The following is a 288358-nucleotide window of genomic DNA, read 5'->3' on the forward strand; positions in this document are numbered from 1 at the left end:
AATTTTAGTATCTGACATATCTCAGATTTATTTTTATTAGAGATGCAGCACAGTATTAGACCTTTCTGGCCCAATGAGCCCATGTCACCCAATTACACCCATGCATTATGGTTAGGGTTTGTAGGTCAATTCATCTACCAATCTGCATGTTTTTGGAATGTGGGAGGAAACTGAAGGACCTATAGGAAATAGGGAAAATGTATAAACTCCTTACAGAGAGTGGCGGAATTGAACTCCTGTCTCTGGTGCTGCAAGAGTATGACACTAACCGTTACCTTATTGTGTAACCCTAACTAAAATATGGTTTAATTTTTCAAAAGGCCAATCACTGGAAGTAGATTATGTTAGCTTGATGTTCCTTACAAGGAAGTACCAGAGTTCATTGAAAATAAAGAAATGAAAATCACCTATGGAATCTTAAACGAGGATCAAAATCTATACAGTAATTGAGTAGATTCAGATAGGTTATTTTATTTTACTTACTGAGATTTCAACCTCTTTCAACCTCTCACTGCTACGGGCAGATGTTCCCACTTGCTTCAAAAAGGCAACAATTATACCATTGCCAAAGAAGAATAATGTGAGCTGCCTTAACGACTATCACCCGGTAGCACTCACATCGACAGTGATGAAATGCTTTGAGAGATTGGTTATGACTATGTATGCAGGTACGCAGAATCTCCTGTGTACCCACTCCAAAGTTTCCACATCATTCCTATAGTGCAGTGACTTCCAACTTTTTTAATGCCATGGAGCCTTACCATTAACCATTTGGGAACTTCTGCTATATTAGTTTGACCAGAACTGAACACAATGCACCAAGTGTTATCTAACTAGAGTTTTATAGAGCTGCACATTACATTGTGGCTCTTGAATCCAATTCCCTCCACTAATTAAGGCCAACACACCATGTGACTTTTTAACCACCCTACTAACCTTAGAGGCAGCTTTGAGGTATTTGTGGGCATAGACCCCAGGTTCGCTCCATTCCTTCACACTGTTAAGAATCTTGCAAATATCCTGTACTCTGCCTTCAAGTTCAACTGTATCACTTCACATTTTTCCAGATTGAACTCCATCTGCCACTTCTCCACCTGACTCTGTGTCCTATCATTAAAATGGGCCCTTTTCTATTTTTTTGTTTTTTCTTTACTAACCCTGTAGTCAAATTAAGAATTATAAATCTAAATTGTTTAATTGTATGTGGTGTACTGTCTGTTATTTCATGGTACTGATTTATAACAAATCACACAGCATCCACACAAACAAAGGAGTTTTGGGGTGGACTCGCATCTCAACCTCATCCATTTGGCAGGGCCAGAGAGTGTCTTCCCTCGACTCAGGCAGCTGACAAAACCTGGATGAGAAAGCATATTTTACGAGGATAGGAGAGAGCTATGGCTTTTCTCTTTGGAGAAAAGTGCATTGAGAGGTGACATTTTTTACATAGTGCGGTAGATGTGTTGAATACGATGCCAGAGTTGGGGGTAGACACAGATACAGTAAGGACATTAAAGAGACACTTCAAAGGGCATATGGATGAAAGAAAAATTGAGATCTATGTGAGAGGAAAGAGTTAGATTGATCTTGGAGTTTGCTGAAAGTTCAGCACAACATTAAGGGCTGAAAGGCTTGTACTGTACACTTTTACCTGGGTTCAATCCGAACCTCAGGCTCTGTCAGTGTGGAGTGTAAATTTGCCCCCAGGGATGATATAGGTTTCTTCCAGGTGCTTCTATTTCCTACCACAGTTTAAAGAGCTTCTGACTGGTAGGTTAATTGATTCAAGTAAATTACCCTTCCTGTTGGTGAGTGGTAAAATGCAGAAAGTGCAGGGGGAATAAAATGTGATTGTTGTAGGATTCATACAAATTAGTGCATGATACTCAGGCAGACTCTGGACCAAAGGACCTATTTCTGTGCTGTATGATTTCATGAATAAGTGAAATAAATATGGATGATTATGACTTGGCCTCTATTTACTAAACAACATAAGAGGGCTCACTGTTAAAACTGCAGTTAATGTAGTCTACAACTGAGCACAAATGCAATTTGTAATTTGTTCTCAGGAGAAGAGTCAGCCAACACAACTGTTGCACCAAATGACAGGGGACAAGGTAGACACAAGGCCATCTCAAAGCATATCACCAAAGGAGATCTCCTGTCAGTTAATTATTGAAGAGATAAAGATCAACATACCAAACTGGTCAAGGTGACAAAAGATGGTTCAAATGAAAAATGCAAAGCGCTCGACTTGCATCAGAGAATGTACTATATTGACTGGAGTTTGGCAGTTACTCCTGCAGATTCTAATGCTGTCAGCATATCAAATCTTACTAATGACCTTATAATTCACAGAAGGCACACAGTGATTTAGACAAGCTCATTGATCATTTGAGGTCATTATCAATGTGGAAGAAAGATTTGCAGGATGCCAGGATAAAAATCCAGTTAATCTCAGATAATATCAGATCAGATTCATTTATTTATCATATGTACATTGAAACATCAGAATGAAATGTGTCATTTGTATTAGCAACACATTCGGGTGCCACCATAGCATGCCCACATGCTCAGAAGAACAACACATAACACCAAAAAACAGAGCACAACTTAATGCTCTATCAATAACTCTAGGAGACTGGAAGTAGAGTAAATAACGGTAGGATTTTATTAACAGCGAAAACGGAGCACGGCCATGTTGGATGACTGTGGGAGGAGCAGTGCGCCAATCGCCTTTATCCAGGGGTCTGTGGGAGAAGCCACAGGAGCAGTCAGCAGAGGGGCGAGTCCAGACAGGTATACCTGGTTTACCACACAACTAAAGCAAAACATAGCCCTTTCCACTTTCCTACCCACCCAAACACGCAGAAGTTCCTCAAATCGCAAGCCTCTGGGCCTCCATTCTCCAGACTCCAGGCTCTGACTTCTGGACTTCCGATCAACCTTCAGTGTTCTAACATTTGTATTCCCCCTTGGACTAGTGAACAGCAGAACCCCAAACTCCAAGCTCAAACTCTGCGCATGCCAACTCACCTGTCACCCGTCTACTTGCCTGGCATTTGAGCATGGAGCATAAAGTGAGAGACTACACTGTGAATTGTCCTTTATCTCCTCCACATCCCTGTCCCTAAACCCTAATCTGACTCTTACCTCCCCTCTCTGTTGTGGAAACCATCCCCATGAACTTAAGTTTGAGTCATGACCTTGATGGAGACTGCAGTTGGTCGCCACCTTATCTGAAACATCTTGTCCAAATTGAAGGTACAAAGGTTCATTTATTATCAAAGTATACAACTCAGAAATTCTTCTTCTCCAGGTAGCCATAACCAAGAAAGGAGAAAGGAAGCATGATCATCAACCCCCAAATCCCACTTGCCCACTCAAAAAAGTGAACAAAAATGGAACAGACACATCAACCACCAAATCCCTCCTTCCACACAAACAAAATGAACAAAACTAAACATGCACATCGACCCCCAAATCCACCCTCCTCCCACACACAAAAAAAAACCGAGAAAGATCAAGCAAAGAAGTCCAAGTCTACATCCAAAATGCAGGAACCTGGGCACCATTCTCTGGGCACTGTGGCAAGCTGCCCCCTCTCCCGACAACATAGCAGAACGATCCTCAGCAATCAAAAGACATGCATCCAGTGCTCACATTTTGCACTGACCTTGATGTTTCAATCTCCCACGCCACTTTACTTGTTGAACAATGGAAGCTTTAATTGGCGAATTGAAGCCATCCGTTGGCTCGCATCCCCTCCCACAGCCTCCCCGCCGTGAGGTTCATGCATGCTGCCTCTGCATCCTGGATTCCTGTCATCAATTCTGAGAAAAATAAAAATGCTGATAAAGGCATTTTTTTTTTCAGATTTATTTAATGAACTATCCAGCTTGTCTTCCACATTTAAATTCTGTGAGAACATTTTAAACAGCTTAATAGATACACATGAATTAACCACGAAGCAAAAAAAAAACTCGAGGAATGGAGTTTACATTAGGGAGAGGAAGGCGAAAATGGCTTTGTGCCTGGACTTGCTACTTCGGACTCTCACCTGCTCACTGTAACCTGGGTTCATTACGCTGATTCTTTGTCCTGGCTATTGATGCACAGGCAGCATAACCAAGATCCTACCTCAGAACTCCCAAAAGGAAGCTAGATGAGTGACAGATCTTCCCCTCCTGCCATAATGGGCGGCTACTTTCAATAAAACTCTGGGATCTCCTGAGATTCAGAGACACTGTCAAGAAACAATCTGGATTTTTTTTTAATGTAATCATAGTGGACAGTTTTCTAATTAGGACAATAGGGTATTTCAGAACATTATTGCCAGAAATGGTATTTCAAGGCAGTTTGAGATTCCTAAACTGCTGAAGGATGTAATCAATATGTAATTCTTGGATAAAATAATTATCAAAAATGAAAGCACATTGTTCAGGTGGTAAAGCATTGGTTGGGAGAGGCAACAGGCTAGATAACAGCCAGCAGAAAGTAGGCAGAAATGGAGTGTTTTCCAGTTGGTAGAGTGAAACGGCTGCTGTGCCGTAAGGATTGCGCTGGAATTGTCCACCATTGAAATGTTCACACAACCAATGATCTCACTTTCAAGGACACTTTATTTAATTATCTCATGCTCCCATTATTAGCTATTTACTTATGTTTGCATTTGCACAGTTTGTTGTCTCCTGCGTTCTCAAGTCAAGTCAAATCACTTTTATTGTCATTTCGACCATAACTGCTATGTACAGTACATAGTAAAAATGAGACAACGTTTTTCAGGACCATAGTGTTACATGACACAGTACAAAAACTAGACTGAACTACGTAAAAAACAACACAGAGAGAGAAAAAAATAACTACACTAGACTACAGACCGACCCAGGACTGCATAAAGTGCAGAAAACAGTGCAAGCATTACAATAAATAATAAACAAAACAATACTAAACTAATAAACAGTCCAGACTCTGGGTATTGAGGAGTCAGATAGCTTGGGGGAAAAAGCTGTTACATAGTCTGGTCGTGAGAGACCAAATGCTTTGGTGCATTTTCCCAGATGGCAGGAGGGAGAAGAGTTTTATGAAGGGTGCGTGGGGTCCTTCATAACGCTGTTTTGCATTACGGATACAGCGTGTAGTGTAAGTGTCTGTGATGGCGGGTAGAGAGATCCCAATGATCTTCTCAGCTGACCTCACTATCCGCTGCAGGGTCTTGCAATCCGAGATGGTGCAATTTCCGAACTGGGCAGTGACGCAGCTGCTCAGGATGCTCTCAATACAACCCCTGTAGAATGTGATGAGGATGGAGGGTGGGAGAAGGACTTTCCTTAGCCTTCGCAGAATGTAAAGACGCTGCTGGGCTTTCTTTGCTATGGATGCTGGTGTTGAGGGACCACGTGAGATTCTCTGCCTGGTGAACACCAAGAAATTTGGTGCTCTTTACAATCTCTACTAAGGAGCCGTCAATGTCTAGTGGAGAGTGGTTGATCCATGCTCTCCTGAAGTCAACAACCACCTCTTTTGTTTTGTTCACATTCAGAGACAGATTGCCGGCTCTGCACCAGTCCATTAGCCGCAGCACCTCCTCTCTGTAAGCTGACTCGTCGTTCTTGTTGATGAGATCCACCATAGTCGTGTCATTGGCAAACTTGATGATGTGGTTTGAACTGTGTGTTGCAGCGCAGTCATGGGTCAGCAGAGTGAACAGCAGTGGACTGAGCACACAGCCCTGGGGGGCCCCCGTGCTCAGTGTGATGGGTTTGGAGGTGCTGCTCCTGATCCAGACTGACTGAGGTCTCCCAGTCAGGAAGTCTAGGATCCAGTTGCAGAGGGAAGTGATCAGGCCCAGTAGGCTCAGCTTTCCAATCAGTTTCTGAGGGAAGATTGTGTTGAATGCTGAACTGAAGTGTATGAACAGCATTGGAACACAAGTGTCCTTTTTGTCCAGGTGGGTTAGGGCCAGGTGGAGGGTGATGGCAATGGGGTCGTCTGTTGAGCGGCTGGGACTATTGTTTCTTCTTATGCAAGTATTATGGTTAAATCAATTCAGAGGCACCTATAAAACTAATATATACAATTGAACAGCCACTCTGTTTTAAAGTGCAGAGCCAATACATTATAAAGATCTGCAGTTATCATTGAGAGCTCTCAATTGTCAGTATTATATTCCTCAGTTTCTCCGCTCTGTAATTCCACATGCAACCTGCTATGTTCCCACATCCACCAACTACTTGAGATGCAGAGTTGTTGACACAGAGAGTGTGTTTTACAACTTGTCCTATAAAATTAGCTTCAAATTTAATTTTCTCTGCAGCTGCTCTGCCACCCAAAAATGCAAGCTTCATATCTGCAACTTGTTTCAATTCATAACATAGACCTACTTGCATGAAGTGTGAAATGGCAGTTTTGTCATCGATGGGTGCACGACTGTGTTTCAACGATACACATCTAAATTAACGGAGTTGACAAAAGAAGCCTTGGGACCATGGATGCACTTGAATGCTTGAGTTTTGTGTGACATTCTTTAAACTGGTATGAAAACATTTAACCACATCATACTATTGATGTTTCACAACGTTGATCGTAAAGTACCAAACTAATCAATATTTTGGCTGAATAGCAGAATAACAATTTCTTGCTTATTGGGAAATTCATTTACCTGATCCCATTCAATGTAATACTTGCAATTCTCTCTCAACAGACGGAGGTAAACATTAGATGGCACAAGTTGAACTAGAATGCCAAATGCCTCTGAATTCTCATGATTCACTGGCTGTATCTTTACTTTGCTGCTAATTTGCTTTAAGATGTTAACACTTATTTTCTATTCCTCAATCCCACAGAAATAGGCAGTTCAGTGTCCACAGTGTCCTACACCTAGCATTTAAGTGCAATTACCCAGGAAACATAGTATTGCCTCTACTTCCAGAGGAGTTTGTGAAGACTTGGCATGACTTCAAAAACTTTGATAAATGTCTATAGATGTGTAGCGGAGAGATTATTGACTGGCTGCATCAATGCTATTGAACAGAAAATCCTACAAAAGCAATGGGTATGACCCAATACATTACAGGTAAAGCATTCCCCACCATTGAGCATATCTACAGTGGCATGCAAAAGTCTGGGCACCCGTGGTAAAAATTTCTGTTACTGTGAATAGCTAAGCGAGTAAAAGATGACCTGATTTCCAAAAGTCATAAAGTTAAAGATGACACATTTCTTTAATATTTTAAGCAAGATAACCTTTTTTTTAATTTCCATCTTTTGCAGTTTCAAAATAACAAAAAAGGAAAAGGGCCCGAAGCAAAAGTTTGGGCACCCGGTATGGTCAGTACTTAGTAACACCCACTTTTTCAAGTATCACAACTTGTAAACATTTTCTGTAGCCAGTTAAGGGTGTTTTAATTCTTGATTGGGGGATTTTTGCCCATTCTTCCTTGCTTCTAGTTCTAGTTTTGTGAGATGCTTGGGCCATCTTGCATCCACTGTTCTTTAGAGGTCTATCCACAGATTTGCGAAGATGTTTAGGTTGGGGGATTGTGAGAGTCATGGCAAAACCTACAGATTGTGCCTCTTGAGGGAGTCCATTGTGGATTTTGAGGTGTGTTTAGGGTCATTATCCTATTCCAGAAGCCATCCTCTTTTCACCTTCAGCTTTTTTACAGATGGGGTGATGTTTGCTTCCAGAATTTGTTGGTATTTAATTGAATTCAATCTTCTCTCTAGCAGTGTAATGTTCCCCGTGCCATTGGCTGCAACACAAGCCCAAAGCATGATTGATACACCCCCATGCTTAACAGCCGGAGAGGTGTTCTTTTCATGAAATTCTGCACTTTTTTCTCTCCAACATACCTTTGCTCATTGCGGCCAAAAAGTTCTGTTTTAACTTTATCAGTCCACAGGACTTAATTCCAAAATGCATCATGCTTGTTTAGATGTTTGCAAACTTCTGATGCTGAATTTTCTGCTGAGGATGCAGGAAAGGTTTTCTTCTGATGACTCTTCCATGAAGGTCATATTTGTGCAGGTGTCGCTGCACAGTAGAACAGCACACCACCACTCCAGAGTCTGCCAAATCTTCCTGAAGGTCTTTTGCAGACCAAAACGAGGGTTTTGCTCATAGCAATCCTATGAGCAGTTCTCTCGAAAAGTTTTCTTGGTCTTCCAGACCTCAACTTGACCTCACTGTTCCTGTTAACTGCCATTTCTTAATTACACTACGAACTGAGGAAACGGCTACCTGAAAATGCCTCACAATCTTCTTATAGCCTTCTCCTGCTTTGTGGACATCATTTATTTTAATTTTCAGAGTGCAAAGCAGCTGCTTAGTGGAGCTGTACATATATATATACACACAATATCTGAAACACATTTTATGGAGATGTTTGATGATGAACTTCAATAAAAAATAAATTACAAAAAAAAAAGAAATTTGCATCAACTGGCCTTTACTAACATTGACTGTGAACAAGCCATAGCCCTAACAAGCTGATTAAGGTCTGAGACCTTGGTAAAAGTTATCTGAGAGCTTAAATTGCTTGGGGTGCTCAAACTTTTACATGGTGCTCCTTTCCTTTTTTTCACTCTAAAATTGTACAAAACAAAAATAATACACTAAGCTTGCTTAAAATGCTGAAAATAATGTTTCATCTTTAACTTTATGACTTTTGGAGATCAGTTCATCTTCTACTCACTTAACTATTCACAGTAACAGAAACTTTGACCAGGGGTGTCCAAACTTTTGCATGCCACTGTACGTAAAGTGTTGTCACAAGAAAGTAGAATGCATCATCAGGAACCCTTACCACCAATGTTATGCTCCCTTTTCACTGCTGCCATCAGTAAAAGGTTCAGGAGCCTCAAGACTTACACCGTCAGTTTCAGAAGTAGTTATTACCATATGCACTGAAGAAAGTAACTTCATTCAGCTTCACTTGCTCCATAATTAATATATTCCCACAACCTATGGGCTCACTTTCAAGGATTTTTCGCTTCATGTTCTCAATTATTTACTTATTGTTTATTTATTTTTGTATTTGCACAGTTATTTATCTTTTGCACATGTTTAAATGCCCAAGTTGGTGTTGTATTTTGTTGATGTTATAACAGTTATTATTCTATTATGGATTTATTCAGTATGCCTGCAAGAAAATTAATCTCAGGGTTGTACATGGTGACACAATACAATTACTTTGAACTTTGAACTTTGCTAAATCTGGAATTATATACAAACCAGAGGTGGAAAAATAAATCTTTCCTTTCAGTTAGTCCTGATGAAGGATCTCGGCCCGAAACGTCAACAACGCTTCTCCCTATAGATGCTGCCTCACCTGCTGCGTTCCACCAGCATTTTGTGTGTATTGCTTGAATTTCCAGCATCTGCAGATTTCCTGGTGTTTGCCATGGAAAAACAACAAACCTTTTCTCTGAAAAGATCATTGAACCAGAGAAATGGTTGTTCTTTGATCATAGCTACTCTGATTAGCCTGCATTTTTTTTTAGAAACTAACAGATTACCAATCTGTTTTTAGTTGAACCTAAATTCATCATTTACTATGATGGAATTTGATCTCAGAATAAATATTCTGGAATGTCGTCATCACTTTACCCTGTAGGAATGTAACCCTAATCAGAAGAAATTGAATTTGCACAATTTAGAACCACAGCAATGACTGTGCCTTGAAAAATTATTCCGTTCCTACAACAGCGTATTTTACTGTGTTATTTTCAAAAGCTAAAATACATTGAAGAAGGATTTTTGAGGTAATTTACAAAACATTGTGCATCATACCAAATCAAACAAAAAATGTTAAAACCTGTCAACACTTTACTAAAAATTCAACTTGGTTATGTGAACAAAGGGTTGGGGGCCGAATACTTTTTCAAGGCATTGTGGATTACCGAGGTATTTGTTGGTGCAATATCTGAATCAAGCAGAGAGATGTAGATTTACCATTTGTAAGGACAAGATTTTTATTTTTAAATTTATTAAGTCTAGACTAAATATTTTGCTTCTATATGGTCTTCAGCTGTAGATGTGACTTATTGCAATCAGAGTGCAACTGTAAGACAAATTACCTTTATTGGAGTTTAGGCCTTTCTCTCCAGTCTCACAGTACTGGGCCAAATGTTACCATTCATGTCCTCAGTCCATTATATGTTTGTTTTCCTGCAGCAGCATGTAAAGTTTTCTTTGAATAAGAATGGTACCAGACCTTATTATAATCCACAGAATCAGTTTCTCTACTTAGTAATTTAGTATAATAGTTATTTTTCTCCCCATGGAAAATAACCAATTTCAAAGGGTAATTACCCATTCAATATATCATGGAAACATTAAGAATGACTCATTCCTGTGAAATCTTGTACATTCAAAGGAATATCATGGGGTATCCAATTTCAAAATAGTAGGTATTAATCCAACTATTTCAATTTTTATAAACACAAGAGATTCTGCAGATGCTAGAAATCCAGAGCAACACACACAAAATTCTGGAGCAGCTAATCAGGTAAGGCAGCATCTATGGAAACTTCATTTTTCTTCTTTCTGAACGCTTTAACAATTTGGACTGGACTCCTTTGTTGTATCTCAGTGCCTGGAGAAATGTACAAACCCAAGAAAATCTGCACTTGCTGAAAATCCAAAGCAATGCACACAAAATGCTGGAGGAACACTGGAGACCAGGCAACATCTATGGACAAGAGTAAACAATCAATATTTCAAGCTGAGACCCTTGATCAGGACTGAATATTTTTTCAAGGCATTGTGTATTTCCAAAGCTGTACTACCAAGGCATTTAGGCATGGATCATTCCTAATATTTCCATATAATGCTGAATGGGCAACTACCCTCTGAAATTTTTTATTTTTCCATGGGGAGAAAGAATACATTTTACAAAATGACTAAGTAGAAAAACCGATTCTGAGGATTTTGATAAGTTCAGACCTCATTGTTATTCAATGAAAACTTTACATGATTCTATAGGAAATCATATAATGGACTGAGGGCATGCATGATAACATTTGGCCCAGTACTGTGAGACTGGAGAGAAAGGCAGTAAACGGCAATAAAGTTGGCTTGTCTTACAGTTGCAGTCTGATTGCAAGGATTCACATCTGCAGCTTAAGACCACATAAAGAAAAAAGTTGTTGACTCAGTCTATACTTAATAAATTAGAAAATAAAAATCTCCTGACAACTGGGAGGTGTGCATGCCCTGGGTGCTGGAGGTCCTTAATAATGGACGCTGCTTTTCTGAGACACCGCTCCCTAAGGATGTCCTAGGTACTTTGTAGGCTAGTGCCCAAGATGGAACTGAGTAGATTTACAACCTTCTACAGCTTCTTTTGGTCCAGTGTAATAGGGCCTCCATACCTGTCAGAATGCAGCCTGTCAGAATGTTCTCTATGGTAAAACTATAGAAGTTTTTGAGTGTATTTGTTTACATGCCAAATCTCTTCAAATTCCTAATAAAGTATAGCTGCTGTCTTGCCTTCTTTATGACTACATCGATATGTTGAGACCAGGTTAGACTCACAGAGATCTTGACACCAGGGAACATGAAGCTGCTCTCTCTCTCTACTTCTAATCCCTCTATGAGGATTGGTATGTGCTCCTTCATCTTACCCTTCCTGAAGTCCACAATCAGCTCGTTCATCTTACTGACGATGACTGCCAAGTTGTTGCTGCAGCACTATTCCACTAGTTGGCATATTCTACTCCTGTACGCTGTCCCGTCACCACCTGAGATTCTACCAAAAATGGTTGTATCGTAAGCAAATTCATAGATGGTACTTGAGCAATGGCTAGCCACACAGTCACATATATACAGAGAGTAGAGCAATGAGCTAAGCACACACCCCTGAGGTGCTCCAGTGTTGATTATCAGTGAGGAGGACATGTTATAACCAACATTTGGTACTTAATATGATCATCCAACAGATGTTGGTTGGTAAACTGTCCTCAACGGGTCTCAACACTGTTGTTGCAAGAGCAAAGTCACCGGAGAGAAATACTGGTCGCTATAAACCAATTGCTTTATTCGACAAAATGAGATATAGCAGGCATCAGATGGAGACCCTTTCGGAGCAAGAGGTCTGTTTCACTACACAACATTTTATGGGCTAAATATCAGAGAAAAATTCAAGACAATTCAAACAAGCTGCACTTACAATGCGCAAACACAAGGAAATCTGCAGATGCTAGAAATTCAAACAACACATATAAAATGCTGGTGGAACGCAGCAGGCCAGGCAACATCTATAGGGAGAAGCACTGTCAACGTTTCGGACTGAGACCCTTCGTCCTGACAAAAGGTCACGGCCTGAAACGTCAACAGTGCTTCTCCTTATAGATGCTGCCTGGCCTGCAGTGTTCCACCAGCATTTAGCACTTATAATGCTTCCTTTGAACAATCTGTAACACTTTCAAATGCCTGGATCTTCCCACCAACACCCACCCCCCCCCCCCCAGTTTGCACTGATGTTACAGACACCCAAATACATACAAGTAACAAATTTAAATCAGCATGTCAATTCTTCTACATAACTTGATTCACGGTTCTTAGGAATCCATTGTAAAGAGGCGTATTTTAGATTTAATCCACAATTCGTATTCAAATCTGGAGGCTGGTAGTTGAGGTCAGTTAAAGTTATTTGCTACATGCGCTAACTCAAAAAATTACTCTGACAACAGTAATTTCTTTAGTCTTCTACACATTGAGACTCAAGCTGTTGTGCTCGCACCGTTCTACCAATGTTCTGCCTCCTCTCTGTACTTTGTCTCGTCATTGTTGTTGATGAGGTCAACCACTGTTGTGCTAAAGATGCACTTGATTTGGTTTGAACTGGATCTAGCTGTGCAGTATGAACAGCAGTGGGCTGAGCATGCAGCGCTAGGGGATGAAGCTAGAGATGTTGCTACCAACACAGACTGACTGTGGCCTTTCTGTCATGATGTCCAGGATCCAATTACAGGGAGAGGTGTCTGTTTGAGTGATTTTTAGGGTTAACACAGGTAGCGAATGACTTTAGTTGACCACAAGTCCATACAAAGATTGTGAGGACTACTGAGATAATCATTGTAGTTTCTCTTCCACCTATCAGAGATATTTATAAGGAACGCAGCATATGCAGGGCCCTTCACATTGTCAATGATCCCTCCCATTCATCCTACAATCTCGTTGACCCCCTTCCATCAGGCAAGAGGTACGTTAGCATTTGGACAACTACTTGGATGGGAAATAGCTTCTTCCCCCAGGCTGTAATATTACTGAACTCCCTGCCACCACCTAGGTCTCATCACACATAAAGCACCAGTAGTTTTATTATGTTTACTTTATAATCTGTATTGCAAGTGCACCTTATTATTTGTTAATTTACAAGCAGTAATATTACTTTATGAGTTATGTGTGTGAGTTATACAATATATACTGTGTTTTGCACCTTGGTCAGAAGAATATTGTTTAATTTGGTGGTACGGTTGAATAACAATAAACTTGAACAAAGTTACTGTAATTAAGGAAAAGGATGATACATTTTGTCACATATTGCATTGCTTTGGATCAGTATCTTGATCCAGGATGGTCATGTGTTTATAAAGTTCAATTCATGGCATGAGAGGTAAAGAGACACAGACGCTGTTTTAGTGTTAGTTATTACATTAATGATTTTTAGTCTCTTAATATCCTGGTTCACCACTGACTAAAGCAAAATGATTAATCCTGCCAAGTAAATAGAAGAGCTTATTGTCATCTGACTGTACATACATACAACCAAATGAAATAACATTCCTCAGGGACACGGTGCACCCTCAAAATATTTATGACACACTGCACGTAAAAATACATTACCACAAATAAGTTAATAAAATATAATTCAAAATGCACATAGTGCACAGCACAGATAAACAGTAAACAGTACAATGTACAAGATATTAAGAGGAATAGACAGAGTGGACAGCCAGCGCCTCTTCCCCAGGGCACCACTGATCAGGCTTTAAGATAAGGGGAGGGAAGTTCAAGGGGGATATTAGAGGAAGGTTTTTCTCTCAGAGAGTGGTTGGTGCGTGGAATGCACTGCCTGAGTCAGTGGTGGAGGCAGACACACTATTGAAGTTTAAGAGACTACGAGACAGGTATATGGAGGAATTTAAGGTGGGGGGTTATATGGGAGGCAGGGTTTGAGGGTCGGCACAACATTGTCGGCTGAATGTGCTGTAATATTCTATGTTCTATGTTCTATAAACAGCTTACTGTCTCTGTGACAAAACCTCAGTGGTGCCAGTTTATTTATTAGTCTTATAGCCTGAAGGAAGAAGCATCTATCCAGTCCGGCTGTCCTAGTTTGGCTGTTTCTGAAGTTCCTTCCTGCTGGTAGTGAGCCAGAGATTGTGGGATGGGTGATAGGGATTGTCAACAATCCTTTGAGTCCTTTGTATACAACGCTCCCAGTGAAATGTCACAAATAAAGGGAGGGAGACCATTGCAATCCTCTCAGGAGCTTTTATCTTCTGTAGGGTCTTCTGGCTGATGCCTTGAAGCTTCCTTACCACACAATGATGCAGCCAGATACTTTTGCCGGTGCTCCTGTAAAAAGTCCTTAGAATGAGGGTGAGGAGCCTTGCACAGCTCAGTCTCCTTAGAAAGTGTAAACATGGCTGTGCCTTCTTGATTAATGAGGAGCTGTTGTGGATCCAGATTAGGCTTTCCATTGTGTGCACATCATGAAACGTTGTGCTCTTGACTCTGTACAGCAAAACCATTGATGTGCAAGGGAGAGTGGGTGTCCTGTGCCTTCTTTTGTATTGACCACATTGAGATTCAGGTTGTTGTTCTCATGCCATTCGACAAGCCTCTCTACCTTCTCTCTGTATGTTGACTTATTGTTGTTGCTGATGAGGCCAGCCACTGTTGTATCATCAGCGAAATAGATAATGTGGATCTTTTGTACAATTGTCAGTCAGTAGCATGAACAGCAGTGGGATGAGCACAAAGCTCTGGGGTTGGGGGCAGGACGCGACTGTTCTTCACTCACACTTGCCAATATGGCTATTGCTCAAACAATGCTCAATATGCTTGACATCATCCATGAAAAGAAATAATCCTGCTCATCAACCCATCAATTCCATCCTGCAGATGATTGCAATGTACACCATCTAGATGTGCTGTAACAATTCAGTTTATAAAACACATCACTAAACTATTGACTTCTGACATCCAAGTGAATGAAGAGCAACTTTCTCCTAAATTTTTATGACATTCTGAAATTTATGACCATTCAGTCCTTTTCATTCATAGGAACATACAAGTTGAAAATAGGAGTGGAACATATGTCACATAAATCTGATGCACTATGCAATCATAAATAATCTCACTGACCTCAGCTCAAATTCTTACATCTTGGCAATAACTTATTCATTCTCTATCTTTTTGGATATAACCACATCTATCACTACCTTAAATACATTCAGAGACTCTACTTCCATTACTCATTGGGAAAGAATTTCTAAAACTTCACAACCCTCAAATCCACTTTAAATGGATATTCTTGGCCTTTTCTCCTGGGAGCGACGGAGGATGAAAGGTGACCTGATAGAGGTGTATAAGATGATGAGAGGCATTGATCGTGTGGATAGTCAGAGGCTTTTTCCCCAGGGCTGAAATGGTTGCCACAAGAGGACACAGGTTTAAGGTGCTGGGGAGTAGGTACAGAGGAGGTGTCAGGGGTAAGTTTTTTACACAGAGAGTGGTGAGTGTGTGGAATCAGCTGCCGGCAATGGTGGTGGAGGCGGATAAGAGACTTTTGGATAGGTACATGGAGTTAGAAAAATAGAGGGCTATGGGTAAGCCTAGTAATTTCTAAGATAGGGATATGTTTGGCACAACCTTGTGAGCTAAAGGGCCTGTATTGTGCTGTAGTTTTTCTATGTTTCTATAAAACAGTGACCCTTTATCCTCTTCCCATTTATCCTGTCAAAACTCTATAGGATCTTGTGTCTTCATCACTCCTTTTAACTCCAAACTCCAGCAAGTGCAGCCTTTTGCCAAAAAGTAGCTCAACCACTCCTTGAGTCTAGCAAATCCTCACTGGATTGCTTCCAACAATTCATATCCTTCCTTAATAAACAGACTAAGAGCATATGCATTACTTCAGAAGTGGTATCAAAGCCCTATTAGGATTTAATGCTTTCATTTTACTTTTGTAGTTGGTCCCCTAATAATGATAACAGTAATTGTTTTCCCAATTACTTGCTCGTGTCTATCTTCTGCATCTACCTATTGAACACTCTTGTGGGAGGACCTTAACCAAAAAGGTGACAGTGAATCAAAAAGATGTCTCAAGGACTTTCGAAAACATTAGTAAATGCTGACCTGCCAATGACACTTCAATCCGATTTACAACAAAAACAAAATTAGAACTAGCCAAGAAAAAACAACTGTTTATCACTTGTGTTAATGGGTAATATTTACCAGATTTTCAATGTCTAGAACTCCAAGATCCTGGCAAAAGACCAGCCGAATAAATTCAGTAGGAACTGAAAAAACAGCTCTTGGAGTCTTCCTCATGGTGGACATCCCAACCTGACTGCAAATCAAGAGTAGTCTGCTGCAAATCCATTGTAAGCAGGTAATCCACTCAAGCATCTGGGAACTTCGAAAGCATCATTCTGAATCATCGTAATGTTAGCAGAGAGTTAACTGTCTGCTCTTGCTTTTTGGAAACATTAATATTTAATCAATTGGTCTGCGGTGAATGTACTTAAACCCAAGTGCAGAGTGCTCCCAACCCTGATCATTATTTTGAATCTGTTGAATAATTCAAGGCTGTTGGCTCTGCATCAGTCTGAGGAAGTAAATGCAATTGGGATAAATGAGATTTTGTTTGTCCAGAAGAACTCAGAATCCAATATTCCTGTCTGCTACCAGACATGCAAAAGGACAAGCTTAAATAAAAACTTTGCAAGCTGCTCTAAATTTCATACGAGTATTATGACCTCCAAGTGTCTAGGAAGAGACTGAGCAAGACCTCAGATTTGGTAAAAAAAAACCTAAGCATCTGCAGGACTGCTATAATCCCTGCCCTTCTGCATGTTGAAACCTGGAATGCCTACTGCATGCATATTAAACAATAATGAAAAAAACACCACCAATGTAATGATGAGCAGGATTATTTCATTGAAAGCTAAAGGTGATTTCTTCGTTATATACAGTTTTGATGTCACTAATTGTGAAAAAAGGGTATTCTTATTGCTGAGACAGTGCAGCAAAGTTTTACTCAGCCAGTTGCAATGATAGTCAGTTTGCTGTACAAGCAGTGATGGAATAGCTTAGACCCACAGTCCCTCGTTCAGAAGAATAAGAGGTATCTTTGAAGGTTACAAAATTCTTAGAGGACTTCAGTGGATGTAGGACTAACATTTTCCTTCGTTAAGGAGTTTAGAAGCAAGAGTCATAGCCAAGGATAGATTATGAAGAAATATGAAGAAATTTCTTCACCCAGAGGGTGGTGGGTATTTTAAATGTTCTAAGCTAGGAAACTCTGTGTTGTATTTGTTTACAAAAAACCTCAGCATCGTTTACCAGGTCAGTTTTGGAAGCTTTGGTCACTTTCAGCTGATTACATTGGGTGGGCCACATCTTTCACGTGCCTTTTACCTGTCTCTCTAAACAAACCTACTCTTTTCTGCCTGGGAATAAATTTAAAGTAAACAGAGAGACATGGGGAGAGAAAAAACTAGTGCTTAAAAGTTTCCTTGAATAAATGTATCATCCCCAGGTGGAGAAATATTCTGGGTGATGTTGAGAAAAGAAGCCTTGCACGAAGAACACACAGGTGGACCCAGCCACCTCACAAGCCTACCCTTGTACCCACATCTATAGGGAAATCATTGGTCCTCTCATTGCCCTCATAAGTCATTTCATAACACACAAGACTAGAGTGTAAGTGGATCTCACAAACCCCAAGAACTACCCAAGAAAAAGTTCTCATCCAGGCTACTGCTGCTGCACCTGCAGCCCATCCCATCTTGTTCCAAGCCAAAAAGTTTTGATTCAGTCACATCTCTTTACCCACATCAAGACCTAGTAACTCTCCATTTCTAGAGTTCTTGATTTACAAAGTCCACTGGAATATAAAGTTCCAAGTTTTCATACTGTTGTTAAAAATATGCAATTATTGACTAGTTGGGTACGATGAGTGGAATACCATAGGGAGCAGTGCATGGGCTCCAGCTACTCACAATCAATTATTTGTTTGAGGGAACCAAGTATTTGTTGATGATACAAAACTCAGGCAAGACCAAGAGTAGGATGAAGGATTTCAGAGGCTTCATGGGGATATTATCAATCTGAGTGAATGGGCAAGGACGTGGCAGGTGGGCCATGAATGGGGAAACATGCAAAGCTATCCACTATGGTACACAAACAGCAGAATACATTTTCTTTTTACAATGGCAAGAGATCGGCATTCAAAAATCAAAAAGAAGTGAGGCTCATGTGGAGCAGCCGTTATGGGAGCATGCCAGTGCTAGAGAGGGGAGCTGAGGCTTTGGCTCAAGAGGCTTCAGCGAGAAGACATGGAGGCTACGGTGACCTTCTGCTAAGTTTATTTCTTCTTGCATAATTGGAGAGGTGGTAATTGGAGTCAAGACATTGAAGTGCTCCTTTTGTGGAATGTGGAAAGATAGGGAGACTTTCAATATCCCTGATGACTATACCTTCAAGAGGTGCATCCAGCTGCAACTTCTTAAAAACTCTGTTATAGAAATAGAGTTGGTGCTGGATGAACAGCACATCATTCAATAAACAGAGGGGTTGATTAACAGGAGAAACAGGGAGGGATAGTTATACCTAAGGTGCAGGACACAGGTAATTGGGTATCCATCAGGAAAATGAAATGGGATAGGGAGCCAATGCATGGTACCTCAGTGGATGTTCCGCTCAATAACAAGGACAGTATATCGTTTTGGCTACTGTTGGGTGAGATAACGTAGCAGAGGAAAACCACACAAAAAAGTCTCTGACTGAGTCTGGCTCTGAGAGTCTGAAGGGAAGGTGGAGAAGAAGCAAGCAGATGAGCTTAGAGCACGGATCACCACGTGGAATTATGATATTAGTAAGGCTCGGTTGCAAGAGAAGCAGGGCTGTCAGCTGCTTTATCATTGGGATAAAGGGGGAGGGAGCAATCCTGAGATTAGCACCCTGGAGGTTCTGTCCTTTAACTTAATATCTAACTCCCTGAACTCAGTCTACAGAACTTTGTCACCCTTCCTGACTATGTCATTGGTACCGAGGTAGGCCACAACATCTGGCTTCTCACTGAAGCCCCTTAAGACAAGTCCTCAGGTCACCACTATGACAGTGGGCACTTCCAAAAATAACCACTCCCACTGTGGCCGCACCTCTCAAAGCTAATTTCTTTTAATGGGCCCTTGCCAGTTGCCTAAAAAAAGCAAATGACGTCAACCTTGTTAAAAATCCCAGCAGGCCCCCATCACTTTTTTTGGGTCTCGCACACCCTCACAAGCAACGGCTCATACTAACTCACGTCAGGTCAGAAAGTGCAGGCAGGCCACACTCGCTTTTATGAATCTTGTGCTCAATCACCACAAGCAGTGGCTCACGCAATGTCATACCCATCAAAAGTCCTTACAGGCCTTTCAACTTTCACACAACACCAAGACATTTGCTTTCACTTCAGTGTATCATCATCCTTTGCACTTTTGCTAAGAACTGCAAAGGTGTCATGGAAGTAGAAAGGCATTGTCATACCAAGTTGAAATAAGTACACAAAAAAAATGTGGCTGTGTGCAGCAGCTCCACTACTAAAATACCAACTAGAATAAAATTGATTAATATTGAAGGCATTGTTATTTCTCCTTCAAATGCCAGACATACATTATAACACACTTGTGATGACAAAGGCATTTTCAGCCCATATGTGATTTCTCACTGTCATGTTACTGTTCTGTTCTCTCAGTTTTATCTAATTAGGCCAGCTTCCTCTTTGATTGCAACACATATAAAATGCTAGAGGATCTCAGCAGGCCAGGCAGTACCGATGAAGAGGAATCATCAGTTGATGTTTTCGGTTGAGACCCTTTGCTGAATTTAGAAAGTAGGGGGAAGTGGAAGGGGTACAAACTGACAAATGATAGGTAAGACCAAGTGAGGGGGGAAAGTAGGTAGTTGGGGGAATGGCCGATGAAATGAGAAGCTGGGAGGTGGTAGGCGGAAGAGTCAAAGTGTTGAGGAAGAAGCAGGAATCCTCCTTTGGAGAAGACAATAGACCATTTGAAAAAGGGAAGGAGGAGGGGCAAGTGAGGAGAAGAGGGGAGCCTGAATGGGAAATTGAGACATAGAAAAGGGGAGGGTGGAGAAATTGTCAGGTTAAGAGAAATTGATGTCATCTACCCAGATGGAATATGCAGGTGCTGCTCCTCTGATCTGACACATTGTGACAGCAGAGGAAGCCACAGACTGAAACATCAGAATGGGAGAGGGAAGTAAAATTAAAATGGGAAGTTGAATTGAAATGGATGGTAACTAATGCAGTGATATCACATGTAAGAACATCATTGGACAGAGTTCAGAGCATGTGCAGAAACCTGAGAAAGATCTAGAAACATTGAGAAGCATGGCACTGTAAGACACATGTGTAGTTGTTGCTGTTGTAAATAAAAGGTCTAGTTCTATTCTTCCAGAATATGTTATGTTATTAGAAAACTACAATATGTATAAAGAACACAACAACTAGGAAATCCTCCATTTTGTGGCAGATAGAGGGAAGGTGATCAATGAAGCGGTTCCCCAATCCACAAGGATTTGTCTTTGATTGTTCTCTTTAGCAATGACTTTGCAAGTCATCACATGTTCTTAAGGAGAACAAAATATTATTTTACAGTGCACTATTCAGTTGATTAAACACAGCCCAAGAACAATTGAACAACATTGTATTCAATGTCATTTTAATTTTAAATCAAATTGAGTTTTATAAGGAGAAGATCAGCAAGTGACTGCCCAGTTTAAGCTATTACTCTGTATTTGTCAAGAACATTATTACACTGGGATAATTGGCAGTAATCCTCCAGCTAACGTAATGCTTATACTACTTGCCAAATTGATCACTATAATCTGGTCTTACTGTGTAATGCGGCAGTTGTTCTCAGACAATGCTTGAGGGATCTATCAGAGACAGCTTGAAAAAAACTCAAAAATTAATTAATAGTGTCTGGAACAAGACACCAACAGCTGACAAACTGAGCTGAAAGTGCTCAGAAAGTGACAGAAAAGAATTCAGCTTTGGACAAATTAGGAAGTGTACCTGTGAAAAAGACACAAAAGCGTTGACTTTTTCTACATTCAATAATAAGCATTTATCCACCATATGTAGTGGGGAGATAATGAAATCTGAATCCACATGCTCCATAGTTGTAATATATCCTAACACCATGCTGATATATGTTACTAGACTAGATAAAAGCTAAAGATTTCCTTCCCTGAATGATATTATTATACCCAATAGTTCCTCCTGTAAAAGAAAGAGGAAAAAAATGGAGCTTGATGGTTGCTTGTGTTAGTATTATTTTCCCCAGATTCTTATTTAAATACTTAAAATTTCTAGTTGCCTCAATGGGATTTGAATTCTCAATTTAGGATCAATGGCGCAAAATTTTCTCTATTGTCTGTCCAATTGTCTGTCTGGGCCATTTGCTTTAAGAAGGTGATTTTATGAACTTACTTTCTGCTCATAAACTTAACAGGATATGCATTGGGAATTAGATTTCAAATGCATTTAGATAAAATTATTGGGAAATAAATGTGTTAGTAAAAAAATCTCAAAAATCAGCTTCAGTGCAGTATGTTAAAGCATGGTTTTCCCAAAAATAGTTTGCATTTACAAGTAAAATGTTTTTCTTGCACATTCATACATTTCAGAGAGATGTTATTATGTTGCAATATCTTCCACATTTCCTTTCTACCTAAGTAGGCCTAAAATTTTTTGATGTGTACAATTCCCCTTAAGACACAGCATTATCATTCTCCATCGAGCACTGAAATGGTCCCTTCAATATGTCCCAGTGCTGTAGAAGTATATAGTTCTCGTATGGTTGGTCATCTACAAGGACAAGTGCATTTGATAAAGCTTACAGTGTCCTATTCTTTTAAGCTACAAACTGAATGCCAACATGGAGGATCTACCTTTAATATGCTCAAACATGACACATGCAAGCTAAAATTCAGGCAAGGACAATGGGAATGCATATCATAGGGTGGAAGCCAGGTGAGAGGGAATAATAATTAGTTGTGCTAGCTGAGAGATAAAGGTTTGTTTGTAGCGGTGTGCTACACGCAGCGCTAAAATTACGACACGGAGTCGGTAACTGCAGTCGAAGGAAAAAACTTTATTCGAAAACTTCAGCCTCACTTTTAAGCCTCCCATGGCGCAGAGGCTCCAAAGCTCTGTGCTCGCAAACCCCCGTAGGCTATCTAATTGTGAGTCGGTTCGGATGCGCCAGGAAATGGGTCGCCACATAACCCCCCCCCCCCCAGAACTGGCGATACACCCCCCAATGTCCACAGTCTGGGCCAGAACCTGCTTGGGAGGTCGGTCTCTGCGCCGAGGCGCCGGAAACTCGGCCGGTTGCGCCAGGTCCACATGGGCCGGTTTGAGGCGGTCCACCGTGAAAACCTCCTCTTTCCCCCCAACGTCCAGCACGAACGTGGACCCGTTGTTCCGGAGCACCATAAACGGCCCCTCGTATGGCCGCTGCAGCGGTGGCCGATGCCCGCCCCTTCGTACAAACACAAACTTACAGTTCTGTAGGTCTTTGGGTACGCAGGTCGGGTGCCGCCCGTGCTGTGAAGTGGGTATGGGGGCCAGGTTACCGAGCTTCTCGCGTAGTCTGCCCAGGACTGCTGCGGGTTCTTCCTCTTGCCCCCTTGGGGCTGGTAGGAACTCCCCGGGGACGACCAGGGGCGCGCCGTATACCAACTCGGCCGACAAGGCGTGCAGGTCATCCTTGGGCGCTGTGCGGATGCCGAGTAGGACCCAGTTGGCTCCTCGCAGGCGGGCCATGAGGGCCGACTTCAGGTGACGGTGGAAACGCTCCAGTAGCCCGTTCGACTGTGGGTGGTAGGCAGTTGTGTGGTGCAGCTGAGTCCCCAAAAGGCTGGCCATAGCTGACCACAGGCTGGAGGTGAACTGGGCGCCTCTGTCAGAGGTAATGTGGGCTGGTACACCAAGGCGAGATATCCAGGTGGCGATCAGGGCTCGGGCGCAAGATTCGGAGGTGGTGTCGGTGAGCGGGACCGCCTCTGGCCATCTTGTGAACCGGTCCGCGATAGTCAGGAGGTGCCGCGCTCTGCGCAACACTGGCAGGGGGCCCATAATATCCACATGAATGTGGTCGAAACGCCGGTGGGCGGGATGAAACTGCTGCAGTGGGGCTTTGGTGTGCCGCTGCACCTTGGCCGTCTGGCAGTGCATGCACGTTTTGGCCCATTCACTGACCTGTTTGCGGAGTCCGTGCCAAACGAACCTGCTGGAAACCATCCAGACAGTTGTCCGGATGGAGGGATGCGCCAAGTTATGAATGGAGTCGAAAACGCGGCGCCGCCATGCTGTCGGGACGACTGGAGGGGGTTGGCCGGTGGCGACGTCACAGAGTAGGGTCCTCTCACCTGGGCCCATGGGGAGGTCCTGGAGCTGCAAACCGGAGACTGCGGTTCTGTAACTCGGAATCTCCTCATCCGCCTGCTGCGCCTCTGCCAGTGCCTCAAAGTCTACCCCTTGGGAAAGGGCATGAACGGTAGGGTGAGAGAGCGCATCCGCCACGACATTGTCCTTACCCGAGATGTGCCGGACATCCGTCGTGTATTCAGAGATGTAGGACAGGTGGCGTTGCTGGCGGGACGACCAGGGGTCGGACGCTTTCGTAAACGCAAAGGTAAGCGGTTTGTGGTTCGTGAACGCAGTGAAGGGCCGACCTTCTAGGAAGTACCTGAAATGCCGGATTGCCAGGTAGAGCGCCAACAGTTCCCGGTCGAAAGCACTGTACTTAAGCTCAGGTGGTCGCAGGTGTTTGCTGAAAAACGCCAGGGATTGCCAGCGACCTGCGATGAGTTGCTCCAGCACCCCACCGACTGCCATGTTTGATGCGTCCACTGTGAGGGCAGTAGGGGCGTCCATTCTGGGATGTACTAGCATTGCGGCGTCCGCCAAAGCTTCCTTCGTTTGAACGAAAGTGGCGGCGGACTCCTCGTCCCAGGTAATGTCCTTGCTCGGACTCGACATCAGGGCGAACAGGGGGCGCGTGATCCGGGCAGCTGAACGGAGGAAGCGGTGGTAGAAATTGACCATACCTACGAATTCCTGAAGGCCTTTGATCGTGGTGGGTCGGGGAAGAGGGGTTGCCCCATCTTTAGTAATCCTGTGGCCCAGGAAGTCAATGGTATCGAGTCCGAACTGGCATTTGGCGGGGTTGATTGTAAGACCGTACTCACTCAGTCGGGCGCAGAGTTGACGGAGGTGGGACAGATGTTCCTGACGACTGCCGCTGGCTATGAGGATGTCATCCAAATAGATGAACGTGAAGTCCAGGTCCCGTCCCACCGCGTCCATTAACTGCTGGAACGTCTGTGCGGCATTCTTCAGGCCGAACGGCATGCGGAGGAACTCGAAAAGGCCGAAAGGGGTGATGAGAGCCGTTTTGGGGATGTCATCAGGATGCATCCGGATTTGATGGTACCCTCGGACGAGGTCTACCTTGGAGAAGATCCGTGCGCCGTGCAGGTTTGCTGCAAAGTCCTGAATGTGCGGCACAGGGTAGCGGTCCGGTGTGGTAGCCTCATTCAGCCTGCGGTAGTTGCCGCACAGTCTCCAGCCCCCCGTCGCTTTGGGCACCATGTGCAGGGGGGAGGCCCATGGGCTGTCGGACCGCCGGATGATCCCCAATTCCTCCATCCTCTGGAACTGCTCCTTCGCCAGTTGGAGCTTGTCCGGGGGAAGCCGCCGAGCGCGGGCGTGGAGGGGTGGTCCCTGGGTCGGGATGTGGTGCTGTATGCCATGCCTGGGCATGGCCGCTGTGAACTGCGGTGCCAGAACCGATGGGAAATCTGCCAGGACCCTGGTGAAGTCGTTGTCAGACAGCGTGATGGAGCCGAGGTGAGGGGCTGGTAACTGGGCTGCACCCAGGGAGAACGTCTGAAAGGTCTCGGCATGTACCAGTCTCTTCCTGGGCAGGTCGACCAGTAGGCTGTGAGCCCGCAAAAAATCCGCACCCAGAAGCGGTTGGGCTACGGCGGCCAGTGTGAAGTCCCACGTGAACTGGCTGGAGCCGAACTGTAGCTGCACCTGACGGGTGCCATAGGTCCTTACTGTGCTGCCATTCACGGCCCTCAGGGGGGAACCCGGTGCCCTGCTGCAGGTGTCGTAACTCGTCGGAGGTAAAACGCTGATCGACCAAAAACCAGCGTCCCGACCTTCTATCCCACACATACAGGAGGCTATCCCGATGGCCAGCCGCCGTAGCCATTAGCGGCGGCTGGCCCTGGCGTTTCCCGGGAACTTGCAGGGCAGGCAACAACAGCGGGCTTCTGCGCCCCACCGCTGGTGGTAGAAGCACCAGTGTTCATTGGGCCGGGGGTTGGCGGGCTCTGCGGCCGGGCCTGGACTGGTTTGCTGCTGGGAGCGTGGCTGGGAGATCTGTGTGATGGACGCCCCGCTCACCTTTTTGGCGTTCCACAGCAAGTCCGCCCGAGCTGCCACCTTCCGGGGGTCACTGAAATCCGCGTCGGATAGCAGCAGGCGTATGTCCTCAGGCAGCTGCTCCAGGAATGCCTGCTCAAACATGAGGCATGTGTGTCCGTCGGCCAGAGACAACATCTCATTCATTAAAGCCGATGGAGGTCTGTCGCCCAAGCCATCCAGGTGCAGTAAACGGGCAGCCCGCTCGCACCGTGAGAGTCCGAAAGTCCTGAGGAGCAGGGCTTTGAATTCCGTGTACTTGCCGTCTGCCGGGGCCGACTGTACGAACTCTGTGACCTGGGCTGCTGTGTCCTGGTCGAGGGAGCTCACCACGTAGTAGTAGCAGGTGTCTTCTGAGGTGATCTGGCGAACGTGGAATTGGGCTTCGGCTTGCTGGAACCATAGGTCCGGGAGCTGTGTCCAGAAACCCGGCAGCTTCAACGAAACCGCATGAACAGAGGCGGCGTCAGTCATTTCTGATCCAAAAATCGTTTGGACCATCGGGGTCACCAATTGTAGCGGTGTGCTACACGCAGCGCTAAAATTACGACACGGAGTCGGTAACTGCAGTCGAAGGAAAAAACTTTATTCGAAAACTTCAGCCTCACTTTTAAGCCTCCCATGGCGCAGAGGCTCCAAAGCTCTGTGCTCGCAAACCCCCGTAGGCTATCTAATTGTGAGTCGGTTCGGATGCACCAGGAAATGGGTCGCCACATGTTCATAATTGGTGACCTATCTGGTGGAACAAAATAATTTGAATGAAAGTAGGAGCGAGAGAACAAGAAAGAACTGTGAAATGCAAAACATCTTCCACAACAAGTGTCCCCTTTATCAAAACTGCAATTTCCTTTCCACAGTAGCTCAGTGGATTCATTATCTTGTTCTGTGATTCTCCTTCTCATCCCTCCTTCTCCTTCCCGGTGCAAGGATAGAGTTCTCACCTTCCACTCCACAGTCATCATTTAATCTGTGCTACGCATTGATTTTTTACAACTGTCCTCTCTTTCAGCACCTTTCAGCTTTCTGAAGAGATGATTCTCTGGCTCATATTTCCATTTCTACCATCATCCATTCCTTCTCAGTGCACACTCTAAAGTGTCACAGTCTTTCTTTCAGTGACCACCACAAAAGGACAATGAAAGAATACTTAACAACTGAAATCCTCCTGTCCTTTTGTGTGTTCCAGACACCAATAGGGCGCGTGGAAGTTATATTCAATCTTGAGCTGATACTAAACCAAGACAATGTTGGAGACCATTCAATCATTCATTCTTTTAAGTACATTTATTACCAAAGAATGTATAAATCCTTGAGACTTGCTTGTTCACAGGTAGCCACAAAGCAAGAAACCTGAAAGAACCCAGTTAAAGAAAAAAGAATAAAAGACCAACGCTCAATACAGAAGAGAAGGGGAAAAAATATAAATCATACAAACAGGTGAAGCAAACAACAGCATTCCAAACCAAAAATTGAGTTCTCAGATCCAAAACCTGGAGCAGTTGGGAGTAAACCCAAAGTCTTGCTTTAAACTCATCAAACTAGCAGCACACACAGTAACCAGAGCAGTCTTCGTAGCCTCAGCACCATAGAGTAATTCAGCGCCAGTACCAATTTATGAAAATTTGCTGTTTGCATTCCTCTGAGAAAATATTTTCAAGTTATAGATGTGTGAAGGCTCACTGGCTGGCTTCTGATGCAGTAAAGTAGAGACTTAACACTCTTCACTAAACAACAGTTCATTTCTGGTTGATCAAGTTTAAAGGGTTGGAACAGAAGGTACATTTCTTCTGTGATTACTTTACACAGGCAGAGAATACAGAGCAATAGTCCTGACTGAGTTGACTTGTGCTCAGAAGGTCATGTAACAAAAATAAAAATAATGTCACACATCAATATGGACTGTTAAAACCCAACAAGAGCTAATTAAAGTTGCAACATTCTGGAATGAGTTCAATTAATAAATGGCTTTTATAATTTTCAATCATATTGGATCAAGATAGCATGTTGAAAGTCCTCAGAGCTCCACAGATAACTGCATCATCTATTCTGTGGTAAACATAACAAGTTGTGACCCAATTGCAGACAGAGGGCAAATTAAATTGGATTGTTGTCCGATATGCTTGCCAATTTCACACTTGGGTTTAAAGCTTTCTAAGCAATAAATAATTTAATGTAAGTTTATGAAACAAAACAAAACTTGAAAAATATACTAAAGTTTCACCACATGTATAAATGATAATGTAGCTGTGTGCAACAATTTGCTGATGACACAGAGGCTGGGGGTGTTGTGGATAGTGCGGAAGGCTGTCGGAGGTTATAGCGGGACATTGATAGGATGCAAAACAGGGCTGAGAAGTGGCAGATGGAGTTCAACCCACTTAAGTGTGAGGTGGTTCATTTTGGTAGGTCAAATATGATGGCAGAATATAGTATTAATGGTAAGACTCTTGGTAGTGTGGAGGATCAGAGGGATCTTGGGGTCCGAGTCCATGAGACACTCAAAGCTGCTGTGTAGGTTAACTCTGTGGTTAAGAAAGCATATGGTGCATTGGCCTTCATCAATCATGGGATTGAGTTTAGGAGCCAAGAGGTAATGTTACTGCTATATAGGACCCTGGTCAGACACCACTTGGAGTACTGTGCTCAGTTCTGATCACTTCACTACAGGAAGGATGTGGAAACCATAGAAAATTTGCAAAAGAGATTTACAAGGATGTTGTCTGGATTGGGGATCATGCCTTATGAGAATAGGTTGAGTGAACTTGGCCTTGGAGCAATGGAGGTTGACAGGTGAGCTGATAGAGGTGTATAAGATGATGAGAGGCATTGATTGTGTGGATAGTCAGAGGATTTTTTCCCAGGGCTGAAGTAGCTAGCACGAGAGGGCACAGTTTTAAGGTGCTTGGCAGTAGGTACAGGGGTAAGTTTTTTTTTTTTACGCAGAGGGTTGTGAGTGCGTGGGATGGGCTGCTGGCGATGGTGGTGGGGTTTGATATAATAAGAGTCTTTTAAGAGACTCCTGGATACGTTAATGGAGCTTAGAAAGATAAAGGGCTATGGATAACCCTAAGTAATTTCTAAGGTAAGGACATGTTTGGCATAGTTTTGTGGGCTGAAGGGCCTGTACTGTGCTGTAGATTTTCAAGCTTTCTATGTTTCTATATTTCTAATTCACATTGCAGGAAAAAAAAGTTACCATCCATGCATGGCACGATGACTGTTTATGAGGCACAACCAATCTATGCCACAGTTTCTCTACATATGCTTCCTCACTCCTTATTTGTCTATCCTTGTTAATACATCCTTTTTCTTTCTCCCTCACCTAGCTTCTCCCTAACTGCACCCTTGCAATTTTCTCCAATCCATTGTAGTCATGATCTCCATATTGTTTTCTTTTTACAATATTTTTATTCAGAAGAAAAAAAAACAAGATTTGCAGAGTGCAACCCATAGATTAATCTCAACATAACTTGTGAACATTCATATATTGTAATAAAATTGATCAAAATGTTATAGCATAACACATAAAGGTATACCACTCTGTAATCAAAAATTTAAAGATAGGTCATACATCATAAAATAATTTTTTTATATTAAAAAAGTCAACCCCTACCAACTACCAAAGAAAAAAAGCTGATGGATGATAATGGATAATTAGAAAAAAAAAAATTGCTTAAGAAGAGAAGATAAAATTATACCTAAAAGTCTGTGCACTGTTAAACTTTATATATTGGAAAAGTAATTTATGGAAGGTCCCCAGATATCATAAAAGATTGTTTCGAATTTAAGACTGTGCAGCGGATCTTTTCTAAATTTAAATATGACATAACATCACATAGCCATTGAAGATGTGTAGGAGGGGTAGACGCCTTCCATTTAAGCAAGATTGCTCTTGCTAAAAGAGAGGTAAAAATTAAAACCTGTAGGTTAGTATTTAAAGTTATATCTTCATTTACAATAATACCAAACAAGGCAGTAAGGGGATTAATTGGAGCCTATAAAGTTGTGAGAAGGTATGGAATCTCCATATTGTTGCACTCGTTCAGTTGCCAAGAGAATGATCCTGCCCCATTCCCATTGTGGCAACAGCAGCATTTAAGCTCACCCAATAAATTGGCATAGTAAATCATTAGTAATTATGACAGTTAGGGCATATTCTGGAATTATGGTGTATAACAAATATGCATTTCAACAACAACCAGTCTTCAGATCTGAATGTGGATGTAGATTGAATTTAAAATGCAGCTCAGAACAATGGTCTTTCAGGAGCTGCAGACTGGGGCTGATTGCAAACCAGGAAACCTCTATTCACCTGAGATAACTGCACATGCATGAATGGAGTTCAGAGACAGGTGATTAACAATCATTTTGGATGTGTTAGTGTGAAGATCTAGGTATTTGAAATAATGTACAACTCAAAATAAGTATTATGAATGCATTGTAACCATAGAAATTGTCCTATTGTTATCTTTGTTCTTTAATGTATAAAAATGATGTAATATTGTGTCAGGAGGCTTCTTCTTCCAAGAGTATCTGGAGTATGATGTCTGCTTGTTTTGCTGAATAAAGACTTCTATATCCATTAGTTTCAGAGTCTCTCCAGTGACTTCATTCACAGTCACAACAATGACCATAAATATTACCAGATTCTTGGTGATTTAAAAATGATGAAATCTGCCATCATTCCATTGTGGCCTACAGGTGATTTCATATTCGATGAAGTTAACCCTTAAAACTGTCAAGCAAGCTATTCTCATTGTGCCGAAAACTAACATGTTGATATAAAGCAATTTTTGAAAACTGAATAGAATACTCTGCATTAACCTAAGCACTGAATTTGGACATGGTAAGCTTCCTCTCCATCAGACAACTGGCAATTTGGAAATTTTTACATTAGGGAAACAGTGTTTAAACTGAGAGAGTTATCCAGCCAATTGGTCAAGCAATTGGCTAATATTGCCTGTAACATGCGCTAGGTTCCTTAAAAAATACTCCTAGTGTTTTCTGCCGGAGTGCCTGCACACCCACCAGAATGGCACTGGGGTGTCCTCAGCAAGTCAATCCCATTAGGTCAAGTAGAACAAGGAAACTGCGCACTGATTGCACCCATTACAATCAGTCTGATGATGAATCAATGATCCTCTTCGTTGCTTTTATCCAATGTGGTTCAAGGAAAGTAAGAAAAACACAGAACTTTCTCCAGAAGACTTCAATGTCCATCACCAAGTTTAGCTTGCTAGTACCACCACTGAGTAAGAATCCTAGAAGCTGAAGGGCATAGCTACCCGATGAAGTAGGTGTCACGTACTGAACCAAAGCTAGACAGGTCATAAATCTTCTTGACCATATGGCAGATGGACATGGTATAATAGCATTATTAGAAGATATGTCTGCATATTAGAAAGTCTTTGGACCTAGTATGTCCATAATAACTATCAAGCACCTGCTCATTCATAAACTAGAGAAAATCTGCAGATGCTGGAAATCCAAGCAACTCACACAAAATGATGAAGGAACTCAGCAGGCCAGGAAGCATCTGTTGAAAACAGTACAGTTGACGTTTGACCCTTCAGCAGGACAGTTCATCTTGTTTGACTTCACTTTATTCTCATCAGATTCCCATGAGCTCTCTCCCCATGAATGCATCACTCATCTACAGAATAGGAGCAAGTTACATGTAGCAATTAGTTCAAAGGAAATTTATTATCAAAGTACATATAATGTATATCAACATATACAACCCTGAGATTAATTTTCTTATGGGCATACTCAATAAATCCATAGAATAATAACCATTACAGAATCAATGAAAGACTCCATCAACTTGGGGGTTCAACCAGTATGCCATAGACATCAAGAATAAGCAAATACAAAAAAAAGAAATAATAATAATAAATAAATATCAAGAACATGAGAGAAGAGTTCTTGAAAGTGAGTCCATTGGTTCTGGAAACATTTCAATGATGGAGCAAATGAAGTTGGGTGAAGTTACTCCCTTTGGTTCAAGAGCCTGATGGATAATAACTGTTCCTGAACCTGGTGGTGAGTTCTGAGGCTCCTGTACCTTCTTCCTGATAGCAGCAGTGAGAAACGAGCACAGCTAAAATAACACTGAAAATGTGTTATGTCATCACTACCGTCAAGGAGATGGTAAGGAGCTGGAAGGTGCACACTCAATACTTTTAGAAGAGTTGCCTCCTATCTGCCATCAGAATTCTGAATGATTCATGAATATCACTATTTCTTCCTCTTTTACACCATTACTTATTTTTGTAAATAATAGTAATGTTTCATGTTTTGCACTGTACTGTTGCCACAAAACAACAAATTTCACGACATATGTCAGAGATAATAAACCTGATTCTGAGTCTAAGTGAGACTTAAAACAAGCCTGGAGCTCAAAACTGTGGACCAACTACAGCAATCTCCTGGACCTCTCTACGATTACTATCAAGGTAGGAGATAAACCTTGCCTCACCGGGAAATGCAGAAATGCCCATTATAAGGAATGTATTCCAAAATAATGTGAAAACTGGTGAACCTCTGGACATTATAAACAACAGGAAATGGATAAATCTGATGAGTTTGGAGTCAGATCCAAGCTCAATAGTCTTGCCTTGTCTAAATGCTGAGGACAGCAGACAGTTAAATGCTTAGGCTGAGGAAGCATCAAAAACATTCCCGTCCTAAAAAATACTTGTGTAAATCAGGTGGGTATGAAAGGTTGAAACATGCACAGCTACAATCAGAAAGAAATGTTTTGAGTGGATGATCCATGCCAATTTCCTTCAGACATCCTCACTACAGAAGGCAGCTTGAGCTAAACTGACTGACTCCAGATGTTTGCAGGAAATACTGGAGGGCACCGATAAGGAAAAAAAATAGGAACAGAACTCATTCTGAGCTTAGTACTGAAGATCCATACTCTAGACCAGTTTTACCTCTAATCAAGTTGTCCAGTGCAGTTACAACATTAGCATCTATCTAACAATGTGAAAAACTAACTGTGTATATCCTATTTGCGAAAAGAAAAAACATCCAGGTAATTACTAGTCAGCTCTCAAATGTTCATCTATGTCATCATCAAGATGGCATAGTCTATGTATTTATCTTTCCACTGTTCTCTTTCATGAACAACACACTCAGTTTTGATTCTGCCATTCAGTTTCATATCACAGTCATGAACCGACAGAGGAGTAGATACAGATTGGAGAGTTTAGTGGTCAACCTTGACAGAAAAAGGAACAGATGATGTTCACTGCAAATCAAGGGACTAGTGGAAGACTGTTGTACCCATGTGTAGCACACCCTTCTTTGGAAAGGAGCAGCATCTAGTTGGGGGGCATCCTTTCTGAAAGCTTGAAGCTGCAGCTAAACAGAAAGCTTTGTGAAAATGGAGTCACATCAGGAACATGGGCATCTTTATTCCAATGCAAACTGGACTCTTGGATCAATTGACTGAATCACAAATCTGGTCTGGATACAAGAAATGTTTAACACTTGCCATGTTTCCACAGAATCTTTGCCTTCTGAACTGTCTGATTTTTGTTATTGACAATGTGGAAATAAAAATAGAAGGTCTGCTTCCTCTTTCTGTTTAATGTATTGCAGAAATTACTGAATTTTTAATAGCCTTTTGTATGAATGGCAGCAGGTTTTGACTTTCACCTTTGCCTGATGCGGATATTCCTTAGTAGGTGGACTGGGTGTAGGTCAACTTCCATTTTTTTTGCAATAATTTTCTGAAATGTTGCTCTCTCAAGGAATCAAATCAACATTTGAAGCAATAACCCATTGAGTCTGACAAAACATTTTACAATTCACTCACTCACCTAATGCTGGACTGCGTTATTATATGATACACAAATAACACAAATCCAAATAGTTTCAACTTTATGTTTAGGTTCATAGTATTGTTTTCTTGGCAAAAAAAAAGGTGTTGATACAATAGGAACGGATGGAGAAATGAATGTGTAGTGAGAGGTTCTGGAAGGTTGTGACTTTTTCATCACTCCTGATAAATTCCCATTGAGATTCATGATGGCATGCTGATTCAAGTCACAAAGTGAAGTTCATTAGGATTATTATACAGCACCAGATAAGCTGCATATGACCGAAGTAAACAGAAATATCGGACAAGAGTAGTATTAATCTGGAATATGGGGTGGCACGGTAACGTAGTGGTAAGCACAATGCTTTACTCTTCAAACAACTGGGGTTCAATTCCCGCTGCTGCCTGTTAGGATATTGTACGTTCTCCCCGTGACTGGGTGGGTTTCCTCCAGATGCTCCAGTTTCCTCCCATGGTCCAAAGACATACCGGTTGGTAGCTTAGTTTGCCATTGTAATCGGGGCTTGCTGGGCAGCATGGCTTGAAAGGCTGGAAGTTCCTATTCTGTGCTGTATTGCAATAAAATTTTTAAAAATATGGCATCTATTGTGAAACTCCCTAAATCTCTTAAATGGGCATATGAAGGAGTTTCATGTAGTCTATTACAAATGAGGCACTGAATTACAACAACAGAAATATCCATAATTCTATTGATTTGTAGAAGGAATATATCACATATGATGGGATGAATTATCTGCCACTCAAAGCATCTGTGACATTGGATAATACTTGGATTTCTGCTTCATCGACGTTTCCCAGATTAATCTCAAGCAGCTTCTGTGTAAATAGAATGGAAGTCTTCCAGTTGGATCAATGGCATTATGATCTGATACAAGTCTGGGAGGTTGTGGCTTTCCCATCACTCCTGGTAAATGCTCCATTGAGATTTATGATGGCTTGCTGTTTCATGTCACAAAGTGGAATTCATTCAGATTAATATACAACACAAATTAAGCTGCATATGACAGAATTAAACAGAAATATTGGACAAGGTTAAAAATCAACCAGACTACAGTGATCAAAAGAACAAAAATCTGCAGATGATAAAAGATTTAAACTAAATCCTATTTTTCTTCCTATAGATGATGCTTGAACTTTGAGCATTTCCGGCATTTATTACACCTACAATGTAGCCTAGGATTTCTCCAGAAGCTTTTCAGCAGACATGCACCATTTTAATGTCATTTTTAAATATTTATATATATATATATATATTGTGAGATTGCTTTATGTCATTGGATTTGATTGTGCAAGGCTTTGCTTTTTCAAAAATGCCAGGCTTTAATGCAAGCTCTGGTTCAACTTCTGGCATCTGGACCTGACCACACCAGACAGTCCTGCTCAGCAAGCTTCTTGCATTCTTTGCTTTCTCTGCTGTTGTCCATGTGCCTACTTCTCACATCCCTGGGTGTCAATATCTGACGATCTATCCTGGACCCAACATATTGATGCAGCTACAAAGAAGGCACAACAGTGGGTGTACTTCATTAAAAGTTTTAAGAAATTTGGTACATCATCAAAGACACTTGCAAATTTCTACAGATGTATTGTGGTGAGCTTTATAACTGACCGCATCACTTTCTGGTATTGGACAGGGGATGCTACTGCACAGGATCAAAATAAGTTGCAGAGAGTCATAAATGTTGTCAGCTCCAACATGGGCACTAGCCTCCATAGAACCCAGGACATCTTCAAGGAGCAATGGCTCAAAAAGGCTATTATTAAGAACCCCCAGCACTCAGGTCATGCCTTGTTCTTATTGCTACCATTAGGAAAGAGGCACAGAAGCCTGAAGGCACCCACTCAGCAATTCAGGAACAGCTTCTACCTCTTTGCTATCTGATTTCTGAATGGACATTGAACCTATGAACGCCACATCACTACTTTTTAATTTCAATTTTTGCACTATGTATTTAATTATTATGTATATTTATTTACATTTACTGTAATTCTCATTCTTTTCTCTATTATTATGTTTTGCAATGCACTGCTGCCACAAAGACAACAAATTTCATGACATATGCCGGTGATATTAAAACTGATTCTGGTTCTGATTATTTACCCTGCTGCTCCACCCTTCCACTTCATTCATTCCAGTCCCTTTCTTCCCTCCTTTGCTCTCTATCTTGTTCTGGTCCTTCAACCACACATTGAGTCTACACTGTTTTCCATGGACTTTGGACTTACTGCAAGGTCTGAACTCAGATCCCATGTATAAACAACACAGTGTGGCTGTGCAGGGGCATGGGTCACATACGGGCTGCAGAACATGCAACAGAGCCTGTAGATGCATGGAGGAGATGGGAGTTATGTAGCATTGATTGCAGTGAATGCTCAAGAATATCACAGGCCACATCTGGAATGGTGAAGGCAACTGACAGAACAGAGACAAACATATGTGTGTTTGGTCATCATGTTCTCACCCATCCAACCTACCGAAATCAATTCTTGCAAGTTTTCCTCTATTGTTGATAATGACCCCCCAGGGACATAGAAGGAGGCTGACCTTAGGAGGCAAAGGTCAATACTCCCAGGAGAGGAAAGTACTGGACTTAAACATTTGGATAGTCAAGCTCTAGGGGAAGCTGAACATGTCCAGGATCTGGAGGCAATTATTTAATGCATTCTAGCACCACCCAACTCATTTTACAAAGAGCTTTCCCCCTGCAATCCTTCCCCAACACAAGAAGTTTCAGTGTTATATCCACCAGACCTTATTTACAAGCACATTCAAGGCATTATTGCTGAATACTGTTGAGCTCTCCCACAGCTGATAATGTTGACCTTATTGCTTAATACTTTATTCCAAGTCTGCATTCTGCAATGTCTGGAAACTGAATTGTGGTCTGTGGGAGAAATAAAGTCAGGTTTAAGCTAAGTAACCTTATAAAATCCCAATTTCATTGTCATTTGTCCTCAGACATTTACTGCTCAGAAACCATGGCCTGTTCCAGCTCCTAAATTTCTCTTGCTGCTGTTATATAGAACTGTTGATTATTCTTTGTAAAATACAACTATGGTCATTCAGAATGATGCAGCTGATGAACTTAATGATGGATTGTGAGTATTTTCCTGCTATTAACGGAATCAGCTGATGAGAGTTTCAACCAAGGTAGTTAATAGAAAACACGAAAAAAAATATATATATACGCTCACAAAAATATACATATTACCGACAAAGCTCATGCAATTAGAAATAAATGCTAAGTTAACGTTATTAAAATTTCCAAAGGATATTAGGAAAATTATGCTTAAATGCAACTTTAGTGACAGGATCAATCATTTTTTAAAAATGGAACACTGATTATTTTATTAGATTTAAGCATTGAAAACTTTGACTGGACTTAGGTGACAGGGTTTTGCCATCAGGTAATAATTCATTGTCCAGAGGAGAGCCTGTAGACAGGATTGGTTCAAGCCCACAGCATAATTCAGTTATATTGATTGTTGCTGTTCAGAACATCTCTCCCCAACATTAGGACCACCTCAACACAATACAGTGGTCTTCCAGATGCACAGGATCTTGGAAGAACACCAGCAGCCGGCTCATGGAAATGTCTTTCACTATATTCTGTCCAAACTGCTGTTTTTTCAGCAAATTTCTTTTTAGATTTCACACTTTAGCAATTGCTTCTACCAGAAATGGAAATTCATTCTTCACGGAAATAGTTTGGGAACAACAAATTCTTTCTAAAATTGTCAATTTGAACTTAACAATTGGTCCAATGTTGGGAAGTATGAACACGATGTTCATGGAGACCTCACATTGTGTACGTTTACTTCTGATGGAGGAGGAGGTTGGACATTAATTTTAAACAGCTTAAATTGAACTGACAGCTATGTCGTTAAAACCCAGATCAATATATCACCATGCATAGAGAGTACTGTGCAAAATTCTTAGGTACATATATATAGTTAGGGTAACTAAGACTTTTGCATAGTACTGTAGTAATTTTATGTATTGCATTGTACTGCTGCAGCTGCAAAAAAACACATTTTATTACATATGTGAGTGATGGTAAACCTGATTCTGATGTGGGTCTCTGTTGTGGATTGAGAGTGGGAAGAGAACAGAGAGAGGGGAATTATTGTTGGAGAAAAAAGGGAGAGGGGATGGAGTGGGAAGCATCAGATAGACATTCTGTAATGATCAATAAACCAATTGTTTGGAATCAAATGTCTTAAGGCTGGGTATGTCTGCACCCACACCCTGGCACTCCTTTTCTGCTACCTATCCCATGCCCCTCCCATGGTACTCCAACCCTACCATTCCCAACATTCTTTGTACCACCAAATTTGCAAACTCGATCTCTACTCCACATTGACAAATACACTATTTTTGCACGTTACTGTATAGCTGGTAATACTTGATCTTTACACTAGGGTGTTTAAAATACTTTGATTGGTGTTGATCCAAATATTGCTATATTCCTGTCAGAACCAAGAAGCACTTCGTGCAAATTGATCTCAAGTTTCTCCAGCCGAGAAAAATGAAGCTCAAACCTAAGCATATGTAATAGAAGGAAAATACTCTTTGCAACACACACAAAATGCTGGAAGAACTCAGCAGGCCAGGCAGCATCTATGGAAAAAAAGTATAGTCAACGTTTCAGACTGAAAACCTTCTGCAGGACTAGAGGAAAAAAAGATGAGGAATAGAGTTAAGATGTGAGGGGAGGGAGAGAAAGACACAAGGTGATAGGTGAAATCAGGAAAGGGAGCGATGAAGTAAGGAGCTGGGAAATTGACTGGTGAAAGAGATACAGGGCTGGAGAAGGGAGAGTCTGATGGGAGAGAACAGAGACAATGGAAGAAAGTAAAAGAGGGAACAGCATCAGAGAGAGGTGATGGGCGGGCAAGGAGATAAGGTGAGAGAGGGAAAAGGGGACGGGAAACGGTGAAGGGTGTAGGGGCAGAGCCATTAGCAGAAATTCAAGAGATCTAAGTTCATGCCATCATGCTGGAGGCTACCCAGATGGAATATAAGGTGATGTTACTCCAGTTTGAGTGTGGCCTCATCATGACAGCAGAGCAGGCCATGGATTGACATATCAGAATTGGAATGGGAAACAGAATTGAAATGTGTGGCTACCAGGAGATCCTGCTTCTTCTGGCAGATGAGGTGTAGGTGCTCAACGAAATGGTCTCCTAATCTACTTCTGGTCTCACCAATATACAGGAGGCCACACTGATTGCACCGGACACAGTATATGACCCCAAAAGGTGAAGTGTTGCCTCACCTGGAAGGACTACTTGGGGCCCTGAATGGTAGTGAGGGAGGAGGCATAGGGGAAGGTGTAGCACTTTTTCCACTTGCAAGGATAAGTACCAGGAGGGAGAGCAGTGGAGAGGGATGAACAGACAAGGGAGTCATGTAGGGAGTGATCCCAGCAGAAAGCAGAGAGTGAAGAGGAGAGAAAGATGTGCATGGTGGTGGGATCGTGTTGGAGGAGGCGGAGGTTTCGGAGAATTATGTGCTGGATGAGGAGGTTGTTGGGGGGATAGGTGAAGACAAGAGAAACCCCATTCCTAGTAGGGTTGGCAGACGTTGTTCCGACGGGATGGCTTCCACCTGAACTGGAGCGGTACTAACATTCTTGCCAGAAAGTTCGCAAGTGCCTCTCGGGGGGGGGGGGGGGGCTTTAAACTAAATTTGCAGAGGGCAGGGATCCAGAATGCGAGAGAGGATAGCGAGATGAAGAATAAAGGTCAGGTGGGGATTACACTGTTCCGGAATGTTAAGTGTGTAGTAGAGAAAGATGAGGCGGAACAAGTGATAAGGAGGACACATGAACAGAGGGATGGTCTGACAGAACATGGAGTTAAATGTGCCGAAAGAATAAGTAAATTTAGGAAGGACAACAAAATTCAAGGGGCATATAGCCCAATGGGAGTTCGGGGAGCTGGGTTAAGCACAATAGACAGAGATTCAAACAGAGAGAGGAGAAATGGGCTAAAAATTCTATATCTGAATGCACGAAGTGTCAGAAATAAGGCAGATGAGCTTGAAGCTGAGGTGTGAATGGGTAACTATGATGTTGTTGGGATAACGGAGACATGGCTGCAGGGAGATCAGACCTGGGAAATGAACGTACAAGGGTATACGTGCTATCATTGGGACAGAAATGTGGGCACAGGGGGTGGGGAGGCTCTGTTGGTGAGGAATGAAGTTCAGTCCTTTGTAAGGGGGGACATAGGATCAGGAGAAGTAGAGTCTGTGTGGATAGAACTGAGGAACAGTAAGAACACAAAGATCCTAATGGGTGTTGTCTACAGGCCACCAAACAGTAGCATGGATATTGGGTGCAAGTTGAATAGGGAGTTAACATTGGCATGTGGCAAAGGTAATGTCGCAGTAGTTATGGGGGATTTCAACATTCAGGTGAACTGGGAGAATCAGGTTGGTGCTGGACCCCAGGATAGGGAGTTTGTAGAGTGCCTGCGGGATACATTCTTGGAACAGCTTGTACGAGAGCCAACCAGGGACAAGGCTATTCTGGATTGAGTCTTGTGTAATGAACAGGATTTGATCAGCGATCTTGAAGTAAAGGAGCCATTAGGAGGTAGTGACCATAATATGATAAGTTTTTATCTGCAATTTCAGAAGGGCAGATCGGAGGTGTCAGTGTTGCAGTCGAACAAAGGAGACTATGGAGCCATGAGGGAGGAGCTCGCCAAAGTTAACTGGATGGATATCCTAGCAGAAAAGACAGTGGAACAGCAATGGCAGGTATTCTTGGGAATAATGCACAAGGTGCAAAATCAGTTCATCGCCCGGAGAAGGAAGGATTCAAAGGGGGGAAAGGGGCCACAGTGGTTGACAAAGGAAGTCAGAGATTGCATAGCATTAAAAAAAGGAAGTATGACAGAGCTAAGGTGAGTGGGAGGACAGATGATTGGGAAATTTTTAAGGAACAACAGAACTTAACTAAAAAGGCAATACAGGGAGAAAAAAATGAGGTACAAACGCAAGCTAGCCAGGAATATAAAGGAGGATAGCAAAAGCCTTTTTAGGTATGTGAAGAGAAAGAAGATAGTTAAGAACAATGTTGGGCCCTTGAAGAATGAATTGGATGAAATTGTTATGGGAAACAGAGAAATGGCAGAAGAATTTAATAAGTACTTTAGATCTGTCTTCATTAGGGAAGACACAAGCAATCTTCCAGATGTATGGATGGGCCAAGGACAGAGGGTAACAGAGGAAATGAAACAGATTGACATTAGGAAGGAAATGGTGATGAGTAGACTGATGGGACTGAAGGCTGACAAATCCCCAGGTCCAGATGGTCTGCATCCTAGGGTACCAAAGGAGGTGGCTCTGGAAATTGCAGATGCATTGGTAATCATTTCCAATGTTCCTTAGATTCAGGATCAGTTCCTGAGGATTGGAGAATGGCTAATGTCATCCCACTTTTTAAGAAAGGAGGGAAGGAGAAAACAGAGAACTACTGTCCTGTTAACCTAACATCAGTAGTGGGGAAGATGCTAGAGTCCATTATTAAAGATGAAATAGTGGCATATCTAGATAGCAGTGATAAGTTTGGGCCAAGCCAGCATGGATTTACCAAGGGCAAATCATGCTTGACTAATCGATTGGAGTTTTTCGAGGATGTAACCAGGAAGCTAGACAAGGGAGATCCAGTGGATATAGTGTACCTTGATTTTCAGAACGCATTTGATAAGGTCCCACATGGGAGATTGGTCGGTAAAATCAGAGCTCATGGCATTGGGGGGAAGATATTGACATGGATAGAAAACTGGTTAGCAGATAGAAAGCAAAGGGTAACGGTGAATGGGTGTTTCTTGGAATGGCAGGTGGTGACTAGTGAGGTGCCACGGGGCGCAGTATTGGGAACACAGCTGTTTACGATTTACATCAACGATTTAGATGAAGGCATTGAAAATAACATTAGCAAGTTTGCTGATGATACTAAACTGGGTAGCAGTGTGACATGTGATGAGGATGTTAGGAGAATTCAGGGTGACTTGGATAGGCTGGGTGAGTGGGCAGATACTTGGCAGATGACGTTTAATGTGAATAAGTGTGAGGTTATCCACTTTGAGAGTAAGAACAGGAAGGCAGATTATTATCTGAACGGTGTAGAGTCAGGTAAGGGAGAAATACAAAGAGATCTAGGAGTCCTTGTTCATCAGTCACTGAAGGTGAATGAGCAAGTGCAACAGGCAGTGAAGAAGGCTAATGGAATGTTGGCCTTTATTACAAAGGGAATTGAGTACAAGAGCAAGGAAATCCTTTTGCATTTGTACATGGCCCTGGTGAGACCACACCTGGAGTATTGTGTACAGTTTTGGTCTCCAGGGTTAAGGAAGGACATCCTGGCTGTAGAGGAAGTGCAGCGTAGATTCACCAGGTTAATTCCTGGGATGTCTGGACTGTCTTATGCAGAGAGGTTAGAGAGACTGGGCTTGTACATGCTGGAATTAAGGAGATTGAGAGGGGATCTGATTGCAACATATAAAAATATTAAGGGATTGAACAAGATAGAAGCAGGAAATATGTTCCAGATGCTGGGAGAGTCCGGTACCAGACGGCATGGTTTAAGAATAATGGGTAGGTCATTTAGGACAGAGTTAAGGAAAAATTTCTTCTCCCAGAGAGTTGTGGAGGTGGGGAATGCACTGCCTCGGAAGACGGTGGAGGCCAATTCTCTGGATGCTTTCAAGAAGGAGCTAGATAGGTATCTTATGGATAGGGGAATCAAGGGATATGGGGACAAGGCAGGAACCGGGTATTGATAGTAGATGATCAGCCATGATCTCAGAATGGCGGTGCAGGCTTGAAGGGCTGAACGGTCTACTTCTGCACCTATTGTCTATTGTTTAAGAATGGGGTAAGGGCAGACATGCGTGAAATGGAAGAGATGCGATTGAGGGCAGCATTGGTGATGGAGGAAGTGAAGCCCCTTTCTTTGAAAACTGAGGACACCACCTTCATTCTAGAATGAAGAGCCTCATCCTGAGAACAGATGAGGCAGAGATGTAGGAATTGAGAAAAGAGGATGGCATTTTTACAAGTAACAGGGTGGGAAGAGGTATAGTCCAGGTAGCTGTGAGAATCCATAGGTTTATAACAGAATCCACAGCTCTAATCTGCGAGACAATAAAGAAAGAAATTAACCTAATTCCACAGATGAGCTCAAAGGAGTCACTTTAAGTATTGAATTTCACAGTTTCAGAGCATAGTTCAAAAAAGCTGTCCTTTGAGGGAGATTGTTTAGATTTAAGAGACCAGTGGAGAAGACCGAAGAGCTTGAGCAGGATTATAAAAAGAAAGTGATCCTGTGATGTGCTCCTGTCCCAGATCATTAAGAGCTTTAAAAGCAAGTAGGAGAACTTTAAAATCAGTTTAAAAAGATACAGGAAGGCAAAGCAGAGTAACTAGGAAGGAGTGATACGCTCCATCATCCTTGTTTTAGTTAGAAGTCTAGCAGCAGCAATCTAAGTGAGTTGAAGCTTGTCAATAGATTATTTGGAAGGCTAGAAAAATTGTATTGCAGTAATCTAGTCTATTCCATATACATAAAGGCACTAATTAGTTTTTCAGCATCATTACATGGCAGAAACGGAAGTACCTTTGCAATATTTCTTAAGTGTAGAAATGCTGCACTAGTCACTTTCTTTATGTGGGATTTCACAGGTTTCTTTATGCAATTTCACAGATTCTCAGTGCTGTCCTTGATGTCCAAAACAAAGCATTCAACTATAACAGTAACCTTGTCTGACTGTAAGTGTGGAGCGCTTAGGTGTGGCCTCAGACACTGCCGACTACTTTCTCATCACTGTAACTAGTTGCTTGCATCAGAAGAAGCCGTGCACTCTTTTGGAAGATACTGCTGTGGACCATGCTGGAGAAGTAATACAGTCAAAATGCTGACTAACACACGGTAGATCAGCTGTGTTATCACTGTTGTCATTTCACAGAAGTGCCCACTTAGCTGATAACTTGTCATTAGAAGCACGCCATTGGAGCAAAATATAAAATGGCTCATCAATTATGAGAAAACATCTGGACATCTCAGCAGTCATTTGCAGTCAGAAGGATCAAATACACTCTATTCTAATAGTACTACAGGTTTCAAATATCATTACATTGATATCAGGCAATAGCCAATTACCTAGTACCAAAAGGCTTTAGTGCTCATAATGAACTAGTAAACCATTGGAGCAGGTGGTGGATGGTCATATGAGTAGCTGCTACATATCACAAGACCTGTTAATGCAACCACTGATGCCAAGCAGACAATCTCAGAAGTGTATTCATAATGGCTGAGTTCACCCATCTTGTAAACACACTGTCCTGAAGAATGCAATGGGAAATCACTTCTGTAGAAAAAGTTTGCCAAGAACACTCATGGTCAAAGACCATGATTACCCATGACCCATGTCACATGACACGGCACATAATAACGACGATGGTGAATGAACTGGTAATGAGCTTTCCTCCGCTTTGACTCTTCATTGGTTCCTGAAATCAGTTTGTGTTGGTAAAATTAAATGATCTCTTTTCCCCAATATATCCCAATTCCCTTACAGAATTATAGGTTTGAATGCCAGGCCCAGAACTTATTGCCCACTGTTCCTTACCTTTATGAAGACAATAATAAACTACTGTCTTCTTGAACCACTGCAATCCATAGGATGAAGTTAATAAAAAAAATGACAACATGGATATACAAAGGCATTTAACATGGCAGAATCTGCTGTCTTGCGGAACTTCTTATACATAGCAACATGGGAACAGCATGAGAAGCAAAGATCCAAAAGACTCGTGAAGCTGACCACACCAGCATATTTTGGAGATGTTGCTCTTCTTACTTGGGACCCATTTGGAGAAATTACCTTCTGCACAACTTTAAAAACCAATTATGGTACAAGACCAAAGGAATTACAAGTTTAAACTCGCATAAAGCAAACTATGGACTAATCATAGAAAGTATTGACTTGCACATGTGATTATATGGAGCAAGCTTTCCTTACTGGAAGGAAGATATACTTGCTTTGGAAATGATGCAGAGGAGGTTCATTCCAGAGAAAAGAGGTTTAGTTTATGAGGAGAGAATAAGAAACCTTGTACTATACTCACTGGAATTCAAAAGAACATAGAACAGAGAATAGAACAGTACAGCACAGGGACAGGTTCTTTGCCCATAATGTTGTGCTGAACCAATTAAATTACTAATCAAATTGCCATCTAATTTAATCCTCTCTGCTTACACACTGTTCATTTCATTCTATTTCCCTTATATTCCTGTGCCAATCAAAATATCTCTTAAAAGTCCCAATACACCGCCACCTCAGGCAACATCCATTCCCTGTGTAAAAACCTGCTCTTCACGTTTCCTTTGAACTTATACACTCTCACCTTGTGGTGAACTACATATACCTGTCTAGAAATGACCCCCCCCCCCCCCCCGCTGACTGCTCCTGTGGCTCCTCCCACAGACCCCGGTATAAAGGCGATTGGGGCCTGAGCCTGGCCTCTCAGTCTCCAGGATGTAGCATGGTGGTCAATTACTGCTTGTTGTTTCTTCCAGTCAATAAAAGCCGACACGTCTCTGAGAGTTATTGATGGTGCATCACACCTTAAATGGATGTCTTCTGATATTAGAAATTGTATTCCTAGGAAGAAGGATGCAGTTTGTCTATTCTACCTATGCCTCTCCTAATCTTATAAACATCTATTCGAACTACAACACCGCTCAGCTTCCATGGCTCCAGAGAAAACAACACAAGTTTGTTGAATCTCTTTTTATAGCAAATGCTCTTTAATCCAGGAAGCATCTAGGTAAACCTCTTCTGCAGCCTCTCCAAAACTTCTACTTCCTTCCCATAATGCGACAACCAGAACAATATGCCATACTCCAGATGTGGCCTAACTAGTTTTATAAAGTTAGCGCATAACTTCTTGACTTTTGAACTCAAAACCTTGACTAATAAAGGGAAGCATGCCATATGCCTTCTTAACCACTCTGTCCTATGCAATTAACTCCAGATCTATCTCCTTATCTTCAAGTTTAGAGTCAGAATCAGAATCAGGTTTATTATCACTGGTATGTGTCGTGAGATTTGTTAACGTAGTAACAGCAGTTCAATGCAATACATAATCTAGCAGAGAAAAAAATTTTTAAAAAATAAAATATAAGATAATGATAAATTAACAAGTAAATCAATTACATGTATTGAATAGATTAAAAAAACGTGCAGAAACCAAAATACTGTATATTAAAAAAAGCTGAGGAAAGTTCTAAGCAAATTTATTAACAAAGTACATATTTGTCACCTGAGGTTAATTTTCTTGCAGGCATTCACAATGTGTGCATCCACATTGGGCGATGAGGCCCAATGACAGCTTTGGGTGTGTGTGTGTGTGTATTTGTGCATCTGGAGGTGGCTGTTCAAATCAGGAGTTCGATCTGGGCTAGGAAGTACCTCCCACACATGGGACAAGCATGTGAAGGTTCAATATTTGAGTGCTTGCTGCTTGTTCTTTCCGCTGTTGTCCTTTCCTTTTTGCTTCAGCATTGTGATTCTTTTCAATTTTGGCAGCAACCTTATCAAGAAGTCTGTGCCAGTATGAGCGATTCAAGGCTGCATATTCTCAAGAAACGTGATTTTCATACTGTGTCATGTAACACCATAGTCCTGAAAAACGTTGTCTCATTTTTACTATGCACTGTATCAGCAGTTATGGTCGAAATGACAATAAAAGTTGACTTGACTTGACTATCTCAAAGGTCTTGAGAAAAGTCCTAAGCGTGTCCTCGAATCGTTTTCATTGACTGTGATAGTGCTTCCCTGTGGACAGTTCCCTGAAGAACAATTGCTTAGGGGTGTGATTATCTAACATTCTTATGACATAGCCTGATATTTCATCAGCAACGTGTGGATGGTGGGCATACCTGTTGCAGACAGCACTTTCATGTCATGAATGCTGTCTTGCCAATTGAGTTTCATTATCTTTCTTAGGCATGACAAGTGTAAGTGGTTCAGTCTACGTGCATGTCTCATGTATACAGTCCAAATTTTGCACGCGTAGAAGAGGGTGGGTAGGAAGACAGTGCATTAGTCTTTCAGCTTGGTCATCAGAGTGATTCCCCTTCACCCCCAATTAGTGTCATATTGTCTTCTAAAACTGACATGAGACTTAGTGATCCTGCAGCTGAGCTCAGCGTCAATGTGAACTGCTCTTGAGAGTGTGCTACCAAGATACATGAACTTGAGACCAACTGGAGCTGCTGACCATTCACCAAGATGGCTGGATCCAAATAGGGTCAATTTGGGGCTGCTTGGTGCACAACCTCCGTCTACTTGGTGTTGAAGGTGAAACCCAAGTTGCCACATGCAGTGGAAAATTTGTTAATGATGCCCTGCATGTCGAAACCAGAGATTGCGTTGAGAGTGCAGTTGTCAGCAATAGGAAGTCTCTTAGCACCATCTCTTTGACCTTAGTAATGGCTTGAAGCCTGAACAGGTTGAACAGTTTGCCATCCATCCTGATATGAATTCCAGGATCACTGCCCCGGATTGCAGCAGTCAACATTGCACTGAACATCATGCTGAAGAGGGTGGTACCAGCACACATCCCTGCTTGACCCCATTTGTGACTGACAAACCAACAGAACTGTCATCATCATCAGGCATGTGGAGTGACATCCCATCATGAAATTGCTTGACCATGGTGATGAATCTGCCAGGGCAACCAAAACACCATGATCTTCCATAATCCTTCTCAGTTCACTGTGAGCTGAAACAAAGGCAGTGTAGAGCTGTCTGTTCAGCTTCTGGCAATTTTCCTGGAGTTTATCTGTAGCAAAGATCATGTTGATGATTCCTTTTCTCATTCCTGAAACGGCATTGACTTTCCTGGAGATGACCTCGTTCCAGATGAGCACTTAGACTGTCCAGCAGGACTCTGGCTAAGGTTTTCCCAGTTATTGAGAGCTGAGAGATGCCTCTGTGGTCGCCATATGCTTAGTGGTTTCTTTTTCTCTTGCACAAGTGTATAAACACCACATCTTTCATTTCTCACGGAATCTGACCCTTCTCCCAGAACGACTAGAAAAGCTCCATCAGTTTGTTGGTGATGAATGGTCCATTTGTTTTGAAGTCCTCTGCTCTAGAGTCTTCTCCCTTGACTGCTGGCCTATTGCTTTCTTATCTTCCTTTTCTTGGGAAAGAGAATCCATTTCATGGTTGATGTCTACTGCATCGAGATGATCAGTTGCTTCCTCATTTATGGTGGATGGTCTGTTCAGCACAGATTCAAAATGCTCTGCCCATCTGTCCAGAATCTTGGCCTTCTCAGTGATGAGTGTGGTGCCATCTGTGCTTAGGAGGGGTGAGGTCCCAGAAGGCTTAGTGTCGTACAGTGTTTTGATAGCATCAAGTAATATCTTCAAGTCATGTCTGTTGGTGTAACCCCGAATCTCGTAAGCCTTTTTGCAAAGCCAAGCATCTTGCATCTTTCTGAGTTTGGCTTGAACTATTCTGTGAATATTGGCAAATGCTGTCTTCTTGGAGATGCAGGAAGGATCATTCTCATAGGCTCTGTGTAGCCTGTGCTTTTCCTGGAGGAGCGCTTCATTCTCATTAAACTAGTCTTGGTCTTTCTTGTTGTATGGCCAAGGACCTTGAAGAAGGTAGAGTGAATACAACTTCTGAAAGCAGCCCAGTCTCCTTCAACATCCCCTCCGAGACAAACATTAGTGAGCTGTGAAAGGAGGCTTTTAACCAAGTGGTCTGCAGTAGTACTTGATCTCAGTTTTTTGCCATTGAGCTTTTTGGCAAATTTCCTTCGTTGATGCCTTAAGTTTGAAAGTGATCAGACAGTGGTCTGTCCAGCAGTCTGCACCTCATATGGCTTTGGCCACTCTGACATCACATCTGTTACATCTTCTCATCATGATGTAGTCAATTAGAAGCATACAAGACGTCTTGTTGCTGTCTGGCAGGTGTAAGACCATGTTGATGATGAACAGGTCATGCATGACAGAGGTTTTCAGAAGAAGTTGCTGTTGCATTTGCCAAATCCACAATGACCTAGGACTCCATCCCAGGTATTGTAGTCTCTTTCTACTTGTGCATTGAAATCTCCAAGGCCAAGAAGCTGGTCTGACCTTGGTACAGCCACAATCAGGGGATCAAGCTCTCCACAGAATTTGTCTTTGATTTCCTCTAGGTTAGTCATCATCGGCTGTTGATGCTGATCAGCATGACATTGTGTTTGTTCCTTTGGGGTGGTTCTATGGTCATTAGACGATCATTGAATCCTTTTGCAGGACAGGCAAGCTTTCCGGGACAGTGGTTCCTGATAGGAAATCCAATTCCTGCTTCACAACCTTTGGTGCTGCATCCATTCCAGAAGAATGTGCAGCCACCACCTACTTCTGTCAGTTGGCCTTCGTCACCAGGTGAGTCTCAGAGAGAGCAGTGATGTCAGTCTTGTCGTTCTCCAGTTCTCCTGTCACCAAAGCAGTTCTTCTCTCTGATCTGACTGACTTGGTGTTGTCCATTAAAGTTCGTACATTCCTTGTGTCACTTTTGTTCGATTTCTTTGATTTCGACCACTGACATGGAATCCCCTCCAGCCATGGTTTGCTGAACAGATTAGTGTGAAGCAGATAATGCTTAGGGCACCTTTTCTCGCAGTGTGGTCTTGAAAAGGACTGCTCAGTTCCGTTCCGTTCCTACTTTGGTCAACAACAAACGACCTGTTAGCCTGAGCCACCCGTGTGTAGGTCAGGAGCTACAGCTTCCAATGCATCTTCACCTGCTGCCCCGAAGCATGAGAAGGCTGAATTTGACAGACTGCGCAGTGGAAACCCCCATCTAGTTCAACAGGCAGGAAGGCTTTTTCCAGTACGAGCATGAAAAGCAGGGCAACTGATGCTCTTCACCCCGGCCATTCATTACATCCTGACCTATCTCCAGTTGTCTTGACTCTCGTCTTGCCTCGGGATCTAGATAGACTAAAATGTGACAGTGAGGTTGATGACCTGTGCAACTCTCCCTCACTTTGATCAAATTCACGTGCAAGTCATGACATCCAAATCCAAGTCCTGTGGTGAGGGACAGGCATTTACAGCAGAATGCAGAAATACAATAGAATAGAATCCATAATCAAGGACCACCACTACCCGCCCCCCACCCCACGACCACCAATCAGGCCATGATGTCATCTTATTCCGTCTATTGGGTTGGAGGTACAGGAGCCTTAAGAGAGTATCTTACAAAAACATAAAATTATGAAAAGGATAGATGAGGAAGAGTCAAGAATGTAGGTTTCCTTAGAATAAGGTTACATAACCTCAAGAGGTGGTGGAATATACTTAGGACAGAGATGAGGAGGAACTGCTTTTCCCAGACAGTAAGGAACCTGTGGAATTCTCTACCCAGGAAAATAGTAAAGGCTAGCTGATTAAATATATTTCAGAAACGGATAGATAGATTTTTGCATAGCAGGGTTGAGGGGAGAAGGCAGATAGATGAAGCTGATCAGCCAAGATCTTATTGGATGGCAGAGCAGGCTCAAAGGGCCAATGACCTTCTCTTGCTCCTATTCCTTACATTCCAATCTTTCACCCGAGTACTGCAGAGAAAGTGGCAATGGTGGAACTGCCTGAGAGCAGTCAGCACATTCAGCTTGAAAATGAGAAAACTGGATTTTACTTTTCTCCATTAACTTTTGCAAATAAACTGAAAGATGTTACACTTGTTTGAAATTCTTGTTAACAGATTCATGAAATTATATTGGATTTTAAACATGCAGCAGACTTGTCTGAAGGATTCATTTCATAGCAACGGTAAAATACCATGTAACACATAAGCAAACATTGTCATCAGTTCATTTCACGATGCTTTAGAATTATTGAACCTATTGACAGATGAATTCAACTTTGGTGGTTAAAAGTTAGACATTATAATCAATAACACCTTTGACAAATACCACATTACCAACCACTTTAATTTTAAGGCATTTTGACATATATTTGTTATATTCCAGAGTTGTACCATATCTGAATCAAGACCCGCATCTGGAATAGACATCAGGCTGCCCTTTGTTTCTCAACATACTCCAAGAGCTGGAAGCAGATTATCTTTCATTTAGTATTTTATTTTAACATATTTTGAAGCATCTGTTTACCTTATGGATGGATTGGATGTTATTTGGTTGTAGTTGAAAAGATGCATTGACTTCCAAAGCTCATGATTGTGATTTTACTGAGGAATGATCAACCAGTTCCACTTTCCAATACGATCACAAATTTGGAAGTTGTTATGACAAAGAGAGTCAAATACTAGGAGATGACAATAGGTGTTTATTGGGGCAACAGGAACGATTATGCTCAAAGACAAAGCAAGTCAGTTTATTACCCAGAGAACATCTTGCTGCGTGAAGATATGAAGAAATTACTGGTCCAAAAGTGACCAGATTAACATGAAACCATGTAGTGTGATTTGATTGGTGCAAGTCCTCTTCTGGAGTACATACCAAGAAGATATCCATTTAGACACCAGGGTAAGAAGAAGGGATGACTCTGAGAAAATTAACAACTTTGATCGGAATCATCGCCAGCAATACAAATATTTCGGCATATGCTCTTGGCTTGAAAGTATAACCGGAACAAAAACCCTCCTACATTTTTGATTGATAATGCAATCAGTCATTCAGATTTCAATTTAGCAAAGTATATTTAAAATAATAAATCGAGGCCTGTTAATAGGTGGAAGCTCATCCGAATTAAGTTGAACTCAATTAAGTTAAAATGAGATGTCAAGGTATCGATTGCAACCAATTCCTATGGGCTCAATTTTTATTTTAAAGAAAGGATTAAAGATCATTTTGCATCATTTCCTTTGAATGGAGCCACCTTCAGGCAGGGGAAGTTAACCTCCAAAAATAATTAGCGTCTCAAATTGCTTACAAGGTCTTCCTTTAGTGCCTTGCTCATTGCTGAAAGCCTCCAAGCAAAATACACTTTTGATGGCAAGTCCAGACATTACCATGAAAGTTCATGTTAGATTGTTCCACCTAAAAAAAAATGGACAAAAGGAATTTTACAAAACAGTAGAACTGACGTCCAGCTGCTTCCCAAGTCCCAGCATGCCAACTACTTTACATACTTAATGATCATGTTTCTGCGGCTGAAACAAAATGGTAGGAGGTATGCTCATATTTCAAGGGCCTTACTCTTCACCTGTTAGATGTGATGGAAGCTGCTCTCTCCCAGGCACAATGAATTCCCCTGTAGTAATATGCTGAATGGTAGTTGCTGGCCTTGGAGCTTGTTTCCATTGAGATAGCTCAGGAGCAAAGAGGGGATTCACCACAAAAAAAGGAGAGATGGAGATAGCAATTCTGATCACATGGAGACAGAAGAGAGCAGCATCTAACAGTTCCGAGCAAAGTCCTGCACCCACCATCCTAGCTGTGAGCTCCAGCAATGCATCTCACTGTACTTTTCACCACAGCGAGTGCAGTATCACTCTCACCAGCAGTCTCCCCCCATTGAGTTGTGGAGGATAGGGATTTCCACCAAGTTCTTAGCATAGCAGCAGGGAGGATGGATGCTCATGCCAGACTCCCAGCACAGCAGAGCTGTCAGAGACATCTCTTTTTGTACAAAATGTTATATTTATCCATTAGCAGTCTTATCCCTGGGTGTGTATAATGTTTTTAATATGAGTGAAAAGCAATATAATCATGTAGATGGTCTGAAACTTTGATGCAAATGGAGAGAGCAGATTGTGGAACAATATTGACTTCAAGCCACAGGTAATGATTTCAAAAGAAAAGTCCAGGAGTGTGAAACACCATGGACTCGACAATGAACAGTGCCAAACATTACAGCAGGCCAAACAGGAGGCACAGTGCTGCAGGTACTTGTGCAGTACAAATCAGGTCTTACAGTCAACAAGGCTCCTCATTCATGCCCCTTCCAATGTGGGCTACTCTGAAATTTCTTCCTACTACACAAATGGCAGAGCAGCACAGGGTAGGGCAAACACTAGGGATCATGTGCGTGAGGAACAGTTGTTACAAAAAGGCAGATGAAACACTTGAGCTGGTGTGCCATGTGCACACTAGAGTTATCGTGGCAGTACACATCCATGTTGGGCACAGGACCAAAAAGGAGAAAGTAGTTTGCAGAAGGACCCATTTTCTGGTATGCACAAGTATCTTGCAGTGACTTCTGCTGGAAAACTATGGCCCCAAGCTGCCTAATTTTCCATCAGCTTCCCTGATCAGCATCTGCTATATGGCCTTAATCAAGGAATACACAACTCTTCCTTCAAAGATCACCTGGCCCTTCTCCTCCTTACAGTATCTGCATAGAAGCTGTTTCACAATTCAGAGTAAACATGGTTTATAAATGCATCTTCAAGTTAACAACTGCTGTGTTTGGACTTCAGAACAGATTGTTGTCATCTTGCAAAATATACAACAATTGAAGTTCCTTGGACTGCCAGGGAAAGTTAACTCTCCAAACAGGATGTTGGCTTTTCAATATTTTAGCTTATATTTGTAGATATTGTAGTAGCTCTCCCTTACCTGGAGCAGTGTAAACTAGGGAAGCATTGATTTGGACCAAATCATAGATAATCTATCATTCAATATTATTGTAACTAACTTGTTCCAGTTTCATCTCCTCCTCTCCTCCAGTTTCCAAAAGCTGTCAAAAACTTAAAGGACCTCCTCTTCAAATATCCTTAAAAAGTTGGACTTTACAATTGTCCAGGGGACATAAGTCCAGGGGTTCAATACCCACTGCAAGTAGTTCCAGCATATAGTGTTCACACTCCCTCAATCTTGTAACTATGGTATATTCCCTCATTCAATATTCTCCTATTTGTGGAAACGTCTCAACATTTAACCACCTTAAGATTTTTATAGGTTTTAATAGACCTCCTCTCATTCTTCTAAACTTCAAAGAATCTTCTGCATATAATGTTATATAAGTGGGATATTATGGTGTAGTTGGACAAGACACTGGTGAGATCACATTTTTGAATTTTGTGTTGTTTTGGTCACTCTGCTATAGGAAAGATGTCATGAAGTTGAGAAGATTGCAAATGAAACTTATGTTGTTGGGACTCTTGGAGCTGAGTTATGCACGGGGATTAAGTAGATTGGTGCTTTCTTCATAGGAGAAAGGGTGAATGAGAAGTAATCTTTATAGTGATCTGTAAAAATATGAGGGGCACAGATGTGTGAATGCACACAGGCTTTTTCCACAAGGCTGGGAAATAAAGGACTGTTGTGCATAGGTCAATGTCAAAGGGGAAAAGATTTAAAACAAATCTACAGAGACATCATTTTTACTCAGACAGTGATCAGTAAATGGAATGAGGCCTGAGGAGGTGGTTAGAACCATAGAACATTACAGCACAGAATCAGGCCTTTTAGCCCATCTTGGCTGTGCCGAACCATTTTTCTGCCTAGTCCCACTGACCTGCATCTGGGCCATATCCCTCCAAACCCCTCTCATCCATTAACCTGTCCAAGTTTTTCTTAAATGACAAAAGTGAGCCCTCATTCACCACTTCATCTGGCAGCTCATCCCACACTCCCACCACTCTCTGCATGAAGAAGCCCCCCCCCACCCTAATGTTCCCTTTAAACTTTCCTCCCTTCACCCTTAACCCATGACCTCTGTTTTTTTTCCCTCCCCTAGCCTCAGTGGAAAAAGCCTGCTTGCATTCACTCTATCTATACCCATCATAATTTTATTCACCTCTTTTATTGAGACAGGTACTTGGAAAGATATGGAAGGAGTTGGGCCAAATGTGACAAGTTTAGGTGAGAATTTCTGCTGGCATGAAAATATGAAGGGAAAATATGATTCTCTGTTCATATTACTGTGTGATTATCAGACAAGACAATGAGCTGAATCTATTTATCTTAAATGAATAACGTATAAAAAGTCCAAAAGATCAAAATGAATAGAAAGAATAATAAAGGAAGCCAATGAGCTTTAAGAAACAAGTATCTGTCAAATACCATGATTTAAGTTTTAAACTATTTATTTGAAAGAAGATACTAACAAAACAAAGCTTCGCCATCAATGCAGAGAATAATGGAACAGAAAAAAACAGGTTGTAATAAAGTTTTCAATCATGCCAATATTATAGGCTGCAATATCCAGATTAAACTTTGTGGCAATTCAGCTTTTTAAAGAAAGTATGGATGCTAGCATTTTTATCAGCATAATTAGAAACTTCCTGATGTATAGATTTAATTTTTTTAAAAGTCATAAAATTGCTTTAAGATTTTCGTTATATGCAGTTACTTCAAGTGACAACTAGAATAAAACTGCAAACCTATCTATTAGATTAAATGTAAATAGGGCGACTTTACTGCCCCAAAAATGCAGCATCTACTTATCCCTTCCCCATACCAAATTGTCCAAAATGGGCAAATGTATATTTTTCTGTCAATGAAGTCCAGGCAATGTAATGTATCTACAGATTTACATTAGTACCATCTTTCCTTGCACCCACAGCAAATAGTTATGTCAGAAGTAACATGATCATTAATTAATTTCATTCCTATAATGTTACAAAATTATGAAAAGTACATTAAAATGTGAATATGTATCATTTTACAAATAGAAGAAATTATGTTGGGGACAAAGGAATGGTAAATGAATTAAATAACTTCTTTCCTTCAAAAGGGATTATAAGATAACACAACCTTCCAGAAATAGAGAACCACAAGTTGAGTTAATGAAGAGTTCCAAGAAGTTAACAGAGGCAAAATAAATGTTGGAAGGTTTATTGTGCGAATAGATAATACATCTCCTTGGACTTGATGACCTGCATCCAAGGGTTCTGACGGTAGTTGTTATAGATAGGTTAATTGAACCAGTCTTCCAAGATGACATAGAATCTAGTATGGTTGTACTAGAAGAAGTGTTGAGTTTCATTGAAAAAGTTTAAGAGAACAGATTCAGATTAGTTTATTGCCATATACACCAAGTGTAATAAAATTCCCAGTGGATGTGAATCTCATTGGAGTTAGCAGTAAACATTGTAATACAATAAATGTACACATATATATAATGATAAATAAAGAAGCAAAAGATGATTCAGAATGAAAGCAGGGTGGAGAATTAAATTGCCAAGTAATTTGAGGGTCATGCTGTTCATTGTAGATTGAAGAATTGTTCCATTAAACTGCCACTAAATCTATTTCACACTCCTCATGTGGTTTTCACTACTTTGGAGAAACCTAATGAAATGCAATATATTGGAAGGACAAATGAATTGCTACTGCACTTGGTAGAAATGCTGGATTCGTGAATAATGGTAAGTGATCAGGTAAAAAGCATTGGAGCTTGCCTTTCCTGATGGAATCTGTTCTGCAACAGATTAAAAACAGTATTAAGTAGAGTCACAATGGAGTGATGAAGCAGAGATTAGTCAAATTTTCGGATAGTAACCAAGAGAATAGCTAAGAGTGATATTGTCGACATTGTATAATTAGACACAATTTTAAAGATATAACATTGATATTGCTACACTCCAAGAGACAAGGATTGAAGAACAAGGCCAGATCCAAGAAAATACTCATACTGTGGTGAATCATTTCCTGGCACATCCGAACCGGCTCACAATTAGCCAGCGTTCCGGCTAAGGGAGATAGCCTATGGGGGGGGGGGGTTTGTGAGTACATGTCTTTTGGAGCATCTGCGCCCACGGGGGGCAGGTTGAGGGAGGCTTAAAAGCAAGGCTGTGTAGTTCGAATAAAGTTATCTTTGACTGCAGTTTACCGACTCTGTGTCGTTATTTTAGCGCTGTGTGTAGCACACCGCTACAATACTTTGTTTTGGATTAGGAAAACCAGCGAAAGGAGAAATGCAGGTGTGTCCTTTGCTATTTCCAACAAGATTGCTAGCAAATTGCTAACACTTCCAATAGGGATATCTGAAAGGATCATGTGACTACGTGTTCCCATTTGAAAGGATCGTTTCCTAAGTTTGATCAATGTGTATGCACCAATCATCCAATCATGGCATATTCTGATGAAGACAAGACATCCTTCTGTCAGGAACCAACTGAAGTAACTGATAATGTCCCTAGGGCAGACAAGTTGCTCATCTCTTGGGAGATTTCAATTCCAGGGTAGGCAAGGTCACAGTACCTATGAAGGAGTCATTGGCAAATTTGGTAAAGCCAAAAAAAACACCAATGGTGACCTTATGCTAAGCTTTTGCGCTCAGAGGGAATTGTGTGTTACCAACACTTCCTTTTGTCAACCCGAGAAGAACACCTGGATGCACCCAAGGTCAAAGCATCTCCATTTGCTTGACTACGTTGTGACTCACAAAGCAGATATGCTGGAGGTTCTATCGGCAAAAGTAATGCGTGGAGCAGAGTGCTCATCTGATCATTACATGGTACGATCACAACTTAGAGTTAAGCTGCTGCTGCCAAGGCGAAAAGCAGCCAGTGAAGCACCCAAGAAATTGGATGTCAATAAGCTGGGCAGTCAGGAACATCAGAGGAGACGTATCACATTATTGGCATTATCTATCCAAGAAGACAAAGACCCTCTTAATGACCCAACCAATATTGAAGAATGCTGAAGCAGCTCAAGAAAACCATCCATTCAACTGCAAGTGCTATGCTTGGCCACCCTAAGAGAACAACTCCTGACTGGTTTCAAGAACGAAATGATTCAATTCAAGAACTGTCGGAGCTGAAACAAAGGCTTTAGATGTGTCATTTGAAAGATAACTCTGAAAGAAGCAAAGCAGCATTTAAGACCATGAAAGCCAAAGTTCAACAGGAGATCAGGGCTATGAAGAACAACTGGTGGAATAGAAAGCAGAAGAACTGCAAGCAATGCCAGACAGGAATGACTCAGGACTGAAAGCTATCTATGGTCAAAGAAGCAATACAATGGCCCCAGTAAAAACTGCAGATGGGAGCAAGCTATGCACTGACAGGAAAGACATCACTGAGCGATGGAGGGAACACATCTGTAACCTTCTAAACCAACAAGATGTGGCTGACTGCAATGCATGTGAAAGACTCACAACTTGACCGGTAAGAGAAGAGCAATGTGGACTCATCACTACAACAGAACTTAATACGGCTTTAACATATACCAGAAGAAATTAGTGCTGCATTATCAAGAAGTCAATCCCAGCTGTTGAGGAGAAAAGGCAGAAGAGACATGAAGCAGGTCATAAACACAGACATTCAGTGCTAGACCAGTCAAGTCACAAATGCAACCAATGTGGGAGACAGTGCCGATCTAATGCTGGTCTTGTAGCCCATAAACGTGCCTGCAGAGACTAAACGCTCAGCACAGTCAACATCAAAATCAATGGACAGCCGAAGAAGAGAAGAAGAAGAGATCCCATGCGTGACAATGTCCAGGCAGATTCTGTTAGTTCACTGCACTGAAGCCTCTTTCAACAAGGTAGGAGGATGGAAATGCAATGAAGAGCAGTTTGGCTCTTTTCTAAAGACCAGGAAACATTGTATGACACTATAGCCACATAGCACAAAAGCTGACAGTTTTGAAAATAATTTTTGCTTCTTCATTTTGAATTTTAATAATTTCTTCTTGCAAGCTCTTTTCCTGTCTTCCACATTGCAAAGTAATGGATTAACTACCCAGTCTGGAATTTCTAGATCATTCAAATCCTTGAATCGATTCTGAGAATTCTTTATCAGTGACAAGAAGCCATGAGACCACCATCAAGGTAATTCTTTTTAGCTTTCTTCGCAAATGGCTCAAGGGTGAAATGCTTTTCAAATGCTTCTTTCATCTTCTGGAACTGAGTAATACCATTAGTAGCTTTTTCAGGGTGTCTTTTACAGAACTGTTCCTGCAATCTTGATGGTTTCAAGGCTTCGTTAGACAGTATAGTATTACAAATAAGACACATGGGGCATTGCTGATCTGATGAAAGCAGAATAAAACCATAATCCAGGTATGTAACATTGTATTGTCACACTTTCTATAGTTTCTGTTTCTTAGCAGGAATTAGAGTTCAAAGCTTCACCACCTTCAGACTCATAGAGACTGCACCGTATATATTTATCCATTACTAATGGAGCCAAATTAAAATTAAGAATTAACACAAACTGGGAATGCCTACCAGATGTTAACGACAGCAGTGAGTTGAGTCTGGTGCCTCAAATTAGGGTGCCACTTCCTGTCCTCCCCCCCCAAGAATCTGGAATACCCCTGATGACATCTATTTCCCCTAATGTGTCACAGTGCTAACACAGTTTGTTTGGCTAAGCTGGTTTCTGTTTAGATGTTGCAATTTTGTTCATGGTCACTTTAATTCCTGATTGCAACTCAATAGCAGCTCCATCTGCTGTTACTTTTGAAACTATCGCTTCAACTGCTTTTTTAAATGTGAATTGTGCCTCAGTTAGGACATATTTTTGAATGTTTTCTTGTAAGATTTCAAAAACTAAATGCTTTCTGAGTGCATCATTAAGCCCATTACTAAACTGACAATGCTCATATAATCTTTCCAGTTCAGCAGCGTACACTGAAATGGATTTCCTTTTTCTTTGATTCTATTTCTGATATCTAAAGTGTTCTTCAATCACCAATTATTTTGTTTCTAAAGTTTCCTGCATTACTATCACAATATCAACAAAGCTAATTTTGGATGGTTTTGTTACAGCAGTCATACTTTGATGCAAACTATATGCCTTTAAACCTAATGTTTTCAGCAAAATTAATTGTTTCTCATTGGCCATTTCATTTGCTTTAAAATACTGTTCAATTCTCACAATATACATGAGCCAGTTATCTCTCATGGCATCAAACACACTGATCTTTCTGATGTAGCTAGCTATTTCTGCTTTTATCATGACTCTCATCAACCACTACTTACTGTTTATGAACTTTGAATTCTTCCATTTTCTGCCTTTTTTCTCCACTTGCTGTTTCTTGCTGTGTTTTTTTTCAGTTTGAATATCTCACTGTGCTTTAACAGGTTGGTAGCCATCGTGGCTTCATTTTAAAAATACCTTGTTGCCACTGTTATGTTTTGTAACTTCAAAACATTAAATTAATTCAAAGGAAGACACAGGAGTCTGAAATGTGAGTCTAACTTTCTGCTTACTTTGTGAGGTGTGCATGTATCACGTGTAATCTGATGACATATGCAATACATGTACTTACAAATAACCCATAATAAACCATTTAAAGAACAAGAATGCCTGCTTAAACAACATATTTACAATATTACTCAAATACTATTTATATATATATTAAATACACAACACATACAATAAGCTATTAAAGAGAATTAAAACCATTATATTTAGGTAATAATGGCATGGTTTGATGATTGCTCAATGAACAGGAAACAATGAAGTAAATGTATTATTTTCACATTAGGAGGCTGTGACTACTGGGCAAGTACAGGAGTTGAGGCTGGAGCCTTATAGTGTCATAGAACACAACAGTACAAAAGCAGGTCCTCTGGCCCATCTAGTCTGTACTGAACATTAAGTTACATAGTCCCAAAAACCTACCCACATCCACCAGTTGTGGGGGATACTCATTCCACACTCTCACCACCCTTTCAAAGTGCTCCCCTTTCAACTTTACCCATGACCTCTAGGACATCTCATGCAACTTCAGTGGAAAAAGGCCACTCACACTTACCCTATCTATAGCCATCATAAATTTGTATACCTCTATCAAATCTCCCTTCAATCTTCTGCATTCCAGAGGTTAAAGTCCTAACCTATTCAACCTTTCCCTATAACTCAGGTCCTCAAGTTACAGCAACATCCTTGTAAATTTTGTCTGTACTCTTTCAATCTTACTTACATCTTCCCTGTAGGTAGATGACAAAAACTGGACACAGTATTCCAAATTAGGCATCATTAATGTCTTATACAATTTCAACATAACATCCCAATTCCTGTACTCAATACATTGATTTATGAAGGTCAAAGAGCCAAAAGTTTTCTTTACAACCCTGTCTACCTGTGCCACCACTTTCAAGAAATTATGGATCTGTATTCCCAGATCCCTCTGTTCCTTTGCATTCCTCAGTGCTTTACTACTCAAACTGTAAGACATACCCTGGTCTATCCTCCTGCTGTGAACATCTCACACTTCTGCATTAAATTTCATTTCCTATTTTACCAGCAGATCCAGATCCCACTGCAAGCTTTGATAGTCATCCTCGCTATTTAGTGGACCCCAATCTTGGTGTCATCCACAAATTTGTTGATTCAATTTATCACATTAACATCCAGATCATTGATACAAACGACAAACAACAACTGGCCCAATACCAGTCCCTGCAGCACATCACTAGTGACAGGCCTCCAATAAGAAAGGCAATGATTTACAACCACTTTCTGGCTTCTTAAGCCAAACTAACACCAAATCCAAATTATTATCTTTTCTTGAATGCCAAGCAACTTAACCTTCTTAATCAGCCTCACATATGGAACATTGTCAAATGTCTTGCTAAATTGCATGTAGAGAATATCCACTGCCTTACCTTCATCAACTTTCCAAGTAACTCCCTCAAAAAACTCTATAAGATTGATTAAACATTATTTAGCATGCATAAAGCCATTTTGACCATCCCTGATAAGTCCTTGTCTTTTCAAATAGCTATATATCCTGTCAATTAAAATAATTTCCAATAACTTTCCCACTACTGATGTCAGGCTCACAGGCCTATAATTTCCTGGTTTAATCTCAGAGTCTTTCTTAAACAATGGAACAACGTTAGCTATCCTCCAGTCCTCACCTGTGACTAAGGATGTTTTAAATACCACTGTGGGCCCCTGCAATTTTTGCACTAGCTTCCACAGACTCCAAGGGTACACATTGTCAAGTACTGAGCATTTGCCTCAAAACAGCAAACACCTCCTCCTCTGTAATCGTATAGTGTTCATTATTTTGGTGCTGCTTTGCTTATTTCTATAGACTCTGTGTACATCTCTTGAAAAAAACAGAATTCAAAAGTCTAGTTAAAATCTCCCTCACCTCTTTCAACTCCCTACATAGATTACCATTCTGATTTTCCAGAGGACCAATTTTGTCCCTTGCAATCTTTTTGCTCTTAATAGGCCATATTTGACCAAGCCCTCAGGATTCTCCTTCATCTGGAGCAACCTCATGTTTTATGTTGAACCTCTGATTTCCTTCTTGTGTTCCCTTGCATATCTTATACTCATTAAGTACCTCTGTCGTTTCTGCCTGCCTATGTCTGCTATGCACCTTGCTGTTTTTCTTAGTCAGGGCATCAATATCTCTCAAAAACCAAGGTCCTATATACTTTATATCCTTGACTTCTATTCTGACGGGAACATACAAACACTGTACACTCAAAATTTCACTTTTGAAGGCCTCCCATTTACCAAATACACCTTTGCCAGAAAATAAACTATCCTTGTCCACACATGCCAGATCTTTTCTGATACCATCAAAATTGGCCTTTCTTCAATTTAGAATCTCAACCCCAATACCAAACGTGCCTTTTTACATAAGTAACTTGGAACTCATGGCATTATGATCACTCGATGCAAAGTGTACCCCTACAGATTTTCTGTCACCTGCCCTGCCTCATTCTCTAATAGAAGATCTAGCATCACATTCTCATTGGGACCTCTATGTACTAATAAGGAAACTTTTTTGAACCCATTTGACAAACTCTTTCCTATCGAGTCCTTTTATAGTGTGGAAGTCCCAGTCAATATGTGGAAAGCCCAGATCACCTAGTATCCTTACGTTACGTTTCCTTATTTTTGTTGCAACAGCCTGAGATCATTCTACAAGTTTGCTCCTCTAAATCCCATAGATTGCTGGGTGGTCTATAATATAATCTCAATAACATGGTCATACCTTTCTTATTCCTCAGTTTTACCCATAAAGGCTCAGTAGATGAGCTCTTCAGTCTGCCCCGACTGAGGATTGCGTGACATTTTGCCTGACTCTCCTCTTTTAATTCCTCCCTCTCCATCACATCTTTTTTTTATAATTTTTTTTTGAATTTTCAAATAGGTTACAGAAAGAAAAAAGTTAATAAAAAATTATCAACCCTTCCCCCCTCCCCTTAACCCCTCTCCCCTAACATACCCCTGTAGAAAGAGAAAAAAAAGAGAAGAAAAAAGAAATAAAGAAAGAATGCCTGGATATCGGAAGATCCCCACTTGCTCCATGGAGTTCATTATAGTTTTAGTATATATATTTATTTATTTCCCCAAATAACCGATTATTTTATCTTCAGAGCACCTATGTATTTAATCCTATCTTTTGCAAATAAGGGCGCCAAATTTTCAGAAATATTTCATATTTATCTCTTAAATTATAAGTAATTTTTTCAAGTGGAATGCAGCTAAAAATTTGATTCTTCCAACGATTTATACTTAAGTATGAATCTGATTTCCAAGTAACTGCAATAACCTTTTTGGCTACTGTCAATGCAATTTTTATAAATTCTTTCTGATATTTATTCAGTTTGGATTTCGGTTTTATCCTTTCAATATTGCCTAGTAAAAATAATGTTGGATTTTGTGGAAGTTGTGTTCCAATAATTTGTTCCAATATAATTCTTAAATTTGTCCAAAAAGGTTGAACTTTAGAACAAGACCAAGTAGAGTGTAAAGAAGTACCAATTTCTTGATTACATCTGAAACATTGATCAGATAAATTTGGGTTTAATTTATTTATATTTTGTGGTGTAATATATATTTGATGTAAAAAATTATATTGCTCTAATCTTAACCAAACGTGTTGTATTTGTCATACTGTCAAGACATAATCTTGAGCAACTTGTTTCTTCAATTTTAATATTCAAATCAGTTTCCCATTTTTGTCTTGACTTATGAATTCCTTGCTTAATTGCCTGTTTTTGAATCAAACTATACATACAAGAAATAATTTTTTAAATTTTTCCTTTTTGAATTAAAGTTTCTATTTTATTAGGTTTCGGCAATAACGTTGTTTGACACAATTTATCTCTTAAATAAGCCCTTAATTGGAAATAACAAAAAAAGAGTGTTGTTTGATATTTTGTATTTATTCTTTAATTGATCAAATGACATTAATATACCTCCTTCAAAACAATCTCCTATATATCTAATCCCTTTTTGAAACCAATTGTATAGAAGCTGGTTATCCATTATAAAAGGAATAAGTTTATTTTGAATTAAAGGTCTCTTTGCTAATAAAGATTTCTTTATCTCATCATCAACATTTATCTTATCCCATAAATCAGTCAAATGTTTTAATATAAGAGATTCTTTCTTTTCCTGTATCCATTTAGATTCCCACTTACATATAAAATCTTCTGGTATATTTTCTCCTATTTTATCTAATTCTATTCTAATCCATGCCGGTTTATCTTTATCAAAAAAGATGCAATAAATCTAAGTTGATTTGCTTTATAATAATTCTTAAAGTTTGGAAGTTGTAACCCTCCTAGGTCAAATTTCCATGTCAATTTTTCCAACGATATTCTTGACATCTTACCTTTCCAAAGGAACTTCCTCACACATTTATTTAACTCTTGAAAAAACTTCTGCGGTAATTGTATTGGTAGTGTTTAGAATAAATATTGTAATCTAGAGAATATATTCATTTTTACAGCATTTATTCTGCCTACTAATGTTATTGGTAACATCATCCATTTATCAAGATCTTCTTGAATTTTTTTCAATAATGGTAAATAATTTAATTTATATGAATTCTTTATATCATTATCAAAACTCTTATACCTAAATATTTTATACCATTTATCGGCCATCTAAATTGAGTTATTAGTCGACATTGACTATAATCTCCTTTAGTAAGGAGTAGAGTTTCACTTTTGTCCCAATTTATTTTGTAGCCTGATATTTTCCCATATTCTTCCAATCTAGAAGATAACTTACGCAGTGTTATGCCTGTGCTCCCCACCCCACTCCTTTTTGAGAATCGCAAGATCACTATTAAGTCAGGTCAAGAGACCCAGGAAATGAGAGAAAGACATGCAGAATCCACAAAGAGTTTGGAATGTGTCCTGGCCTCCGAAAGGCGGAACCATTGATAACGGCTATTGTCTCTTAGAGACGTAATTGTGTATTGAAGGTTGTGCTATTCATCGATGCCCTCAAGGAATCAGGCAACGTGGGCTGGTTGGGGGGATGGCATCCTCCCCAACCTGATTGACATCTGAGACCCCGTGAGTGGGGATAAAAGAGGGACTGTGGGAACAGCCCCTCAGACGCACCAGAAGAATTGCTTGAAATCCTGTAACAGCGTAATGGCGAAAGCCGGTGGAAAGCCAAGTGCGTCCTTTTCCATTTGCCCTGCCACAGAAGAATGGCTTTAGCTAACAACAAAGGGGAAATCAGCCCCCAACGACTCTCGAAGGATTGACATCATAAAAGGAAAGGGCAAGTTAAACATCAATCTTTCTCTCCAACCAAAAGCTGCAGCTTGAATGAACTTGAGTGACTTTTATATTTCCATCGGACAATACTTTATCCCCTAGACAATGATAGAGCTATTTTTTATTGATTATTATTATACCCGCGCTTTTAGATTTAGTATTGACGACGTATATTATCTGTATGTTTGCATTGATATTATTTTTGTGTATTTTTATCAGTAAATACTGTTAAAAATAGTACCATCAGACTTCAATGGATCTCTCTTTCTTTGCTGGTAAGTGACCCAGTTACGGGGTATGTAACAGCAGCAAATACAATGGGTTTGTTAATTAAAGCAAAACAGTTAATCTTATATTCTTCCTGGTTAACTCTGAAACCCATAATAGCTGGGTACTTTCTAATTAATTCAGCTAATGGTTCTATCGCCAACACAAATGAAGCAGGTGATAATGGACAACCTTGTCTAGTTGACCTTGTTAACTGAAATAATGTTGAAATTTGACCATTTGTCACTACTTTAGCTTTGGGATTAGTATTTAAGGTTTTAATCCATTTTGTAAAAGATATTCCTAATCCATATTTTTCCAATACCTGAAATAAAAAATCCCATTCCAATCTATCAAATGCTTTTTCTGCATCTAAGGCAACTGCCACATTTATTTCCTCCCTCTTTTGTGCCAAATGAATTATACTAAGTAACCGAGTTACATTATCTGCCGATTGTCTATTTTTGATCAATCCTGTTTGATCCATATGTATTAATTTTGGTAAGTATTTAGATATTCTATTAGATAAATTTTTTTCTATTATTTTATAGTCAGTATTCAACAAAGGAATAGGTCTATATGATGTTGGTTTTAAAAGATTATCTTTTTTTGACAATACTATTAAAATAGCTGTTGAAAAAGATTCTGGAAGTTTATGCGTTCTTTCCGCTTGGTATATTAACTCCATAAAAGGAGGAATTAGCAAATCTTTAAACTTTTTATAAAATTCGGGCAGAAAACCATCTTCTCCTGGGGATTTATTACTCTGATGTGATCCTAGAGCTTCTTCAACCTCTTTTAATGTAAAAGGCACATCTAATCCCTTCTGTTCTTCCGAATTCAATTTTGGAAGAGTTATTTGTGATAAAAACCTTTCTATCTCGACATTATCATTTTGTGATTCTGATTGATACAGTTCAGAATAAAAATTCTTAAAAGTTTCATTAATTTCTAAAGGTTTATAAGTAATTTTATTTACACTTGTTCTAATTGCATTTATTGTTTTGGAAATCTGGTCTGTTTTTAACTGCCAAGCTAGAATCTTGTGTGATCTTTCACCTAGTTCATAATATCTCTGTTTAGTTCTCATAATTGTTTTTTCTGTTCGATATATCTGGTGTATTATATTGTAACTTCTTGTTAACAAGTTGTCTTCATTTTTCTTGTCATATATCTTTGAGATTCTTTTTCTAATTTTGTAATCTTTTTCCAATTGATCTATTTCTACCATATATTCCTTCTTAATTTTAGAAGTATAACTTATTATCTGGCCTCTCAAATATGCCTTCATTGCTTCCCATACTATAAATTTATCATCAACTGAATGTAAATTTGTATCTAAAAAATACTGAATCTGCTTTTTCATGAAATCACAACAATCTTGATATTTTAATAATATTGAATTAAATCTCCATCTGTAAAGAGATTCCTCTTTATCCATCATTATCATTGTCATTGTCAAGGGGGAATGACTTGACAATATTCTTGCTTTATATTCCATATTCTTCACTCTGTCTTGAATATTCATTGATAATAGGAAAAACTCTATCCTTGAATAAGTTTTATGTCTATTTGAATAAAATGAGTAATCTCTTTCTTTTGGATTAATTCTTCTCCATATATCAATCAAATTTAAATCTTTCATCAATGATAAAGGCAATTTTGCTACTTTTGATTTTGTAACAATCTTTGTTGATCTGTCTAAAACTGTCTTGACAAAAATTAAAATCTCCACCTATTAATATTTTGTCATGTGCGTCAGCCAAATTCAAAAAGGCCTCTTGTATAAATTTTACATCATTTGCATTTGGTGCATAAATATTCATAAGAGTCCATAGTTCAGAAAAAAATTGACAATGTATAATTACATATCTCCCTGCAGAATCAATTAATACATTTTGTATTTTAATTGGTAGAGTTTTATTAACCAAAATTGCAACTCCCCTCGCCTTTGAATTAAATGAAGCTGCAATAACATTTCCGACCCAATCTCTCTTTAATTTCTGATGTTCTATCTCTGTTAAGTGTGCTTCTTGTAATAAAGCTATATCTATTTTCATTTTCTTAATGGATGTTAAAATTCTTTTTCTTTTTACCGGTCTATTAAGTCCATTAACATTAAAACTTTAAAAATTCAGTAAATTAGTCATTATTTTTAATAGGGTTACTCCAATCTATAATAATACCTAACCTTTCAACTTTCGTAGTACCTTGGGGAATCTTTTTAACGTTCTCTTCCACCACCCCCCAGATTGTCCAGGCAAAGAGAGAAAGATAAAAGAAAAATAGATTATAAAGAAAAAAATAACAAAATACCCCCTGCTAATGTTGTGAATAAAAAAAAACACAACATTACCCCCCTCCATGGTACAGGTCATGGCAATCACCATGATTACACACGTGAGTCCATAGCAATCGATCTGAAGTTCCTCCAGCTCCCCCATAACATAAAAAGTATATATAAGAAAGGAAAAAAAATCACTACTCCCGATTAATATTTCTCAAATTTTTACCTTTCTCCCCTTGTAATATAATTAAGAATATATTTAAATATTCTTCTGTCCTTAAACATCCATCAACTCCATTCACTGTCCCTGTCTTCATCTTTAATCCGTTTCACTTCTAAACCTTTGGCTGTGGTTAGCAAATATTTGGGAGTTCTTGTGCAAATTCTTCCGCATCCCGATAATCAGTAAAACATCTTCTTTTTCCGTCATCCCAAAAAATTATCAGGGTAGCCAGGTGGCGCAATATAAATATATAACCTTTTTCCCATAAAACTTTTTTCACTGGGTTAACTTCCTTCTTTCTCTTTAAAAGGTCAAAACTTATGTCAGGATAGAAAAGAACTATTGTCCCTTCTATCATCAATGACTCATTTCTCTTTCTGGCACATTGGGCCGCCGCCTTCAGGATCTTTTCTTTATCTTGATATCTTAAGCATTTTATCAAGATTGATCATGGGTTTTGATCATCTTGAGGTCTTAGTCTTAAGGCTCTGTGAGCCCTTTCAATTTTAATTAACTGGGTTCCTTCTTCCATTTCCAAAATTTCTGGAATCCATTTTTGAAAAAAAATTATTGGATCCTCTCCCTCTATACCTTCTTTAAGTCCAACAATCTTAATATTATTTCATCTGCTAAAATTTTCAAGTACATCCACTTTTTCCAACAGCCATTTTTTTCTGATGTCCAGGCAGAAATATTATCTTCCATTTTATTCACTCTATCAATGGTGTCTCTGGTTGTTTCTTCCAAGTTTTTAATTTTCTTGTCCATTTTGTCCTGTCTTTTCATCATTTTATCAAACATAATCTTCATATTGTTAATATATTTTTTATTACTTTTAATGCTTTTACTTCATGCATTATTTGCAACAAAGTTTTTTTATGTCTCCAATATCACCTCCAACCTCTTTCTGCTCCTCTTCTTTGTTTGTCTCTTCACCTTCATCTGATTTATCCAGAGAATCTGATTCCACCTCATATTCACTTTCACTTTCAGTTCCGATCATAGCTGGGATTTGTAGTTTGGGTTGCTCATGTTTGTGCATGCCCCTTCCTTCAAGCATGCACAATTCCTGTTGCTCTTTTTTTTTTGGAAACAGTTGATGTTGCTCCAGTTTTCTGTTCTGTATCGCCTGAGGTAAATTGCACTTGAGCTCGAGGCTTTTTCATGGCAGCCGGCCTTGATTCTTTTCCAACTTGTGTTGTCTTCAAAGTGGTAGTTTTCTTCTGCTTCTGTTTAGGAGGCATATCTTAAGACAATGCTGAGTAGTTTATAAGTAATTTTTAAAAGGTATTTACTACCTTTTCTTCACTTAAAGATTATTTTACTGGTTTTTTACGGGACAGCTGGATTTCCGTCTCGATCCTACGTCATCATGTGATGTCCTCCCCCCACATCACATCTAAAACAATAGAACCACAGACCATTCAGCTGCCAGTCCTGCCCCTCCTGCAACAAAGTCTCACTAATGGCTACAATAGCCTGATTCTATGTGCTGATCCATGCCCTAAGTTCTTGTACTGGAATATACACAGCTCAGAATATTAAGTCCACCTTTTGATTCCTGATCTTGCATATAGGTTTCAGTACCTCTTCCTCCACAACCACTCTATCACCTCTTCTAGCAGTCTGGTTTTCATCCCCCTTCAACTCTACATTAAATCATCTCACTAGCAAACATTCCTGCTCAGATATAAGTCCCCTCCAGTTCAGGTACAAACTGTCCACCTGCACAGGTCCCACCTTCCCTGGAAGAGAGCCCAGTGATCAAAAAACCTGAAGCCCTCCCTCCTGCAGCAACTCCTTAGCCACTTGTTAAATTCCATGATCTTCCTATTTCTGCATTCACTAGCACATGACACGGGAAGCAGTCCTGCAATCATAGTTCTAGAGGTCCTGTCCTTCAATTTAGCACCTAACTCCATGAACTGACTTTGCAGGATCTTGTCACCCATCCTACTTATGTTTGATACTGACATGGACGATGGCCTCTGACTGTTCACCCTCCCACATAAGAATATTGTGGATTCAATCTGAAATGACCCTGGCCCCCCTGGCACTTGGGAGGTAGCAAACCATTCAGGAATCTCATTCTCGTCAACAGAATGTCCTTTCTGTTCCCCCAACCAATAAGTCCTCTACCACTGTTGCTTGCCGGTCTCACATCCTTCCCTTCTAAACCACAGAGCCAGACTCAGTGCCAGAGACCTTCTCACTTCAGCTTCTCCATGGTAGGTCAATTCTCATAACAGTATCCAAAGTGGTATATTTATTAGTCAGGGTAATGGCTACAGGGGTATTCTGTGCTGGCTGCCCATTCCTTTTCCTTCTCCTGACAGCCACCCAGGTACCTGCCTCCTGCAACTTAGGGAGTGATTGCCTCCCTGTTCACCACCTTCTCATTTTCCCATATGAAGGTCATCAAGCTGCAGCTCCACTTCCTTAATTAGGTCTCTAAGGAGCTGCAGCTTGGTGCAATTCATGAAGGTGTAGTTATACATGTAGTCACTCCTGATGAGACTTGCATTTTTCAAGTGCCTCCCACTCTGCAAGTTGCTCGCTCATTTGTTACTTGAAACTGTGACTCATTCCCAATGAGATTCGCAGACTTCAAATGGCTACCGCCTTGCAAGATGTCGCCCTCACTCACTACTTCAAACAGTGTATCTGTCCCAACTTTTCATGATTCATATCAATGACCTGGATGAAATGAACCAAGTCTAATGTTAAATATTGGCTGATGATACAAAGCTGGGTACAGTTGTGAGATTTGTGGAGGAAGGAGGGAAAGTTTCAATGGTTGTGGACAGCTATTTGAATTAGTATGGTGATGCACCATCAATAACTCTTTGAGACGTGAGGCGAGATATCGGCTTTTATTGACTGGAAGAAAGAACAAGCAGCAATTGACCACCATGCTACATCCTGGAGACTGAGGGCAGGGCTTAGGCCCCAATCGCCTTTATACCGGGGTCTGTGGGAGGAGCCACAGGAGCAGTCAGTGGGGGCATGTCCAGGCAGGTATATGTAGTTCACCACATATGGATACTGTTAATTGAATAGTCGTGAGAAAAAGAGTCATCAACTTGTATTATTTTCTTTAATATGGCAAGGGCACCACCTCAGTATAGCAGTACCATAACCATTTTGCACAACAACAACAGGATTCTGGCGAGATCACACCTGGAATACTGCTCAGGTGTCATCTCCTTGTCCAAGGAAGGACCAACCGGCAATGGGAACGTGTGTTGCCTTTATGGCTGTTATTTAGTTTATAATATTTTTGCTTAGTAATTCGTTTGTTAGCATTCTAGTTAAAGTTAGGATTGTTTAAAGTAAATTCGTTGTCGATGATATATCGCGGCATGCGATGACGTCGCATCCGATTTCGCCGCGTCCTGTGGGAAATTACCGGTTTAGAGAAACGGGAAGGTGGGGGTCGAGACATGTGTGAGCGCAAGCAACAGCAAAGTTTTCTTTCTACTCACTAGGAACATAGTGAGCGCAACGCTGTGAGTTATGAGATAATCGATATGTTGAATTAAAATGTTAACGCCGATCCTGTTAAAAGTAACGACGGTTGATAAGGTTTATGTTTTCGTTAGTTAAAGAGTTGTGGATAGTTTGTGTTGAAGTGTATTTAAAGCAGTCAATGGCGTAGGTAGATTCTGACTGTATGCTGCACTTTAATGTAATGTAGTAGTTGTAGTTTTACTTTTGCAAGTATTTACGATGTAACTGTAATATCAAGAAGCTGTACAAATCTCGTATTGTTTTATCAACAGTTTTCACCATACATTAATGAGGAAGAGTGAACAGTAAATGGTTAATCTTACTGTGATCCTGTCATCATTGACAAAGGTTTAACTCAGTGTTTAGTTCGGCGTTCCGTTACACTCGAGCAAGAACACTACAGTGAAAAAGAGGCATTACCAGGTGTTTCAAGTGCTGCAATGACAACTCGATCCAGCGTCAAGTCATTGTCACCCAGCGAGGGGGGCAGTAGGACATCATCAAATAAGGCTGCCCATGCAAGAGCTAAGGCAGAAGCCGCCAAGATGCGAGTGCGCTACGCCAAACAAGAAGCAAAATTGAAAATGGAAGCGGCTGCCAGAGAAGCCAAAAACCGGAAGGAAGCGGCTGCCAGAGAAATGGAAACGGCTGCCAGAGAAGCCCAAAACCAGTTGGAAAGGGCAAGGATAGCGGCAGAGTTAGAAGTGCTGACGCTGGAACGAGAAGAAGCTGCCAGGGCGGAAGCAGAGTTCATAGAAGATGTTGAAGGAATGCAAGATTTGGTTGACATAAAATCTACATCAGAAAAGATCAGATTGGAACGCACAAGCGACTATGTCCAAACTCAAATAGACTGGAAGATTCGTTCTTCCTCTCCATACTTATACGATAATGCCCCACATTATGAGGAGTCTCAGAGAGACCCAATTGCATCACATCCATCCGAGGAAGACAATTTACCCTTGCAACTCCGTGATGTAGTCAAGAATGAAAGGGCTGATGGCAAATACTTCTCGACACCAAACTTACCAGATTTGGCGAGAAGAAAGGCAAAGGCTGAATCCAGAACAGCAAATTCCATAACACAGGTACGCCTTCGGTCATATACCCGCCGACATACTTCCCCAGGCCACATGCCACTTGCAATTGAACCCCTGGCACAGTATTTAGCACGACGAGATCTCGTCACTTCAGGACTATACCAGTTCGATGACAAACCTGAAAATTACCGTGCATGGTACTTACTCCACATTCACCAATGCTATCGACGGAATCCAGCTCAGAGCAACCCAAGAGTTGGATCTTATAGCAAAATGGCTGGGGAAAGAATCATGTGAAAAGGTGAGACGCATACGTTCAGTGTACATCAACAACCGCGAGCTAGCCTTAAGCAAAGCATGGGAGAGACTTCGGGAGGGCTATGCAGCCCCCGAAATTATTGAAGTGGAGCTATACCAACATCTGGAGAACTTTCCTAAGGTGTCAGCCCAAGATCACGTTAAGTTAAGGGAGCTCGGAGATTTACTCATGGAGATTCAAGGCGCCAAAGAAGATGGCTACTCAACTGGTCTAGTATATCTAGATACTCCATCCGGGATTAGACAAATCGTGGACAAACTTCCATTTGGGCTGCAGAACAGGTGGGTGTCCGTTGACGCAGAGTACAAAGAAGACCACAATGGTCGATTTCCTCCCTTTGAGTATTTCACTAGGTTTGTATGCAGGGAGGCGAAGAAGCAAAATGACCCTAGCCTCATGGGTCCAGGAAGCAGTACAATTTACACCAAGCCGGATAAATCCTCTTTGAATAATTTCAACATTAATAAACCCATCTCAGTGCTTAAGACTGAAGTCTTTACAACTAACCACAACCCTAGCAAGAATTGTCCATTGCATAACAAACCCCACCCCCTCAGAAAATGCAGAACGTTTAGTGAAAAACCCCTTGAAGAGAGGATGGCCCTTCTCAAGGAGAAACAAATATGTTTTAAATGCTGTTCCTCGACCTCTCACTTTGATAGAGAGTGTATGATCGCCGTGAAGTGTCCGGAATGTAATAGCACTAATCACGATGGGGCCATGCATCCCGGCCCATTACTGCAAACCGACAACGCTCCTTCACCCCCACAACAGGACGGCGGGGAGGGAGAGGCTCACTCCAGGACAACTGTTGAGAGCTCGAGCTGTACAGAAGTTTGCAGTCAAGCTCAGTCAAGCCATTCTTGTTCAAAGATCTGCCTCACTAAGGTGTACCCTAAGGGAGCCAAAGACAAGGCCATTACCTATGTAATTCTGGACGATCAGAGCAATCGCTCACTAGTCAGTCCAGAGTTCTTTAAATTATTCATCATTGAGAGTGAGCAGTTCCCATACTACCTTAGAACTTGCTCAGGCAACGTGGAAACTCATGGGAGGAAGGCAGAAGGCTTCCAGCTCCAGTCCCTGGATGGTAAAGTCATCATCTGTCTCCTTCCACTCTTACAGTGCAATGAAACTTTGAATAACTGCACTGAGATCCCGACGCCAAGTGCGGTGTTACACCAGCCACATCTACGCCACATTGCCAAACACATCCCAGAACTGGATCCAAAAGCAGAAATACTCCTGCTATTAGGAAGAGATGTTATCCGGGTGCGCAAGGTTAGGCAGCAGGTCAATGGACCACACGACGCCCCCTTTGCGTAACGTCTGGATCTGGGCTGGGTGGTGATAAGAGAGGTGTGCCCTGGCAATGTACAAAAACCGACGGTTAGCACACTCAAGACCAATGTGCTAGAGAGTGGCCGCCATTCAATTTTTCAACCCCGCACAAGTGTCACGTGTATTAAGGAAGCACGACAAGGCTTTAACAAACGTAAAGTAACTGACGAGATGCTGGGTCATTCAGTCTTCGCTCAGACTGAGCATGATAATAAACTTGCTCAATCAGCTCAAGATGCCATTTTCTTAAAAACAAAGGACACCAAGGTCTTCAGAGATGAAGCAAATGATGGGGTCGCTCCACTGCCTTTCAGAGAACCACGCCAGTGCTTGCCAAACAACAAAGAGCAGGCAGTCAAGTGGTTCACGCCCTTGCAAAAAACCCTGAAAAGGAAACCTGAGATGCAGCAACGCACCCGATTGACCCACGAGGTACTGTGCACACTAATAGCAGAGGTCACAGCCACTCCTACCCGTGTCTTCTGACCCGGAAAACCCCTTCATACTCTCGCCATCAATGCTCCTTACGCAGAAGGCAGGAGCTCCCCCTCCACCAGGGGACTTCTCTGATAAGGATTTGTACTTAAAGCAATGGAGGCAGGTCCAGGCTCTGGCAAATTGGTTCTGGTCTCGCTACATTCCCTAGCAGGGATGGACATGTCAGAAAGGTTGAGTTGAAAACTACCGACCACGGTGATGTGAAAATATACCAAAGGCCAGTTACAGAAGTCATTCTACTTCTACCTAAGGACTGATTTAGAGACTGAAGTTTTGCATTACGTTCATTGTGACCTTACGAAGGTCAAGCGGGGAGTATGTTGCCTTTATGGCAGTTATTTAGTTTACAATATTTTTGCTTAGTAATTCGTTTGTTAGCATTCTAGTTAAAGTTAGGATTGTTTAAAGTAAATTCGTTGTCTGTGATATATAGCGGCATGCGATGACATCACATCCGGTTTTGCCGCGTCCTGTGGGAAAATACCGGTTTGGAGATACGGGAAGGTGGGGGTCGAGACATGTGTGAGCGCAAGCACCAGCAAAGTTTTCTTTCTACGCACTAGGAACATAGTGAGCGCAACACTGTGAGTTATGAGATAATCGATATGTTGAATTAAAATGTTAACGCCGATTCTGTTAAAAGTAACGACGGTCGATAAGGTTTATGTTTTCGTTAGCTAAAGAGTTGCGGATAGTTTGTGTTGAAGTGTATTTAAAGCAGTCAATTGCACAGGTAGATTCTGACTGTATGCTGCACTTAAATGTAATGTAGTAGTTGTAGTTTTACTTTTGCAAGTATTTACAATGCAAATGCAATATCAAGAAGGAAACAAATGCCGTACAAATCTTGTTTTGTTTTATCAACAGTTTTCACCATACGTTAATGAGGAAGAGCGAACAGTAAACGGTTAATCTTACTGTGATCCTGTCGTCATTGACAAAGGTTTAACTCGGTGTTTAGTTCTGCGTTCCATTACACCCAAGCGAGAACACTACAGTTATAATAAATGTTCATTGGCAGGACATGAGAAAAGTAGATGGGAATCATAAGGAGAGATTAAGCAAATTGAAACTGTATTCAGATATAAAATAATGGTGGCAGGCAATCATATCAAACCACATAAAAGCCTTATTGTTTGAAGATAGTTGGCCTAGTTGAGGTATCAAGGTAATTTTCTCAAATAGAGTTTGGCTATTCAAGACTGATGCAAGATGAAATCTTTATCAGAGAAAAAAAAACTAATGAATCTCTACCCAAGAAGGGTTTGCTGTACTATCCAAATCAGATTGTAGGAATTTTCCAAATTAATGAGAATATGATGTAAATGCAAGAAAATGGCTCAAGAGGCCAAAGGTCAGAAGCCATGAAGGGCTAAATGGTAGACAACACAGGAAATTTCAGCAAACAACATTTTAAACTAGAATTTCCAGCTGAACTCTGAAAATCAATTGAAGGAAGTTGACTAAGAAATAGAAATTTTAAGCATATGTTGAGATAACTGTTATAAAGATTTAGAGAGGGAACAATCATTAATCCATTTTGCATGCAATATAAAGGTGAACTGTCATAGCTAGAAATAGACCTGAAGAATACATTTTGCTGACTCAGTTTGTAACTAAAAAGCCCTTTTACAAAATCTAACTTGTGTGAACTATTCGGATGTTCTGGCTAAATTGTACAGAACAAGCCACAACAGTCACATGATAATGACTTAGCCAGGGCATGAGGAGAACACTAAAGGGTTGCTGTTAATGTGAAACATTGATTCTCCCTGACCTGATGTACATTTCCAACAGGGAGAACTACCTTTAAAATCCCAAGTCATTTGAAGTACATGTTCTTATGGGTATTTTTCAAGACTGTATGTTCCAACAAAGTACAACAAGAGTGGCATACTTTCTCAATATATTGTTGAAACATTAGTTTTGATCATCTCCATGAACACAAGTACTTCAATTGATCCCTGTCCTAATAAGGCACACTATGTGCCTGTTACAAGTGATTTGGCTGAGGGTCTGTGGCTGTGAATTTCTGTATGATCAGAAGCCCTAGTGGATCACCATTGCATACCTGAGTTATATGCCAAGAGAAATAGGCATTGTACCAGAATGTTGATTGGGGATGAAGGTGGTAACTGGCAGGCAATTGACACCATCTGTAGTTAAGGAGGGAAGGGAGGAAAAAAAGAGCAGTGCGTGTAGAATTAGTACTGCAGTGGTGAGGACACAGCGTGAGCAATGAGATTTAGCAGAGTTAGATCTCAAAGTGAAACAGTCTGTTTGTTGTGAGTGTGAACAATGGTGTGCAGTCTGTTTCCCTGGCAATGCTCTGAAAGGAACAAACCACCCATGTTGTAAAGTTGTGAAGCAGGTCTGATGCAATAACTGAATGCAGCTGATCAAAATTCAACACTCAGAAAAAAAGAGTGGGAGTAGAAGTAAAAAAGTCATTCTGAAGTTTTTCAGTTCTGATAAAAAGTTAAAGTGATTGAAAAGCAAGGACGTGAATTCAGGAAGTGAATCTTCACATCTTCAACTTCAGTTGAGAATTAGACTTGTGCAGTGATGAGAGACATTGTTGCCTTCAAGGTAGGAAGGATTACCAACACAGAATTTCAGATGAATCAGGAAATTGAATTCTGGGAGAAACTGAACGGAGTCCTGATGAAGGTTCTCAGCCAGAATCATCAACTATTTATTCCCCTCCATAAATGCTATCTGACCTGCAGAGTTGCTCCAGTCTGTTGTGTGTGTAACTCTGGACTTCCAGCATCAGCAGAACTCTTAAGCTTATGAAAAATAGATGCAAATCTTAATGTTCTATCTCCTGAATTAAATATTGACAAACACATAATTTCAAGTGAACAAACAACACAAGTTCACCTTTAAGTTTTCTTTTTTGGAGCATTCTCCATTGGTCAGAACTTTCAGCACAAGAAATCATTGAAATAATCACTTTAATAACCAGTCACAAACAGATCTCTGTACAAAATCCAGACTCAGTTAAAACAATGATTCTTCCAACCCCTGTCACACACTCTCACAATGAGATCATTGCTGTTCACATGTGGAAAGAAAAATCAATTAATTTACTGATCTCAAACCAAACTGTTAGCCACAGCTCTTAGGAGATATTCTGGAAATATGGAATATAGCAAATATTAATTTCAACAACAACCAGTCTTTACCTCCAAGAGGACCACAAACTTTGTCATGGTTTGGAGTCTTGTGCACCTCAAGGACCTGGAGAGCCATGTTGGCTGGAGTCAGGGCTTTATGCTTCGTCTTTTTATAGTGTCAAACGTGCCAAGCAAGCCAAAAGTTAGACTAAGAGTGGTACACCAGTTCTCCAGGTTCAGGTAGTTCAGCTCAGAGCTAACAACTTTGACAGGTAAAACAAAATCATTATGGAAACAGCAATGAAAAATTCTTCTATGTCAGAGTGTGACAGTATTCCTAAGACTCTACCTGGGACTTGTATGACTGACAGTAGTGAGAACTGAGAAGAAGCTACTGACATGATGAGCAAAGTTTTGAACACTAGAGATGGAGGACCTTATTGCTGCTCGAAATGACAGTGGCATAATGGGCAGTAAGTAAGTAACTAGTTTTCAAATCTGAATGCGGATTGTAGATTCAATTTAAACTGCTGCTCAGAACAATGGCATTGCTGGAGCTGCAGAATGGGGTCAAATGCAAACCGGGAAACAGGTGGGGGGGGGGGGTGTGTGTGTGTGTGTGTGTGTGTGTGTGTGTGTGTGTGTATCTCCCCGCATAGATACACTAGTGACATTTAAGAGACTACTGAACAGGTATATGGAGGAATTTAAGGTAGGGGATTATATGGGAGTCAGGGTTTAAGGGTTGACACAACATTGAACATGGTGGACCAAAGAGCCTGTACTGTACTATTCTATTTTCTATATGCATGAATACAGCTCAAAGACAACAGTAATTAGCATTCATCTTTGGTGTCTGGAGTGTTGATGTGAAGATCTAGGTGTTTGAAAATTATGCGTAACTCAAAGGAAGTATAATGAGTGCACTGTAACCTTTGATCTTTAGCATATAAAATATGATGTAATAGTGGATCAGGGAGCCTCTCTCAAAAGTGACTCCAAAAGATGTTAGCTTGTGTGTGCTGAATAAAGACTTTTATACTACCATCAGTGTGTTTCTCCAGTGGCTTTTTTTGCTAGTCACAACAACTCTACATAGTTATGAAGTGAGTGTGCAAAGGTCTTGCATATGTTCAGTTTATTGTCATTTAGAAACCACAAATGCAATGCAGTTAAAACATGAGACAACGCTCCCCCAGAATGATAACATAAAAGCATATGACAGAACAGACTGCACCAGAAAATCCACGTAACATTTGGCAATCCCCAATCCAGAGTCCGGAGAGGCTGCTGCATATTAATATTGTGCTACCATCCTAGTGCGTTCCCCGGAAAGGAGCTCCAAATCTACCAGACAAAAACAAGACCAAAAACTAAAGCTACAAGACCTGCACAAAACCACATAATTACAACATATAGTTACAACAGTGCAAACAATAGCATAATTAATAAAACCGACTATGGGCACAGTAAAAATAGTCCAAGATGTTAAAGGACTGTAAGTACAAAAGAAATCACTGTAGCAGTGTGCTACACGCAGCGCTGAAATAACGACATGTAGTCGATGAGCTGCAGTTGCAAAAGAGATTTATTTGAACTTTGCGGCCTCGCTTTAAAGCCTTCCTGATCCCAGCCTCCCTGGGCGGGAATGCTGTAGGGGGCGTGTATTCACAGTCCCGACCCGCGCGCGGGCTCTTCCCCTTGCTGGTGAAGCAGACTTGGCGCCCTTTTTGGGACTGGCCTCAATGCCGGCGCGCACCGATTTGTGAGCCGGTTCAAGTACGCTGGGAAGTGGGTCGCCACATAACTCCCCCCCCCCCCCCAGAACCGGCGATACACCCCCCAATGTCCACAGTCTGGACCGGACTCTGTTTGGGAGGTCTGCCTCTGCGCCACGGTGCCGGAATCTCGACCGGCTGCACCACGTCCGCATGGGCCGGTTTGTGTCGGTCCACCGTGAAAACCTCCTCTTTCCCCCCAATGTCCAGCACGAATGTGGACCCGTTGTTTCTGATCACCGTAAACGGCCCCTCGTAGGGCTGCTGTAGCAGTGCCCAATGTCTGCCCCGTTGTACAAAAACAAACTTACAGTTTTGCAGGTCTTTGGGTACACAGGTCGGGTTCTGCCCATGCTGTGAAGTGGGTATGGGGGCCAGGTTACCGAGCCTCTCGCGTAATCTGCCCAGGACTGCTGCGGGTTCTTCCTTTTGCCCCCTTGGGGCTGGTATGAACTCCCCTGGGATGACCAGGGGTGCGCCGTACACCAACTCGGCCGACGAGGTGTGCAGATCTTCTTTGGGCGCTGTGTGGATTCCGAGCAGGACCCAGGGAAGCTCGTCCACCCAGTTAGGTCCTCGCAGGCGGGCCATGAGAGCCAACTTCAGGTGACGGTGGAAACGCTCCACTAGCCCGTTCGACTGTGGGTGGTAGGCAGTTGTGTGGTGCAGCTGTGTCCCCAAAAGGCTGGCCATAGCTGACCACAGGATGGAGGTGAACTGGGCACCTCTGTCGGAGGTAATGTGGGCCGGTACACCAAAGTGAGATATCCAGGTGGCGATCAGTGCCCGGGCGCAAGATTCGGAGGTGGTGTTGGTGAGCGGGACTGCCTCTGGCCATCTTGTGAACCGGTCCACAATAGTGAGGAGGTGCCGCGCTCTGCGCGACACTGGCAGGGGGCCCACGATATCCCCATGAATGTGGTCAAAACACCGGTGGGTGGGGTGGAACTGCTGCGGCAGAGCTTTGGTGTGCCGCTGCACCTTGGTAGTTTGGCAGTGCATACACGTTTTGGCCCATTCACTGACCTGCTTGCGGAGACCGTGCCAAACAAACCTGTTGGAGACCATCTGGACAGTCGTCCTAATGGAGGGGTGCGCTAAGTTATGAAAGGAGTTGAAAACGCACCACCACCAGGCTGCCGGGACGACGGGGCGGGGTTGGCCGGTGGTGACATCACAGAGTAGTGTCCTCTCAACTGGGCCTACGGGGAGGTCCTGGAGCTGCAAACCGGAGACTGCGGTTCTGTAACTTGGGATCTCCTCGTCTGCCTGCTGCGCCTCCGCTAATGCTTCATAGTCTACCCCTTGGGACAGGGCCTGAATGGTATGGTGAGAAAGAGTGTCCGAAACGACGTTGTCCTTTCCCGAGACATGCCGGACATCAGTCGTGTATTCAGAGATGTAGGACAGATGTCGCTGCTGGCGGGACGACCAGGGGTCGGACACCTTCGTGAATGTAAAGGTAAGTGATTTGTGGTCCGTGAATGTGGTGAAGTGCCTACCTTCCAAGAAGTACCTGAAATGCCGGATTGCCAGGTAGAGCGCCAACAGTTCCCGGTCGAAAGCACTGTATTTGAGCTCGGGTGGCCGCAGGTGTTTGCTGAAAAATGCCAGGGGTTGCCAGCGACCCTCGATGAGTTGTTCCAGCACCCCACCGACTGCCGTGTTAGAGGCGTCCACTGTGAGGGCAGTAGGGACATCCGTTCTGGGGTGCACTAGCATCGCGGCGTTTGCCAAGGCTTCTTTGGTTTTAATGAAAGCAGCGGCGGACTCCTCATCCCAGGTAACGTCCTTGCCCTTACCCGACATCAGGGCGAACGGGGGAGCATGATTCAGGCAGCTGAAGGGAGGAAGCTGTGGTAGAAATTGACCATACCCACAAATTCCTGAAGGCCTTTGATTGTGTTGGGTCAGGGGAAATTGCGGACCGCGTCTACCCTAGCGGTTGCCCCGTCTTTAGTAATCCTGTGGCCCAGGAGGTCGAAGATGTCAAGCCCGAACTGACATTTGGCCGGGTTGATTATCAGGCCATATTCACTCAGTCGGGCGTAGAGTTGACGGAGGTGGAACAGATGCTCCTGATGACTGCTGCTGGCTATGAGGATGTCGTCCAAATAGATGAAAGCGAAGTCCGGGTCGCGTCCCACCATGTCCATTAACCGCTGGAACATCTGTGCGGCATTCTTCAGGCCGAACGGCATGCGGAGGAACTCAAAAAGGCCGAAAGGGGTGATGAGTGCCGTTTTGGGGACGTCGTCTGGATGCATTGGGATTTGATGGTATCCCCGGACAAGGTCTACCTTGGAGAAGATCTGTGCGCCGTGCAGGTTTGCTGCAAAATCCTGTATGTGAGGCACAGGGTAGCAGTCTGGTGTTGTATCCTCGTTCAACCTGTGGTAGTCGCCACATGGTCGCCAGCCCCCGGATGCTTTGGGCACCATGTGCAGGGGGGAGGCACATGGGCTGTCGGACTGCTGTATGATCCCCAATTCCTCCATCCTCTTGAACTCCTCCTTCGCCAGTCGGAGCTTGTCCAGGGGAAGCCGCTGAGCATGGGCGTGGAGGGGTGGTCCCTGTGTCGGGATGTGGTGCTGTACACCGTGTCTGGGCATGGCTGCCGTGAACTGCGGTGCCAGAATCGATGGGAAATCCGCCAGGACCCTGGTGAAGTCGTTGTCGGACAGCGTGAAGGAGTCTAGGTGTGGGGCTGGCAACTGGGCTTCACCCAGGGAGAACGTTTGAAAAGTCTTGGTGTGGGCCAGTCTCTTCCTTGGCAGGTAGACCAGTAGGCTGTGAGCTTGCAAAAAATCCACTCCCAGGAGCGGTTGGGCTACTGTGGCCAGTGTGAAGTCCCACGTGAACTGGCTGGAGCCGAACTGTAGCCGCACCATACGGGTGCTGTAGGTCCTTACTATGCTGCCATTCGCGGCCCTCAGGGTGGGACCCGGTGCCCTGTTGCAGGTGTCATAACTCGTCAGAGGTAAGATGTTGATCTCGGCTCCGGTGTTGACCAAAAAGCAGCATCCCGACTGCTTGTCCCAAACATACAGGAGGCTATCCCAATGGCCAGCTGCCGTAGCCATCAGCGGTGGCTGGCCCTGGCGTTTCCCGGGAACTTGCAGGGCGGGCTACAGCGGCGGGCTTCTGCGCCCCACCGCTGGTAGTAGAAGCACCATTGTTCATTGGTCTCCTCACCCCTGCCTCTGGGGTTAGTGGGCTCTGCGGCTGGGCCTGGCCTGGTCTGCTGCTGGGAGCATGGCCTGATGATCTGTGCGACGGACGCCCCACTCTCTCTCTTGGCTTTCCACAGCAATTCCACCCAGGCTGCCACCTTCCGGGGGTCGCTGAAATCTGCGTCGGACAGCAGCAGGCATATGTCCTCCGGCAGCTGCTCCAGGAATGCCTGCTCAAACATGAGGCAGGACTTGTGTCCTCCGGCCAGGGACAGCATCTCGTTCATCAAAGCCGATGGCGGTCTGTCTCCCAAACCATCCAGGTGCAGTAAGTGGGCAGCTCGCTCGCACCGTGAGAGTCGGAAAGTCCCTATGAGCAGGGCTTTGAATTCCGTGTATTTGCCGTCCACTGAGGGAGACTGTATGAACTCCTCAACCTGGGCGGCTGTTTCCTGGTCGAGGGAGCTCACCACGTAATAGTAACGTGTGTCCTCTGAGGTTATCTGCCGAATGTGGAATTGGGCTTCTGCTTGCTGGAACCACAGGTGAGGTCGCAGCGTCCAGAAGCTCGGCAATTTTAACGAAACTGCATGAACAGATGCGGCGTCGTTCATCTTCGGCCCAAATATCATTTGGGCCGTCGGGGTCACCAATTGTTGCGGTGTGCTACACGCAGTGCTGAAATAACGACACGTAGTCGATGAGCTGCAGTTGCAAAAGAGATTTATTCTAACTTTGCGGCCTTGCTTTAAAGCCTTCCTGATCCCGCCCTCCCCAGGCAGGAATGCTGTAGGGGGCGCGTATTCACAGTCCCGTCCTGCGCACGGGCTTTTCCCTTTGCTGGTGAAGCAGACTTGGCGCCCTTTTTGGGACTGGCCTCAATGCTGGCTCGCGCCGATTTGTGAGCCAGTTCGAGTGCGCTGGGAAGTGGGTCGCCACATCACCACAGTTTCTGCAAGTCCCCAGGATCCCGACAGACTCGCCATCCCACACCGGCGGCAGAAGGGAGTACCCCCGCTATGGACTTCCAAGGTGCCGCCCGACTGGGCCTCGCAGACGTAGCACACACTGAAAGAGACCTGAGTCCGTCGAACCTCCGAGCCGATGACCATCCCCTCCGGCACAGCTTCTCTGAGCACCATCCTCTGCCGAGCGTATTAAGATGGCCCTGCCAACAGCGATCGGCAATGCGACCCCAAGGACTGGGGGCCTGTTCTTCCCAGCAGAGTCCCAGACCTCCCAGCAGCAGGAGCAACAAAGAAGGTCTTCCTGAAATTTCCTGATGTTTCTCTGCGCTTCCATGTCCATTTTCAATCGATTATGATTGCGCACAGCACCCCACTTCACAAATAACAGATAATCAGTTCCGGAGTGCCCACTGCAAGCTGTGTTGTGCTGCCATCTTGGATCAGTTAAGTATCAGCTGGTTTTCTGCACTTTGCTGTCAATATTTTTCAAAGGACAGTTATGAACTGGTGAGGAGTCTGTCTCTCAGGAACTTCAATCATGCAATCACATTTTCAGGAAGATACACTGAGGGAAGAATTAAATTCAGAAGATTCAAAAGATAGAAGCACAAGGAAACAAAATGATAGGCTTACAGAAACATAAGCATAGAGGCAGAATACAAGGAATACAAAGATAAATGGTATTATCTACAGGATTCAAAGCCTCAAGAAGTCAACATCGTTCAATGATCCCCACCACCTGTGTCATACTATCTTCCTGCAGCTACCATGTGGTAGGACGTGCAGATGCTTGAAGTCCAACTCTACCAGGTTCAACCACTTTCAATACTTCACTTTAAATAATCAAACAATGTACTTGAACCAACCTGCACAATCCTAATCACTACCTCAGTATAGGATCTGTACAACCACTTGGCGCTACACTGAACTTTTAGTTCTAACTGTGACTTTCTTCTTGTAAAAAAATATGCTTTTCTTCTTAACTGTGCAGCTTATATGATGCTATATGCCTGTGATGTTGCTGCAAGTAAGGCTTTCACTGAACCTGTACTGGTCAATGTAATAATAAAGTTGACTTTGACTTTAAAGTTCATGGAGGAAATGAAAAGTAATCTTGGGAGAATCAGATTGAGAATTCTCCTCCTGCATGAATTGGAGAACAGGAGATTAAACAATGCACAAATGAAAGAGAGCGAGAGGTCGACTGTAAAGCCCGCCCACAGAGAAAACTGATAGGTCTGCTTAACACAAAGAGAGACCAATCAGAATGCTCTCTCTGTCACTCTCTCGCTATGTCTGCCAGTCGCTCTCTCTGTCTCTCTCTCTTTCTCTCCCTCTCACTTGCTCACTCTCAAAAAATTGATTTCTGGGATATTGTATATAATTTGCAGGCATCAGGGAGACTTATGGAACTTCCGGGAGAGGTGCGATGTCTGAAATGTGGTAAGCAACCTGAACACCCAGAAAAAACCCATGCAATCACTTGGAAAATGTACAAACTCCTTACAGACTGCAGAAAGATTTGAACCTGATCTCACAGATGGTGCTGCAATAGTGTTATAGCGATAACACCTACACTACTATGCAGCCCCTATGTACTCAGCATAAGAAGAAACCCTGCTTCTTTGGGGAAAGAAATCTACTGGAAAATACAATTAAAAAATGGAGGAGTAGGCCACACAGACCCAAAAGTCAGAACACAGCAACTGTTCAACTGAAACTAACAGAAGGAGTTGCTGTCTATGATATGCTGCCAACAGAAGGAGCTCTGTGAATTGAGACAGACTCAGTTAGAACTTGTGCAAAGACTCACTGCTCACATGGATGTAGTCCCAGGCTCCATTATGAGGAACGTGGAGTGAATTATGGTCACACAGCAAGAACAACAACAGAGACAATCAGATAGGATCTTGGCAGAAGGATGTGAAAGAAATGAACTTGTAGGTCAGAGTTCTCAGAAAGACACACACGTTACTGCACCACATACAAGGAATGCATCTCTGGAAACATTTAGCAAAGCAAAAAGGAACATCAAACACCTCAAAGACTGTTTGAGAGTTGCTGAGTAAATTAAGGATTGTATTCACTTATTACAATTGAAGTTGATGTAAATATCAGAATTAAACAAACGGTAGGTAAAAAGAGATCATTAAGCCGCCACAGAGACAGATTGAGTGGATGACTGAAGAAAAGACTGTATTAACTTATTACAATTGAAGTTAATGTAAATATTTTTGTAAGAACGCATTATTGTGTCTTGCAGGTTTATGAGGACATATTATTGAGTTTGTTTTCATTAAAGGTAGAAGATAGGTTATTTTGTGCATACATAATAAAAAACTTCAGTTCCCAGTGTGCAATGTGGGCAGTCCACCTGGAAGTGGAAGTGGCATTGGTGAATAGGTCACATGCACATACTCATGGCGGGCTGAAGGTCCCCAGTTAAATATGGCTGAGCTGAAGTCATTCTGTAAATCTGCAAATAAAATAGTTCTGGTGTTAAAGAACGAGCATAATAATTCATTGCTAAATTCTCACTACACGTGACTCTTTGATCTTTATTATCATTAGCTCTTTAATATTCCATTGCTCAGCAGAGACCAGTGCAGTGTACCAGAGACGGCTGCATTATTTGCATCCTTCTGTTTTAATGCATGGTTCCTAGAAACCCTTTGAAATGTTTCAGGACTAGTTAGTACTATCATTCCTGAGATTTGGAAAAGGTTGTGAGCACAGATGTTGGGAAAACACTTTTGCAATGACAAACATCTACGGAAGCTGATCAACTTTGAATGGGCACTTAGGTTTAATTTATTTTATAGGTTACCATTTAGTATCAGGGAGCACGATGGGCTGTTGAGGATCAAAGTAAGTTGCAAATGTTAGAAACTCAGTCAGCACCATCATGGGCACTGGCCTCCACAGCATCCAAGGCAACTTCAAGGAACAATGCCTCAAAAAGTTGCACCCATTATTAAGGACCCTTATCACACAGGACATGCCCTCTCTTCACTGCTACCATCAGGGAGGAGGTACAGGCATGTGAAGACATATACCCAATGATTCAGGAACAGCTTCTTATAACAAGCTGGTCCTGAATTATGTCAACCAGTCAGGATTGCCTTGGTATGTGTTGTAATTTTCTGCTCAGTGTGATGCGATAGAAGATTCAAAAGGGCTGCGCTGGATCAGATTTCTGAAGGACAGTAGTCTGGTTTGGGGTCTTTTGGCGGGAGAGTAGGACAAGAGAAGATACCCTCAGAACGCTGCCCAAAGGAGAGATCCCATTGTATGAAGTGCTTTGTGCAGATGAATGGTTTAAAGAAGGAAGTGCCAATACTCCTGAATTAGCCAGTGCATTCAAAATGGTCTTCCAGGGAAGCTCGAACTGTGGCTGCTGTCCTTCATTCAGAGCATCAGTTCACGTGGGTTCAGGCGTAAGTAATCAAATCGAAGCATCTTGACTACTTCAGAAATGATCTCCAACATTTATCGCACATTTGGACCGGTTTAACTGTAATGGACCCTTTTATCTTTTTTTTTTCTTTTTCTGTAAACTGATTAAGTTGAAAAGTGGAAAATATACCTCCTTTATAATTTTAAGCTACTGTACAATCTGTCATTTCTTGGCAACCATTAATTGTGTATGGGGCAGTACTTACACAGCATTCACTACAAACAATGTTCCTTAATCGGAACATCCTAACTTTTCTGGTTGAACCCAAATTATACTGTAACACTTAACCAACAGGCTGGTATATGTCTAGGGGAAAAGGAGATCCAGCCACACACCAACCCCACCTCCCGTACATGCAGGTGCTGTGAGAATCAAGTCTATGCCGCGCGCACACACAGTATCAAATTCACACCAAATACCATTATGGAATACACTTTAAAGATTTTACTAAAACTAAAAGAGTACTATGCAATGCAATATACATGAAGGAAAAGAAAATAAAGTAAAAGTTGCCAACTTATCAAAGTTCAGTCAGTTTAGTACACATCGTTGGAGCCCAACCATCGAACCATTCAACCCCTCGTCACTTTCCTCCGACCTCCACATCCTCGCACCTGGGACCACCCAGGTGGTCGACCGAGCAGTGCAGCACACGTCCACCTTCCTCGGCGTCTTCTTCCCAACCCCCCTGAAAAGACCGCAAAACCCCCGCTCCCAGACCCACAAGGCAAAATAACATTCCCCATTGGTCAACAAATGAATACAATCTTGATATCAGCAAGTCTAAAGCTAGACAACTGCAAGAGAAAGCACTTATCATACAAAGAAGCATTCCTACTCTTAACAAAACAAAGAAGCCATTTTGGTTAACAAACACAGTACATTGTACAATACTGACCCTAGATGTATACTGCTTATGAGTGGTGGCCTTCTCACCGTTGAGTCACGTGGCTGTTAGCAGAGGTAACTAACAAGCCAAGTTTGCATACAAGCCCTGGCGAGGGAGTTGATGTATAAACACAACCCCATCATTGTGTATAATATATTTACTGTAGTTCACAGATTTTATTATGATGTATTGCAATGTCCTGCTGCTGCAAAGCAACATATTTCACCCATATGCCAGTGATTTTAAATCTGATTCTGATTTCTTGTGCATACTGCTTATATGGGATGCTGCTGTAAGAACATTTTTCACTGCACTCGTGCATACATGTACTTGAGCACATGACAATAAATTCACCTTTAACTTTAGAAACCTCAGTTTCCTCACATTCCATAGCTGCCCTTGACATTTAAAATATCCTGTTCACACCTTCCCAAAAAGCAACTTCCTCATGGAAAGTAAAAAAGACTGCAGCAAATACTATAAAGAGCTGGATGAACTCAGTGGCTTCAATATCATCTGCTGCATAAAGGAATAGTTGACATTGAGTTGATATTCAAGATACTATTAAACTGTTGTATTCCCTACCTTCCAACTACAACTTCTATCAACTGAAGATCTTCCTCTTGTGATCACTTTAAGCAGCTAATACAGACTTCTAGTCAACTGCTCGCTTGGAAGATGACTAATTTTAAGTATTATTTCTTTTAAATAATTTTGAATATATCTCATTCTGGTATTCAAGGAATGTGTTCTCTTGTTCAAAATCCTGTCTGCAGCTATATATAAGCTGCCAGAGTTCACTTTGAAACTTTTCTGATACAAATATTACACACATTCACAATTTGATTCATGCAAAGTCCTTGTTGACTGAACCATGTCCATCCTGTTTTCCTGCTGCAAGTCAGTAAAATATTTGATCTTGAAATGCCCACGCTGAAAAACTGCAAAGGTAAGTTCACAGAAGCAACTAATTATGGCTCATTTTTCAGCCTGATGCTCATAGAGCCAACACATTATACAGATATTTCTTTTCCATCAGTTGACTGCTTCACTAATCCAAATGGGAAAATAAATCAATCTACAAAGCATGACAACATTGGAAGTTTGATGTGCCAAAATGTTCATCCAGTTGCAGCTGGAAGCTGCATCAATTTCCAAACTGTAATTGACAATTATTCTCCATTGCATACCATTCAGTGTTGCAGGTCAGCTGGTTGCTGATGTATAGAAATGGAAACTATCAGCTGGGTTCCATGATTTCTTTAGTTGTCATGTTTAAAGTTCACTGCATGATTCATATATCCAGATTTTTAATTTTCTCAAATGGTTTTCCATGTTCATTCAGGAAGGCATATTCAAGGAAGCAATTTCAGTGAAGTTCTACCCCAATAAACCTCTAATTGCATCCGTTCAAGGTTGAGTTGGCTGGCCAACATTGAATGACACCACTGACCAAAGTCTACCTGCCAAGTCTTTTGACAGTCAAGATCGAGATCTGGGCTCATTAATGCATAAGCCCATTAATGTATTCTTTCCAATTATCCAGAAACTTGCTTCTGTTATTTTTATTTAAATCTATATATTTTTAAATTGGATATTTTGAAAGTAGTAGAAAATTGCAAAGGATTATCTTATATTTAAATTGCACAGACACTACATCTTAATGTAACATAGCTGAACAAAGAAATACACATGGTATTTTTCTAGCAAAAGTAATCTTCAAATAATTATTTTCAAAAAGCTCAGAAAAAATAAAGGAAAGCTTTATGCTATTGTGATATTGTTTCTAGAGTTCCTACTGTTCAGGATTGAATCTCCCACGGTAGCAGTGCTTTTTACCTCAAAACTGTCCGCTTAAAAAGATGAAGGATAGGGATAGCAGATGGGGCGCAGTTGATAGTGGCAGGTAATCTCCTCCATTGAAGCTAAAAGAATCTGTAGCAGTTCCTAAAAGAAGTGTGCAGAGGGGGCTGGGGTGCGTATTAGAATTCTGCATGCATAGTGCACTCATGACAGAGAACTATCAAGTGTCTTTTAAGAGCCCTGCTGTTCAACCAAATGTACCTACCTGTTCAATATAATGCCAGACTGAACACAATTGAAGATGATTAAAAAACGATGGCTAAAATTAACAATCTGCACAGGTGCAGCAAAATTTTTTCCAAGGCTGGAGGAAATGTTCAAGACAATCATTCAAGTGGGAAACAGTGGTGGTGGAGAGGCTGAAAGATTTCTGGAAAAGCCTATTCAGTGTTCAGTATTCTGTAAGTGTGTTACTGAGTATTCCTATACTACAAAAACCTGCCACACTTTAAATGGTATTTGTTTAGCTCCAAACTGTTCAGAGAAGTGTTGAACAGCACTGAGTTCCACACGTCTAGAAGGCCATTTCTGCTAGCAGGGTTTCTCCTCACAACCCTCCTCTGTAAGAGGGTGAAGAATGAGGACGGCAGACGGGGAGCACAGCTGAAAGCAGCAAATAATCTCCTCCATTGAAAGCAAAGGAATTTGCACCAATCTGCAAGAGAAATGTGCACGGTGTAGTGATTCAGTCCAGCTGGCAAAGTGCAGACATGCTACAAATAGAGTATTTCTTTTAGTAAACACAAAGTACACTGCAGATGCTGTGGTCAAATCAAGACATACAAAAAAGACCTGTAGCTCATCCAGCTTTTTTGCACATCTTGATTTCACCACGGCATCTGCAGTGTACTTCGTGTTTATTATTCGTTCCTCTGATTGGTTTTCCACCCTCCCCCCACCTTCTTTATAGAGCCCCTGCCCCCTCTTTCTTTAGTCCTGACGAAGGGTCGCAACCCAAAACGTTGACTGCTTCTTTCAACGGATGCTACCCGACCTGCTGAGTTCATCCAGCTTTCTTGTATGTCTTGGGAGTATTTCTTTTGTTATCTACTTATTCCAGCTCATACAAATTCACAGACATGCTGCTTCTCACCCCACTGTAGACTAAAATAGGAAGTTGTATAATAGAAAACTGGTTTGTTTTGTAGCTGGAGACACAAAAGACTGCATGGGCTCATGCCAAATAGCATGTCAGACAGCATCTGTGAAGGCAGAGGGATGGCTATGTTTAATTATTTAACTTAATTTTGAGAGACTGTGTGGAACAGGTCCTTTCAACCCAATGAGCAGCACTGACCAGCAACCCATCTATTTAACACAGGGCAATTTACAATAACCAATTAACATATTAACCAGTACATCTTTGGACTGTGAGAGGAAACCAGAGCAGCCAGAAATAACCCATTCAGTTATGTTCAGGGCTAAGACCTGGGAGTAAAGGACCTGTTTTGGGTGACATGAATTATTAATCAATTATAATTCCAAAAGTCATTTGACAAGGTGCCACACCAAAGATTATTACTTAAAGTAAAAAATCATGGGATAGGGGATAATATTCTGGCATGGGTGGAGGATTGGCTTTCTAACAGAAAACAGAGAGTTGGGATAAATGGTTCATTCTCAGACTGGCAGTTGGTGACTAGTGGTGTTCCGCAGGGGTCGGTGTTGGGACCCCAACTCTTTACAATCTATATTAATGGTGTGCAAAAAGGGACTAAGTGCAACGTATCGAAGTTTGCTGATGACACAAAGATGGGAGGGAGTTTAATGAGTGCGGAGGACATTGAAACCCTGCAGGGGGACATAGATAGGCTGAGTGATTGGGCAGACATTTGGCAGATGAAATATAATATTGACAAGTGTGAGGTCTTGCACTTTGGCAGGAAAAATAATAGAGCAAGTTATTACCTAAATGGAGAGAAACTGGAAAGTGCTTCTGTGCAAAGGGATCTGGGGGTCCTGGTGCAGGAAACACAAAAAGTTAGTATGCAAGTGCAGCAGGTGGTCAAGAAGGCCAATGGAATGCTGGCTTTTATTGCTGAGGGATGGAGTATAAGAACAGGGAGGTCTTACTGCAGTTGTACCGGGTATTGGTGAGACCACACCTGGAGTACTGCGTGCAGTTCTGGTGTCCATATTTAAGAAAGGACATTCTGGCTCTCGAGGCAGTGCAGAGAAGGTTCACTAGGTTAATTCCAGGGATGGGTGGGTTGATGTATGATGAGAGGTTGAGTAGATTGGGACTCTACTCATTGGAGTTCCAAAGAATGAGAGGCAATCTTATTGAAACATATAAGATTGTGAAGGGGCTTGATCGGGTGGATGCGGGGAGAATGTTCCCAATGATGGGTGAAACTAGGACTAGGGGGCATAATCTTAAAATAAGGGGATGCCATTCCAGGACTGAGATGAGGAGAAATTTCTTCACTCAGAGGGTAGTGGGGCTATGGAATTTACTGCCCCAGAGAGCTGTGGAAGCTACTACACTCAATAAATTCAAAACGGAGATAGACATTTTCCTGGATAAAAATGGCATTGGGGATATGGTGAGTAAGCAGGTAAGTGGACATGAGGCTAGGTTTAGATCAGCCGTGCGATCTCCTGGACCAGTTTTCAATAGCCTGGATGGGTCGGAGAGGAATTTTCCAGATTTTTTTCTCCTCAATTGGCAAATCGACCTTTTTTTCCCCGGGTGATCACATGGGTTTGGGTGGGATGAATAATAAAATAAAATGGGCGGCATGGTGCCCTGTTGGTTGGCATTGTTGCCTTGTGGGATTCAGTGAAAACTAGAGTTAAGATTGGATCAGCCATGATCTTATTGAATGGCGGAGAAGGCTTGAGTGGCCGATTGGCCTACTCCTGCTCCTATTTCTTATGTTAGCCACACTTGTGGTTCACAGTACTGTCCCTCTTCTAGTGGAATGGAAATGTTATATGAATATAGCAACAAACCAATTCCAATTTTATTAATTGTCCTTGAATATCATCAATGAGATCAAATGTATTTAAAAGTCATCTACTAACACAGTGTACCATTTACCATATGGGTTCTTGCTATATCAATGATTGTTTAAAAGAATGTTAGCGTATTGTGCACTTTCTTTCAAATTCAGATTCAGATTATTGTCATTTAGAAACCACAAATGCAATGCAGTTAAAAAAATGAGACAACGTTCCTCCAGAATCATATCACAAAAGTATATATATTATATATTATGTATATAATGTTTAACACGTAAGTGCCAAGAAACCTCCACTATCCATTTCCAGTTTTCATGTTCAAATATCTTGTAAAAATCATTTAGCTTACAGTAGCCTGACCTGGCAAACATTTCTGTTTGAGAGCAATGAGAAATTGGTCCGTCTACCTCTATACATCATAGAAGCAGTGGTGATGGGAGAGTGAACAGGTGAGAAAGAGATGCTGTAAGCCAGCCTCACTGACTCAATGAGTGAGTCTGCTTGGTGCTCCCAGCTCTGTTCATCAATCGAAGCCCAAAAAGTTGCAGCTCAAGGAGGGCATAGGGAGAAAAATGGGGAAATACCATGCCCTCTCTAGTTAGCAGATCCATGTCCCCATCCATCTTACCAGTCTCCCAAAACACCCAATTGGACTGTCTATAGTTATAACCTAGAGAGGACTTGTACTTTCAAAATAGGTTTTAAACAAAAACAAGAGAAAGTATGCAGATCCTGGAAATCCAATCAACACACATGAAATTCTGAAGGAACTCAGTAGGCCAGGCAGTATCTTTGGAAAAGAGTAAACAGTCACACTTTTAGGCTGAGAACATTCATCCAGACAGGAGATTCTTATCTTTTTTTCTCCAGCCCTGATGAAGGGAATCGGCCTGAAACATTGACTGTTTACACTTTTCGATAGATGCTGCCAGGCCTGCTGAGTTCCACCAGCATTTTGTGTGAGTTTTTAAACAGAGTTGGGTTTTGCTGCATGGCTTGCATTACTATACCAGAATTACTACAGACTGAGGAGAAATAATGGATACAGCAGGGAGGACCGCCTACAATGTGTACTACATGACTTTTAATATGTTTGAACAACGTGATTGTTTAGTGTGGGCTTTCTGTGTCACTGTAAAAGATTTATCTTTAATGGTTTGTGTGTGTTTAACATAGATGTCCTATTTTTAACATAGTTATTGTGCCTATCAAATGATTGTTGTGTTGTTACACTATTTCATACGTTCACTATTGTACAAACATACAATGTAATATTTTGAATGGTGACATTAATTGTATAATGATTGGCAGTGATTCCTTAGTGGCAAGACAATACGAATCCAATAATACAAGCTGTTATCAACTAGTCTAGACAATTACTTCCTGGTAATATCAGACCCCCCCCACCAGCATTTCCAGAATGATAATGGATATTGACGTCTGAAGACTGGAATTTCAGTAAAAATTTGATTCTAGCATATTCTTAGGGAAGGATGTTGGTTATGTTTGTACTGTTGCAGATAAAAAATGTAATATCAAAAAAATTATATGTTAATAGACAATCTGCTTGAGCTTCATATTCCTTTGTGTTGTGGGACTGTTATTTTTATTAGAGGTTTGTGTTAAAGTAATAAGTAGTTGTATCTCAAACTACTTCACCCATGTATTTCTGTCCACTCCAAAAATCACGTTTAATTCACTTTTTATGCCCACAAAATGTCATTCATCAATATTGTGTCTTTATTCCTCTCTGGATTAGACAACAGAAATTTCCTGGCATTCATCCACTGGCTACTCATTAATAAGCATGAATTGACCATAAATCGTCCCATGTGGAGAATACTTCTCATCAAATAAGTTAACAGAATATTGCCTACTATGACCAACAATAGCACAGTGACTAGATTACTAAACTAACAGACAAGAGTTATCAACTACCAGTCAAGAGACACCAGCTGAAATCACAGTCATAAGAGTTATAAAGCATGAGAACAGACACTTCAACCAGACTCATCCACATTGACCAAGATGCCTATCTACACTAATCCTATTTTCCTGCATTTTGTCCACATACCTCTCTCCTTTTCTATTCATGTACCATTCCAAATGCTTTATAAATGCTGTGATTCCACCTGATTGCCTTGACCGGGAGCACTTTCCACATAATTATCACTAACTGTTTGAAAAACCTGCAATTCAGATACCCCCTTAAATACTTCCCTTCTCACTTCAAACCTATATTCCCTAATTTTAGCTTTCCTTACCCCTGTATATACACTATGATTATCTAACCTACCTAATCCACTCATAATTTTACAATATTTAAAATGATCCACCCTCCATCTCTGGTGAGAATCACCCCATTTTCTTCAGTCTCTCCTTATAATTAAAGTCCTCTAAGGCAGCGTGTTGTGTCCTTGAGCAAGGCATTTAACCACACATTGCTCTGCAACGACACCGGTGCCCAGCTGTATCGGCCCTTGCCCTTTCCTTGGACAACGTCGGTGGCGTGGAGAGGGGAGACTTGCAGCATGGGCAACTGCCGGTCTCCCATACGACCCTGCCCAGGCCTGTGCCCTGGAAACTTTCCAAGGCGCAAATCCATTGTCTCTTGAGACTATCGGATGCCTATATTCCAATTGATTCCCACTATTCTTTAGAGAATTTAAACTTGGATAATCAAAACTAGGAGAAGAAATAAACAACTGGCGAATAAAAAAAAACAATCGTCTCAGTATGAGTAATGGTTGGTCATAAAAGAATTGAATTGTGGAAGAAAACATTTGACTGGAATGAGTCAAAAACAGCAGAAGTAGGCAAACCAAATGCCTTTGTTCTTGCCATGTAGTTGAAGGAATGGAGGTTGCCATTTTGATAAACTGTTCTGCAACCTCCCTTTTGAGAACTGTCTTGTGAACTGGTTTTGCTTAGGGATTGCTATATTATCATACTTTAAGGTGGACACAGTGAGGCTCCTGATAATCTACTGAACTGGAGATAAGGTACAAATAAGAAGTGAGACATCCTTTGGTAAGATGGAACATGTATGTTTATGAATAGGGCAGTTTGCATCTGCCCTGAATAACCTGGGAGGAGCAACTGGCTGATCTGCTCTGATTCAGAACGAAGACACATTAGTTATAAGTTGTTACTTGTGAGACCAGCAATACACGATACTGGCTTGGAAAGTTGACATACGTTAGCCAGATATGCCACAAACAACGACATAAAGTGAAGTACTGGAACTGATAAGGAACGAGAATAAGAATGAGGGGCTTTCAATGCAAAGCAGTGAGAACTTTGGAGACTAACTGTTGCAAGGAAGACCCCAAGGTCAGTGGCTGGGAGAAGAATGGTCAACCGTTGGCTAACAGGATTTCCCCAATTTTAATGTTATAAATTGGAACAGTGGTCTGAGTGAGTATTGGTATACAGATAACAGTAGAAATTATGTTTTAAGATGTAGCACAGGGGTCATCATAGCTACGTTGATGTTTGTGCAGTGACAATAAAGTGAAAACCTTGAATTAATTGAGAGTTGTGTAGTTATTTGCCTAACCTAGATCAAGTTGATGATAGGTCAACATAATCATGACATTCAAGGGGGTTTTAGATGGGTACATGAATATGCAGAGAATGGAGATTAATGTACAGAAAGATGGGAATAGTTTACTTTCACATCATGCTCAGCACAGACATTGTGCCCTGAAGGATCTGACCCTCTGCTGTTTTGTAACCAACTTAATTGTTTAAAAACTCATCTTGTTTGCTAATGTTCTTCAGAATGCAATTGCGCTGTCTTTTGTGATTTGACATCATCAAGGACCCCATCATCCAAGCCATCCACTCTTCTCATTGCTGCTATTAGGAATGAGGTACATAAGCCTTAGGCCCCACACCAGCAGATTCAGGAACAGTTATTACCCTTCACTATCAGGCTCCTGTATCAGAGTGGGCAACTTCACTCACCTTAACACTGAACTGAGTCCATAGATTGGACTCAATTTGAAGGACTCTATAAGTCATGTTCTCAATACTATACTTTTTTTTGTTTTTTTGGTTCTTTTTTGTGTTTGCACAATTTGTCTTTTACACATAGATTGTTAGGCTTTATTTGTATGCAATTTTACATTAATTAAGTTGCATTTCTTTGTTCTACCATGAATGCCTGAAAGAAAATAAATCTCCTGATAGTATAAGGTGACACATGTGTACTTTGGTCATGAATTTACTTTGAAATTTGAACTTGACCTTTTGCCAATGTTCCTAGTTTTCCATGTGCAGGACATTGACTGCAATTCATATTAATAAGCAAATCTTCACTGCAACAAGAAAGTAAGTTGTGGATCAGATGGTTTTCCTGATGGTCAGAGGCACATCAAAGAATTGTTCCCAGGGAGGCCAAAGTGCTGGATTTATTTCTGTGGCTGTCACTGCACAGAGATCTGTATCCTCGAGACAAGGGCTACCCTCTGCATTTCTACTGCCTAACAAACACTTGCAGTCTAGCTAATGCAGTGCACAATTATAAGATTAACACTAATACTAAAATCATTGTGGTAAATATTATTATCAAATAAAAGTTAAACTTTGATGCTTGCATTAGTCAAGGGGAAACCTTATAGTCAATGCTCAGTCCATTTGTGCTGAACACTGCACAATACAACAGCCATTGCCCGTAAAAGAGTAGTACACAGACCCAGGGCCGAAGAATATGAGGTGCAGCAAGAAAAAGAGGAGGATGAGCAAGGCTGCTGAAGGATTTCGCAGCAGAACATCAGCAATCTCATCTCCCAACAGAAGAGGGAGACACTGACAGCAAATGTTAAAATGGACAGATTTTTAAGAACATATTGAATCATGTAGACAACATGATCCTCTCCATATTCCAATACTTAAGATCAACATAATTCATCAGTAATTATCTAAGAGAACACACTTGATACATCTTTCCTCTTATTCTCCAATGCAGGACCACAAGCATGGATCATAACAGAGAACTGAAAAAAAATCCTCATCCAATTACTAAATGCATTTGCTATCACCGATATTTGTAATATCCGCACATGAAATTACTTCAGAATTATATGAATGGGTGGGTAATCTCACATTTGGTGGAGATAGCTGATGCCTCTCCTCATCTTCCTGTTGGTGATGCAGTCTCACAATTGCAGGGATCTGAGTTCGATCTTAATCTAAACGTGCTTATGAGAAATCTGTGACAGATGGTCTTCCAATGGGTGCTCCAGTTTTCTCCCACACACCAGTTATGTGTTGGTAGTTTACTCCTTGGTGATGGGAAGTGGCAAAGGAATCGAGGAGGAGTTGATGGGCATGCGAGAGAAAATGTGCTAGAGGGAAATAAAAGGGTGAGTGTACTGAACTGCTTAGCTGGGATATAGCGTGGGATTAACGGAATGAACGTCCCCTTATGTGCCATAGGAGTAAGTATGCCTCTTTCTGATTCCATTTGGCACTTGAGTGCCTGCGCTCACAACCAGTTCGAGTTTAACCATTCCGACACTTGTTTGTTTGCCTCTCAGTAAAAGCAGTCACTCCTTCTTGCTTTTGGAATGTAGAATTAAAGTTAACATCTCCTACCACTCCCAAGAGGAGCAGGTAACTGACATAATATGCTTGAAATAGGACATTGATTAGCTCAACATGAAATAGAGGGTGAAATGTGGCAGCCCACAAACTGGCTGAACCAGTTTTATTAAAAGTTGTCAATTGTATGCTTTATCCATGTGTGAGCATTACTGTTCTAAGTCAAAGCACACAAGCTCTACTCAATTTGAAATCCTTTCCAGAATGAATCAAAAATCAAGGATCCTGAAGTATGACTAGTATAATCCTATGTGAAACTATCCATTATGCCTTCCCTTTGTAGCATAATATTCTGCATTGTGCTCCTTCTGTAGTGTAATATTGAACTCTTGGAAAGAAGAATTGAGTGCTGCTAAAGGGATTTTTAGTGAGGCAAAGAGGCAAAAGAGCACAAGCCAAAAGGCCTGAAGCTCCCGCAAGATAAATTGCATGGAAGTGTGCATAAAAATTGTTGTTGGAGGCACCAGCTTAATGGATAATCCTCTCTTGGGATGTCTTACATTTTATGTTATTCAAATTCCCTGAGGGTATCAAAATCATGTGCATAATGTAATTAAAGAATTTCTGCAGCTTTATTAGCATAGAGAAGGGCTGAGAATATTCAATAAATATTTCAAAGCACTTATCCTTTACTAGCAAATTTTAGCTGGCATATCACATGCTTCCTTAGTGCTTAAGAAACTTCCAACTACTGTTGGCCCTGTAATGCATATTTCTTGAATGTGAGTTGGTAGGTGAAGTGTAGGTGAAGAAATCAAGACCTTGAGTACAAACATACACTCAGTAGCCACTTTATTAGGTACACATGCTCATTAATGAACCATTTGTGTGGCAGCAACATAATGCATAGAAACATGCAGATATGCTCAAGAGGTTCAATTGTTATTCAGACAAAACATCAGAATGGGGAAGCTATGTGATTTAAGTGACGTTGACTATGGAATGATTGGGGTGGTTTGAGTATCTCAGAAACTGCTGATCTGGCATTTTTATAAACAAAAATCTCTAGAGTTTACAGGAAATGGTGCAATAAACAAACAAAAACTGTCCAGTGAGCAGCAGTTTTGTGGGCGAAAATGCTTTGTTAATGAGAGCAGTCAGAGGAGAATGCCCAGACTGGTTCAAACTAAAAAGGAGATAGTAACTCAACTGCGTCTGCGAGGCTGAGTCGGGCAGTGCCGTGGAAATCCATAGCGGTGGTATACCCTTCTGCCGCCAGCATAGGGTGGTGAGTCTGTCGGGACCTTGGGGACTTGTGGAAACCGTGTGTGTGTGTGGTGATTTCTTTTGAACTTATAGTCCTTTAATATTTTTGGACTATTTTTACTGTGCCCATGGTCTATTTTTTTAATCAATTATGCTATTGTTTGCACTGTTGTAACTATATGTTGTAACTACCTGGTTTTGTGCAGGTCTTGTGGCTTTAGTTTTTGGTCTTGTTTATCTGGTGGATTTGGAGCTCCTTTCCGGGGAGCGCGATATTAATATGCAGCAGCCTCTCCGGACTCTGAATTGGGGATTGCCAAATGTTATGTGGACTTTCTGGAGTAGTCTGTTTTGTCATATGCTTTTGTGATATCATTCTGGAGGAAAGTTGTCTCATTTTTTTTTAACTGCATTGCATTTGTGGTTTCTAAATGACAATAAACTGAATCTGAAATAGTGGTATGTAGAAGAGCACCTCTGAACACGCAACACATCAAACCTTGGAGTGGATGGGCTGCAGCAGCAGAAGACCAAAAGCATACATTTAGTGGATACTTATTAGGTACAGAAGTCTTTTATGACAATCCAGCACCATTGTAGACATCATTACTAAGACCAGTGCTTTAATTCATCATTGATTAAACTATAATTACTAAGCCACCATGATGGGATCAAAGCCCTGTGGTCTAGATGTCTAAATATAGATGGACTTTATCACTGCACCTTTGACCCAGGGGATTCCAGAGAAATCCCAATAGATTGGCAACTCTTAACGCAACTGTAGTCAGCACAGTAATCACAGTGCTTTGGTGTTAGATTCAATGGCATTTATAGTAGTGAGAACAATAACTACTATTTCTATGAGAAAATATTTGCTTTCCGTGGTTTACTGAATAAAAGCAATACTGTCTTCTCTCTTTTGTCCTGTACATATTTCAATACAACATTTCACTGCTTTCTTTCTCTGTTGCTAGGAAGCAACAGGACACCATGACCCTCATAATGTTTTTACATAATATGTAACATCCTGTCTCCTTTTTAGCAAAATCTCTTGTCCCCAATGTCAGAATCTCTGTTCATCTATTGAGCATTTCTCAGTGCAGAGTGAGGAAGCAAATATGAATTGCAAATGGAGAGAACCTTACAGTGGAGCTTCTGATGGGACTTTATAAAGTCTATTCTTCTCTCAAAGCTGCACAGCTAAACATCATTAAATTGAAATTTGTGTATGAATCTAATCTATAATTATAGTAGATTTTAAATATCAACCTGCTTGATTTAGTCTTTTTTCACCAATATCTTCATTTATATCTTCTATCATTTGGACCTACTGTTCCAACAACCTCCCAGTATCTGGCTTGCTGTTCTTTACAACCTATGATTCATTATGCCCATCAGTAATGATGCTGTGAAACTTTTCTACTGCCCTTCCTAGTTCATTACAATTCCAAGCTTCCCGAACCTTAAGTTTAACTGATCACCCTCATGTTTCAATCACTTTATTTCCTTTCTTTCAAGCTCCTCTGAGTTGTTAACATCCCCAGCAACCAGAGTAGCATGGACTCGTATCACTCTTCCTTTTTGCCTGTTCTAGCTAACATAAGAATCCGAGACTCACCAACATTTGTTCTCTCTGACATTTTTCTGGAAGCTCCTTCAGCTGGTAAGATTCCAAGTTTTGTAATTCTCCTATTGATTCCTTCACAACTGTGTTAATATGTTTTGTGCATTATCAAATTATGATTTACTTTTTAATTTAAAAAATATTTTTTTTGTTTTATCAAATCATGCCCAATGAAATATCTTGCTATTTCTTTTCAATATAAATACTAATACCAAAGGATAACTGTATGAAGGACAGCTGCTGTTATCAGTTATCTCTTGAATGGAATTCTTGAATGGATAGCCTGTAGTCCTCACAACCTATCTAATTATGGACTTGTTCTGCACTCTCTATAGCTGATATAAATAGGCATCTGTTAGTCTCTGGGCAGGGTTGTATGGGAGACCAGCAGTTGTCCAAGGAAAGGGCTGATACAGCTTGGCACCAGTGTTGCCGCAGAGCAATGTGTGATTAAGTGCCTCAAGGACACAACACACTGAGGCTCGAACTAGCGACCTTCAGATCACTAGTCCAACATCTTAACCACTTGGCCATGCACAAACACATAGCTAATATACTTTATTCAGTAATGTCATTGCTTCTACCTCAATGCGCTGTGTAATGATTTGATCTGTATGCAAGATTTTCACTGCATCTTGGTACATGTGAAAATTAGAAACCAATACATTATAAATAGAACATTTCAAATACACAATTTACGTCAGTCAGCACTGTGAGAGTTAATATCCCAATATTTGCAGAATTCTACAACACAAACAGAACATCTGGAAATAAAATACTTTTGGAAATAAAATAGGTAAAGGATACAGATGTGGTTCATGTCATACACTGAATGTACGGTAGAATTGCTCTTAATGCCAAGCTTTGAGGAAACCAGTTTTTCCACGTAATATGTGATTGTGCAATGACTAGAAATATACCCAATTCACAAGGAAGAAATAATGTCTGCAAAATTCAGATTTTTGATGAAAGAGCACTTTTTTAACATTCCCAGTCACCAATTCAGACATACAGGCAAGCACAAGTTGGGCCTAGTCACCTTTATTTAGGCTGTGTGATAATTTGACTCTAAATGGATCCTGGATGTTTGGCCATAAGTGTGATGCATTTGAAATTATAACTGTCCTGCAACAGACCTTCAGACCTTTTTAAAATTACTAATCTCTCACATCTGTATATTGTTTTCTTTATAATTCCTAGATTGATGCTGTACATTTTTTTGGGAAAATGAAAATTAGGAATTCATATTGACCTCAATGGATTCACAATGAACATCCAGAATGATAACAGAAATAAAAATATTTAAAAAACGGAAATAAATATGTACAGGCTGGGCTTGTATTCCTTTAAACACCAAAGATTAAGAAATGATGTTACTAAAATGGTTGATAAGTTGAATACTTTCTGTTGGTCAGATCTGTAAGCAAGGAGACATAAACTTATTATTAAAGTCAATCTTTACGGAAATATTTCTTTGCCTAGATGAAACTTCCTTGCTTCATGAATCTATAGAAGAGAACTTCTATGGGGAGTTTTGAAACTAATATTGAAACATTTTCACTAAAGTGCATTGAGGGCTACAAAACAAAAATGGATAGATTGAATAATGTACTGATCATCTCCCAGAAAGACGTAAGAGTTGAATAGTGTTCTAAGATTTACATTCATTTTTCGAGTCAAGTGGCTGCAATATTACACACACAACAAACTGGGAGGAAATCAAGCAGGTCATGCAGCCTCAATGGAGAGGAACAAATTCTCCAGAAACAATGGGGGAGCTCATACAGAAAATAATTATCCGTAACTGGACAACATTGGCTATATCCGGGATGCTGAAGTTGCAAAGTTGTGAGATGTGATGGACTTGGAAAGGAGCCCTTGCCCATACATTGAGCCAACAGTCCTCCACTGCTGTTATTTGTGCATACTATTGTCAAACTAGCTAGTCCCCTGATAAGAATTTCAGGTTTTTTTGCTTGCTTTCAGCAAAGATCCTAATTAATTTTATGAGGAATGGTGTACTTGTGCATAGATTAGTTAACATCAGTTAACATCAGGCAAAAGTTGTTGTTTTCTTTGTAGGATCTTACTACAAGGCTCTCTCAAAGACAGCAGAATCACACTAAAAGGATCCAGTGGAATCCAATGCTAATCGTGAAGTAAACTTTTTTTAAGATTAGCTTTGTTGGTCACATGTACATCAAAACATGCAGTAAAATGTGTCATTGTTTTGCAAAGTGCTGGGGACTGTCTACAAGTGTAGCCACATTTCAGGCGCCAACATAGCATGCCCAAAACTCATTCACCCTAACTGTACGCCTTTGGAGGACACGGAAGCAGCTGGAGGAAAAACAAGCAATCATGGGAAGAATATACTAACTCCTCATAGACAGCAACAGGAATTGCGCTATTACTATGTTATCATGCCATCCCCTTCTTCGTGGACTTTACACTCATAGTGACAGTCCAGAAAGATGGCCTCAAGGACTGAAGGATTTAAAGGGGAAATGCCAGATTTGTTGTCTGGTGCAGACAGTCATTTGATTTCAGGTGCAGCTTGCAAGCAGTACAAAAGACTATTGCTCCAGTAATATCAATGTCCAACTCTGACAGTGAGCTGCTCAATCTAGTGACAGTGATAATCCCAGAATTTGAAAAGTAACTTTGCCTTGCTCGGCCTGCTTGACAATATGTATTTTTCAGTAACTATCACTCCACCATCAGAGCAGAGATGCACGAACTGTCAAGTCGCATGGATGCAAATTCACAGAAAGGCTGGCTGCTTGTGTAGTTACATCACAAATTCATCCCTACAAGAGGAAGAAAGGAAAACAAGATCTGTTCGGTTTCATGCATATTGCATACCCGTTAAAAGTTGTCAGTTTGTGCAGAGATGCACTTTTTTTCCTGTTTTTTTTTGTAAAGGGATTTGGTACAAAACTAGCCTTTCATCTAGTTTTGGCTAGTTTTGCAACAGAATTGCAATATGAGCAAGGAGCAACATTTCTTCAAATAACATCCACCAATTGGTAAAAAAAAAGTGTCAAGATTTCCATTGGCCTTGCTGATTTTTTTTAATGATTCAGACTGATGAGGAAACATAAGACCAAAAGATTATAAGACATAGGAGGAAATTGGGCCATTCAGCCCATTGAGTCATGGCTGATTTATTTTCCCCCCAACCTCATTCTTCTGTCTGTTCCCTTTAATTTACATTTACCCGCTGACTTAGCCTCCATAGCCATCTTTTTAGTATGCTAATTATCTGATAATATGAGTGAGGAGCAATAGGTTTGTGGTTGATTCTTCCCGCTTCACTAAAGTTAAGGTAGCTAAAACATTTAGATACACACTTCATGCCACCAGAGTATGTGGAGCACGGTACAAAAATAAAAGATTATAAGACAGGAACAGGCCTTTTGACCCATATTGTTTGTGTCACCATGACATCAATCTCCATCTGCCTGCACGTCTATATTCTCTCAAGGATGTCCCTTTTGAACAAAGAATTCATTGCCACAGATGGCTGGGAAGGCCAGGTCACTGGATGTATTTAAAGTAGAGGGTGATAGTTTCTAGATTAGTAATTGTGTCAAAGGTTACAGGGAGAAGGGCAGATGAAAGGGATAATAAATCATCTATGAAGGAATGATGGAGTAGACTCAAAGGGCTAAATTGCCTAATCCTGCACCTATGACATCTGTTCTAATGGTCTATTCCCTGCTTGTTACATCTAAATGCCTTTTAAACGTTACTAGCCTATCTTCTTCCACCACTTCCCCTGGCAGTGCATTCCAGGCACTTGCATCTTCTGTGCAAAATAATTGCCATGTAAATTTTCTTCTAACTTTCCAACTCTTCTTTTAATATTATGTGCTCCAGCACTTGACATTTACAAACTGTAAAAAGTGCCTTATTTATGTCTCTCATAATTTCATAAACTTCTACCAAGTTGCCCCTCAGCCTCCAACTCTCTACAGAAAAAGATATAAGTTTGCCCAGGTTTACTTACAGCTAATACCCTCTCATCTAGGCAATATCCTGGTGAACATCTCTGCAACCCTCTCCAAAGACTCCACAGCTTCCCTATGGTGAGCTAAACTGAAATTGTACAAGTATTCCAATGTGGCCTATCCAAAGCTTTGTTGAGCTGCTGCAATATGACTTCCCTGCTTCTGTGCTCGGCATTCCAACCAATGAAAGAAAACATGCCATATACCCTATTTACCACCCTATCTATTTCTAATGCCACTTTCACAGAGCTAGGGGCCTGCACCCCAAGATTGGCCCACGGATCAATGCTTCTAATGGCCCCACCATTTCCTGTGCACTTTAGTCTTACAATTGACAACCCAAAGTGCAACATCTCACACCTGCCCAGATTAAATTCCATTTGCCATCTCTCTGTCCATATTTCCAACTGGTCTATGTCCTGCTGTATCTTTTCACAATCCTCTACACCACTCACAACCCTGCCAATTTTTTTTTGTGTCTTCTGTAAACAATAGACAATAGGTGCAGAAGTAGACCATTCGGCCCCTCGAGTCTGCACCGCCATTCTGAGATCATGTCTGATCATTCACTATCAATACCCAGTCCCTGCCTTGTCCCCATATCCCTTGATTCCCCTATCCATCAGATATCTATCCAGCTCCTTCTTGAAAGCATCCAGAGAATTGGCCTCCACCATCTTCCGAGGCAGTGCATTCCACACCTCCACAACTCTCTGGGAGAAGAAGCTCTTCCTCAACTCTGTTTTAAATAACTGACCTCTTATTCTCAATCCATGCCCTCTGGTACTGGACTCTCCCAACATCTGGAACATATTTCCTGCCTCAATCCTATCAAATCCTTTAATTATCTTAAACGTTTCAATCAGATCCCCTCTCAATCTCCTCAATTCCAGCGTGTACAAGCCCAATCTCTCCAATCTCTCTGCGTAAGACAGCCCTGCCATCCCAGGAATCAACCTAGTGAATCTACGCTGCACTTCCTCAATTGCCAGAATGTCCTTCCTTAAACCTGGAGACCAAAACTGTACATAATATTCCAGGTGTTGTAGCGGTGTGCTACACGCAGCGCTAAAATTACGACACGGAGTCGGTAACTGCAGTCGAAGGAAAAACTTTATTCGAAAACTTCAGCCTCACTTTTAAGCCTCTGTCAACCGGCCCCCCATGGCGAAGAGGCTCCAAAGCTCTGTGCTCGCAAACCCCCGTAGGCTATCTAATTGTGAGTCGGTTCGGATACGCTAGGAAATGAGGCGCTACATAACCCCCCCCCAGAACCGGCGATACACCCCCCAATGTCCACAGCCTGGGCCAGAACCTGCTTGGGAGGTCGGCCTCTGCGCCGAGGCGCCGGAAACTCGGCCGGTTGCGCCAGGTCCACATGGGCCGGCTTGAGGCGGTCCACCGTGAAAACCTCCTCCTTCGCCAGTCGGAGCTTGTCCGGGGGAAGCCGCCGAGCACGGGCATGGAGGGGTGGTCCCTGTGTCGGGATGTGGTGCTGTACGCCGTGCCTGGGCATGGCTGCTGTGAACTGCGGTGCCAGAACCGATGGGAACTCCGCCAGGACCCTGGTGAAGTCGTTGTCGGACAGCGTGATGGAGCCGAGGTGAGGGGCTGGCAACTGGGCCGCGCCCAGGGAGAACGTCTGAAAGGTCTCGGCGTGTACCAGTCTCTTCCTGGGCAGGTCAACCAGCAGGCTGTGAGCTCGCAAAAAATCCGCACCCAGAAGCGGTTGGGCTACGGCGGCCAGTGTGAAGTCCCACGTGAACTGGCTGGGGCCGAACAGTAGCTGCACCTGACGGGTGCCATAGGTCCTTACTGTGCTGCCATTCACGGCCCTCAGGGGGGGACCCGGTGCCCTGCTGCAGGTGTCGTAACTCGTCGGAGGTAAAACGCTGATCTCAGCCCCAGTATCGACCAAAAACTGGCGTCCCGACCTTCTATCCCACACAGACAGGAGGCTATCCCGATGGCCAGCCGCCGTAGCCATCAGCGGCGGCTGGCCCTGGCGTTTCCCGGGAACTTGCAGGGCGGGCGGCAACGGCGGGCTTCTGCGCCCCACCGCTGGTGGTAGAAGCACCAGTGGTCATTGGGCCGGGGGTTAGTGGGCTCTGCGGCCGGGCCTGGACTGGTTTGCTGCCGGGAGCGTGGCTGGGAGATCTGTGCGATGGACGCCCCGCTCACCTTTTTGGCGTTCCACAGCAAGTCCGCCCGGGCTGCCACCTTCCGGGGGTCACTGAAATCCGCGTCGGACAGCAGCAGGCGTATGTCCTCGGGCAGCTGCTCCAGGAATGCCTGCTCAAACATGAGGCCTGTGTGTCCCTCGGCCAGAGACAACATCTCATTCATTAAAGCCGATGGAGGTCTGTCGCCCAAGCCATCCAGGTGCAGTAAACGGGCAGCCCGCTCGCGCCGTGAGAGTCCGAAAGTCCTGAGGAGCAGGGCTTTGAATTCCGTGTACTTGCCTTCTGCCGGGGGCGACTGTACGAACTCCGCGACCTGGGCAGCTGTGTCCTGAAACCCGGCAGTTTCAACGAAACCGCATGAACAGAGGCGGCGTCGGTCATTTCTGGTCCAAAAATCGTTTGGACCGTCGGGGTCACCAATTGTAGCGGTGTGCTACACGCAGCGCTAAAATTACGACACGGAGTCGGTAACTGCAGTCGAAGGAAAAACTTTATTCGAAAACTTCAGCCTCACTTTTAAGCCTCTGTCAACCGGCCCCCCATGGCGAAGAGGCTCCAAAGCTCTGTGCTCGCAAACCCCCGTAGGCTATCTAATTGTGAGTCGGTTCGGATACGCTAGGAAATGAGGCGCTACAGTGTGGTCTCACCAGGGCCCTGTACAAATGCAAAAGGACATCCTTGCTCTTGTATTCAATTCCCCTTGTAACAAAGGCCAACATTCCATTTGCCCTCTTCACTGCCTGTTGCACTTGCTCATTCACCTTCATTGACTGGTGAACTAGGACTCCTAGGTCTCTTTGCATTTCTCCCTTACCTAACTAGACACCGTTCAGACAATACTCTGCCCTCTTGTTCCTGCTTCCAAAGTGGATAACTTCACATTTATTCACATAAACTTACTAATCAGTTCACTCCTGTCATTTCCAAATCATTTAGCACTGATCCTTGTAGAGCAGCTTTAGTCAGAATAATATCCCTCCACTGCTACCCTATTTATTTTATAGCTAAGCCAATTAGGTGGCGGGGTGGAGATGCATCTCTACCAAAGGAGGTATAAGGTGCTCCTTCCCTCCACTAGCCCTCATGTCACACTTGGGTGAGGTGTAGCACCTGCTTAGCCAACCCCTATGCCCCGCCCTGATCAGGAACATGTGAAGCCATGTGATCAAGTGGTAGACGGTCGTATGAGTAGCTGGTGCACATCACAGATCCTGGTTATGCAACCATTGACACCTGACAGACAAACTCTGAAAAGAATTGATAATGGCTGGGGTCATCCATCTTGTAACGACACCATCCAGAGGAAGGCAGTTAAGTAGAAAAATTTGCCAAGATCAGTCATGGTCATGAGACCATGATTGTCTATGTCATACAACTGAGCGCACAATGATGATGATGATGATGATGAAAGCAATGTTCTGACAAAAGTTGCCAATATCCCAAATGAGGTGATATTATTATTGATAGTACAACTGCTAAAGTTATGCACAATATTCTCCAGATGACTCATTCCTATAATGGAGAATGCCTTTGCGTGACTTTGTGTAAAGTGGGGAAGCTGATGCATGGACAGCTAACGTGGTCTTGAATAGTGTAAGGTCAGAGTCCAGTGACATGGAATGAATGCAAGGTGAGGGGGAACCCTTCAAGAAACATTGTAATATGTCTTCACCTTCCGCTGGGTCCATCCATTGTTGAGATCTTGGTTGGATTGCTCTTTATTTAGAATTTTCCCCTTGTCCTTACCACCAGAGTGATCCTACCAGGAGATAAACTCAGCATGGTCTTGCTCAAGGGATCTCAGGAACTGACAATCCTCCCCACCACAACAAGGTGATGATCCTTGGGTATATTATCATCAGTAGCATGAAGTGTGGACAGACTTTAGGCAAGTCTTGAAAGAAGAGATCGAAGCAGCAAGAGTCATGGAAAGAATTCCAAACTCCATGACAAGATCAATATAGTAAGACTTGGGTTCCAGTTCTCCCTGACCATTTACTGGGGTCTTGGTTCCAGCATTCCCCATTCATCCGGGTCTTGGTTTCCATGCATCCTTTCATTCACCTGGACTAGAGTTCTCATTCTGCCTTTAAACTCACCTGAATCTATGGCTACTTCCCCCTGAAACTTGCCATGTTCTACTTCTCACACTACCTTGAACTTCAGGGGATTTACTGAAATATAACTATGTAACATCTTTTATAAGAATAAGCTATATTAATGAACTATTATATTGACAGACTGAAAAATCTTCTCGAATGGCCCCACCAAAGTCCCATATGTGCCAGATTAATGGAGTTTTCATAGTAATGTTTAGAGAATGCAAATATTTGAGTGTGGGTAGCTGTTCCTAAAGGGGACCTGAGATATCTCCACTAGTGTGGTAGCTACACTTAAGGTGACACCATTACAAAGTAAGGAAATAAGGTCATTTTGAAACAATGATGCATAAGGATTTCTACAGGCAGAAAGTGGTAAATCTATTGAATTCTCCATTTCAGAGGGTTGTGGAGGATGAAATACTGGAGGAAATTAAAGAACAGGAAAATCAATTTTTGAAAGATCATGAAACTGAGAGGTGGGTGGACCTGGTGCAGAAGAGGAGTTGAGTCCCGGAGAAGATCCACCATGATAATATTGTCAAGTTGAAAACCAGGATGGTTTATTCCCATTCTTATTTTGTGATGTTATTGGAACTGAAGTTACACAAATAGGGTAGGATATTTATGGAAGAATATGTTCTCATGATACGAATTTTTAAGTTGCAGTATTTGGAGGCAGAGTGCTAATACCTGTCAGTAAGGACTAGGTTGAAGGTAACTACATACAACAGAATTCTGAAAGGTTTTTAAGTGGCATTGAGAGTGTGATGTAGAAAGCCAATTTTTTTTACGATATCTAAACATCTCAGTTTAGAATGTATGTGTAAGCTTCATGTTGTGGGGTGAGTGTGGTGCTTGGTGAGGAGTTTAAATATACCGTAATATCCAAACTGCAAACAACTGACAGCAGGATTTGATTTAACAATAATAAGTCAGTCATGTGCTTTTGATGACATCCATAAAACTCCTTCACAGCTCATGATATCAAAAGTATCTTATCTAATTACTAGATTATAATTTCAACACCATCCATTTACTATCCACTGGTTAATTCATCAAGGTATTATATTTTCCATTTTTATTGATAGCATCATTAGGAGTGATTTAATATCTGCTGTTTCCAGCAGAAACTGATCCAACTTAGGATCCAAAGGTCCCCGGAGTTTTCACAGTGGTAAAGGGCTGGGAGAGAAAGGCTTCTCTTCCCCTAAGATTTGGTGATTACGAAAACTTCTCATCACATCAGTTCACAGTCATGTCATTCCATTCTCTCTGAGGACTGTTCCAAAAGAAGAGAAAATTGAATTTAAGTTCACCTTTCTTAAATTAGTTCTGCTGGGACTTAATAGAACATACAGTCATTCAAATGGCTTGGTAAATGTCTATACTTAAGTATGTAATAGTTGGTATTGTTTCACATCTCACTATTACCAGCAACAAGTAGAAAATTACTGAACGTTTTCCTATTTCTAACTGTGCAGTGCTTTTGCAACTTAAAATAATGTAAATCCAGTGCTCTACATGAACAGAATTATTTCTCTGACCAGATATCTGGTATTTTAAAAATAATCATGATTAGTACAATTAGTTAACTTCAACTTTTTTCAAGATAGGCAAGAAATTCATTATAGAGCCGAAAACCGATTTAAAGTCCGCAACTCTATTTAACATAGAAAAATAGCATTCTTAATTATTTTTCATGACAAGAATACAAATCAACTCACTAGCAATTTTTGCTGGTACATAGTCTTGAATGCTGCCTGCTTTTCTAATGATCTCACTTCATGCATGTGACTGGGCAGTGAGAGTCAATTAGTTATTAACCAATGGAGTGTGCGACTGCTCGTACATCCATAAAATGTGGGACAGCCACAACAGGAGGTATCATTCAAGACCATGCACCAGCAAGAATTGTGGGTGGGTTGATCTATATTCTTGACATGAAGAGTAATTAAGATGGTTACTTTTCTATGCTGAAGGGAGTTGAATTCTTCAGCTGATGGATCCAGAGCCTGGGCCCCACATCCCTCTTGATGACCTTTTTTATAGCTTGTGATATTAAAGGCTTTTTCAAATATTTCTACAAGCCTCTGATTATCAGAAAAATATAAAACCATTGAAGTCATTCAGATAATTAAGAAATGTAAAAGTTAAACAAAATGAATTTATTCTGGGAGGTTTGTTTAAATAAAAAAACAGTATTTCTTAAAATTATAAAATTGAATAAACTTTGTTAAATTTGTCCATTTAGATTCAATAAATGGCTGTACAAGATGTTGTAGTTTTCAGCTGGTGAAGTGCAGAGGGGTTAAATATAAAGTTTTCTTTTTTCTCGGCAGAAGAAACAACCAATCTTCCTTCACCAACACGCTCCTCCATCTGGCAGAACTGGTCCACATCCTGAACAATTTTTCCTTTGATTCCTCCCACTTTCTCCAAACCCCAGGGGTAGCCATGCACACTCACATTGGCCCAAGCTCTGCCTGCCTCTTTTTAGAGCAGCCTATGTTCGAATCTATCCCTGGTTATACCCCCCAACTCTTCCTCCGCTACATTGATGACTGAATTGGTGCAGCACCCATGCTGAGCTCGTCAATTTCATCAAATTTTGCCTCTAAGTTCCACCCTGCCCTTAAATTCACTTGGACCATCTCTGACACCTCCCTCCCCTTTTTTTGATCTCTCTGTCTCCTTCTCTGGAGATAAACTTCCAATCGACATCGCCTCACGTCTTAATAAGCTGGTAAGGAAGGCGGGCTCTGTCGTGGGCACAGAACTGGAGAGTATGCCATTGGTGGCAGAGCGGAGGGCGCTGAGTAGGCTACGGTCAATCATGGAAAACCCTGAACATCCTCTGCACAGCACCATCCAGAGACAGAGAAGCAGCTTCAGCAGCAGGTTGCTGTCAATGCAATGCTCCTCAGACAGGATGAAGAGATCATTACTCCTCAACGCCATTCGGCCCTACAATTCAACCACCAGGGGCAAGACATGTTAAAGTGCCGGGGTTAGGACTGAGCTTAAGTTACCACTCAATGCACTTTAGTAAACTATTAAGAACTTTTTAAAAGCTATTTATTAATGCTTTTTGGGAGGGTGATTTTAAATGCATATCATATTTATACTGAGTTAAATACTGTATGTAATTAGTTTTGCTACAATAAGTGTATGGGACACTGGAAAAATGTTGAATTTCCCCTTGGGGATGAATAAAGTATCTATCTATCTATCTATAAACCTACTGATTCCCATAGTTACCTTGACTATACCTTTTCTCACCCTATCTCCTATAAAAATGTTATTCCCTCTTCTCAGTTTCTTTGACTCCACTGCATCTGTTCTCCAAGTGCAGCTTTCCATTCCAGGACATCAGATATGTCCTCCTCCTTTAAAAATGCCACATCCCTCTCTCTCTTATTGATGCTTCCCTCACCCACATCTCATCCATTTCCCGTACGTCTGTGCTCCACCCCATCTTCCCGCTGTCACGATAGAGATAGAGTTGCTCTTGTCCTTACCTACCACCTCATCAGCCTCAGAATCCAACACATCATCCTCCACAATTTCTGCCATCTCCAAAGGGAGTCTACCACTAAACATGCCTTTACCTCCCCCCAACCCTGCTTTCCACAGGGATTGCTCCCTCTGTGATTCCCTTGTCGATGCGTCCTGCACCACTAGTCTTGCTCTAGGTATATTTATCCTTGCAAGCAGCCTAACTGCTACACCTGCATATACACCTCCTCCCAGGTTAAAGCAACACATCACCTGTGAATCTGTTGGGGGTCATCTACTGTGTCCGGTGCTTCCGATGCAGCCTCTTCTACATTGGTGAGACCTCGTCATAAACTGATGGACCACTTCATCGAGCACCTCTGTACCATCCATCACAAGTGGGACTTCCCGGTGGCCAAACATTTTAATTCTGGTTTCCAATCCCATTCTGATGTGTCAGTCCATTGCGTCCTTTAAAGCCCAAATGAGGCCACCCTCATCTTCACCATGTCTGCATGCTTGTATGTAGAGAGCTGCTGCCACGTGATTGGCTGGTTAGATATTTGCATTAACAAGCTGGTGTAAAGGTGTATCTAATAAAGTTACAACAGAGCATATGTTCATTATTAAGGGCCTCCACTGGTCAGGGTCAATCAGCTGTCTACATGTTATGCAAGAAGTCAGCGTTTCCACGGATGCTGCCCAACCTGCTGAGTTCCTCCAGCATGTTTGTACATGTTGCTTTGACCCCAGCATCTGCAGTGTACTTTGTGTTTACATGATATGCAAGCCAGGGCAGCTGATGAATCCAAAGGAACAACACAGACCAATATAGTTTGGCACCGGTGGTGTCACAGGAGTTGCCCGTCAGCATTGAACTCAACATTGTACTGCTTTAAGGGCTCCAGCTTCATATTTTTCCTCAGAATTTACTCCCAAAGCCTTCCCTATGAATTGGTATCGCCACGTGGAAGTGAAGGCTTGAGATCAGAATTTTCTTTCTCCTAGATGAGCTGCCAACCATAGTGGATGAGGCTCATCTGCCCCAAGCAACTGGTTTTAAGGTGCCAATAACACCCATTTGTCTATTATGTTCGTAGAAACTGATCCACTTTTGAAGGCCAGGAGATGGACTTAGTTGTCAGAGGCTATTTGAGAAGTGAGCTCTTAATTGGTAGTGGGAGCTTATCTCACTACCACCCCCTGGCCATAACAACCTTCAGGAGTCATGGGCATTATAAAACATTGCATACATTATACTGTTAAAGAAACAGCTGGCCAACCAACAGCAACGCAGCTAAAGAATGATATCAATATGGTGGCAAATGAGATCAATAGAAGGCTTAGTAAGTAGATTGTGTTAAACTGAATCATTTTATAAACAGTTGAACAGGAGTTTGCAAATGATAGCATAATTAAGTACATCAGAATTTGAGCTTGACAGCAATTAAACAAGCAGAATTAATCACTGCAGTGAACTTGACATGAGAAGTTTTGTTGAGACTCTGCCTGTGTTTGTGTGCCTGGAAAATAGAGCCGCTTTTTTGATTCCATGTGCCACCAGATTCATCCAGAATCAAAGCCGAAATAGCTCTGAACTACGCTTACTTCACATCTGTGCAGCTTAATCCATCACAAGGCACACCAGAAAGTCATATTCCCAACAGAGATTTTCTTCCAAATCATCTGCATGGTCTGTGGCTTTTAACTGCTTGTTAGCTTATTGCGAAGCAGATGCGATTTTGTCAAATGGAAAAAGGATAATCGGCATTACAGCTGTAATTAAAGAGAATGTAGGTCTGTTCAGCTGTTAAGTGAACTATTACCATGGAAATGCTCTGCTGACTGATGTTAAAGGATTTCCCAACATAATATTCCACAAATTAAAGGTGAGTGCAAGAAGCACTGGGGGCAATCTTCCATTAATACACTCACAGCTAATTAAACCTTTCTGTAGAATTCTAGGTAGCTTTAGCCAACATTTTTATTCTGAACTTCGTAGGCAGATTATTGTATTTTAAAAGCTAAATACAGCAGGTGTTGGGAATCTGAGATTATATCCCAAATGTTGAAAGCAGCTCAGGTAATGTTTTTTGGTGAGAGACAAGAGTTAACAGATAAAGCTGATAAAATTATATTCATAATAATTTTATTTTCATTTCTATCTGCCTAGTTGCAGGTGCTCATTGTTCTAAATTAGAAAATAATCATACACATACAGGACTCCAACCCAATGGTCAAATTAGCATCTTGATGAGTAAAAGTAATGTAAACAAATCTGTCAGGGAGTTTAGTACTGATCCAACTCGATACTTAGTGGGAGACCATTTCAGTCTATCAATTCCATGCTTCTACTTAGAGCAAACCTTCCTCTCCTCTTATTTTCCCTGTCGCCTCAACTAGCCACAGATTCTACCACCAATACTAGGGGCAATTGACAGTGACCATCTAACCTACTAACCAGCAAAAGTTTGGGATGTAGGACGATAGTGAAGTATCAGAAAAATCTACAAACTCGAGTACGTGAGGTCAGGATCAAAGCTGAATTGGTGGAATTATGTATGGTGTCAATTTACCCAATATCAGAAGTGGAGAGTGACTGTGTCCACTTTTAATCAGAATGAAAATAACAAGAGGGCACATTTTGTTAGGAATTCACTATTGTGGATAGGAAGCAATTTCCCTGTAGAGTCATGTGCAGAATAACATCATTTGTTCAAACTACTGTTTGGAGTATTGTAGGGTAAATTTAGATCATGTTAACTTGGAAACAACCATTGTTGGGTTTTGTGGGGCCAACATTTTTTTTCTTTTAGTCTCATACTTTTTTTTATATTTGATCACCTCACAAACATCACAAAACTGAAATCCATTCACTTCAACAACTCTCTTGTCTCTCACATGATCCTCTTGATCCTCAGTCAGTCACTCCAACCTCCAAATAACCAAGTGTGGATGTGAAGAGGATGTTTCCTCTGGTGAGAGAGTCTAAGACCAGAAGACACAGCCTCAGAACTGAGGGACGTCCTTTTATTACATACATGAGGAGGAATTTCTTCAGCCATTGAGTGGTGAATATGTGAAATTCATTGTCACAGCTGGTGGTGGAGGCTAAGTCATTGGATATATTTAAGGCAGAGGCTGATAGATCCTTGATTAGTCTGGGCAAGAAGGGATACGGGAAAAGTCAGGAGATTGGAGCTGAAAAGGAGAATGGATTAGCCTTGATGAAATAGTGGAGCAGGCTCGATGAGCCAAAGTGCCTAATTTTGCTGCTATAACTTAAGGCTCCAAGGCACACAATGGTGGTGTCTTCATCTTCCTTGCTCCTGTCTCTGGCTACTTACCTAATTACTGCCTCTTTCTCTCTCTCTCTGATCAGGTCCTGATTTTATTCTCCCAGCTCAGTGCCCAATCCTACCTTTCACCCTATACCTTTTCTCTGCATCAATTCTGGTTTTCACTAACATTTTCTTGCCCCTCACTTTTATTAAATGTCAATGGCTCTGGGTTTTCTCTCCCACTTCCCTGACTTCAAAACTGACCTCAGTTTTGGGCAGTACATATTCAATCATAAGAAAGTGCAGCACTCATCCAACAGCACCAAATTCTGAGCGGCATTCTCCACACCAGATGGGACCCTAACTTACTATTTCACAATCATCAAGGCCACCCATTGATGTGCACTGGCATTTCTATGTCCCAGCATTTTATCTTTTGTAAACTATATGGAACCCATTAAACTGAATCAATGATGGAGCAAATAGTATTGACCGACAATTGGCCTGTGACACCCAGCGACAATAAGTGTCAACAACAATGTGTGTTCAAAAGTCAGGTTAGGCCAGAAGGTTGGCTGTCCTTCCCTGAAGGGTGTTAGCAAATCAAATGGAGTTGCTACTAAATAATAGACTCCTGGTACATGAATTTAAGAGACTTACTGACAGATTTGACAGCTTGCTTTGAAGGGAGAGTGAACTTATAACCTTTGGGGAGGAGATTCATTCTTGAAACCATTCTACTATTAAAGGTGTTATAGCAACCAAGCAGTGGAAACAAGTATCATTTCAGCGTATACTACTTTTAAGCCATTCTACTGTATCTATTTTTTCATTTTACCCTTTATAGCTGTCCGCAATTCAGCCAGAGTGCCATTCTCTAAATCAGGGGTTCCCAAACTTTTTCATGTCTTGAAGCGCTACCATTAACCAAGGGGTCTGTGTTTTAGAAGGAGAGTGATGAACACTTACATAACTTCATATTACTGTCCTGAGTACTTTAATAAATTTGCAGACACCATTTTTTGTTTCAGGTATTCTATGTTAAAACTTCAGTTGTTTGTTATTTCAAATCATGCTGTGATCTTTACACTTACTGTATGTTTTTCATTTTAATGGCTCCTTTTTTGCAATTTTGTTTGAAATTCATTTTTGGTAGAAAAATGTTACGAGTAATTTTCAGCTCTGAGAGACAACAATGCACCATGGTGTACCCAATTTTAGTGACTTATCTGAAGATGTTCCCTTTGACCTTGTTGTGCTTTTTGTACTTCAGAGACTGATTACCCAGCATGCATAGGGAACGTTAACCAGCTGCTGTTCACTGCCATGCTGACACTAAGTACACCTCAACAGCACACTTGGGGCTTCCAGCATTTTATCAGGAGGCTTATTAGATTAGTTAAAGGGATTTAAGCATCAATTTTGGACATATACATTTCAAAAAGAAATAAAGCAGAGTATATTCAATGGCCTTAACAAGTCAGTCATCTCTATAATAGTATCAAATAATAACCTATTTTTCAAATCTACAAAGAAAATTGAATTATTGACCTGATTAATTTGTTCCAATATTTATGCTGCACACCATTCTAAGCTCATAATAATATCTTTCTATATCTATTCCCCTTAAATGGTAGCTAGCTTTCCTGTAATTGTGTCCATCTATCTTAGTTGTGTCAACAGCAAATGGTGGTACTGTTCTCTGGGCAGCTGTAAAAACTACCCATTAAAACTACCCATCTTAGTAACAGTATCTGCAGGTGAAGGGGCGGTACCTGATGATTAGTGAATTGCAAATGTTAGACCATTGGATAAAAGACAGGGCAAGGATAAAACCAACAATTAAGATTTACCTTCACTGATGGGCTTTAAGTATATTGTGACACATTTTGGAGTCAGTTGGAGTGATGAGGAGGATCTGCACTAAGGCTTATGCTCAGTGCTAGATTACACTGTGAAATTCAAGACACTCACTGCAGAAGCGCTGCTAGCCCATTACTATCACAACCTCTCCGCGTGCTTGACAGATGAGCTGTTTACCTGGAAGATGCCCACCAACCTCGAAAGTCTCATCATTCTGACCCTCCTTGTTGATAAGCGTCTTATAGAAATAATCTTCCAGATCACCAGCCGGAACCCGGGTTCCATTCCCAGAACCATTTCAGGCTACAGGACCCTGTTTGGAAACGTCTCCAGAACAGGAGGGGGCTTCTTTCTGGTAAGCTTCTCTGACCCCTTGTTCCAGCACCATAACCTTAGTCACTCTTTCTGTTCTCTTCCACACCCTGATGGCTCTATGCAGAGGAGGCTACGGTGGATTTCCATGCCGTAGGCAACTTTCTGGATCAGACTCTGGGTGTGCACTTGGACTCCCTACTTGTCCTTTCTCACACCCCTTCTCCATCATTGATGGATCTCCTTTAGCATTCGGGATGGTCAAAGCATACACAAGGCCTGTCCACATGGGCATCGAAGAGCACTGTGAGTCTACCTGAATTCCTCCTAATCAACTCATCCAACACTCGACTCATCATCTTGGATTACCCTTGGCTCTCCACACATGGCTCTTGCTTCGCCTGGTCAACTGGTTCACTGCTGAGTTGGGGATCCATCTGCTGCACTGACTGTTTACAACCCAGTTGACTTCATTCAGTATAGCCATGGAGTTGTCAATTGAAATGAAATCTGAACTTTGACACACCAATAGCTTTCCCCTAACCACTGTGTTACCACGGCACCCTTATACTCTTGAAGATTTGCTTCAAGAACATAAACACAATGTCATGGAATAGACACACAAGTGACAAACGGAAGATAAGGAAATATATGTGATATGCGTTTAGAGAACTCCGATTCCCCTCATTCCTTAATGTGGTACGGTAGCATAATGCTTAGTATAACACTTTACATTACTGGAGACCAGGGTTTAATTCCCGTTGCTGCCTTTAAGGAGCATGTATGTTTTCCCCGTGACCGTGTGGATTTCCTCCAAGTGCTCAAATTTTCTCCTTCAGTCCAAACACCACATGCCGGCTGGTGGGTTAGTCATTCTAAATTTTCCCCTGATTATGCTCAGATTAAATCAGGCGGGGGGAGGGGTGATTGCTGCACAGCATTGCTCGAAGGATCAAAAGGACCTATTTTGCACTGTATCTCATTAAATAAATAAGTGGTTTAGCCTTAATTTTAAGATTATGCTTTCTTGTTCATGATATCCACCCCCCCTCCCCCATGAACAGCATGTTTTATTCCACTAACCCCAGTAATTTTAGGTGCCACATTTGAATCATTCTTCAACCTGCAAACTAGATGAGCATTTTTATTGCATCTTTTGCATCTTAAGGTACTTTATAGCAAATGAATTAATTCTTGCCACATAGGAGCCAATTTTATGCATTAGGTTCCCACATGATCTGTTTTGTCTTGTGATGCTTGTAAATGGATAAATATCGGATGGAATTGTTTTGCAGATCATTGAAACAAAGTTCAATGAAAATAAACAGCACTCCTTTCGGGGGATTGCTTCTCAACATTCAAAGTTGAAAGTAAATTTATGATTGAGATACAAATTTGTCTCCATATGCTAATTTGAGATTATATTTTTCTTGCTGGCATTTGCAGAAAGCAATTCAGTAGCATCAAAGAAACGCTACACACAAAGACAGACAAACAACAGATGTGCAAAAGTACTCAGTACTGCAACTTTGATGAAGACTTGTTTGGCTATAACTGGAGTACTGTTTTTGGTTTAGGGCACCAGAGCTAAGAATAAATGTGAAAGGTTTGGAGACAGTGCAGAAGTTCATGGATCCAAAGATGATGGACTTTAGTTGCATGGATAGAGTTGAAAAGCTGGAGTTGTTTTCCTTAAACTGAGAAGATTGCAGGGGGATCACGGATAGCTGTTTGAGATCTTAACTAGAGCTAACAAGCAGCTGAAGGTATATAAAAGATATCCAATGAAAATGACGTGCAAAAAGAACAAGAGGTATACAAGGAAAACCATCTGTAACAGATCAGGTGGTTAGGATATGGAATGAGAAACTTGTTTGCAGCAATATATCTAATGCATTGCATGGTAGAGCACTCCAGTATTCAGTCCATTTTCTTAAAGGGTTCAGTTGAATATCCTTACGATCATTAATGCCATTCTCATATTTTTCTGGTTGTCTCTGAGTTACCATTTCAACCATACCCTAGTCTAATGTGCACAAGTAAAATTAGAAGGATAGTGGAAACTTTATGCATTAAAATAACAAAGAAAAGTACAGGAACCAAGATTCTAATGAAGGTAATTGGAATGGATTTCAAATGCAAAGGTTATATTTAACTACCCTTATTAAATTCTTCGAAAATTTTCACTCTCCTGTAAATTAAACCCAGTCTGTATCTGAGAAACAGGAATCATATTGAGTAATTCATCGCTAACTGCTTGCTCTTACTGTCAATCAGTTTTGCATCCCTCAGTTGTCTGAACAAAGGAAGCTGCTGGAGTATGGAGTGGGTAGAGCAAAGCTGATGAGGAGGGAGGAGGAGATGTTTGCTTTCATCAGGGTTTCAGACCATGTCAACGCCATGTTACCAGCACCTCAATTCATCAGGAGGCATAAGAAATTCAGCTGTTTGAAAAGATCCTCAGTAATTTTAAAGGTACAGAATTGAGAACATCACTGCTAGGCTGCAGCATCCACCCCCACACTTAATTCAAACTCACAAATTAACAAAATAGTGTACAATAGGATTAGGGCAAAATTAACTACTATTTACAATGTAACTTCATAAATTGGACAGTGGCTGGAGGTAAAGTTTTGTAAAACAAGCAATACTGAATGTGCTGTGGTGTATTAAATTTGGTGTAAAATATTGTTTGAAAGTCTGAACAAATGACACTTTAATTCTTTGGTAGCTCATGTCAAGGTGTCTGTACAAGTTAAGCACTGTAGGATTGTTAATGTCTAATGCTTGCTGATAGAGGCTGGAGTCCTTCCTACCCCCAAGACACCATTGGCATCAGGATGTCTGTCAACGAACACATGGGTGTTTGAATGAAAGAAACCAGGCTGAGTTAGTGGCATGAGAACAAAGATCAAATAGTTTGTCTGTCTGCCTGTGTCCCACTCGGCTAGTAGATTGAACATCTTTTTTATTGAGGTACCGTTCCTGGGACTTCACCTAGACAGAGAATTGTGATCAATTAGTGCCGAGAATGGACCCAGGGCAGGGTGATTTCATGAGTCAGAATTTTCAGTTCCTCTGACAACAGTGACAATTAATTCCTCCAATGACAGCAACAATCAAGTGGAGACTAAGAATCAAGAGCTCTGAAATTGGTGCAATTTACAACCTAGTATTTAGTGTGGTTAATTTGTTTTCTTATTTATGATAATAAGTTAGGCTTAAGTTATTTTGTTGTGCTTCTACACTTATTACCACATCTCCTGGACACTCAAATTGTTTGGGCCTTTTGGGTCTGATCAACCTAGCCAATTACACTGAAACTGGATTCCTAATGAAAGATCAATGATGTTGAAGCTGAACAGTTTCTCTCCCTGAATTTGCTGATTGTTCTACTGAGCATTTATTTTAACTAACTCATTTGCTTTAGACTTTTTCATTGTTGAGCCATCTTGAAGTGCAATATGGAATATTGTATTACAGCCTTACCATTCAAAGAACTCAAAATGTGCCCTCAAACAGGCATCAGCATGTCTTGTAGTCGAGGAAAACAAATTACAGAATAGCATGTGAACTCAATTAAGAGTAAGAACCTAAAGGTTTGTTCTTTCAGTTACCATTCTCCTGAATGCAATTATAACTATTATAACTTTCAAACCAGACCACCTCTTTAGATCTAGTTTTGTGATCAGGATGATTGATGGGCTTGCAGAAAAGATCACAAACTTACTTCTACTATTTCAATTTAAAAAATTAAGACAACATTCTTATGTCAAAATGAACAACATCTCATATATTGTTTATTCATTTATTCTTACCAGCTGAACTTAAGATTTTACTTAATATGCAAAATCCAAACCAAAGTTACCCTTGGATGCATTTGCAAATGCTGCAGGATGAAGGAGGTTTAATTGTTTTGGTCATTTTTGTCATCTTTAATACAAACAGATAAATCAAAGCAGTTCTCTGTCCTGCTCTCTAATCATGATTACGCATTTTCTGTAACACAAACATGAAGGTTCTAGCAAGACATATCAGGATGATATTCTGTCGTTGCTATGGACACAACACAAAGAGAAATGCTTCAGAACTGTAAGAATAGTTGATATGTGATGTCAAGTTTCTTGCGAGTGTGAACATGGGAGAAGCTCAGCATGTTACATGACTAATTTTGGCTTAGAATGGACTGAGACACAAGGAGATGGAATAGTTCAATATGTGCAATGAGGATACAAGGATAGTTATTGAAGTTTTTAACTCTTAAATATTCTAGGTAAAGAAAACTAATCTTCCAGTCTAATTTAAAATAAGAGGAATGAAGGGATAAAATTAAATTATGTTCTGTAGATTGACCTTTACTCAAAGAGAGATAAAAGTATTGAGCAGTTTGGCTGAGGAATATGGAGTGCAACTGGATAGCTCTGTGGGAGGCTGAAGAACAAAGATAAAGTGAGTTACTTTTATCTGTTTTCCTACATATAACTATAGGATCGGTGCAAGTTAAGACAAAGGGAGAACATTTTGAATGATGGAAGCTTAGGGCAGGAGAGGCCAGTCTATTCGAATAGTGCATCCAGAGGAGTCAAAGGTTTAGATCTGCATTCCAACCGTGGATGAGCTTAGCCAAATGAACAGTTAGACTCGATGTTTTTCTGAGAACTGAATCAAAGGCTTGAAGAAAAATCTATAGAAAGCACAGCACTGAGCTGTTTTAATTACTAACCTGCAGTGAATTTAAGACTTAATTGGATTTGTAGACAATCATTCTGTTTGTCAAATATCTGCATGCAGAACATATCAGTCTGTGAAGCACAATATTAAACCATGTGCTTGTCCATTATAGCTTTACGGGTGAAGTGATGGTAACAAAGTTGGGTGATCCAGACATGCTGTTTCTTAGTTACCAACTGTTTTCTTATTTCTTTGCCCAGTTTCCTCATAAATTGCACTTCAAGAAACACATTGGAATAAAATTGAAAATTATGCACAGCTTATTTTAGGCATCACTCATTCCAACAAAATATCTCAGAGGTAAAGAGCAAAGGCGTTTTCCATGCACACAATATAAAGACCTCACAAGATTGAGAACAGCCAGATATTATTTAGCGTAAATGGATTTGATATTTCATCTCCCCCAAACTTGACATATGAATTCAATTAACTTTTCGAATGTGGACATTTATGTAAAATAGCTATTTCAAAGAATTAAATCTGAGTGTGTAGCTCATTTGGAGTCTAATGAGGAGGTAGTCCACCTAACAGCATCAGCCACTGGAATACTGAGACAGTCTCATTTTTTACTGTTGCATAAAACCTTGCTGTGCATACCTTCATTGTTGCTGTTTAAATTCTAGATTTCTTTACTAAATGCCCATCAATCGCAACAGTTTGGAGAGTCCAAGCAAAGCAATAAACTTGATTGACATCACAGTAATCACTGTAAGCATTCATTCCTTTTACTAAAGGAGTGCAATGGGTACTGTCTACAAAATGCACCACTGTTGTTGCACCACTACCTTTCACACCTAAGACTTCTAGCCTGAGACAAGGACAAAGGCAGAAGGTGCATGAGATCACTGCCTTTGGTAGTCATCCCTCAAGTCACACAATACTCTGATTTGGGATACTAGGATACTGAGGTCCGTCCCCCTCACTGGAGTTGGATTAACAATTAGTTATCTTTAAACTGGAGGGGTTGGGGAAAGAAAAAGATTTATAAGGCTGTTACCAGGATTAGTAGATTAAAAAGACATGCTGGATAGCCCAGGAACTCTTTTTCTTGAGGGCTTACCTGAAAGAGATTTATAAAATCTTGAGAGGCGTAGATAGATTGAACAGCCAATGTCTTTTCCCCAGGATAAGGTATTGCAAAACTAGAGAATTCAAGTTTAAAGAGGAAGAGGGAAGATTTAAAGAGAAAGAAGGAAGAGGGTTTATTGTAAAAGAGGAAAGATTTCAAAGGGATGTGTAGGGCAATGTTTCCACACAGATTGTTGTCAGTATATGCAATAGCTTGATAAAGCTAATAGTTGAGACAGGTACAATTATGACATTTAAAATACTTTTGGGCAGCATTGTGGATAGGAAAGGTTTAGAGCAATATGGGCTGAAGGCAGGACACTAGGACTAGCTCAGATAGCAAGTTGTTTGGTGTAGGCGACTTTCATTAAAGGGCCTATTTCTATGCTGTATAACTCTTTTGTCTGTAACTCCATAATAGGATTTTGGTTGCCAGGACTGCTTAAGTTCTGGAGAGTAGTTCACCACTAGCAAGGATTAAAAGGATGAGCAATAATAATAGTCTTGCTGATGATGCCCAGAAGACAAACATGATTTAGTTATTTTCTGTAAAGCATCCACATTATTTTAGGACAATAAATATAGCTTTTCTAACATTTAAGTATAGTACTTCTGACATTAAAGTGCAAGAGGAAATATTTAAAATGAGTTTAATGTGAAAGAAGAAAGACTTAAAAGGACATGAAGGGCATTCACGCAGAATGTTGTGAGTATATGGAATAGGATGGTGCATTGTAGCATAGTGATTAGCCTGACCAGCGACCTAGGTTTATTTCCCATGGTTGACCGTAAGGAGATTGTACGTTCCCCTGTGACCATCTGGGTTTCCTCTAGAAGTGCCAGTTTCCTCCCATAGTCCTCCCATGGCTGGTAGGTTAATTGATCACTGTAAATTGTCCCTGTGATTAAGCTAGGATTAAGTCAGGGGTTGCTAGCCGGTTGAAGGGCAGGAAAGGCCAATTGCACACTGTATCTCAATAAATAAATAAAACTATCCATAACCTGATAAGAAAGAATTATTAAAATAAAACACAAGGACATTCCCCACCCCAATTTACTTAGCCATAATGACTACAGTTTACGTGCCTGTGTTAGGAATGCAAATTACCCACAGTGACGCCTACACATGAGGAATAGACACCTGGTCAGGGTAACTTTAGAAAACAAATTGTCTGTCTGTTGTCTCAGGGAACAAGTGGAGGATAAAGACTGGCAAATAAATCTTGCCCCTCAATTAAACATTTATCTTAATGAAGAATTGCACTTATTTGTCAACATGTTTACCTTTACTAATCTATTAAGAACTTAGCCTCTCAGCGCATTGGCCTCTGAGAAGGAACACAAATATCAGGTGGTTGATGACCATTTTAGATGAAGTATGCAACTACTTTTTATGCATATTAAAGTCTTTCTGGATTTTCTCTCTATTTGGTAAAACTGTTCCAAGACTGGACAGCAGAAAGATGGAAACAGATGTTCAGAAAATAAGACAATATTAATTGTGTACTTCTTGACTCCTCCTCTGCTCCAATGCTGTTCTATCTCCAGGTCCTTCTGCATATCTTAATATCTCCTAAAATGAATGGATCCATTTTATATTTTATGTAATTCCAAACCCAGATACATAATAAGAGAAAAGACACAGTCCCAGAAAATATTGCAGAAAATAGCGATGGCTAAATAAGTACACTGGGATAAAGGTGACCACCCCCTTTGTCACCGTTAACACAATGCTGCATCTTCCAAAGACAAGAAAACTACCTGAGCTCACTAGGGACACAGCACTGCATCTTTGCCGTTCCTCTCAGAGTTTAGAGAGAGGTTAGATCCCAGAGGACTGGTGAGTACTTGAACAGTGCATCACCTTCCAAACCCTCTCCTTGTCTTTGCCCATGTATGATCTAGAAAACACATCCAAGTTTGCCAACCCCTCTTTGTAACATTGATTCCTTTCTCCTTCCTACTCTAAAGTTCAAAGTAAATTTTATTATCAAAGTACATATATTTTCATCAAACACAGCCCTGAGGTTCATTTTCCTGTGGGCATACTCAGCAAATCTAGAGAATAGTAACTAAAACAGGATCAATGAAAGATCAACCAGAGTGCAGAAGATAACAAGCTAGGCAACCTTATGAACACAGGAACAAAGACTCTCAATGATCTTCAATATTTTGGTCCCAAACACTGTTGTACCTGGAACAACAGACCTTCCCAAACATTAAAGCAGTGCTGATGTTCTGATGAAAGGTCATCAGACTGCAAGAGATGTTGCTCAGTACTTCCAGTATTTCACAGTTCAATGTTCAAAGTACTTTTATTAACAAAGTATGGATGTCATACAACCTTGAAATTAGTCTTCTTACAAGCAGCCACAAAGCTAAAAAAAGAACCCATGTTAACAAAATAAGACCGTCAAACACTTAATGTGCAGAGAAAATTACTGTCAGCGGTGGAGCTGGCCAAGGAGTCAAAGGTCAGAATGCTGAAGGAGCCAGTTGAGATGTTGGAGGAGCTGGTTTGGGTTTGGAGGAGCTAACCAGGCTACAGACCGTGTGGCTGCCTGCTACCTGGAAGCATCGGAGTTAGTGCAGTACAACCACAGGAGATTGTCCCAGACATTTCACCTGCAATCACAAGACTCTTTTGGACAGTGATAATGTAAATCACTGCAGGCCTATTAACCTTGTCCGATGGAAGGACAGCGGACATGGGATCTATGTAACCATACAACAATTACAGCAAGGAAACAGGCCATCTCGGCCCTTCTAGTCTGTGCCGAATGCTTACTCTCACCTAGTCCCACTGGCCCGTACTCAGCCCATAACCCTCCATTCCTTTCCTGTCCATATACCTATCCAATTTTGCTTTAAATGACAATACCAAACCTGCCTCTACCACTTCTACTGAAAGCTCATTCCACACAGCTACCACTCTCTGAGTAAAGAAATTCCCCCCATCTTACCTTTAAATTTGCCCCCTAAGTCTCAACTCATGTCCTCTTGTTTGAATCTCCCCTACTCTCAATGGAAAAAGCCTATCCACGTCAACTCTATCTATCCCCTCATAATTTTAAATACCTCTGTCAAGTCCTCACTCGACCTTCTACGCTCCAAAGAATAAAGACCTAACTTGTTCAATCTTTCCTTGTAACTTAGGTGCTGAAACCCAGTTAACATTCTGGTAAATCTTCTCTGTACTCTCTCTATTTTGTTGACATCTTTCCTATAATTCGGTGAACAGAACTGTACACAATACTCCAAGTTCGGCCTCACCAATGCCTTGTACAATTTTAACATTACATCCCAACTCCTATACTCAATGCTCTGATTTATAAAGGCCAACATACCAAAAGCTTTCTTCACCACCCTATCCACATGAGATTCCACCTTCAGGGAACTATGCACCATTATTCCTAGATCACTCTGTTCTACTGCATTCTTCAATGCCCTACCATTTACCATGTATGTCCTATTTGGATTATTCCTACCAAAATGTAGCACCTCACACTTATCAGCATTAAACTCCATCTGCCAAAACCTCAGCTGTAGTAAGAATTAGACCTCAAGCCTCAGGCTTACCTGCTGCTGCAGACCAGGTGAGAGATGTAGAAGTGCTACAGCATGGTTGAGCTTGCCTGGGGCCTGGCTTCTCCCATCAGTGCTGCCATCCCGTGTTCAAGTGGTGCAATGACAGGTTGGATTGTGTGCGACTTACACAGCTGAAACACTGTACCATTGATTGCTGAGCATTGTTGCTCAGGGTCTGGGATTATATCAGGTTTTTTTTGAGTTAATATGCTTCTTTGCTTGATATTTTGAACTATGTTACTTGCATCTTGGCCCCAAAGATACTGTCTCATTCAGCTGTATCCATGTATGGTCTGAATGATAATGATTGGATTTTGATTTGTTTTTGATTTTTGATTTTTTTGAAAAAACAAATGAATCACTCAAACAATAAAATTGAGAAAATAGCATTCAGGACTGAAGTTTTAAGAAAGACGCAAAGCCAGATTTTTTTTTTAAATTTCAGACTTTTAGCATCAGTGTATTTTTTTGCTGTTTTTTTAAAATGTTGTCACATACAGATAGTTCACTACACCACAGACACAAGCCCTTTGGTCCATGGATATTGTGCAAGCAACACTCACAAAGTGCTGCTGCGTTCCACCAGCATTTTGTGCGTGTTGCTTGAATTTCCAGCATCTGCAGATTTCTTCGATATTCTGCCAGTCTGATTTTCTGCCTAGTCCCAACTACCTGCACGTATAACATATCCCTCCTTAACTTTCCCATCCGTGTTCCTATCTGAACTTCTCTCAAATGTTACAACTGTATTTGCATCTACCACGTCCGCTGACAGCTCATTTCCCCCCACCCTTGAGTGAAGAAGTTCCCTTTGTGCTTTCCTCTGCAAGGGTAGTCTGCAGAGTGGAATGAGGACTCATTACTGCTTGTTTCATCCTTTCTCAGTACGAACCAGCTGTCTGAGATTGGAACATGAGATTCCAGACACAAAAAAACATGTAGATGATGGAAATCCAACAGTACACACACAAAATTCTGGATTAACTCAGCAGGTCAGGCAGCAGCTATGGAAAAGAGCTAACTGTCGATGTTTTGGGCCGAGACCTTCCTTTGGTTGATTAATAAATATTCATGTTAGAATTCAATCTCTAGGCAACCAACGAAGCTCTTGGCTTCAAGGTCGTTTGAATGAAGATAAAGAACGGAGGGATCGAAAAGCTTCTGAATAGCTTCATTAGACCTGGTGCACAGACTCCAAAGGCACTGCCTAACAAAACAAGTACTAGGAGATTCAAAAGATGTATAGAGAGCTCATTGTCACAGAAGAGACTCCAACTGGCTTGTCAGCAAGCCATTCAGAGGACACATTTAAAAGTTTAAAAAAGAACTGCAGAGGCTGGGATTCTGATATAAAACAAAAAAAGTGGAAAAGATCAGCATTTATAGAAAGAAACAATCAATATTTCAGGTCTAAACCCTTTGTTAGAGGTGAAAGAGTTAGAGATACAGGTTAGTTTCAAGTATGAGAGATAGGAGGGTAGAAAAGGATGTCTGTGATTGGACAAGTTGAAGGGGCTTAATGGTGGGGGAGTTAATATTGTATAAATCTCCCTGGACTGTGTACCCAGTATTTAATGGTAAAGTTGTGGGATCTGCACAGCGGGCCATACATACATGAATGAGATTAAGAAAAACTGTGGTAACATGACATGTATAAAAGTAAGAATATGATAAATATTTGGGAAAGAAAGCATCAGTGGAAAGAAACATGGTTAACATTTCTGATGAGGAATAGGTTTCCCCTGTTTCTGATAAGAAAAGATTCAATAAACATGTATTTGCAGCTGTAACCACTGTGCCAATTGTATAATTGGGATTTGTTGTCTTACCTTCTGATTTCCAGACACAAGCTGAAAATAAAAAAAAAACAACAAAGCTTCTTTTAATTTGTGTCAATGGTAGCAGCAATTGGAAAACAAAATATACAATTGGAAGTCAATCAACTTCTGATTCCTACCACAAATCAAGTATAGAAGGACACAGCTGCATTTGCAGAGTTCCCTGAAGAACAAGCAGTGATTTACCCAAGGGAGTTCTTGTATGACTTTTAAAAGCTTCAACTGCGCAGAATCCAAGAGAATGAATATTTGATAACTACCTCAAAAGTGTTTCCATTCACTCATCTTGGTTATGGGAAAATAATTGCAAAACCATTAGCAAGATTCACTGATTGTTTTGTGAGTTGGAAAGACAGCAAATTGCTTTACAGTCTTAAAAGCTAATGCAACTCAACAAGAGCATTAAACTTGTGCACAAAGTGACCCTATTGAATGAAAGAGCTCTTTATACAATAGCAATCAGTGATATCAGTTATACTCAGAATTTCAAATAGCCAATTTGAAATTAAATAGATATTGTCTTAATCTTAATTTTATTTTAAAAACACATACTCAAGACAGTGGAGTAAACATTGATGAAGCTTGAATAAATGCAGAGAAAGTGAATTGCCTCTTGATACTTACCTGAGTTGGTAACAATTGAAGAAAACAGAGAGAAAAAAAATCTGGGTTTAAGCCTCAAGGCATAATTTAAGAACATAACTTCAGCTGAGAGCTCAGGTCCATATTACAAAACACTAACATAGAAAGTTGTGCTGCAACATTAAGCAAAGATACTGCACGGTTGGAGAAGGAAATTGTCCCAGTGTCCTTCATGATAATCCCTGTAAGGTACATCAGTGTTAGTTGGGAAAATCCTGGAGATTTAGACATTCAACAAAGTTGACCGTGCAATGTCAGAATAAACAACAATGAATTAACTTATTACCTCTGATGTTATTGGATTTACCTTCTAAATTTTGGGTATGAGAGTTGGCAATTTTAATTTGCAGGTTCAGAACATTACTACATGGACAGTACCTTGAAAAATTAAGTTATCCATGAGCTAAAAGAGGCAACTAATCTCATTATCACTTCTCTGGGCTCTCCACAGAGGACTTGTGGTAAGAAGAAAGAGAATTAGTGATGTTTATGTTGCAACTGCTTTAAGATTGCTGAATATGTTGACAAAATGGCTGACTCAAGTTTAGTTTTAGGCTCTGTTATGTAGATAGGCCCGTCTGACATGATTTACTGGAACTCATGCGGCATTTTTCAGTAAATTGCATATCAGGTGTCTTGCCTCATATAAAGTTGTTATTCATTTGTTGAGATAAAAGTGACCCTGAACAGTATAATAGTAAGGTTGTCTCAAGAAATTTTTGGTGCCAATCCATGGGCTAGATCATGATCAGTACATGCCAACGTTGATGACCCTTCATGTTTCATTGAAGTTTTGGGGCTCCCTGGTGACTAATGGCTAAGTGGTTAGGAATATACAAGCAGTGCTGCTAATTGTTATTTGCTGGTAAGTATTACTGAGAATAACATGCAGCCTTGAGCTTGACGTTCTTTTAGTTGAATTAGATGAGATTTGCAGCTGTAGTTAAAAGTTGAATTAAAACTGTAGTTAAAATTTCAACAAAATTACTTGATTTACAAGATTTCTTTGTTCTTTTAGATAAGTTACCTTAATCAAACATCTTGTGGAGTTGTTTCTTTCATTGCTGGCTTGATTGCTTGAAAGGGATCAAAGAAAGCCCGAGTTCTCTGTTTTGAGACACTCCCCTACAATTTCAAAGTGCAAGGCAAGACTACCAGTCAGCATCTATTACTTATAAGTGTTCATTGCAGATGTTCATTTGCACAGGTCACTCTTTAAATCGAATTTGACAATTCCAGCCAAAATTCTGCTGCTAATAATAGACCAGACTTAAGAGAGCACAGGCAAATAAGCTATTACCATTATCTGAAAAGATTGTGTCAAAACAATAACAAATTTAGAACTTTGTGAAATTTCAAATTATCCAGCATATTTTATCCAATGTGTTTTTACTGACCCCTTGAACGCTCTATGTTACTACATGCTTTCCATTACAAATTCTACCATTTCAAGTAAAAGATCCACAATTCTTTGTTGAAGTTATTAGTGGATCTGCTTCCACTATATTCCATTTTACTCATTTCCTGTTTTTCATACTTAATTCCTTAAAGCTGGATATCAACCTTCCAATCATTGTAACAACTTCTCTCCATGTGTTTCATAAAAGCTCTACATAATATTGAATAATACTAATAAACCCTCTGTCAAATTCCAATAAAATGATGTGATTATATAATAATGTGCAAATTCATAACAACTAATGAATTATTTTTGGAGTTCAATAGCAGGTATTATCCAGATATAGAGAGTCTGTAGAATGAACGTGATAATCTGTTTACACCAAGTACAAATATTGGCAAAATTTGAGGAGAGCATCGTGAAATAGAAATACATAACAGGCAGAGAAGGAACTTAGATTTATATTGTTTAATACTGCATTCAGTCAGTCAAGATTATGAAGGTTCCGATTTCCAGACCCTGGAGACAAACTTCCCAATTTTAAATCTTCGTCTGGCAGAATTGGCCCTTACTCTCAACTATTTTTCCTTTGGCTTCTCCTACTTTTCCCAGACTCAAGGGGTAGCAATGGGAACCCACATGGGCCTCAGCTATTCCTGCCTTTTCGTTGTCTACATAGAACAGTCCATGTTCCAAGTTTCCCAGTAACACACCCCGACTCTTCCTCTACTACATTGATGACTGCATTCATGCTGCTTCATGCACCCATGCTGAGCTTATCAACTTTTATGACTTTGCCTCCAACTTTCAGGAGACTTTAAATTCACTTGGTCCACCTCTGACGCCTCCCTCTCTTTTCTCAATCTCTCTGTCACCAGTTCTGGAGATAAACGGTCAAAGGTCAACTTTTATAAACCTACCGATTCCCACAGTTATCTCAACCATACCTCTTCCCTCCCAGTCTCCTATAAAAATGCTATTCATTTTTCTCAGTTCCTTCGTCTCTGCTGTATCAGTTTCAAGGATGCGACATTCCTTTCCAGGACATCAGAGATGTCCTCCTTCTTCAATGAACGAGGTTTCCCATCCTCCATCAATGATAGTGCCCTCACTCACGTCCCCTCCATTTCCTGAACATTCGCGTTCACCCCATCTTCTCACCACTTTAACAGTGATAGAGATCCTCTTGTCCTTATTTACCACCCTATGAGCTCCATATCCAACACATTCTCCACCATCTTTCACCACCTCCAAAGAGATCCTGCCAACACCAAATATATCTTTACTTTCCCCAGCCCATCTTTCTACAGTGATTGCTCCCTCCGTGATCCCTTTGTCTATTCATCCCTCTGCACTAGTCTCCCTCACATATTTAACCCTGCAAGCAGCCACAGTGCTACAATTGCCAAACCACCTCCTCGCTCATGTCCATTCAGGTCCCCAAACAGTCCTTCCAGGTGAAGTAATACTTCACCTGAGAATCCTCAGGGGTTGTCTATCGTGTTCAGTGCTCATGATGCGACCTGATGCATCGTAAATAGGGCGACCACTTCATCGAGCGCCTTCAGTCATTCCAGCAAAGCAAAACTTGCTGGCGGCCAAACATTACGATTTCCATTCTGATGTGTCAGTCCATGGCTTCCTCTTGTGCTACGATGAGGTGTTCAGGGTGGAGGAGCAACAGCTTAGATTCAGTCTACGTAGTCTCCAACCTTTTGCCATGAATACCGATTTCTTCTGAGAAAATAAATTATCCCTCCCCCTACCCTTTTCTTTTATTCCCCACTCTTCTCACCAACCTATCACATCCAACTGGGTTCCCTCTTCCTTCTCTTTCTCCAAGACCACTCTGCTCTCCCATCAGATTGTTTCTTACCCACTTAGCTTTATCTATTACCTGCTAGCTATTTACATTCTTCCCTCTCACTTTTTTATTCTGGCATGTTCCCCCTACCTTTCCAATGCTGAAGAAAGTTCTTGGCGTGAAATGTTGAATTCTTATTCATTTTTATTGATAAGCCTGACCTGCTGAGTTTATCCAGCATTTTATATGTTACTTTGGATTTCCAACATCTACAGAATTTCTCATGTTTCAACTTTAAACTGGCTGCCACTTGTTTAACAGCACAGTTTTGCTTATTTGTGTACAAATATATTAGTGCTCTGAGCTCAGTAACATATTGCATTAATGCTGTGTTGCCACAGTTTAGCGATACTAAGACCACTTCACCTACTTTGCTCTACAATGGACTTTTCTTGTTCTAGTTATGTTTTACTTGTAAAATTGTGTATAATTTATGTTCAATTTGCTTTACTTGTGAATGCTGCTTACATGTGCCTGTGGTGCTGCTGCAAGTAGTCTTTCATTGTACCAATGCATAGATGTACTTGTGTGTGTGACAATGACCTCAACTTTGATTTCATTAAGGACTGTATATGTTCATATTCTCTCTCTACTTCATTAGCTGAAGACCTCTTTGGGACATCTCAAACTTGTGAGAGGCACAAATAAGCTTTATGGAAAATACAGTTATGCTTATGCCACTAATTACAGTTCACTTGTCTAATTTAAGATATTGATATTTTTATTAACTGTACAATATAATCACATGAACTAAAATTCCTGAATGGATGCCCACAGTTAGTAGAAGTAGAAATCCTGCAATTGTTCAACCAATCAGGCAGCATCCATGAAGGCAGAAATTCTAATGTTTCTGCTCAATGATCTTTCATGAGAAAAGTTAGAGATAAAAACAGGACTACAGATGCAAATGTAGTTTTGGAGCAGGAGGACAGGGAAGAGAGACCAAAACAGAACATCTGTAAATAGGGAATTTTACATAAGGATTTGGATAGTGATAACAATGAAAGAGATAAAAAAAAAATCAGTCCCAAAAGAGATATACATGGGAGAATTGGAATAATGATATAAAATTACCAGAAGAAAGCAATGGAAATGCTCATTATAAATTCTGAGTGAGGAGTCAAGGATCAGGGGTCAATTTTATTTGCCATATACATGCATCAGGAATTTGCTGTGGTGTCCTGACATGACATGTACCAAAGAAAAAACATTCAGCAATTATATTGAATATTGAAATAAGTTAGAGGTTAAAGTACAGATATGAAATGTGGATATGGAATGCATAGATGGAAGAAAATGTGCATACATACACAAATACCAGCATGAGGGGAAGAAACTTCGAAGATGACATGAAGGTTTTGTCTTAATAGCCCTATGGTGTTTTCCGGAAATGAGCTTTGGAAAAGGCTATTTGCAGGGTGAGGAGTGATTCTTCCTTCCGCTTCTTTGTTCTGGACACATACAAGTCCTGCTGTGATGGCAGACTGAGCCAATGGCTTATTTTTTCTGCTGACCTGAGAGTTTTTGTATATTGTCAGAGGATGCTGCACTAAACCAGACATGAATGGGTGATGTGAGGATGCTCTCTGTGATGGCAGTGTAGAATTGCAGCAATATGTTCCAAGGAAGACGAAATTTCACCAAATTCCACTAAAAGCACATACTCTGGTGAGCCTTTATGTTAATGAATGAGATAGGGTTCATGCTCCCACATGAGGTCCTGTGAGATAATGATGCCCAGGAACATGCATGTTGAAATGGCGCTAATTGTAGAGTTGTTGATGATGAGTGGGTGGAAGAGGAGACACACTTCTCCTGAATGCATCACTACGGCAGTGTACTGTAGTAACCTATCACTCCTTAGGTAAAGAACTTAACCTACACACCTCCTTTAAATGTCACCCATCTCACCTTAAAGCTGTATCCTCTAGCATTTGAAGGTGAAGTATGGAGTTTCACTGGACTGGGATGGCAATTAAACTGCTTCACGACTGGGAGCTCAGGGCCATATATGCGGGTTACCATTTTCCAATGCTTCTCGTTTGTTTCACCTCAAGAAAATAAAAGAGGCGAAAAGAAACAATAAAGAGGCAGACAGGGGCATAGCCGAACTCAAGAGTAGTCAAGAACTATTGAAGACAATGCAACTGAATTGTAGACTGAAGTTTAGCTGAAAGGGGGCTTCCCATTTCATGCTACTGCTCAAGACAAATCTAAATACCCCCAAACCATTTTCTTGACTGACCATATACTTTGTGTCCTGATGCATGGTGGTGATAGAACTAGGTTCCATTTTGTGAGCCTGTGCTCAGCATGCATTAGGTTGAGCACACTGAGTTGAAGTGAAAAGTTCCCACCATTCCATTCATCAAAAATCTTTCAGCCATTTCAGGTTAACATCCACTTGATGTCAGGCTTTCTGCATTCTACTGGGACTACTTGAAGCTCAACTGTATAACTTTTAGTGGAAGCAAATGGCAACAAAGTGTGTATTTATATGGCTCCATTTCAGTGTGGTTCAAGGTGGGCTTGTCTTATTCACAGACACTGTGCTTGAAGTGTATATGCAAATCCACCTGAAATTGAAACGATGCAAAGCAAGACTATCTCAAGGATAGATTTCAATTCTGCTTAGAAATCAGTTTGCAGATTAACACTAGAATGGATACTGACCTAGTAGGGTAAATGCGCGCTGCATTCACTGCACATGCCATCTTGCTTTTTGAGTAACTACATATCATTAGATACCATGGAGGTGCTTCAAACTTAAAGACGCTTGTCCTGCTGACCATCGACCTGAACAACACACTAATAGATCCAGCTTGCATTAAAGCACAGCTGCCTCTGTGTGAATTCAGTAGCAGATTATCATACATTAGAACAAAGGGATTAAGTAATTTGTCAGTAAATTAGGACAGCTCATAAGTTAATATATTCATGTTGTAACTTAGTAGGAGTAAATCAGACCTCAACTAGTTTGATGGAATTATGCATTTGCTCATTTAGTACAAGCTAGTTGTGAATGGTTGACATGTTTAATCCTTGTGCATGTAATCCATGTTTATGTAAATGTATAAAATGAGATATAATTTGCTAAATGAAATGAATGGCAAATGGCCAGATTTGGATACAGTATAGAAATATGATTAATGTGATATTGGTTTGAAATCACAGGTTCAATGTTGCTTTCACATTTATGAAACATGGACCCAAATGGCCCCAATAATAAATTTCTCTGATTAAAATGATGAGGAAGTGGAGGGATAGGCAGGTAAACTTGCTGATGACACAAAGGTTGGGGGTGTTGTGGATAGTGTGGAGGGCTGTCAGAGGATACAGCGGGACATTGATAGGATGCAAAACTGGACTGAGAAGTGGCAGATGGAGTTCAATGCAGATAAGGGTGAGGTAGTTCATTTTGGTAGGTCAAATATGATGACAATTATAGTATTAATGGTAAGACTCTTGGCAGTGTGGAGGATCAGAGGGCTCTTGGGGTTTGACTCCATAGGACTCTCAAAGCTGCAGCGCAGGTTGACTCTATGGTTAAGAAAGCATTGGCCTTCATCAATCGTGGGATTGAGTTTAGGAGCCGAGAGGTAATGTTGTAGCTATATAGGATCCTGGTCAGACCCCATTTGGAGTATTGTGCTCAGTTCTGGTTGCCTCACTACAGGAAGGATGTGGAAATCATAGAAAGGGTGAGATTTACAAGGATCTACATGGAACCTTGTTTACATGGATTGGAGAACTTACATGGATAGGGGAGCATGCCTTATGAGAATAGGTTGAATGAACTCAGCCTTTTTTCCATGGAATGACAGAGAATGAGAGGTGACCGAATATAAGATGATAAGAGGCATTGATAGTGTGGATAGTCACAGGCTTTTTCCCAGGGATGGTATGGCAAGCACAAGAGGGCAGAGTTTTAAGGTGCTTGGAAGTAGGTACAGAGGAGATGTCGGGGTGAGTTTCTTACACAGAGAGTGGTGAGTGTGTGGAATGGGCTGCCGGCGGTGGTGGTGGAGGTGGATATGATAGGATCTTTTAAGAGACTCCTGGACAGGTATATGGAGCTCTATGGGTAATCCTGGGTAATTTCTAAGGTAGGGACTTGTTTGGCATAGCTTTGTGGGCCGAAGGGCCTGCATTGTGCTGTAGGTTTTCTGTATTTCTATGTTTCTAAAATATAAAGAAGATGAAATGTTACAAGCTTTTTACAGCCTCTAGTAAAGTATGTTAATCTCAAAATTATGCTCAAAATCAAGGCCTGAAACTACTGAAGATGGTGAAGGGCACTAGAACCTGGCACTCATCTGGTGTAGAAACCTTGCCATAAATGGTCCCACACCGGGCTATGAAAGGAGGAGGGTTGGGCATGGCAGCCCCATCCCCTAAAAACCCAGAAATGTCAAAAGGGGCTCTAATGACCTTATCCTTAGGAGAGGAAGGATCCTGGATGGGCTACATCTGGGGACAACTTGAAGGACTGGCCCAGGACAGTGGACTCTGGTTAGCTGCTGTCGGCAGACTAAAACTCCAGCTGAAGTGATGGGCTTAACTAGCAAACCATCTGGTGTTGAGCTCACAGAGCAGATTATTTCTGCTCTATCCATAAAATTAACTGGAAATTACTCAAAACCTGAATTTTCAAAGCCTCTACATCTTTCTCTGATGGGGTGATATATAAGTTACATGAGCACACAGTGACTAACTACATCACCCTAGAAGACATCTGCTAGAAAATGTTATGCAAACATGATCAATCAGTGCATTCCAAGAGGAATTGGATAAACACTTGAGAGAGAATAATTCAATGGTCTAAGAGGTAAGTTAAAAGAGAGACAGGCAAGATTGTTTTGCGAGGAGCCAGTATTGACTCCATGGGTCAAATTACCTTTATTTTTCACCTGTCATCAGTCTGGTCAAATTTCAGGTGAAAATCCTCATTATCACATCACCCCACCCCATTAATGTGTCTCACTGGAGAACAACGCAACTGCCAATAGTTTTGGAGAGTGTGGCTATTCAACTATCCAGTGTGGTGTAATATAGAATGAGAGAATTGCTATAAGAGGGGAGCATTTGGTTCATGGAATCAATGCTAGGCCTTTGAGACCAGTCTGACTGTCTCATTCCCATGATACTTCTCCATATTCTTTTAGGTTGCCTGTCTTTTTACCTATTGAAAGTACTCATTGATTCTGTTCCCTTAACCCTTTCAGACTATGAATTACAGACCCAGAAGACCATAAGACACAAGAGCAGAATAAAGCCTGTTAGCTCATCGGTCTGCTCCACCATTCCATCATGGCTGATTTATTATCCCTCTCAACCACATTCTCCTGCCTTCTCCCTGTAATTGTTGATGAATGACGTGACTAATGGAGAGCCCATCAATCTCTACTTTAAAGATACCCGATGACTTGGGCTTCACAGACATCTGTAGCAATGGACTACACAGATTCACAACCCTCTGGTGAAAAAAATTCCTCCTCATTTGTGCCTCTACTCCAAGTCTATACCCTCTGGCACATACTCTAAACATCCACTCTTTCAATACTTGATAGGTGTCAATGAGATTTACGCCGCCTGCCCCCCCCCCCCCCCCATTCACCTAAACTCCAGCAAATACAGACGAAGTGCTATCAATCCTCTTCATAGATCAACCCTTTTATTCCCGGAATCATCCTCATGAATCTTCTCTGGATCCTTTTCTGTGCCAGCACCTCTTTTCTGAGATAAGGGGCACAAAACCGCTCAGAATAATCCAAGCACAGCCTGACCAATGACTCAGCATTACATCCTTGCTTTTAATACTCCAGTCCTCTAAAAATTAATGCCAACATTGCATTTACCTTCCTCACCACTGATTCAACCTGCAAGTTAACCTTTAGGGAATCCTGCACAAGGATTCTCAAGTCCCTTTGCTCCTCTAAATATATTTTAAGTAATTTAGAAAATATTCTAAGCTTTTATTCCTTCTACCAAAGCATATGATCAAATACTTCCATACACCTTATTTCTTCTGCCAATTCTTTATCCCTTCTACAATCATCCTATTCTTACCCTCACTGGTGCATGGCACAGGGAGTAATCAAGAGATTAGTACTTTGGAGGTCCTGCATTTCAGATTTCTACTGAACTCCCTACAGTCTCTGTTCAGGATCTCCACCCTTTAACTAACTACGTTATTAATGCCAATCTGTTCTACGACTTCAGGTTGTTCACTCTTCCCCTTTAAAATGTTGTGAACCCGATCCAGGATGTCCCTGACCCTGGCAGCTGGGAGGCAACATATCATCCAGGTTTCTCTTTAATGTCCACAGAACATCCTGTCTTCGTCTCTAACTGTGGAATTCCCAGTCACTATTGCAGTCGTCTCTCCCCTCTTCTTCTCTGAGGCACAGAGCCAGAGACCCAGTAGATGTGGCTACTTATCTGGTGTGTCATCTCTTCAACAGTATTCAAGTAGTTTGCTTTCTATTAAGGGGAACAGCCACAGTTGTACCCTGCACTGGCTTGCCTGTTCCCTTTCCTTCTCCTGGCAGTCACCCAGGTACCCACCTCCTGCAACTTAAGGGTGCTACCTCCCTGTAGCTATTTTAATTCTCCTGTGTGAGCTGAAGGTCGTCCAGTTCCTTACTGTGGTCTCTAAGGAGCTGCAGTTCGATGCACTTCCTGTGTTATTTAACTAAAAATTTATATCCATTACCCCAACTCCTTGAATCATTCAATAATGGTACCAGCCTCTTTCTACTCTCTATATTCAATCTCTACTGTATTCTAAACTAATGGATGCTATAACTCTGAGAAATGGAAATACTGTGCACTAGACTCGATCACAAAGTTATGCTTTGTCAACAATTTTATTTTCTCACTGACAGTACAATGCCCTTCAGTTTTTCCAGCAGAAAATACAAATAAAGAACTATTTTATTTTGAATAAGTAACTGACATTTAAGTGCAAATTAATTATGAATTAGAAAAATATTCAATACTGGTTCAGAAACTCATTTAAAAAAAAAACTAATAAGAACCTAGATTGTTGATTTTGACGTAACAAAATACCTTTGCCACACAAAAATCATTAAAGTGAGAATGAACTAATATTTTAAAATCTCCCAATATTCAATGCTGTGAGGCTTGTTTAGAACATTAAATTAATGCCCATTTTGCATTTGTAATTGGTTAAACATCTTCCAGAAAAGTATTTCCATCAAAGTCTTTTGTCACTCCATGATGAGACTGTAGATCAACTGCTTAATTAGGTAGTAGACTGATATGACATGTTGAACCTAGTGAACCTAGATTTTCTAGTGAAATCCATTTCTAACTACAAGACAGGTAGATGTTTGATTTCTATAAGAATGTGTTACCACAACTCTATTAATCCCACTTTCTGGCAGAGAATATCCAATGACATTACAAGATAGAAATCCCAGAAGGGATCCTTCATTTTCCTCTTTTCAGCCAAGAGACATTGTTGTGTTTACACTTTGCTGAGATCTATCTTATCCTAGTACATGCTTAAGCTAGGAATTTTACTTCTGTATGACCCACGAGAAGTACTTCACTTTTAAACAGATTTTTATATGTTTCCCAAGTACAATAAGATGGACTCTCAACCTCATAATCTACCTCATTATTATCTTGCACCTTATTATCTATCTGCACTTTCTCTGGAGCTTTTTGCACTTGACTTTGCAATCTATTATTGTTTTATTTTGTCCTATCTCTATTTCCTATGAAATGAATTGATAAACAATGATAACAATTGTTAACAATGATAAACCAATTCCAGTTACTTGGCATGCACTTTTTCTTCTCGTTAATCCTGGTAATTGTGTCTTCAGATGAGCATTGAAACAACCTATGGTGGTTGAGTAGTAATGTGAAAGGTCTTCCAGTAGTGTTTCTGGCTTATTACTCATGCAGCTCCCTTTGACTTACCTGACCAGAACAGTAGTTTGCCTGGAAATTCATCGCTGAGTGCTAAAATAATAGAGTTAATATGCCACACACACAAAATGCTGGTGGAATGCAGCAGGCCAGGCAGCATCTATAGGGAGAAGCACAGTTGATGTTTCAGGCTGAGACCCTTCGTCAGGACTAACTGAAAGGAAAGATAGTAAAAGATTTGAAAGTAGTAGGGAGAGGGGAAAATGCAAAATGATAGGAGAAGACCGGAGGGGGTGGAGTGAAGCTGAGAACCAGAAAGGTGATTGGCAAAAGGGATACAGAGCTAGAGAAGGGAAAGGATCATGGGATGGGAGGCCAAGGGAGAAAGAAAGGGGAGCAGAGCACCAGAGGGAGATGGAGAACAGGCAGAGTGATGGGCAGAGAGAGAAAGAAAAAAAGGGGAGAGGGAAAAAAAAACTAAATATATCAGGGATGGGGTAAGAAGGGGAGAAGGGGCATTAATAGAAGTTAGAGAAGTGAGTGTTTATGCCAAAAGTTTGGAGGCTACCCAGCCGGTATATAAGATGTTGTTCCTCCAACCCGAGTATGGCTTCATCTTGACAGTAGAGGAGGCCATGGATAGACATATCAGAATGGGATGTGGAATTAAAATGTGCGGCAACGGGGAGATCCTGCTTTTTCTGTCGGACAGAGCATAGGTGTTCAGCGAAACCATCTCCCAGTCTGCGTCGGGTCTCACCAATATATAAAAGGCCACACCAGCTGACTCACAGGTGAAGTGTTGCCTCACCTGGAAGGACTCTCTGGGGCCCTGAATAGTGGTGAGGGAAGAAGCATAAGGGCGGGTGTAGCACTTGTTCTGCTTGCAAGTATAAGTGCCAGGAGGGAGATCAATGGGAAAGGATGGGGGGGAATGAATGGACAAGGGAGTCACGTAGGGAGCAATCCCTGTGGAAAGCAGAAAGAGGGGGGAAGGGAAAGATATGCTTGGTAGTGGGATCCCGTTGGAGGTGGCGGAGTTAATATGCTGTTCTCCATCTTCAAAAAGCAGTCCCGTTGACTTTAAAGTAATGGATTTCATAAGGAGAGTAACATGGATTGATGCCTGTTTAGTGAATATTGTTTTGGAACTCAGGACTCCATAAGCCAACTTCACCGAATACAAAACTTTTAAAAGCAGCCATTATCTTTAGGTTTATGATAATCCTATATTCAAATCTACTCAAGAGCATGAAGGTCTCTTTGTATCATCAACATTCTGCAATTAGCTTATAATAATTTTTTACAGTCATCTGTAAATTTATATTGTAAATTATGATTATATTATATCCACTGAGCTTTGAAAGTATATGTTTCATATATCCTGATTTTTTAGTGTGAGTAAACTTTATTTGAACTTATTTTGAAGAATCACAACCTCAGGTTTCTCATTTCCTTTTCTCATCTCTGTTCCCTGAGGATAATCATTGAGCTTGCAACACTGATTTAATTTACTCTATGGCTATACATGAAAGATGATTTGACATCTGTTGTTTAATGTATCATTCATAAGACTGCACGGTGGCATAGTGGTTAGCACAATGCTTTACATTACAAGGGACCAGGTTCAATTTCTGCTGCCGCCTGTAAGGAGTTTATATGTTCTCCCTGCAACCATGTGGATTTCCTCTGGGTGTTCTGGTTTCCTCCTACAGTCCAAAGAAATACCAGGTGGTAAGTTAATTGATCATTATAATTTGCCCAGTGATTAGGGTAGGATTAAATAGGGAGATTGCAGGGCAGCACAGCTCAAAGGGCCTATTCGATGCTGTAACTCAGTAAATAAATACATAAATTTTATGATGTAATGGATATAAAGGGAAAGATTCTACCCAAACATATCACGGCCATGTCAGTGCTATCTTTCTGAGAGATATATTTGTTGCAAGGACATGGCTGGGGATGAAGCCAGGTGCAGGACACAGGTGCTGAGGCAGAGTCGTTAGGCGCTAGCACCACTGCGAATAGAGAGCCGGTATCTCGGAGAGTCTTTATACAGAGACAAGGTTCACATGGACAATGCAGAACTTAGAACTGACAGTCCTAAATAACCATGAAACAGGGTTACTCATTCAAGAGTTGACCTCAAACTGGCAGTTGCTTGTTGTGATTCCAGGGTTTTTATCCTGCATTTACTGATGGGAAGCAGGTGTGTGTAAATTGCTGAATTGGGAACAATTGGAAATGAGGCAAGGGGGTTATGGCCCAATTAAAGAGGTAATGGGGAATTGCCAGACAGGACCATGACAATATTCACTTAGTTTGCTTTCCTTTGTCCTTATCCTTTGCTCTGAGAAGTTTTCCCATAACAAAAACCTCCAATATCAACTACAATAAAGAGCTGCAATGAATTTTAGAAATTAAGTTGCTTGGAGATGAGAAGACTCAGTTCCCACTATTGTAGACTGGACAATTTAAATTCACTCATATTGTACTTTAAATTATTGACAACTTTGGATCTTGGATGAACTTGGGAATCCCGAAGTTTCTGGCAGAGTTTGTTCTTTTATATCCAGCTAGGTTTGGTTGTTGGTTTACTGAAAGAACCTGTTCCTTTGTGGAGAATTGAGGAGATGCCTCTGGCAAGGAACTAGCTCAAGAAATCTAAAGCAGGTTGCACCTAGCATAGGTAGCAATTCTCTTCTGATTTCCACAACGGAGCTGAGCAATGAGGATCTAGCAGAAGTTTCATTTCATTAGTTCAACTTTATTTAAAAACTTTTTTAAGAAAGCAATTATGAACTAATTTAATAGTTCCTGAGTATTTCAGAATCTCATGAAAAATCTGTATTACATTAAGGCAGAAGGCATATATCAACACAGATATTAGATCTAAAATATTAACAGTTTCATTTTTCAATTAGCTGCCTAACCTGCTCAGAATCTACAATACATACTGTATGGTTTCTATTCAGGATTTCCGATGACTGTAGATTTTATTTTTAATTTTCAGACCCTATTTGTCTACATTAGTAAAGTACAGTGTTTTATTGTACATAATGCCCTCACCCTCATGTATCTTGGAATCATATAGAAGAGAGCTCTGGTACAAGCTATGTATTAGCCCAAGACTCCTCCTGTGTACCTCCATCACTGTGTGGTTTGGAGCTGCCACCAAGCAGGATAGAACCAGACTACAGCGCACAGTGAGGACTGCCGAGTGCATCATTGGAGCCTCCCTGCCCTCTATTGTGGACCTGTACTCTTCCAGGTTGAAGAAGAGGGTGGGGAACATCATAAAGGACTCCTTCCTTCCTGCGCACAAACTGTTTGAACTGCTTCCGTCTGGTAGGTGCTTCAGATCCCTCCAGACTAAGACTAATAGGCACTGGAGAAGTTTTTTCCCTACTGCGGTCACTTAGCTGAACAGTTAACTGCCGGTTAACTGTCGGCTAACTATTACTTGGATTGCACTGCCTGTGTGTGTGGTCTATGTTTTCATTTATATTTATCATTGTTATTGTTATGAGCAGAGAGACAACATCTGCCGGAAGTAAATTCCTTGTATGTGCACAGGTACTTGGCGATTAAAGTCTGATTCTGATATTTACTGTGCTTTTGCCAGGGCAGAAAGACTTTTCGGGGCCTTTTTCTTTTCACTGTGGACTGACATCTAATGACATGTACTTAAAAGTATCCACCTGTAAACTCATTCCAATTATCCTCTATGAGCCATCTGCTGACATTGACAGTCACCCTGGGCTAGTTAACAGGGGATGAAATCATGGTTTTGTCCAGAGAATCATACACATTTTATATCTCATTTTAAAATGCAATATCCTCAAGCTATCCAGGTGGTTCTGCGGGGATCCATAATGGCAGCTTTGAGATGATTTGCTATTTTCAAAGCCCTAGTGGGCCTTAATTGAGAATTAATAACATTATAAATTAATTGAGGGAAAAGAACATTCTTTACAGTCGGTGCCATGGAGACAAAGGTGCTGTCTGCAACTGGTATATTAGCAAATACAAGTAAGGGAATCGAAAGATTATGAAATACTTTATCAAATGACACTAAACATTGCTGAGAATTTAATAGTTTGTATGGAGTAGCTTAGATACATCAAAGACTTTTGCAACTGATGACCCTTTTCAGTCTTTTTGCATCACCTTGCCACAAGCAGAGAACTGTGGGTTGCTTATTCAAGATAGTTAATTGTCATTCTTTAGTGCATAAGAGTAAAGGAGACTGAAATAATTGTTACTCTGGATCTAATGCAGCATAAAAAAAACACAATAAGCATAAAGAGAACTACAAGTAAACAAAAAATACAATAAATATAAACATAAAAACAATCCTATAAAATATAATGCATAACTAACTGTTAGATAGACTGATTGTACCTGCAGTACATAAAGTAATAGTAAGTGATGTAGGTTATTGCATTTGGGGAAAGTAGCTGCTTTGGAGTCTAGTAGTAGTGACATGGATGCTTTGTAGCCTCTTCCCTGATGGAAGTGAGACAAATACTCCATAAGCAGGGCGGGTGGGGATTCTTCATGATATTGCTGGCCTTTCTCCAAAGACCTTCGGTGTATATGTCCTCATTAGCAGGAAGACTGGTGATGTTGATGCATTGAGCAGTTGCCGCACTCCCCTGTCCAGCACAGCACAGTTTCTGTACCAAACAGTGATGCAGCATGTTAGGATACTCTCTCATTTGTAGGAGGTAATTTAACAAAGCTTGTTCTTTCTCAAGTGCTATACATTTACAAACAATTGTTTTCCTTGCACAAAAACTGATCATCACATGCATTAAGCACTTCATGGGCTGATCTTTGAACATTTTATTTGGCTGGCTGGACGTGGATATTTTCAGTTAGTGGAGAATAAACAGTCCCTGATTCAGAATAAGAGATTGGTCATTTAACAGAGGCACAAGGAGGTTATTTTCTTTTCTCTCAGAGATTGGTGCATCATTAGAAATATTTATCAAATCAAAGCAGACTCTTCGAATATATTTAGAGGGAGGTAGATTATTGAAAGATTACATCACTGAGGTGGAAATGATCATTACAGTCAGATCATTCACGATATTGTTGAATGGTTGAGCAGGTTTGGGGACCTGAGTGTGGTCTTCTGCGGCTCCATATTCATTTATTTGTATATTCCAATGTAGGTCTGAGGGTTAAATGCTGGTAAATTCAGTTGCACTAGAAGTCATAGAATATTATGCAAAAGATTAGATGACTCCATGCTGGAATTAAGCTCAGGGTGAGCTTTAGAGGTAGTAAAAGGAGAAGATCTGAATAGATCCAGGTTTCTGTTGTATCATAGAAGACCCTGAAGAAAAAAATCTTGGGGGATACATCAGAGATCAAAAACTTGGCTGTAAGTCATTGAAGACTAGAGTGATCAGAGAAAGAATTTGTTCCTAGGTACTACTGAAGGAGGGCTGAGGGCAGAATTGGCAAATTGGAAGCCTGAGTATTAGGGATAGTAATTGGTGCTAAACAGCCACCCCCTTGCTTGCATCTTCGGAAACAGCTTTACTTCTATCTCTGATATCTCTTTTTTCCCTTTTTAGGGTATGGGGGGTTCTTTTGAAGACCCTGACTTGGAGTTACACTCTGACTTTGGTTCTTTGCGAGAATGGGACCCGCTCTCAGGGCCTCACAACCAGCCGCTTTTTGATATCCCAAGGACATGGCCTGAAAGACAAGTGCGCCTTCAGGGACCTGGGAGTTTGTGGCTCTGGGGACGTGCTGATTCTAGGCCGGTGCCTCTGACTGAATTGTTGCAGGTGAAACTAGAACAGTGGGAGCAGTGGGTTATCTGTGGGGAGGTTGTGTGCCCGAAGAACTGCACCTTTTTGATGGTGACTCTCTGGGCGCAGAGCTTGGTAAAAAGGACGCAACAGACTTTTAACATTGTAAAGCAGCAGGTTGTCTCCCCTCTCACTGTAAAACAGGATCACCTATTTTTCCCTTATTAAGGAGAGAGAGAGAGCCAGTGTTATGCCAAATTATCAAGTGAACGAGCAGTTTTTGGGGTACCACATTTGGTGGAGGTTGTGTACTTGGATTTTCAGAAGTCTTTTGATGAAGTGCCCCCACATGAGGCTGGTTAACAAGAACCCATGGTATTACAGGAAAGATTCTAGCATGAATACAGCAGTGGCTGATTAGCAGGAGACAAAGGGGGAAATACATAGACTTTTTTCTGGTTGGCTGCTGGTGACTAGTAGTTTTCCACAGAGGACATTCTTTTATGTTATATGTCAATGACTTGGATGACAGAATTGATGACCTTTAGCCCAAGTTTGCAGACAATATGAAGATAAATGGAGGGGCAGGTAGTTTTGAGGAAAGGGAGAGGCGACAGAAGGGCTTAGACAAATTAGGAGAATGAGCAAAGAAGTGGCAAATGGAATACAGTGTCCATAAGACCATAGACCATAAGACAAAGGAGCAGAAGTCGGCTATTCCACCCATCGAGTCTGCTCTGCCATTTCATCATGAGCTGATCCAATCTCCCGTTTAGTCCCATTCTCCCACCTTCTCACCATAACCTTTGACGTCCTGACTACACAGAAACCTGTCAATCTCTGCCTTAAATACACCCAATGACTTGGCCTCCACTACCGCTCATGGCAACAAATTCCATGGATTCACTACCCTCTGGCTAAAAATTATTTTTCGCATCTTTGTTCTGAATGGGCACCCTGCAATCCTCAAGTAATGTCCTCTCATACTATACTCCAACACCATGGGAAACAACTTTGCCACATCCACTTTGTCCATGCCTTTCAAAATTCAAAATGTTTCTATGAGGTCGCCCCTCATTCTTCCAAATTCCAAAGAGTACAGTCCAAGAGTGGTCAAACGTTCCTCATATGTTAACCCTCTCATTCCCAGAATCATTCTAGTGAATCTTCTCTGAACCCTCTCCAATGTCAGCACATCCTTTCTTAAATAAGGAGCCCAAAACTGCACACAGTACTCCAAGTGAGGTCTTACCATTGCCTTATAGAGCCTCAACATCACATCCCTGCTCCTATACTCTATTCCTCTAGAAATGAATGCCAACATTGCATTCGCCTTCTTCATCATAGACTCAACCTGGAGGGTAATCTTAAGGGTATCCTGCACAAGGACTCCCAAGCCCCGTTGCATCTAAGAATTTTGAATTCTCCCCTCATTTAAGTAATAGTCTGCCCATTTATTTCTTCTACCAAAGTGCATGACCGTACACTTTCCAACATTGTAATTCATTTGCCACTTCTTTGCCCATTCCCCCAATCTATCCAAGTCTCTCTGTAGATTCTCTGTTTTCTCAGCACTACCGGTCCCTCCACCCATCTTTGTATCATCAGTGTCAGGACTGGTATGGCCATGCACTTTGGCAGAAGAAATAAGAGTGCAGTCTATTTTCTTTATGGAGCGAAAATGCAAAAATCTGAGATAGAAAGTGCCTCGGGAGTCCTTGCGCAGGATTCCCTGAAGGTTAATTAGCAGGTTGAGTTGGTAGTGAGGAAGGGAAAATGCAATGTTAGCATTCATTTCAAGAGGACTAGAATATAAAAATAAGGATATAATGTTGAAGCTTTATAAAACACTGGTGAGGCCACACTTGGAGTATTGTGTGCCGTTTTGGACCCTTCATCTATGAAAAGATTTTATGACTTTGGAGAGGGTTCAAAGGAGCTTCACAAAAATGAGTCTTAGATTAAAAGGCTTCTCTTATGAAGAGTGTTTGATAGCACTGGTTCAGAAGAATGAGGGGTGACATTATTGAAACCCATCAAATGTTGAAAAGTCTCAAGAGTGGATGCGGAGAAGGTGCTTTCTATGGTGGAGGGGGGGGGGGGGGTCTAAGACCAGAGAATACAGCCTGACAATTGAGGGATGTACTTTTAGAATGGAGATAAGGAGGATTTTTTTTGTTAGTGAGTAGTGAATCTGTGGAATTTGTTGCCACAGGTGGCTGTGGAGGCCAGGTCATTGGGTAGATTTAAGGCAGAGGTTGATAAATTTTTGATTAGTCGAAGCATGAAGGGATACGGGGAGAAGGCAGGAGATTGGGGCTGAGAGGGAAAATCGATCAGCCGTGATGAAATGGTGGTGTGGACACAATGTGCCGAATGACCGAACTGTGCTCCTATATCTTATAGTCTTATAAAAGCAAGGATGCTGAGGCTTTGTAAGTCATCAGTGAGAGGGCACTTCGAATATTGTTAGCAGTTTTGGATGTCTTATCTAAGAAAGGATGTGCTGGCATTTGAGAGTGTCCAAATTATGTTCCCGTGATTGATTCTAGAAAGTATGAGAGGCATTCGATGGCTCTGGCACTGCACTCATTAGAGTTCAGATAAACGAGAGGAGATCTCATTGAAACCTATTCAATATTGAAAGGCCTAGACAGAGTGGATGAGGAGAGAATGTTTCCTATACTGGGTGAGTCTAGGTCTACATGGCACAGCTTCCAAACAGAGGGGAGTCTATTTAGGACAGAGATGAGAAAGAATTTCTTTAGCCAGAGTGTGGTGAAACTGTGAAATTGATTGCCACAGACAGCTGTGGAAGCAAAGGCATTGAATATATTTACAGCAGAGGTTGATGGGTTCCTGTCTAATCGGGGCATGAAATGAAATGGGGAGAAGATAGTAGAATGGGGTTGAGATGGTTAATAAGTCAGCCATGATAGAATGGCGGGGTAGCTTTGATGGGCTGCATGGGCAAATTAAATTCTGCTCCTATTTCTCATGGCCAAATGGGCTTATCAGGACTGCAAAGGAAAAGGGCAGGTGTGTGTGTGTGTGTGTGTGTGTGTGTGTGTGTGTGTGTGTGTGTGTGTGTGTGTGTGTGTGTGTGTGTGTGTGTGTGTGTGTGTGTGTGTGTGTGTGTGTGTGTGTGTGTGTGTGTGCGCGCGCGCACACATGCTGTATGAGGAGTATAAGCTGTCAGGTGAAAGGTGACACCTCCAGTGAGGGGGAAGATGAGTGGATCAACGAGGGGTGATAGATAGGTTACCTACAGAACCAAGGAGTAAAGCACCATTAATCCAGAGAGATGTACAGTCTTCCCAGATTAGAAATTCAGAAGAATAATATATTATGCAGTGACCTTGTTAAATTCAGAAGTAGCACAAACAAACAAAACCCTGGTAAATTTCAAGACAGCAGGAATAATAATAAACTGTATCAGCTGATTGTCATGGGAACATGAACACTGGGCCTCTGCTGAGTGAAAACAAATATGGGGATGTGATGAACTACATATACCTGTCTGGACACACCCCCCCCTGCTGACTGCTCCTGTGGCTCCTCCCACTGACCCCGGTATAAAGGCAATTGGAGCCTGAGCCCTGCCCTCAGTCTCCAGCATGTAGCATGGTGGTCAATTGCTGCTTGTTCTTTCTTCCAGCCAATAAAAGCCTATATCTCGCCTCACGTCTCAGAGAGTTACTGATGGTGCATCAAGGGAACTGAGACCCTGGTAAGTTAAAAGAAGTGTGGGAACCAGTTGTCTGGTGAGCAGCAGGAAGCATTGAAACCAAAGCCTCAGGTATTTTAACTGAGGGTCAGAAGAGTCCAAGTAAATTTGAGTCATTTGCTGCAATTATGCTTTCAAACTGTTTAATTTCACAATAATATTATTTCTGTATTTAGCTGTGGACAGAAATTGACCTTCAATGGAGTTAGTCTATCTTCCACAAAGACCGCCTTGCAGGTCAGTCCAACCAATTCTAATAGCTTCTTCTCTCCAGTTGCTTAACTGTCCTTACTTACTTTTAACATAAATCCTCCATGTAGCCTAAAGCTCTACATTCTAACTAGAATTAAAAACCAGAACTCCTGAATTCTTTATTAGAATATTGCTGACTATCGTGGCATAGCTGCCAATAAATGGTGAAATCTTCATGCCTATCCTCCGTGGTTCTTTCATAAATTTAATGAACTCATTTAAGTCACCTCTCAGCTCTTGTCTAGACAGAGCAGCTTCATCATTTCCAATCTTTCAGGTTACAGAACATCCTCAACTTTAGTATCTTATGTGTAGCGGCCAATTCTAACAAAGGAATGCCGCTGCTGGCAACTCCCACAGATTGTTACCCTTGTATAACAAGCCCCCCAATCAATTCAATAATAATATTCCAAATGTTAAAAATTGTATTTGATCCTTTATCAGCAACTAGAAATTCAAACAATCTAGAAGCGATGAAATGAAGACTACTTATATTAAACACACTTAAGTGGACTTAATCGAAGGTAAGTGGGGTTAAGCAACTTCAGATGTAATTAAATGAAGTTGAGCAGAAATTAAGTAGTCAACAGAAAGATATGACATCCATCGATCCCCAGTACGAAACAAAAACTGTTGAGAACAAAGCATGACTATGTGACTAATCTCTATGCTTTTACCATGCCCCCACCCACGTGACTAACTACCATAATAAATGCACAATACAGTATACAATGTGGATAGAAAACAAATGCATGGCTCCTACATTCCAGCCCCTAATTATTATACTAGAATAATTACAACTATATACTACCAAAATACAGGAGACATGAATTTTTAACGTTCTAACCAGAAGAACACAGTCTGTGCAGATTGGTGATAGCATCTCCTCCTCGCTGACGATCAACACTGGCGCACCTCAGGGGTGAGTGCTCCGCCCACTGCTCCATTCTCTGTATGCCCATGACTGTGTGACTAGGCATAGCTCAAATACCATCTATAAACTTGCTGACGATACAACCATTGTTGGTAGAATCTCAGGTGATTGACGAGAGAGCATATAGGTGTAAGATATGTCAACTAGTGGAATGGTGACACAGCAACAACCTGGCACTCAACATCAGTAAAATGAAAGAGCTGATTGTGAACTTCAGGAAGGGGAAGACGAACACATACCAATTCTCAAAGTAGGATCAGAAGTGTGAGCAGCTTCAAGTTCCTTGGTGTCAAGATCTCTGAGGACTTAACCTGGTCCCAACATATCGATGTAGTTATAAAGAAGGCAAGAGAGTGGCTATACTTTATCAGGAGTATGAAGAGATTTGGCATGTCAGCAAATACACTCAAAAACGTCTATAGTTGTACCATGGAGAGCATTCTGACAGACTGCATCAGAATCTGCTATGGAGGGGCTACTGCACAAGACCGAAAGAAGCTGCAGAAGGTTGTAAAGCTCCATCTTGGACATTAGCCTACAAAGTGCCCAGGATATCTTCAGGGAGCAATGTCTGAGAAAGGCAGCATCCATTATTAAGGACCTCCAGTACCCAGAGCATGTATTTTTCTCACTGTTACCATCAGGTAGGAGATACAGAAGCCTGTAGGTACACACTCAGTGATTCAGGAACAGCTTCTTCCCCTCTGCCATCCAATTCCTATATGGACGTTGACACTTTAGACACTACCACACTTCTTTTAATATACAGTATTTCTGTTTTTGCACGTTCTTTTATATCTATTCAATATTTGTAATTGATTTACTTGTTTATTGATTATTATGTTTTATTTTATTTATTATTTTTTCTCTCTCTGCTAGATTATGTACTGCACCGAACTGCGGCTGCTAAGTTAACAAATTTTGCTTCACATCCTGGTGATAATAAATCTGATTCTGATTCACACAAATGTTCTCTTTCTAGCAAGTAGTCTATCCTGGATTGTGATCTCTTAACAAACCAGATTGTTCTTTTGGACTACATTCAGGGAAATCTGTTTTGAACTGTTGCTGCCAAAGCTCATCCAATTTCAAAACTGAAATCCTGTTAACTGTCAGCTCCAGCTGAACGTAGTCCCTTTACCACCACGGTCTCCTTTCAGTGATCCATTAACAGTCACCCCTGCATTGCTTTGATTGCATAAGGTCCATCTTTAACACTGCAATCACTTGCAGTGGCTACAATGCTTCAGGCACATTTGCTTCTATCAGCAAATTAATTTCTGGCAAATAAATATACTTCAGGTGAGACCATACCTAAAGATGCCTCTGACGAGGAGTGTTCCCTTTGTAGACAAACATACTTTCCTGCATTGTCTAGATATTAGGCGGTTCACAATAGTTTAAACTATCTAAGCCAGCCATTTCCAGTCCTTAAATGATGTAGCTACTCAAAACCTTCTCTTGACCTATGGTCCCTAAGAGAATGTGTGTTCATTTTCCTGTCATGGTGAGATTGCTCATGAGGCTCACTGTGTAGAACACTGTTGTAACTTCCTCGATCTAGGAAAGCATGAGAAATCACTGTCTTGTTATTCTTTGTAGACTTCACCTGAACTGGGATGATAGGATGTTTGCAATCATGATCACCAGCCCCCATAAGGCTATTAGATTCCAAGGTATTATTTGCTACAGTGTTTGAATCTTTCAGGGCTTGTTTCAAATCTGCAGCCTTTTCTTCAGAGTGAATATGAAGTATACTGGGTTGCTTGCCACTGCCTGCCTTGCATGAAAGGCACTTTTTGCAATCTTTGCTGATGAGTCGAGAACACAATCAAAGCAGACACTATTTTCTTCCGGGAAGGCAATCTTCTTATGATCCTTTTTCTCCAGCTGGCAGCACAAGTCCAAAGTATGTTCAGAACAGACAAACTCATTTGGCTGACAAGACCATTTCCCTTTCTTTCGTTCTGGGCTGAGTTTTAACTTCACTTTTCACAGTAGCCACAATAGTAGAAAAGATGCTTTTTTTTAGCTTTAGAACAAATTTATAGCATAGTTCTATTCACATCTTTGCACACTGCAGGTGATGTTTTTATGCCGTATGTTGAAATCCTCAGTTGTATTGCAATAAACTCGGCAAGCTCAGTGAAAGTAGCCTCACAGTTGTGATTATCTACTAGCTCACAGGAAACGCATCTCCATTTATCCCTAAGCATATAAAGCAACTTCTTTCCAACAATGGATATACTAATAGGCATGTCCTGCTCACACAGTTACTGAACATCTCCCATTGCCCTCTCATCTTCAGATTTCATAGACTCCCAAAAAAGAGCATTTTGCATGTAGGCTAATGACATTTTCTGCTCACTAACAAAATGTTTGTGAAGTAAAGCTTTGGCCTTTAGCCGTCCTCGCTCCAAGTTGGCTTGCTGGCTACTTTTGAAATTTGCCTATTCAGTGAACTGTTCTGGAAAATTGAGACAGTCCCCATAGTCATCACTTTTGCCTTCAATGCTATTCTTGAAGGCTCTCATAAATGAATGGTATTATAATGGATTGCAAATATCTTTTTTAGGCAATCTAAAAATGTAATGCATTTGAGGAACAAAAGTATCCACATTGAATCTCTGTGCCATGTCAACATAGAACTCATACCGTAGAACTGTTCTGAAGGAGCACGTTTAGCACCCATAGCACTTAAAGCCCTTAGCACTTTAACTTTGGCAATCTGTCTTGCAACTTTTTCCTGCAACTTAAGCTGCTCCTCCCTTAACCATAACTGCTCCTCTTGCTCTTCAAGCTGATACTTGTACTTCAATAATTGTTGCTGTATGAATGAAGCAGTTAAATTCACCTCTGTTTTAATGCAAGTAGAGGAGGTAGCAGGTGTACAGGCAACAAATAGAACCTCCTGCACTCAATGTTAAACACACTGTCTTCAGCATGTATGACATCCTGAAAATCATTGGTTTTATATGTTGTCAAAGCATGCTCTGTGGCTTTATAAATATTTTCATTTCTTCCAGCCATTTGACCTTCAACATCGTATGTTTGTTTCAACCATTGTTCTGCCTCTGCTGTGACGGTATTACTAAGCATATCAATATTTGGATAGCTTTTGGTTTGTTTATCTTGCTCTGAGATAGGCATTAAAGCCAACAGCAAGTTATGTTGCTTAGCAACATCTTCATGAATATTTTTTAAATCGCCCAAATGAGACTGCTCTCACAAAACATCTTGCTCTTCTTGTAAAAGACTTCTAATTAATGGCATTAAATCATTAATCTTCTGAACAATTTTATTGTAGTCCTTCTGAACATTGTCATTTGTAGTCACCAAAGCTTTCCCAATAAAATTAATTTCTCTTTTCAGTCTTGACTCCAAGGTCACTGCTTCCAGCTTGACTCATGCTGTTTTCAAAGTGCACAAAGCAGGCAAAACACCAGCACTCACTCCAGATGTTGACAATCAAAATACTTCAGCATTCTAACAGAACCAAGAATCAAACTCTCAGGCAAACACCAAACTGTAGAGCTTAAAGTCAGCAACAACCATTCCAAACTGTGTTCCAAACCAAACAATCAGGGTAAATCAACATGCCTCTAATGTCACAGGCACCTCTGAATGCTGATTTCCATTTGGTATTACTATTGAAGTCTTTTGTTGACAGAATGTAGCAGCTATTCTAACAAACCAATGTTGTTATTTGCAATTCCCACAGATTGATACTCTTGTATGACCCACCTTCCAGTCACTCCAATTATGATGTTCCAAAAGTCAAGAACTATATTTGATCCTTTATCAGCAACTAGCAAAACAAACTATCTTGAACTGATGAAATTTATGGTACTAAGACTAGCGGTATTAAACATACTTTAACGGACTTATTCAAAGTTAAGTAGGGTTAAGTGATTTCAGATGTAATTAAAGAAAGTTAAATGTAAATTAAGTGTCAACAGTAGATATAACATCCGTTGATCCTCAGCCTAAAACTGCCAAGAACAAAGCATGAATATGTAATTAAACCCTTTGTTTTTATCCCACCCTTATTCATATGACTAATTACCAAAATAAACAAAATAAAACACGCAACGTGGAATAAAATACAGATAGAAAACAGATGCATGTTTCCTATGTTAAAGGTGAAGAGACTTTGCTAAAGCAATATTTACTTAAGAGGTTAATGGATTTTCTAAACTTTTCAAAGGACTGTAAGGCCTAGAAGTCACACAAAATGATTCTTTTAGTCATGGGACAGTTAGAATCATAACTGCTTATATCATAGGGCCATGTTGATATTAAAGGAGAGGATGTGTTGGAGTTGTTAAAATACATTAGGATGGATAAGTCCCTGGGGCCTGATGGAATATTCCCCAGGCTGCTCCACAAGGCAAGGGAAGAGGTTGCTGAGCCTCTGGCTAAGATCTTTATGTCCTCGTTGTCCACAGGAATGGTACTGGAAGATTGGAGGGAGGTGAATGTTGTCCCCTTATTCAAAAAAGGTAGTAGGGATAGTCCAGGTAATTATAGACCAGTGAGACTTACGTCTGTGGTGGGAAAGCTGTTGGAAAAGATTCTTAGAGATAGGATCTATAGGCATTTAAAGAATCATGGTCTGATCAGGGACAGTCAGCATGGCTTTGTGAAGGGCAGATCATACCTAACAAGCCTGATAGTGTTCTTTGAGGAGGTGACCAGGCATATAGATGAGGGTAGTGCAGTGGATGTGATCTACGTGGATTTTAGTAAGGCATTTGACAAGGTTCCACACAGTAGGCTTATTCAGAAAGTCAGAAGGCATGGGATCCAGGGAAGTTTGGCCAGGTAGATTCAGAATTGGCTTGCCTGCAGAAGGCAGAGGGTCGTGGTGGAGGGAGTACATTCAGATCGGAGGGTTGTGACTAGTGGTGTCCCACAAGGATCTGTTCTGGGACCTCTACTTTTTGTGATTTTTATTAACGACCTGGATATGGGGGTAGAAGGGTAGGTTGGCAAGTTTGCAGATGACACAAAGGTTGGTGGTGTTGTAGATAGTGTAGAGGATTGTCAAAGATTGCAGAGAGACATTGATAGGATGCAGAAGTGGGCTGAGAAGTGGCAGATGGAGTTCAACCTGGAGAAGAGTGAGGTGGTACACTTTGGAAGGACAAACTCCAAGGCAGAGTATAAAATAAATGATAGGATACTTAGTAGTGTGGAGGAGCAGAGGGATCTGGGGGTACATGTCCACAGATCCCTGAAAGTTGCCCCACAGGTAGATAGGGTAGCTTAGAAAGCTTATGGGGTGTTAGCTTTCATAAGTCGAGGGATAGAGTTTAAGATACGCAATGTAATGATGCAGCTCTATAAAACTCTAGTTAGGCCACACTTGGAGTACTGTGTCCAGTTCTGGTCACCTCAGTATAGGAAGGATGTGGAAGCATTGGAAAGGGTAAAGACAAGATTTACCAGGATGCTGCCTGGTTTAGAGAGTATGGATTATGATCAGAGATTAAGGGAGCTAGGGCTTTACTCTTTGGAAAAAAGGAGGATGAGAGGAGACATGATAGAGGTGTACAAGATATTAAGAGGAATAGACAGAGTGGACAGCCAGCGCATCTTCCCCAGGGCACCACTGCTCAGTACAAGAGGACATGGCTTTAAGGTAAGTGGAGGGAAGTTCAAGGGGGATATTAGAGGAAGGTTTTTGACTCAGAGAGTGGTTGGTGCGTGAAATGCACTGCCTGAGTCTGTGGTGGAGGCAGATACACTAGTAAGGTTTAAGAGACTACCATACAGGTAAATGGAGGAATTTAAAGTGGGGGGTTATTTGAGAGGCAGGGTTTGAGGGTCGGCACAACATTGTGGGCCAAAGGCCCTGTAATGTGCTGTACTATTCTATGTTCTATAAATGCCTGTTAGTACCCTAAACATGATGTATCTCCACAAAGCGCAAAGGTAGAGAATTCCAGAGAATCATCACCTTCTGTGACTCAGCTTTGAGTGATTTCTCTCTAAACTTGTAACCAAATCCCTTCATTGGAATTTCTTCCACTCTTCAAAACATCTTGCCATCTCCCTGTTGTGTCCTTCAGGATCTTTCATGTTTTTTTTATATATAGGATTGCCTATTCTTTTGAGCTCTGAAGAAAATAGATCAAACTTCTTGTGACAGTACTGTGATGGTATGGGTTCACTGTCTCCAAAGACTTAAACTCAAAAGGAGATTTAAGCCCTATTGGGTATAACTATCTATAGGTAGCCTCTGTCATGTTATGCATTAACAAATAACAGAACCCAGGTGTGGAGGAATGACAGACTCCCATGTAGAGACAGGGACAAGAGTTTATTCATAGGAATTCCAATGGAACATTGGTGGCTCAGCCGAGCAGCACTGCAAGACGAATCATTCTCGATACACAAGGATCCTGTGATAAGTTCTAATGGAGTGTCCATTTTGAATAATCACAGTGCACAGAAAATTTGTGCCAGTCAAAATAAACTTGACAAGATTAAACAGAAAGCCCCAGGACTTAGAGAGTTTAGATAAGACAACAATTAGCACATACAGGAGAACATGCCCACAGGACCCATGACACCCTCACTATAGGGAGGTTTTACTTCATGAACCTACGCTTCAAAAACCGGCCTACGTTGCTGTCTAATCCCTGTGGTGAGGTCTACATTTCAATGCCCAGTGCTTGACTGGCATGTACCCCTCCCAACCAAGGAGGAGGTACTACATACCCGATTTATGCCGCTTCTAGCAAGTTAAGCTCATAAAAAAAAACAATCTAAGTTTGTCCAACCTCTCCCTGGAGCTAATTCACTCCAACCAAGCAACTTTCTCCTGCACCTCTCCACATTTTCCCTACCATTCATGTAACATGATGACCAGAACTAGTTCATTGTAACTAGTAACCAGAACGTACTGACCAGATTGTAACATCAATCCTTCATCACAGGAATCAACCTGGAGAATGTTTCTGAAAGGCCTGCAGTATAAATGAAAACCTCTCTGAATAAGGAGATCAGAATTATTTACAATACTTTAGGTATAATATCCACATTGTCCTCTACGAGCATGACAGATGTTCTTTATTTTTTCATTCCACTTCTCTTACAAAAAAGCCTCATATTTATGTATGTTTATTTTTGTTGTGTTTTCTTCCCATAAAATATCCCTGGTATTTTAAGTGTTATTTCAACAATAGTCATGTTATTTGTGAGTCCAAACAAAGGGTCTAGGCCCAAAACATTGACCGTGAGTCCTGCCGAAGGGTCTAGGCCCGAAACGTCAACTACACTTTTCCGTAGATGCTGCTGGCCTGCTGAGATCCTTGAGAATTTTGTTTGTGTTGCTTGAATTTCCACCATCTGCAGATGTTCTCTTGTTTGTCATATTGTTGTTCTCTTAATGTCTCACTTACAGTGTTAGCAGGGCAAATGTTCACAGAACCTTACTGCAAACACAACTTCCTCCAGGCAGAGAATACCGATCTCTATTTGGTGTTCATTGCCCCTGAAGGTAAAAGCCAAATATTTGTAATTCAATAAATATTTGGGTACATTCTGTGTTGCCAGTGATCACTCCAAAAGAAATAATTGTGGCGACCCACTTTCTGTGCAGGCGAACCGGCTCACAAATAGCCAATGCGCAGGGGGAGACTTTGGTAATGCAACTCCGACGTTATTTCCGCCCAGAGAGGGCGGGCGCTAGGGATTAAATGCCAGCACCGCAAAGTTTGAATAAACTAGTCTCAAAACGACTTACGACTTAGTCTCGAAACGAGCGTGTCGTCTCTAGCTCTGTATGTAGTACATCGCTATATTGGTGACCGCGACGGCCCAAACAGGATTTGGACCAAAGTTCTTCATCTGTTCACGTAGTTTCGCTAAAACTGCCAACTTTCTGGACTACACGCGTGGTTTAGCCAAGCAGAAGCCCAGTTCCAGATTCGGCAGATATCCTCTGATTCCACACGTTACTACCATGTGGTGAGCGCCCTTGACCAGGAGACGGCCGCCCAGGTTGCGGATTTCATACAGTCACCCCCGGAAGAAGGCAAACATGAAGCATTCAAAGCGCTGCTCATTGGGACCTTTGGCCTCTCACGGCATGAGCGGGATGTCCGCCTGCTTTACCTGGACCAGGGGTCGGCAATGTTTACCACTGAAAGAGCCAATATGGGCCCATTTCCCACAGAAAAGAAAACACTGGGAGCCACAAAACCCGTTTGACACAAAATGAAATAACACTGCATACAACGTTTTTTTTTGGCCTTTATGCTATGTATAAACAAACTATAATGTGTTGCATTTATGAGATTGATGAACCCCTGCAGAGAAAACGAAATTACATTTCTGCATGCAACAAAAACATTTTGAACTCAGAAAAAAAGACGTTGGGTTGAAGGTTACTCCATAGTTAGCCTACCTTGGTTCGAAGAATTAAAAGAAAGCACGCACTGGCGGGTGTCAGGCATTGGCAGTGGTGATGTATATTAATAGCGATAAAAAACACGTACACGCAGCGCTAAAATAAAGCCACTGCAGTCAAAGGTAACTTTATTCGAACTAAACAGCCTTGCTTTAAACCCTCCCTCAACCCGTCCCCATGGGCGCGGATGCTCCAAATGACACGTACTCACAAACCCCCGTGGGCTATCTCCCTTAGCCGGAACGGTGGCTAATTGTGAGCCAGTTCAGATGTGCCAGGAAACGGGGTCTCCACAATGTTTTTAGATTGTACAAGATCACCATAATCTTCAAATTTCGAATTACATTTCAAAAACTAACAAACCACAGGGAGCCGCAGCACAGAGATGAAAGAGCACATGCGGCTCCGGAGCCGCGGGTTGCCGACCCCTGACCTAGTCAGTTTGGGAGACAGACTGCTGTCAGCATTGATGAACGAGATGCTGTCCCTGGCTGACGGACACAAGCCCTGCCTCATGTTCGAGCAAGCTTTCTTAGAGCAACTGCCCAAGGACATACATCTGCTGCTGGCCGACGCAGATTTTAGCGACCCCCGGAAGGTGGTGGCCCAGGCAGACGTGCTGTGGAAAGCCAAGAGGGAGAGCATGGCGTCCATCAGTCAGATTACCAGGCCACGTGTCCAACAGCAGATCAGACCAGGCCCGGCAGGGGGGCGCACACAACACAGAGGCAGGAGTGAGGAGGACAGTGAACAGTGGTGTTTCTACCACCAGCAGTGGGGCACAGAAGCCTGCTGTTGTCGCCTCCCCTGCAAGGGCCAGGGACAGGGCCAGCAGCCACTAATGACTATGGTGGCTGGCCACCAGGACATCCTCTTGTACGTCTGGGACAAACAGTTGGGATGTCGCTTCTTGGTTGACACCGGAGCGGAAATCAGCGCCTTGCCCCCGACGGGGTACAACACCCGCAACAGGAAGCCAGGACCCACCCTGAGGACCGCAAACGGCAGCGTGATACGAACCTACTGCACCCGCACAGTGCAGCTGCAGTTCGGCACCAACCGGTTCACGTGGGACTTCACACTGGCCGCGGTGGCCCAACAACTCCTGGGGGTGGACTTCTTGCGAGCTCACAGCCTGTTGGTCAACTTGCAAGGGAAAAGACTGGTACATGCCGAGACTTTCCAGACGTTCTCCCTGGGTGAAGCCAAGTTGCCGGCCCCACACCTGGACTCCATCACGCTGTCGGACAACAAATTCACCAGAATCCTGGAGGACTTTCCAACGATTCTGGCACCGCAGTTCACGGCACCCATGCCCAGACAAGGGGTTCAGCACCACATTCCGATCCAGGGACCACCCCTCCACGCCCGTGCATGAAGGCTCCCCCCCAGAAAAGCTCTGCCTGGCGAAGGAGGAGTTCAAGAGGATGGAGGAATTGGGGATTGTACGGAGGTCTGACAGCCCATGGGCCTCCCCCCTGCACATTGTGCCCAAAGCAGCCGGGGGTTGGAGACCATGCGGCGACTACCGCAGACTGAACGAGGCTACAACTCCAGACCACTACCCCGTGCCACACATACAGGACTTTGCAGCAAACCTGCATGGGGCAAGAATCTTTTCCAAAGTAGACCTTGTCCGGGGATACCATCAAATCCCGGTCCACCCTGAAGACATCCCCAAAACAGCACTCATCACCCCGTTCAGCCTGTTTGAGTTCCTCTGAATGCCATTCGGCCTGAAGAATGCCACACTGATGTTCCAGTGGCCAATGGATGTGGTGGAACACGACCTGGACTTTGCGTTCATCTATTTGGACGACATCCTTATAGCCAGCAGTAGTCGCCAGGAGCATCTGTCCCACCTCCGCCAGCTCTACTCCCGCCCGAGTGATTTTGGCCTCACAATCAACCCGGCCAAATGCCAGTTTGTTCTCGATACCATTGACTTCCTGGGCCACAGGATTACCAAAGACGGGGCAACACCTCTGCCCGCCACAGTAGACGCGATCCGCCATTTTGCCCGGCCCAACGTGGTCAAAGGCCTGCAGGAGTTCATTGGTATGGTGAACTTATACCACCGTTTCCTCCCCTCAGCAGCCCATATCATGCGCCCTTTGTACATCCTGATATCGGGTAAAGGCAAGGACATTACTTGGGACGAGCAGGCTGCGGCCACTTTCGTTAAAGCCAAGGAAGCCTTGGCAGATGTCGCGATGCTGGTACACCCCAGAACGGACGTTCCGACCGCCTTCACGGTGGATGCATCCGACACACCAGTTGGTGGGGTGCTGGAGCAGCTCATCGAGGGGCGCTGGCAACCCCTGGCTTTCTTCTGCAAGCACCTACGACCACCCAAACTCAAGTACAGTGCTTTCAACTGGGAGCTGTTGGCACTGTATCTGGCAATCCGGCATTTCAGGTACTTCTTAGAAGGCAGGCCGTTCACCGTGTTCATGGACCACAAACTGTTGACCTTTGTGTTCACGAATGTGTCCATTCCCTGGTCGGCTCACCAGCAGCGACATCTGCCCTACATCTCCGAGTACACGACGGACATCCAGCATGTATTGGGAAGGGATAACGTTGTGGCGGATGCACACTCCAGACCAGCTGTCCAGGCCCTGTCCCTGGGGGTGGACTATGGAGCACTGGTGGAGGCGCAGCAGGCAGACGATGAGATGCCCAGCTACAGGACCACAGTCTCGGGTTTGCAGCTGCAGGACTTTCTCATAGGCCCAGGTGAGAGGACCCTCCTGTGCGACGTGGCTAACGGCCAACCTCGCCCCATTGTACCGGCAGCCTGGAGGCGGCAAGTTTTCGACTCCATACATGGTTTGGCGCACTCATCTATCAGGACAATTGTCTGGCTGGTCTCCAGTAAGTTCGCGTGGCATGGACTTTGCAAGCAGGCCAGTGAATGGGCCAGAATGTGTGCGCAGTGCCAAACAGCCAAGGTGCAGCGGCACACTAAAGCCCCGTCGCAGCAGTTTGAACCCACCCACCGGAGGTTCAACCATATTCATGTGGATATCGTGGGCCCCCTACCAGTGTCCCGAGGAGCGTGGTACCTCCTAACTATGGTAGACCAGTTCACGAGGTGGCCAGAGGCGGTCCCGCTCACCGACACATCTGCCAATTCCTGCGCTCGAGCACTGATCACAACCTGGGTAGCACGCTTCGGTGTACCGGCCCACATTACCTCCGACAGAGGCGCCCAGTTTACCTCCAGCCATGGTCGGCTGTGGCCAGCCTGTTGGGAACGCAGCTGCACCACACTACTGCCTACCACCCACAGTCGAATGGACTAGTGGAACGCTTCCACCGTCACTTGAAGTTGGCTCTCATGGCCCGCCTGAGAGGACCTAACTGGGTGGACAAGCTTCCCTGGGTCCTGCTTGGAATTCGTACAGCGCCCAAAGAGGATCTGCATGACTCGTCGGCCGAGTTGGTGTACGGCGCACCCCTGGCCGTTCCAGGAGAGTTTATACCAGCCCCAAGGCGGCAAGAGGAAGAACCCGCAGCAGTCCTGGACAGACTATGTGAAAGGCTCGGCAACCAGGCCCCTGTGCTGACTTCACAGCACGGACGGACCCCGACCCATGTACCCAAAGACCTGTAGAACTGTAAGTTTGTGTTTGTACGAAGGGGCGGACACCGGGCACCGCTGCAGCGGCCGTACAAGGGGCCATTCAAGGTGATCAACAACAACGGGTCCATGTATGTTCTGGACATTGGGGGGAAAGAGAAGGTTTTCACGGTGGACCGATTCAAACCAGCCCATGCGGACATGGCGCAGCCGGTCGAGGTCAGGCACCGCAGCGCAGAGGCAGACTTCCCAAACAGAGGCTGATCCAGACTGTGGACATTGGGGGGGGGTGCATCGCCGGTTCTGGGGGGGCGTTATGTGGCGACTCACTTTCTGCGCAGGCAAACCAGCTCAAGAATAGCCAGTGCGTGGGGAGAGACTTTGGTAATGCACCTCTGATGTCATTTCCGCCCGGAGAGGGCGGGCGCTAGGGATTAAATGCCAGCACCACGAAGTTTGAATAAACTAGTCTCGAAACGTGTCGTCTCTAGCTCTGTATGTAGTACATCGCTATTTAATTTTATTTTCTACGCAATCAGCCTTCAGTATATATTTATTTCCAACTCATTAACAAGGCACTTAGATGTAGAATAAAACTGCATGAATGATCAGGTTCAAATTTAACCTTACACCAATCTCTCTTGCAGCGAGATGACTTTCCTATTGCCCATATAAGCTATCTTCATTTCTTCTGAGGGTCATTACCAATTAAGAACTAGATTATTAATTGTCCTATAATGCATTTTGAGACTTAAGTTGAAAATAATGAAGTTCTCTTATCGGCAGTATTAAGAGAAAACGGAGTCCCTGTCGTCCAGTGTGATTTAGTTACAGAAACTCATGGCAAAGCGCAACACTCGCTTTGGTGCACTATATGAATAGCAATGACAAGGCATTGAACAAAAGTAAGCAACATTGTACTGTAAAATATCCTAAATCCTGTTTTTAACTAGATGGAGTGGTTAAATCTAAAGTTTAAGTATTTTAACATCTTTCTTTTTGGTTAAAGAAAAGCAAAAAAAAGGAATTTAAAAAGTTTGCAAACTGTTTTTCAATGTCAACCCATCAATATTTTTGTGACAAAAAATTCATTAATCCGAAGATATCAAAATGAGACTGATTTTCACTTAAATAAATGAATAGAAACTCCAAATCTGAGGCAGATTTACAAACACAAATGCAATTAGATTTAGGGCAGAAAGAATAACTCATTTCTGCAATTCCCTCACAGTAATGAATAAATATCACTCAGGTGTGCTGTAAGACAGGTTACTTATTCTGTCGCTAAGCCAGACTGACACAAATCCTTTGGTTCACTGTTTGATGACACCAACAAACACCAAACCAATTTGCTGAAGACAGCTTTAAGCAACATCCAAGTTGACTGTTTCTGAGTATGTTTACCAATCAGTCAAGGTGATGACTGTCATTCCAGAACAATCTGCACCCAGAAGAACTAGCAACACTGTAGCACAGCAAGTAAAACCACCGCCTCACAACACTAGAGACACAGATTCAATTCCGACCTTTGGATTGTTATTGCGGTATTTGCTCTCTCTTCCCCAAGTGCTCTGATTTTATCCCACATCTCAAAGATATACAGGCTGGTAGCTTAATATGCAACTAGCTGAGGGGTACAATTGAGGACAATTGATAATGATGTGGATAGAATAAAAAGTGGGATCACTGCACAATTAGTACAAAGGGGTCAGCCAGGAATTAGTGGGCTGAAGGGTTTCTTTCCATATTGTATCCCTCTATGACTTTAAGATTCAATAACTAAAACATTTTGTTAACTGAGCTATTTCATAAATAGCTAAAAGCATAGAACTCTGATCCATGTGTCTTGTTTCTTTGGGGAATTGCAAAATTCCAACATAACAATGAAGCGACTCTGAATTAAAATCACTATGATGGACAGAATTGAGGACAACAGCTGGGTTTTTGCAGTAAAAAAGTTGAAGCCACTTCAACACCCTCACTGCCAACCAACTAAACTGAAATTACTGATAACTTAAAAACCTGAATGTCTGTCTTACAGCTAATAATGTTTCTTGAGGTAAATTTAGTTAGTAAAGAGATCCTACATGTTATGTCAGTCAATGTTCTTACATCAACCAAAAGGAACAGGGAGTTATTTATATTGCTGAACAAAATAGCACATCTTAAACAGGAGAAGCTCAATCAAGCAAAGAAGAAAAATAACGAATTAATATTGTCTAGTTAAATTTAAACATTTTCACCCATTTCATTTATGATCTCTTAATTTTCATGGTACTGGCATTGGTGCATTGTCAGCTCTCTCACTGTGTAAGTTGTCTGTTACCTGTGCTTCCATGGTACAGAGCGAAGGAGACACTGTGTGTGGTGCTGCCTTATGCCTTTCCACAAGTTAGGAGGCCTTTCAGCCTATCAATATATTAGCTCCCAGAGCAATACTGTACTTCCTAGTAACACTTTCTCTCTGACATGCCCATCAACCTAATGCTGAGTTTTCTACCATACTCTCTCCCCTTGGAGTAATCTACACTGCCAAACACGCTATCAATCAGTACGTCCTTTGGGATGTGGGTGTAATCTTGTGGACTGGACAGAAACCCAGTGGTCACAGGAAGAAGTTGACACAGACAGCACCAAAGGACAGCTTTGAAACCAAGCTAGAGCTGTGAGGTAATAACTATATTTGCTGCACCAAGATGAGCTGACATGTAAATCTGCTGTCTTGCCTTTTGAGATGATATGATCAATGCAGTTCACAGAAAACGGAGTCCAATGTTGATAGTTCTTTCACCATTCTCACCACTACGTTAATGAGCCACTTATGAGGAGGTTGTGGGAGTCGTGAGCAAACTGACTGCCGCATTGGTCTGTAAAACATCAAATCCCCATAATATGCCATCTAAAGATAGCAAGGGCTTTCGAAGTTCAGCTCTTTCTCTCGTTGAATCCATTTCTCACTTCCATGAAATAACTGCTCAAATTATCCATGGCTGATCATGATATAATTCTACCAATCATGGTTTAGTGTTGTTTTTGAACAGAAAGTGACAGTAAGGTGTTGTAACTTGTCAGCCACCTTTGGTTGCTTCTGAGATAATGACTGTAGTTTAAACACTAGTCTAAAAGCTTGCATAAATACAACAGCAGGTTAAGGAACTGGTTCATCATTGGAGGTGCTTTTTATATATATATATGATGCACCATCAATAACTCACTCTGAGACGTAAGGCGAGATATCGGCTTTTATTGACTGAAGAAGGAACCAGCAGAAAGTGACCATCGTATTACATCCTGGAGAATGAGGCAGAGGATCAGACCTCGATCGCCTTTATACAGGGGCCTGTGGGAGGAGCCACAGGAGCAGTCAGAAGGGGGCGTGTCCAGACAGGCACATAGTTCACCACATTCACCCCCCCTTTGTTTGAAAGAGTCCCCATGTGGCGAAGTTTCTTACAGGTCAAGTCTATCAGGTGGTCGAATCTGTCGCTGCGATCTACGTAGCACCGGCTGTGATTGCACCGATGCCGGCAACATTGGTGATTGCACAGGAGACGGAGGTTGTGCTGGTTCCAGCTCATGCATGTGCGAGGCACCTGGTGTATATGTGTCATGAGGAGTCCATGTAGGGCCTGGTGAGCACGGTGTCACCTCGGGTACAGGGTTCATAGTTACCGGAGAGTGCTCAGGGAAGTGGTCTGCTGCACCTGCGAGCGCCAGGTCGCGGATGGAGACCGTGTCCTCCCGCCCATCAGGTAAGACCACGTAAGCATACTGGGGGTTTGCATGTAGAAGGTGAACCCTCTCGACCAGCGGGGAGTATTTATTGCTCCGCACATGTTTCCGGAGCAGCACTGGCCCCGGGGACATCAGCCAAACTGGTAGAGTGATAGACTTCCTGGGAAAAGAGAATAGGAGTTCGTGAGGGGGGGGGGGGGGCCACCATCCGACCACCTGGGCCCTGGGCTCAATGATCCCCTCCCTGAGCAGCCACTGCACCTCTGACTGAATGAAGGCCCTGTCCCCCGCACTGTACCTCCCACTTTTAGTCACCACCGGTTTACAGTCGGGGTCAGGTTGGCGAACAGTGGCGGGGGAGGGACCTTGAGAGTGGAGAGACTGCAAGTGGTGTCGGTAGCGCAGCTGTCGTGTTGGATGGGATGTGTGTGTCGCTGTGTGTGTGAGTGTGGTCAGTAGTGATGAAGTCCCACAGAACTGAGGATTCCAGACAGTGAGTGGTGGGAGGGGCCCGTCATATACCATAGTCACACTTTCGAGATGGCTCTGGAAGTCCAGCCCCAATAGCACAGGTGAGCACAGATTAGGCATGACCAGTAGCGCAAAGTTCCGATATTCTGTGCCTTGCACCACCAAAGTCGCTACACAACCCGCCCGGATGTCTGTGGAATGCAACCCAGAAACCAAATGGATCTTCTGACTTACTGGCTGTGTTGTGAGTCCGCAGCGTTGCACTGCGTCCATGTGAATGAAACTCTTAGTGCTGCCCGTGTCAAACAGGCATCTAGTCCTGTGCCCCTCCACCCAGATGTCTATCATGGACCTTGCAAGCGGGTGTGGGGCGCTTTGGTCGAGAGTCACAGAGGCCAGAACTGAATCGCCGTCGGGGTACCCGGTAAGCATTGGAGGGTCGGGGGCGGGGCATGCTGACATCGACAAAGATATCCGCTCACATCCGGGGTACCCGGTAAGCATTGGAGGGTCGGGGGCGGGGCATGCTGACATCGACAAAGATATCCGCCCACATCCGGGGTACCCGGTAAGCATTGGAGGGCCAGGGGCGGGGCATGCTGACGCCGACAAAGATGGCGTCCACATCCGGGCATGCAAGATGGCGGCCCCCACGTTTCACCCGCAGCGCTGCACTCTGCTCGCAGTTTAGACTTACAGACCTTGGCGAAATGGCCCCGCTTTCCGCAGCTGGAGCAGGTTGTTTCTCGTGCTGGGCAGCGTTTTCGAGAGTGCTTTGTGTGGCCACAGAAATAACAAAGCACAGGCTTCTGACGGGCCACCGCCGTGGTCGGGTTCGGGGAGCTCGTGGAATCGCAACTGGCAGCGGCGATTTTGCTCGCGGGAGCCGGTGGTGGCGGGGTCTGAGCCGTCCACGGAACCAGCGGGGAATCGCGCGACTGGATAGCGTCGGCGTAGTGCAGCGCAGCTTCCAGAGCGTTGGCCGTCTCGATCACCGAGCGTAAGGTAAGTTCGGAGTGTTCCAGCAGTCGCTGGCGCATGTACACTGACCTCAGTCCTGTCACAAAGGCATCTCGCACTAGCAGCTCCGCATGCTGTTCTGCCGTGAGCGTCTTGCAGTCACAAGCTCGGACGAGTGTCTATAGTGCTCGGAGAAACTCGGCGCTCGATTCTCTAGGCCGCTGTCGCCTAGTAGCTAAACGATGTCTTGCATAGACGGTGTTCACCGGCCACAGGTACTGTCTTTTGAGGGCGTCCAGTGCCCCTTCGTAGGTCGGCAGGTCCCGGATAATGGAATAAACTTTTGGGGTGACCCTCGAGAGGAGAATTCTGTACATAACGGCAGGGTCAGTCGCACAAAGCTCCACCAAGTATGATTGGAAGCTTGCAAGCCAGTGTTCAAAAGCAAGAGCTGCTTCAGGGTCCTGAGGGTCCAAATCCAACCGGTCCGGACGCAAAACGGTTTCCATGTTTTAAAACTTTCAGTCAATAAAATTGATGCACCATCAATAACTCACTCTGAGACGTAAGGCGAGATATTGGCTTTTATTGACTGAAGAAGGAACCAGCAGTAAGTGACCATCATATTACATCCTGGAGAATGAGGCAGACGATCAGACCTCGATCACCTTTATACAGGGGCCTTTGGGAAGAGCCACAGGAGCAGTCAGAAGGGGGTGTGTCCAGACAGGCGCATAGTTCACCACAATATAGTGGTAAACTGAGTCACTGTGCACTTCTTAGTGGGAAATGGAAGATCCACAGTACCATAGCAAAACATGTGAGCTTCACTGAAATCCTGGCTAACATTCATCCGTCAACTGGTTTTGTAACTAGATGATGTGGTTGTTTGACCCACAGCTCTTTGTGAGAGCCTACTTTGTGTCACCTGGTCTCCATAATAGCTTACTTTATAACAATGACCACATCTCCACAAAGCATCCACGCACTGGACGAAAAGAGCTTTGAACAAAAGGCATTTTGAGACATCCTCAGATAATAAAAAGCACCGTATAAATATTCTTCCTTCTTTAAAGGGCTGTAGGCAGACAAAGGGAATCACGGGGTGTGTGGGTTTTGCAGAGGAAGGAGGAGAGAGTGGCAATAAAAATAAGAGTAGATGTCTATAGTTGGAGGAGTGGAGGTACGTCTCTACCAAAGGAGGCATAAGGCACTCCTTCCCTAGCCTCAGGTCACCTTTGGGCAAGGTGTAGAACCTGCTTATCTGCCATCCAATCATGGTCACATGAGGCCATGGATGCAGGTGTAGGATCGTTGCATCTGGTGCATTTCACAAGTCATGGTTATGCAACCATTGACACCAAGCAGGCAATCTCTGGTGATTATTGACAATGGCTGGGGCAAGCCATTTTGTAAAGACACTGCCCAGCAGAAGGCAATGGTAAACCACTTCTGTAGAAAAATTTGCCAAGAATAATCATGGTCATGGAAAGACCATGATCGCTTATGTCATCCAACACAGAACATAATGATGATGATAAGCGGTCTAATTCTGAAAGTAGGATGTTTATTCCACTTAACATCCAGCCCAAATGACCAGCTTAATTTTGCTCTTGCTCATGCAGAGTCACAGCTCTTGAGTGAAGGTATCAAAGCTCTAACTTGCCCTGAAATATAGGCAGCTGCAATGTAGGATTCCTTGGAAATTCATGGCAGAAGTAATTTAAAATGATTCACTGCTGGTAGCTGCTTCAGGTGTGTCTGTGAGCCTAAATCAATTCAGGTTCAAGAAACCAACCAGTAATATTATAAGCCAAAATGCCAAAAATAATTAATTCAAGCATATTTGCTTTAAATGAATGGTGCAGTAGTGGTAGTGTACTGTAACCTTCCTCTGATGTTTGGTTCTTGTGAATTTAGAGGACTTAGAGTTTCAAAGCGGAGTGTTATGTGCTAACCCTCCATGATGTGAGATGATAAAATTTAAATGTTATAAAATCATGAAGGTCATAGATAAGGCAAATAGCTACAGTATTTTTTCTCAGGGGTAGGGGAATCCAAAACTGGAGGGCAGAGGTCTAAAGTGGGAGGGGAAAAATTTAGAAGGGACTTAAGGGCCAGCTTGTTCCACAAAGAGGTTGGTGTGGATTTACAATGAGCTGCTAGAGGAAGTGCAAGAGATGGGTACAATTATGATAGTAAAAGGGCATTTGGACATCTACATGCGCAGAAAGGTCTTAGAGAGATGAGTCAACTGCAGCCATCAGGAGTAGCTCAGTTAGGTAACTCGATAGGCACAGACGAGTTCAGCCAAAGGCCTTTTTCCAGCATAGCCCAACACATCCATGCCGTACACTTCCATAACTCTGACTGGAGAAGCATATACAAAGATTATGAAAGTTCTTAATAATTGTTAGTTTTCAATTAGAACGGAATGAGGTTATTTTATTTTGGTTAGTCTTGCTTTCGACAAGAAGGGCCAAGGTACAGTGCCACTGTGGTACAGCTTGAGAGTCATTGCCTCTCAGCTCAAGCAACCTAGCTTCATTCCTGATCTCCGGTGGTGTCCCTGTTGGTATGCATGTTCTCTCTGTGACCGTGTGGGTCTACCTTGAATTCTTCTGTTTCCTCTGACTTTCCGAAAACATATAGTTTGCCTGGTTTATTGTTTCAAGTGTATAGATGAGTGGTGGAGAAAAGACAGTTGATGGAAATGTGGGAAGAATAACATGAGTTAGATAGAATTAGTGTAAAAAATAGGGATTTCCTTATAGTCACAGACTCATTGGGTCAAAGGACCTGAATCCCTGTTGTGTCTCTTGGGCTCTGTGTCGACCTTGTTAACACGTTCCTCTCTACACTGCAAAACATGGACAAATCCTTAAGGGGAGCTCTCAGGTTCAAGTACTTAGACCAAAAAAACACTAATACTTCACACACCCCAGCCAAAACAAGCGCAACATCTCAGTTCAAAAATAGATTTGGCCACGGCACATGGGCAAAATTACATTCAACTTCAAGGAATTGTCCTAGGTGCATTCTGAGCAATTGGACAGCCTAACATAAGAACATGTGATAAACTCCAAATCATATAGAATGACATTCATGTAATTGACAATAGTCACTTGAACTGGGCAACAGGGGAACAATTGGCATTTAAATACTCCTCTTAAGTAACTTTAGAATAAAATGGGCTCTTGACAAAACAAAAATACTTTACGTCTTCTTGACTCTGTCACAATGTGCACTGACAATATCGGAACCCAAGTGAAGAGGGAAAACAGACTCTAATGTAAAGATGGCAATGAGAGCTTATTCATAATAATTCCAAAATACTTGGTTGAGCAACACCACAAGAAGTAACATTCACAAAATCAGGACCCTACAATTAGTGCTAATCTGGCATCCGCTCAAATAATACAAGTAACATGGCATGCCTGAGCCTATCATAATAAACTTAACAAGCATACACAGAAGGCCCCAGGAGAATGCATTACAAAGAACAGGTCACTCAAAAAAAGCGTAGGGAACACTAAATGATTAATGACTGACTGCCATTAAACAACAATTAACCAGTTCAGCTGCTGTAAAACCTTGGAGCCCAATGTTCTCCAGTGCTGTGCACAGACACACAAAACTCATTACAGCACCTCCCCTTCCTTTTTCCAGCACAAAATGGCCCTGAAAACTTGAGATCCAGTGCCGAGTCGAAACTTGGGAAACCTGCTAGACTGAGAGACTTGGAAATTCTGAGAGACTGAGGGACTTAGGAACCCCAAAAGGCTGAAAGACCATGGAACCTCAACCAAGACCAGAGAATTGTGAGGGGAACTTAAGCGGGGCCCCAAGCGGAATGTGTTAAGGGAGAGCAGGGAGAACATTGAAAATTCCTAGGAAATGTTGAAAAGTCCTTGAGAACTTTGAATGCGTAGGTTGGGTGCTTAGACCCTAAAAAAAGCCTGGAAAATTGAAACCTTGAAAACATGAAACTCAAAACGTAGGGAAAGATCCTGGAATGATCTTGTTCACAGCATTTTACTCTTCACTGTTTTTCCTGAGACAATTAGGATACAAAAGGCTCTTCTCTCAATTTTACAGATGGAATGCCCTAGTTAAGATTTTTTACTGCTATGTTGTAGGTATTTCATTTTAGCAGTTCTGGAAGAGCAGTCTGTACAGCTTGCAGCTTTTTTGGGTTTGAGCTGAGATAAGAAGCTTTATTATTCAACTTAGGAATGTGGTGTCAGGCAGTCGGGATGGTAGATAAGGGAGGAGGTGGGCAGAGAGGTCTCTGTTGGTGGGAGTTGGAGGAAGAGAAGGGTGAAAGATGGCTGAGGATGTCATCCCTGTTGTACAAGGTGCTTTGTGCAGATGAATGGCTTCAAGGAGGAAGACCCAATCCTCCCATGGGAGACCCAATTGTTCAAGATCAATTTTGAGTGATATTCAGTAGGCGGTAAGTGCTTTCACGCTGACCAAGTCCAGCAATTTATACTCCTGGTGCTTTCTGAGTGACCAGCAAATTCAAGATGAGATCGAACTTAAGTGCACATCTGACTGTTTAAGAGTAATGGGCCATTTTTTTTTCCTTTTTTTTCTTTCTTACATTTAATAACTGTTTGTTAGGAATAAAATAATTTCAATTATTTCTTTATAATTGCACGCAATGTACAATCTGTTATTTCTTGCTGGGGGCAGTAAATCAAACAACATTCACCCAAACTGGCATTTGGGTGGGCAAGACTTCCCAATCTCAGGGATTTGACAGACCAAAGTTGTACACACCCTAGACGTATGAAGCCAGAGAAAGGCAAGATTATTTCTGCAGAATCCAATGGCTGTAAGTGAGGGGTTAATGAGCCAGGTTTCCAGAGATGCCTAGTAAAAGTGGGTTTGACAGATTATGACAGCATAGACAGTCCCTTCTTCCCGATTGCAAACTCAAATTACTGTTTCAGGAGACACTTATACACTAGAACGTTTGCTACCATTAGCATCATTCATCACAACAGAAAGATGGGAATTATGTATTGTAAAAGGTTAGTCCATCCCTCTGCAGATGTTGGATTGTAATCTTATTTCAATTATTCCCAATAGTCTTCTTCCGATCATTGATTTGACATTAATAAAGGCATGCAATTACTTGCAAGGAACAACATCAGGAAAGGGCAAATTTTTAATTGAATTGAATTAAATTGAATTGACTTTATTTCTTACATCCTTCACATACATGAGGAGTAAAAACCTTTACGTTACATCTCCTTCCAAATGTGCAATGTGCTATCATAGTAATTAATAACTTACAATAAATAGAACAGTCAATGTAACACAGTACATTGAAATCAATGTGAGTAAATCAGTCTGATGGCCTGGGGGAAGAACCTGTCCCAAACCCTGTTGGTCCTGGCTTTAATCCTGTGGTACCGTTTCCCTGATGGTGGCAACTGGAGTAGCTTGTGATTGGCGTGACTCAGGTCCCCAGTGATCCTTTGGGCCTTTTCTACACACCTGTCTTTGTAAACGTCCTGAAACATGGGAAGTTCACAACTATAGATGCGCTATGTTGTCCGCACCATAATCCTGCAAGTAGGGGATGTACAGTTTCCATATCAGGCAGTGAAGCAGCCAGTCAGGATGCTGATAATAGGGTCCCTGTAGAAAGTTCTTAGGATATTGGAGCCCCCACTAAACTTCTTCAACCATCTGAAGTGAAAGAGGCACTATGTACAGGCCATACGATGTCCTTGGTGATGTGGTTCCTGAAAAACTTAAAGCTGTTTATCCTCTCAATCCCAAATCCATTGATGTTATTGATGTCAGCCCTGTCTCCATTCCTCTTGCTCCACAACCAGCTCCTTTGTTTTTGCGACATTGAGGGAGAGGTTGTATTCATAACACCACTGTGTCAGAGAGATGAGTTCTTCCCTGTAGACCACCTCGTTATTGTTTGAGATTAGGCCAATCAATGTTCTTCCAAATATGTTGAATCAAACAAATTTTATCAATAGGCTTGCTTGAAACACTGAATCTGGGTAGTTAAAACTCGAAAAACCCAGAATAGAGACTGGAGAAATTCAGATACTAGTGAACCTAGGGACATGAACCCAACATAAACTTGAGAAATTCAGAGTGTGGACTTGAAAATAGATGGCAGTCTCACCTAAAGCTGACCAATGTCAAAACACCTCTGTTGAACCTTCACTAGGCCTATTTCTTGGCAGGCTCCTTTTGTCACGATGTGCACTGGCAATATTGGAACGCGAGTGCAGAGGAAAGACAGACTCTGATGGTAGAGATGGTGATGTCAGTTTATTCATAATCATTACAGAAGAACACTGGTGGCTCAGCCGAGCAATACTGCAAGCATAACGTTCTCAGGATTCTGCAATTAGTGCTTGTCGGGCATACACTTAAATAATACAAGTAACAGAGAACCTCTGAGCCTACCAAAATAAACTTAATAAGCTCAAACATTACAAAGAGCAAGTCGCTCAAGAAAAACACAAGGAAATCTCAATGAATAATGACTGCCGTTAAACAACAATGAACCTATTCAGGCGCTCGAAAAACCTTGGAGCTCAATGCTCTCCAGCACCCTGCACAGGCCCAAAGAACTCATTACAGGATCTCAACCAACGCTTGAACTTTACAAATCATAATCATTTCAAGAGTATAATCATCTCTAATAACAAAAAAAATCAAAGGGGAACTTATATGTTGCATGCTCTGACTCGAGGGCATGATTCTCAGAGCGTAAAATAATTAACTCTTCATTAGCCTATCAGATTACTTAAATTATTATTAACTTCAAAATTAAGATATCATTTAGAGAGTGATTATAAATATACTACGTGACAGACATAGACTGTGCCTTTAAAAGAGAGAGAGAGAGAGAGACACGAACGGTAGTACCACTGCCTGCTTCTGAGTTGCTATGGAGAGAGAGGAGGAGTTATATAATGGACAGTTGATGTTTACGTAAGTTTACACTGTATTTGACCTATACAAGAACACTTCCGCACACACTCAGACACGTAGCTGGAAATGACCGTGGAAGGATGCCAGTGACAGAAAAGTCACTGGATGGAACTTTCGAGTGCCCACAAGGTTGGGTTGAGGATCGATCAGGAGAATCGATCAGTAGCTATCACGGTTTGTAGAAGGGCTGACCCTATGGAGGCTACCGGTGTGTACCTGGGTGGTAGTTTTCCCTTGAAGACGGTACCCTTTGTGATAAACTACGTTTGGCTAACTTGACAGTGGATTTTGAGTACGCCGACGGAAGACCAATGACACCTGTTTATTCGTTCTTCTCCTATTGTGGATTTCACCTTGGCTAACAGATACCTCTCCCTTTCACCCTGCCCCCTCACCAACTGCATGCATTGAACTGAACTTGCTTACCTTACCATTGTACGACTTTACACCTTGTCACCCGAGCTTAAATGAGTTTGGGAATTATATTTACACAGAGATATATGCATAACACTGCTAACTTGCGATTCACCTGGTTTAAATTACCATATTAAGTAGTTACTAATACATAATGGTTTTTAGCATCAAAACCAGCCTCCAGGTGTGGTCTATTGCTGCTGGTTCATTTAAACTGTTGCATGTACGAAACAAACTTTTCTCATCATTTACCCACTCCTTCTCTCCATAAACATCTGTACATCTCTAGCTTCATTTTTCTTTTGGATTTCCAGCAACAACAATGTTTTTGTTTTTTCCTTTTTAATCATTCATTTCTCTCAATTTATACTTCCTTGAAATAATCCAGTACAACTAACCTTACCCATCTTTGTTCAGCAGCACTATTATTAGTGTCATTAAGTCTTTCTTGATACCGAGACTCTCAGAGATATTCCATTGTTGGCAACATGTCCGCTTCTCTAAAACTTTAGACGTATTTGATTTCTACGCTTTTTCGACTATGATAGGTCATTGACCTGAAACCTAATTTTTCCCTTTCACAGATGTTTGTGGACCAGTTAGTTATTTTCAATATTTTCCCTGTTCATTTCAGATTTCCAAAATTGCAGTATTTTACTGTTAGATATATTTTAAAAAATCTGTGGTATTTTATTCATAGTGAAAAATAAACATCTAGCAGCAAACTAATCTGTACTGTATTTGAGAAACTAGGCAGTTCACAACAGAACTTATCAACTCACCATATGGGCAGCCAAGACCATTACTGAATTCCCTCCTCTCCACTGGAGAACTCCCCCCCCCCCCAACAATTATGCCTACTCTATACGTTGCTGATTTGGGAAAGCAGCCAATGTAATCAATGGCCTAATCAGGTTGAATATCAGTGGCTGATGTTGTGAAATTTAACTTTGTGGCAGCCGTACAATGCAATATATGTTAATATAGAGAAATAAAACCTGAATTACATTTAGTGTATATATTTAACTGTGTCTGTGTGTGTGTGTGTGTGTGTGTGTATTAGTTGAAATAAATAGGTAGTGCAAAAAATAAATTAAAAAAATGTAGTGAGATAGTATTCATGGTTTCAATGTCCGTTCAGAAATCGGATAACAGAGGGAAAGAAGCTGGTCCTGAGTCGCTGAGTGTGTGTCATCAGGCTTCTGTACCCCCTTCCTGATGGTAACAATGAGAAGAGGGCGTGTCCTGGGAAATTGGGATCCTTAATGATGGGTGCCACATTTTTGAGGCACTGCTGATTGAAGATGTCTTGCATACTATGGATGCAAGTATCCATGATGGAGCTGAATAATTTTACAACTCTCTGCAGAAATGTCACCTAAAATAGTCAAAATTTCCCATCAGGCAGAAGATACAAAAGCTTTGGAACACATATCACCATGCTCAGGGACAGTTTATATCCTGCTGTTATCATACTTGAATGGTTCTCTTGTACACTGAAGATCAATGCTTTATCTCATCATGGCCCTTGCACTTTATTTGTCTACCTGCACTGCACGTTCTCTGTAATATATATAACACTGTATTCTCCATTCTGATTTCTTTGTACTCCCTCAGTGCATTTATGAATGGAATGAGCAGACTGGATGTGATGCAATAAAAGCTTTTTACTGAATCTCGGTACATGTGACAATAAGTGAATTACCAATTGCCAGTGGATACCATTGACAAAATGCATTGCAGTTACTTACCCAGGCTACTCTGACAAAAAAATAAGTGAAGGTGCTGGGGAACACCCCACCTTCCAAGTTCCACAGTATTCTGCTGATTTGTAAAAATACTGCTGCCCCCTTCATCAAGGCAAAGTATAAATTATGGAAAGCACTTCTCAGTAGTGCTGTGATGACTTCAGAAGAAAGACTGTCGGCAATCTTTCAATTCTAGGTTACAATTACTTTCACAAGGGCAGTTAGGGATGTTCCCTAACAATACCTGCGTCAGCAATACCCAGGTCTGTAAAAATAAGTTAAAAGCAGGGTTTCAAGAGGAGGTTAAAAGTTAGATTGAGCTGAACACTGAGTAGTAGAGTAGTTTCTATGGAAACTAGGTCTTTGGCTCATCTTTTCCATGCCAACCACAGGGCCCACTAAGCTAGACTCATTTGCCCGACTGTGGTTCATATCCTTCTGAAACTCTCTTTTATCCATATATTTTCCAAAATGTATCTTACATGTTTTTATTATCTTCAAATTAAGATCAAGAAAGGATTTAGGCAGGCTGGAGGTGGAGCCTAGCTTTCTTTACTGTCAAGTTGGATTCTGACTGGTTGTCCAGGATAGGGACAGTAGATTCTATGTTGATATATAGTGCTGGCAGATATGCTCTCTGTCCAACTTGAGATACATGTAAAATGGCTTAAAATTATTTTCAGCATTATAATTTTTGTCTCAGCACTGGCATACATGAATGTTGTGAGGGTAATATTGTCATTCCTTCATCGTTTCTGGATCAAAATTATGGAAATCTCATTCTATAAGCATTTTGGATATACCACACCTCAAGGACTTCAATGGTTCAAAAAGGTAACTCATCACCACTCTCTCAATAGTATCTATTGATGGGCAATAAAATGCTGTTTGACCCTGTAAAACCTGTACCTCTTGCATGAATATAACATTAAAAATGTATCTTTGTTGACCAAATTAATAGTAAGGTGAATCATAGACTCTCACATAACATCATATCTTGCAGACATTTTCCTTTGATAAAGATGGTTCAGTGATGAATACTGAGAAGTACCCTACAAAGAAACTTCTCTTTTCCTCAGTACATGCAAAAAATTCCTTTGAATTATTTTGAAAACTGCGGCAGTGTTCCATACAATGTGGGACCATAAAGAATAGAGGCAGAATTAAGCCATTTTTAACCATCTTTTCTGCCCATCATTCAATAATGCTTTTATTTTATCAATCCTATTCTCCTGTCATCTCCCCATAAAACTTAACCTTTTTGCCATTCAAGAAACTATTTATCTCTGCATTAAGTGCCCTCAATGTCTTAGCCTTCCAGCCCTCCAGGATAATGAATTTCACAGATTCATCCATCTCTTGTTGAAGAAGTTTTTCCTTATCTCAATTATAAATGGATGTCCCTTTATTTTGGGCTGTGCCCTTGGATAGTGAATCATCGTACTAACAGAAACACCCTCTCCACATCGACTCTATCTAGGAATTTCATTATTCAGTGGACTTCAATGAGATTCTCATCCCCCCCACCCCCCCAGCACCATTTTTCTGAACTTCATCAAGTACAGGCTTAGAGCCATCAAATGTTCCTCACATGTTTCATTGCAGGGATCATACTTATGAAACCCCCTCTGGAGTCTTTCCAGGCCAGCATATCTTTTCTTCGAAAGCCCAAAATTGCTCACAATGCTATAAATGCTTTCAGACCAACACTTTGTAAACCCTCAGCAGTACTTCCCTGTTTTTATATTATAGTCCTCATGAAATGAATGTTAATTCATTGAACATCAAAAGCTAGATCATTGAACAGTGCAGCACTGGAAAAGCCTCCTCACCTGAGCTGACAATGATGTTAATTTAAACTGAACATCAGCCTGCACATTGTGCATACCCCTCCATTCATTATCTGTTCACATACGTCTTAGGCATTGCTATCATATTTGCTTCTATTACAGCCCCTAGCAATGTATTCAAGGCATCTAATATTCTCTATTTTAAAAAAAAACTTGTTTTGCAAATCTCCTTAAACTTTTTCATTTTCATCCTGAGCACATTGCCATTTTAGCCCATACTTACACCTCAGTAAATAAGTCTAACACAGTTCATCCTATATTTATGATACTATTGATGGTGGGATCTCACTGGTTAGAAATTGAAGATTGTTTCCTACTTTCCAACAGCTGTGAGGTGATTTGGCTTAGTTTGATTTGCTCTGAGATCTTTTGGACAGTTTTATAAATGTAATACCTTTTTAAGGGTATATTGTTAGCCAGAACTAACAATGCCATAAGAGGAACTTCTGGAGGAGGCCCATGAAAGGAAGCTTGCTAGAGGCAAGGAACTGATCAGCGACTGTCAAAGGCAGGGATGGAAGGCGAAGTGCATACCCATTGAAGTGGGTTGCCAGTGTTTCTCTAGACAGTCTCTTCACAAGAGTCCTCAGTACATTGGGTATCGGTGGTACAAGGAGGCAGAGAGCTATTGGCAACATTACTGAGGCAGCAGAGAAAGCCTCAATATGGATTTGGATGAAGAGAACGTCCATGGGGAATCTGCAGCATATGCTACCTGAACACAAGTCAAGGCTTGGTCAACCATGGGAGAGTGCCTGATGCTGAAAGACTTGAAACACCTGATGACCCCAAGTTACATTGCTGATGATATGTTCAGAGCATCTTGAGATATATTCTTCAAAATGGAGGGGTCTCACATTCAGTCCAGCAATACATCATAGTCAAGGTTGCAGGAACACTTGCAAATAGAAAAGAAAATGACAAACCAAGATTTGAAAATATTCACAGGAAGAGATGGAAGTAGTATAGGCAGTATAGAAGTTGTAATCTGGTATCATCACGTTCAAAGCAGCAGGCCTTATTTTGCTTAAAATTTGATTAATAGAAGGAGAAGGCTACTTAAATTAATTGCATTCCATACATTAATTTCCCAACTGATTTTCACCAAGGTCAACTCCACATCACAGATTCTTCTGGCTTTGAAGTAATTCTCCAAAAATTTCATCCATTGGTTACCAGAAAATGAGAATTACTGAGAATTATCTCTGTTGATTGTAATCATTCCTTGTACCAAAAGATCCCTCTTTAGTTCCCAATGGCATATTTAAACATAACATGTGCCGTATTAAAGTAGTAGTTTATCTGCAATAATCTTCAGAATATTACTCCATTAAATTGCAGTAGTTTGGTCCAAAGTTAGGTTAATGCTGCCTGGTAAGTACTGCACTATTCTATTTGGTTTGTTCTATCTTTGCTGGCTGGTGGCATAGTGGCATCAGAGCCGGACTTCGGAGTGAAGGCTCCCGAGTTCAAATCCAGCCGGCTCCCTTGCATGCTTTCCATCTGTGCTGGGTTGAGTGTCAAGCTAGCAACTCCGCCTCGTAAAAACAAGAAAGCCTTCTAAAAAAAAAATGCCTTCATGACATCGTCCCGATGACTCTACTCAGAGTTAAGGGGTTTCTTTTTCTTCTTCTTTTGTTCAATCTAACACACGAGGTAAATAAAAGGAACTATAGAAATGTACCCTCTTTTTAGATATACTTCTGCAGTTAGGTTCCAGAGAAATTAACAGAACCAGGCTTCAAAAGTGACATTCAAAACACATTTATCATGGCTTATAACAGGCAATCTTTTCCTGCAGCAATGTCTTTTCCTAAAGATATCAAAACTAGATTAAAATATGAACTTCCAATTATATTTACCTATTTTATCTGTAGTTTACTCAGTTTTGAGAAAATACCTAGAAAATAATGTATGGCAGATTTCCAAACATAATATCAAACAACAAAATATGAAACCTACCAACTGACTTAAAAATTCAGGAACAGCTTATTTCCCTCTGTCATATGAATTCCTAAATGAACATTGAACATTGAACCCTACCTCATATTTTTTGATATACATTACTTCTGTTTTTTCACTATTTAAAATACATATAGTTACTCTAATTGATTTACTTATTTATTCTTTCTTTATTATCATGTATTGCATTGTAGCACTGCTGCTAAGTTAACAAATCTCACAAAACTTGAAGAGATAATAAACCTAATTCTGATTAAAATCAGTTTCTTGCCTTTAATTGATGACTCGATGTGGCTGTATTACAGTACTGCTATGTATTACAGAATGCTCCCATTTACAAAACACCACAAACCAGGCACCTAATAATTGAGAAAATACTTCCCTCTCTCTAGGAGTCCAATGGATTAGGTGTAATCTTGATAATACTGTGTGATGACATTAGCTGTAGCACAGTTCAGAACTCTGTTGTAACTAATTCAGAAGGTGAGGGCTGAGTTCCACTTCAGGTACTTAAATACAAAATCTCTGTTTTACTTATTCATTTAGTGGTACAGTCTGAAATAGGCCCTTCCAGTTCCTCAAGTTAAGCTGCCCAAGCAATCCCCGACAACCTCAATTAACCCTATGCTAGTCACAGGACAATTTACAAAGACCAATTGACCTACCAGCTACAACTTTTGACTGTGGGAGGAAGCCAAAGCATCTGAGGAAAACCCATGCATTCCACAGGGAGGACATACAGACACTCCTTGTAGATGGTGCCAAAATTGAACTCCGAACTCCGATGCCCTGAACTGTAATAGCATCACACTTACCACTACACTACCATGGCATCACAGTCCTCCCCGAAAAAGACGACTAACCAGTACTACTTCAATGATTTTTTTTTTCCCAAGGCTGGAAGGAGTAACGCATATTGTTAGAAGAGGTCAAAGTGGGATAATACCATTCAGACTAATTAAGACATGTTTTCACTTGAACCTCAGTAAACAATGAGAGAACCCACCTCTATAAAAGAATTTCTTTGATATATTTAGTAATATTTTAAATACATTATTTGAAAAAAACATTCTTGGTTGCTTACACAATGCATTGCGGGTTATCTGTAAACGTACATAAAAGAAATGCCACCACGTAAATAAAGTAAACACGAAGTTAGACTCACATTTTGGACTCCCGTCTCTTCCTTTCAATTAGTTTAATGTTTTGGAGTTACAAAACATAACAACTTCTGCACTGAAGCACACTGTAGATTATGGTCACAAATGCCACTACAGGCTGTAATGAAGTCCTTGGCAAGTAACTTGCAGGCATTTTGTTGTTTCTGATTCCAGGCTGGAAAAAAAATCAATGTTTTTCTTCAGAGTTAATTTTAGTAAATTGGTTTGAAGCAAGAGCATCACTACCAAGTGATACATTAATAGCACTACTGAGAATGACTATGTGCTTGCTACACACATTGAAAGTCATGCTACCGCACAAAATCTGACTGGAGACCACTGGATTGAAGAAACAGGTCTCATGTTGTGAACTGACTGAGAGAAGCCCTGCAGTACCTGGCAGAGAAGTTGTCAATATTCATGTTAAGTCGCTGCACAAGCTCAACACAATGAGGCAAAATCTTGTCACCAGCTATATGACAAAAGTTTCAAGAGACACAGGAAGAGACAGTCAATCTAGCAAATTAATCACCCTTTTCCTGATAAACAATTATTGTGAACAATAGCATGTAACTTCATTTTGGACTTGGAGGCAATTTGATGTGGCAGAACCAAGGTGAGGCGAGGCAGTGGGCCCATCACTGAGGGCAGGGAAAACCCCAGGTTCAGTTGATTTAAGCACCAGGCCAAATTGGAAGGGTCAGGTACAGGCTGAATCGAGGCAGCGGGGTTCAGGTTGTAGAGCGTATCAATGCAATTGAACCCGATGTTTGAAGGATTTAAGCACTGGGTCAGATCGAAAAGATCAGGGTATTAGGACCGAAGGCAAAGGACAAGCCAATTCTGTTCACTGCTCCGCTCTGTGCTGAGCTAAATGTCTATAGACAGGACTGTCTTTGTGGACTTCAGAACAGACTGCTATTTGTTCGTGTTTATTGTTTGCATGATTTTTTTTCTCTGCATACTGGGTGTTTGATAGTCTTCTAATGGTTTCCTTTGAGTTTCTTTGTTTCGTGACTGTGTGTTAGGAGACAAATTTCAAGGCTGGATTATGTATATGTACATTGATAATAAATATTCTTCAAAGTTTGCACCTCTGAACTTTGCATCATCTTCTTTTTGAAAAAGGTCATCAGAGAGCCAATTTTAGCCATTGTAGCCATAGAATAAGGCACTCAATTTTCTATTTATTAACTCCCACAAATCAGCTTTCTTCATTTTAAAGTGCCGGTCAGTGACAAAAAAACACTCTGAACTAAATGTTCTAAACAAAATTTGTAAATGTCATTGATCTAAATTGAATACAAAGATCACTTTAATATGGTGTATTCCTTTGATGCCTGTGAATTCGATTGTCTTACTGCTTTTACACAATGCTAATCCAGTCATCGTATCACAACTACTGAAAGACTGGTGACTTTTGCTGAGCTACTGAGGGTCTTGGAAGATTGGCAGTACTACTGAACAAGCGTCCCACTTGCACATAAGGAACCTTTCAAATGAGATGTTAGTCAATGCCTTGCCCACATTTTGAAATGCATGCGAATGACCATTTAAAGATGAGAGAGAAGATCACTCAGTCTCTTGAACAACATTTATCCCTTGAAACAAAGCACTGAAATAGGTTAGTCTGTTGCTGTTGCCTAATATTTGCTATAATCTTGCTGTGATGGTACTTGCAGTCAGTTTTGTGTTTCTTAGACTTAAACAGTCAGAACTCATTACACTTCAAAATTCCTTCATTTGTGTTAAAAAGTTTTAGAATGTTCCAAGGTGGTTTAAAACACGACGTAAATACAAGTCTTTCTCTTGCATTCCTTTTGTTTTTCCTTTATCCTACAATATATATTACGTGTTCACTAAACAAGCTACAAGCCCATGGTATTTTAGGAAAGATACCAGCATGGACAGAAGACTTAGAAGAAGAAAGCCCTTAACTTCGAGTGGAGTCACCAGGATGCCATCGTGACAGCGTTTTTTTTTAGCAGGCTTTCTTGTTTTTACGACACCAAGTTGCTAGCTCAATGCTCAACCCAGCACGGATGGAAAGCGTGCGAGGGAGCCGGCTGGATTCAAACTCGGAAGCCTTTGCTCCGAAGTCCAGCACTGATCTGCTAACTGGCAAAGAGTGGGAATAAAGTTTCTGGTTGGTTGGGTGACTATTGGCATTTCACAGGGGTTGGTGTTGGGTCCACAATTTTTCATGTTAAACGTTAATGATCTGAATGACAGAATTGATAGCATTGTGGCCAAATTTGTGAATGATACAAAGGAGCAGATAGTATTGAGGAAGGAGGAAGTCTTCAGAAGGACTTGGATGGATTAGGAGAATTGAAAAAGTGACAAGTGAAATACAGTGTATATAAGTATATGTTGGCGTCCTAGTGCAGGATTCCCTAAAGATTAACTTGCAGGTTTATAAGGCATTAGTCAGACCACATTTGGACTACTGTTAGCAGTTCTGGACCCCATATCTAAGAAACAATATGCTAGCATTGGAGAGGGTCCAGAGGAGATGTACAAGAATGACCTCACGAATGGAAGGGATTAAGTATGAGGGACCTTTGATGGTACAGGGTCTGTACTCAGTGGAGGTTAGAGGTATGGGTGGGGGGAATCTCACTGAAATTTCAATATTGAAACATCTTGATAGAGTAGACATGCAGAGAATGTTTCCAAAGTGGGGTAGTCCAGCACCAGAAGGCACAGCCTCAACATAGAAGACTGTCCCTTTAGAATAGGAATGAAAAAGAATTTCTTAAGCCAGAGGGTGTTGAATCTTGGAATTCATTGCCACAGGAAGCTGTGGAGATCATGTCATTGGGTATACTTAATACACAGATTGATAGGTTCTTGATTAGTAAGGGCATCAAAGGTTACAGAGAGAAGATAGAAGGTTGAACCAATGGAGTTGTAAGGAAAAATAAATCAGCCATGACTGAATAATGACACAGAGTTGATGGACCAAATTGCCTAATTCTGCTCCTATGTTTTATGGACTTATGGTCTAATAGTGAATGAAAAAAATAGTGAATTTTTGGGAGAACATGGCACTTGAATGTGGAACACATTTGGATAATTCTAACTCTTCAACACTAAACCTTGCACATTAATTTCATTCCAGAAAAAATAGTCTTGTCTAAAATTATTTTTTGAGAATATAATAGAACTGAATGCTAACAAAACCCTTGGGTTGTGAAGGAAATATCTGTGAGTCAGAGGATGCACTATCTGTGATCCTCCAAAATTCCCTGGATTCTTACACACCAGAACTTATAGCACGTTACCTTACTGTTAAAGAAGAGGGAGTGAGAAATCAGATAATTATAGACAATTTAGCTTAATATAAGTAGTAACCAAAATGCTGAACTTTTACTAAGTAATTGATAATGGGACACTTATAAGATGGCAGAATGAAGGGCTGAATGGCCTACTCCTGCACCTATTTTCTATGTTTCTATGTTTCGAATGACTGGGCAGAATCAAAATAGATTGAAGAGGAAATAATATTTGATAAATCTACTTTATTGATTAAATAAAGCCAATTACATTTATAATTAACAGGACTGAAAGAATGGGACACAGTCATAACTTGAATCATTCCTCTGAGATGCTAGAAAAAGTCTTGTCATTTTTTTCCAAATGAATCCAAAAAATCAAACAATGATAAGAATGAAATAGATGATGTGATGTACACATCACATGTGATGTATCAGGCGCATCAATGAGTTGTAGCATTAGAGAAAGTGAATGAATTTATAAGGAATAGATATGGTGGTAATATATTAGCATGAATAATATATGGATAATCAACAGAATTTAAGGAGGACATAAACACAAGAGATTCTGCAGATGTTGGAAATCCAGAGCGACACACACAGAACGCTGAAGGAACTCAGCAGGTCAGGCAGCATCTTTGAATAAACAGTTTTAGGCTGAGGTCATTCCTCAGGACAAATTGGTTATCCTCATCAGGAGATAAAAGGGTGACTTTTGGGATGTGAAGCTTTGATGAGTGAGATACGACAGGGACCAGAGTTGGGTTCTGATTTTTAATGATTAAGTAAAGGGATACAGTGTAATATATCCAGACTTATAAGTCTAAATATAGTATTGTGGGCTCCAAAGAGGATGCAAGGGTCTTCGAGTGATATGGATAGACTATGTGAATGAGCAAGTACATGGTATATAGAACAATATGAAAAAATATGAGATCATCCCCTTTGATATAAAACTTGTAAAAATTGAAACGTGTTAGTATTGAGATGGAATGGGTTAATGTTACTCAAAATACACTAAAATTAACTTGCTGTTGTTGCAAATGATTGGGAAGGCAAACAGTACATTGGCAATTTGTGCTGGGATGGGGGTTGATCATATAAACAATGAGAGAGTATAATAGAGGCTCACCATATTGATTCCTGGTATGCCCAATAAACTGGGATTATACTCTTGAGTTTAGAAAAGTGAATGATTAAAATGTACAAGATAATTAACAGATGTGATATAGCAGATGTGGATATCACATTTCCTCTCAATGGTGTCTTGAACCAAGAAAAACCATCCTGAACTAAGTGGTCAGTCATTCAGGACAGAGATTTAAAAAAAGTTTCTTCACTCAGAGCTTAAATGAATTGTCCTCTGTATCACTATGTTTTACTACTTCATGAATGCCATTGACTACTTATAAGTGGATCTCCTGTAACACTTAATGTTCACTATTAATGACCAATTCTTAGCATTAGCTTAGACTTACAATTTCTTTTGCCTGTCAAGAAAATTGACGTTCATTTTTGCAGCTAAACTCTCTTAAGCTCAATCAGTGGCACTAGGATATTTTCACCATAACAAAAGAATGCTCTCAAGTTGCTATGACTGACCCAGATCAATGTTTTCTCTAGGACCATGACTTCAAATATTAGGATTTATTACTTTCTTTGTTTTTATTCTCCATTCTATTATTGGAGGTTAAATGAAAAAATATTGAGGTAAAATCTTCCCTGCTCTGAATCAGCCTTCATTCTACTTGCAGTGCAAGAGAAACTTGTAATGAGACTGAGGTGCAGAAGTTTTTATGGCGCTCATCTCTGAAACTGATATATAATATGTGGATCATATCCTTTGATTTGCACCTGAAGTTAGTTGCTAAATTAATCAATCTGTCTCACAAAATTAACAAAGGATTAGAAACAGGTTTATACATGAAATTGGTTTCAAGATCAAGTAATTGGATTCCGGACTGCTGTCTTTCTGGAATTTGTGTAATGCATTGTAAATTTGAATAGATTCCAGTGGCAATTAAACCGTCAGATTTGTTAATGTTGATGGAGTAGAACCCATCACTAATGTCTACAGCAAGCAGAATGTAACCTTTATTAAATGGCCCTGTTAATTGAGAATTCCTTCTTGTATGTAGTCAGAGGCATACTGTGCTGTATTTCTTACTAGATTCTATAATGGAAGTCAAACAACCTTCTGCATTTACCACAAGAAAAGTAACTTAATTTTAAAGATAGCATTTTGTGGGCCCATTCAATGGCTACAAGTGGGGCTTCACAAATACCAGCTCACACTGCTGTTAATAGAGGTAACTCATATCAATATACTGCAGGAATTAGGTAACTGGTGCCTGAAGTCTGTCCTGGAATGTAATGTTCATGTCTTTTCTGACCGTAAACTCATTGAACTGTAGCCTTCTATAGAACATGACACTATGTATGTTAAACAGCATGATGGATTATATGAGATATTCTGATGAAGAATAAACTTTTCAATTTAATTTCTTAATAAAATAAAATCTCCTTGAAACACAGAAATTGCTAAACTCATTGTTTTTTTAAAGCACAATAATCAGAATAAACCTGATCCACTCCAACAGTTCATAAGATTATCAGAGGACCAGTAAATCACAGACCCAATTACTAATGAAGCAAAGCTCTAGAAATCCGTATACTAATGATGTGGTGCATTTGGACCTCATTAACTTTCCACACTAGTGATTATTTAATAAATTTAGAGTGCACGCTATTAGGGAGTAATACACTAACATAGATTAAAGACTAGTCAATGTGCAGGAAATGGAATACTGACACAAAGTACTGAAGCCAAGACTTGGCTACATTAATTGAAAACATCTTCGCAAACTATTAATAAATTGAGTATTGAACAGACTATTTTTTACTGCCACTGTTGAACAGCTTTGTAAAATTACAGGGTGCTGTCGTAACCCCAGTATGTCCTACGCATCTAGAAAGTTTTCTCTACAGACCCACACTCCCAATTTAGACGATGTGCAGACTGATGAGTTTAGCTTTGATTGGTATTATGGACAGCCGAGATATTATGTACTGGAGAGTCTGTTCCTGTGCTGTACTTTTCCGTGTTATATAATGCACATACTTCATGGACACGTCTCACACCTTGCCCCCAACCCTCATGCTTCTGTTTAACTGGTTTGTGGCAACAGTAAGGTATTAATAACCTTCACAGGAGATGTATGATATCAGGGCACAGCACTTCTGATCTGCTCTCTGCCCCAATTTCCCTCTGTTATGCTGCACAGTCAGCAAGGCACTGGTTCATTAGATTTATTGGCTCCAAATGACGCCATTACTCCTCAGTACAATGACAGGATTCCAGTACGATTGAAGTGAAACCATAACAGAAATGCATTTTCAATTACTTCTTAACTATTTATTCAATGATGTGAATATGCTTGCCACATATACTGCTTTGGATCAGTGAGTCCATTTTTTTTTTAAATGGCAATTCTACTAAAGAAGAATTGCCTGATCCAGTAAGTGGTGTAGCGTGGTTGAAAGTGCTGAAAATAGTAGACTGCTGTCTTCAAATTTTAGGACAATTTTTGATCAAAATTGCATTTCATGATGACAAATATATGTTCTACAAGAACTAATTCCTAAGAAGTAATGTTTTAACAACCATGCATTTGCTTAAGAGGACTAAAAGAGAGGGTATAAAATGATTGTGCTGATAAACTCCACCAGGAACAGGCCTGGCAATGTGGGATGCTCCAGTGCAATTCAAAGAGCATTACCTTGTGCTTTGAGCAAAGCATACCTCTATGCATCGGTGATCTGAGGTCAGGATATTGAAATTAAAAGGTAACTGCAAACCGCTCTAGGTAACAAATGGGCTTTGTTCATAAGGACATCCATCAATTGATTACATATATGAATTTGAAAGTACTTAAAAATTACTCAATATGGCAACCAAATCCCCAAGTATTGGAATTGGAAATGGTTTATTATTCTCACACGTAGTGAAATACAGTGAATAGTTTGCCTTGCATTGAGGTAGAACAAGATAAAACAGCAACAATGCAGAAAAAAGTGCAACAGCAAAAACAAAAGTGCAGTGTAGGTGAACAATAATGTGCAAGATGACAATGAGGGAGTTTGTGAGGTCAGGAGTCTAACTTATTGTACTAGGGAACTATTCAATACTCTTATATCAGTGAGGTATAAGCTGTCCTTGAGCTTGGTGTGATCATTTTTTGAGAGAGAGAGAAGAGAGAGAGAAAGAGAGAGAGAGAGTGAGAGAGAGAGAGAGAGAGAGAGAAAGAGAGAGAGAGTGAGAGAGAGAGAGAGAGAGAGAGAGAGGAGAGAGAGAAAGAGAGAGAGAGAGAGAGAGAGAGAGAGAGAGAGAGAGAGAGAGAGAGAGAGAAGAGAGAGAGAGTGAGAGAGAGAGAGAGAGAGAGAGATCTATTTTTGTCCTTCAGTAGAAATGAACATCTGTCTGACTTTGAAATAATAATATTATAAATATTTATTTGTACGTAGGGTATCTACAAATCGGCCATTCATTACCCTAGGGCGACCTGTGTTCTTTGTTAGCATTTAAGATGCTGCTTCTTCAGTAGATCATTTGAAGCTGACATGTTACAAGTGAAGTTTAAAAGGATAGAAGTTTGCATACAGTTTGAATCCATCAATTTGCACAGCATAATAGGCAGTATACCCTAGTTGAAAGAACATGACAAAAAAACATAAAAACACAATAGTTCAATACTTTAACACAAGGACTGGAGAATAAATAATTTACTAAATAAATCTCTCTCTATACCATTGCATTTAAGAGGTAGACATTTTCCTGAATAAAGAAATGTTTCAAGTCATAGTGTGAGGCAACAAAGAGAACAGACGGCATTTTTTTTATTTTAGCAATGACCGATTCAAAGCCAACCAGAGGTTAGATAAAGATCTGATCAAGTAGTACTGAGCAAAGTGGACGAATCAGACAGTAAACAATGTTTAGATATTTTTGTTTGAGTATGCTTTTACTCAATTCCTCACACCTCTCTTTTCCTTAAAACTGATAGAGATTACTGGACCTTTCACAAACTGAGTATTTCTCCAATGGTTCAAAATCAGTAGAATACTTTTAAATTGCGGTTGCAATTCTCATGTCACCATGGTTTTATGCACAGCAGGCTCTCACAAACAATAATGGTCAGAGAGGCTGTTTTTAATAATGTGAACTGAGAAAATGTGCTGAGCTAGGATATTGAGAATGCTTAATCTTTCAAGCTCCAAAGTGAATCAAAGACAAACTATTTTACGTAAAGAGCATTAGCCCATGGAAAGTTCTGCCTAGGTTAATTGTGGAGAGAGCTTCAAATGTAGAGTTTAAAAGGGAGCAAAATGAAAGGGAAGAATATGCACATCTATGAAGAGATGGTGGAGGGAAAGGACAAAATAGATTATTCTTTATGAGATCAGCGCAAAATAGCCTTTCTGGACTTTGAGCCACATGGCCCAGCAAACCATTGGATTAATCTTTGCCTAATCATGGGACAGTTTACAATCACCAATTAACCTACTAACTGGTATGTCTTTGGTATGTGGGAGGAAACCAGAGGACCCAGAGGAAACCCCCCACAGTCATGGGGAAAACATACAAACTTCTTACACCCACTGGTGGGAATTGAACACAGATCAGTGGTACTGTAAAGCATTGTGCTACCCACTACACTACCATACCACCCTTGAATAGAGCTTGTTTGAATTTGACTTTCTGATTCGTAATTTTCAGTCTACAGGCAGTCCCTGGTTCACATAAGCGTTATTGTCCTGTGAACTGTCTATAAACAAATTTTCCAACATTCAGAAACAAATAATTTCAACAACATCCCCTTAAAATAAACATTTATTGATTGTCTTTCCCCTATGTATTTACAATGGTACAGAGTCAGAACATGTTACATTCAGTGGCTAATTCTGTTGGCGTTATGGGCATTACATTGTTTGACAAAGTATTTTACAAGTGTCAACAGAAGATGGGTGCTCTTAAAAATCAAATTTCTTAAGTAGCCTCCAGCTGTGAACCAGCAGCTGTAGGCTTAATGACACTGCATCTGTTAAATACCTACGGGGAGCTAACATGTAAACAGATTACTTTTTGAAGACTAGCGTTTTTTGAATTAATTGGCTGTACTATTATTGTATAAGTCCTAAAGATGGTTGTACTTCTGTACCCGAATTTCCGGTCTGAAATTGCTAGAAACAATTCAGAAGTCACAGAATATATAGCTCCCAAAGACGAAGGAGTATTCTAAAGGAAAGATGACACAACTACGGTGAACAAGAGAAGTCAAAGCCAAAGAGAGAGCATATAATAGAGCAAAAAATAGTGGGAAGTCTGATGATTGGGAAGCTTTAAAAAAAGATCAAAAGTCAACTAAAAAGTAATTAAGAAGGTAAAGATGGGTAAAAAAGTAAGCTAGTTAGTTATATTAAAGAGGATACCAAAAGTTTCTTCGGATACCTAAAGTGTAAAAGACAGGTGAGACTGAATATCAGACTGCAGGAACACAATGCTGGAGAGGCAGTAATGAGAGACAAGAAAATGGCAGATGAAGTGAATAGTATTTTGCATCGGTCGTCATTGTGGAAAACACTAACAGTATAGTGGAAGTTCCAGGTGTCAGGAATCATGAAGTGTGTGACGTTACCATAACTAGAGAGAAGGTTCTTGGGAAACTGAAAGGTCTGAAGGGAGATAAGTCAACTGGACCAAATGGTGTACACTCCAGGATTCTGAAAGAGATGGCTGAAGAGATTGTGAAGGCATTAATAATGATTTTTCAAGAATCACTAGATTCCGGATTCATTCTGGAAATCTAGAAAATTACAAATATCACTCCACTCTTCAATAAAAGAGAGAGGTGGAAGGAAGGTAACTATAGGCCAGTTAGTCTGACCTCAATGGTTGGGAAGATGTTGGAGTCGGTTACAAAGGATGAGGTCTCAGAGTATTTGGAGGTACATGCTAAAACAGGCTGCAGTCAGCATGGTTTCCTCAAGGGAAAATCTTGTCCGACAAAATTGTTGGAATTCCTTGAGGAAATAACAAGCTGGATAGACAAAGGACAAAGGAGATTTGGTTGATGCTGTGTATTTGGATTTTCAGAAATCTTTTGACAAGTTACCACACAGGAAATAAGCTACAAGCCCATGATATTACAGGAAAGATTCTAGCATGGATAAGGCAGTGGCTGATTGGCAGGAGGAAAAGAATGGGAATAAAGGGAGCCTCTTTTGGTTGGCTGCTTGTGACTAGAGGTGTTCCACAGGGGTCGATGTAGGGAGTGATTTGTTTTACATTATATGTCAATGATTTGGATGTTGGAATTGATGGCTTTGTTGCAAAGTTTGCAGACAATATGAAGATAGGTGGAGGGGAAGACAGTTTTGAGGAAGTAGAGAGGATACAGAAAGACTTAGACAGATTAGGAGAATGGGCAAAGAAATGGCAGATAGGATATATTGTCAGGAAATGTATGCCATGCACTTTGGTAGAAAAATAAAAGGGTTGACTATTTTCTAAATAGGGAGAAAATACAAACACCTAAGGTACAAAGAGATTTGGGAGTCCTTGTGCAGGATTCCCTAAAGATAAACTTACAGGTGAGTCAGTAGTGAGAAGGCAAATGTGATGCTGGCATTCATTACAAAAGGACTACAATATAAAAACAAGAATGCAATGTTGAGACTTTATAAAGCCCCGGTGAGGCCTCACTTGAAGTATTGTGAGCACTTTTGGACCTCTTATCTTAGAAAGGATGTGCTGAAATCAGAGAGGGCTCAAAGGATCTTCACAAAAATGATTCCAGGATTGAATGGCCTGTCGTATGAAGAACATTTGATGGCTTTAGGTCAGTATTCTCTAGAATTGAGACGAATGAGTTGTGACCTCATTGAAACCTATTGAGTGGTGAAAGTTGTTGACAGAGCCTCAGAATAGAGGGGCATCCTTTTAAAATGGAGAAGTGGAACAATTTCTTCAGCCAGAGGGTGATGAATCTGTGGAATTAATTGCTACAGGCAGCTGTGGAGGCCAAGTCTTTTTTGTATACTTAAGACAGAGGTTGATAGATTCTTGATTGGGCAGGGAATGAAGGGATATGGAGCAAAGGCAGGAGATTGGTGCTAAGAGAAAAATTGGATCAGCCATGATGAAATGGCAGAGCAGATTCAACGGGCCAAATGACCTAATTCTGCTTCTATATCTAATAGTCTTATAGTCTTGAAGAGACTTCCTGGCTCTTGGGAGAATTTGCATGAAGTTGGATTTTCTACAAACCTGGGAACCCCCTCTATCTGAAAACCTGCTATAGGTTTCATATGTCTGTGAATCCATCTGAGATGAAAGATGGGACATCGTCTTTCTAGACAATAGTCCAAGCTATTGGCCATCCTCCATGACTCTCTTCCATCTGAGGGAACTGGTCCGCACTCTCAATAATTTCTCCTTTGACTCCTCTCACTTCCAAATGTAGATACAGGCACTCACATGGGTCCCAGCTATGCCTGCCTTTTTGTCAGCTATGTGTAACAGTCTGTTCCAAGCTTACGCTGGTATCATTCCCCATCTTTTCCTGCACTACATTGATGACTGCACTGATGCTGCTTCCTGCACCCATGCTGAGCTCTTAGACTTCTTTAACTTTGCCTTCCAATTTCCACCCTGAGCCCATATTTATTTGCTCCATTTATTCCCTCTTCCTCCCCTTTCATAATCTCTCTGTCTCCATCTCTAGTATCTTTCATAAACCCACTGATTCCCATTGCCACCTGTATTAGACTTCTTCCAACCAGTCACTTGTAAAAATTCCATCCCTTTTTCTGAGTTCCACAATCTCTGCTGTGTCTGCTCTCAGGATGTGGCTTTTCATTCCAGAACTAGTGAGATGTCCACCTTTCTCTGGGGAAAGGATTACATTTCACACATGTCTGCCCTCACTTCATACACCCACCACCCTACCAGTGATAGGGTTCTTCTTGTCCTCACCTACCACCCAAATAGCCTCTGCGTCCGGCACATAATTTTCCATAACTTCCATCTTCTCCAATGGAATCCCACCACCAAGCATATTTTCCCTCCCCCGCCCCACGTTCTGCTTTCCAGAGGGATTGCCTCCTACATGACTCCCTTGTCCAATCATCCCTCCCCACTGATCTCCTTACTAATCCCTGCAAGCAGAACAAACACTATAAGTGCCCCTACACGACTTCCTGAACTACCATTCATGGTGCTAAGCAGTCCTTCCAGGTGAGGCAACACTTCATCTGTGAGTTTGTTGGGGTCATTTACTGTATCTGGTGCTCCTGGTGTGGCCTCCTGTATATCAGTGAGACCCGATGAAGATTGGGAAACCACTTTGCTGAGCACCTATGTTCCATCTGCGAGAAAAAGCTGGATCTCCCGCTGAGCACCCATTCCAATTCTACTTCCCATTCCAGCATGTCAGTCCATGGCCTCCTTTACTGCCACGATGAGGTTGCACTCAGGTTGAAGGAGCAACACCTTATCTTCCGTCTGGGTGGCCTCCAGCCTGATAACATGAACATCGATCTCTCAGACTTCTGATAATTGCCTCCCCCTTTATCATTCCCATTTCCCTCTTTCATCTTATCTCCTTACTTGCACATCAACTCCATCTGGTGCTCCTCCCACTTCCCTCTCTTCCATGACCTTCTGTCCTCCTGTCAGAGTCCCCCTTCTCCAGCCCATTACCTCTTTCACCAATCAACTGCCCAGCTCTTTACTTCACTCTTCCCCCTCTTCTGGTTTCACTTATCAACTGCAGCCTTGTACATCTTCTTTCCCTCCCTCCAACTTCTTATTCTAACTTTTCATCTTCTTTTTCCCGTCCTGATGAAGGGTCTCAGCCCGAAATGGCGACTGTTTACTCTTTCCCATAGATGCTGCCTGGTCTGCAGCTTTTTGTGGGTACTACCAGTTCCTCCAGCATTTTGTGGGTATCTCATTAAGAGACTGAAGTCCAATGCAATCCCTCAGGTATCACCACTATAAACAGCCTGCCTGCCATTACCACATTATTAGGCTTTTCTACCAATCAAAAAGTCACGTTTGTTCATGAGAAAAATTATAAAGATAAATGGCTATGTTAATAAAAATATCCTGATGTAAAGACATTTCTTGCCAAATTACTCATGACTTCATTAAGATTTGGTGCGGAGATGATACTGTAACACATCAGCAAATGGTAAAATAATAACCATCAAGGATATTGTTTAACTACTTGCAAACAGATGGGAACCTAAATAATTGTTAAATGGTTGAGCAGAATGACATTTTTTTATTGTCTTAAGTGTTCTTTTTCTACATTCTGTATTCAAAAATAGCCAGTCTAATTGTCCACCAAACTATATCCCCAAGCATTTTGTGCATGTTGTCTGGTAAATGGAAAAAGCAGAAACAGAATAGGTCTTCATGGATTTGTCTAGAAGCAGTAAAACAGATTGAACTGTGTAAAGCTTCTTAGAATATAAAGGCAGTGGCATCTGACAGTTTTCAACAGATGGTGTTGAGCTAAATATGGCCAGTGAGTCACTGTGAAATGAAGCCCCTTGTGCAGACAGAATGCACCATGTTTTTTTTTGTGTACCCTCTCCCCATTCCCCACAGTTTATTTGGATTTTGGGTCTGTTACATTCAGTGCTTACAAAGATTAAGCCATCTCTGTGGCAGTAACTTTTCTTTGCTCGCATGCGTTAATTTCAGGAGTTGCTGGCATTCAGCTTGGGGGCCCTTAACATCAAATGCAAGTGGTGGAAAACTAGTTGGAGAGCAAAATCACAGGTAAGAGTTCTAGCAAGCAGCTAATCAGGGAATTTAAACAACTATTTTTAAATGCAGTTGCAAATATTTTTCAAAGTTTAATAAGCGATAAACTGATTTATTTTTAATATTTATTCTAGACTTCAGAAAATCATGATGCCCACTGGGATAGATTGAATTTCAATAACTGAGGATTTCAATACTTGAACTGTCCTACAGAACCTGACTATAGCCTCAGCAATGGAAAACTATGCACCATTGCTTTCACTGCATGGTCTTGCTTCTAAGCATATTTTTGCACTAATGTCTTGTTTTGTTCAGTATTTGTCTTCACTGTTTTGTATAACTTATGTTTGTGTGTTGCCTGAGTCTACTGCTGCAAGTGTTTCATTATTCCTAGGCATCACTGTCCTTGTGCATAGGATAACAAAAGAAATTTGAACCCTAATGGAGGAGAGTTCACTATTAAGGAAGGTCCCCTCTCGGGAACAATTCCAGTCACCCCTATATTCCCTGTAATCTATTTACTAATACCTGCCCATCAACATTGATCTTCCAAACAGCAACCCAAGTGAATTTAAAAGGGTCACTTAATTTAACTTCCATCATGTCCTCACACAAGTTCTCATTAAGGGATCAGAAGTGGAAAGAGTGAGTAGTTTCACGTTCTTGGGTGCTAACATTTCTGAGGATCTATACTGGACCCAGCATATCGATGCAGCTACAAAGAAGGCACAACAGTGACTATACTTCATTAGGAGTTTGAGGAGATTTGGTGTGTCACCAAAGAACTTGCAAATTTCTACAGATGTATTATGGAGAACATTTTAACTGGCTGCATCAGCATCATCCAGTGTGGGGTGGGGGGAGCTACTGCACAGAATGGAAATAAGTTGCAGAGAGTTGTAAACTTCTTCATGAGCACCAGCCTCTGTAGTGTCCAGGACATTTTCAAGGAGCAATGCCTCAGAAAGACAGCACCCATCATTAAGGACCTCCATCACCCAGATCATGCCATCTTCTCATTGCTACAATCAGGAAGGAGGTGCAGAAGCTTGAAGGCAGACAGTCAGTGACTGAGGAATAACTTCACCCCATCTCCATCTGATTTCTGAATGGATATTGAACCCATGTACACTACCTCACTATTTTAAATGTATATTCTTGCAAATTTATTTAATTTAACTAGTTACTGTAGTTCATGTTTTTCTTAGAAAATAATTATGTATTGCATTGTACTGGTGATGGAAATACAACAAATTTCATGCAATATTCTGGTGGTATTAAATTATATTCTGATTCTGAAGTCTTTGGGATGTAGGAGGAAACTGCAGGACCAAGGCAAAACCCATGTAGTCACAGGAAGGATATGTAAGTTCCATACATTCAGCACCGGAGGTCAGAATCAATGAGGCAGCTGCACAACCTGAAGTAGCACTGTGCCAATGAATGTGCTAAATATTCAATTTCATATCCAGCATCCTCTCACACACTTGGTCTGAAGAGAGTTGTTTTTTTTTAATTCTTACATTAGAAGTGCAAAGGTTTAATGCATACATTAGCAAGAACCCACAATATTTTAAGACTTTGACCTATTGAGGTTGGAAATTAATTTGCTTTGATTACAAGGTTAGACTCAGCTTATAAGGGCTAACTGTTGCAGTTAGACAAGCTAACCAGAATGGTAACAGAAATGATTAGATGTGGATTTTATATGCTTGCATGGTACAGTAAATTTTCTTTCAGACAATGGTAATCTCTTGGGGTAGAAATGAGAAAGGATAGTTCAGAATGATTTTCATCATGTGAGTAGGAGCTTTGATTCACCAAATCTTGACAGCTGGCTAAGCTGGACAGACAACATGGCTACTATAAGGATCTAGAAGAGGAGAATGACATTTGTATTAACAGATTGATAAATCAAACTTCAGCATATAGAAGGAGATAGGAGTATTGGAGAACTCTTTTTCACAACTTACATTGGGGAGCTTTACGCTTTGAACAATTTCAGTGTCATTTTCCTTATCATTTGCATTGGAAGTGCATGTATGAAGCAAGGAGAGGGTGTTTGTGTGTGTGCGTGTGTGTAGAGTGAAGACATGAGGAAATGAGATTGAGGTGAACAAGTGAGTATCAAGCAGAGGGATGATGGGAGTGAATGAAAAGAAGTCATGGAGTCACAAACTCCCATCTGGTCTCTGCCAACCAAGGTTCCCTTTTAAGCTAATCTTACTTGCCTGCAATTGGCCCATCTCTGAACCTTTTCTATCCATGTACCTGTTCAAGTACCTTTGAAATTATGTTAATGCACCTGCCTCAACCATTTCCTCTGGTATCTCATTCCACATACTGACCAATCTCTGGATGGAAATTGTTTCTTGGGTCCCAAGTAAGTCATTCCTCACTCGCATAAAATATATACCCTCTAGTTCTTGATCTTTCCAGCCATGGGGAAAAGCCACATTCACCCTATCTTTCCCCCTCAGAACTTTATATACATTTCATTCTCCTTTGCTCCAATAAAAAAATCCTAAGCTGCTCGAACTCTCTCCATTAATCAATCCTTTGAGCCCTAACAACACCCCTATAAATCCTCTGTGCACTGTTTCCAGATTAATAGCATCTTTCTTATAGCAGGATGAACAAAACTGAACACAGTATTACCTTGACTGATGAAGGCCAGCATGCCTAATGCTCTCATCACCTCTTCACCATCTCATCTAAAAAGACACAACTGTTGTGAATTTAGTACTTAAGTTATACTTGACTAATCTTGTATATACTGCATCTTGTTTGAGTAAGCATTCTTCTTCTTTAAGTAATTCATTACAAGCTATATGTACAAATACATGAATCACACACGTCATCATGCTACCACGTAATACGTGCGCTGCTTGCTTAAAGTAAACTCAAAGTTAGACCTTCATTTTGGACTCCCATGTCTTCTTTTGAACTAGTTTAATGTTTTGAAGTTACAAAACATAATATCAACCTTTAGCAGACCATGTACACCTACAGTGCAAGAACAGTTTACAGCACAGTGCAAAAGTATTAGGCACCCTAGCTCTATATATATAAATATATAGATATATACACACACATTTTTTTCTACCTAAGGCTTTTGCACAGTACTGTAAGTCATTCTGTTCTACAACACTACCCCAGGGTTCTACCATTCATTATGAAAATCTGACCTTCATTTGTCTTATCAAAATGCAACAGCTTGGTCTTAATCAAATTAAATTTCATTTGCTATTCCTCAGCCCACTTACCCAGCTGATCAAGATCCTTTTCTAAAAATGGAAATCTATCTTCACTGTCTATGGTAGTGTCTTCGGTAAATTTATAAACTGTGCTTTGTAGATTCCTATCCAAATCAAGAAGGTAAAAAGTGAGACCAAAAGAATGGGAAGATTGAGAAAGGTGGGAAAAAGGTGACAGAGGACTAAAAAGAGACAGGAAGAGGTATAAACACAGATAGTTATCAGTAGAGAAATTCTAGGAGGTGAGGGAGGGTGGGAGGGTAAGTGAATGACAGGGAGGGATAGAGAAGGAAGGGAAGAGAGGGGGGTGAGTGGAAGCCAGGAGGAGAGTGTGGGGTTGGAAGGGGAGTAAAAGGGGAAGAGGGCAAGAGAGAGCAAGAAAGAGAGTGTGTGTGTGTGTGTGTGAGTGATATAGATACTAACTCAGTGACCAGCTATGAACAAGGAAACTCTGCAATGGGTAGACCACTGAGTTTAGGAAGACCGAGTCTAAATATGTTTTGTTAGACAATGACAATTTTGCATGCATTTGCAAATCTACATGATCTAAATTCACAATTGCCTCAGTAGAGTTTGCTTTCATGTCATGAGCGTAAAGAAATGACAAATGGTGGTTCAGGTTAGATCCTGTTATCTCAGAGCAGGAGCTTAGACCACCATCTTGTTTAACTGGATATTGAGCTCAAGGCCCCCATGACAAACAAAAAATAGCCGAATAACTGTTGTTAACTCATGAAAATTTTAACAAGTGAATAATAAAGAAAAAGCTGTTTGTCATGCGTTTGTGTATAGTTTATTGTGAAAGATCTAACTGCTCTAGGCTAAACTTTGGTATAATTGATTCTCGCTTCTGGAAATCTGATCCTTTCTCTGCTGAGAATCTATTTCCAACAATTGAACAGCTTTTGCCTGTGATTTATTGCTGTCCCAGTTTTGGGGAGTGAGTGTGTGAGTTACTAGAGACTTAATAACATTGATCTAGTCCGAATTCTACCTGGGCATATATTCATCAGGGTGTTAGCTTCCCTATGAGCTCTCCACTTACATTTAATGACTACTGTCGATGTGACTTAACACCTTCCCCTGCTTCACAGCTGCCTACTAGTTTTAAACAGGATATTATCTGTTGCAGTCTCTGCTGGCTAACTGCAACCTATAACTTTGAAATGAGAACCTGTTAAGCATGTTAACCACATGATAATGAGCACAAGGTCTATTTGAAACTTTTCATTCCCGGAGAAGATGTTCCAGTTTCTGAGCTCAGGATGATGTTCTGACCCGAATGTTAGACACGTGTCAGGAGACCAGAGCAAGATTGTGCACTTGCATGCCAGTGTAAACAAACGCTTGCTTCACAAGACCTGGGCCTCACAAACAACGTTTTTTTCAATACCTTTGCCTTCTGTGAGATGAATTTTCCAATGCATTGAGACCAGAAATGATGCAATAAGCCTCTTCTACCTGACTTTCAAATTGCTGTCTCATATTATGCTGTAAACTTGGCACTACTGTCATTGTGTGTTGTTGAAATAAAGAGGTACGTGCACAGGAAGACCTCTTATGTGAGAGTGCCCCCGTATAGATGGTATTCCTTTACCAGGAGCATAGACAGTGCTATCATTCTAATCTAGCTACCTACATTGTATTGGAGCTGCTTGATACTTCAATTTATGTTAATCCTATGTGAAACCCACAGTAATACTACCTAGTATTTCTCTTGGATTTCTTCTTTGCCATGGAGCATGAAGTGGGTAGGATTAGAGAGCTGCAGGGAACACCCGTCACACTGATTTGTTTTATATTGGGAAGTCTTCACAAACTTCAGTGTGCAATATCAGCTAGGGCTACTTTCAGCCCAAAATTTTACCCAGGGCATCGGAATATCTGAACCTTTGGCCCACCTGCGCGCAGATAAATTTCAGCTCCCCTGTCAGATTTACTCATCTACACCCACAGTGAGACTGACCTTTCACTTCCACAGTCACAATGACCCCTTCAGACACGCTAACCATCTGCACTCCCACAATCGAAATAACCCCTGAAGTCAGACTGACCGTCCACTCTCACAGTCAGAATAATTCCTACAGTCCGACTTACTTCTCCGGTCCCGTACTTGGACTGAACCCTAGTGTCACACTGACTCCTCCACTCGCAAACTCAGACTGAACCTTATAGTCACGCTGATCGTCCACTTCTGCAGTTATTTCATTTTCCTTTACCCTTGTCTACTGGAAATGACATCAAACAATCCTGAATGAAACATCAAACTGACCTCTCCAGACCCACAGACTGACCATAGAACATAGAAATCTACAGCATATTACAGGCTTTTCAGCCTACAGTGCTGCACCAACCATGTAATCTACTCTATCAACTGCCTTGAATTACCCTACAACATAGCCCTCTATTTTTCCAAGCTCCATGTACCTATGTAACAGTCTTTTAGAAGAGCCTAATAAATCCACCTCCACTACTGTCTCCAGTAGTGCATTTCACTCTCTGTGTGAAAAACCTACCCTTGACATCCCCTCTATCCCTACTTCCAAGCACCCTATAATTATGCCCCCTTTTGTTAGCCATTTCAGCCCTGGGAGAAAGCCTTTGGCTGTCCACATGATCAATACCTCTCATCAACTTGTACACTGCTCTACTTCTGCCGTTGGACTTATCTCTCAATTCGCTTTTATTGGGAAAAATCATGTGTCGGTAATGTAAACAAAAACATTCTCAAGGACATTCTGTAATTCCTAATGCTGTGATGTAACAGTGCACGCTCAAAGACTTAATCATCATGGAGAAAATTATATATTTAGATTCTTACAAGAATCAAGAAATATAGGAGCAGTTTATGAATAGGAAATATCAGGCTTGATTAAATTGAAAATCAGACTAAAGTCAAGGGACACAATGCCCCAAGCATCCTCCTCCTGGGAGGGATAAAACTAGAGACTACTTGAAAATGGTCAACAAGACTATCACAAATATTTCAAACATCCAATTTGTCCTTCTTCCTTGTCTTACCTGTAACTTGTTTCTTTCTCCTACATGATTCTGAAGAAGGGTCCTTAACCTGAAAAGTTACTCTGTCTCACTTTCCTTAAACATGACTTGATTTTCAGTGTGTTTCCAGCATTTTCCAATTTAAATTCATTTCTATTATGTGTGGAAATTGTGCAACTGTGGCAGAGATGGCTAGTGTTAGTAAGATCAAAGATTGAGCCCCAGAGTGAGAATACCTAAAGAGCCAAACAAAGCAGTGTTAAATATCAAACCATTATTTTTGATTGACATCTTTCAAAATTTCATTAATTGTACCAGTGATCCCATGTTGATCATCCAAATTCTGTCTACAGTACCTGATAATTCTACCTGAGAAATTCCAGTTGAAGATATCAAAATCTACTTGTTGAAAATTAGGAAAAATACTGCAAATGCTGCAAATCTAGGAATAATCAAGTGGATTAGGCAGTGTCTGGGGAGAGTGATACAGAGTGGAATGTTTTGGGTCGGAACACCTAGCCATCAAAAGATCTAGATGTTGACTGTCAAATCTTCCAAATCAGCAGTAAGGTTGTAGTGAGGGAGAAGTGATGCCTGCATTGGGTTAACACCTATTGACCCCAGCCACTTTCAGATTTCCTGGACTTGTAATGAAAAACCTTTTGAAATCACCTTTGCACTCTGTTTATTAGAGTAATCTGCTCTTCATTCTTTGCAGTATCACTGATTCCACTGTTGCGTTTCACACAGTGGCCATTAAAATATCACTGCGTCAAAACCTGATTCAAATGATTTTTTGATGCCTCAACTGCATGGATTTCACGGCCACATTTAGAAGTATTTGAAGGAGCTTTATTTTGGCCAAGGTAAATAAGATAATAAGAGGCATTGATGGGGTAAATTTTTCCAGGGCAGAAATGGCTAATATGAGAGGGCATAATTTTAAAGAGATTGGAGACCCAGCCATCAAAAGAGGGAGAGGAGGGATCTCTGAGGTAGGTTTTCCTTCAGAAAGAGTGTGGCCACAGCTGGTAAGAGGCAGATACATTAAAGACTTTTAAGAAAGAGAAGCACATGGATGAAAGAAAAATAGAAGACCAAGTTGGGGGTGGGGTGGGGTTTAATGTCAGATTGAACTTGGAATAGGTTAAGTGTTGGCACAACGTCGTGGGATAAATGGCTGCTACTGTCCTGCGCTGTTTTACGTTCGATGTTCAATAATAATAAGACACCTGTCAGCCCGATGAGGTATGCAGAGTCATGCTCCACAACCTAATCTTGGCAGGATCTTTGTTGGCAATAATTAATACTGATTCATTGACACTGAGACTGCAAAATGTGTAGCATTAGCAACTTTATAAAGTGGACTAAGATCTGCTTTGCCATAGTTACATCCCCAAGGTGGAAAGCCAAGGGCAAGATGTCACTCCCATCACAGTAGCGATGTGCAAACGAAAGATATTGTGTGTGTGTTGCTTATGTCACTGAGGGAACAGCATTCTCCTCATTCTAATCTCAGCTGGTTTGGAAGGACCAAAGCAATGACCTCATGTGCATCGTCAAGACAGAGCATGAGGAGAATGAAGAAGTGCTGAGAGATAGAAAGGTAAGTGATAGATGTCAAAGGCACAGGTCCATTATCTGCAACACCTATATGATACCCAAAACAACAGTGACTGTAATGTGCAGGACAAGCCTAATGTTTACTTACAAGTTGATTTTGTATCATCCATAGGTCCTCTGTATGCTTGGTTATTGAGTAAGCACTGAGGTAGATCTTCCAGAAAACGACCTTTTATTGAAAGCAAACTGTAATGAACTATTACCATTGTCTGATGCAACAATGCATCAAATGTTACATCACATGGAACATAATTGATAAAATATAAACACAATGTAGAGACTTACTATATGCTCTGTGATGCAGCTGTTGACAACTGACGTTATATCAAGAGGCAAACAGAGACAATAAAGTTTCACGGAATCCTGGTTAACTCCTTCCATACCGGATGCAGCGATTCAGATTGACAGGTTTACTATACACCATCAGGACAGATCTATAGAGTCTCTCGGAAGCAGAGGTGGAGGAATATGCCTCATTACCAACTCTTCGTGGTGCACAAGTATATCAGTTCTGTCCCAATTGTGTTCACCAAACCTGGACTATCTAGCAGTTAAATGCCTTCTTTTGTACCTACCACGGGAGTTCTCTGGAGTCGTTCTGGTAGCAGTTTACCTTCCACCTCAGGCTAATGTCAAGCAGGCTTTAGAGGATATGAGCAATGGGATCATTATGCCTGAAACAGCACACCCTAACACCTTCACCATCGTCTTGAGAGACTTTAACCAGGCCAGTCTGAAAAAATCACTAAGGAATTACCATCAACAGATTACTTGCAATACCAGAGGAGACAACACACTGGACCACCATTATCAAGAATGTCTACCATGCTATTCCATGCCCTCACTTCAGGAAGTCTGATCTGGCTGCCCTTCTACTCCCTGAGTATAGGCAGAGACTGAAGACTGCAGCACCAGTAATGAGGACCAAGAAACTATGGACAAGGGAAGCACAGGAGTGCCCTCAGGACTGCTTTGAATCAGTGGACTGGACTGTATTCATGGATTCATCTTCAAACTTGGATGACGATGCTGCAGTTGTTAGTGACTTCATTCAAACCTGTGTGGATGAGTGTGTGCCTGCAAAGACAGATTGTATATTCCCAAACCAAAAGCTGTGGATGAACCAGGTGGTATGTTGTCTGCTGAAGGCTAGATCTGCGGCATTCAAGTCTGGTGACCCAAGCCTGTACCTAAAAACCAGGTTTGATATGTGGAGGGCTATTTCAAGGGCCAAGAGACAATTTCGTATGAGTTTAGAGGCGACATTGGATGCATGGCAGCTCTGGCAGGGTTTGCAGGACATTACTTCATACAAAGCAAAACCCAATAGCATGAATAACAGCGATTCTTCACTACCAGATGAACTCAAGACCTTCTACGCCCTCTTTGAAATGGAGAACACAACTACAGCTGTGAAGATCCCTGTGATCTCTGTCTCAGGGGCTAGTGTTAGGCAGTCTTCAAAGAGAGTGAACCCTCACAAGGTGGAAGGTCCAGATGGAGTACCTGGTAAGGCTCTGAAAAGCTGTGCCAACTAGTTGGTGGGAGTATTCAAGGGTATTTTCAACCTCTCATTGCTATGGGCAGAAGTTCCGACTTGCTTCAAAAGTGCCCAAGAAGAATAATGTGAGCTGCCTAAATGACTATCACCCAGTAGCTCTCACATCGACAGTGATGAAATGCTTTGAGAGGTTGGTCATAACTAGGCTGAACTCCTGTTTCAGCAAGGACTTAGATCCAGTGCAATTTGCCTAGGACCACAATAGATCAATGGAATTTGCAATCTCAGTGGCTCTCCACACTGCTTTAGACCACCTGGACAACTTATGTCAGGATGCTGTTCATCGACAATAGCTCAGCATTTAATACCATCATTCCCGCAATCCTGATTGAGAAGTTGCGGAACCTCAGCTTCTATACTTCCCTTTGCAATTGGATTCTTGACTTCCTGACTGGTAGACCACAATATGTACAAATTATTGATAACATATCTTCCTCACTGACAATCAACACTGGTGCACCTCAGGGGTGTGTGTTTAGCCCACTGCTCTACTCTTTATATATACATGACTGTGTGGCTAGGCATAGCTCAACTACTATCTATAAATCTGCTGACAATACAACAATCATTGGTAGAATCTCAGGTGGTAATGAGAGGGTGTACAGGAGTGAGATATGCCAACTAGTGGAGTGGTGCTGCAGCAACAACCTAGCACTCAATATCAGCAAAACAAAAGAGCTGATTGTGGACTTCAGGAAGGGTAAGACGAAGGAAAAAACACCAATCCTCATCGAGGGATCAGAAGTGGAGAGTGTGAGCAGTTTCAAGTTCCTGGGTGTCAAGATCTCTGAGGATCTAACCTGGTCCCAACATATCGATGTAGTTATAAAGAAGGCAAGACAGCGGCTATACTTCTTTAGGAGTTTGAAGTGATTTGGCATGTCAACAAATACACTCAAAAACTTCTACGGATGTACCGTGGAAAGCATTCTGACAGGCTGCATCACTGTCTGGTACAGAGGGGCTACTGCACAGGACTGAAAGAAGCTGCAGAGGTTGTAAATCTTGTCAGCTCCATCTTGGGTATTAGCCTACAAAGTACCCAGGACATCTTTAGGGAGCGGTGTCTCAGAAAGGTAGCATCTATTATTAAGGACCCCCAGCACCGAGAGCATGCTCTTTTCTTACTGTTAGCATCAGGTACGAGGTACAGAAGCATGAAGGCACACACTCAGTGATTCAGGAAAAGCTTCTTCCCCTCTGCCATCTGATTCCTAAATGGACATTGAACCTTGGACACTACCTCACTTTTTCTAAATATATAATTTTTTCTGAATTTTGCACATTTTAAAATCTATTCAATAGAAGTATACTGTAATTGATTTACTTATTATTATTATTATTATTATTATTTCTATTTTATTTATAATTGTTTTCTCTTCTATCTTACCTACAGCATTGAACTGCTGCTGCTAAGTTAACAAATTTCACGTTCCATGCCGGTGATAATGAACCTGATTCTGATTCTGACACACAATTGATGAGAAGAGGCAATCCAAATACACAGAGGATGTCTCCGAAATGACAGACACCCTCGAGGAGGTCTCAAGTGTGCATTGATCCTGTCATTGACTGACACACAAGGCATTTTACAATGTCCAAATTATCAATCAGTCCACACATCTTTGGGAAATCTAAGACACACAGGAAGTCCCATACGCTTCTAGGGAGAACATGCAAACTCCACACACATATCTCCAGAAGTCAGAATTGAACCTGTGGAACTGAGTTGCTTTAACATAAAGTACATCATTACCAATTTACAGGTCTTTATTATTTGGTAAAGGAAAAGAAATGAGCATTCCTTTAAGAATTACGTGTACAAAATGGCATTGCTGTACTGGCTGCTGTTGTGTGTTGGCTAACTTCAATAAAGGGTGTGAGATTAACAGCTCTATTTTTGATCACTTCCTTGTGAACAGCAATGTATAAGAGCTGACAGGCGTACACCTCAAATTGGAGACATGAAACTCCAGAAAGAGGAAGTCAATGCTAGAGAGACACCACGTAGATACACAAGAAGAGTGGAAATCAGCAGGAAGTTGATTCACAATGCAGAGAAAATTAATGGTTTGTGAGGGCACCTGTGTAAGGCTGAAGATGGTATTCCAATGAATGTGATGTTTACATGATTCATATAGAAAGAATGATTTCCTTGAGATCTCTTGGCAAGGAGAGTGATTCATTTCATTGAAGAAGTAAAGGCACAATATACAAAGTTCAAAGTAAGTTATTAAGGTAAATAAAAAAAAGGGTATGAGTTACAGGGTCCTTGAAAGTGAGTCCCTAGGTTGTGGTAGAGGAGCTGGGATTTCCTTCTATACTGAGATCACAGAGATATCCCAGAAATCAATTGTATTCATGCAAACACCAAATGTTACTTCTCACATTTCTTTTCTATTTCAATTATCAAAGAAATGAAGAATCCTATTACTGAAAATCATGTGCTGCTACAACAGACATTGCTTATCTCTAATACTACATTAACCTGAAAGTTTACAGTCTAACAAAACTACAATGGCAGATGGCAGGCTTCCATTTGATGTTATTTTGGGATGAGAATAGCAGTGCCTTATGTGTTGCTATGAAAGGACATTCCAACATCAAATGTGCAAAGACTGCTTCCATTGTATAATTTCATTGTGAAATTACTAACTCTGTCTGAACGGAACCAGCAAAAGCATTTATTCTTTCCCATTTACATATTTTTTCACATAATTTTACACATATAGTAAAATTACTTTACAGTCACATCATATAATAATTTGTGAGAATGGCCTTTGAGTCTCAGCATATTTTGAAATGTTACTCATATTTGCAGAAATGTGAGTTAATAGAAATAAGTAATGCTTCAATTTAAATGAAATCTTATCGCATTGAAGCAGATCAAAGCAATTCGCACAATGAATTACTTTATAACTGAACTTCTTGTAGTCCTGTTCTGTGGACATTCTGCACCAGCACCAATGAAAAGCCCAGGCAAGAGATGAATCCTCTGCACATAATTTTTTTTTGAAGAATTATGATCAGTAAATCTGGACATGTCTTTGAATGTTCTAATATCCACCAGGAAATCCAGAAGAGACCTACACAAGAATGGAGGAAATAAAACCTATTCTATCCCTTATGCCTATTCCTCATTTACTCAGATTGTGGCTGTTTTTTCACCTCAGTGCCATCTCACTTAACTAGCCCTGGATCGTGATTTCCCCTTACATTAAAAATGCTATAGCACTCTGACTTAAATACATTGCCCGTGCCTTTTTCGGGTAGCGAATTCTAAAGATTTCTGATCATTGGGATGAAGAAATTTTTTTGTCATTTCTTTCCAGAATAGCTAACCACGTATCTGGAGGTGGTGTCTCCTGGTTCAAGATACCACAGTCATAAAGTCATATAAGCTTAAAAGTGCAGAATCACGCCCTTTGGCCCATCTAGGCCTTGCCAAACTATTAATCTGCCGAACCCATTAACCTACACTGAAAATATAGCCCACCATACCCCTCTTATCTATGTACTTATCCAAATTTCTCTTAAGTGTTGAAATCAATCCTGCACCCACCAGGTTGTTCCACACTCTCACTACCCTCTGAGTGAAGAAGTTCCCCCTCATGTTCCCCTTAAAAATTTCACCTTTCACCCTTAACCCATGACCTCTAGTTCTAGTCTCACCCAACCTCAGTTGAAAAAGCCTGCTTACATTTACTCTATTTATAACCTCCTCCCCTCATAATTTTGTATACCTCCATCAAATCTCCCATTGTTTTCCTACGCTCAAAGGAATAAAGTGCTACTCAATTCAATCTTTCCCTATAATTCAGGTCCTGAAGTCCTGATAACACCCTTGTAAATTTTCTCGGCACTCTTTCAATTTTTTTGATCCTTCCTGTAGACTGGTGACCAGAGCTGCACATAATATTCCAAACTAGTCCTTGCCCACGTCTTACACAATTCGAACATGACATCCTAACCCCTGTACTCAGTAAACATAGAAACATAGAAAATAGGTGCAGGAGTAGGCCATTCGGCCCTTCGAACCTGCACCACCATTCAGTATGATCATGGCTGATCATCCAACTCAGAACCCTGTACCTGCTTTCTCTCCATACCCCTGATCCCTTTAGCCACAAGGGCCATATCTAACCAATCTTCTAAATATAGCCAATGAACTGGCCTCAACTGTTTCCTGTGGCAGAGAATTCCATAGATTCACCACTCTCTGTGTGAAGAAGTTTCTCCTCATCTCGGTCCTAAAAGGCTTCCCCTTTATCCTTAAACTGTGATAAGTACTTTGACTTATGAAGACCAAAGTGCCAAAATCTCTCTTACGACTATATGTACCTGTGACATCACTTTGAATCAGTTATGAATCTCCCCTCTTTCCACTTTCCACGGGGAATCTTTTGTCCATTCACCCCTCCCCACTAATCTCCCTCCTGAAAAGTGCTGCACCTTCCCATTCACCTCCTCCCTCACCTCCATTCAAGGATGCAAAGAGTCCTTCTAGGTGAGGCAATACTTCATCTGGGAATCTGCTAGGGTCACCTATTATGTCTGGTGCTTCCTGTGCAGCTTCATCTACATTGGTGAGACCCATTGTAAATTACGGGATGACTTTGTCAAGCACCACCGCTCCAACAGCAAAAGCAGAACTTCCCAGTCTCCAAATATATTAATTCTGATTCCCTTTCCTCTTCTGCCATGATGAAGCCACCCACAGAGCTTATATTCCGTCTGAATAATCTCCAACCTGATAGCATGAATATCAATTTGTCCTTCCGGTAAAAAACAATTCCCTCCCCCATCCCTCTTTTTCTATAACTCACTCTGGGCTATTACTTCTACTCACTTGCCTATGACCTCCCTCTGTGTTCCGTTCTCCTCCCCTTTCTACTATGGTCCACTTTCCTCTCCTATCTGATTCCTTCAACTCCAATCCTTTATTTTTCCCACCCACCTGGCTTTACCTATTAACTTCCAGCTGGCCTTTTAACCCTCCCACCCACTTTTTATTCAGGTGTCTTCCCCCTTTCTTTCTTTCCAGTCCTGAAGAAGAGTCTTAGCTTAAAACGTAAACTGTTTATTTATTTCCATAGATGCTACCTAACTTTCTGAGTCCCTCCAGCACTGTGTGCATGTTGTATTGGATTAACCAGCCTCTGTAGACTTTCTCATGATGATGGATCTGTATTCCCAGATCCCTCTGTTCTACCACACTCCTCAGTAGAAGTCCGACCCTTGTTTGTTCTCCCAAAGTGCACCACGTCACACTTGCTTGCATTAAATTTCATCTGCCACTCTTTGTTCCTTTTTCCAGCTGGTCCAGATGATCAAGGGAAATATCATCTCAGGTTCTATCTCATGCTGTAATAATTTTATCCATTTCTTTCAAATCTCTTCTCATTCTACTAAAATACAGAGCTGGGCTGCTTAATCTCTCCTCATGTAACAAACCCGCTCCCCATGAACCATTAGTGTATTATGGAGACACAGAGACTGTAGATGCTGGAATCTGGAACAACTCAGCTAGCCATATAGAGGATGAGGTTATGATGGGCTAGGAATTGTCAACGTTTTAGTCAAAATCTTGCATACTACTGGGTTTCAGGGGAACGCAATCAGCGCTTTGACTCAAAGTTCCTGTATGCTAATATATTTGAGGATCTATCCCAGGCCAACATATCGATGCAGCTACAAAAAGGCCTGACAGCAGTAATATTTCATCACGAGCTTGAGAAGATTTGATATGTCACCAAAGACACTTGCAGATTTCTACCAATGTAGCTTGGAAAGCATTCTCGCTGGTAGCATTATCAACCGTTAAGGGAGGGCAACTACATAACATCAAAATAAGCAGCAGTGTTGTAAACTTAGTCAGCTGCAGCATGAGTACTAGCCTCCAGAGTATCCAGGGTATCTTCAAGGAGCAATGCTTCAAAAATGCTGCATCCATCGTTAAGGCCCCCATTACCCAGGTCATGCCTTGTTCTCATTGCTACTATGAGGAAGAAGGTACAGAAGCTTGAAGGCACTCCCTCAATGATTCAGGAACAGGTCCTTTGTCTCTGCCTTCCAATTTCTGAATGGACATTGAACCCATGAACACTACCTCACTACTTTATTTTTTTTTATTATTTTTGCACTACCAATCTAACTATTTAATATATATGCACTTACTATAATTCACATTTTTCCCATTATTATGTATTGCTCTGCATTGCTGCCGCAAAGATAAAAATTTTATGACATATGCTGATGATTTTAAACCTGAAAAAAAATGCTAACAGTTCCTTTCTTTCAACAGATGCTGCTCTACCTGCTGAGTTTGATGATTGTAGGTTTCCTCACTTTATTACCTTGTCCAACCAACAGATCACTTGACATATGGTGCACAAGAGGGTGCTTGTTTCTCCGCACTACCAACCATCAAGGAAAATTAATTTGCTTATATTCGTATACCATTGGGACCATCAGAGAACTTACAACTTTAATGCACTGCACTATGATGACACAATCAACTTTCTGCTTCTCTTTAATGTATGAAGAGGACCAATTCCTGTGCAACTTACTTTCATCTTCGTTGGGAAACATAGTTTCTCATGCTATTCACCACAATGCAAATAAGTTTCCCACTCAAATTCCAATCTCCTTCCATGAACAGTAGGTAAGGAGAAATACTGCCTTGGTGGCATTTTACAATGGCATTACATCTAATGAGCAGACTGACTGAAAATTCATGTGTGCACAATGTTAGATCTATTTCTACCTCTTCAGTGATTATTTAACATGGCAGCAGCAATTTCCCTAAATTTGAGTTTTACTTCAGACTTCCATCATCTGCTCTATTTTGATTTTGAAATCTACTTTTTTCCTGAGTATGTGTTTGTGCACTGCCAGTAGTTCACTGAGAGAGTGATTCAGCAACCAGAAACAGATCAATATCTCCCTTAAAGAACAAAGGCAGTACCTGTGTAAGATAAGCACAAAGTACACTGCAGATTCTGTGGTCAAATCAAGGTGTACAAAAAAGCTGGATGAACTCAGCAGGTCGGGCAGCATCCGTTGAAAGAAGCAGTCAACGTTTCGGGTTGAAACCCTTCGTCAAGACTAAAGAAGGAGGAGGCAGGAGCCCTATAAAGAAGGTGGGGGGAGGGTGGAAAACCAATCAGAGGAAAGATCAAGGGGTGGGGGAGGGGAAGCAGGGAGGGGATAGGCAGGAGAGGTGAAGAAGGAATCTAAGGGGAAAGCACAATGGGTAGTAGAAGAAGGCAGATTTATGAGAGGCGATAGCCAGCTAGAAGAGGAGACAGAGTGAAGGAGGGAGGGAATTACTGGAAGTTGGAGAATTGGATGTTCATACCAAGGGGCTGGAGACTACCCAGATGGTATATGAGATGTTGTTTGTCCAACTGAAGTTTGGCCTCATCATGGCAATATAGGAGGCCATGTATGGACATATCCGAATGGGAATGTGAAGGAGAGTTGAAGTGAGCGGCAATCGGGAGATCCTGTCTGTTGTGGCGGACGGAGCATAGGTGCTCGACGATGTGGCCCCAAACAGTCCTTCCAGGTGAGGCAACACTTCACTTGTGAGTATGTTGGGGTAATCTGTTGCATCTGGTGCTCCCGGTGCGACCTCCTCTACACCAGCGAGACTCAATGCAGCTCTTTCCCCTTTGCCATACAATTTTTGAATGGAATTTGAATCCATGAACAATGACTTCACTACTTTTATTTCTATTTTTGCACCTTTTAAAAAATATTTATACACACATACTTGCCGTAGTTCACTTTTTTCTCCATTATCATGTATTATGTTGTACTGTTGCTGCAAAGACAACAAATTTCATGATATATGCTGATGATATTAAACCTGATTCTGATTCATTCAGAATAATAGATTCAAGGCTGAGATACCTGTATATCTCTGAACAGGGATCATGGAAAATAAGCATAACAGTGAAATTGAAGCCATGAACCGACTGAACAGTGGATCAGACTTTAAAATCTTTATGGCCTATTCCGCTGTCTCCTTCTTGTGTTCAAAATGTGCATTTGTGTCATGATACATGCCAAAAGCATAATGAGAATGGAAAGGACATCATCATAGGACATGACCACTTCTAATAGACTGAGCTATTGTGGCTTGGAGAAGCAGAAGCATAAACTGTGTGACCGGTACAGTGAAGTACTGATTATGAGATCATTCAGTGTGAAACCCTGATTTATACTGACTGATCTTAGAATGGGTTGAAAGTTCACCACAAAATCATGGCCAAAAGACCTGTGCTGTGCTGTAGTATTCTGTTGTTCTATGTTCTATGTACATCTTTCAAGTGGGAGAAACATAGAAAACCTAAAGCACAATACAGGCCCTTCGGCTCACAAAGCTGTGCCAAACACGTCCTTACCTTAGAAATTACCCAGGGTTACCCATAGCCCTCTATTTTTCTAAGCTCCATGTATTATCCAGGAGTCTCTTAAAAGACCCCATTGTATCCACCTCCACCACCGTCACTGGCAGCACATTCCAGGTACTCACCAGTCTCTGCATAAAAAACTTACCCTTGACATCTCCTCTGTACCTGCTTCCAAGCACCTTAAAACTATGCCCTCTCATGCTAGCCATTTGCACCCTGACAAAAGCCTCTGACTACCCACATAGACAATGCCCCTCATCATCTTATACACCTCTATCAGGTCACCCCTCATCCTCCGTCACTCCAAGGAGGTAAGGCCGAGTTCACTCAATCTATTCTCACAACACATTCTGCTCAATCCAGGCAACATCCTTGTAAATCTCCTCTGCACCCTTTCTATGGTTTCCACATCCTTCCTGTGGTGAGGCAACCAGAACTGAGTACAGTACTCAAAGTGGGGTCTGCAACTATATAGCTGCAACATTACCTCTCGGCTCCTAAACTCAATCCCATGATTCATGAAGGCCAATGCACCATATGCCTTCTTAACCACAGGGTCAACCTGCACAGCATCTTTGAGTGTCCTATGGACTCGAACCCCAAGATCCCTCTGATCCTCCACACAGCCAAGAGTCTTGCCATTAATACTATATTCTGACATCATATTTGACCTACCTAAATGAACCACCTCACACTTATCTGGGTTGAACTCCATCTGCCACTTCTCGGCCCAGTTTTGCAGCCTATCAATGTCCCACTGTAATGTCTGACAGCCCCCAACACTATCCACAACACTGCCAACCTTTGTGTCATCAGCAAGTTTACTAATCCATCCCTCCATTTCCTCATCCACACTCCTCATCATTTTATTCAGAGAAATCTGTTGTTGGGGCCTTTAGGAGCCATTTGGGTTCATGTTTCATAAATGTGAAAGCAACATTGAACCTGTGATTTCAAACAATCTCACATTAATCATGTTTCTATTCTGTATCCTAATCTGGCCATTTGCCACTCATCAGAAAATTTATTAACCCACCCCTCCACTTCCTCATCCAGGTCATTTATAAAAATCTTGAAGAATAGGGGTCCCAGAACAGATCCCTGAGGCACACCACTGGTCACCGGCCTCCATGCAGAATATGACACATCTACAACCATTCTTTGCCTTCTGTGGGCAAGCCAGATCTTGATCCACAAAGCAATGTCTCCTTGGATCCCATGCCTCCTTACTCTCTCAATGAGCCTTGCATGGGGTACCTTGTCAAGTGCCTTGCTGAAATTCATGAAAAATATTTTGTTTTTAGTGAGAGGCTTGGGATTGGAAACTGGTCAGTTTGATAAAGAGCAAGTGTGGATGCAATGGGTTAAATTATCTCCTCCTGTAGTATAATTATTCAGTTATCCGAAATATGAAGAATATATTCAATGTGTAAACACCGAAGGAGGCTTGAGTGGGGTATAAGTACAAAGATGTATTAGTTGGGCTGAATGAGTTTTTTAAAATCTTATTTCCTAAGTAAACTGTCTCAATGCATTAAAAAGTCAAACAGTCATCCACGTGCATTCCTTTCTCTAATTTGTCCATCCTGAATTTGCCCCCTTGTTACTCTTCATATTCATTGTTACCCCCATGAGTAGAACATGGTTGGTGGCAGGCTGCTGTTTTTCACTGGAGGATGACCGTTAGTAGCTCTGGGTGTCATGTCTGTGGTTATAGGCTGAGCTATTGTGGCTTCGTAAATTGCTAAATAAATTGGGTGGCTGGCAGGCAACAGTTAATGAACTGAAGTAATAACAGTCATGAGATAATGAATGTTTGTCATTTTGAGAGTACATGGTCCAGAGTCACTACCACTTCCTTCTGATGTCCCGGTGAGCTGTTGGATGACTGCTTGCTTGACTCTTATGACTGCCTATGGATCATTATGAGCCATTATATCCATGGTGGTCTGGGATCATTTAGAGATTCTATTGTAACATCCAAACTTTGAGTGCCTTCTGCTGGTGCAACACTAGTAACATTAGCCATCTGACCATGCTTGATTGACAATAGAATGTCCATGCATCATATTAGCAGTTGATCGGAGCAAAGCTCTGTGCAAACACTGCAATAGAGTCTTCCCTGCTTCTTGACATTGCGAACATCTTTCTGGGGAAAAAATACACCATCAAACTTCTCTTCATGGCCACTCCAGCATCAAGACCTGTACACCAGTGTTCAAAGGGTGTACCTTTCCCTGGTCCTTATATTGTCACAAGTGTTACTGCAAATCACACAATCATCTTCACAATAACTCTCACTGCTTGAGCTACCTTTTGTCTCTCAACCTGTGACCTGATTAGAATTTACATTATTACCTAGATTTGTTACCTGATAACAGTGACCCTTCTTAAACTACTAAATTAACCACAATGCACAGAAGGAAAATCTGAGCTAATGGGAGATGATTTTTAAGTGCATATTATTTTCTTGTGTAACTTGTAATAGTGGCCTTGTCATCCTGTTTGGGTAACTGGGCGGCTCAACTAATACCTGATTGATTAGACTGCAGCTGAACTAATGGTGAAAGGTTCTGAATTCATTATTCAAGCAAATATTGGTGTGCTTAACATTGAATGAATGTACACATTAGCTACTCCAGCAATACTGCACAAATGGAAATCTTATTTGAAGGAATAGGGATGAGATTGGAACTCAACATTGCTGAAGAATATTAATACTTTATCAAATTTTTGTATATTAGTTTTGTCAAAAACGTCTACAATTTTTTAAAAAAGTAATTACTTACTACAAATTCCTAACTGATTTTTTTAAAGAAATATGACATGTTTGTAATGTAGTTAAAAACCTTGCTTTCACAATTTTTATTTGATTGAATCAATAAATGGGATTAGAGAGAGAGAGAGAAAAATCTATGCCAAGGAATTCTGGTTTGATTATAAAAAGATAGTCTTGTAGCAAGTAGCAGAAAGTAGTGTCAATTACACTGGTTTTAAACCAAAAAGATATGTTACATTGCCTCAACAGAGGTAGAATCAAACCTGTCAAAGCAATATGAGGAAACTGAGAGTGGAAGTGTAAGCAGTCAGGAGGTTTGAAACCACAACTCCATTTGACAGGAGGAGGGGGAAAATGGTGGATCAAACACAATAGCAGGCAGCAATGTCAGGGAATCGTCTGAGTGAATAGCAAGGCCCAGTTGAAGATATGGCCAAATTAAGCATGATGGCTGCACCAGTGTTAGAATTCTCCACTTAGGGTAGTACTGTAATGTAGTCGTTAGCACAGCGCTTTACACTACAGGTGACACAGTTTCAATTCCCACCACTGCCTGTAAGGAGTTTGTACATTGTCTCCATGACTGTGTGGGTTTCCTCCCACAGTCTAAAAAAATATACAGGTTGGTAGATTAATTAATCATTGTAGATTGTCCCATGATCAGGCTAGTATTTAAAATAAATGGGGGATTGCTGGGTGGCTTGGCTCAAAAGGCCAGACGAGTCTATTCTGCACTGGATCTCAATAAATAAATCATCAGGGAAATATCACTATCACCACAACAACTTCCTTGGATTTTCAAACCCTACAAATAAATTTTGCATGAATCAGGCTTTTAAAAGAAGCAAGTGAGGATTGAGACAGTTAGTGATGCTAGGGGGAGTGTCCAATGTTGTAACACTGCTTGAGAAGGAAAGGATGAAATGAGATATAGCAGTGAACATTAAAGTGAGCTTAACGGCGGGCAAATTATTGAAACCCATTCTAAAAGATAGTTCAATCCTTAGTTTATAGAGGGATGGATTAATCAACAATGCTCAGGATGAATTAACAAATTAATTTAAATTCAATTAATTAACGAATTAAGGGAAGGTCACATCAGACAAGCATGACTAAAATTGTCAAGCAACTTATGAGGGGAGTAATGAAGGCACTGCAACTGATGTGGTCTCAATGCAGTTGATTAGATTTCATTGAGGCTTCTGAAGAGGTCAAATTCAGCAGAGAATCCAAGGGAGAATAGAAAGTCGGACATCAGTTAGCTCAATGGCAGGAACAAGACACTTAAAGTATGTCATTTTAATGAGGAAACTATGTGCAATGGGATTCTATAGGGCTTAATAGTTAACCTGGTGACATCTGCAGTATGTATTAATAATTTAGGTAGAAGTGAGGAGGGGCAATAAAAAAGTTTTCAATGAAGGTAACACCACTTGATCAGGCTTCCTTCTTCATTCCAAAGTGTGGTTGTAGGTTATTTTGACACTTTAACTTACTCCGAGGCAGGTGGGTGGCAAGTGAGCTAAAGAGGAGTTGAGGGCAGCATGAAATGGTAAGGTACAGGGAAATAGGACAGGTGGAATTGGGACCAATGAGACTGCTCTGCTGAGAGCTAGCAATGTCCTGATGGGCTGAATGCCCTCCTACATTATTTAAAGTCGTTGTTGATCTGCAACTGGTTACTTATCCAAGCTGGTCTAACTTCAGAGGTTATGTCGTAGAAATGGAAAGGCTTCCCTGGTGGGTAATAATGTGAAGAATATGTGTTCATATCCCATGTGAGAATCTTCAAGTGAGGATCTGAGCAGTACATCAGCAACTTGTTTGTAGGATTGATCCTATAAACATGAGGGGAGAATAGAACTGCCCAAATGTGGCTGAAATTAGAAATGTAGAATGTATTGGATCTACAAGACAAAAATAGGGTGAATTTTTACATAATCATATTAATAACTCATGTGACTAGATGAAACAGTGATGTCACATGGCCAAATATACCAGAACAAAATTTTCCTGCTGCCGGAATAAGAATTAGGTTTGGAATTAGTTTGTTATTGTCACATATACTTAGGTAGAGTGAACAGTTTATCCTGCATACTGTGCATTTAGATCAAATCTTTACACGGTGCATTGAGGTAGAACAAGGTAAAACTATAACAGACAAGAGAAAATCTGCAGATGCTGGAAATCCAAGCAACACATGCGAAATGCTGGAGGCACTCAGCAGGCCAGGCAGCATCTATGGAAAAGAGTACAGTCGACGTTTCAGCCTCCCACACTTCATCAGGACGGAAGAAAAAGGATGAGAGGTCAGTGCAAGAAGGTGGCAGAAGGGGAGGAAGAAATACAAGGTGATAGGTGAAACTGGGAGAGGGGGAGGAGAGAAGTAAAGAGCTGTGAAGTTGATTGGTGAAAAAGGGTTGGAGAAGGGGGCATCTGATGGGAGAGGACAGAAGGCCATGGAAGAAAGAGAAGGGGAAGGAGCACCAGAAGGGGGTTATGGGTAGGTAAGGATATAAAGTGTGAGAGGAAAATGGGAATGGGGAATGGTGAAGGGGGGGGGCTGCGATTACCGAAATTTCAAGAAATCGATATTTGTGCCATCACGAACTTGGAGGCTACCCAGATGGAATGAATATAAGGTGTTGCTCATCTAACCACAGTGTGGCCTCATTGTGGCAGTAGAGGAAGCCATGGAATGGGAATGGGAAGAGGAATTAAAATGGTTGGCCACTGGGAGATCCCGCACTTTCTGGCGGATAGAGCATAGATGCTCAGTAAAGCGGTCTCCCAATCTACAATGGGTCTCACCAATATACAGGTGGCCACACTGGGAGCACAAGGGAGCTCCCTTGTTCATTCCTCCCTCCCCACTGACCTCCCTCCTAGAACTTATCCGTGTAAGGTGAGATTCTCCTGTGAATCTGTTGGGGTCATCTACTGTACCTGGTGCACCCAGTGTGGCCGCCTGTATATCAGTGAGACCCAGTGCAGATTGGGAGACCGCTTCACAGAGCACCTACACACCATCTTCCAGAAAAGTGAGATCTCACTGCGGCCACCCATTTTAATTCTATTTCCCAATCCCATTCCGAAATGTCAGTCCACGACCTCCTCTACTGCGGCGATGAGGCCACACTTAGGTTGGCGGAGCAACGCCTTATATTCCGTCTAGCCAGCCTCCAATCAGATGGCATGAACATCGATTCCTCAGACCTCTGGTAAGGGCCCTGTCCTCCTTTCCCCATTCCCATTTCCCTCCCTCACCTTATCTCCTTACCTGCCTATCACCTCCCTCTAGTGCTCCTCCCCTTTCCCTGTCTTCCATGGCCTTCTCTTCTCCCCTATCAGATTCCTCCTCTTCCAGCCCTTTTTCACCAGTTGACGTCCCAGCTCACTAATTTATCCTCCCCCTCTCTCAGTTTTATCAATTGCCTACTACCTTGTATTTCTTCTTCTTCCCCCCCCACCCCCCCACCATCCTTCCTCTGACTTCTCTCTTTTCCAGTCCTGATGAAGGCTCTTGGCCCGAAACGTCAACTGTTTACTCTTTTCCATAGATCATAGATGCTGCCTGGACTTTTGAGTTCCTCCAGCATTTTTATGTGTTGCAAACTAACAGAATGCAGAATCAATGTAACATCCACAGTAAGGTTAACTGCAGTTTAACAATAAGGTGCAAAATCATAATGAAATGATTGTGGGGTCAAGAATCCATCCTATGAAATGAGGAAACTATTCATTAGACTTACAATAGCAGGGAGATAATCAGAATCAGATTTAGTATCAGCAGTATATTCCATGAAATTTGCTTTTATGTACATTGCAATACATAATAATAAAAACTGTGAGTTATAGTAAACAAAAATCTGATGGCAGGAGTGAAGAAGCTGTTCCTGAACCATTGAGTACGTGCCTTCAAGCTCTGACATCTCCTTCCTGATGGAAGCAATGAGAATAGGGCATGTCCTGGGTGGTGGGGGTCCTTAACAATAGATACTGCCATTTTTGAGCATCGCTTCATGAGGATGTCCTGGACGCTGGGGAGGTTAGTGCCCCAAATCAAGCTGAGTTCACAACTTTCTGCAGCTTGCTGTACAGTGCCCCCCACCTGGCCGTGTACCGCAGATGGGGAAGCTATCCTTGAGTCTGGCGGTACGTGCTTTCAGTCTTTTGGATCTTCTCCCAGATAGGGAAGTGTCTGAATGAATGGGGGTCTTTGGTTATGAATAAACACACTTGTTTAAAACGCTTGTATTCTGGCAACTATTATGGTAAACATTCTTCCTGGAGCCCAAGCAGTGTCAGCTTGAGCTGCACAATATCTGTTTGAAAAAGTTAAGGAACAATATGGGAGAAAAAAGTCACCATGTCACCATCATACCTTTTAAAAGAGATGCTTTAGTCTTACAAGTTCCATGAAACCTCTGTGCTTTTGAAGAAAAACAGGAGGAAATAGTAGAAAATGCCCCCTAAGGGTTTAATCTCCTAAATGCTGGCTCTCAGTGAGTCCATTTTGTATAAGTCCAAAGGGTCAGGTCATTGGGCGTTTTGGGAGAACTTCAAACAGCTATTTCTGCCCAGAAGGCAGATGTAATCACTTTGAAGCTCCAGCAGCGAGTTCTTCAAAGTTAAAGCAAGGATGAGCCAAGGAAACTGAGAGTGAAAGTGCAAACACACAGGAAGTTTGAAACTCTATTTAATACTGAAAGAAAGAAAATGGTGGACCAAACACAATGCTAAGCAGCACAGTAACATAGCTCTTAGCATAATGATATTACAGCAGCAGTAACTTGAGTTAATTCTATTATTCTCTGTTAGGGGATTTGGATGTTCTCCCTGTGATGGTGTGGATTTTCTCTGAGTGCTCTGGCATTTCCCACATTCCAATGACATATGGATTGATAGGTTAATTGGTCATGTGGTGTAATTGGACAGCATGGGCTTATTGAGCCAGAAGAGCCTGTTAGTGTTTCCTAAATAAAATAGAATAACCAGTGTTCACAGACAGCCTGGAACCAAATGACAAGACCTGCAAACCATCCAGATATTGCATGATGAAGATTTTTTTTTCTTTTCTAATATATTCTTGAGCTGGAATATTGTGCTGGAAGTGCAGACATAATGATGTCGAAAAGCATAAAATTCACTCTTACTTACAGTGCCTATACAAAGTATTCCCTCCTCCCCTGAAGTTTTCATGTTTTATTATTTTACAACATTGAATCACAGTGGATTTACTTTGGCTTTTTTGACGCAGATCAACAGAAAAAGACTCTTTTGCATCAAAGTGATCTAAATTAACTACAAATATAAATCACAAAATCATTGATTGTATAAGTATTCACCCCTTTTAATATGACACACCAAATCATCACTGGTGTAGCCAATTGCTTTTAGAAGTCACATAATTAGTTAAATGGAGATCATCTGTGTGCAGTCAAGGTCAATTCAATTCATTGTAGTAAAAATACACCTGCATCTGGAAGGTCCAACTGCTGGTGAGTCATTATTCAGGCAAAAACTACACAATGAAGACAAAATAGCACTCCAAACAACTCTGCAAAATGGTTATTCAAAAGCACATATCAGGAGATGGATACAAGGCAATATCCAAGTCACTGAATATCCCTTGGAGTCCAGTTAAGTCATCTGGAAATGGAAAGAATATGGCACAGCTGTGAATCTGCTTAGAGCAGGCCGTCCTCAAAAACTGAGTGACCATGCAAGAAGGGGACAAGTGAGGGAAGACTCCAGGAGACCTATGACAACTCTGGAGGAGTTGCAACTTCAGTGGCTGAGATAGGAGACACTGCGCATACAACAGCTGCTGCCTGGGTGCTTCACCAGTCACAGCTTTATGGAAGAGTGGTAAAGTGAAAGCCACTTTTGAAAAAAAACACATGAAATCTCAGCTGGAGTTTGCCAGAGGGCACGTGGGAGACTCCAAAGTTAGCTGGAAGGAGTATTTCTATGGCCAGTGATGTTGTGGGGGTAGAACTGGACTCTCTGACGGTGGTGTCTGAAAAGAGGATGCTGTCCAAGTTGCATGCCATCTTGGACAATGACTCTCATCCATTCCATAATGTACTGGTTAGGCACAGGAGTACATTCAGCCAGAGACTCATCCTACCGAGATGTGACACTGAGCATCATAGGAAGTCATTCCTGCCTGCGGCCATCAAACTTTACAACTCCTCCCTTGGAGTGTCAGACACCCTGAGCCAATAGGCTGGTCCTGGACTTATTTCCACTTGGAATAATTTACTTATTATTATTTAAATATTTATGGTTTTATATTGCTATATATTCTTCTGTCTTTCTGTCTGATGAAACCAAAATTGAACATTTTGGTCATCAGACTGAACACTATGCTTGGTGTAAGCCAAACATCATCAAAATTGCACCATCCCTACCATGAAGCATGGTGGTGGGTGTAATATGCTGTGGGGATACTTCACTGCAGCAGAACCTAGAAGGCTTGTGAAGGTAGGGAGTAAAATGAATGCAACAAAATACAGGGAAATCCTGGAGGAAAACTTGATACGGTCTGCAAGAGAACTACAACTTGGGAGAAGATTTGTTTTCCAGCAAGGCAATGACCCTAAGCATGAAGTCAAAGCTACTCAGGAACGACTTAAAAAGAATAAAGTTAATGTCCTGGAATGGCCAAGTCAGAGTCCAGACTTCAATCCAATTGAGAATTTGTGACTGAACTTGAAAAGACCTGTTCACTCAATCAACAGGCAATCTGACAGAGCTTGAGCAGTATTGTAAAGAAGAATAGAATAAGATTGTAGAGCCCAGATGGCAAAGCTGATAGAGACTGATCCATTCGGACTCAAGGCTGTAAATACTGCCAAAGGTGCATCCACTAAATACTGTCATGAAGGAAGTGAATACTTGTGCAATCAATGATTTTGTGTTTTTTATTTGTAATGAATTTAGATCACTTTGTAGAGATCTGCTTTTACTTTGACACAAAAGAGTCTTTTTAGTGTTGATCAGTGTCAAAAAGCCTAATTAAATCCGTTGTGATTCAGTGCTGTAAAACAATAAAATGTGAAAATTTTCATGGGGATGAATACTTTTTATAGGCACTGTATGGAATTTGACTTCGATGTACTTCTCCACCTCACTATATGGTGGATCCAGGGATATGTTGATATCAGCTAGTATGGGGGACGTACAAATACTTCAACCCATAACCATTTGAGAGAGCTAATTTTCATGGCATTTATACCCTGCTTATCTATGCCCATGACAATAAACTTTAAATTTGATTGGAGAACAAGAAATACAACACAGACAGCCAAAAGCTGTGAGAAGCTGCAAGTGCCTGCATCATTGCAGCTTGATCGGTTAGGGCAAGAAGGGGTATGGGTGAAAGGCAGCAGATTGGGGCTGACAGGGAAATAGATCAGCAATGATGAAATTGCAGAGCAGACTCAATGGGCCAAATGGCCTAATTCTGCTCCTTTATCTTATGGTCTAAAGTCTTATCAAGTTATTGAAACCACAGAGAGTCATTAGGTTATGCATTTGTAGACAAGTTAATGCGTGATTTTAGAGATAATGGGACCAAGTAGAGGTTAATTGTCTCAAAAGGACTTCTTTGTTTTGGTATATAGAAGTGAAATTTCCACAGAGCCAAGAATATCAAGTGATACCATTGCATGCCAGCCACAGGATCTTAGCTCTATCTTTCTGTTTACCTTCTCTGGTGTTGCCCATTTGGACTTGGGAGTATCCAATCCATACTTAGCAAAGATGTTCCTGAACATAATTCCTGCAACTTGGTTGTGCTGTTCAGTGTATACTATCCCTGCCTGCATCTTGCACCCTGCTGGATGGTTTCAGTGGATTCCTTGCACGCTCTGCATCGTGGGTCTTGACTGGTGTGATAGACCCATGCTTCTATTGTTCTTGTACTCAGCGCCTGTTTTTGTGCAGCCATGACCAATACCACTGTGCCGTCCCTCAGCCCTGCCATTTCCAGCCATTGGTAGGACTTTCTTATGCCAGCCACCTCTGATATCGGGCAATAGTACATCTCGTGCAGTGGCTTGTTCTGCTATTGCTCTGGTCCTCTGACTTTGCTTCACACACTTCCATTTCCATGTACCCTGCCTACTATCTGAGGTAATCTCCTAGAAGCCATCTTCCTGATCTACTCATGGATGTTTCACATTCCTTCCAGGACTGTGGTCTTGGCACTTCCAAGTCCCTGTCCTCTTTTATTCCAGTAGGCAGACAGTCACTCAACATTGCACTTTGGGTGGAATCCTCCATGTATTGCTGGTAGTTTCTGGGTCTTGATGTCAGTGTTTTCCAGTTTGTTCCTTGGCCAGCACACTGTTCTGGTTAGGCATCTGATGACTGGTAGGGTGAATGTGTTGATGACTCTGATCTTGTTCTTCACATTCAGCTGATTTTTAGGACCTGCCTCATGCTTTGGAGATACTTGGATGCTGCAGTACTCATTGTGGCTTCCATGCACCTGCAGGATCCCTAGATATTTGTAGCTGTCCAGTGCATCTGGCATATGGCCTTCAGATAACTCAACTCATTCAGTTTTGATGGGTTTGCCTCTTATCACTACTATCCAGCTGCACTATCCCAATCCAAATGACATCCCAATGTCTCTGCTGTAACCCTTGTCAGGTGGATTGGGGAGTGAAAGTCATCTTCATTTCAGGCATACAGCTTGATGTCATATATGTACAGGAGGTGGCTGATGGTCACTGCTCTGTTGAAACTATACCCTTAACCACACATGACAACAAGACTATGAGTGGTCACTGTCCTGATGGTTGGCAAATGAGAAATGATGCAGTTTGTCACAGGCACTATGGGGAAGGATTTGCATAACAGGCATCTGGGTCTTTGTAAGGAGCAATGTCCAGTTTCATTTTTATTCCTGGCAAACTTTGAAAGTCACTGCAATGCATGATAAGTTGTGATATCCAGTCTCTTGAGTTACCATTGACATAACTGGGGTTTAAACTGTACTGGATAATGGCCAGGGTGGATAGCAATACTGGACATTGATTGGATAAAAGTCTTTCACAAGCTGACTTGCATTTGGAAGAGAAACTTCTATAATCTCTCTGCAGCTTGTGAGCAATGTAAAAGCCACTGAGTTTATTTAGGCAACTCAGAAAGAGGAAAAATCAGATGTGATTTACACATGCATTGAGAGAATAAACCAACCGGGACAAGTGTACAAATCATTCAATAATTACCAACCAAAAGCCTGAGAAAGTCTGCAGATGCTGGAAATCCAACACAATACACAAAATTCTGCAGGATCTCAGCAGGTCAGGCAGCACCCAAGGAAAAGAATAAACAGTCAACGTTTCAGACTGAGATCCTTCTTCAGGAGTGAGAAGGAAGGGAGAAGATCCCAAAATAAAAGAGTTAGAGGGAGGGGAAAGAGGCTAGCTGGAAGATGATAAGTGAAGCCAAGTAGGTGGGAAAGGACAGGGGCCGAAGGAAAAAGAAGCTGATAGGAGAGGAGAGTGGATAATAGGAGAAAGGGAAAGAGGAGGGGACCCAGTGGGAAATAATAGGTAGGTGTGAAGAAGTGAAAGGTCAGAGTGGGGAATAGAGGAATGTGGGGACAGAGTTGGGGATGGAATTTGTTCACTGGAAGGAAAAATAGTAGGGACACTACATTATTATACCAAGTGCCCTCAGGAAAATGATAGCTGATATGATACTTGCCAAAAGAAACACTGCAAACCTTAACATTAAGGCCATTAGCCAACAGTTTTCCTGTATATGTTGGCCTACCACTAACAATGAGTTTTATAAAGATTTATCATTAGCTTTATTTGTCACATTACTGTACACTGAAACATCAAAACATGCAATGAAATATGCATCAATGGCCAGCACAATCTGAGGATTGTTCTGGGGAGAGCCAGCTTCCAGCATCAGCATAGCATGCCCACAACTCACTAACCCTAACCACACATCTTTGAAACATGGGAAGAAACAGGAGCCACCGGAGGAAACCCACACAGTCACGGGAGAACATTCACACTCCTTGCAGACAGCAGCTTGAGTTGAACCCCTATCAGTGTTCATTGGCACAGTAAAGCATTGTGCTAACCTCTGCACTACCATGCCACCCTTAAAAAAAGGTCCAAAACCTTTTACTCTTTGCCAGCAACACAAACTGAAAGGATCAATGACTGAATGAATTATTCCAAGGAGTCCAAATTACTCTTGTTCAAAACAGATGGGATTATTTCCTTATACTCATCGAGGCTCCTTTAAATTCATGTAAAATCCAAACTTTCTCTTTGTGCAAGATGTTCGAGGAACTCAGTGAGTCAATAGACAATAGACAATAGGTGCAGAAGTAGACCATTCAGTCCTTCGAGCCTGCACCGCCATTCTGAGATCATGGCTGATCATCTACTATCAATACCCGGTTCCTGCCTTGTCCCCATATCCCTTGATTCCCCTATCCATAAGACACTTATCTAGCTCCTTCTTGAAAGCATCCAGAGAATTGGCCTTTACTGCCTTCCGAGGCAGTGCATTCCAGACACCCACAACTCTCTGGGAGAAGAAGTTTTTCCTTAACTCTGTCCTAAATGACCTACCCCTTATTCTCAAACCATGCCCTCTGGTACTGGACTCTCCCAGCATCTGGAACATTTTTCCTGCTTCTATCTTGTTCAATCCCTTAATAATCTTATATGTTGCAATCAGATCCCCTCTCAATCTCCTTAATTCCAGCGTGTACAAGCCCAGTCTCTCTAACCTCTCTGCGTAAGACAGTCCGGACATCCCAGGAATTAACCTTGTGAATCTGTGCTGCACTTCCTCTACAGCCAGGATGTCCTTCCTTAACCCTGGGGACCAAAACTGTACACCAGGGGAGTCAAACTCATTTTAGGTCATAGGCCGGATTGGGCAAAATTCAGCTTCATGCGGGCCGGATCAGTCGGGCACGTGTGAACGCAGCTTTCATTGCCTCCGTTTTTTCAGCCTGTTCTCATGTGCCTCAGTCTCTGCTATAACTGCAAAGTGTTTCACTTCACAAATTCCGTTTCTTATGAAGAAGACTGCTGAGCAAGCATTATTTTTATGATTGGTATTAGCTTACAATCATAGGCTTCATATCGCCGGGCCATTAATAATTAAAATAATAGAGGTATCTAAAATGATCTCGCGGCCGGATATAATTGTACGCCGGGCCGGATATGGCCCACGGGCCTTGAGTTTGACACCTATGCTGTACACAATACTCCAGGTGTGGTCTCACCAGGGCTCTGTACAAATGCAAAAGGATTTCCTTGCTCTTGTACTCAATTCCCTTTGTAATAAAGGCCAACATTCCATTAGCCTTCTTCACTGCCTGCTGCACTTGCTCATTCACCTTCAGTGACTGATGAACAAGGACTCCTAGATCTCTTTGTATTTCTCCCTGACCTAACTCTACACCATTCAGATAATAATCTGCCTTCCTGTTCTTACTCCCAAAGTGGATAACCTCACACTTATTCACATTAAACGTCATCTGCCAAGTATCTGCCCACTCACCCAGCCTATCCAAGCCTATCCTGAATTCTCCTAACATCCTCATCACATGTCACACTGCCACCCAGCTTAGTATCATCAGCAAACTTGCTGATGCTCTTCTCAATGCCTTCATCTAAATCATTGATGTAAATCGTAAACAGCTGTGGTCCCAATATAGAGCCCTGTGGCACCCCACTAGTCACCACCTGCCATTCTGAGAAACACCCATTCACCGCTACCCTTTGCTTTCTATCTGCCAACCAGTTTTCTATCCATGTCAATATCTTCTCCCCAATGCCATGAGCTCTGATTTTACCCACCAATCTCCTATGTGGGACCTTATCAAATGCCTTCTGAAAATCGAGGTACACTACATCCACTGGATCTCCCTTGTCTAATTTCCTGTTTACATCCTCGAAAAACTCCAATAGTTTAGTCAAGCATGATTTGCCCTTGGTAAATCCATGCTGGCTTGGCCCAATCCTATCACTGCTATCTAGATATGCCACTATTTCATCTTTAATAATGGACTCTAGCATCTTCCCCACTACTGATGTTAGGATGACAGGACAATAGTTCTCTGTTTTCTCCCTCCCTCCTTTCTTAAAAAGTGGGATAACATTAGCCATTCTCCAATCCTCAGGAACTGATCCTGAATCTAAGGAACATTGGAAAATGATTACCAATGCATCCGCAATTTCCAGAGCCACCTCCTTTAGTACCCTAGGATGCAGACCATCTGGACCTGGGGATTTGTCAGCCTTCAGTCCCATCAGTCTACTCATCACCGTTTCCTTCCTAATGTCAATCTGTTTCATTTCCCCTGTTACCCTATGTCCTTGGCCCATCCATACATCTGGGAGATTGCTTATGTCTTCCTTAGTGAAGACAGATCTAAAGTACTTATTAAATTCTTCCGCCATTTCTCTGTTTCCCATAACAATTTCACCCAATTCATTCTTCAAGGGACCAACATTGTTCTTAACTATCTTCTTTCTCTTCACAATCCTAAAAAATGCTTTTGGTATCCTCCTTTATACTCCTGGCTAACTTGCGTTCGTACCTCATTTTTTCTCCCCATATTGGCTTTTTAGTTAAGTTCTGTTGTTCCTTAAAAATTTCCCAATCACCTGTCTTCCCACTCACCTTAGCTCTGTCATACTTTTTTTTAATGCTATGCAATCTCTGATTTCCTTTGTCAACCATTGAACCATTGTGGTCCCTTTCCCCCCTTTAAATCCTTCCTTCTCCGGGGAATGAACTGATTTTGCACCTTGTGTATTATTCCCAAGAATACCTGCCATTGCTGTTCCACTGTCTTTTCTGCTAGGATATCCGTCCATTTAACTTTGGCCAGCTCCTCCCTCATGGCTCCATAGTCTCCTTTGTTCAACTGCAACACTGACACCTCCGATCTGCCCTTATCCTTCTCAAATTGCAGATAAAAACTTATCATTTTATGGTCACTACCTCCTAATGGCTCCTTTACTTCACGATCGCTTATCAAATCCTGCTCATTACACAACAGTAAATCCAGAATAGCCTTGTCCCTGGTTGGCTCTCGTGCAAGCAGTTCCAAGAATGCATCCTGTAGGCACTCTACAAACTCCCTATCCTGGGTTCCAGCACCAACCTGATTCTCCCAGTTCACCTGCATGTTGAAATCCCCCATACCTACTGTGACATTACCTTTGCCACATGCCAATGTTAACTCCCTATTCAACTTGCGCCCAATATCCATGCTACTGTTTGGGGACCTGTAGACAACACCCATTAGGGTCTTTGTGTTCTTACTGTTCCTCAGTTCTATCCACACATACTCTACTTCTCCTGATCCTATGTGCCCCCTTGCAAAGGACTGAATCTCATTCCTCACCAACAGGGCCACCCCACCCCCTCTGCCCGCATTTCTGTCCCTACGATAGCACATATACCCTTGTACATTTATTTCCCAGGTCTGATCTCCCTGCAGCCATGTCTCCATTATCCCAACATGTTTGTAGAGTCAGTGGAGGGAAATGAACAATCAGAGTTTCAGGTTGAGACCTATCATCTAGACAAGGAGGTCTCAATATAAGTAATTAAGAGTGTCCAATGCTGGAGGGAAAGCAAGATCCAGGTGAGGAGGGCTGATAGATAAATAGGGCTGGAAGAATGGAAGTAGTGCCAGAATCTGAGAGGTGACAGATGGAAACAAAGAAGTGATGAAGATGATGGGGTCTGCTTGGTGAGGAAGGTGGAACATGGAATGAAGCAAGGGAAGAGAAGAGGGCAGATGGAATTAGTGGTGGATGGGAACCTATGGGAGAAGAGTGTGAGTGATGGGCAGATGGAGAATGTGGTGGAGGAGATAGAAACAGGGTGATAGATCCCTCAAAGACCAATCTAAATAATTCTCCTAATTGTTGTATCTTATTATGTCTTTTAATATAACATAGTCACTCACTGTTTCTCCCATTTTGTGAATGTACATGCTATATTTACAATTTGTTTATACCTTAAAATATCATTCCAACCTCTGTGACAGGAGCTTCTTTAGCACTCTGCAGAGTGACTGGATTATTGAGTGTATAACATGTGCCAATAAAGTCAGTCTAATCAGTAAAATTGCTTTCATTCACTCTCTCACTACAATATTCAATGCCTATGTGTTGTCAACATGATCTTCCATCTCAAAATGTTATTACTCAGAGAGAGCATTTCCATCCTTTCCTAAAGGATATGAATGACTGACATGCTTGATTGATGTTTACATTGCCTGTATATGCGAGCCCCATCACATTGTCCTGTTTCTCACCTTTATAGCAATGCTGAACTAAAGTTTTTTTTTATTAAAGTCTTCGATATTCAGCATTTTTCCATGTCACAGAATAATAATGCTTGTATTGCATTTGTTTTTCAGCAATTGCTACTACCCACACAATTTCTTCCTCTTTTTTAAAACTTGCTGATATCTTCCAGCTGCAATTTGTCAGTGTCCTCCCACATCAGGAGTTGAGATTAGTCTAATCACCAATTGTAGAGTCTTAAGAGGAATTCTGTGAACCAGTCTTCTGGCGCTGGTAAGGTCTAACAATGGACATTCCTAGAAGAAGTCAAGACAACAATCCTATTACAGACCAACAATATCAGAAATGTGCGATGATAACACATATATGATATAATTATGTTAGAACTCAGCTGACTTACACACAAAACTATACCAAGCAGCTACTCTATTAGGTACCTCCTGTAACTAATGAAGTACCACTGAGTGTATGTTTGTCATCTTCTGCTGCTGTATTCATCTACCTCAAGGTTCAAAGTGATGTGTGTTCAGACAAGCTCTTCTGCACACTGCTGATGTAATGTGGTTACTCGAGTTACTGTCACCTTCCTGTCAGTTTGAACTAGCCTGGACATTCTCCTCTGACCTCATCAACAAGGCATTTTCAACCAAAGAACAGCCCCTCACTGGATCTTTTTTGTTTGTTTTTTGCACCATTCTCTCTAACCTCTAGAGACCATTGTACATTAAAACCCAAGGAGATCAGGAGTTTCTGCCATACTCAAACTACCCATTCCAGGATCAAATCTCGTTTCATGGTCAAGGTCACTTGGATCATATTTCTTTACCATTCTGAACCTCTTGACCATGTTTGCTTGCTTTTATGCATGATTAACAGATTAGATATTGTAAGTACATTATCAAAGAATTTATCAATTATACAAACTTGAAATTTGCTTGCTCACAGGAAGCCACAAAACAAGAAACCTGAAAGAAGCCAATGTAAAAAAAAATAAAAATAAAAATAAAAGACCAACACTCAGTCTTCAGGAGAAAGAAAAAAAATGCAAATCATGCGAACAGTTGAGGCAGATGCCTGCAGTCCAAACCAAAAACGAGTCCTCAGATCCTAACCCTGGACCTGCTCAAAGTAGGCATAAAGCCTCACTTACCAGTTCATCATTTTAGAAGGCACTGAGCACAGCAGCTGAGGCAATTTTCATAGCCTCAGTGCCAGGTAGATGACCATCACAGAGAATGAGTGAAATCGGCTCTCGTCACAACCGACAACCTGTTTTTTCACTCTATTTGAGCTGGTGTTTAAATTAACCCAATGATGGAACAGTGAAAGTCTCTGCACCATGGAGAGAGGAGTGAAGATCAGGAAGATCAATTGTAATCGGCACTTGCCACCGATGTAAATAGTCAAAACAGTGTATTGTACCTCACACTAGGAACAAGGCACTGTTGTTGTGAAAGGTTCCAGGCCTAGACCACGCTGCCCAGCAACATTCCAGGCCCAGATTTCTCTGTCCAGCAACTCACTCTGGAACCAGGTTTTGCCGCCCAGCACAAAGCTGCTCCCAAGCTCCTCAAATCAGCTCTGTGCCCAGAGGGATCCAACCTCACACTCAGGCCAGTTATACAAACATCAAAATCATATCTTCTCTGCCCGGGCCCTGATTTCTCCTTAGGGCGCCCAGTGCAACCCAACCTCGCTCCCACACCAGTGGTACAGGCATCGGAATTCCATCTGCATCAATTCATCCCCCCAAACTCACTTCAGCATCGCTTGCCCCTTTACTGTTTGTGGTGATAATTTAACAAAATTTTCCTCAGGAAAGGTATTTTTAGTGATTTTTTTTTTAGTCAGATCTCTTAGTTTTTTGACTAGCAGGAAGCTGTTGCACATGCTCAATAGTGCCATCTTAATCTTAACTTCCATTAACAAGCAATGTGCAGCTAGACTTAATAATGTGGTCACTGAATGTATATAGAAATAAACCACAGCTTCAAATTTTGATTAAATTAATCAAACTAGATAAAAGCTTTAAACCCTGACACTGGATTTTGAGAAATTAGAGAAAATTTATATTTAAGTTCTCGCAATCATATCCATGACAACAGATCATTCAGCTGGATCTGAAAAGTCACATTTCTCTGCATTAACATGTATTTTTCATTAACAGCTATTATTTGATTCCCTTTTAGATTATGTTGCAATTTACCTCAATTATACAGTATTTCACTCTTGTAATCCTTTAAGAGAAAATAATTGCCTTCAGTAATCTTAATAAAGCACTCTAAATTATTTAATGATTTTATTATCGTCCAGAAAAAAATACCTACTGATGAAAACTATTGACCCAAAGCACTATTTTTCTCTCTCTGTACAGCTATTGCCTGACTTGCTAAACATATCCGATTTGCATCACTTACTATTTTGTCAAAAAAATTCCATGTCTTATAAATGGTAAGGCTCTTGCTCAGGATAATCTCTCTTTGACTTGCTAAATCATGTTTTCGAGCTATTTCTTGTTCTGTTAAATCAAAATACGTTTCACATTTCTTCACATTCTATCACATTATCCTGGTTAACTCATCACAAGCAAAGTGGATTGGCAAATATGTTGTTTCCTGAGCATTTAGGTACGTGTTGATGATCTGGCTTTCCCTGTTAGAATTCCATTAACATTGCCATGTGCGACTGATGAAATTTATGAATATTGATCGGGCATGATCTAAACTTCTGTTTGCCTTGATGTGGAACAGGAATGTGAATATATGAAACATCCATCATTTTGTACCAAATCACCAACAAACATCTCGCTCACCAAGAACTTACAAGTTGTCAGCTGATGAAAAGAATTGCAAAAAAGGTATGAAAAGCCGCCACAGAGTTCAAAGCCATTTTGTACTTTCAGATTCAGTTGTAGGCTTATTGTTTCCTGCTGTGTATCTCAATGGCCAAATCTTACTTTGCACTTAGAAGTATTCCATGTATAAGGAAACTATGAAAATATATAATTATTCACAAAGATTCAGCACATTTAATTATTAAAGTAGCCTGATTCAGAGGCACATGTAAGATCCAGCTACCAAACGAAATCCAAAAATTTCAAACAATGAAAATAAAACCTAGTGTTGCCTCAGAGGCAACATTTTTTTTATGATATGCTGTGTTGATAAACAAATCCTATGATTAACTTAAAATAATAGTGATTTATATTTTACTAGGTTTCCTCCCACAGTCCAGATATGTACCGGATAGGTTAATTGGTCATTGTATATTATCCCTGATGATTTAGCACTAAATTGAGGACATTGATGGTGACTGGGTGCTGCAGCTTGAAGGGCTGTAGGGGCCTATTCCACGCAATATCTTTAAATAAACAAATAAATAGTATAAATGAATGCAAATACATACCATTTTCATAGATAAACAAAATATTTCAATGTATTTGCATATTCTTATTACATAAATGAAGATATTTTCACTTCCATCAAGTATCATTGACTTATTGACAGATAAAGCTTGGAAACAGGTCTTTAGTCAATAGAGTCCACACTAACTATAACAAATCCACTTTTACAGTAATTCTATCTAATCTATTTTGTTCTCCCCATAAAATCCACCTACATTCTGCTACTCATCTGTACATGAGACAATTGACAGTGTCCAATGAACTGTACATTTTTGGAATGCACTCGGAGTAAAACCACATGGTCACATGGAGAACTTCACACAGATCGCACTGGAAGTCAGGATTTAACCAAAGTCACCAAGCTTGGAAGCACCTCTGCTAGGTTGTTGAAAGAGTTATTAACTCACCTGCTCCTTCGATTAATCCTATGTTTTAGTTTCACAATTTTTAATTGTACATGTCACCCCTGGGCAACAAATGGGTTCCACTTTTACAGTCGTCCACAAGTTTACACAGAAATCATTCTGTGGTGTGCATACCACTGAAAGCACAAGAGATTGATAACAAAGAACAATTACTAATAGTGGAAAGAAAAAGGAAATTAAATCTGTGTTTTATCGGTCAGAATGAATGTAAATACATTGGACTTTTGAATTAATCATATTATATGAGTTTGCTCCTCCAAGAGGACCACACCTTGTCATGCTTTGGAGGATTGTGTGCCTTAATAACCTAGATTCAGGCTGGAGTCAGGGCCTTATTGCTTTCGCTTTTGGTAGGGTCACCCATGATACTACTACTAAATCAACTCAGGCCTAGGGGGCCGGCATTAGGATTGATGACAGACGCTCCACTCCTCCCTCTCCCTCATCAGTGTGTTCAGTTCACCTACATTAGTTGTGCCGCTATCTTCTAGGAGCATGTTGACCATAGCCTTGGGTTCATCCTCCATGCTTGGGCTCCCATGAGATGACTAGGCTGGCAGGTAGCTCAGGGTGGTGAGACAGTGCCCCGCTAGTTGCAGTCTTCTCGCTTCGATTTTAGTGTTGAGCATCGGTAGTTCGTCATAGAGCTCAACGTTTGTCATGCGCTGTTGCCAACTCACGTCAAGAGCCATCCGGAGCATTCGTGTATAGCAATCATCTAGTGACTTTCGCATAGTCTTGGATAGTGTCCACGTCTCACATCCTATGTGAGAATGGACTCAATGACTGCTATGAAGATCCTCTTTTTGAGCCCTCTGGTCAGGCTCGACCTCCAGATTTCCTTCATGTCATTCATAGCCCTCCACGCCAGCGCCTTCCGTATCTTTACGTCCTTCTCCAAACTCGTCATTCTTGACCCGAGGTACTTGAAGTCTAAGACTTTCTCTTAATGGTATCATTCTTTACGGTCTTGAGAGTGCCTTTGTTGCAGTTGAATGCCATGTACTCCGTCTTTTTAGCGTTTAGGTGAAATCCAACTTTATTACATTCAATTTCCACTTTTGTCAGTAATTGCTGTGCATCCTCAATCTGGTCAGAGAGCAGCAGTATGTCATCATGAGGCATTATGATGACATTATGAAGTCACCCATGCCAGACAGGTCAAAGTGTAAAGGCCAGACTAAGGGTAGTTCACTGGTCCTCCAGGTTTTGGAGTTCAACTCAGGGCTAACAACCCTGCCAGGTAAAATAAAATTGTTATGAAAAGAGCAATGAAGAATCCTTCTACATATGAGTGCGATAGTATTCTTGAGTCTCCATTCAGGAGACAAAAGTGAAAACCAAGAGGAAGCTACTGACATGATGAAGGAAGCTGGGAACATCATCAGAAATGGAGAATCTTCTTTGCTGCCCTAAACACCAGTGGTGTAATAGGCAAAAGAGATAGGAACTTGCTTGTCTGCAAGGGTGTCCACAAAACAATTGTTTGTGTCCTGGCATTGACTATATATATTGACTTCCTTTGAAAGATGCCAAGCATTCTAATTCCATCACCCTCCCAGGAAATGCATTCACAATGATGTGCTGAACAAAAACTAACCAATCACACCTCTGGCTTTCCTGTTATTTATTTTAAAGGATATGGAAAGGCTTTGTCTGATTCTAATGTAGTCTTAAAACACATTCTTTGCTCTACCTTCCAAAACTCTAATGCTCACATCCTAAATTGCAGCATGCTCTATTCCCTGTAAACCTCTGCTCCCTGATTACATTGTCTCTTGGTTGAACATATCTCTTCCATGGATGCTGCCAGACTTGTTGAGTTCTAGCAGCACTTTGTGTGTGTTGCTCAAGACTTCCAGCATCTGCAGCACCTCTTGTGTTGACAATTCTATTTTTCCTTGTATTCAAAGCCCATCAGAAGCTTGAATGTACCATTTTGCCCTTTATCTCAACAACCTTCCAAGATATTTGTGCTCTTCCAACATTCTTCTAATTATATCTGATTTTAATCGTTTTCAATCACTAAATCTCCAATTCTGAAATTCCCTCCCTAAACCTCTCTACCTCAGTTATCTTTTTTAAGGTGCTTCCTTAAATCAATTTTTTGACTATTCTCACAACATTTTAAGAAGTATTGGTATATACACCTGAATTGCCAAGGTTTGGACTAAATTGATATATTTTATAACTTCAAAACATTAAACTGATTCAAAGAAAGACACAGGACTCAAAAATGTGGGTCTAACTTAGTGTTTACTTTAATCGAAGCATGCACATATCACGTGATAGTGTGAGGATGTATGCAATTAACATATTTATACAAATAACACATAATGACTTATTTAAACAAACAAAAATGGTTGATCAACCAATATATATATATATATATATATATATGCAGGGTTACTCAATCATTAATTAAATAGTAAATGTACAGCACAAGTGCTGGCAAATGAGAATAGTGTTGGTACTTGACACCATGGAGATGGAGGGACAAACAGCCTGGCTCTGTGCTGTAGATTTTTATCTGGAAACAAAAACTGCTGGGAGCATCCGTACGTAGGAGGAGAAACAAGAGATAACATTTTAGAGCAGCACACAAAAACCTGGAAGAACTCAGCAGGTCAATACCATCGATGGATCTGTCATTTTCGGCTGATATCCTTCATCAGGACTGGAAAGGAAGGGCCAAGAAGCCAGAATAAGAAAATGGCAGATGTGAAGGAGTACAATCTGGCAAGTGATAAGTGAAACCAGTTGAGGGGAGAAAGTGGTGGCTGGGAGAGGGGGTTTGAAGTAAGAAGCTCTCGAGCTGACAGATAGTCAGCATCTGCAGAAATATTATGCTTATAGTTAAAAATATTAGGTTGAAGACCCTTCATCAAACTCTGCAATTTGCATTATTAATCTTTTTTTCCATGTATGCTGACTAATCCGCTTAATATTCCACTATTTTCTGTTCTATTTCAGATTTCAGCATCTGTTTTTTCTTTTGTTTTCATTCTTTACTAAAGTTTTGTTAAAAATTATAATTTTGGTCATAAATATCTATAGAACACCTTTCATACAGATGATACACCTGCTTTCGCATTACAAAGAGGATTTTCACTTTTACGAAAATTTTTCCAATATAAATTAATGGTTGTTCGCTGTAGGCCATTTCGTCTGAAGAAAGGTTTCATAGGAATGCTCTACCTTTGTAAAGGGGGGCACACCTGTATAGGTTAAAGTGCTTTACAATGGGATAAAAGAACAAACATGAAAATTTTTAAAAAACTAAGAATAAAAATGAAAAAGAGGAAAACATGAGAAAAAGAGGAAAAAGAGGAAAAAAGCAGGGTTAAATAAATATGTTTGAGCTGGCATTTGAAAGTGCCAACTGAATCTGCATTTCTTATATTTTTAGGTATTGAATCCCATAGTTTAGAAACATTGTTTAAAAAAAGCTGACCTGCCAGTTTAGCTTTTGAGGAGATTGTTTAAATTTAAGAGACTGCCAGAAGAAGATTTGAGAGCTCAAGCAGGATTATAAAATAAAAACAATTCAGTGATGTACTCTGGTCACAGACCATTAAGAACTTTAAAAACAAGTAGGAGCACTTTAAAATCAATTCTAAAAGTTACAGGAAGTCAATGCCGAGTAGCTCATGCAGGAGTGATCCGGTCCCTCATTATGGTTTTGGATAATTAGTGGCACTGTTTTAAATTTGTTTGTAAATGAAGTGTCCTGAGTGATACATAAATGCAAGGTGGTGGTAGTGCTTACACCCACATTTCCTTGAGCTGTTGGAATGTAGATAAATGTGAATTGTATCTCTATCACTATCATTAAGTTTTATCAGTTGTTTTTTCACCATCTGGGTGGACCTTAAGGACAATGGTTGACTTTCTATCAGAGAAGCCAGCTGATTTTTATTTTATCAACTGATTGGAGGTGATATCAATTAGGTTCAATTGAGATCAAAAGCAGCCTATTTTCTCAGATTGCTATTTAGCTGATGAAAATAAAGCTCTACCTTCCTAACCTTTCAAGTACAATGTTCTCATCTATTAAGTGCTCAGATGTTGCCACATCTCCACGAAAAGTCAACGCGGTGGATTGCCTCACTTGCACCTAATGTGCTTTCAGACATATCCTTCAGTAAGTCAAATTAAATAAACCTGTTTACTTAACATTAGAAATCCTGATTAATATTGTTTCACAGCAAATAGTTTAGAAAAGTTTCCATCACAAATTCAATCAACTAATGTAGGCCTGGAAATTGTTCAAGTCCTTAAAAAGTGATTCAATTTCATTTAATTAGGTGGAGAAGGTACATCAAACATACTATTCATTTTGGCACAGAAATACTTTCATCAATAATACTGCTGTCATTAAGCAGCAAAGGTCAAAGACAAATACATTCATCTCAGTCAGAGTCACAGAAGGCTTTGTGGGACAAAGGGCCTGTTCCTGCACTGTACTAGGTTCTGAAGCCATAAAGTCATACAGTATAGAAACAGGCCTCTTGGCTCAAATCATCCTTGCTGACTAACATCCTTGTCTAAACTGGTCTTGTTTGCCTATTTCTCTCTAAATCTTTCTTATCCCTATTCTTATCCAAATGTCCTGTAGTACCTGCTTCAACTACTTTTCTATCAGCATGTTCTATATATGCACTACCCTTTGCATGAAGAATTTTCCCCTCAGGGCCCTTAACAAATCTTTGATCTCTTATTGTAAACCAACAACCTCTAGTTGTTGGTTCCCTTTTCCTGGGGAAAAAATGGTGCGCCTTCAGCGTATATATACCCCTCATGATTTTATACAATGCTATAAGATTCCCCCTCACTCTCCTATGCTCAAAGGAATTAAGTCCCAGCCTACTCAGCCTCTTAATGTAACTCAGGTCCTTAAGTCCTGGCAGCATTCCTGTAAATCGTTCTTGCTCTCTTTCAAACTGCATGTTTGATGTTTCTACATCACCAGCTCTAAATTCATATTTTTATTAATATTTTATCACATTTACTGTATGTCCTTTGGTTGTACCAGTTCCCAAATCAATCCTGCCCTCCACCTATTTCCCAGAGACCTATTTTCTCTCCAATAGTCATCAATTTATCCCAATTCTTCAACCACACACCTCTACTAATATTAATTTGCATTACTAATGAAGTTAGCAAGCAGCATGTCCTTGTGGAAGGAAACCAGACATTAGAAAGGAAATTCACATGGTTTCAGGAAGAACATGCATATTCCATATAGGCAGAATCCTAAATCAGGACTGAACCTCGACCTCTGAAGCTTTATTGACAGGACCGCCACTTGTGCCACTGTGTCACCAGAAGGATCTACCATTACTTAATACTTCCCCAAAGTGACAATTTTCTATTCACACAATGTCACACAACAGGCAATGTATGTTAGGCTGGGCTCTGACTTGTTGGATCCAATGTTTATAAGCATAGGTTCACAATAGGGCTGTGTTCTTTCACCCTGCCTGCTTGGAATTTATGCAAGTGACTACCTCCATAGACAAATCCATTAAAATCCTAAAGTTTGCACTTAACACAATTATAATCCCTAGTAATGATGTCAAAGAAAGGTGGATTGTCTTATAGCATGATGTGCACATACCAGTTTGGAAGTTAATGCTGTCAAGACAGTGGAAGAGGGTTGTCATCTGTCAACAACCCTCTATCTGCCTTTCCTTGGGAAATAATGGTCAGACTGTGTTTGTGGTTGAATCATTCAGACTCCTGGGGACTATCATTACCAATATACTGAAGAGGAACAAGCACGTTACGCTCATCACTAGGAAATCCAAGCAGAGATAGTTCTTCTTATGCCAGCTTAAGGAACTTAAATGCCAGGGCGAATTCTGATGAATTTTTACTCGGCCATCATTGAGATAGACCATCTCTATTACTGTTTGGTTTCCCACCACCTCCTCCCCCTCCAAATCCAGGTTGCAGCGAGTGGCACACTCAGTGGAGAAGATCATTGGCTGCCACCTACTGACATTAAAATACCTGCTCTCCTCCAGAGGGAAGGAACGAGCTGGAAAAGTTACTGCTGACTCCACCCTGCTAGCAGTCACCAATTGGCATCAGGGAGACACTACAAGACGATAAGGCGTACAAGAGCGAGATACATCAGCTAGACGAGTGGTGTCGCAACAACAACCTTGTACTCTATATCAATGAGACCAAAGAACCGATTGTGGACTTCAGAAAGTGCAAGTCTAGAGAATACACGTCAGTCCTCATATATGTTGAGTTCAACATATCGATGCAGCTACAAAGAAGGCACAATAGTATTAGGAGCATTAGAATACTTTTCAATAGAAGCTTAAGGAGATTTGATAGGTTACCAAAGACACTCCCAAATGTCTACAGATGTACTTTGAAGAACATTCTAATTGGCAGCATCACTGTCTACTATGGTGGTGGTGGAGGGGTGGTGTGGTAGAGGGCTACTGCACAGCATCAAAAGAATCTGCTGGAAGTTGTGAACTCAGTCAGGCTCCATCAAGGGCATTAGTTTCCATAGCATTCAGGACATCTTCAAGGAACAATGCCTCAAAAAGCTATATATAGGAATTCCCAGTTTTTTATTATTAAATATTGCATTGTACTACTGCCGTAAAAACAATTTTCGTGGCATACACTGGTGATATTAAATCTGATCCTGATTCTGTTTTAAGTACATCACCAAAAGGACTACACATCATCTCCAAAGCTTCTTTCCTGTAGCTATCTAGCTTCTCACCAGAACTTACTTGGGTGTAATACTTTAACCCTCTCTGCACAATGTCTGTTAAATGGTCTTTCCTGCTCTCCTTGTTGATAATTCTTGAGTCTCTTCATACGTTTACATTTATTTAAGTTTGATTATTGACATTTGTGCTAATTGTTGATTGCTCACGGCGGCTTGCACTATTGTCTTGTACTTTGTTGGTTGTTGTGGTGTTACCTGTTATGGTATTGTCCTGTGTTCGGTGCTTGTCTTTGAACCACAATCAATTCTGATATATTTCACATCCTGGCAACAAAGTGATTCTGATTCTGATTCTGATTCTAGTTAACTTTGAAGTGTGAGATCTTTCAGTCTACATGAAAAAATAGTTCTAAATGAATAGATAGATAGATAGATACTTTATTCATCCCCAAGGGGAAATTCAACATTTTTCCAGTCCCATACACTTATTGTAGCAAAACTAATTACATACAGTATTTAACTCAGTATAAATATGATATGCATCTAAAAACACCCTCCCAAAAAGCATTAATAAATAGCTTATAAAAAGTTCTTAAATAGTTTACTAAAGTGCATTGAGTTAGAACTTAAGCACAGTCCTAACCCCGGCACTTTAACATGTCTTGCCCCTGGTGGTTGAATTGTAGAGCCGAATGGCGTTGGGGACATCATCTGTAAACCACAAGCAAGGCTTTTTTTACTTTAATACCTAGAAGGTGACTGTTACGGTTTAACATTTCATGTTTATTTTGACTAGAATTCCACATACTGGGTAAATAGTTAAACATCATTCATCTGTCAGCTGCTACCCCAGGCATTTTAAAACTTTAATCCCTCTCTTGAAATAACGTTGGTTCAATCAACATCCCTTGTAGGGCATTCTCAATCATCTACAACTCAAACTTCCAGAACTGAGCATTTTCAGTACTTGATATCTGCCTATTGGCAATGACGAATTTAGTTTAATTCGGCCTCATGGTCAGCACAGAGAATGGGGCCAAAGGGCCTGTTCCTGTGCTGTACCACTCAAAGTCCTCTGTCATGCATTGGCAAACTGAATAAGGTCACAAACGTCAGGGAATCTCTCTCTGGTCACAGGGCTAAAACTATTAACAAAACTGCAACATTATTTACGTTTTTTGTACTGACCATAATGACATCTAGTGAGTGCACATTTGAAGTCCATCCTTCAGAAGAAGATGTTTCCTTGTACTTCTATTGAGATCCTCTTGCTATAGAAGAATGTGTTATCTGGGTGATTCTGGACAGAGAACTTCAGCTTCTGCAGGTAAACAGACTTGAAATGCGAAACTGGATTCCAGAGGCATGCCCCCATTTAGCTTTCGGATCTGAGGTGTTGTAAGAAAAGAGATCATCTTCGGTATATGTCATAATAAGATGGAATTTTGAAGTCAAAATGGTAGCCTGGAATGTGGTGATAGTCTGGAGATGTGTATGAACATATATCGCTGAAAATAGATAAGAATAGTTTCCTTCTAACAGATCAATTGTTTATGTTTTTCTAAATTATATGGCTGAGCTGAACTCCATAAGAGATAAGGGGGTGCAGCTGGTGCCACTGAGGGATGAAAAGGTATTGGGGTAATAATAGTTTTTAAGGAACCTTGAATGGCATAAAACTGGCACTTTCCTTGTGCAAGGGAGGGGGGAGCAAGTCTTCTTTTAAGCTGAGTCACAATGCATGCTAGTGCTCACAGTTGGAGAAAATAGGTAGAAGCACATCAATAAGGTGTGAGTATGTTGAGAGGAGAGAAGGCCACGTAAAAGTTTGTCAGGTATGTGCTTCCCTCCAACATTGCTGACGTTGGCTAACTAAGTGGATGATAAGAATTATGTAGTCTCCTCTGCTACTGCTTCAGCACTCGTTTGATTTTTTTTCTCTGTCTGAATTGCATTTGTGCCAATTCTAATAAAGTGATATCTTGTGGTGTGCAGTGCTTCCTTTTGTTTGCAAGTACATATGCAAATATGCCCTCAGCTGAAATCGAAAAGAGCACAGAATGAATTTTAAAATTATTTTCTTTGCGGGTGGCAAGTTAAAGAAAGGTGCTGCCAAGAATTTTCTCAGACAACTGAACTACCACTGTTTTACAAACACTGGTCTTCAAGGGGCTCAGTGCAGGAGAATCTAATCACAGCTTTAAGGGAATCTGCATATTTCCACCTGGGGAACTGAGCCTGGCAGCATTCAGCAGTTCTTTCCTCAGCTGACGTCTCCATCATGCTAACAAAGCATAATTCATTTCAGCTGGTGACGAATTCTGCTCCGCCTCAACTTTCTGAAACCTGCTGTAAATTAAATCCATCATTCTGCAGCATTTAAAATTTCCATGCCTAATTACTGTAAATCAGCTGATCAGATTTATTTAGCAACTATACAATCTCCTGAACTGGCTGATAATTCCTGACCTACTACCCATAAAGAAATCACATTAGGACTGAATTTACAGTTGTGCTCTCCCTCATTTCCTCTGAAAAAAGATAGAAGGATGAGTTGTTTTTATATCACGCTGAAGCACTTTAAGATTTCTGTAGTGTGCTGCCTCAGTAGTAAAGGAGAACACACACCAGCCAGTTTGCAAGCCGTGAATTCTCACTGGCATCATTGATAGCAAACAGATATTGGAGCAGGAAACCTGAGGCAGCTCCATATTCCTCAAGCTTGCCATGTGATTATTTATAAGAGACATGGAAAGTAGAGTGGGATTTAGTTTAACATTCTGTCTGTTTTTTTATGGCAACTGCTCTGCATGTGACCACAAGAAACTGCAGAAAGTTGTGCACAGCTCACCACATCACAGGAACCAGTCTTCCCTCCCCTCTGTGGACACTGTCTATACTCCATACTGCCTCTGTAAAGCAGCCAGCATAATCAAAGTCCACATCCATTCTGGACATTCTCTTTTCTTTCCTCTCCCATTGGGCAGAAGAGACAAAATCATGAAAGCATGTCACACCAGTCTCAAGACTCGAGGACCATCTATCCCACTATTATCAGAAACTTGAATTAATTGACTGCATCACCATCTGGTATGGGGAGGATGAGGCTGGGGCTACTGCACATTGTCGAAATAAGTTGTAGAGAGTTGTAAACTTAGCCAACTCTGTCAGGAGCACTGGCCTCCATAGTATCCAGAACATCTTCAAGGAGAAATGCCTCAAAAGGTAGCACCTCACATTATGGCCTCACTTAACCCAGGTCAGGCCTTGTTCTCATGGCTGCCATCAGGAAGAAGGTACAGAAACCAAAATGAACACACTCAGCATTTCAGCAACAGTTTCTTCCCCTCTGCCATCTGATATCTGAATAGACATTGAACTCATGAACACTACCTCACTACTTTTTTATTTCTATTTTTGCACTTCTTGATTCTGATCTCTTGGTTGATACGGTGGATCCTTGGCCTCACAATCCACCTTGTTGTGATCTTGCACTTTATTGCTTATCAACACTACACTTTTTCGGTAGCTTTTACACTTAATTCTGCATTGTTATTGTTTTAACTTATTTTTGCTCAATCTCCTGTATAATGATCTGTTCTGAATGAACAGCATGCAAGACAAGCTTTACACTGTATCTTGCTACATACGACAATAATAAACCAACAGCAATACGAGTCTAGTTCTGAAATATCTCACTTCTGATTGCACAGAATGCCCCTAATGCTACATTGGAGTGTTACCTTGGGTTTTGGTACTTGAGTGGACATGTGCCCAGACCCTCTGACTTGTGGAGACTGTCGAATGGACCATGGCTGCTAATGGAGAGCAAATGGTGAAGGTTTCCTTCATGTAGCTAATATTGGCTCAGCTCTGCTTTCCTACCAGAATGTCATCAATAACTTCCAGTCCTCGAAAAGAGTCTTCACCAGAAGCAGACTGAGCAAAAGTGGTCTGAGCAGATGACTTGAGCAAGGAGAATATCCATTTCACCGCTAATAAAGGTCAGCTCTCCAGGAAACGTTTGCAATTTTCAAACCCAAGTAGATACAAGAACCACTTTCATCTGGGGCACAAATGCTGTCAATCTTTAGGCTTGCTTCCAACAGTTAGTTCATGCCAGTATTCATCATGCCAAATGTAATGAACTAATTTATTTTATCTCTGTTTGATCAGGTAACATAGTACATCCACAAAGGTCCTTTGGGACAGAAAAGTTACTTAAAGCTGCGATAACTGCAAAACTACAAGAGGCAGAGAAAAGTTCAGCAGCAAGTCCCTGATATGATAAATCTTGATAATTTCCACAAAGTCATTTAAAATTAAACACCATGACAACATACTACCCTGTGGGAAAATTCACCCTCTTACGCTTGTCCTCCCACCTTCACTTGGACTACAATCAAGCATGCCAGTTCCCCCAAACCCTCCAACCTGTAAGGTGGAAATGACTATTTGTCTACTGACTGTTTGAACTCATGAGCAATGTAAATGTATCTTCCTGTCATGATACCCTTTAAATGTAATGTATCACATTCAAAATAACACTTTATACTTCTTCCAAACTCTGTTGCTCTTATGTAGTGAGTACTCACTGTTCAGAATCAGAAATAGGTTTAGTATCATTGGCATATGTTGTGAAATTTGTTGTCTTTTGGCAGTAGAGTGTTATACATAATAATTTTTAAGAAAAAGATACATTACAATAAGAATATATATATGTTCATAGGTTCATCATCCATTCAGAAATCTGATGACGGAGGGGTGGTTGCTTCTAAAATGTTGAGTGTGTGTCTTTAGGCTCATGTACCTCCTACTTGATGGTAGCAATAGAAGAGGGCTCATCCTGGGTGATGGGGGCATTTAATGATGGATGCCACTTTGTGGAAGCATTGTCCTTTGAAAATGTGGGGGAGACGTGTCCTTGATGAAACTGGCTGAGTTTGCAACTTTCTGCAGCTTTTTCTGACCCTGTGTAGTGGCTCCTCCATACCAGATGATGATGCTCTCGACAGTACATCTGTAGAAGTTTTATAGAGTCTTTGGTGACCTACCAAATCTCCTCAAACTCCTTACGAAATGTCATGCTGTCATCCCTTCTTTGTAATTTCATTAATATGTTGGGCCTTCTATAGATCTTCAGAGATGTTGACACCCAGGAATATAAAACTGCTCACCCTTTCCACAGTTGACCCCTCAATGAACACTGGTGTGTGTTCCCACAACCTCCCCTTCCTGAAGTCCACAATCAATTACTTGGTCTTACTGACATTGACTGCAAGTGCTGATGTGATGCAACCCAATCAGCTGGTCTGTCTTACTGCTGTATGTCTCCTCATTACCATTTGAAATTCTGCCAACAATAATTATGGCAGAAAGTTTATGGATGACGTTTGAGATGTGCCTTGACACACAGATATTGGGTGTAGAGAGAGTAGAGCAGTGGGCTAAGCATGCATCTTTGAGGTGCCTGAGTATTGATTGTCAGCGAGGAGGAGATGCTATTTCTGACCTGACTTACTGTGGTCTCCTGATGAGTGTGTTGCTGAGGGAATTATGGAAGCTCAGGTTTCAGAGTGTGTTGATTAGTAATAAGGGTATGATGATGTTGAACTCTGAGCTGTAATCAATAAAGAGAAGCCTGATATAGGTATTGCTGTTCTCCAGGTGGTCAGCCAGTGAGATTATATTTATTGTGGTGACAGTCAGATTGCAATGGGTCTAAATCCTTGCTTAGGCATGACGTGACTCTGGCCATGACCAATGTGTTACAGTCATTAAGGCAGATCAAGCTGCTTTTTTTGGGTGCTGGTATGATTGTTGCTTTTTTGAACGTGGTGGGGATCTTTGACTGCACTGTTTCAATTCACTCACCAAGAATTGGCTAAGAACTCATAACTGTTCTTGTCTTGTGTTACATAGACAATTTTTTGTTGTAGCATAACACACAAATACACGAAAAAATCTTCAAATGTTAAAACACAACATTTGAAAGTTAACATACAAATATGAATATGCCCAAATGCTGGATTAAACCTCTTCCTCTTACCTTGCCACAGAACTCCAAGTACCAGCCAATCCTATTGAGACTAAGTAGAAAGTTGTCCTTTCTAGTAGAAGTGGAATTGGTGGGAAGTCTGAGGTGAGCTAAAACTTTTTTCACCCCTCCGTTCTTGCAACTTACTCAACAGAGCTTCAATTGTCCTTCCATAAAAACGTAATTCTGGCTTATTATATATTTTTTGCAGTTTACTTGGCAATAACTCCATGTGTTTCTTTAGTCATGAGTAAAGGCTAATTGTTGAAAGGTTCCTGCCCTTTCTTGGTAGCTTCCTCCAAACAAGAATGAAAGCAGTCATCAGAGGCTTCACCTTCTCATTTCATTCAAATGCTCTTAAAAGGCTAAGTGCTCCCTGTCTCCCTTTTTGTTCTCTTTGTTGTCTGTAGAAATTGAATTATCGAATACCATTCAGTAATTGCATCATGGATTAGCCATAGGTGGCAAATGCATCAACCTGCTGACAGTTCCTTCAGTGTTTAACTGCTGTATTAAGCTGATTAAACTTTACAGAATGTAGATTAATTAACAAAATTTAAACCTGGCTTATCAGCAGTTATTACTTCCCCAACTTGAAACTTCGCAATGACATAATGAAATGTCAAATTATTTCAGAAGCCTTTATTTGAGATTGATAGTCGCTCATTTTTTTCCACAGCAGTGCACTGGAGACCGTCGGAGAACATCTGTCTCAATTTTTTTTATTGTCTCTGCATCCCATACAAAAAAAGTGCCATAGTTCTCTATATTAATATCCATAATTTTATCTTGGAAATGAAAACATCTTCAAATAACCCAGAAAGCAGTAGCGAAGCTGAAAGCAAGAAGAATAAACATTGTTAAAACCATTAGAATGCTTCAAAACCTTATCACACTTGCTGTTATAAACACTGCTGCAGGGAGCACTCCATGCCATGTGATCAAACATATATTTCCAGATTTCTCCTTCCAAAATCATCTCTGAAGCACAGAAAGCATATTGCAAATACTGAGGGCAACTTCTCCTTTTCTTTTTGAAGTCGCCAGTGAACTGCAGTAATATTAAAGAATTTTACAAATGTGCATATTGAATATGTGGCTTTAAGATCCTTTAACATAATGGATATTGTCTATTAATACTAAAATGTCAGTCTTTGTCCTATTATCTTTACTTGCTATATCTTACTTAACCCAAGGAGCAAAATTAAATTTAATTTCTAATCTCTGAAATGAAAATATTGTGACACCATGCATTGAAAATTAAACTTCTGCATGTAGTTAAGATTTATCTTCTCTTGATGTAGTTTTGTTTGCGTGGCTGGAATTGCTGCCCTCCCCCCCAATAATCCAATGACAGTTATTGATTGTTTCCGTCAGTCGTCAAGAGCAAGATGAAAGTTCAAGACTGTGTGAAGTTCTGTATTTACTGGGAATATCAAGGTCTGAGTCAGATACAGAATTCAATATTTGAAAATCTACAGTAACACTACTTGGGCTGTTACAAATAATAATAAACTGAAACTATAATAGATTTGCTTTTCAATAGTTTAGAAACAATCTATATTTTATCTGGGTTGGTTTAATGTATGCAAATATGTCACCTTTCATTTGCATATCTAGGCATGCCTGGTGAAGTCCAATCAAGATAGTACTCATCTACAACAGCGTAGCACAATTGTTTTTATTTTGGTTTGTAGAGCTGGTTTGGAGGAGTGGACAGGAATTAGGGTTCAGTATAGGATTAGAGGTAGGGATGAAGGAGAATGACAAGTCTGCAGCTGGAGCCTGTGTTAAGAGTCTAGGATGGACTGTTCCATGGTAGAAGGTCAGGTTGAGTCAACCATGATTACCAGGTCTCCAAATACTCAGTCAAAGGTCCATACTGGTAAGAGTCATGAGAACATGTGATCACCTCCCTCAACTCCTCCCACAGGTCCATGTGAGACTGGATGTCAAGACCCGATGTGCTCCACAGTTGAAGGTCAATGAACCCAGAGGTTGGTTGGGGGAGGCCCAAAGGTCACATCCATGATCAGCGAGTCCTGGTGTTGATACTCTGCAAAGTCCAGAGGGTAAACCAAAGGTCAAAGTACAAAGGTAGAATGCTCATAAGGCCAAAGTCAGCAAGTCTGGAGGTAGAGAATGAGCTCAGGCCGAAGACTGAAATCCAAACTTACTCCTTATGTACCAATGTCTGCAAGTCTGGGAGTCTGGGCCAGAGAGTAGAGGGTCAAGCTCTGATATTTGCAGTTTTGAAAGTCTGGGGCCAACGACTGGAAGGTGGGAGGCATCCTGTTGTGGTGTTGGGAGATTGTGGGTTAATGGGGAAAGGGTTTGTTGTCCTGGCGAAGGGTTTCAGCCCGAAACATCAACTGTACTTTTTTTCCCCACAGATGCTGCCTGGCCTGCTGAGTTCCTCCAGAATTTTGTGTATGTTGCTCAGATTTCCAGCATCTGCAGACTTTCTCGTTTGTTTTGCTGTTGTTGCTGCTGGTGTTGTTGTGTTGAATGCTGTGGGAATGCTATATTGAAGCTGGAATGTGTGGAGACACGAGTGAGCTGCACCCACTACTTCCTTGGGTGTGTTAATGCAAACAGTGTCTTTGAATGTATGCTTCAATGTACATGTATTAAATAAATCTGAATCAAATCTGAATATATTAATGTCTCAAATGTACCAAAATGGTTTACATCCATTGAAGTCCTTATGAAGTGTAGGAAATGTGATAAAATTGAAATGTGATATCAACTTGTACACTGATTATGAGTGAGAGAACCTTTCAAAAGTGTGTAGTATAAGGCAAGAAGCAAAAGAAGCATTGAGTCTGACCGCAAAATATAAGTTTATTGTCTTATGGGGTATTTGAGTATCAATCACAGATAGTAGTTCTAATCTTTCCACATGAAGACTCCCTGATGCCAGGAAAAGCGATTTATTTCACAATGGAAATAAAAGCTATGTAGAAGGTGTGAGGTTGAATCACGATCTGCAGGATCAAAATGTATGCCATTTGAAAATACAGTCTTTTGTTGTCATTGCTTCTAAATTTGGACTTCTCTCTTTAAAAGCATTGTGGAAGAAGTTGTACAAGGAGGAAGCTAACGAATGGCTTTTCAAGGGCGATTAAGAATTTGCAACTTGCAAATGATGCCCAGATGCCAAAAAATGTATAAAGAAAATGTCAGAGAGCATTCCCTGAGAAAGTCCAAAAGTCCAATGGAATTTTGGCTATTCTCTCTTCCTCAAAACTGCAAGATATCACAGATGAGCAACACTTATAATGTAACAGGCAATAACAAAAGAAAGACGTGCGCATACAATTCAGTCCATGCAACAGGATACTCTTAAAGTAGTTGATGCATCTTTGTACATTAATGAATATTAAAACAAAATATCTAGCCTGTCACCTGTAAGCTGTTTTATTCCCCCCCCCCCCCGCCCCCGGTTCAGTCTCTTCCTATCTACATCCATTACACTTCACACGCTCTGTATCTTTTCAATAACTTCAAGTTCCCTGGGACCAATAATTTTATTTTCACCATAGACAACCAGTCCCTTTACACCTCCATCCTCCATCAGGAGGGTCTTAAAGCTCTCTACTTCTTTCAAGACAACAGCAGAACCTGTTCCCCTCCACCGCCACTTTCCTCCGTCTGGTGGAATTGGTCCTCACTCTCCTTCAGTTCCTCCCACATCCTTCAAACAAAAGGTTTCCAGCTATGCCTGCATTTTTGTCGCGATGTGGAACAACCTGCGCTCCAAACCTACACCAGTATCACTCACCAATCTTTCCTATGCTTCATCAACAACTGCATTGGTGCTGTTTCCTGTGCTCATCTGGAGCTCACTGAGTTCATCAACTTTGCCTCCAGCTTCCACCCTGCCCTCAAATTTACCTGTTCTATTTCTGACACTTCCCTCCCCTTTCTCAGTTTCTATGTCTATCCTTGGAGACAGTTTATCTACTGATATCTTTTACAAAATCACTGATTCTCACAGTTACCTGGACTACACCTCTTCCTACCTTGTCACTTGTAAAAGTGCCATCACCCCTTCTCAGTTCCTCCATCTTCGCTAAGTTTGCTCTCAAGTGAGGCTTTTCATTACAGAGTTAATGAGCTGTCCTCCTTCTTCAAAGGAAAAGCTTTCCTTTCTCTACCATCAAAGCTGCCTTTAACTGCATCTCTTCCATTTCACGCACATCTGCCCGCAGTCCATTCTCCCGCCACCCTATCTGGGATAGGTTCCTCTTGTCCTCATCTACCAACCCATTAGCCTTTATGTCCAGCATGGGATCCTACCACCAAGAACATCTTTTCCTCACCCCACCATTTACCACTTTCTGCATGGATAGCTCCATACAGGACTTCTTTCTCTATTCGTCCCTCCCCACTAATCTCCCTCCTGGTACTTCTCCTTACAAGCAGAACAAGTGCCACACCTGCCCCTATGCCTTCCTCGCTACCATTCAGGGCCCCAAACAGTCCTTTCAGCTGAGGTGACACTTCATCTGAGAGTCTACTGGGGTCATAAAATGGGTCCAGTGTGAGATGAGGCCACACTGTGGTTGGAGGAGCAATACCTTCTCACCTTATATTCCGTATGGGTAGCCTCCAACCTGATGGAATGAACATTGATTTCTCCAACTTCATGCTAGTTGCCCACCCTTCACCATTCCCCTTTCCTGCTTCCCTCTCTCATCTTATCTCCTTATCTGCCCATCCCTCCCTCTTCCCTCTCCTCCCCCTTCCCTTCCTTCCATTGTCTTCTACCCCCTCCAATCAGATTCCACTTTCTCCAGCCTTTCTTTCACCAATTAACTTCCCAGCTCTTTACTTCAAACCTCCCCTCCCCCCACCTGCTTACTCTGTCTTCTTTTTTCTCCTCAGTCCTGATCAGAAGTCTCGGCCCAAAACTTGTGTGACCTGTAAACTAAATTAGCTGTCATAACTCCATTTAATTATCTTGTTTACTTACTATTAAGTGTAAGGAGACCAATCTGCCCATAGGTCCATGTTATCTCCCAGAAGAAAGACCCCATCAATCCCAATCCCTATTTTATTCTCTTCCATGCCCAAGTCAATAGTATCCGTTCGTTGTAACCTTCCAGCTCTACTAATCCATCTGATTTCAAATAACTGGAAGCAATGTCTGTACCGTCCTAATTTAATCATTTTACCAGTGGCCTAAAAGAAGTGTACAAGGCAACTTGTTTTTGGAGATACGTTGTAAATCCAGATAAAAATTATCATCTGAAATGATATAACCTCAGAGGTATTGAGCACCTGACACATCCTGGACAGTCAAACAGATCGTTTCTTGAGTTGTTCATTGTGCTCAATTTAATTGTTAGTCACTTTTGTAACATTGAATTATTTAAATATAATAGCAGAGCTTAAAACAAGAGAACAAACAAGAACAAGAGAAAATCTGCAGATGCTGGAAGTCCAAGCAACACACACAAAATTCTAGAGGAAATCATCAGGCCAGGCCACATCTACGGGAAAAGAAGTACAGTCCATGTTTCAGCCCAAAACATCAACTGTGTTTTTTTCCCCACAGATGCTGCCAGGCCTGCTGAGATCCTCCAGCATTATAAGCATAGTTTAATCTTGCTTTCCAGTTCTTCCTCTAAAAGATATTGACTCTTGGTTTGAAAAGTTAGTTTAGGCATTAAATGTATAGGTAAATGTATAGCGTATGGGTAGACTGAGTGGGTATGAAAATGGATGCAGTAAAGAAATGGTTAACAATTTGGAATTTGTGGGCCTGTTATGTTGTTGGGCAAATTGACCCTTGACACTAAATGAGGGGAGAACAAAATGTGACTCTGCTCTACCAGATAACATGCCTGAGAACAAGCTAAAAGTGCGGATTTGCGTAAAAGCAATCAATTACCTTGTGTCCAAAAATATTTTTTTTTACATTGTTTGGTTGTAAGCTTAATAGGATGCATTGTCCCTGGGGAGGCAGAGGCCAATTGTTCAAGGTCAGATTGACCTTGGTGCTTGGTGGAGGATGGATGTTGGCTTAATACATGACCGGGATTTGGATTGGCTAAATTGGAGTCAGGTAAGCTTCGGTTTGGGTGCCTCGCCCCTTCCAGCTAGACTGGAAAGGTGGGCAAGTTCCTTCTTGGGCAGAAACTCCCCTGGGTCCCACCTTCAGGCCAAGCAGCTGAACCAGCGCCAAGGATCTCCACCCTACCAAGTCCACGGCCAATCACCTGCTTCAGGGACCAAGCAGATGTTGCTAAGTATATTCAATGGTATAGACTTCTAGGGGTTGCTTGAGTTAGCCCTACCTATTAGTGGTATAGGTAGTGTACAACATAACACATTTCTCACAACTCTCTATTTCTCCTTTGTATTAACAATGAAGTGGATTTTGAAGGAACTACCGAGTTTGGGTCCATTTGTTCAAGTGAAACCAAATAGTTGCAGCATTTAACCGTTACGACTATTCTGTTTAGATCTTAGATTTGTGGAACACTAGAGCACCAGGGTACATACCAGGGAGAGGGTGGGGGTAAAGAACTGACAGACAGTACCACCAAAGAGAATTAAGCAGTGAAAGAGATCACAGCAGTGCCAAATTTTGATCCTGACCTTAACAGCTATCAATAACTGAGATCATCAATTCAAGTTCAGATCCATTTTGAAATTTTTGTCTATGATAATCTGTCATAAATGCATAAAAGATGTAGCTGAACTTCCAACAGGCACAGACTGATCAAATCTATTACAATACTCTTTTCCTACTTACTTACTGCCCGTTACACCACTGGCATTTAGGGCAGCAATGAAAGTCCTCCATCTCTGGCAGAGTTCAGGATTTCCTTCATTATGTCCTCTTAATTTTCATTACTGTCCGTTGTGCCAAGTCCAGCTAGAGACTCAGGAATATTGTCAGGCTTAATATGTAGAAGGATTCTTCATTGCTGTTTCCATATCAAAGTTGTTTTAGCAGTCAGGCTTATTAGCCTTGAGCTGAACCCCCTGAACCTGTAGGATCAGTGGATTGCTCTTAGTCTGGCCTCTATTCTTTGACCTATTTGGCATGGGTGACCCTACCAAACGCCAAAGCATAAAGTCCTGACTCCAGCCAACATATCTCTACAGTCATTGAGGCACACAAGCCTCTAAACCAGGACAAGGTTGTAGTCCTCTTGGAGCAATACACAATACAGAAAATGATAATCACTCCAAGCATATCCTTAAAAGAGACAAATGAATAAATGTAGGTTGCAAAGGTAGCAGCACAGACATCTCAGCATATTAAAGAGGTAGCTGTTAAAGTACTGGAAACTGGAATACAACAGCAGTGAGTAGCAGCAGGTAAATTAATTACAACATTCAACCCACCGAGAAACAACGCTGACATACAATTGCACAGTTACAATGTAATTCACATAGCTACGCTCACCTGATTATCAGCCTTAAACATATTTCACAAAGAATTTCAATTTACCTCTTAATAAACGTAGATCCCATGAACCCTGTTGCTCCAAAACCATTATCTTCCTGCCTCAGGCCACTGCGTATTACTTTGTCGTTGTCAGGGATGACTATAACTTAATGTATTGTGCCAGAACACAGAACACAAACTCGGAATGGAAGGAGCATTTCAATAAAACATTGCTTTTCCAATAGAAAATGTGGTTTGCATTCCAATAATTTTGATCAGAGTTTTTACTTATTCTTGACTGTTGTATTTTGAATAATCTTACCTGAACAGTTATAGAGCCCGTTAATCAGGAGTTTCAGAAATAAGGGTTCATTTCTTTTCAATATGAATGAAAGAAGAAAGGAGAGGATATTTTTGAGAAATAAAAAATGTTCCTAGTATTACCTTCATAGAATTCTCAAATATTCTGTTAACAAAAACTTTATAAAGGAATGGGGAGTTTGGATGGTACCACGACATTATCTTATTCCTGTTTTCGTCAACATGCAACCATTAAAAGCTGAAGATGTTTATCACGTGGAGAAGTGATGATTAATTGTTTGTTTAGCTTCATGTCATAGGGTGTTATATGGCAAATCCATCAGCCACTTGTTCCTCGCTATGCCTGCCTATTAATCTTGCCCTCTTCTCTCTGATAGATTGCCATAATTAATGTTTTTTTCATCCTCTAATTTTAATTTTAGCCATAATATGTTTGCTTCAGTTCCCTCTACCTAATTTGCTCTGCCAATTTTCTCTACATCGCCTGAAAAACTTGGCTGAGAAATCTGTTCTCATGGAGCCGAATAAAACATATATTTAGCTGTGCATTTGAAAGTAATATTAGTATAGAGGACAGACCCAATTCTGGACATTCCAGAGCCCAGCTGGAAATTTTACCCCTGAATTTTAGTCAGGGTTTCTATTATAGTTAGAGGAGTTCAGACTGAAGGAACTCTTCACACGATATCTTGGTTGAAATCTGTAATAGTTACAGGGACCCACATTCTCAGCTGAACTTATCTGACTAGTACTGTCCAAGTTAGGCTTTAACAAGACAATGATCATCAAGATGTTGCAGCCATACCTGTTGCTGCATGCACTGTTGTTCCCCTTGGAATCAGCATCATTCCAGGCCGCTAATGTATACCACCTTTCATAGTTTTACACTGAATGCTAAAATAGGACTATCCTCTTTTCCTATCTAAAGAATGAAGTAAGAGACAGCAAAATACAGCTGGTTGTAAACTATAGACTTGTATTTCTAGCCAAGATCTGCCTTGCAAACAACACCAAGTGCAGCTTACCTGAAGTCTTGAGTATCTTGGTAGTCTGGTGCAGATCATACAGCAGCTCACCCCTGTGTTTACCTGTTCCATTGGCCTCTCTTAAGCCCTTTCTATGAAATTTGAAGAGTGTGACCTCCCATCTGTAAGATAAAGCAATCTACAGCAAGTCTATGTAAGCTGCTGCAGTGATACTAACGTGATGCATATGCTCCATTATGTGTTGACTTCTAAGATGACAGCTGTACACCATTGCTGCAGATAACTCAATGTGTGTAATTCCACAATCAGTGCATTCTATTTGTATTTTAAAAAAATCACGACATCACAAAAATTTTTACTTTGGTTGCCTCTTAAGAGTTCACATTTTTGTATATATTTGCTTTCTCACCATCTTGTATCCTGAATCCTCTATTGAATTATTGTAGGCACAGTTATTTCCTTCTATGGCAGTGATGCTTCATCTATGAATGTAAGTGATGCTTTACTACCAGATGACCACAATACCTTCTATGCCTGCTTTGAAAGGGAGAATATAACTACAGCTGTAAAGATCCCTGCGGCACTCGGTGACCCTGTGATCTCTGTCTTGGAGACTGATGTTAGGCTCTCTTTAAGAAGGGTGAACCCTCACAAGGCAGCAGTGTTCTCAATGTCAGTAAGACGAAAGAGCTGATTGTGGACTTCAATAAGGGTAAGATGAGGGAGCAAAAAGCAGTCCTCATAGAGGGATCAAAAGTGGAGAAAGTGATCAAGTGATCAAGTTCCTGGATGTCAAGATCTCTGAGGATCTAACCTGATTCCAACATATCAATGCAGCTATAAAGAAGGAGGCAAGTCAGTGGCCATATTTCATTATGAGTTTGAGGAGATTTGGTTTGTCACCTGAAACACTCAAAATCTTCTATAGACATACCATGAAGAGCCTCATGACAGGCTGCATCACTGTCTGGCATGGTGTGAGGGGAGTTTGGGGGGGGTACAGCACAGAACCAAAAGAAGCTACAGAAAGTTGTAAAATTAGTCATCTCCATCTTGGGTACCAGCCTCGGTAGTACCCAAAACATCTTGAAGGAATGGAGCCTCAGAAAGACAATGCCCATTATTAAAACCCTCCCATCACCCAAGACATGCCCCCTTCACATTGTGACCATTAGGAAGGAGATGCAGAAGCCTGAAGGCACACACTCAGTGATTCAGGAACAGCTTCTTCCCCTCTGCCATCAGATTCCCAAAAGGGCATTGAACTCATGAACACTATCTCACTTTTTAAAAAAAATATGTCATTTCCATTTTTCCACTGTTTTAAATCTATTCAGTATAGATTTGTATACTTACTGTAATTGATTTATTGATCGATTATTATGTATTGCATTGAACTGCTGCTGCTAAGTTAACAAATTTCACTAAACATGTCGGTGATGATAAGCTTAATTCTGATTCTGATTCTCATTCTGCTTTTTACTGTTATCTCTTTTGAAATCACAAAGTCAGCTCCTCTAACTTTTGCTTTCTGGAGTCATTCCAAGGGCTTGAATTTGCTACTACCATTTTTAATTTGTCTAGCTGCACTCTGGTAACGTGATATTGAGCTGACTTTAGTAAGTCCGTATGAACTGTAACCTTCCTCATGGGATTTTCACAGCTTTTCAACTGCCTTCACATTACAGTCATCTCTAATGCATTGAACTCAATTTGTGCTTGATTTAGGTCAACTAGCAATTCTGTAAACACTCAGCTCTTTCCCAGAACGTCTACAGTTTCATCTTCTGCATCAATATTTTTGATCCCAAATTGAATCAATATCTTCTCATTGCAGTCCCTAATGCTGAGCTCTTTGCTTTTTCTCCTTCTCGGTGGATTTTTTGTAACGGCATACAGATTAGGAGCGGAAGTTAACCACAGCCCCTCAAAACACCTCAGCTATTCAATAAGAACTTTCTTGACGTGACTGGAACTTCACTTACGTCCTATCCTCATCATATGCATCTTCAGACAATGCGGATTCACAGTTATGCGAGGAACCTATTTCTACCAAAGTCTTCTTATATGCGTCCAAAACTCACAGTTATGCGAGGAGCACTGCTTTCCCACCAATACAAGTCATGTGCATACGCCTCACAGTCTCACTGTTGGGACGAGAAGCACCGCTTTCCCGCCAATACAAAGCACGTGCGCATGCCTCACAATCTCACTCCCACCAGTCTTGCATTGGTTTTGGCAAGGTGTGGATGTGCGATCTTGCGCTCTTAAATTTTTGTTGGTTTTACATACGCTGCAGCAATTTTGTGCTTGAAATATTTAACTAAGCCTCCTAAATGTCTGATGTCATGTCCTGGGCCACAAGCCAAGCGGCAGAGAACCGCTTTAACACTTGAAAAACTGTTGGAAATTATAAACAGCACCGTATCAAGTGAAGATAACCCAGCTCTTGGGTGCTACTGCTGGGGACAAAATCTTGCCTTTAAACTTCTTTTGTTGCTTGACAATGTGCCAGCCCATCCTAAACATTTGGACAGCATTCATCCTAACAACAGTGCGTTTCCTGCCACCCAGCACAACATCGCTGATTCAGCCACTCGACCAAGGTATGATCCACATTCAAGGCATATTTTTTATGGAAAACTATCTATCAGATGCTGCAAGCAACAGACAATTTTGAAAATCCCAGGAGTTTACCAATGGTGAGGGAATGGTGGAAGTTGGAATACTTGGCACAGACAGCGATGGACATGCACCCAAGTTTAGAGCAGAGTCAGCATTTCTGTCATTCCCTGCCATCAGCCTTTCTTCCCTACAAGCAAATTTATACTGTAAAACAAGATGCTGCCAAGCAAACAACCCTCACCATTTATTCAAACCGGTGTCATCTCCTGCTGTCGGCAGTTCTAGGAGTTCTGTTGAGTCTTCCTTCACCCCTTGCTGTGCTTGATATGATCCCAACACCACAACCACTCACCTCCCGGAGCGAACACACCTGCCACTGTCGGTGGGTGCTGTACACCATAGTATGTTAACTTTCTGCGATTTATTATGTTGAATATGACCGTAAATTGATGAAATATAATATGACTGTGGCCTTGTGGCACTGCTTTAGTTTCGTATTGGTATGAAAATGTGAATAAATTACAGAGAAAACATACTTAGGAAGCCCTCTGGAACACATCCCTATTTTCTCCATTTAAATAATTATTCACATTATGCGTCGACGATGAGGAACATATCCCCCGCATATAACAAGGATAGGGTGTACCTCATTTTCCCCGTGTAACCTTTCACACACTTGTTTAATAATAATTTCCTTTGGCCTTAATAAATATTTACAAAATTCTGCCCTGAAGAAAAACATTTTAAGATATTTGTTGCCTATTGAAAGAAGAAAAATGTCACCATATCTCTGCATTAAATAGGTGATGCCATATTTTTAAACAGTGACTCTTAGTTTTAGATTCTCCCACAAAAGAAATATTTAGATTCTCTCATACTAACAAGACGCTTCAAGAATATTATATGTCTTAATCCACCAATCTCTCCCTCATAATACTGGTTTTGTCCTGAAATTCCTGTGAACTAGCTCTTCATAGAGCTCAAAAGATTAAAGAATTTCTTGCAATTGAGTTTTATGAGCAGTTATAAATGCCAGGTCATTGTTTAAGTTAAGTGATGCTTTTAACTTGGTGACTCATAATGAGGTCTCCTTCATTAAATCAGGATTCAGAACTTATTTCTCTTGGGGACACCTTAATCTAGTCAGATTCACTGAAGTGCTTAGTGCTGTCGTAAAGGTAGATAAGGTTTGAACCGAATGCAGAAAAGTGGAGACAATGCATCGGTGAGTGATAATTTTAGTAATAAACTGCAAGATAACAAGCCACCCACACAAAATTTTGGAGGAACTCAATAGACCAGGCAGCATCTATGGAAAAAAAGTACACTCAACATTTTGGGCCGAGACCCTTTGGCAGGGATTCTGAAGGGTCTCAGCCCGAGTGGTTGACTACACTTTTTTCCATAGATGCTGCCTGGCCTTCAGAGTTCCTCTAGCATTTTGTGTGTGTTGCTCAGATTTCCAGAGCCTGCAGATTTTCTCTTGTTTGTGATTACATAACAAGCCATTAGGGGCCACCCAGCAAGAGAGAACAGATGCGTAACACAACAAGAAAACAAGGTATCTGAAAATTAGGAGCAACTAGTTGAGGCTGGCCTGTTTTAATGAGTGAAAAAGGATTGTGGAAGAAACCTGGGTTTAAGTCGGCTGCAGGTGATGAGTTGAAATGAGTGGCAGGTGACTTCAGTTAGCGGGTTGGAGACTGGGTGGCATCTGTCTGTGCAGGCCTGACTAGATCCCCTCCCCTCACTACGGTTGTTATACTATGGCTCAGAACGATTGGGATGAGTCTAGTGGAACTCCTCAATGAGTGACGATTCCAAGGTGAAACTGGACGTCACCCAAAACCTCTCCTCTGGCCGATACACTTCACTCTCAAACAGATACTGTGCACCCTGCCACAACAAAGTGAATTCATTAGTCCAGTGAACTGTATACACTGGACCACCTTCACCATCCTTGGTTCCAGAGGTGCAGTTTCAACTGAATTGAGTTCTATGGACAACAGGCTTGAGCCAGGACACGTGGAAGGTAGGTGTGATCCTGAAAGATGGTGGCAGCTGGAGATGGGAAATGACTGGGTTGATGTAATGGGTAATCTTAAAGGGATCAATGAACTGGGTGAGAGCTTATGGTAGTTGATGAACAGGGATGGACAACCAACATGGTCCTCATGCCAAACTGGTTTTACTGGATGCCTATGTTTAACCTGGTGGCAGTAGGCATGATTGGTGGCTAAAATGGCCCTCCATGCCCTCTTCCAAACATTCTAGCATGTGAACCAGGACGCTGGTGGGCAGGACCTCCACCATTGTCTCCTCTATTTGGAACGACAGTGGTTGGTAGCCATGAAGCACTTCATTTGTGACACATCAGTGACAGAGGAGGTGTGCAGATTGTGTGACAATTTGGCCCAGAGTAGATACATTTCTAACTGGGGGGGGGTGTTGTGGGTGAAGCATTGTAGAAACTTCTCTACTTTCACATTGGTTCTTCTGACTGTCTATTGGTCAGTTAATGAGAGCCAGAGGACAAACTCACCGAGGTGTTAAAGAGGCAGCAGAAGGCTTGCCAGAAGTGGGAGATGAACTGTGGGCCCCAGTCTAACACAATGTACTGGGGGAAGGCATGGATGCAAAAAATATGTTGGAGAACCAAGTCTGCAATCTCAGTGGCTGTTGTAAGCTTGGGGAGAGCAATGAAGTGGGTCATCCTGGAGAACTGGTCCTCCACTATTAGGATCACCAAGGTCCCATCAGAAGGTGGTAAACCCATGGTGCAATTTGTGGTGATGTAGGACCATAGGCATGAAGGGAGTAGCAGGGGCCATAGAAACCCAGAGGGCTGCTGGTTGGAAGAATTGGACTGGGCACATTGAGAGCAGGAGGTAATGAACTGATGTACATTGCTACCTTTTTGCAATGTGCCCAAGGAGAATAGATGACCTTGGGGAGTGGTGGTGCCCAAGAAGAGGTTGATCATGTGGTCTGTCAGACAGCGGGGTGCTGGCTTCCCTTACACTAAAGGTGATAGCTATGTCGTGGTGTTCCTGTGGGAGTTTGCAGAGGTCAAAGGTTTCCTCCGGCTTCACCAGTTTGTGAGGTGAATTTACTTGAGGCTGCAGGCATGAGGTCCAGCAGGTGGGTCTCCAGCTCAGCAATGAAAGGATGACCAGGTGAAGTATGGGGTCAAGAGTGCAGAGCCAAGATAACCAGAGATGAGTGAATTGTGGGGTGAGTTGATAAGAGTTATAGGGTGGACTCATGGTGCTCTCCAATGCTCATATGCACGAGCTGCGTGCCTGCGCTGGCCATCCCAGACCCCAAGGGATGACAGTTGCAGGATAGTTGTATCGAGATGGAAAGTAAACTCTACTGGGTCAACTGCTTACTCACTCCTCCTGTCAGGAAATATAGGGGAGGCTTGACCTAAATGCAGAGCAGCAGAAAAGATTTAGCTGTGAGCGAGAACTTTAATAACAAACTGTAAAATAACAAGTCATGAGTGGCCACAAAACAAGAGCGAACAGAAATTTTGCATGACAAGTCCACAAAATAACTGAAGGCTGGGAGCAACTGAGTGAGGCCAGCTGGTTCATATGAGTGAACAATGATTGTGGATGAGAGCTGGGTTTAAAAAGGCTGCAGGTGATGGGTTGGGAATGAGTGGCATGTGACTCCCATTGGATGCAGACTGGGAGGTGCCTGACTGTTCAGGCATGACAGTTGCTTCATTTTGCAGAACTTTTTTCTCAAACTTGAGATGATATTTTGAACAAATTCAGCCCTGAATCCTTACTGCCTTCATGATGCAATATCTGCTTCATTCACACTGCATTGAAACAGGCCTTTAACCCATTAAGTCCACCCCAATGATCAAGCACTTATTCACATAATTCTGTGCTAATCTTATTTATTCACCCCACCTTCCCCTCTAGATTCTACCACTGACCACACACCTTCGAGATTACAGTGGAGAATTAAGTCACCAAACTTTGGGACGTATGAAGAAAAGTGAGCACCCAGAAAAAAGCCACAGAGTCTGTGGAAGAACATGGCAAACTCCCCTCAGATAACAGCAAAGGTCAGGACTGAACCTGGATCATTGGAGCCTAGATAGTCACCTCATTTGTGTGGCATATGACCAAATGATTAAGACGTTGGACTAGTGATCTGAAGGTTGTGAGTTCGAGGCCCAGCTGAGGCAGCGTGTTGTGTCCTTGAGCAAGGCACTTAACCACACATTGCTCCAGTCCACCCGGCTGAAAATGGGCACTGGTAAAATGCTGGGGGTTAACCTCGCGATAGACTGGTGTCCTATCTGGAGGGGGAGGGGGGAATCTCATACTCTCAGTCGCTTCACACCAGAGAAACCGGCATAAGCACAGGACTGATGAGCCTATAAGGCTTGGGACAGACTTTAACTAACTAGTCACCTCATTTACTAACTAGAGACAGAATGTGTGCAGCCCTGCCTGCCAGATACTGGAACTCTTTGCCTTGCTGCCTTGATTAAGCCCACTCTCGAGAACATATCAAAGAAGCAACACCTGGGTCTCAAAGGGAGGAACGAACTGAGGTTAGGATGATTTAAATGCTGGGCCAAGTTGAAAAGATCAGGGTGTCGGGGCCGGAGGCAAGGGAGGGACTGGTTCTGCTCGATGCTCTGTGAGGTGTACTCACCTCTGTACTGAACTGAGGCCCAATTTGGCTCAGCATTTAAAACAATCAAACATTGTGTCTTCCATCACTCTCAGGCTCAGTCCCGCACACTGCCACCTTAACTCTGTCTTACCTCACCTCAGTTCTGTTGCATTTAATCGCTTCCATGTCCATTCCAGCAATGGCCAGGCATTGGCCGACAATTCTCAAGCACTCACGCCATACTTTTCAAATTATGAACTCCAGAGATTCTGCAGATGCTGGAAATCCATAGCAACACACAAAATGCTAAAGTAACTCAGCAAGTCTGTCATGGATATGGAGGGGAACAAACTGCTGACATTTTAGATTGAGAGTGTTGCTGCAGGGTCTCAGTCCAAAATGTTAACTGTTACCCTTCCATGTGAAGTATCTACAGTTTTTACTATTAGAGAAAGATTTGCAATTTTTCTTTATATAGCTTCTAAATTTTCATTCAACCATGACTAAAGAAAAAGTTAAAATCCTTCCTACCTCATATAGGGCCTCCAGAGTCTTTCTCTCTTGCCTACTCTCATTGACCTTCCTTAGCTGAGAAATATCTTGGGACAATTATTCCAATTAACTGTTCCATATAGTTGCATTTTATGAGTAAAATGTTTTCTGAGTGGGAAAAGAGTACTGGCATAGGTTAGGTCAAAGTTAGAAAGCTCATCCAGCAATGGTTACAATTTGAAAGATATAGTTAGATAATTGGTATCCATAGTCATTGACCCATTTTCTTCGGCAGGCTTTCATGTGGAGCTACCCCAAGGGACAAAGAAAAATCTATCAAAATCCTGCAATCCTGATTTAACATGAATTATGGTCTTCCCGATGAGAAAGAGAATAAACAAACAGCAGCTCAGAGACTATAAAGAATGCTCCCCAGGTAGTACAGATTTCATCTCCTCAGTCTGCAAATAGGTACCAGGGAGAATACAGCTCTTTCTTGTTTACAAAAATATCATTCATTCTCCTCAACTCACAATGTTTCATCAAAATATGGTGCACAAAAATATATATATCTAAATGAAGACAAGCAAGTCATAGTTAGGAGGAGCAATTCCATCAAAGAACACACCCTGATAATAATAATAATAATAATAATAATAATAATAATAATAATAATAATAATAATCAGATTTTAAATACATGGAAAAAAATATCTCTCTTTGCTTGAAACACTATCAATCTATCCAGCTTCCATCTTTATTTCCACCCTCCTCTCTCCTCACTTGGCCCAATATGGCCCCATTGTTGTTTCTTCTTTATCTGTTTCCACCTATTGCCTCCCAGCTGCTTTATCCCAACTCCTCCCCTCCCACGTGTCTCATTTGCCACTTATCCTCTCCAAATTGGCTCCACCTATTACATGCCTTCCCCTGCTATTGGAAATCTACCTTCTGCACTCTCAATTCTGAGGCAGAATCTTGACTGGATTTGTCATCCACACCTCAAGCTACACAGGTCAGCCTGACCTACTGAGTTCCTCCAGCAGTTTTTTTTTGCTCAAGATTTCAGCATTTGCTTTCTCTTGTCCACGTTGTGACCCTCCTCTTGTCACCTCTCTTAACCTATTAATAATTTGATCTGTTACCCTACCTAAGATACTACTAATCTACCTTTCCTGCTCTATTATAAACAATACAAAAATATGTAATAACGAAGGTTCATTTATCATCAAAATCTATGACTCGGAAAGTCTTCTCAGGGTAGCCATGAAGCAAAGAGAGAAAAGAAAGGCAACACGATCATCAACTACCAAATCTCTCCTCCCTGCCCAACAAAAACAACAAAAATGGACAGGCACATCAACCCCCAAATCTCTCCTCCCACACAACAAAAGAACAAAACAGAATAGGCACATTGACCTACCAAATCCTCTTCCCTACACAAAAAATGAGAAGATCAAGCAAAAAACACAGGATATAGAAAACTATAAGACTGAAAAAAGTCTGTAGTCCAGATCCATATCCAAAACACAGAAAACCTGGGTAACATTCTCTGGGCACAGAGGCAGGCTCTCTCCTCTCTGGTAGCAGAACGATCCAGAGCAATCAAAAGCCTGGCAGCCAGTGTTCACCTCCCACATTCACCTCAATCTTCCAGTCTCCTTTGTCACTTTAATCAGCGAACAATGGATGCTTTAATCAGGGAAATGGAGTGAAACATCAGTCCCACAGCCTGCTCGCCATGAAGTTCACACACACTGCCTCTATCTTCCAGAATCTTCTCAAATATCACAAGAATAAAGAAAAATTGTTTATCTTGAATAGTTTGTGACTAAGATTTACTGAATAGGGTTTCGGACCTTGGTGATATAATCGTTGGTGTTGCAATGTTTAAGTGGAATAAAAATCTTGTTAAAGTACTTCCCTTACATAGATGCTGGGGCATCAATAAGTGGTCTCATCCAGCCACTGACTAACACAAGGCAGTCAACCCACGAGTTTAGCAAGGAGGCAATTCACTATAAGTACACACACAAAATGGTGGAGGAACTCAGCAGGTCAGACAGCATCTATGGAAAAGAGTAAACAGTCAATGTTTTCGGCCAAGAGCCTTCACCAGGAATAGTTTCAGGTCTCGGCCTAAATCAAGGAGGGCTTACTATTTTCCGGTGATGCTGCCTGATCTGTTAAGTTCCTACTGCATTTCGTGTGCATTGCTTTGGAGTTCCAGCACCTGCAGATTTTCTCATGTCTCTGATAAGCCACCAATGGTTGCCACACCTGAGCTAAATTCATCAACCCTCTTCTCTGAACGGAAAAAGAAAATCGAGAAATTTGGCCTCAGTTTAGTTGCCTTAACAATCTGCACTGATGACAGCCATTAACTAAAAATAACAGGCCCCCACCCAAATCTGTGTTTGGTGCACCACTGTTCTAGAATTCATTCAATGAGCAGAGATCTGTTATTCAGTCTGGCTGGTGCAATGTTACAATTTCTAGCAATGACCAAACCAAAAAGAAGCTTAATCTTTTCCAATGAAATTAGTTCCAACCTTATTGAATGGCTATTTGCTGCATGATGTTGAACAGAGACCTTCTCAAGTATAAGATTCTCTCTTCAATTACCATGAGATTTGAAGTTCCAAAGGACAGTTGATTTTCAAAAAGCGAACCGTTCCAGCAAACATTTCATTACGAGGAACTTTCAGTAAGTGATGTCATAATGTCATAAGAAAAGGGCATGATTCAACCTTGAGAAACATCTCTATTTTTTCAAGCACACATATTAAAATTTTGCAGAAGCATTTCCATCGACTTAATTAGAAAATAAATCAGGTGACCACTGAATTTTCTCTTTTTCCAATAAAACATCAAAGTGAAGAATTAAGAATTAAAGAGGCTGGAGAATTTTGTTTTGTAGCCTTTTTTCCCCAAACTATTTGTTAGTATTGAGAACATAAGGGCAATTTATGGATTGCTGTAAATTTTGAGAATAGGTACTTCAGCTGACATATATTTTAAAAAATAACAGGTCATCCTTGGGCAAAGTGTAGCACCTCTTTAAACACCCCCCCACCCCCATCCCCACCCCACGAACAGAATCATGCAAACCTTAGGAGCAGTTGGTGGATGGTGGTATGAGCCACTGGTAATAATCACAAGTCCTGGTTACGCAACTACCGATGCCAATCAGACAGTCTCTAAAAAGTAATGGCTGGGGTGACCTGTCTTGTAACGACACTGTCCAGAAGAAGGCAATTGCAAACCACTTCCATAGAAAAATTTGGCAAGAATAATCTCAGTGAAAGTCTATGATTGCTTATGTCGTACAACATGGCATATAATAGAAACATAGAAAACCTACAGCACATTACAGGCCCTTCAGCCCACAAAGTTATGCTGAAATTGTCCCTACCTTAGAAATTACTAAGCTTACCCATGGCCCTCCAGTTTTCTAAGCTCCATGTACATATCCAAAAGTCTCTTAAAAGACCCTATCGTATCCGCCTCCACCACCGTTGCCAGCAGCCCATTCCACGCACTTACTACTCACTGTGTAAAAAACGTACCCCTGACATCTCCTCTGTACCAGCATCTTAAACCTGTGTCCTCTTGTGGCAACCACTTCAGCCCTGGGAAAAAGCCTCTGACTGTCCACACGATCAATGCCTCTCATCATCCTATACACTTCTATCAGGTCACTTCTCATCCCCCATTGCTCCAAGGAGAAAAGGTTGAGTTCAGTCAGCCTGTTTTCATAAGGCATGAGGCATAATGATGATGATGAATGTATTTAAAAAATCTGAAACTTTAACCCCAAACTGCAACCTTCCCACACAGGTAGAGTGCCTTGGGGTCACATGCTGATAGCATTCTGATGGGAATGTTCCCTTTGAAGCTACAAAGGTCACGTGCACCCATCACCATTTCCCATTGAAGACAGCCATTCGTGCTATCAACTCTATGGTGGTTCTCAGAGCAATACCATCATTCCCATTCTCCTACTGACTTCATTGCAACCTATTCTCTCCTTTGCTTCTCATGCCATTGTTATACACCACGAACAATCGAGATTAGATTTGATTTGATTAGTTTATTGTCATAAATACCAGGGTACAATGACATTCCTGGAAAGTCACAGAGTAACTACTATACATAGTAATAATAAATATAATGATGACCACAGAGCAACAGAGTTGTGCAAGGATTGCAGTGTAAAACAGAAATGCTAAAATTTAGATTTGATTTGATTAGTTTATTGTCATAAATACCAGGGTACAATGACATTCCTGGAAAGTCACAGAGTAACTACTATACATAGTAATAATAAATATAATGATGACCACAGAGCAACAGAGTTGTGCAAGGATTGCAGTGTAAAACAGAAATGCTAAAATGGCAGGAACAGAATAACCAAGAGACCTAGAATTAACTGTCTGAGAATATGGTCTCACCAACACCTCATCAAGCTTCTGCAGTCCATCTGGGAAAATAGCAGCGAGTTTTGTATACAACGGCTTCTCGGGCACCAAGCAAAGGTGTTTTTGTCTTCTTTTAAACATCTTTTTTTTTTAACTATTGCAGGACAATGCTTAAGAAGCTCAGGTACTGCAGTTCTGCCCCATCATCGAGCTGTTCATTGTTGGAGGAGCTGGACGTGGTGCGGACTGTGTCACTCCCTGCTACAAGAACGCATCAGAGTCAGTGTGCGAAGGAGGTGTGCAATCTAACTGTGAGTGATTCTCTTAGTTGTTTCTCTTGTGATCACAAGACTCTGCTGGATATTGATAATAAAATGCTGCAAGTCTGTTTCCCTTTTATTGGGGAGACGGATGGTGGGAGAGCCGCACGGCCTTGGTCGTAGTAAGAACTGGGCCTCAAGCCGCATGCAGAGGAGACGCTAGAGGCTGTGTAGTGCAGCATCCATGCTGGATTGGAGGCTGTCGTCCCCCCCTCCCATTGGTGCTGCCCTCCAGTGCTCAGTCTGTGGGATGACAAGCTGGATTGTGTGCCTGCGTACATTCATCAGTGAAGTGCTGAGAACTGCTTTAGCACCCATACACCATCAATTACAGGATGTGTGAGTCAAGGACTTGGGCTACATATATTTTTTTGTGTGACTGTATGTTTTACTGCTGTCTATATATGCTATATGTGCCTTGTGTTGTGCTGTGAGTGACTGTTGATACAGTGTTCTGCACCTGGGACCCTGAGGAACACTGTTTTGTTTGGTTGCATTCATGGGTACTTATGTATGGCTGAATGATAATTTAACTCAGACTTGAACTTCATTCTAGCCTTGAAATCCTAATCCCCTCAAAATAAATGTTAACATTGCATTTAAAAGGCAAACATGAGGAAATCTGAAGATGCTGGAAATTCAAACAACACTCACAAAATGCTGGTGGAACGCAGTAGGCCAGACAGCATCTATTGGGAAAAGCTCTGTCAACGTTTCGGGCCGAGACCCTTCGAAGAGTCTCGGCCTGAACGTCGACAGCGCTTCTCCCTACAGATGCTGCCTGGCTTGCTGCGTTCCACCAGCATTTTGTGTGTGTTGCTTAACAATGCATTTGCCTTCTTTACTACCAACTCTACCCGCAAGTTAATCTTAAGGGAGCCCAAGTCCCTTTGTTCCTCCCATTTCTGAATTTGCTCACCATTAAGAAAAAAAGTCTACACTTCTATTATTCCTTTCAAAGCGCATAACCCTACACTTCCTTTTTACTAGAAGTTCAAGAAATCAATGTTCATGCCTTCAGGTTGGAAGCTTCCCAGACAGAGTATAAAATGTTGCTCCTCCAACATGACAGTGAAAGAGGCCATCGATAGACATATCTGAATGGGAATGGAAAGTGGAATTAAAATGGGTGGCCACTGGAAGATCCCACCTTTACTGGTGGATGGAGTGTTGATGCTCAGCGAAGTGGTCACCTTGTGTTTCTCACTCCTCTCCCCCAACCTTTTAAACCTACTCCTCAGCTTTATTTACTCCAGTCCTGCCAAAGAATCTCATCCCATAAAATCAACTGTAATCCTACTTGCAGATGCTGCCTGGCCTGCTGAGTTCCTCCAGCATTTTCTGTGTGTTGCTCGGATTTCCAGCATCTACAGACATTTTCTTGTTTATGATGGGAGACCCCTATGATCATCTCAGCCATTCTCACAGTCTTTTTCAGAGACTTCTAGTCCGATGCTCGGCTGCTCACATACCAGATGGAGACGTAGCCGGTCGGGGCGCTCTCAATGGTACTCAAGTAAAATTCAGTTAAGATGGAGGTGGAAGCCTCGCTTTCCTCAATCTGCTTCGGAAGTGGAGGAGCTGCTGCGCTTTCTTGTTCAGCGAGGTGATGTTGAGGGAGCAGATGAGGCGACCCGTGATGCGAACACTCAGGAACATGGCACACTTAACTCCATGGAAGAACCATATACTTGCTGAGGGAGATGGTTCATCTGCATCTTCCTGAAGTTCACAACGACTTCCTTAGTCTTTTCTACATTAAGACTTGGGTTGTTCTTCTCACACCCTTCCACCTGCAGTTCCACTTCCTCTCTGAACTCCGACTCATCATCGTAGTTGATGAGGCCAACCACTGTTGTGTCATCTGCAAATATGAGGAAATGGCTTGTGCTGAATTCAGTGACACAGTCATGAGTCAGCAGTGTGAACAGCAGCAGGCTGAGCACACAGCCTTGGGAGTGCCAGTTCTCAGTGTAATGGCACCAGAGATGTTACTGCCCACATGAGCTGACTATGGCATTTCTTTTAAGAAATCCAGAGTGCAGTATTAAGACCCATTGAGGACAGTTTCCCACCAGTTTCAAGGGTATGATGAGCCAACAACCTGTCTCTTAATGTGAACAAAACAAAAGAGATGGTTGTTGATTTCAGGAGGGCACAGAGTGACCACTCCCCACTGAACATGGATGGCTCCTCGGTAGAGATCGTAAACAGCACCAAATTGCTTGGTGTTCACCTGATGGAGAATCTCAACTGGTACCTCAACACCAGCTCCATAGCAAAGAAAGCCCAGCAGCATCTCTACTTCCTGCGAAGGCTGAGGAAAATCCATCTCCCACCCCCATTCTCATCACATATTATAGGGGTTGTATTGAGAGCATCCTAAGCAGCTGCATCACTGCCTGGTTCAGAAATTGCACGATTTCGGATTGCAAGACCCTGCAGTGGATAGTGAGGTCAGCTGTGAAGATCATTGGGGTCTCTCTTCCCGCCATCACGCACATTTACACTACACGCTGCATCCGCAAAGAAAACAGCATTATGAAGGACCCCATACACCCCTCATACAATCTCTTCTCCCTTCTGCCGTCTGGGAAAAGGCTCCGAAGCATTCGGGCTCTCACGACCAGACTATGTAACAGTTTCTTCCCCAAGCTATCAGGCCCCTCAATACCTGAAGCCTGGACTGACACCTTGCTCTATTGTCCTATTTATTATTTATTGTAGTGCCTGCACTGTTTTTGTGCACGTTCTGTAGTCCTGTGTAGGTCTGTAGTCTAGTGTAGCTTTCTCTGTGTTGTTTTTTTATGTAGTTCAGTCTAGTTTTTGTACTGTGTCATGTAATACCATGGTCCTGAAAAACATTGTCTCATTTTTACTATGTAATGTACCAGCAGTTATGGTCGAAATGACAATAAAAGTAAATTGACTTGACTTGACTTGATAAACACTGTAATGAAGTCTATCAACAGCAGCATGGCATATGACTATTTTCCACATGGGACAGGACAAAGTAGAGGGCAGAAACTATTGCATCATGAGTGGATTGATTTGAGTGATATGAGAACTGGAAAGGATCCAATGTAGTTGGGAGGAAGGCTTTAATGCACCCTATGACCAGCAGCTCAAAGCATTTCACAATGGTAGATGTTAATGCCACCAGATGGGGTGCTGTCACCTTCTTTGGCACTGGAAAGATGGTTCCAGCCTTGAAAATTGATGGGACAATAGACTGTTCCACAGAGATGTTGAATATATCTGTCAGCACCTCAGTTAGCTGGGCAACGCAGTCTTTCAGAACCCGACATGGTATATTATCAGGTCCCACAGCTTTGCATGAGTTGACCCTGGCCAGGGTCTTCCTCAACTTAGCTTCAGCCAGACCTGTTACCTTTTCACTCACCAATCTTCTAATTATACAGCTGTTGGAATAGAAAGCTACAATAGCCATTAAGGAGATCTAAGCATCAAAGAAGGGCAATGCTGAGCAGATTTATAACTCTGGAAAAATATTGAAGGGCCAAACACTTTCTGAAGGGATTTTGAAAGTGTGGAGACACAAAGGTTCTCCAAAGGGATTTTGAAAGTGTGGAGGCAAGTGCATCGATAGAAAGCACTCCCCCATGGTAACGGCAGGAGTAACCAAGAATGGCAACAGGAAAAGGAACTAAAGAAGAATGGGAACAGCTATGGCCTTACCCTCAATTAAGACATTGAGAGTGGTCATGCCATTTGAGATTCAGTGTTGCCATGAATGTAGATCAGAGCACTTTGCAGGCAGGTTTAGAAAGACAATAAACTTAGTTTAGAGAGATCTTTTGAGTAACCATTCAAATGATGGGGGAGAAAACCAGTAATGATACCTCTGTGAGAAAATATTTTAAAAACTTAGGTGATGGGGCATAGGAAGAGTATTTTAATTAATGCCACAACAGGAATAGGGTAAAATGCTTAAAGGAACGGAAACTGCTTGAAGAGTAAAGAGCCAGACTGAATTGAGATGTGTTGATAGCTATTTTACCATAGTGACAACTAAGGCGTGAGAAATGCAAGATAGTATAGCTATATGAGGAGGCAAGGAGGCTTACCTCAGTTAGAAACTATATATTTTTCTCAATCAGGGTTCCATAAAAAAAAAATCAGTCATTGTGCACAATAATTTCATGAATGGTAGGAACCATATTCAAGATGTTTCAATGGGTTTCGAAGGTACATTTAATATCAGAGAAATGTATGCAATATGCATCCTGAAATTCTTTTTCTTCACAAACATCCACAAAAACAAAGGAGTGCTCCAGAAATGAATGACAGTTAAATGTTAGCACCCCAGAGCACCCCCAGCTCCTCCCTCCCATTCATAATCATCAGCAACAAAGCAACAATACCTCTTCCCCCACCAGCAAAAGGCATCGGCACCCAGCTCTGAGCAGTCAAGCATGCAGCAAAGCATAAATAAGGACACAGACTTGCAGAAGCCCAAAGACTACTCGTTCACCCAGTAATTAGACATACCACAGGCTCTCACTCTCCCTAATAAGGGAAAAAGAGGTGTCTCCATCTCACAGCAAGAAGGGAAACATAACAAACAACTCTCTGATTTACGATGTTAAAAGTCCGCTGTGTTGCTTTTTACAAGCTCTGTACCCAAAGAACTCGGGTCTCTGGGCACACAGCCAGCAGCCTGCTTACTGCTTCCAATCTTCCGTGCCCCATGACACACCGATTTCCTGCAGAGGCACGCGCCTCGAGTGCACTTGCCACCAGAGCCATGGAATCCCGAAACCCTGAAGGCATGCTGGTCTTCTAGACCTCGTCCTTGGTATGTCAGATCGTTTCCGGTTGTGAGACCCTGGGAGCGGCTCCCATTCCTGCAAAGAACTGAAGTCACCATGTAACTCCAGGTCAGGGTCTTCAAAAGAACCCTGAAAGGGAAAAATAGAGATATTAAAGATAAAAATAGAGCTGTTTCCTAAAATGCAAGCAAAGGAGTCGCAATTAAGTGCCATCATCTCCAAAGTTCCGTCCTTTCGATGTAACAACCTTATAGAAAGAAGAGGCGGAGAAGGTAATAATATCTGAGGCACTAACAGTATCTGTGGAGTTATGTCTGGTTTGCATGCATTGTACAGGAAGGGTATCAACAAGATTGGACCAAGTTGGTGCATTGGGTGAGAGGATTGAAAAGGGACCTGGAAAAGGAAATGGTGCAGTCAATTTTAACAAGGCATTAGCGGTTTGATGGAACCTTTGGAGAATGCCAAGAGTGACAGCAGGAAGTTGCAAATGTATCCTAGTGTGAGATACCGGCTGGGAGAACAGTATAAAAGTAAGAAAGAGAAGAGGAAAAGTTTTGGGACTATGGAAAAATGAAAGAAGGATTAATAGCAAGATCTAGGAGTAAAGAAAATAATTTAATTAAGTATGGATGGGTAGAGGGGACACAACTAGGGAAGGGTGAACAGTAAATTCTCGGATCCAGGTAACAGCCAAGTTTTGCATATTCAGCAAAAATTGAAACTGTCAAAAAATACTGGGGGCAGATATACTAATATCAAAATCTGAATCGAGTCGCAATTGTTGATCTGGTGTTCTGAAAGATATCACCGAAGCAAAAAAAAAAGACAAAAATAATTTATTTCCTCTTTAGTATGTTCTGAGAGTTTGTGCAGACATTGACAATTCCTGTTCTCATCAACTAGTTACCTCTTGCAGATTAGAATATTATGTTCCTGTTCAAGAGTTTACAAACACTGATTGAATTTAGAATTAAGCATGAGCTATTAGCACACATTATATTCCTTTGATGAATACTGTGTGAGAATTGATGGTTCATCTTTTATTCAAAGCTGTTGGATTTATTTGAAGCTAACATAATTAGAATGTTTTTGAAATGATAACCAACTCCCTGACAAGATCTCCAACAACAGTCTACAATATTGTGGCAATTTCTATTGTTACTACTCAATAAATTCATCAGTTTTATTCTCAGAAGTAATATTAGCTTTTATCCTTGACCTTTCTTTTAGATTGAGTAAGCTCAGGAAGCGTCAGACTCATAATGCAGGACACAACAAAGACTGAAGCAGAGGAGAAGATGTGATAATCAAGCTTTTGTGGTTGGACTGTGCCAAGCTCGGTGGTTAAAAGCTTCCACACTGCTAGAGGACCGTGACAATAAAGAAGCACTTTTGTTTGATTTTGTATTACATCAAAAGCTTTAATCTTCTCTCAATGCATAAAGCAATAAAAAGGCATGCAAAGCAATTTGTATCCATCTCGCTCACCAAATTCAGTTGAAAGAAGAGTGACTGTGACCAAATCCTGCCAGATTTGTACTTTGTTACACTCTCGCAAGATGCTTAGGAGCTCGATTTCCATATCACGTCAACCAGATCATTTCTGACATGCTGGTGCAATCGTGACATTCCTCATTTCTGCCAACATAGCCAATGAAAGCATGGTGAAACAAACATTATACACTTAGTCTATTATGATAAATATTAGTTGCATACTCTGTATGCAGCGTAACGATGATCTTTAATGTTGCTAACTACAGAACATTGCTCCTTTGAAATCTCATCTTAGAAGTGGTTGTAAAATTAGTGATCATACATGCACATTGAATCATCTTGATATTTTTCCTTATGATCTTCAAAATATTGCAAGTTAAATCAACACTTTAGGAAATTTGATTGATGACAACATTTAAACTGATTATCAGGCTGCCTGTGATATCCTGGCAACACAATGAAGAATTTCTCAAGGGAAATGTCTGAAAAATTAAATTTGCAATGGCACACAGCACTCTGTCACATGCCAGCCCCCCATGAGTCTTACACATTGTGAGAATTTTAAAAATTAACCAAGGCAGATCCTATAAACAATGATTACCTTATTGTTTCATACATGAGGATAAGGATGAGACTGTGGTTATACCTTGTGAAAATAACTTACTTATTAATACTACAGTGATGCATGTTCTGGGAACTCAGCACTGCAAACAGCAGAAGCCAATTTTAATCCTTATTGAAACGCAAATTATTTTTGTCAGTCTGAGTGTCTAATGTGAAAATTTAGTTCTGCTTCTGATGCAGTGAATTTTCTTCGAGGCAACATTATGACTGACAGATCTTTTGCACACATTAAGCACCGGTGGCTAAATGCAAATTTATACCACAGTATCTCCCAGTGACTTGAATAAGATAACATACAGACCTAACATTTTAGGATTACATAAGGGGTAACCATTGATGATGTTTGCAGAATTTATAATTTGCCACTTTGGAGGATGTGGTCATTAATAATTGAGCTGAACTAATGATCTTCTGTATTGAACTAAGGGACTGTGGGCAAAATCTCTTTGTGGACTTCAGTTTTGAATGCTATTTGCTTGCTTTTATTGTTTGCATGATTTGATTTTTTTTCACTGCACATTAGGTCTTCCTTTTTTAATGGGCTCTTTTGTGTCTGTGTTTTGTGGCCGATCATAAATGTACGCTGAACTTTGAAGGCGTGTGTGTGTGTGTCTCTCTCTCTCTCTTTCTCTCTCTCTCTCTACTACGTTTCTACTACGCTATTGCTTCATAACTGCTATCTATTTATAATATACTTCCATCCTAACAAAAAAAATAATGTCAGCAAGCTTAGTTGACATTTTCCCATGGAATATTCATTGAATTTTATTCATTTTTCAGGATATGGGCATGACCAGTGATGCTAACTTTTATTCATGATCCTTAATTACCTTGGCTTGTGCTTATGGATGGTCAATAAATGTTGATGCAGCCAGTGATGATGAAACAGTGAAGGTACTTCTATGATGGTTTTGTGGAGAGAGTTCCATGTTCAAACTGAAATTCACTTTCTTTTTTTGCAAAACAAGACAATGATTCCTGCAGTTCTTGGTGCTCCAATATGGAACAATCTGTCAAGTGGGTTAGTTAAACACAGAAACATAGAAAATCTACAGTGCAATACAGGTCCTTTGGCCCACAAAGTTGTGCTGAACATGTCCCTACCTTAGAAATTACTAGGCTTACCCATAGCCCTCTATTTTTCTAAGCTCCATGTACCTATCCAAAAGTCTCTTAAAAAACCCTAACATATCCACCTCCACCACTGTTTTTGGCAGCCCATTCCATGCACTCACCACTCTCTGCATAAAAAACTTACCCCTGACATTTCCTCTGTACAAGCACCTTAAAACTGTGTCCTCTTTTGACAACCATTTCAGCCCCGGGAAAAAGCCTCTGACTATCCACACTGTCAATACCTCTCATCATCTTATACCCATCTATCAGGTCACCTCTCATCTTCCAGTGCTCCAAGGAGAAAAGGCTGACTTCACTCAACCTTTTTTCATAAGACATGCTCCCCAATCCAGGTAACATCCTTGCAAGTCTCCTCTGCACCCTTTCTATGGTTTCAACATCCTTCCTGTAGTGGCGTGACCAGAACTGAGTTCTTGAAAGTTCAAAGTTTAAAGTAAATTTATTATCAATGTACCTTTATGTCACCATATACTACTACCTTGGGATCCATTTTCTTGCAGGCATTCACAATAGAACAGAGAAATACAACAGAATGGATGAAAAACTACGTATTTTCAACTTGCTCACAAATAGTATTTGCAAGAAAGGAACAACTAAATAGGAGTAGATACAAACCATGTAACCCATCAAGTTTGCTTTGGCATACAATACAATTGTGGCCAATCTTCTGTCTCAGTCTCATAGTTCCTGCTCATAAACTTCGATGCCTGCGTGTTGTGTTCAGAAATATATCTGTTCATTTCTTTAATTTATTCAGCAATTTAGCCTCCACAACTTTCTGTAGTAGAGAATTCTGCGGGTTGATTACTACCTGAATGAAGAAGCTTTCCAGTATCTCTGTCCAGTACGTCTTATTCTATATCCTAAGGCTGAAACTCCTTCTACTTGATGTTCAATCCCGTGGGAGAAACTCTCCCCACACCAATCTGTCAATGTCTGCCATGAGATCAGACAATTCAGTGAAATCGATTTTCCATCTTCTAAATTATCAACCCTTTAAACAACTATGCTACCATTCCAGATCCCAGTAATCATTTAGTAAATTTTTATTTTACTCCCTCTACTTCAAGTAAATCCTATCTTAAGAAAAGGGATAACAACTGCATATAATATTCCAGATGGTGTCTCATCAAGGCCCTCTATAATTGTAGTAAGAATTTTTATGATACTCTTAGTTACTAGCATTATGTGTAGCCTATTTCATGAACAACATTTTGGTTCTGTTCATATCCGTACTTGTTGACAAGTCAGGCATTAGTAGGCAGAGGATGCCCTATACTTGTATACTCAGATATATCAAAATTCATTCAAGTGAGGAAGGAAGGGAGATGGTAATTTCTATGAGTTCCCAATGCCTATGCTGTCTCAAAGAATTTTGATCCTCCACTTGCATTATTTTTTGTTAGTCGTTCTTCCCCCTTATCACTGACCTTCCACTTTTCTCTCTTCTGTTCTTGTCCCATTCTCCTAATTTTTCCAAGTAATTGCCCTGAATTCCTTCTCCACAGATACTGGCCCACTGCCTACATATTTCTTCCCTTTTTTTGTTTTCATCTGAATGGATGAGACAGAACAGACTCCACACGAATCAATTATCTTAGTGATACAAAATTCAAGCAACACCTTATATTCTATCAGGGTAGCCTCCCACCCGATAGCTTGAACATCGATTTCTTGAACTTCTAGTAATGAATTGGCTTTTCTTTTATCCTATTTTTATCCTTCATGGAAGCCTAACAGGAATGTGTGTACTGTATATTTATGACCAGCACCTTGAGTGGTCTAAGTTTTTAGGATAAACCTGTTTGCATTAGAGGTGATCCAATCACAAACAAGGGAAAATCTGCAGATGCTGGAAATCCAAGCAAGACACACAAAATGCTGGAGGAACTCAGCAGGCTAGGCAACATCCATGGAAAAGAGTAAACAGTTGACATTTTGGGCTGAGACACCATCAGAACCGGAGAAGAAAGATGAGAAGTCACAGTGGGAAGGTGGGGGGATAGGAGGAAGAAATAAAAGGTAGTAGGTGATAGGTGAAACCAGGAGGTGCGGGGGAAGGGTGAAGTAAAGATCTGAGAAGCTGATTGGTGATAGAGGTACAGGGCTGGAGAAGGGGAAATCTGATAAGAGAAGGCCATGGAATAAAGGGAAGGGATAGAAGCACCTATGATCCTTCCATCAGAAGCGGCAACGCAGTATATTCCATTTGGATAGCCTCTACTTCTGTCTCTCACGTTATCTCCTTACCAGCCCAACACCTCCCTTCAGTGCTTCTCCCCTTCCCTTTCTTCCATGACCTTCTATTCTCTCCTATCTGATTCCCCATTCTCCAGCCTTTTCTCTCTTTCACCCATCGGGTTCCCAACTCTTTCTGGTTTCATCTATCACCTACCATCTTGTTTTTCTTCCTCCCCTCTAACGACCTTCTTACTCTAAATTCTCATCTTCTTTTCTCCAGAGCTGAAGAAGGGTCACAGGCCTATATTGCCGACTGTTTACTCTTTTCCGTAGATGCAGCCCAGCCTGTTGAGTTCATCCAGCACTTTTTGTGTGTTGCTTGGATTTCCAGCAGAAGCAGATTTTCCTTTGTTTCTTTCCAATGAACAATGCTGTAGATATTTTGATATCTATCAATTTTCTTTCAAACTGTTTTAAATTGCTTCTCTATCAGCCTGTAGTTTAGAGGTCACCAACCTTTTTAAGCCGAAGATCCCCCACCTCGGCCTCAGTAAAAGGCAAGATTGACCCCACATCAATTAGTTACATACATGCGCACCAGGGCAGAAAAGACCGGAAGTAAAACCCCGCAACCCGGAAGTAGAAATAATATATAAGCACCAGGGGTACCCACCCTTTTTTTTTGCACTGCGGACCAGTTTAATATTGATAATATTCTTGTGGACCGTCTGAAGGGGGTGGGGGGAGGTGTTAAACACGACTGGGATACAATGATACTCGAAGCAGGTTCCTTATATCCAGTCTATTCTAGTTTTCGCGGCTCTCGGCTTCTGTTCCGCTTGCTCATGTTTTTTTCCGCTGAGGAAACTCAGTGGGTTCGTCTTTAAGTGCTGGGTGCTTGGATTCAGGGTACTGAAGCAGTTTTGAGACATTGCCTCATTAGACAGCCTCCGGGCCCAAACTTAGCCTACAGTGTAGTTCATACTAATGAAAAGAAAACAAAAAAGCATGCAAATGCTGAGAATCTGAAATAAAAATAAAAACTGTTGCAAATCTGAAATAGAAGTAGAAAATTCAGCTGACCAGGCAGCAACTATGGGAAGAGAATCAGCATTCCCAGTGCTTTTTTGTTTTTATGTTCTTTACACAGGACAGAATCAAGATCAACTGAGACTAAACAATGGTTTGCAATGTCTACAATTCAGAATATGTCAAGTTTCAGGAATATTTCAACAACTTCATCATAAGTTCAGATATGATAAATACCAGTGATATTACCCTTGGTGGAATAACTCAGTTAACAAACACTTGTCCCTACACCTCCTCCTTCACCACTTTTCTGGGCCCCAAACAGACCTTCCAGGTGAGCTGACACTTCACCTACCAGTCTGCTAGGGTTGTCTACTATATTTGGTGCTCCTAGTGTGCATCAGTGAGACCTGTTATAAGATGTGGGATCACTTTGTCAGCCACACAAGGTAGAATTTCCAGGTGGCCACCCATTTAAAATTGATTTCTTATTCCCATTTTGATGTTTCCATCCATAGTCTCCTCAACTGCTACGCTGAGGCAACATTGAGGTTGGAGAAGCAAGTCCTCATGTTCTGTCTGTAAGCCTCCAACCTGCTGTCATGAGTATTGATTTCTCCATCTTCCAGTAATTTCCTCCCCAACCACCTTCATCTTTTTCCATTCCCCATTGTGGTTTCCCTCCCACCCCTTGTCTTCTCGTCAGTTGCCCAATGCCCCCTCTGATGCCCTTCCTCCTTCCCTTTCTTTTGCGGTGCACTACCCTCTCCTATTAGATTTACTTTTCTTCAGCCCTTATCTCTTCCATCTCCACCTCCCAGTTTCTTACTTCAACCCCCTTCCTCCTCACCTGGTTTCCCCGGCTAGCTTGTACATCTCTTCCCCACCTTCTTATTCTGGCTTCTTCTCCTTCCCTGTCCAACCCTGACATCCATAGATGCCGCCTGATTTGCTTCCAAGTTCCTCAAGCATTTTATTATTTAGAGATACAGTGTGGAACAGATCCGGCCCAACCTGCTGTACTGCCCAGCAACCTACTTATCTAAAACTAGCTTAATCACAAGACAATTTACAATGACCAATGAACCCACTAACTGGTATGTTTTTGGACTGGGTGGGGGGGGGGGGCAACTGAGCACCTGAAGGAAACAATGCAGTCACGGGGATAACATACAAACTCCTTATAGACAGTGCCATCAGAATTGAACTCCAAACTCTGCTGCTGTAATAACATCATGCTACAGCGTGTGTGTTGCTTTAGATTCCCAGCATCTGCAGAATCCTCAGCTCTAGCTTTAAAAACCTGTAAATCCCTTAGGTAACTCACACAACAGGTTAACAATAAGCATCATTTAACCATTTGGATGAGATAACCAGCTTATCTCTAGACCTTGGTTTCATGTGATATGTGTAGATTTTCCAGCTCTCCATATCTATAAACATCTTTTTTTCCCTTCTTCCTCATTTGAGCCTCATAGTTTACATATTCACTCCAGGTGATTCACTCCCCTCTTCATTCAACATTTTCCCCAGCGTCAATTGTGACTGTAGATAGAAACATAGAAAACCTACAGCACAATACAGGCTCTTTGGCCCACAAAGTTGTGCCAAATATGTCCCTACCTCAGAAATTACTAGGCTTACCTATAGCCCTCTATTTTACTAAGCTCCATGTACCTATCTTAAAGCCTTTTAAAAGACCCTATTGTATCTGCCTCCACCACTGTTGCCGGCAGCCCATTCCACGCACTCAGCACTCTCTGAGAAAAAACTTACCCCTGACATCTCCTCTTTACTTACCCCCCAGCACCTTAAACCTATGTCCTCTTGTGGCAACCATTTCAGCCCTGGGAAAAAGTCTCTGACTATCCATACAATCAATGCCTCTCATCATCTTGTACACACACTTCAGTCTCTTGGGCAAAACAGTCTGATCTTTTTGTTTTGTTTTGCCTTCACTCAGTTTCCAAACTTGAGCTTTGGTCCTGTTCTTTGTCAGTATGTTTAAGTTCTTAGCATGCATTTGTCTCTTTCAGACCATTTTAGCTTTGCAATCCTTTATTACAGTTACAGTATTAAGTAAGAGCATGCTGTTGTAAAATTTCCATTCTACCAGGCAAGTTAAACATAATAAGTAATTTGTATTTACATTGGGTATTTAAAGCTATAAAGGCATCCCAATTCACTTTCAAAATTGCCAATATTGTTTTGCATTTATATCTACAACTTGGTCCCATCAGCCACTCATTAATTTGGATTTCATTCTGCTTCTTATCTTCAATTTTCTGGAATCCAAAATATGGAACCAGTAATGATCCCTTCATTTACAGTTTTATTTCTTCACAAAACACTAAATATATGAATAAAACAGCAAGTAAAGTGTACTGACACAACATTAATGCTGCACTCACCTTTGGTTTCAGGGTATTGATGGCTTTCCATTCTGCTAACCTTCATCTTTTCGATAGCAACTAATCAAAAATAATCATTTACTGCGTGGAGAATCTTTTCTGTGTGTTTTTTTTTGTCCCAGGAAATATTATATAAACATAATGTTTAGATACATAGAGTGTGTGTGTATATATAAAAACTACAATATTATAACAAAACAATTATAAATGATCTACAATGGGACTTGAAGCCCCATGTTCTTGGAAATCCATCATTTTCCCCCTTGATACTGAATGCTCCTTCTCCAGGGACACTGAGTTATGGATGTAATCCTAAAAGGGAGGGAGGCTCATGTAGAACTTTTGAGTGAATATAGGCCTAAAGTATGCTATCTATGTTATGTGTACAGAAACAGAGTTCAAGATTTCAGAATAAAATATGTGGAAAAATTTCTTGTCTCAGAGCGTTCTCAGTCTTTCAAACTCCTTGCACTGGAGAGCTATGAAAGCAAGTTCTATCGGACTGTGATAGACATATTTCTGTTCAGAAAAGACACTCGTAATCATAACAGTAATGAATTTGAATGATTTGTGATGCTGAACACAAATTCCGCTCTCCATATGTGTGCTGAGGAAACTCTTCCAGACCAAAGATCACAGCAAGTCGCCCTTCTGAACTTCGTGCATGATGTACTACTGCTGTGAGAGACCTGCTGCTGTACACCAAATGGGTTATCTTCTTGTTTCAAAGCACATTTCTTAGTCATCAGACTGTGCATCTCTATTGCTTCTCATCTTTGAAGCATTACAGCACAGGCTCTGCTCTGACAGTTTTCACCCTTCAATTAATTAACAGCTGAGCAGTGTCCAACTAATGTTATTCAACATCTTCCCTGGTCAGCTGTCTCAGCAGCTCTCAAGCATGGTTGGAATTTCTTCAAATGTTTGACAAATCCCAGTACAGTGCTTATGGAATCTATTCCCTCTCATGTACCCAACATTTCCCCTCAATTCTACATCCACCTGAGTACAATTGAAGTAATTTTTAAAAACAGTATATCTTTGAGATGCAAAAAGTAAGTGAAGCACTCAGAGGGAACCCCATGTAAGCACAGGGTGATTGCATATTCAGCACCAGAGGTCACTATGAAGTTGACAGGGGATCCAAGAGGGAAATTTTTTCACAGAAGGTTAGATAGAGATAGAAAGGTAAGAGAGAGAGAGAGAGAGAGGCAGAAAGAGACAGAGAGAGACAGAGATAGAGAGAGAACATTAGTTTAGAGTTCTTAAAAGTGAGTCTGTAGTTTGCAGTATCAGTTCAGAGTGAAGTTGTCCACAGCAATTCAGGGATTTGATAGTTGTAGGTTAAAAACTGTTCCTGAACCTGATGATATGAGATCTAAGGCTCCTGTTCCTCAGGCTCCATTAATATCTCACAGTATCAGCTCAAGGATTTCCATTCTTCTTTTTCTAGCACATTCCAGAAAGTTGTTGGGGTGGTACAGTGATCGATATTCATATCCTAGGGCAAGTGACCCTCTTCCTTATGTTTGCTCAGCTTGCTTTCTAAACACAGCAGTGAACAATTGTAAGTATCAAAAACAATTACAAGTAAACTTCCAACTAATATCATTGCTAGCATCTGGTTATACACAAAGCAATTCTTCAATTAGTAAATGTAAGTGGAAAGCAGCAATCAGGTTGGAGTTAAAACAAGTACTGTCTATAGAACAGCTTTGCAAAAAATTTTGCATCTAGCAGTCTGTAAGTAGATGCCAGTTCACTGCACCTTGTTTATTGCTGTTCAAAGAGTGTAGAATAAGACAATGGGTTGTTTAATTCTGCTTATTTCTAAACAAACAAGCTAAGTTGCTTAGTTCAAGGAAGCTTGCAGACCAGATGGAAACAAGCATTTAGCATATCAATAATAAATCTATTAATGGTTTATATACTCAGAAAAGTTAGCGTTACAGCATCAACGGTGGGTAAGGTGAGATCTATGTCTCCAAATAGCTTTCAAATTTCTGTGTTAAAAAAAAGCTATCTGAGGAAATATCATATACGTGTGAAGTACTCAAGTGGTAGAAATAATGTATAAATGTAGAGAGCAATTCAGGCTTATTAGGAATGGGGTAAGGAACATTGAGATTTAAGAAGCTATGGAAGAAATATGGGATGAACTAGAATCCATTCTTCTGGTATTGGTTTCTGCGACGGATGATCCGTTCATCTGCATCATTGGTTGCGTCTTTTTAGTTTATAGGAATTTTACCTTTGTTTTGGAAATCCTTTGTCATTTGTGCTTTGTGTTTTAGAAATGGTTTGCATTTTAGAAATGGCTAGTAATTTGGAAATGTTTAAGATAGAACTATTCTGTGACTTATAAGTGTGTTTTAAATGATTCAAAGGATTCAAAATATATTTATTATCAAAGTGTGTATGCCGGATGCAACCCTGACATTCATCTTCTCCACATTCAGCCATGAAACAAAGAAAACCATGGAACCCATTCAAAGAAAAACATCAAACACCCTAGCAGAAAAAAATCATGCAAATGGTAATGAGAAAGAATGAGTGAAAATACAGAAAATAAAACACAAAATCGAAGGATTCCATATACAGTTCAGAGTGTTCATTAGTCCAATCCACAAACTATTGACGAAGAACTTCGGTATCATTCTCCGATAGCATCAAGGGAGAGAGGGAGAGACCATTCTAACGCAGGAACCTTCCCTCAGGAGCAGTAAGTAGGAGGGAGATTGAGAAACCATCACATACAGACATCTTCCTTTGGCAGCAGCAAAAGTCTTGTAGACAGCGCTGAACTGCACTCACCTTAATGTTTCTGTCCATTGCTACTTTAACTGGCAAGATTGGTGAGAAATTGAGTTAATAATGTGTTCTTGCCTGCCTCTAAGCTTCTGGCCTCGAGGCCGGTCAATTCTTGGAATCAGCAGAGCACCAGATCGCACAATTGACCAGAAAACACAGCAGTAAACTGTAGGTCACAGGCTCCAACAGTTCTGAAAACACATTTAAAAGGAAAAAGAAGTGAGAAGTAGAAGAAGTGAGAAATAGCTTCATGGACCATATGGAGAGTGTCGCCCATGCTAGCATTGTTTGTTGGTGCCACTTTCTTTTATGCTCTCAGAGGATGGTACTAAAGTTCTGGGTCTGCAGATTGTGGATTGGTCTAATGAACACTGAGATGAACTGAATACAGACACTTTTGATTTTGTGTTTTATTTAAGAATGTTGTTTGGATTTAAATATATATCACTGAGAATAAATGAAATGTGTTTTAAACCACTTTGTTAGCTGGAAGTTACTTCTGCTTGGTAGGGAGAGGGGACCTATTGCTCAAATAGAGGATATTGCCAGCTAAACATGCCATGGAGAATAAACATGGAAGTAAATCATTCTTTGAGGATTGGGTAGCTACCGTATAATCTCTCTTTAATCAGAATACTTGTGGTTATTTATACCCAACAGGGCTTAAAGTATTCTTTTGAGTTTAAAACTTCATGGTCAGCAATCCCAATATCATCACAGTGCAAAGATCAAGCTTCATCTCAAACTGCTGTCATGAAGTGTGAATGCACTTGGCAGGGCAGCTGTCAATTTCACTGGATTTTATACTGAAGGTGAGTTTTATATAGATGCAAATATAATTCAAATATGTAGACAGATGAAAGAGAATAATGCATAGAGATTTTTAAAAAGTTTCTCTTGCCGCAATAAATTGTTCACATACCTATCTAAAAGCCTCTTAAATGGCACTATTATATTTGCTTCCACCACTTAGAGGAAGGTTAAATAAGTCAGGGTTTTATTCCCTGGGGTGCAGAGGAATGAGGGAAGATTTGAATGAGGTATAGAAAACCAAAAGGGGTATAAATCGGGTAAATACAAGCAGGCTTTTTCCACTGAGGTTGGGTGAGAATAGAGCTAGCGGACATGGGTTAGAGGTAGAAAGTGAAATGGTGAGAGAGAACCTGAGGAGGGACTTCCTTGCTTACAGAGGGTGCAAGTGTGGAACAAGCTGCCAGCAAATGTCAATGGGAGTTTGATTTCAGCGTTTAAGAGAAGTTTGGATCAGTACATGTATAGGAGGGGTACGGAGGGCTCTGTTCTGGGTGCAGGTCAATGGGGCTAGGCAGAGTAACAGTCTGGCATGAAATGAATGGGCCGAACGGTCTGTTTCTGTGCTGTTGTGTTCTATAACTCTTTGACTCTATGTCACAGTTGAGCTTGGTTACTGGAGCTGTGAATGGCTACTCTAACTCCTATGAAATGAGTGAATTCGCAGTCGATCATTTTGAGACTCTAGTGTGAGAAGATTCACCTGTGCACTTCCTAACTCCATGCTCCTTATCGCAACATAGTCAGGTTGTAAAGTTGGCTTCTGCATTGAGCACAAT

At 41.3% G+C, this 288358-nt stretch overlaps 1 long non-coding RNA gene across 1 annotated transcript; it reads right to left on the reverse strand.

The window, feature by feature from the left end:
• Nucleotides 1-2660: 2660 nt before the first annotated feature.
• LOC132377513 (uncharacterized) lies at nucleotides 2661-127856 on the reverse strand. The gene is made up of 3 exons (XR_009506666.1): nucleotides 127806-127856; nucleotides 3677-3833; nucleotides 2661-2750 (listed from the first exon to the last, which is right to left on the reverse strand). It is a non-coding gene; the product is annotated as an uncharacterized LOC132377513 (long non-coding RNA).
• Nucleotides 127857-288358: the final 160502 nt, after the last annotated feature.

The sequence above is a fragment of the Hypanus sabinus genome, chromosome 18 (assembly GCF_030144855.1).
Source record: "Hypanus sabinus isolate sHypSab1 chromosome 18, sHypSab1.hap1, whole genome shotgun sequence".
Lineage (NCBI taxonomy): Eukaryota > Metazoa > Chordata > Chondrichthyes > Myliobatiformes > Dasyatidae > Hypanus > Hypanus sabinus.